Genomic DNA, 286867 nt, shown 5'->3' with positions numbered 1-286867 from the left:
GAAATGTGGAGTTTCTGGTTTTGAGGGAAAAACAGCACCAAACGGCAACACCAACTACTTCTTAAATAAAGACTGAGAAAAATGCCTTCATTCATCATCCAAAGTGAATGTTGGGTCTCATTTTTGTTGTGATCAGCTGGTAGACTCTCTGATTCTGTTATGTGTGGAGAGAGCTGTATGAACCCATAAAGAAATATATAAAATGACCCCATCTATGTGCTGAAGTACACATATTACTTTTTATGGTCTACAGGAAGCTGAATATATTAACATGTACAGCTATTATTTAATAAAAATGCAGGGGGAAAAAAAGCAGATTTTAAAACTCAACAGCCCTGTTACAACCAGACAAGCACAGGCACACGAACTCTATTTAAAATAGAACAAGATAAGCAACTGCTAACATTTGTCTTCTTCTGGGGATTAAATTGTGCTCAAAAAATTGAAAACTTTATAAAACCTGAAAACAGAAACTCAAGAAGTTGCAGGAGTCTCCCAGATCTCCTGAGTTAGGATATGCTTGATTTACAATAAATGTGGGGGTTTGTACAGTAACAGCAAAAATGCCAGTTTGCAGCTGCGTACAGGCTAGAAAGCCTGCATTGATTAACATTGCCAGAATAACCAATCCTAAAACAACTACGCTAGCAGTTTCATTTCCTGTTTCTCATTACTTGATCACACTGAGATTCTTTACATGTCTAGTGATAAACTGAACAAATGACATGACATTCAGTTTAGAAATCTTTAAAATATCTCAAATCATGTGTACCATCAAGATTTCTCTGATTAGGGGTCCAGAATCAGCACGGCAAAGACTCCAGTATTGTATTTTCATAGATTTTAAAGTTTTTCCTGCTGATCAGGTCATTCATACTACACCAAAGCAATATAGTAAAAGATAAATAATTAAATGACACAACAGTTAGAGACATAGAAATGTGTTTTGATTCTTCGTACAGTTTGTCCCCACTAAAATAAACAATTAAAAATAGGACATTTTCTGTTAATTGACAAAAACTTTTATAATTAGAGGACACACAATATTTGACACATTTATTTCTTATAATTTAAACCCAAAGAGTTGTGCTGACAGATTTGTTATTTACTACATCAGTTTTTCTTTAAATATGCTGTTAAAACTGTACTTTTTTCATATATTTAGATCTCTGACAGATTAATTGGAGATAAAGTATCTGAATTTCGGGAGCGGGACCATGAGTTCGGACCATGAGCTCCTTTCACTTCTCATCTATATAAGTTCCCCCAGCTCTACAAGCTGTCCGTTCTTGTTTACGTGCCCCACCCTTCCTCCCCTTTTCAATTCATTAACTTCTTCACTTCTATTTAGTACATGGGGATCTGCCAGGCCCGGGAGCCACCACCAGTCCCCTTTGAGGCCTTCCCCAAACCGCAGCTCAATTCGTGTCCAAGCCATTCACCTCTGTCTACTAAAACGCTGTCAAACCTCAACTAAGGACGTGGGCCCAGCAAGTGAAATGCAGAGTTAAACTTCTTTACACTGGCAGAAAGTGGCAGAAAGGAGGGTTTCACTGGTCCAGAACACAAAAGTGGGCTGTATGTGACCTGCAATCTAAAATGAATGTGACATCCATGCTCTAATGCATTGGCATAACTGGTCCTTTAAGCTTTTAGCTCCATACTCTGGACTTCCAGCTACACAGCAGGTTGCGCTTCAGATGGAGCTGTAACCTAAAAAAATATATTTTGTGGGGTAAGCCTAACCTTAAAGTAGTCACTAGGTTTTAATCATTGCTAATTATATTTCTGTAAATTTATGGGATGTCACCGCCGCATGAGCTCATTCAGAGCTTGTGCAATTTGGACTTGAATGAACTGAAGAATTTCTAGCAGCAAACACCTTCACCCACCTCTGATTTAATGATACTTAACAATGTCTGTTTTAGCTGTTGTTTGGAATTGGGTTCAATCAAGTGAGCATGTCCAGGCCTAAATTGTTACCTGGCCCATCATCTTCATGCATTAGCAGAATGCTAGCATTTTAAAGGACTTACCTTTCCTGTAAGAAAAACAGGGCATTTGTGATTAACTCATACATATTATAGATATTCTATTTGCCCAAACTAAGAAACAATGTTGGCAGTTAGATCCATTAACTCCATCCATGACAGCTAGCTCAGGTGCAGCTAGTTTCTATACTATGGGTGTCACAGGAAGTGACACCCATAGTGTTTGCCATGATTAGCCTCATCATTTCCTGTCTGCATTCGTGTTTCTCTGACAATAGAAGCAAAATGAACAGAAAATCACTGCCTTTAACCTCAAAAACATTCATCAGGGGTCTTGCAGGGTTGCTTACTACCTTTCAAAATATATATTTATATTTATAATATCTATTTATGGTAATTGTATTTGGAAATAAACAGCTTATTGTTGCACATGTTGCAGCAATAAGCTGTTTCTATAATGGGCACAAACCGGTGAAAGCCTAACACTGTTTGCCAGCTGGCACAATACACCCCTGCATGTTCACTGCAACAGCTGGGGACTGATGCATGGAAATGATGTGTATAATCACAGAGTAAGCATCACAGTATTTGGAATAGATTGACTCTGTGTTTTGATTCTTCTCTTTTTCTATGTTTAGCTGCCAAGCAGATGTGTCTGTGACCGCAGTGTAAACAACAATTATCTAGAAATTAAATTCAAGTGATTTTTTTTCTTTATTTAGAACTTTACAAAATCTAAACAAATGAAGCTCTGTGAGGATCAAAGTTACAGAAAACCACTGAAACTAACTTTAAATACACTCAAGTAAAAGAGAATGTACAACAGAGAGAAAATCCTGCCCACTAATTTAAATTCAAAGTAACCTAACTCTACCACACATCTATACAAACGCCTCTTTTCGACAAACATACAAACATAACACACGGTGCTATACGTGGCATGGCACTCTTTTCTTGTTCCTGCTTTATAAGACCAGACTAAAACTAGGAAGCCTTCACCTTGTTTGAGAGAGTGAGATGGATTATTTAAAAGCTGCATTGTTTTATGATTGATCTGAAGCTTGGTAAAGCCTTAAGGCTTCTGTTGGAGGTTATGGTCGAAGAAAATTAGAGACTGCAGAGTGAGCTGCATTGCCCAGCAGGTGTTGGTTCTGAGACTGATTTATTTTAAAATCTATTTGTACTGGTTCATGACGCCCCTGAGGAAATCTTCGAAGCGTGGAACAGCAAGCTGTGGACCGGCAGCCTCCTTGGCCGGCTCATCTGCAGCGGAGGCTGCGGCGGCGGGCTTAGCACGACGCAGGCGGCAGTTGTAGTCGTATTCAGGATCGCAGTCTGGATCAGGCAGGATTATGCCATCCTCACTTGATTTCATGGCCTTGGCACCAGAGGGTGGAGCAAACTTGTGACAGTTGGGGTCAAATGGATGGCAGAAGAGCTTGGCTGGAGCCATGACGTCAGCCTTAGCCTCACGACTACTCTCGACTGGGATGCAGTCTCTGTCATAATGCACATAGCAGTCGTAGCCCTCCTTGGTCTTGCCACGGACACCAAGTTTGTAGCGTACCTGGTTGATTGATTGATTGATTGATTGATTGATTGATTCATATGTTTTTGGATCAAAACAGATGCAAAGCAGACCGTGAAAGCATTATTCAACATCAATATCATTTTACTACATTATTAAACAGACCAAATGTTAAAGAAAAGATGAATTAAAGAATTATTCAGTCAGAAGGATTACACTAGATTAGATGAAATGACAGAAAAATTCAAGCCTGTTTACAGGACTTCAGATTCAGACCTGGTGCTCTGGTAGCTGTGGAGGCAGCTTGCGCAGAGCAGCAGCAGCTGCCAGTATGCAGTATGGGTCGTAGCGAGGGTCGCAGGACAGAGGAGCAGCAGGATGTGCAGGCTGATTCATGGGGGCGTACTTCACCACAGGCTTGGTCAGGCTGGCCAGCCTGGTAGCAGTCAGGGGGTTGCAGCTTGCATCAAACAGGGGGTTGCAGTGTTGCTCTTTAGCAGCCAGAGGAGCGGGAGCGTTGGTTGCACACAGAGGATCAACAGCTGGGTCACAGCTGGGTTGCATCAAGTGGTAGAAGCCAGTAGGATATTTCTGGACCAGGGAAGCCATGCAGTGGGGATCCTTTGGGTTGCATTTGAGGGCAGCATAAGATGGAGCTGGACCTTGGGCTGGACGGTACCCATAGGCTGCTCTCAGGTGGTACTGCAGACACTCTACATCTTCAGGTTGGCAGATTCTGAGCAATTCAGCCCTCTGCTCAGCACCCAGGAAGGGCTCCAGGACAGGAGCGTAGTAGTAGAAACCAGTTTGGCTCTTCATTGGCACCGGGGTATAGATAGGCGCTGGCACTTTGGCTGGAGCTGAAGGTGGCTCAGGGGCTGCAGATTTGCTGGTAACAGGGAACATGCAGTAGGGGTCAGTATAGGGGTTGCATAGCCTGACATCAGCAGACTTGATGGGGGCAGGCATCGCCACGGCCGCCTTTGGTTTGCTAGTTAACTCGGCGATGCACTCCGGATCTTCAGACTCGGCACAGGTCTTGTAGATTTCGCTGAGGTGGTTGAGGTAGTGGTTAAAAGTCGGTCCCTCCTCTGACCTGTGCTTGTTCTGCAGGTAGGCCACATACAGACGATCAAGGTCCTCAACCTGAAGATGTTTGGAAAGGGGAAAAACAAGTTAACCTCCTCAAATCCAAAAATCAAATCAAATGATACAGAGGCCATAGAGAGTAAAAGTAAAACAAAGAGGAACCCCAAAGATAAATTTGCAGAAATCCTCTGTTGAGAAAAACAGTTACTTTTTCACTTTTGTGTAAACCACGGAGCTTTCACAGATACTACACACTGAACACATTAAGAGGTTAATAGCTTATTAAAAATTGTTCTATAAAAATATCTGGGCAAATTTAGTTCTCTGAACTGCATAAATAAGGAATCTGTTAAAACTAAAAAGGTGGTTGAACCTTTCTGTTTCCTGCATTAAACGTGGCATATTTAATTTTAAAAAGGAGAGAAAAGCTCTCCTCAAAGTGCAGAGTAGTGATGCAAATTGTTGCCTCAATTTTTAAAGGAAAAACAAGCACAGTTTCATAATCGTGACTGGGAGAATCTGAATAATTAATGTGAAACAAGCTCCACTCACTCCCTCCTGGTTGTGGCTGTCCATGAAGTATTTGTACCATCCCCAGAAGTCAGGCACGCGTTTGAACTGGGGCACAGCCACGACGGGGACGTTCCTTCTGTCACGAACCAGCTTTTTTAGGCTGGTCATTGCCTCGGCTTTCACATCATCAGACACGGCGGCCACTGAAGGGAAGGAAGAAGAGAAAACATACAGGACTGTAGTTAAACTATATATATCATTTACTGCTTGTTATGAAGAAAGGTTCCATGATCTTTTTTGATTTATTTATTTTTTTAGAAATTATTAACACACACACACACACACATAGGCATACATATATAGATATATATATCTATATATGTATAGTATGTATATATGTGTGTATGTATATATATATATATATATATATATATATATATATATGTATGTGTGTGTGTGTGTGTGTGTGTGTGTGTGTGTGTGTGTGTGTGTGTGTGTAGATAGATATACATCTATATATATATATATATATATATATATATATATATATATATATATACACACATACATATGCATAGGTTGGTGCAGAAGATCAAAACATTAGCCACAGTTTTGTTTGTTAAGTAGGCTGAATTAGAGACTTTAGGTCCAGTGGAGATGTTATAAACCAATTACAGGACAGTAGAACTCATTAACAGGAATGTTTAATGTAAAATAAAAATGCCAAATCTGTACTTGCAGAGGACACAGTGCACAAAAGTCTGATGAACTAACTGTTGACCTTCATTAAACTGCATCTATAATTGGAACGGTAAATCCTGTTGGCAGCAAAGGATGCAGTATGTTATAGTTAAGAGGCAGAGTCCATAGATGGGTGACAAAGAGAGATCACCCTGCTCCCCTCAGCTGTAGGTGAAGGAGAGCTTGAGCTGTGAATCTATTGTGCAGAGAGTGGGCAGAGCTTTTTCACACTTTCTTTTAAATAGTCATTTCAAGAACAACACAGTGACAGTGATTGTGTTTAAAAGCTCCAAAAGTTTAAAATACACTAAACACAGTTATTATTTCTGAAACCATCGTTATAAACGTCTGTCTTTGGATTAAGGTGCTGTCCAAAGAATGCACTCAGTGTCCCGGTGCCAGACAGCACAGGAGACCCACAGAGATGCCAATGCCCCAACAGGGCACAATATATTACCGGTAGAAGGACCTTCACTAACTTTAATTATGTCCCTATAGAACGTAATTATATATACTACTATATAGGCCATCACACAACTAACAGTGAGCAGGTCCCTTTCAACTGGTACAGACCAGGTGAAACATTTTTATCGTAATATATATAAAAGCTGTGTTAAGTTTAAAGCAAACCAAACATTTTCTACTGCTCGAACTTCACACCGAAGCTTTAATCTGGGAAAGCATGGGCTGGCTTTTACAGCCACCAGAAATGCATCCCTATAGAAGGCTGCTGCTGTGACTGGCTGCACCTCCATAAGATAGCCTAGAAGCTCTTTTATATTTAATTTCAATGTGTGAATTGCATCATATTGTTGTTAAATCAGGTTCATCAAACTTTATCTCAAAGGAGAAATTTTTATCAACAAAAAAATGGCATAATTTTAATTGGCCCAACTATTTCTATTATAAGTAGATTAATCTCTTAATCTCTTGGACTGTTAATTATCGTGTATGACTGACGTAGTTCTCATAGAGCACTTTAGCTTCTTACTTTAATCCATTATCACAATCCTGTTTCTGTTGACTAATTGTTTTAGCTCCAAACTAGATCTCCTCAGACTTTGTGTTTTACTGTGAACCAACATGTAAGTTATTTGGTGCTAATTGGCAGAATGGAAAGAAAAGGTAGCTACGTGGAGCATTTATCTCCCTATAAATAGCAGCGTTTAAGGTTTCTGCAGTTGGTTTTTAGGTTGTTGAGGTTGTTTTGCCCCACGTTGCCACATCATACGTCCTCACCTTCCTCCTGCTTGTGCTGCTCCACTGGAACGGCCCCCAGAAAATCTGTAAAACACAAGCAGCAGCCACATTAGCAGCAGCAGAGACGTTCACTGATTAGGAACAGATGTTCCGCTTTACCACAACATCAGGGAAAATGCTGACCCACTAATAAGCCCCCGGGTGAAACACGGCAGGTGCTGGAGCGCCAGGCAACATCCTGCAGATTAAATTCCCCCCTCAACACCAAGCCCCCACCCAGCCCCTAACTTGTATATCGTATAGCTTTGAACCAGCCCAGTGAAATTAATGCAGGTACTGGGGGCCTTCTTAAAGTTTACCTGTAAAACTACAAAGTCAGGCCTCACACAAACTAATTACAGATACACTGTAAAAATGTCTGGTGGGAGGGGAAGGACGTCTCCGGGTCTCTTCTGCTCCTGCTGAGGTTTACAACTACAAGAAAACAGCCAAGTCAGCTGATTATCCCTTAAACTTTCATTAATGTGGAAAATCTTCCAAAGGGGAGGCAGTGATAGATGTGTTTTTTATGACTGCAGAAAGGTTTTGTAGTACTAAAGGGCATCATCATGACAAGCCATTTTACTGCTAAAGAGAGAAGGGTAATGGTGTTCTTATGACTCTGTGGCAGAGATTAACGTGCCCGGGGTTGGACTATACTACCAGGTCAAAATGCTTCTAAAGTATTTTTGCTTAAACCAAAAATAAGGAGAAAAAAAATCAGTACTCAGGTCTTTAATTGAAGTAAAGACACAGAGGAAATCGGAAAATGTAATTTATTTAAACCAAAACATACTTACAGTATCAAAAGTAAAAGTATCGTTATATACATCAATAGACTGTCGGTGTGATAAATAGTTAAAGATATGCTGATGTTAAAAGAGGTCTTTTAGTTGTGTGATCTCTGTGAGCACAGGAACTATATTTGTCAGACGTTCAGTATGTAATAAAGTAGATGACATCAAGCTTTAGGAGTTTAAAGGGCATCTAGTTCACCTTCACTGGTCTAATTGAAAAATGTTGTATCTGAAATCTCAAAATTAAAAAAACAAAAAAACAAAAACTGATGTAAATGGTTCCTCGACTCATTAAATTCTCAGTGAAATATTTCCTAATATCATAGATGCAATTTATGAAAACTCTCACCTGGTAATAAAACAGCTGCTAACAGGAATCCTGTGCGGATCAGGGAAAGCGACGGTCGCCCAACACGTGCCATTTTCTGTTGTTTCTTTGTGCTTCCTGGGGGAAAAGGCAGTTAACAATATTCAGAGTGTTTGCAGGCTGAACTTCTGGAGACATAGTCTATTATTTCAATACGACAAGAGTCTTATAAGAATTTTATTATTTTTGGGAGGTTTTTTTGTCTTTTTTAAGGCAATTTTTCATGTAACTGATAGATATGGAAATCCTTGAGAAGACAATGCACTTGGAACAAAGAGAGCGCTTTTATTTAACTTTCTGATGCCAAGACAATGGAGAGGATTGAGGACATGCTGTAATAGAGCTTTTCAGAGATTAACGAGAGAAATAAGATGTCACTTCTGAATATCAGAATATCAAATAAAGCAAATGAACTCGACAATTCAAACAGCCAAAAGCTTGAGATGTTCTCTTGGATCGATGCGTGGAGAGCTGCTTAATTACATCTGTTGTTCTCAAAAAGACAGATGGCTTCTAAAAGTTGGACAACCTCACTTTTCTAACAAAGACAAGGCAGATGAGACTACAAGCGACCACTCCAGAATTATGAACTCCAGGGGTTATTATTGGCCCTTACCTGCAAAAGGTGTTGAAGTTGTGGCCTCTTGGTCCAGCAGCTGTCTTGGGAAAGGGGAGGGGGCTCTCTGCACACTGGTTATCTGAGCTGTCTAAACCTTCTACCTCTTTGCTCTCTGTACGGGCCGGACACACACGAAAACATTTTAAAGGCGCTCTCTCGATCATTAAAAACAAAAAGGCATGTGATACAGTTTGCCCGCTCCAGGATTGGCTCCTGTGCTGCCACCCATCCAACCAATAGGGGTCCTGTAATTATGAAAGGTGAGAAGTATGACAGTATAACTGCAAGGTACCATTTAGAGCTTCTTTCCTCACAGTTTTGGAATTTATTTTATTTTAAAATAAAATAAATGGGAAGGTGTGAATGTGAAAGGTAGTGTAAGTGGGGCACTCACAGAGGTAAACCTTAAGAGACTTTAGAGCTTGAGGCACTCCTGGTTTTCCTGGTACTTCCCAAATATACTCTGGAACTAGTAGATAAAATCATCCTCCACTACTAAGGGAATGAGTCTCCTGTGTTTTCTTTTCAAGCTTTCTCTCCCCAGGAACAGCTTTTCCTGCAGAAAATTGACTGCAAATAAAAAATATTTCTACTCTGTTGTGTCAGTGTATTGACTAATGTGTGAGCAATATTTGCAGGATGACAGAACATGACTCATTTCACCTCAGTGACGCAATGCAACATCCAAACAGCAACAGTTGCAGCTCATTTGATAATGTTTGTGAACCTCCCGTGAGTCTGTGGTGTCAAAAGTCTGCACCCAGTCAGCTGTTTTATACTGGATGTGAAATCTGCTGCTGGAGAGAGAAAAAAAAACCCAGAACCAAATTCCTTCAGCCAACTCTGAATGGAGATTTTAAATCTTACCAACCAGAGTGATGGTAAAAAGGGTGGTTTCATATGTTAAATACACATCTTTTAGATGATTAAAAATGCTTGCTTTTGTTGCACAGGCATATTTTCTGCTCTGAAACAGCACAGAGGAGATGTAAGCCATTAGGACAGGCAGGTCTCATACAGAGAGCTACTAATAAAGTAATCTGCTTCTGCTGTGGAGACAGAGCCATCAGGGCCAGCATGCCAGCAGCACTGCTACATGATCCTGATGCTTGGATCATGCCACGTAGCCGGCACAGCCTGCAGCCTGTGTCAGTGGAATATATATATACTGGATTTGGGAGCTATGGAAACGGGAAAACTGAGCTTAAAAGAGTCAAACAACATAGGAAGCTAAAAAAACAACACAACTCATTGAACTCAGTGTACTTAATTGTACTTTTTAGAAAGCTTTTTAAATAATTTGTGTGTATCCATGACTTTAGGCCCTTTACTTCAATCATTTTTCTGTTTTAGCTAACCCTTAAAAACTGTGACCATCTTCCATTCCAACACATCACTCAGGTGCTCTACTGGATTTGCAATCTGGTTGCTGCTGTGTTAACCTGCTGGAAGCGGCCATTAGAAGATGGATGGGTGCACTGTGGTCATACAGGGATGGACATGATCTGCAGCAATACTCAGGTAGGCTGTGGTGTTTAAATGATGTTTAACTGGTGTACCAAGAAAAGCCCATGGATGCACGGTGGGATCGATCCATGCTTTCATGCCTTTGACATTCAGTTCTGACCCTACCATCCAAACGTGACAGCAGAATTTGACACTCCAATTAAAGTCACCTAAATCGTTTTTCTTACTCATTCTGACATCATATATACATGCTGAAGTGCTATGATTTGCCACCATGTGATTAGATATTCGCTACTTGATATTTGTGTTGAAGCAATTGATTAGGCATACTTAATAAAGTAGCCTGTGATTATATATACATACATAAATATATGTTGACAGAGAGACAGACCGAGACTAAATCAAATTACTAGGTTGCCATTTATTTTCTAAATATTTTCTGCATTCGCACAGTTTGTTCTCAAGGACATGTGACCATCTCGCATGACTGACAGTGACGCCTTGGCTATGATCCATGCAATTTGCACATTTCTGAATTACCAGGTTTGTCACAGTGGGAGGCAAATTGCTGTCCTCTTCATTTTAAAACAGATCTGCCATCACAACAAGTCAATCTCTGTGTCTGTGTGGAAAATATACAGCAACTTAAGAGAAATTTGGGGGGTAGGGGGGTGGGGAGCCAAGAAAGTGCTTCTTGTGAAGAAAAAGCTCATTAAAAAACATAGAGCCATGTTAATGATGATGCCTGTCAGAGGTTTTTACAATACTTTAGCTGTGCTTTGAGTTACTCGTCACACTTAAAGAACAACAGCAAATTTTTGCCATGGTTATTACCACATTTCAAACAGAGTTCATACGTTAATGCAGCACAAGAAAGAAGCACATTAATGGATGAGATGATACCAACAGCTTCAGCTGTTTTAAAGTTATAGCTCAAAGGAGTCGGCGTTTAAATCAAATGAAAGTCTTGAAGCAGTTTTTGGTTAAAACCTTTAACAGGCATTATGTCCGGTTAGAACATTTCTTTTTGCTTCAAATCTATGATTTACTGCGAACATGTAATTTCAGCTTAAAGTATCTTAGTAACGTGAAATCTTGCACAAACATTCCTTTACTGGATGAGGAAAAACATAGATGAGCCCCTTAATTTTTTGGTTTGGTTAACCTTTGGCTCCAGGCACAAATGTGGAAAGAAGGCTTCAGAGGGAGCTGTGAGCTCTCAGCTATTGAATGTAATATACATTAAAATATGACCTTTCGGTCTACATCATCCTGCACACTCTGAAATTCCTAAATGTGTATATTTTGCAGTGAGTGGGCAGGATAATCACAAATGTGCAAAGGTGTTTTAATAAAGCTCATGATTTCATTCTGAGACTTTTGTTAGTCACTGTGCCCCTTAAGCCTGTGTTTCATTTCATTTCATTGGAAACTTCTTCAAGCTTGATGTATTTTGCTGCTTAATGCACAATTACCAGTGTCTTGTATATAACTATTGGACATCCCTCTGCTGACAGCACACTTCTCTGTTTTTCTGAATCTGTACAGCCAGCTTTTAAAAACCTACAGTTTGCATTTTGTGTTCTTCAGAAGCTTCTTATCAGTCTCCAACTTGTGCTGAATAGTAATAAAACCACATCATGCTGCTGCCCACCACTGAAAGCATACAGTAGGTGACCTTCAGATCAGCATTCTCATCCATGCTTATATTGAGGTAGTCTCTCTTTATACAGCTAATTTTGGAAATGATAAAATCCACATGACATCCACACTGAGAATAATAACTGCTCTGTTCTCTGTTGCATTGCAGACATTTCTCCAGTCTCTCTCATCTTCTCTATAAAGACTGTATGTACACACACAGCAGTCTGTGTGTGTACATAAGTATACATGTAAGTGCTTCTCCAAAAGATATCATATCTCTGTGTCTTTATTGGTGTGAACTTTGCCTCAAGCTCCAGTCTCCTCAGATTAGTGAAAAACCTCAATGAAGTCCATTTAGTAAATTGGGTGTCTTTATTAATTAATAATAGAGACACTTGATGATGCAAGAGTCCCAGAGCTTTCATGCTCAAAGGCATGACGTTGAAGGTAATTCATTGCCAGAGTATGCTTTTGGTTGCTGGATTCATTTCAAAATTACAAGCTCACATAATGTAAGTTGATGTTAACATCTGACGGCACAGACTGTTCCTGTTGAGTCCTGTTAATATTTGCTTCTTTGACCGACAGTCATTAGGAGAGGGGATGTCTGATGTGAGAGCTTCACCAAATGTGGAAAAAAATGAGGTGTCTTACATGGATAAACTGCTTAGCTTGCAGATTAGTGCCACTGCTGGAATGAAACAGCTTGCTACATGCTCAAACATTCATTTTGATCGTTCATATCAACAGCTCACCTTTTCCTGTGAAGCCAAAAATAACTGTTATCTGCAGCTGATGTAGTGTCTGGCTGAAAGTATTGAAGCCATCAATCAAAACAGATTTTTCTAAATGTCACTACAAAGCAAGACGGCGCTGGATACTATTAGACATTGTTTGCTCAGATCTCAGAGCAATCCAAGTACAGCTCAGGAAGGTACTGGTAAAATGTGCACTCAAAGCTTTTTAGTTTGTCAAAACTGTTTGCCATGTACTGGGATGCACTTACACAGTAACATCTCTGGGTAAAATGATGTCAGTATGTATGGAGAAGGTTAACAGTGGGTGCCAATGGCCAGAAAGATGCTTTGGGATATCTTTCAAGAGGTCTAGATAATGATTCTTGGACATAGAACTGTACAAACTCTGTTTTTGCCTTATAAACTGTATTTCCATGAGTGTTTGCACATCTTTCAGTAAACCGCTGCAACTGTTTTTCCTGTTTTCATAGAAGAAATGAGGGGCGCAAGACTGCACATTCCTGTATTAGCTATCCTTGAAAGTCGGCATTCTACTACATGGATTGTGCTAACAATCCAACTTGTGACTGAATACTTTAAATGTGCATCTGTTAAAAATGCCAAGTGTGCCATCAGTACAAAGAAAGAAATCTCAGGGTTGTTTTTGATCAAACAAAGCTTTGCATCAAATGCCCTGCTGATGTTGACTCTTGTTTTTCACTTATGCTGGACCTAGCGTTACTTCACCAGTTCATGTTGTTCATAACCCAGGCTGTCAGCTAGCTGGTACACCTGTTTACATTATCAATACAAAACTACCACCTAAAGTCAAATCCAGTTTTATTTTTTGCCCTAATGTGGAGTACATGTTGTGAGTCTTTGTTGTGATAAGTGCTTAGGAGATGTACTGCATTGTGATTACGTTAGCAGAAGACACAAAATGAGCTCTGGAGTGAGCACAAACGTCACATCATTTGAATTTTCATAGACAGTTAAGGCTTTCTTTTTAAACTTACATTACAAGCCATTCACACATGGGCTGTAAAAGCTGTTAAACTGAGAAAACCTTCGAACATAACCTTTAAACATAATACTGCAAGAAAGCATGTTTTCATTTTTTAAGCACTTTAAGCATCTAGAAAGGCACAATCAGTACTGCTACAAAGTTAATCGTATACGCTGATGTATATACTGGTTTGTATGACTAAAGTTCTACTTTAGAGGTTTTTGACTGTGTTACACCAAAACAATTGCAGACAATAGGAGACAGATTTAAAACAAGAACAGAATATGATGATGATTTTCATCTTCTTCCTGCTCCTTTTCATGCATGGAAACAGTGTTACTTTAATTGAAAGGAAGGTTGTGTATGGGAAATGAATTACTGCTGTACCATGTGTGAAACAAAAAATTTAATAAATAAATAAATAAATAAATGACACATTGTCATTCAAATCATTTAAGGCATTTTGAACAGCTCATCATTTATTACATGCCATCTGCAACATGTTTATGGGTAACAGCGATTGGTGCCATTTCCTTGTATAGGTGCTGTGTAATTACACCTCTAACAGGTGTTCTCAAGCGCAATGAAACCTGCAATCCAGCTCAGAAGCTGTGAAAGGCATGAACAACATAGAAGCTCATAATTTTAACATACCATATCTCTGCAATGTTAAGAATTTCACAACATCTGGAGGTAGGGGGGTGGGGGGTATAAGGAAACCTGAAACTAAGAGAAATATGGAGGGAAATTATATGTCTTTTGACTGTAAATGGTTGGTTTGCGGGGATAAAACAGTGAAAATATTATCTATTGCTTCTTTGGAATCTGTAATCTCTCATGAAATTACAGAACAGAACGTGTCTCTTTATCAGCCCGGTTCCATGAAGCGAGCTTGCAGATTGATGTTGGTTTGAAGGACTTCAGGGTGATAAAAGTGAAGGATCTGTTAGGTCGTGTACAAAGTTGAGTTGGGTTTGAGTTTTGTATTTAGAACTCTTGTGTTTGAGGTATTTTGAGTTTTATATTCTCTCAGCAGTTGTTCCTGGTTGATCCATATGTGGGTCCTTGAGTTTTAAGTTTATTTCTACCTCCCCTTTGTACATCTGCTATAATGTGAGGACATTTTTCTGACTGGCTCCACTTGCCTCCTTTAAATAAAGGAGCTAATTCTGTACAATAGAGATGGAAACTTGACAACAGGACACAGTTTTGTTTTTTGGGTTTTTTTACTTTAATTTGTCACCTGCTTATACTTCAAAGTAAACTGGACATGTTTTTGTTCTGGATTCTTAGTTCAAAAACAAGAAATTTACATTAATCTTATGTGAATCTAGATTTTTTTTTTTCCTGTAACATCGGCAAGTATCACTAAACTCATAGGCAAAATGAAACCATGACAAGGTTTTTCATACACTGGGCCTTTGTGTGGTTGTTTTGATAAATTAGCCCTACTTCAAAAATCCTATTGTTCAATCCCTGCAAAAAAAAGAAAGAAAGAAAGAAAGAAAGAAAGAAAGAAAGAAAGAAAGAAAGAAAGAAAGAAAGAAAGAAAGAAAGAAAGAAAGAAAAATCAAACCTTTCCTTGCCCAGAAATTATACTAGACCAGGACCAGGGCTGTAGCTGAGTAGCTTGTATGATTTTTTCTCATTTCAGTCAGGTTTTCATGAACTGCACTTGACTGAAACTACCCTTCTTTTAGGGTAGCTTTCTAGGCTTTCTTATTCAAATACCTCATGACTGCCATCAAGTCTTTGTTAAATGCTAATTCCCTACAGTTAAATTCTGACAACGCAGAGATCATCATTGCTCCAGATAGTGAAAACAATGCTTTGGGTCTCTAGGCTCCTTAAATCTAGCTTGCATCATCATCCTGGACAGCTCTGTCTTTAGACTGACTCTCCTCTTCTTTAAGCTGACTCATTCCTCAGTTTTTCATATAGAAGGAGGACTTCAGTGTTATTTTTAAGGTCAATTGATGCAAGCGTTGATTCTTTTTTTCTCACTTGGAATATTGCAGCTCCATATTTACCTGTCGTGTCTTAATGTTTAAAGCTTTGAATGGCAATGGGCTCTAGTGTATTTCTGAACTTTAATTGACCTACTACCTCTTCTAACTGGTCCCTGAGGTCTTCAGAGCAGAGATTTCTGCTGGCGCCTCATACTCGCTTTAAAACACATGGACATCGGGCCTTTTGAGCGGTGGCTTCAAAACTCTGAGTTGCCCTCATTTCGGCATTTTATTGCTTCAGAGGTAGCTTTTTAAAAAAAACTGTTAAAGGCATTTCTATTCAGACAGGCATTTGAATAATCTGAGTCTGACCTTCTTCGTGACCTTGCTCATTTACCTGTTTTATTGTTTTTGTTTTTTCCTTTTGACCCAAGTGACCCAATGCCCCTGCTTGTGAAAGGTAATTTATAAATAAACTTTACTTACTTTACAAAGTTTTGAACTGCCGTGAACCAACCAAGCTCATGGGCAGAGGCCCAGCTTCAACTCTCAACAATCATAAAGTATGGGTTTGCAGGGAGCCAGCTGAGATGGTTCAGTCATCTGGTAAGGACTCCCTCTGTGTGGGGTGTTTTGGGTACATCGAACTGGAAGGACACTTTAGAACACACTAAAGTGAAGAGTTTGTGCCTCTCTTGGGTTTCCTCCAGAAGAACTGAAGGAGCCGACTGGGAAGAGGAAGGTTCTGGGCATCTCTGCTTAGACCCAGACCTCATTAAGCAGACAAGAATGGACTGAATGCATAATGCACCTAAAATAATAAATTGATTATTTGATGAAATAACTCCCTGATAATATTTACTTTTATTTTTGTTAAGGAAAACCTGTGTTATGCGCTGCACCAGTTCTCCTGACATTGTTTGTGTTTATTATTGAGGTCGTAGAGTGTGTGGTGTCACTACTGCATTAAACTGAAATAATTTTAGTGTTTTGCTGAAACTGAAAACAGATCAACTTAATAAATAACTACTTATAACAAATTTGTTGTAAAATAATTGTGGTGGTGACTCATAATTTAAATAATCATGTATGGTTTTCTCTTGAATTAAAAAGTAGAATATTGTAAAGAATATATAAAATATATGCACAGTGATCTTTAAAGATTGATCTGATGTGCTTATATGTTTTGTTTGTGTCCTGGTCCTGTGTTTGGGGGCTTTTAGGTTTATATTTATAAATCACAGTTTATTTGGTTATTATCTTTGATTTTAGTTGTTGGAGTCTTAAGTTTACAGTCCAGGCTTTCATTACTTAATGAGTCTCAAATGGTATTAGGTTCATGTTTTCCTCTGCCTCTGTTTAGTTTGTCTCTAGTTGATGTTTTTCTTTAATATTCCTGGGTTTTTCAGTGCCTTTGCATTTTGCATCAGATTCATTATCATGCCGTGTTTAGTCTTTGGAACTCTTAGTTTTTAATTCTTTCTACTTTTGTGCATTTTTCTTTTTTATCACTGAATCAAAGTTTAGGGTTATTATCTTGAGATTTCAAGATCTTTTCCCAGAAGTTTGTGTAAGTTGAAATTCTGAGACACCTGACTTAAAAATGTTGAGTTAGTAACCTGAAATGTGGACTTATGGAGTCACAGCTTGTATTTATAAATCTGTGCGTTAGTTTATTCCACATTTCCTCATTGCTGCTTGTATCTTCTTGAGTAGTCTTCATTGTTGTGTTATGTGTTTCTCTTTTATGTTCCTACCTTTTGTACATCGTTGTGTTTTGTCTCATGTGCCTTGCGTTTGCTTTGCTGTGTCTCATTATCAGATTTGGTTGCGCTGTGTCTTGTTGCTCAGGTGTGTCCACGCTGCCTTGATTGCCTTCGTGTGTCTCTCTTTATTCTCTGTTTGTTTTGTCTTGAATGCTCAGAGACACTTTTTAATTCTACTCTTCAATTTCTGCGTTTAGATTTTTGATGGACTGAGTTTCTTCTTTTTTAATTTCTGCCTTGAGAGTCTTACATTTGGTTCCTACCATTCATAATATTGAATTTTTCTGATGTAAAAATAAGAATACCACAGATTTACTACCTTTTTTGGCCTTTTTTCTGACTTAAAGATAAAGAAAGTTTGATTACCTGAGTTTTTGAGGCATTGTGTTTTGTCAACACAGACCTGAACAATTTGCTGTTTTCAAGCATCTCATCAAACAGACACAAACACTGAAATCTTAGAATAAGATGGAAAGCAGTTTTAAGCTAAATCACAGCCATCATAATATAGACAAAACACATGGCCTACAACAAGAGACAGATGACAATGTTTTCCCATGGCCAATGCACCAGTTGCACTACTTGCCCAAAGATATGTAGACAAATTTTACTACTATACCTTGAGTCTTTTCCTTTTTCAAAATAACTTCATACGCTATATTGTGCAAAATAGCTCTGCAAACTTTTCACCTTAACTGGAACTAAAGGGAATCACCAAAACCATGAAAACAGCCACAGGCAAAAGCAGCTGTACACTGTCAGACTGTATCAACCTTTTTCTTAACGGATTAACACGAGCGGCAACAACAAAATTCTATTCATTTCTCCAACCTGTCTAATTCAATTTTAAAGTTGCCAAGCAATTTAATCATGCAGGATTAAACATGCGAGAACGTTGCTGTCAAACTAGATTTCTTTTCCTCAAAGAAATCTTTGATACTGCTGTTTTTTAAATTACTCAAATAAATAAAAGCTTCTTGAAAAAAAAAAAACAACTTTAAAGCTTTACAGCAACTACAGCGCAATTGAGTTATTTTTCCACGGAGCTCCTGTAGACTGGATATTTCCTGGCAAATTAGCACAAACTGTCAAAGCAGTTTTATTTCTATGAATGTGAAAGAATGGAGCCAGTGTGACACTGATTGTTCAAATTAATGAACATTTAAAATCCCTTTATAAATGTAGGCTGCGGATTGGGAGCTGCTTCAATGGGCCTGGAGACAGTTAAGTGGAACACGTCTCTATGAGAGGGGAATAAAGACCGCCACACGAAATGAGCCTCATGCAAAGCACATCCACAGAGCTCCTGCTGTGAAGCCTGCGTGGAATCTGTGTCGCATATGGAACGAAGTCGTGGCTGTTTGATGTAGCAGCGCCCCGGGACAGAATTCACGTTAAATTATAAGCCACAGTTTGTAAAAGGGGAAGGCGGGGGACAAGGAATGTTTTGAGGCCAGTAAAGAGATTTCCTGCCGTGGAACAAGCAGCACTCTTGATGCCCAGAGGTGAACGAACATCATGCGCTGCCAGATTCAGTCGGCCCTGACTGACGTGCTCCTCCTCAGTTCTCTTTAAATTACATGACTGGCAAATGCAAACAGTTTTCTGAGAATCGTTACACTAGAAGGTTATCTAATATATTTTTCCAGAACTCCAGACTAATTAAACCGTTTTGGATAATCAATACTGTAATCAGAGGTTCACCCTAACAAATTCTCCGTAAGATCAGACTATGCACTAATCAGAAAAACTCCACAAAATTCAAGAGCTACATCTTAGATTCTATAGGTCTCATTTAGCAGGTTAAAGTTCGGGATGGTACCATTAGAAAAAGACTAAACAAGTATGATTTGTTTGGACAGGTGGTCAGGAGAAAGAAGACAGCAGCACAGCTTTGATTTGCAAAGCTGCATCTGAGTAAGTTCCTTTATGCAGATGAGGCCAGAATGGAGATGTTTGGCCATAATGCACAGCACCACATTTAGCAAAAGCCAAACACAGTATATCAGGATAACCACCAACTGTCTGGGGTGGAGGGGTGATTATTCAGGCTTGTTTTGCAGCCGCGGGGCCTCGGCACCTTACAGTCATGTAGTGGACCATAAACTCCTCTGTAAACCAAAGGATTCCAGAGTCAAATGTGAGGCCATCTGTCTGGCAGCCAAAGCTTGACTGAAATTATGTCATGCAACAGGACAATGATTCCGATCAGACCAGCAAATCAACAACAGAATGGCTGGGAAAAGTAAAGCATCAAGGTCTGTGTGACGCTGAAGCCTGACGTGCCTTTCTGTGAATCTTCCCTTAGCCACTAACAAAAATGTAGTTTCTGGTACAGAGAAGAACCAGTCTGCATTTCATTTATTTCATATTGTGTTATTTTACCACTTAATATTGAAGTGCACATTAAAAGCAGATTTGTTTGCTGCACTGTCTGATACAGAAAATAAGTTCTTTGTTTTCTATTGTCCTCTTCCTCATCCTCTGGGAGTTGCACAGTACTTTATCTAGAAGAATAAAAACAGCATATTGATTTTGTAAATGTTGTATGGGTGATGCGCAAAGACACAGCTAACTGTTGACATATGAACCATTTAAATGAGCAAGTTGGTTGGGAGACAGGAGATGAAAAAACATTTAATATTGATAAACTGTAGTCTGTTCCTTCCACCCACAACATGTGCGACTGGAACAGTGTTGTGAAATATCCATATTTTAGAATTCTATAAATGGGTGGATGCTCGATATAACAAATAAATCAAACTTAAACTATGCATATTTCCAGTTCTTTGACTGATATCATAGTACAGCATGAAGGGCAAAAGGCCTCCTCAGTATCTGGTGGTATGAATTCAGTTTGTCAACCACACACCTCACTGGCCAGGAGGAGATGATTCATACCCTGCAGTCCACCAGGAACAGAGTGCATCATTTTATCTTTTGATTCCAATATAAGCAAAGATTTGTGTGTGTGTGTGTGTGTGTGTGTGTGTGTGTGTGTGTGTGTGTGTGTGTGTGTGTGTGTGTGTGTGTGTACACAAAAACCCACTAGAAGCATGAACTGCCTCTTTATTGGCAGCCAGGTCCATCAGCAGTCCTGTGGTTCCCCCAGCCTGCCAGACAGCAAACATGCAGCTCAGAGGCACAAAGTCAGCCAGCAGCTCACCAGCTGGGCAGCCGCTAACACTAACAAAGTGTTTAGCTAATGTTGTCTTTATAATTCTACCGTGGTAAAAATCTGCCAGCACAGTCCTTTCTTTTAGTTTCTTTTATATGTGATTATCAGCAAACTAACAAAGCTTTGTTGAATGTTGTTGCTGGATTTCTTTAGTTTTATCACACTGAGTACAGCACAGAGTTTCAATGAAAACAGTTGCTTTTCTAACTTTATTAGGACTCACAGGGATGGATTGTTCATCGATCATCAGCATTAAGCAGTCATCACAAAGCTTTGATTAGTAGTTAGCATTAGCCAAGCTAGCTGCCTGTTCACACACAGCTAGCTGATAATTAGCCACAGTGACCAGCAGCTACATTTTGATGCCACAGTGCACAGGCAGCCAACTCCCAGACAATGTTGGCACAATGGTCGCACTAGAGCATTTGACTAAACACAGTTTGATGCTTCTAAAAATTAATTTTTGTCAACTTTTAGCATGAGCAAAGTAAAGCAACAGGCCTACAACTAAATTTGGCAAAGTGTGACCCCAATGTGAAACTGAATAAGAAGTGAGAGTGTAAATTGCATCCCTGCAAATTCTGCCTTAGCCATTTAGTTCATCTTTTTGCGCATTACTAAAAATGAAGGCAATGGTCTCAATCGTGGTCTGAACGAGATCTGTATCCATCTAATATTGCAGGTACTGCAGTTCCTGGAGTGGCCACTTGAGACTTGCTCCAAAACGGATTTCTGCGGTACAGTCCAACTTCACAGCATTTTTAATAGTTTTTATTATCTGTAGTTAAATTCCCCTTCAGTACAGGGAGTGATTATTGATGTATTTATTGGCTAACATCTGTTTAGATACCATTAAAGATGGTGGGCAGAGGTCGTCTCATGTCCTTCGTTCTTTAAGGGCTGCACAAGTGTTGTTCTTTCACTCTTCACAGCCGAATGACTGTAATAAAGAGCTTGAAACTAATGCAACACACTGCTGTCCCTCCCTGTACCTTGTGTCATCTTTATTTTCTTAGTTTCCACTTCGACTCAGTCTTTAATGTATATTGAGCAAAAGACCGAGGGAGCCAGAGGCCTCTGTCAGGACCTATTAGTTATCGAGACACAGCACAAACACAGGAAAAAGAATGACAGTGACTGCGTAGTTTGATTCATGGTATCAAAAATGTAGATGTCCTCCTCGCACAGGCAGGAGAAAGAAACCCCCTCTTTCAACATAAGTCCCTGATCTTTAACAACAGGGAATACTCATTTTAATGTCTTTATTTCCTCAGTTATAAGACGAAGAAAACAGCCAACAACTTCTTCAATTCTACTAATTTTTAATGATTAAAATAAAAAACAGAATCTCTGCTACTGTTCAGTAGAAAACTTTCGTACTTCTTTTGCACATCACTGCTAATCTCATAAGGTTCCTTCGGCCCTGGTTCAGGAAGAAGCAGCAACACCTTGTCAAAGGAGGCTCTTCACCTTTGAAAAGGGTGCCCTTTACAAATTCTCTGACATGCCTGTGCGACACTTTTCACATTTAACAGCATTTTTGTTCTCTCTTTCACTCTGAAGTCAAATATTTCTGTTCTTCTCAAGCTTTTAAGTGTGTGTGTGCATGATGTTACTGCAGCGATTCAAATGAAAGCCGCTGCAGTGTCTGACCACATAAGCATGACAGAGGAGGAAATGTATATTTTGTGAGGAAGCACTTCAAGCACTGAGAATGAGACCACGGGGAAATTTATAAACACATCTTTCTCTCTCAGTTGTGACCTTCTGCAGTTTTCTCCTCAGATTTTTTTTTAACTAAAATGGGCTTCAGGGTTTGTAAATCTGTAAATCTGACAATGGGGTAAATGGTTTAGTAACAATTACAAAAAGCTTTGCAGATTATGTTTTAATTCTATTGTCTCCTTGGTGCTATAATCTGTTGCATTAAATGTATTCAAATGGTAGAAGGTTACCACAGAAATCTGGTTATGATCTTCATTTTCTGCAGCGCTCAGGCTCTCATGGACCCTCTGCATAATTCTTCTAATTCTTCCCCACAGGGGAACATTTCAGTTATATTAAGCTCATGTCAGGTCAGCACATCAAACACTTTTTTACTTAAAATAAAAAAGGTAGATATTTACAGAAATGAATCAAATTGAATTGAATTCAATATAGAGAAATGCCTGCTATAAATAACTCGTATTGCTCATCCCTATGCTATTTTTGCTATTTTCACGATTTTCTAAGGCAACATTTGGATAACTTACACTGAAATTTTCCATGTGACACAAACACATTAGGCCTCATTAACTATTTCCTATTTATTTAAAAAGGAACACTGCCGTTTAACATAGTTCCAGTATGGAGCATGCTTCACAGAGAGTTTATGGTCATTGTTTTCAGCCCTTGTTGGGCTTATACTAACACAGCCTGTTCTTACCCTGCTCAAAAAAATAACTGAACTGGTGTGGGAAAATAAACTGAGCATTGAAACCAAAATAGATTTTCTCATATTTAATCAAAGTGGAAGAAATAATAGTACACAGAGGCAACTGACTTCCACAGCATGAACACTAAAAATCACAGTTTAATTCCTTAAACATGCACACTGGCCTGTTTTGTTCTTACCTGTCTTTTATAGCGCTATTCTACGCTGTACATCATAAATTTGCATGCTAATGATTTAAAATGATTCTGAATCCACAGGTTGTGTCGGGTGCCTGCAATCTTCATAAAACCACACACCTGTTTCTATATGTACTCTAGGAAAAACACATTGACTTGTAGCCTCCAATCCTAAGCCCAAAAAGCAGGAGAAAATCCAACTGAAGAAACTGAAATAGCTGAATATTGTTTTCCCTGAGATGCTCAGTGTGGCTCAAGCAAAAGACTGAGAGACTATAAGAAAAAAACAGAATGGTAGAAGTTATTTGTGATAAATGATCGTGTGAAATGTGAAAGTAGCAATATTAAAAGGCAGTCTCTTAAGCAAGACCCAGGAGAGAGCGCTTCACAGTACAGCTCGTTTATTAACTCAGGAGCAGATGTCTGCGAGGAGGGCTCAGTCAGACAGAGCAGGCGGCAGAGAGATGAGTCACTGGGCGAGAGGTAGATTAATCCAGGTAAGTTGGTTCGCAGATATTCTGCAGACAAAGGTGAGCTTGCAGAGAATAAGAGAGAGCTTACTCACTATGCGCGGGGGGGAGGCTGTGGGAGGGCCAGTTGTTTGCTTTGTGACTGCAGCTGAGGTCATGGGTTGCTGGGTGGGCAAGCAGAAGTTGTGAGTTTTTCAATGAGGGATTCCAGAAGTATTGGACCAGCTCATCAAGGACAGGGAAATGGATCTGAGGATTGAGCCGCTCCTCAGCCACGGCGAGAACGTTGTAAAGTGGAGAGACAAGGACATTACACTCAGGAGCTTAAAGACCACAGGTGAGGCACATTGAGGGATCAGGAGAGCCTGTTTTCCACTCTGATGATGCAGACAATGTTGATGAGGCAGATGTGGAGCAGGTGAGCTTGCTGAAGAGCAGGAGCACAGGACAACACCCAGAGACGGAGCATGGCTGCTCAACCCAACCAAGCCTAGCGTGACAAGGAGCTGGAACAGCAAACCATCCCAAAAGTGTTTAGTTCAAATTCTAAGCATTTTAACTTTCTTTGTGTGTGTTTCTAAGACTGCTAGGACTTTGTGTCTCAAGACTGTGGGTGTGAACTATTTTTCAGGTAAGAAAAATGTTGCTGACAGAGCTGTCCTAATAAAAAGCTCTTACACACCGTTTGCACACAGATTTGTTTGTGTCCAGTGTTTTTATGATTTCAGTGTGGATGCGTTTCATTTTAAAATTATATCAAAGGTTTATCAAACAGCCTCTTGGCAGCTACATAGATCCACAAACAGTGAACATAACTAACGGTTTCATCTGTTGCACAATAAATGTGGTGACTCTGGTCACGTTGAGTTCTCCAGGCTGGCGTCTCTTGTGCCAAGAATTCAGAGCTACTGGGCAGTTCACAGTACAATCATCTCAATGTGCTTGAGATGATTGTACAGTATTAGAGGAGCCCAACCACCACACAGTCCTCTATAACAGGAAAAGTCCTTTGGCAGAACCAGGATCAGGGAGGAGTGCCATCTGCCTCGATTGGTTGGGGGTGATGGGCGGGGGGGAAACAGAAAAGAGGAACACAGAGAGACTGGGAACAAACCGAGAGCAGACAAAAGTTCTCCAGAGTGTCGTTAAGGATCCAACTGCTATAAATAGAAATGGTTTACTGAAAATAACACAAGATTCAACAATAATTTCTGAATGCAGGCCGCAACATGTGCGGTCAGCTCCAAATGTAAGAAATGTTTAAATGTGTCATCAGTGACTTTTACAGAAAGGCAACCGTAAAACAGAAACAATCATTTTATTTTCCGTTGGGTAGTTTAATATTTATTACTGTCCTGTGAAGACCATGTAGGTTTTCCTCCTTCCTCGGCTTGAGTGCTGCACGATGTGCTTAACTTACCAACACTTTAAAAGCTACTTAACACTACATCCCGAAGCCTTGTCGTCACAAAACCTTGATAATGAAGATTAGACAACACGTCTGTTAAGATTATGAATCACAGTCTAATTTGTTTGTTTCCATTTTTCAATTCAACTTGGTTTTATTATTATTTAGCATCAATTCAATCCAACAGTTGCCTCAAAGAATTTTACATTGTGAGGTAAAGAGCCTACAATAATTGTCCACATGCATCTGTGCATGTGTAGAATTACTGTAGTTGACGTTGAAGCTGACTAGCACACTTTTCGGCAGGTAGTGTTGCTTTAGTCTTTAATTGCAAAGAAGCAATAAGAAATCTTTTACAGGATGGGATTTCCACTGTCTTGGTGCTAAGATCATGGATATAGTTCAAGCAAAAAAATAAAATGTTCTCGTGTTTAAAAAAGGTTTCTTGGAGTTTTCAGTGGTTTAGTGGGTAAATTGTGCCTGCATGGAAAAGAAACATGACAATAATAAAAAGAGAGACAGAAAAGAGCATATGAGGTCTTGAATAATCAAGCCTGTCTTATCTTAATGACCTTATAGTACCATATCACCCCATTCTTCAGGATTACTGCTTACCACCCATTATGTATTTATTTATTACTCATTATTAATCTCTATTTTTCTTCCACAGCAAGTCTTTTGTCCCGTCTTCCTCACTGCACCTCCAACCGGTCGAAGCAGATGGCCGCCCCTCCCTGAGCCTGATCCTGCTGAAGGTTTCTTCCTGTTAAAAGGGAGTTTTTCCTTCCTACTGTCGCCACAGCACTTGCTCAAAGAGAGTCGCTTGGGTTTTCTCTGTTTTCTTTGTGTTACTGTAGGGTCTTTACCTAACAAAATAAAGCACCTCGGGGCAACTGCTTTGGTGCTGTATAAATAAAATTGAATTGAACTGAAATGTTCCAGTAGAGTGCAGTAAGTACACATACATGCTTCAGGCAGTTTTTTCAAGTCTTGAAGCTGGCTTGAAAAAACTGCACTAATCCGCAGTGTTTACATATCCATGTGAGTGTCTTAGGCAAGAATAATTCTTTTCACGAATGTTTTTGGAGTAAAGTCATCCTCACTTGGATCCTGGGTCTTGAGATTTGGGGTGTGATTAAGGACTTTGTAGTTCGTATTTTCTTTATCTTTTATCTTGTATTCTGTTTTTTGTTTTTTATTCCATATTTCTTATTTAAAATTTACCTCTGCCCCACCCTTATTGACAATAATTATTACCATATTTTTCAGACCATAAGGCACACTGTCGATCAACGGGTCTGTTTTCATACATAATGCACACCAGATTATAAGGCGCACTAAGGGAAACAAAACAGTCAAATACGTCAAATTTTACTCAACTCATTCTTCTTGCTTCCTCCACTTCCGTACCATTGATTCTTTAATGTTGAATTCTCTCGCAGCTGCTCTATTCCCATGTTGTTGCAGTATATTAATGACTAACCTCATATTGTGGGTGGATGATCTCAGTTATTCTCCTGACTTAACTTTGGTCCATTTCCAGCATCCCGACATGCAATTGCATTTGTCCCTAACCATCACGTTAACTTTTATCAAGTGAAAAATGTTAGCGTTCATCCTCCAGCTTCACTGTGTTTATGTTATGCTAACATAGCTGTGTCGCTAGCGATCACATAGCACATCATTATATACCAGCTAGTCCAACGTCAGTAACCCTACAAATGTCACTGCTGTTTAGTTTTCTGTCTTCATTTATGTTGGAAGAGATGGCAGAGCTGTACGTTTTTATTTTTTCAGAAATCTCTCAGTCAGAACGTGCCATATCATGTTTAGGTGGAAACTAGCGAGCTAACTTCCTGCTGACTTCTAATCCTGACATCCTTTGGTGGCTCTTTGATGTAGCCCATGATGGTGGAGAGGTCAAAGAAACTGATTATGTTAAGTGTACTTTATACATAAAGCAAGTATCTGTAACTGATTGACTGATTGCTTGATTGTAATCACCTGTAATCTATGGGTGGATGGTTGGGGATCCAGTACTTATTTCACTCAATGATGCCAAAATCAATTTAGATTTTAATGTAATGTTTTTATTCTGGATTTTTGTTGCCTCCATAAAAAATGAATAAACCATAAAATTTAGAGACTGTTCATTTCTTTCTAAGTGAGCAATAATTATTCCCCAAATGTAGATTAGACCTCAAAAAAAAAGCTAAATTTGAATCCAGCCTTTGCACGGTGGAGTACATGAATGTCTCCCCAAGCCCAGTGAAGTTAAATTGTTGTAACAGCATGTGATAGGCATGTTCCTATGGTAACTGAAAGAGTCTGTGGATTAGTTGGATCTTGCACATATTGTATATTGTATATCAAAATGAAAAAGTTCTGTACAAAACTAAAGCAGTATTCATTTAAAGGACTTGCACTACAATGTAAAACCTTCGGTCCTTCACTACACTTAAGAAAGTAAGACCCTTTGAACTCACAGACACAGCAGGGTAAACCACGCTGGTCTGATGCAGACCGTTTTAATTCCAGCACAAGCACAAGAAATCTCTCTGAGCCAACTTTCTGCTAACTTCTGAAATACATTAAATTTAATCAATTCTGTTTTCATGGATGCCTGGATGTTAAACTTAAATGTTGCACCTGGTAAAGCAGCAACCCTGATCATTTTATTAAAGATGAAAGAATTTAGACAGTTTTTAACTCTCAGTGATGCCACAGTGTTTGTTTGATTTTATATATATATATATATATATATATATATATATATATATATATATACATATATATATATATAGGGATGGGTATCGTTTAGGTTTTATCCGATACCGGTGCCAAATCGGTACTTTTGAAACGGTGCCGGTGCTCAAACGGTGCTCAAACGGTGCTTAAAGAATGGAGAACACAAAATTGGTCCAAAAACCTCTCATGTTCAGCAGTTTTTTGTAATAAGATAAAAATGTTAGCCTTTTCTGCAGCTATGGGGCATATATGGTATCACTCTTGGCTGGAAGCAATGCTTCAACAATGGAAAAAACATAAACTTTGTCCAAAAACCTCTCATGTTTAACTGTTTCCCACTTTTTCTTTGATCATTTTAGCCTTTTTGGCCAGGGTGAAGGGAATATCTGCCATCAAACAAGAAGACAGCCGCATGTAGCTATGATGAGGTTTGCTAGTTCACCTTACATGCATTAATGTAATAACGTGGTTAGCCTACTCAACGTAAATTACACACGAACAACATTAAGCTACTCACGCAGAGAAGAACGGCTGCTGCTGCCATCATCATCCGTCATCATTTCTGCTACACTGGCAGGGCTAGGGGCCAGGACTCTTCTCTTCGTGTTTTTGGGGGATGTTGCTAACTCCGGGTCCGATAACAGGCAACCCACCGCAGTAGATGCGCTCGTGTGAGGTCTCGCAGCAAGCTATCAAATACGGTGCATTTCTGGGCTTTTAAAAAAAACGCTACGCGTCGCCAGGTGTTTAATCGGATTTGAGGTGTTACCTCCTTTGACAGTATCACAGTATCAGCTTAAAGCACTTGTTGCAGGCTGCTGAGTTTGCATATTTTGCTGTGAAGTACAGCCAGACTTTTGACCGTTTCGCCTTGGGCATTTTTAATCTGTAGCTCTGCTCTAAAAGAACGTACGTACCTGGACCCGCCTACTATCCTCGGAAACGTAAAATGATTGGCTAGAAGTCAGAGGTGTGGACTCGAGTCACATGACTTGGACTCGAGTCAGACTCGATTTTATGACTTTAGACTTGACTTGAAAAAATGTTCTAAGACTTGTGACTTGACTTGGACTTTTACACCAATGACTTGGGACTTGAATTGGACTTGAACCGGTTTACTTGAAAAGACTTGATATTTTACCCCAAATATAAAATTTAACATGCATATTATATAGAGATTGAAAATGTGACGTCATTCACGGGTAGAACCGCAAAGGATTCTGGGAACTCGTGGCAAGCGGTACTAGCGCACGCAGGCTTTCAATTAAAATCAGTTATACAGCGATAAAAAGAAACACAAAAATGGCAAGATGCTGTTGTATTATTAACTGCAATAGCCGGTCACATGACAGCCACGGGAAGCCGACGGGTAAAGAGATCGGTTGTTATCGGATTACGTCGTTGAAGAGAAATTGTTCAAGCCATGTTTCCGAAGTAACAAAGACGCGATGGATGGCCTGGATTGCAGCCATTCAAAGATCAAATATAACGTCCCAGAACACTCCAGCTCACAGGTTAGTCTGCTCCAAGCATTTACACGAAGGTCAGTGTTTTTTAGTAGTTAATACGTCATTTTCATAACATAATTAGTGATATAGGTTACAAGCAAGTCTGGCGCTGAACAGAAATTGTCGCGCTATGCTCCTTTGTTTATTGTGCATAAATAGTGAATTGTCCTGACACAATATTGCGTTTCGCTTCTGTTATTATGGTACATTGACAAAAACATATACTTTTATTCACAGGATAAAACAGGTTTTTTGTATCACTAATTGCCCAGTACGATTACAGCATACAATATTGTTGTCACTGCTACATTTCTGTGATGCTACCAGAAATTATTTCCACTACTAATTAATTACCGTTGAGCTCAAAGGTCCTATTAATAAACGGTTAACGAATGTGTATTTATGACGACAATTTGTGAGACTGGTAAACTTATGATACGTACGATGGTCTTTACTTTCTACACGGTGCATTTCAAGGTCCTGTACCCATCCGTCGGTAAACTGCACCTGGGCTTGTTGCAGTGACCTGAAGTTACTAAACTTCATGAGTGTATGCACTCACTCCAAGAACCGTATGATTATAAATATGCATATAAATATGCTAAGATGAGATAGCTGACTTCATCTAACTAGCAAATGTTGTCCAGGCTACGTTGGTGATACAGTTTTTTTTAATGTGTATGATATTTTTGTCATGCGATTTTAAAGCTGGTCCTACAACCGCATCCAAGAATAACATGCAGCTTAAATTGAGCTGCATTTTAAAGAGGTGCAATTTCACAATTTGTGTATATTTTCTAAGTTCACTATTTTGTCATGTGTTGAGAAAAACACAGATTTTAAAATTACATGGTCTAATATTTACATTTAGCATATAACTGCAACATTATTTTTTCATTATTTTTTTTTTTTAAAGACTCGAAAGGACTTGAAATTCAAAGTTTCAGACTTGTGACTTGACTCGGACTTTTACACCAGTGACTTGAGACTCGACTCTGACTTGCCTGACATTACTTGAGACTTGACTTGAGACTTGAGGATAAAGACTTGAGACTTACTTGAGACTTGCAAAACAATGACTTGGTCCCACCTCTGCTAGAAGTGTATCACAGCTCAGGAAAAAAAAGCACCGAAATAAAGCACCGAAATGTGCGCTGCTTTTCGGTCTGGTTACTACCGTTTATGTCAGAACCGGTGCCATGATCACCGGTACCCATCCCTATATATATATATATATATATATATATATATATATATATATATGTATATGTATATATGTATATATGTATATATATACAGTGGGGCAAAAAAGTATTTAGTCAGCCACCGATTGTGCAAGTTCCCCCACTTAAAATGATGACAGAGGTCAGTAATTTGCACCAGAGGTACACTGCAACTGTGAGAGACAGAATGTGAAAAAAAAATCCATGAATTCACATGGTAGGATTTGTAAAGAATTTATTCGTAAATTAGGGTGGAAAATAAGTATTTGGTCACCTCAAACAAGGAAAATCTCTGGCTCTCACAGACCTGTAATGTCTTCTGTAAGAAGCTTTTCTGTCCCCCACTCGTTACCTGTATGAATGGCACCTGTTTGAACTCATCATCTGTATAAAAGACACCTGTCCACAGCCTCAGACAGTCAGACTCCAAACTCCGCCATGGCCAAGACCAAAGAGCTTTCGAAGGACACCAGGAAAAGTATTGTAGACCTGCACCAGACTGGGAAGAGTGAATCTACAATAGGCAAGCAGCTTGGTGTGAAAAAATCAACTGTGGGAGCAATCATCAGAAAATGGAAGACATACAAGACCACTGATAATCTCCCTCGATCTGGGGCTCCACGCAAGATCTCATCCCGTGGGGTCAAAATGATCATGAGAACGGTGAGCAAAGATCCCAGAACCACACGGGGGGACCTGGTGAATGACCTGCAGAGAGCTGGGACCAAAGTAACAAAGGTCACCATCAGTAACACACTACAACGGCAGGGAATCAAATCCCGCAGTGCCAGACGTGTTCCGCTGCTGAAGCCAGTGCATGTCCAGGCCCGTCTGAAGTTTGCCAGAGAGCACATGGATGATACAGCAGAGGATTGGGAGAATATCATGTGGTCAGATGAAACCAAAGTAGAACTTTTTGGTATAAACTCAACTCGTCGTGTTTGGAGGAAGAAGAATACTGAGTTGCATCCCAAGAACACCATACCTACTGTGAAGCATGGGGGTGGAAACATCATGCTATGGGGCTGTTTTTCTGCCAAGGGGACAGGACGACTGATCCGTGTTAAGGACAGAATGAATGGGGCCATGTATCGTGAGATTTTGAGCCAAAACCTCCTTCCATCAGTGAGAACTTTGAAGATGAAACGAGGCTGGGTCTTCCAACATGACAATGATCCAAAACACACCGCCCGGGCAACAAAGGAGTGGCTCCGTAAGAAGCATTTGAAAGTCCTGGAGTGGCCTAGCCAGTCTCCAGACCTCAACCCCATAGAAAATCTGTGGCGGGAGTTGAAAGTCCGTGTTGCTCGGCGACAGCCCCAAAACATCACTGCTCTCGAGAAGATCTGCATGGAGGAATGGGCCAAAATACCAGCTACTGTGTGTGCAAACCTGGTAAAGACCTATAGTAAACGTTTGACCTCTGTTATTGCCAACAAAGGTTATGTTACAAAGTATTGAGTTGTATTTTTGTTATTGACCAAATACTTATTTTCCACCCTAATTTACGAATAAATTCTTTACAAATCCTACCATGTGGATTCATGGATTTTTTTTTCACATTCTGTCTCTCACAGTTGAAGTGTACCTCTGGTGCAAATTACTGACCTCTGTCATCATTTTAAGTGGGGGAACTTGCACAATCAGTGGCTGACTAAATACTTTTTTGCCCCACTGTATGTATATATACATATGTATATATGTATATATATATATATATACATATGTATATATATATATACATATGTATATAAAACACCCAGCACGCCCCTGCGGGCGGTTCATCCTTCAAGCTCGGGTCCTCTACCAGAGGCCTGGGAGCTTGAGGGTCCTGCGCAGTATCTTAGCTGTTCCCAGGACTGCGCTCTTCTGGACAGAGATCTCCGATGTTGTTCTCGGGATCTGCTGGAGCCACTCGCCTAGCTTGGGAGTCACCGCACCTAGTGCTCCGATTACCACGGGGACCACCGTTACCTTCACCCTCCACATCCTCTCGAGCTCTTCTCTGAGCCCTTGGTATTTCTCCAGCTTCTCGTGTTCCTTCTTCCTGATATTGCTGTCATTCGGAACCGCTACATCAATCACTACGGCCGTCTTCTTCTGTTTGTCTACCACCACTATGTCCGGTTGGTTAGCCACCACCATTTTGTCTGTCTGTATCTGGAAGTCCCACAGGATCTTAGCTCGGTCATTCTCCACCACCCTTGGGGGCATCTCCCATTTTGACCTCGGGACTTCCAGGTTATACTCGGCACAGATGTTCCTGTACACTATGCCGGCCACTTGGTTATGGCGTTCCATGTATGCCTTGCCTGCTAGCATCTTGCACCCTGCTGTTATGTGCTGGATTGTCTCTGGGGCATCTTTACACAGCCTGCACCTGGGGTCTTGCCTGGTGTGATAGACCCCAGCCTCTATGGATCTTGTGCTCAGAGCTTGTTCTTGTGCTGCCATGATTAGTGCCTCTGTGCTGTCTTTCAGTCCAGCTTTGTCCAGCCACTGGTAGGATTTCTGGATATCAGCCACCTCCTCTATCTGCCGGTGGTACATACCGTGCAGGGGCCTGTCCTTCCATGATGGTTCCTCGTCTCCCTCCTCTTTCTTGGGTTTCTGCTGCCTGAGGTATTCACTGAGCACTCGGTCAGTTGGGGCCATCTTCCCAATGTATTCTTGGATGTTCGTTGTCTCATCCTGGACTGTGGTGCTGACACTCACCAGTCCCCGGCCCCCTTCCTTCCGCTTAGCGTACAGCCTCAGGGTGCTGGACTTGGGGTGAAACCCTCCATGCATGGTAAGGAGCTTTCATGTCTTTATGTCAGTGGCTTCTAACTCCTCCTTTGGCCAGCCTATTACCCCAGCAGGGTACCTGATCACGGGCAGGGCGTACGTGTTGATGGCCCAGATCTTGTTCTTACCATTCAGCTGACTCCTCAGGACTTGCCTGACCCTCTGCAGGTACTTGGTGGTTGCAGCTTTTCTAGCGGCCTCTTCATGGTTCCCATTTGCCTGTGGGATCCCCAGGTACTTGTAACTGTCCTCTATGTCTGCAATGTTGCCTTCTGGTAGTTCAATCCCCTCAGTTCTGACTACCTTCCCTCTCTTTGTTACCATCCGACTACACTTCTCCAGTCCGAACGACATTCCAATGTCATTGCTGTATAGCCTGGTAGTGTGGATCAGTGAATCGATGTCTCGTTCACTCTTGGCATACAGCTTGATGTCATCCATGTACGGGAGGTGGCTGACAACTGCTCCGTTCCGTAGTCGGTATCCGTAGCCAGTCTTGTTAATGATCTCACTGAGGGGGTTCAGGCCTATGCAGAACAGCAGTGGGGACAGAGCATCTCCTTGGTAGATCCCGCACTTGATGGTGACTTGTGCTATGGGCTTGGAGTTGGCCTCTAGTGTTGTACGCCACATCCCCATTGAGTTCCTGATGAAGGCTCTTAGGGTCCCATTGATCTTGTACAATTCTAGGCATTCCAGTATCCAGCTGTGGGGCATTGAGTCATAGGCCTTCTTGTAATCAATCCAGGCAGTGCACAGGTTGGTCAGTCTGGTCTTGCAGTCTCGGCTGATTGTTCTGTCTACCAGTAGCTGGTGTTTTGCGCCTCTGGTATTCTTGCCAATTCCTTTCTGTGTCCCGCTCATGTATTGACCCATGTGCCTGTTCATCTTAGCCGATATGATGCCTGACAGGAGCTTCCATGTAGTACTGAGGCAGGTTATTGGTCGGTAGTTGGAGGGGACCGGTCCCTTCTTGGGGTCCTTGGGGATCAGGACCGTCCGGCCTTCGGTTGGCCATTCCGGGTGTCTCTCGTTAACTAGCAGCTGGTTCATTTGTGCTGCCAGACGCTCGTGGAGTGCAGTCAGCTTCTTCAGCCAGTAGGCGTGAACCATGTCAGGCCCTGGTGCTGTCCAACTCTTCATACTGGAGACCCTTTCTTGGATATCTGCCACTGTGATGGTTACTGGACCCTGTTCAGGGAGGTCGCTGTGGTCTGCCCTCAGATCCTCTAGCCACTGAGCATTGCCGTTATGGGTTGCGTCCTTCTCCCATATGCTCTTCCAGTATTGCTCCGTCTCCAGCCTTGGTGGTGCTGTTCTCTTATTGTTCCCTTGCCACTGAGAGTACACCTTTGCTGGTTCTGTGGAGAACAGCTTGTTTATTCTCCTGCCTTCTATCTCTCTGGTGTACCTCCTCAAGCGGCTGGCTAGTGCACACATATATATATATATACATATACATATATATATATATATACACACATGTATATGTATATATATGTATATGTATATATATATATATATATGTATATGTATATGTATATATATATGTATATATATATATATATATATATATATATATATATATATATGTGTATATATATATATATATATGTGTATATATATATATATATATATATATGTATGTATATATATATATATATATATATATATATATGTATATATATATATATATATATATGTATATATATATATATATATATATATATATGTGTGTGTGTGTGTTTGTGTGTATACATAAGGTATATTGATAGGTGTCCTGCTCCTGTTTATTATATATAACACCAGCTACAGATCGAGACATCAGTCACCTTCTATTGCATCATTAATCATTTTATAATTTGTATTGACTTCAAAAAACTCTACCTACCTTTCAGTTCGCTAGAATCTCTTTTAAGAGGGCAAAACTCACCTCAGTGAAACACACAAAACCCAAGATAAATGAGGACAAACACACAAAAATCAACAGTCTTCAGTCTTTTTAATGGACACCTGGATGTGGTGGGGGATTTTTACATTTGTGAACATGTTCATGCGACCTTCCCAAGGTCAAATTACTCTTAATTTTTTTTTAAGTGTGTTACTTTTTTAGTTAGAGCTAATACCTTTTTCCTTTCAGAGTGCAAAATCCACCTCAGTGGAACGCACAAACAAAACATTCAAGTAAGGCAGTGTGGTGCTTGTGAAGATACTTTAACTCCTTTCAAGGTCACCTGAATCACCAGGGTTTAAAACTTTTAAGAACATCTTGATGCAAATACTTTGAATTTCCAGGCCTTTATTCTCATGTTTAGCCTGAAAAAACCCTCCAATGTCTGCCAATAGGAATCTTTAAAACTTGGACATTTTGAAGGTTTATTGAATTGAAATGAATTTCATGTTTTACTAAATAATAGCGGTTTTATTGCTGCTTTTAGTTGAAAATGCCTTTCAGCACGCTTATACAGAACATGTTAAAACACTTAGAAAGCATAAACAGATGGTAAACTTCAAACATCGACACTATTTTAAATATGTAACCTTTAGTTGTCGTCGTTTTACAGATAAAGTAAGACACCTTTCAACTTTCAAATCAGTTTCTGTGTGTATAGAAGGCTTCAGTGCAGCACGCTGACGATTTCATTAAAAACACAGTAAAGATCACATGAAATGAGATTTACTAACTTTTTTTGACACTAATTAGATCCTTCATGTTTTGAGTTTGTGTTCAGATTACTCAGAATCATCTGCTCGCAGCGAATACAACATTTCTCTTAACACGGAAAGTATTCCTCTCAACTTGTACTGTCACAGTCGGTGTTGTGCAAAGTAAAAACTGGAGAAAACAGAGAAACTAGTTGAGTTTATCCTGCTGGAAACAATCACCGTAAATTATTAATCGTAGATTCATCGAGGCAAACAAACACGCGGATAATTTACCCCCTTCTGTCGACAGCAACATTATGCTGTGTTGAATTTGTGTTGCTGTGTCGCTGCTTACAGCGTTTTTTCACAGCCCATCTGCCTGCTGGGGATCATCCTGCTCACGTCGATGTTGTTGTTTGCAAAGATCTCTTTGGCTTTCTCGATGGTGGATTCTGGCAGGGTGCGTGTTCGCCCCAGGATCCAGGCGAAGTCGACGTGGAAGAGCCTGAGGATGTCAGTGCATGAATACACCAAGGCCGAATTCACGTAGTCAGTAGACAGGATCCAATAAGGGGAGTAGGGAAGGACTGTGATCAAGACAAAAGTTGTAAGAGTGAAGAGACAAAAGTATCACAGTATTTTATCCTGAAGCTACACATACTGAGAGAAAGTCGTATATCTAATATGTGGCTTATAGAGGCTGATTAACTCATTACATTTCCACTTCATTCTTAACAACTCATAACACAGCCAGTCATTCTCAGTGTTGTCACCAGATGTTGCTCACCGTAGGAATAACTTATTCCCAGCTTGGCTGGATTCTTTATATCCTCTACGACCCCGATCCCTTCGATTTTCTTCATCTCTCCTTTTCTGTTTTATTCCACACAGACAAACTTTATGTTAGACTAAAACGGCTGCACGACATGCAGACATTACCTCCTGGCTCCACGTTTGCACAGATAAATTCAATGGGACTCACAGTATTTCAGAGCTGACCACTCGAATGGAGTTGCTCGTCGTCAAAGTGAAATTGGTTTCAATGCAGCGGCCTTTCTCAAACTGGGCTGGCAGTTTGGCAATTTCAAACCATCTCCCCATGAACTGTGAGGGCAGAAACACGCACAGGTTCAAAGACAACTCGGAGCAATGTGAGTGCAGACTATGAATAAATCTACATGCTCTGATATATGGTATGTGTTTTATAAAAACCTACTCTACACCAGCTGAGGAAGTAATTAAACACAATGTTTTGCCAAGTTTCCCCTCTGGGAAAAAGTCTGTCTTCATTTATTCAGTTATTGTACTAATGTATGCACATTTCTATGCTATTAAAGGTACTGAAAAGCTTTACTTACACAATACTTTGGGTACTGAGTTGACTTACAACAAAGATTATGCTGAAATGCTGAAAATATATATATATATATATATATATATATATATATTATAAACTATATAAATAAAAAGTACTTTTAATAGATTAAATTATATTTTTTTCACGTGAAAACAATATATATATTAATAAATTCTTGTTTACCTGTGGTGTAATTATAATTAGTAGTAGTTGTATTTAATTATGTCCATATGCATGTGTCTACCAGCCTCGACTTTTTGGTGCCCACACAATACAGAGACAAATATGATGACAAACACTCCTATCTGCTTCCACCACACACTATTCTGATCTATATCACAAATGCCAGCAATTACTAAACATGTACGTTTTGCTACTTAATAAGAATGTATCATAAACAGTCAGCAAATCTTTGCCATATGAAAATATTTAAACAGAAATCTCTGATAATGTTTGTGGTGTCAGCTTTTTCCTTTTCAAACTGTGCGAGAGAAGAAGGATCTCATGACATTCACGCCTAATGTGTTCAGCGTATTCTGCACAGTCTGCACCGTCACTGGTACCTGTTTAAGGCTGAAGGCGGGTTGAACAGCAGGCTCTGGACACGGGCCCCAGTGGGGAACCTGAGCCCTGATGATGGGGAGGGTGAGTGCAAACACCAGAGCCAAAGGTAGCTTCATGGTAAAGATGTGGCTTTATTACCTAAAGAGAGTATGAAAGAAAAGCAGGTAAGGTAACACAAACCAAAAAGAAACATGGCCAACGCAAACAAGATTACTGCTACATCAACTCAGGTAACATTTTTCTTGGCAGAAATAATCTAATATTAACTAATTTATAGTTTAATCCTTCGCATGTATCTCCACAGATTTCTCTTACCTCTGTGTTCCAGTGGTTCAGATATGTGCTCTGTCTTTATCGACTCTGCTGTTTGAGTTGGAGACGTAGTCCTCTGCGAGGTTTTGCAGTTCTGTGTCGTCAATGGGCGTCTTTGTTTAGAGCCAGCTTTATTTCAGACATGAAGTAAGCTATTAGCAAATTGGAGTCATGGGGGACATACCAGGAGAAACGTAATGAATGTAATAAAATAATCTGGATGCCCTCCTGCCCCAGATGGACACAAAAGTATATATTTTGTTTTGTTTTTTATCAGAGGATTGCTTTAAATGACAAGTTCCAAGGTTACATGATTTTGTACACAGACACACAAGTACTTTAAGACAGAAGTGTTGATCCACAAAATGCAAGCATGCTATACTCATGTGTGTTTATATGAAAAAAATGTACAAAATGATTAGATTTGATCTGATTTAATAATATCTTGTCTGGCAGAACTGAAACCTTCAGATTTGCTGCATGGCCTCGCAAATGGTCGATGGTTTACATATTTACATTTCCTGCTCTTTAATGACTCTCTGTTTCTCTATAGCACCAACAGCATATAATAGCATTCATGGTTTACACCAAGGGTGTCGAAATCACTGTAATGATTTTGTGGGTTACATTTAGCCTGATTTGGTCTTAAGTGAGCCTGATCACTGAACCTATTCCCTAAAAAAAGACACCTGCAAATTCCTTTTCTTTTAGTGTTAAAAAATTCAAGTACGCATTTTATGAACCATTTATTTATAAAACTGATGATGAATACCCCAAGTGTAATTCATCTTCATTTCTTCTGCACTAAGAAATGCTACTGCCATCAGCACGGCTCTTAGGATGTACACAAAAAAGAAATATTACAGAAAAGTTGCTTATTTCCAGCTTTTATTCTCTTGCTAAAAGGCCAAAATTTTCTGTTGATTCAAACAAGTTTTACTCTCTGAGGTGTTTTATGTTGTTGTTACTGAGACGGCTGTTCAACCAAATCTTTGCCTTTCATTCCTTGTACATGCAGGAACTCAGCAGACACACTTGACACATGGGTTCATCCCACCAGCAAACACTTAACAATGGGCTAAAATGACCTGTTTTGGGCACCTATGCACCTGCAACACCTTCCAAAAAGCACTGAATGATTTTTATTTCATGACAGTAACTTCTCCACCAAAGCTGAATTACATATAGTATCATCATGTTGCCTAGCAACCACCAGCAGTGGGGTAAAATGACCCCTTTTATGTTGCATTTGTGCACCTACTTTATAAAAACCTGGAATCATTTTCATTTCATTGACTTTAATATTAATTTTATCTCTTTATATGCTCACTGGTGCAGCTGGTGCACAATAGTCCCCGTTTCTAATGTGGCTCCTTGGGAAGATTAAGTGCCCACCTCTGTTCACAGCCTCCAGGTGGGCCAGATTTCACGCTTTGGTGGATTGGTTCTTTCCCCCTATGTTTGACATCCCTGGATTAAACTGAAATATCTCAGTGTACTGAATGGATTACCGAATTATCAGTTTGGTGTTATTTATGTTATTTCTCTGTTATTTATGTTATTTCTCTAATTCCTTTCATATTTTATCTATAAAATATCTTGGCTGTATCTTGGTTCTGATTTGCTCAAACGGAAAAGTTGGAACTACTAGACCTCAAGCATGACCTCATGATGATGTCATCATTAGGGAGACCCCTAATTAAAAAGGGGGAAAAAAACAATAGAAAAAGTCTGTGAATATCGACTCCCATCTTTTTTGCTTTCTTACGGTTTCCGTTCAGGCTACAAGCATGTAGCATGTAGCCTGCAGCGTCTAAGGAGGAGTGGACCGTCGAGCTAAAATCTGTTAGAACGTGTTTTGACAGCTTAAATTAACTCGTGTACTTTTTGCATTTTCTTGGTAACATTGACAAACAACTTAAAAACTTAAATCCTTCTGAGTTTGTCTTTGTAACAAAAGATCAAACATACACATACACCCAAAAAACTGGTATTAATAATAATAATGGATTGCATTTATATAGCGCTTTTCGGGGCCCTCAAAGCGCTTTACAATTCCACTATTCATTCACTCTCACATTCACACACTGGTGGAGGCAAGCCACAGTTGTAGCCACAGCTGCCCTGGGGGAGACTGACAGAAGCGAGGCTGCCATATCGCGCCATCGGCCCCTCTAACCATCACCAGTAGGCGGCAGGTGAAGTGTCTTGCCCAAGGACACAACGAGCGAGACTGTCCGAGCTGGGGCTCGAACTGGCAACCTTCCGGTTACTCTTTGAGCCACGATCGCCCACAGTATTGCTGTTATTGTTCTGACTTTCTGAAAAGGATTAATTTTCTCACATGTGCTGATAAAGTAAATAATTTGGCATCTTGACAGTGAGCGCCAAGCCTCTGCCAATCCAGTCAATTGATTTTAATATACACAAGCATCTATGCGGACTTGGTAGGGCTTTTTCTTTATGCTTAAAACACGACGAAAGCAAAAAGAGTTTATCATGAGTATCTCTGGTTATACCCTGACATCTAAATATTTAAAATGCTGCAATATTCTGTTTAAAATTCAAAATAGCTTAAACCAAAAGCTGACAGTTACATCTGATGACGGAAGGCTCCCAGACACGGCGTTCTGGCAACCAACAAGGTTAAATTAAAAAAAGGAAAAGATCAAAAGGCTCAATTTCCAGCTAATACACTTCAGAGAGGAATGACTTGTTAGCTGCACTCAGATGCATCAAAGCCTGTTTTCCCAGGATCAAGGCAATAAGCTCGACTGGTCAGAAGATCAAGGCAAAGAATCAGCCTCACTGGCAAACTAGCAGCAAGACAGAGAGGGAACGCTTCAAAAGGGTGCATTAAAGATGCAGAATGTAAACACTGCAAAGGGACAGGACGTTCTGGATTTGATTGGGTGCACGTGATTTAAAGTTTTTGTTCTGATAATCTGTGGAGGATAATCCAGTTTCTATTTTCTGTCTTGAGTAAACTGGATTGTCTTGAAGTTTTTCTCTCCCTTTTCACTTTTCACTGTTTACTCATCCTAACACATGCACCTTAACCAGCCACTTAAAGGTGGAGACAAACTCACCACCTCTGTGGAAACACCGACCTCACCGACCGACTTCAGCACCTATTATCCCACATACCCACACACGGGTTTTATAGTTCAGCGGGAATTGAAGCATGTTCCTGACACTGTAAAACTGCATGGTAAAAATGTTGTTGCTAAAGCTCAAATTCAAAAAATAAACTTTAAATCAATAAAATACATTTTATGATATTTTACACATGTAGTTAAAACAAGCATCTTGGACTCAGTTTTGAGTTTTGTGGGTTTATGATTTCTTTTGGGGGTTGAGATGTCAGGGCTCTGTGTGCGGGCAGGTGGAAATGTGGATCCAAATGCAGGACTCCCGAGATGAAATGTAACTGAAAACCACAGCTTTTATTGCTGGCATGAAACAAACACAGAAACCAAGCAGGAACACACAGGCAGGATCTGAGGGTACAACACGACACTGGGTTGAGGAAAACACAGGGCTAATACAGGGTGGTAATCAGGGAATGGGTAACAGGAGGGAGACACAGCTGGGAGAAATTGTGGCTAACGAGACAGGAGGAGCAAAGCTGGACACACTGATATAAGACACAATCCTTCAAAATAAAACAGGAAACAATACACAAGGATGCAGACTAGGAAACACAGACTTAACACGGGCAGAACTAAAAATAAACCAGAATAAGCTGGAACATAGAACATCATCATCAAATAGATCAAGAAGATACCCAAAAAATACAAAATCAAACCAAAACATGAAAACTCAAAATACTGGGTCATAACTGACCCAGAACCTTGACATGAGAGAAGGATTTATCATCATCTGTTTAAGATTTCATATTCCCTGCTGCAATTAAATCTCTTTATTAATTTTACCATTAGTCCTGTACTTTAGATGGTGATAGTTTTTTTCTTTCTTCTTCTTTCCCTTCATGTTTCCTTCTGTCTTTCCATGTCTAGGTCACATGTGTGATTCTGTCTTCTGTTTAGTTACTCCCTGCCTTTCTTTGGCGGTCTTTTGTCTCTTGCTCTGTGGATCTAGTTGAACATACACTGTCTCATCATCTCTAATTTGTTCCCACTGTGTCTTTGACCTGTTGTCCCCTGTGCTCATTACCTTGGAGCAGCCACATACTGAACCACCAGCTTACCGATTAGTAGCTGACAGCTTTAGCCACACAATCTCCCGTCTGCATGCCTATCCTATATCCTTGGGCATTATACTGAACCCCAAGTTGCTCTTGGATGCATTCATCGCAGAGTGAATGTTAGAAAGCACTTAGATAGAAAAAGCATTGAAAGAAAGTGCTTGTATAAATGGGCGAATGAGCCATGTTGTATAAAGTGCTGTGAGTGCCCAGGTAGATTAGAAAAGCGCTGTATCAGAACCAGTCCATTTACCATGTTGTGGGAGTTTCCTCTTGTCCTTTGTCATGTTGTCAGTCTCAGCTGCGTGTTGCCGTGGTTCCCGTTTTCACTTTATTCCTTGGTTCAGGCTTTTGGATTATCCTTTGGACTTCATTCTGAAGTACCGGCATTAAAGGCTCGCTTTCTGTTCGACTGCCACTTTGCTTTTACTGTTTGCTCCCTGTAAAACTGAAAGACAAATTTAGTTGGACTTCTTCCAAAATAGATGAGATTGAAATATTTGAAAAGGTAAACTGCTGTTTTTAACTGTGAAATATAATTGGCACTAGTTTTGCTAAAGTTGCAGTTGAACTCACACTGATGTCAGAAGCCGAGCAGAGATTCCTGCTTATTTTATTTATTTTATTTTTTTATTTTTTGTACACTACCTGCTTTGATGATAATTATGGTAGATTTAGGGCCAATACTATTCCTGAACCTGCTCTGATTGATATTTTGGCCACTTGAGGGCAGCATGAGGAGCCATAGTAAACAAACAGCTGGGTTTATATACAGCACTGACTGCAGAGCTGGATGGTGATGTAATGTGTGGCCATGGTCACATGAAATACTGGCTTACATCTGAGGACGCATCAGAAATGTGCTCAAGCTCATGAGTGTTCAGTGCTTTTAATGTGTTAAAAAGCTGAGCAGTAGACTTGTTTTATAAGAATTGTGTCTTTTATTTTGAAAGGCATTTGTTGTGATGCCTTTTGTGCAGATCTTACAGTTACAAAAGTGAATTTCCGACAATATAAACAATAAGAAAAGAAATCCAACATGACTGCTTTTTTGCCTCTTTTTCTTCTAATGTCATGAGTGACAGCGTTACTTTTGTTCATTGCAGAGAAATGCGCTTCTTCAAATGCGTAAGCGTCATCTTCAAACTGCTCACAAATAAATATATTCAGCCCAGAAATTATAAGCTAATAAAAAATTATAATTTGTACCGCATGTTGCTTCTGACGAAGCTTTACCAGAAGCAACATTAATATGATCTGTCAGCATTGCGTGACAGCCGCTGTTATGTGCAGTTCATGTCACGCTGGGGCTCCCGCAGCTGTGCACACAAGCATGCTGTGGGTTAAACATGTGGAAGAGAACACACTGCTCTAACTATAGTGCAATGTACATATGCACTATAGTTAGAGCTTGAGAAAATGTCCTTCTGCTGAAGAACAACAAAGCTCACAAATTTACGTGCAAACTTTCACTGCTGTGAAGCCAGTGCTGTATTCAAAAGAGACTTTGTTTTTAAGTTTGGCAACACATCAACATGACTGGGGACTTTTGGTCTAACAGAAAGAGTATTTATTGAGAGGGGACAATATAGTGAGGGAACACAAAACTGAAATCATTTTCTTTGCTTTAATTGACTGAGTTTGTCTAATAGAGAACAATTATATGGTGTGACATTCACATTCAGGGAAGACTAAAACACTGTCAGCCTCCAGGAGAGTTTGGTGTGGGATCTATGTCATGCCTCAGGGCCCTGCATTCAGAGCCTTTGTATGCTTTGACTTCACTCTTCTAGTCTGAAAATCAGTTGAATGATAGAAAACAACCACAAAGAAACACAAATTCAGTTCTGTATATGTGTGACCGAATACGACTGTGTGTGAGTGGGTTGTGGATTAATCAAAGTTTTAATGGCAGCTCAGTCCAAAACCTCGAGCAACAGAAGAACAAACCACAACAAAATCTGTCAGACACACCAAATATTCCTTTGCTGTTGGGCGTCTGTTCTGCTGCAATAAATTGTCTGTTATCATTATTGTGTCCGACACTTTTTCTCTATCATTAATTTCATGAAATAATTAGAATACGGTCACAGGACATGATCTCAAATCTTCCTGAACAATAATTTAAAAATGAAAGTGGTTGCTTCCCGTTGCCGTCGGCTAATTAAGAAATCTGCATGTTTCTTCATGTTAATGAAAATTAAAACAGGCTCGTCATTTCAGGGATTTAATTGGCCTTAAAAAGACTTTTCTCTTTTTTTTTAAGTCTCATGAAGCAGATTCCTTTCATGAAAAATGACCGAATGGAGCATTCACGGCTAAATTAAATTAAACACAAACACCTCGGGGCCAAGTGATAAAAAACTTAATATGTGATATAAGAAAAATAGCAAAGCACCCTTATTTTTATGTATTTAATCAAATGAAAAACAGGATTTTACCAGCACTTATGGTTATTTTGCCTTTATGCAGTTATTAAACAAATGTGTTGTTCACTGCAATCGACACTCCAGAATTGGAGGAATTTGTCTTTGTTATGTGGAAGTGAAATTGTGGAGCTGTAAAGCCTATATATGATAATGTTTAGTGTTTCAAATAGGGAACAAATTAGAAATATGTAGCCTGTTGTTATTCAGATTCCCATCAATAAAGAAGCTGGAGACATAACAGCTGATGACCTGTGGAGATGAAGTGGGATTAATTAACTGTGCACTGCTCCCCACTTTTATTCAAATATGGAAAACCTAAATCATCAAATGTTAATTTTTCCTTTTTTCTGATATACTTTATGTGCAGTGTTGCCAAGTTTGAAAACAACTTATTTGAGACTGGGGAGTGTTTGGTTAAGCTTATACAGTATGTGGTGTCTTTAACATATCAAACATGGCTGAGATGATGATGATGATGATGATGATGATGATGATGATGATGATGATGATGATGATGATGATGAGTTCCACTCTCTGCCAAAACACAAACTAACACAGGTTCACAGGTTATACAGAAAAAAACATCACAGGATCGAGCTTAACTGAACTAAATGAAAACCTTTTTTTTTGAGTAAAGATAAGGTAAATCAGTTAAACTGTGTTTCTTTTATTACTTTATGGAAGAATATCATCATGTTTTGTGGTGCAAGTGTGTAAAAAATCCACCTGTTTTATAACGTTTCCAGAAAACTAGAAAAGATGAGCCCCAGTTTGCTCTGACTTTGGAGAATATTTTTTCAACTCTTGTGTAAAATACTCTAATATTCACCTCCCTCTCAGGTCCGACTGTCATGACAGTAGATGTTAATAACACAGGTGACTTTATTCTTCATAATCAGGTCAAATTTCCTCCAGGACAAGAACATCTTAAACGTGCCTGCTGGCATTAGCACTTAGCTGAGAGAACCACTGTGCCGAGCATCACCAGCTTTTGGACTCTGGGTGGATTGCAAAGAATAAAAGTCTCACAGTTTGATCTTTCAGTCTCAGACGATTTAAATGAACAGCTCTGAATCAAAGGGCAGCTCTGCTGTAAAATGCTTCGGACAGCGGTTTGCAAAACACTTTCTCCAGAGATGTGATGCAATTTTTCTGTCTGAAATGAGACTTGGAATATCTCGAGACAACAGTTTTATTTTCTACAAGGCCAATCACAAAGCAGACTGTAGATAAAAGTAATAATTAATCATTTAATATTCCGAAATGAGTGCAGCAATTTATCACGATACACTGCTGTTTTCAATCATTCTTCTGCTCCATGTAATGATCTCTAAATTTTAAATGTTTTTAATTAGTTTTTCAAGCCCTGCTGCTCCCTGTCTGATTCTTTTATGTAAATCCCTTTTATGACAAACCCGCAAAAACTACGTCAGCCTCAACCCACTTCCTGTCTGAGTGCATTTCAAGGCACTCAAAGCCCTTTGTTAAAGAGATGAAAAGTGAGTCCAGAAGCAGAGAGAGCTGCAGTGGGAGCAAAGCGTCCAGAAAAGCGGGGACACCTGAGCTCGGGTCGTGTTTTTCACACACCTGTGTGTGCTTGGCGAGAGGAGATGCAGTAAGCACCGACCTCATGCTGCACTTTTGTCTGAAGGTGGAAAGACTGACGCTGGCTGCAAAATCTGTTTGATGTCGGATGAGGACACAGACACGCTTCATCTTACACGTCATCTCAGGTTACCTGAAAATAGCCTCTTTAGAGTCTGGGTCATTTCATGATTCAGTATGATGATATGTGTTTTACAACATCCCAGAGAATCTCTGTCAGATGTAGTTCAGTAGATGAAACAAATGTCTGTCTGGACAGAGCCACTCTATCACTAAACCTTTAGCTCCGCTTTAAGGGTGTAAATAAATTTGAATCACTGGTTCTTTTCATACAAATCTTCATTGTGTTTCCTCTCCTTGTTGCATGTTCCCACACTCGGTCTCCTCATTTATGACCTTTCAAGCTGTTGCTGGTCCATGCCTTTGTGCCTTTGTCTGCCACCCTCATAATAATACATATACTGTATTTTGAGCAGTGACTGTGCCCCCCAGTCTCCTGTGTCTCGTTCCTCTTTTCCTGTGAAACATTTGCAGTTGTGCAGGGCTGCAGTTAGCAAGTATGACTTCCTGGATATCAGTTCTTTTCATTTTTATTTTTATTTTTTTAGTGCCAGGCAGCCTGTTTCCTCTGCAACTGGAGAAGTTTATCATCAGTTTTCTGTCAGAAACAATAATTTCACAGACATGATCTTTTCCATACCAAACCACAGGGTTGTGCCTCTTTTTGTCTGGATTTAATTAAAGTGAAAATTAAAACAGCTAAAAGTCAGACTTTCTTTGTGTCACAGTCACTGGGCCATTGACACACTTTTGGCTTCATCACTGTTTTGTCTTGAGTTTGTTTCTTAGTTGCTGTGTTTAGTTTTTGTTCCCGTTGCTGCTATGTTTATTGTTTATAATATTCCTTCTTTCAGTTTACCTTGCCTCCTTGGTGTTCCCCATGTGTTGTCAAGACTCAGTCAAGGATGTTCCCCTGTTTAGTCACTTCCTGTTTTATTTTTGTAGCCTTGGTCTCGTGCTTTTTCTATTTAATTTTACTTTCCTGTGTCTCATTATCCCTGATTTGTTCCCGTTGTGTCTGCCACCCGTTTGCCCCGTGTGTCACCCTGTGTCAGGGATCCTTTGTTCCCTACTTCCTAGCTCCCCCACATTTATTCCTTCAACTTGAATAAAAGCTTGTTTTCTTTTGACGCCTACCTGTGAGTCAGCATTTGGGGTCCTTTCCTCCATTACTAAATATGCATGAAGTTTCATGCAGGTTAGTGTCTTTAAGGTGCCTCACAGATTAGGAAGGCAGAAAAATATGAAAAATATATATATTTGAGGAACTAACAAATGAAACCATGTTAAGTAAAATCAAGTTTAAAATAACAGCTCAGTTTAAAGTCCAGGTTTGTGTTGTCTCTGTTTCTGTAAAATGTGCAGGAAATTAGGTTTTATGATCACATTTTGGGGAATAAATTTTTTAAAATATTTATAGGTGCAAATATAAGCAGCTGCTAACTTATCATTTTTTGAGTGTAACTTCAGTAATTTTGATTTTCATCTTCATATTTGTTGTCTGTCTTTCAGGAAAAAATAAATGTGAAGGAGGGAGCAGTGATCCAAGAGATCCAACAAACCCAACGATGTGATTACATGACCAACCTGTTACTGTTTGAACAGAGTATTTATTTGAACAGGTGCCAGCGCTCACACTGGCCCCCTATCATGACACAGAGGTGGGACCCATGATCGATAATGAAGTGATGCAAGCATTTGAATCTTTAAAAGAACCTCAGAGGCTGAGTTCTTTCACACAGCTGATTACCTGCAAATAAACAGTCAGTGGCCGTGATTCTTTGTTTCTTCTCTACATTTATTCATTCTTTTCACATCTCAGGCTCTTTCTGTCACTAACTGACACTCACATCATGTTTTGCTCAGTGAACTCCAGCATGAACTCTTGCTGTTTGTTTTTTATTCTCTGCAGGTTGAGGTGAGAAGATGAAGCCTGCACAGGTGGTTGCATTGACTCTACTGTCTGTTGTTGCGATCGGCGCTCAGGTCTTGAGGTTGGGCAAATGTCCCCAGCCTGCTGTTCAGGCCAACTTTGACGCCAACAGGGTGAACACTAAATTTTTTCCTCTTCTACTGTTTATGTTGTGGGACATACAGATGATATCTATACACCTGCTTTTCCTACAAACACAAAATATTAATTACGGGCTCTCCGAATCTCGTGCTTCCTCTGCAGTACATTGGAAAATGGTATGAGATCCATAAGTTACCCACAAGCTTCCAGAAAGGCCAGTGTGCCACTGCTAACTACACCCTGTTGAGTCCTGGAGTCATCGAGGTCCTGAACACTGAGCTTCTGTGAGCAGCTAAAATATTTCCGTTTAGATCTGACACTTTGAAAATGTTTTAATTTTTAAGAAAACTTCTGCATAAACTCAGAAGGACACATGGTCCTTGACATAATTGTAATAATCTGAGGGCTTTTTATTCTTCACACCAACGCTTCATTCTACTAAAAACAGCATTACCGTACAACTGCTTGCTTCTGTTTTTTAAATCCTCGTTCTAGACAATTTTTGCTTCAGATGTTTTCAACGTCCCGGAACAAAACTCATGCCTCATGAACGCGCAGGGTCACTGGCTGAACCTTTGTACTGTTCCAGAGTTATACAAAGAGAGCATTTTGTAGAAAAAATATATAATTGAAGGAAAGTACACGAGTAGAATTAATTTCTATTTCATGTTTCATTTTATTAGCGATAATGGAACCGTTAACGCCATCGTCGGCTCTGCCAAAGTCAAGAACCCCGCTGAGCCTTCCAAGCTTGAGGTCTCCTTCAACAGTAAGTTGTCATAAATGACTTTCAATTTCAGTCATGACAGATTCAAGTGAGCCACATATCCCTGCTGTTTTCACCTCTCCTGCAGACTCTCCTCCCGGCCCCTACTGGGTTCTGTCTACCGACTACGACGGTCACTCTCTGGTCTACGGCTGCACCGACTACGGCCTGTTCCGTGTGGAGCTGTCCTGGATCCTGAGCAGGAAGCCCACCCTCTCTAAGGAGACCCTCGAGAAGCTCCAAGGCATCCTGTACTCTGTCGGAGTCAGCGTGGAAAACATGGTCCCCACCAACCAGGACGAGACTTACTGCAGCCCAGTTAACCAGTGAACCAGTTAAGGTACGCTCCAGTTAAGGTACGCTTTAAATACTTCATTAATAATGTGTACCCTGACCACCGCTTAAAATCCTTTTTATCCCTTTTTGTCATTCTTGATGTGTGTCACTGACTCCACCCCGGCTCACAGACACAAATGTACCCCAGTTTGATCCCAGCTTCACTAAAGCACAATTTTAAAAATAGAAAATTGCCTTAAATGAATGTATTTATTAGGTGAAATAAAGTTACCCCAAATAAAGTTAATTCACTCTAATGCAGCTGTCCTTAAAGATGTGTGTTGGTTCAGTTGTGTGTCAGTGTCAGCAGCTGTATATTGAGACAGTAAACAAAAGGAATGCAGAGAGAATGGTCCACTTTTATTGGTGCAACAATATAAATATTGACCAAAGAGTTCAAGCAGATATTATATTAAATCAAATCAAATCAAATCAAATCACTTTTATTGTCACATCACATGTGCAGGTACATTGGTACAGCACATGTGAGTGAAATTCTTGTGTGCGAGCTTCACAAGCAACAGAGTTGTGCAAAATACAATAATGTAAACAAGCAAAATACAAGAATGGCTACATCTGAAACTAATAAATATATGTACAATATATAATAGTATATGCATTTCTGGATGTGTATACTAAATATTTTTCTACGTGTGTGTGTGTGTGTGTGTGTGTGTGTGTGTGTGTGTGTGTGTGTGTGTGTGTGTGTGTGTGTGTGTGTACACATATTTTACAAATTAAATAGAGTAAACAATAAATAAAATATATAAAATAAATAAAATAAAATATACAGAGTGAGACATGTGCAAAACAGTGGCGTTACTGTACAGTATGGAGTGCATAATGTTAAAGTTCCAGTAGTGAAGCTGAGGTGTCTATGACGTGTTCAGCAGTCTGATGGCCTGATGGAAAAAGCTGTCTCTCAGTCTGCTGGTACGGGACCGGATGCTGCAGAACCTCCTTCCTGATGGAAGCAGTCTGAACAGTTTATGGCTGGGGTGACTGGAGTCCTTGATGATCCTCCCCGCTTTCCTCAGGCACCGCTTCCTGTAGATGTCTTGGAGGGAGGGAAGCTCACCTCCAATTATCCGTTCAGAGCACCGCACTACTCGCTGGAGAGCTTTGCAGTTGTAGGCGGTGCTGTTGCCATACCAGGTGGTGATGCATCCAGTGAGGATGCTCTCAATGGCACAGTGATAGAAGGTCCTGAGGATGCGGGGGCTCATGCCGAATCTTTTCAGTCTCCTGAGAAAGAAGAGGCGCTGCTGCGCCTTCTTCACTGTTTTGTTTGTGTGTACTGACCACGTAAGATCCTCAGCCAGATGTACACCAAGGAACCGGAAGCTGCTCACTCTCTCCACAGCAGCGCCGTTGATGGTGATGGGGGTGTGTACTTCTCTGCACCTCCGGAAGTCCACTATCAACTCCTTTGTCTTTGCGACGTTGAGGGTGAGATGATTGTCTTGACACCAGTGGGTCAGGGCGCTGACCTCCTCCCTGTAAGCCGTCTCATCACCATTGGTGATAAGACCCACCACTGTAGTGTCGTCCGCAAACTTCACAATGATGTTGGAGTTGTTAGTGGCTGTGCAGTCGTAGGTGTAGAGTGAGTATAGGAGAGGGCTCAGTACACACCCCTGTGGAGCACCAGTGTTCAGTGTGACGGGGGATGAGGTGATGCTGCCCAGTCTGACCACTTGGCGTCTGTCAGACAGGAAGCTAAGGATCCAGCTGCAGAGGGAGCTGCTCAGTCCTAGATCCTGCAGTTTCCTGTCCAGCTTCGAGGGAACGATGGTATTGAATGCTGAGCTGTAATCTACAAACAGCATTCTCACATACGTGTCTCTCTTCTCCAGGTGTGACAGGTGTAATATTAGCATATTAATTAATCTTGTATTATATCTGACAGTAGGCCCAATTTTTTTTTTTTTTTTTTTTTATGCATTGACCTATCATGGAGACATTCAGTGATAACCACAGCACATGTTTACTCGTGCATGACTCTGCAGTGATCTCTGTCCTGATTGGTGTCAAGCAGCTTCTCCACACTGGCTCCAAAAGATGACAGGATGCTCTGCAGCTCCTCCAGGGTCTCCTTAGGAAGGCTGGGATTTCTGCTCAGGATCCAGATGAACTCCCCATGTAACAATTCGATTTCAGTACAGCTGTAGACCAGGGCGAAGTTGTCGTAGTCGGTGGACAGAACCCAGTACGGGGAAGGAGGGGTGTCTGAAGGTGTGTAAAAGGGATTTTTGTACAATTCAGCTCTCCAGTTTAAAATGTTTAATATGTGTGTAAAAACAAAAAACAAGGGTCCAGACTCTCAAAGAAGGTGACCAGCAGCTTGGCAGGCTCAGATGAACTTGCGGCCTTGGCAGTGCCGTTGATGCTGTCAATGGTACCGTCAGGACTTAAGCAGATAAACAGTTAAAAGTTAGAAAAATACTTTTTATATTCAGACTGTTCAGAGTCAAAGCAACATATTTACTCTTCAAAAGTACTTTTCATTTTATTTAGTATTATTTGTTTGTACATGTAAAATTCAAGTTCTCAGGTCTCAAGTCAGCAGGTGATTTGTCATTTCCTTAAAGGGTGGGCTGGTAGTCAGAGAACACCACAGCCATTAACAGACAAGGCTGGGGGGGGGGGGGGGGGGGGGGGGGGGGGTGTTTCTTTATTAAGTTCATTTATGCAGCGCTTTTCACAGACATGAAAGTCGCAAAGCACTGCACAACAATTAAAACACAATATCAAGAGAGAATCGTGTTAAAACAGAACTGAAAAAAAAAGTGTCAGCAGAAGGCTCGATTAAGCACCACTGACTGCACAGAGTCATTTAAACTGAGCTTGAGTGGTAAACTTTTATGGATTGGATTCATTTTAGGATGAATCCATCTTCTCTATAGACTTATTCATTTACTGGTTATACATTATGGTAAAACCTAAACTGTGTCTCACCTAAAATATTTTTCAGATGCAGTCTGAGGTTTGAGGAATAACCATTTATTGTGAATGATATTTTAAATCCAAGAAGAGACTGAAGAGCAGGACTGAGAGGACACAAATCTGTCTGCCCTTCCAGCACCACACACAGCACCATGGATATATCCATATCTTTATCTTTTACATGTATTCCAGAGAAATGGTGCAGGACAAAGACTCTGACTTGTACAAACATTTTTCGGATAACGGATGTTATCCAAAGTGCTCTCAGGCACTGAAGTACTCACAGCAGCTCCTTGTTGAGGACACCAACGACTCCTGGGCTTTGCAGGCTGTAGGTGGCAGTGCTGCACTGGCCCTTCTGGAAGCTGTTCGACAGTCTCTGGATCTCATGCCATTTACCAAGATACTGTAGAGGGAGTTGAATTGGTTTTGTTTGTGAGGCAGATGTGCACACTGGACATCCCAGTTTACCTTAATGAAGATAAATTAAAATACAGCTCAGAGTGAGGAGTTTGGTATTCACCCTTGCAGCATCAAATTTCTCCTGAACGGCAGGCACGGGGCATCTTCCTGGTTTTATAGACTGAGCACCGGCTGCCACAATGGACAGCCAAGTGAGGGAAATCACCTGGATGGCATTCATTTTTCTCCACAACCTGTAAAGAACAATGAAAAAAAGTTTGTCAGCTTTTAAAGATAAAGCATAAACAACAGGGGGTACATGCGGGTGTTACTCACTTGCCTGTTTTACTGGGTAGTAGTGACTCTCTGTGTTTTCATTCAATGTTTATACACCTGCCGTGATCAGCCCCGCCTTGCTATTAGCATGTGAGGTTATTTTGAGGAAGCAGGTATGAGATGCTCAACATCTGGTCCCATTCTCAACTACTCCAGAATTGGGGCCTCAGACAGAAAGAGATTAGTTTCGTGTGAAAGTTAGATAAGTATGCAGAACTTGACTGTTGAATAACAGTTAAAGAAAAATATAGTGGGAATCAAAGGTGATTATGTATAATATAAGATGGCTTCCTTTGCTTGTGTGTGCCCCATCTAGTGGCTGGAACTGGTGTGCAGAGGAGATAAGAGGGCTGCAAACGATTGTCTGAAAACAGCAGGTGCTCTTACTGATTAATCATAACTTAATGATAACAAGTCATCATTCATCATTATTGTATACTACAAAACCTTTTTTCAATTCAATAAAAACAAAAATATTAATAAATACATCTTAACTGCTAAAACATGGGATAATTGCATATGACAAATTTTATGGAAATCGTTTTATGTTTCGGATCTCTGAAAGAAATAAAAATGGCCAATATATTAAATTGTTAAATATCGGTGTTGGTTTTAGTCTTAGAAATCTGTTATTTGTCAGGTTCTATTAACACAATACCATGAATCGGTTTTCATTTTTTTTATTAAATTTGCCGATTTTTTTTAACTTCATCTAATTTGTCATTGCAGAACAACACAGTTTTCTAGTGTACATGTGAAGAGACCTATTTTTGCGGATAGCCTTGACACAACATACCTGATGTGTCACACACAAAACTAACTCTAACCTCCAGATATGCTAAAATAATTGAAACCTTTTTCAATGTTTCCTTCAGTCGGACACACAACAATATCTTTTTTGGATTCATTGTTTAAGTTCAAATGTATAAAATCAGCACATCTTCACAGTTTTTGTTCAGGAACTCCAACACAAACTGTTATTTCAGGGAATCTTGATCCTGAAGAATCCTACTATATCTCACAGTAATCAAGACCTAAACAAGATTTCCACCAGCCACAAAAGGCGTAATGCTTCCAACTTAGAGGGATTACGGCTTCAGTACAGTCGTCATTTGGTGTGGAGAAGAAGACAGGAAAGGCAGGTGATCTGGACACCAGATTGTTGCTGTAATTAGAAGATGGATGGTGTCTGTACTGACCCAGTTAATTTATAGCCAGACCCGTTTCTTGAGGTTAAACCTGCTCTGATCCCTTTGCCTCACTGTGACTTCATAATACTGGGTGCAAGCAACTTGGACAGAAATCCCTTATAAAAAGCTTACCCCAGGAGATTTCTAAATTAGCGGTTTAGATGTCCTAATGCTTTGTTCTCTTAATTCTTAAGTACTTTATTAATGCTGTTGTTTTTATTTTTTTTTTAAAAAAGAACTTAGTTGTCTCCCAAATCACTGCTTAAACACACAAGAAATATGCTGACCCAATTAAAAAAAAACATAGGAATACTAAATAATGTTACTTCAGCTGGTTCATCTGATACTCTTAGTTTAGTGTATTTTATCACCTAAAATGATGTATAAAACAATATGTTGCATATCATAATAATCTGACAATACTATAATATTGGCCATATTATATTTACATTGCCACAGTGAGTTGACTTTAGTCTCATGAACAACATTAACTAATTGTTATTTACTAACTAATCTTAAATGACTGTTCAGCACAGAAATGAAGCCCAACAATCATGTTTTACAGTCCCGTGGTCTCAGCCTCAGATACTCAACTAAAGTGATGTCATGACAAAAATGAATGACCAACAAAACATTTTTCTCCTTCATTTCTGTCAAACAAAGCTGTATGTAACGTGTCTCGCGGTTCGTATCATGGTTGCTAGGCAACCTGAACAGCGCGACGAAGCGTATACCGTCCCATTTCACAAGCCTCTCACTTCCGCACTTCTCGTACTTATAGTACGCACCGTACGTAGTACGCGTAGTGCGCGTACTTCAAGCGTGCAGTCTCTTAATTGGGACACAGCCGTTGAGGAGCTAATTTAGCCATTTAAATCAGCTGTGTTGGTTCGAGGACACATCTAGAACCTGCAGGGACACCGGCCCTCGTGGACTGAGATTGCCCAACCCTGGGCTAGTCCATGTTATAGTATTTAACGCAAATAAAAAAGTTTAAAGACATCCCTGAGAACTCTGGCTAACCCTGAAAGAAAGGTGTGATACACCCAGGACAGGTTCACGAGTCTATCGCAGAGCTCAGATGATACTCAGATAATTATGCATGCTCACATTTACACCTACTAATCAGCTGATGTAACATGCATATCTTTGGACTCTAGGAGATAGCTAGAGTACCCACAGGGTTCTCCTGGTGCCCATGCAGGCACAGGGAGAACATGCAAACTCCACAGAAGAAGTGTTATGTGCAGTTTGAGTGTTATACTAATTAGTACTGCTGTTGTGGAGTGACACAGAACCACTGATGCACCGTGTAAATAAAACTGGGTGCCATCTTTTGCCCACGGCTGAGATTGTTGGTCACACCTATGGTAGGATGAAATTCTCTGGAAGAAACCTTCCTTTACAAGGAAAATGAAGAATTGTCACGTGTTAAACTGATGTTAAATCACTTAAATTGTATTTTTAAAAAACTTGTAATGCAGTTACAATCAGGCTTTATAGTGCAGTGCAATCACTGCTGAGAAGCACTTACACTGATGATGTGACCTCTGCAGTATTGCATGGGAATTTGGTTGATTTAGCACTGTTAAATGTGAGTTTACATTAAAAAATAAAAACCTAACACATTAGTAACATCTCATTGGTGGTGGATTCTAACATTTTTGGTCCACTGTATATAAAAATAAATAGTTAAAAGTCTCTACTTTTCCCTTTTTGCCTTTAACTGATGTATTTGGCATGTATATGATGAGCAGTCAGAGTGCTCAGCTCTCTGGAGGCTCATTGCCAATGGCGTGTCCAGCGGGGTGGCCTGGGGGGGCACAGGCCACCCCCCAAACCAGACTGGCCACCCCAGGTGCCACCCCAAAGGCAAAACAATAAAATTCAATCAAATATCAAATGTCCGATTATGTTTTCACGGTGACGCTCAGATATCCGAGTGTACGTGAATGCAGCATCGCTTCTGCGCTATGCGCATCACGTTAGCAAAGGTAGGAGAGCCAAGCGCGAAAGATGGCACTGCAGGAAACAATTTTTCGGTGAAAGAAAATGAGGACAGAATAAATGTCCCGGTAAGTAATATCAAGTTTGTTGAGTTTAGTAAACTTCGGTGAAATTAGAATACCAAGGAAAAAATAACACTTAAAGAATTATTGCAGCTGTGGAATATTTCAGACAGTATGCTACTGAGGGGAGCTAACATAAGAGTTATGAGTTATAAGATATAATCTAAGTCGTAACATTGCTGTATGGAGCTGCAGATTTGGTTGCAGGTTAACATAGCTGGACTGGCCATCGGGCATACCGGGCATATCCCCAGTGACTTATTTTTTATTTTTTTTGTAATGGCATGAACAATGAGAGGTGGTGGATTGGCCAGATGCAGGTCGATGTGTAGAAATAACTCAGTTGTTTGGTGGTGGCTATGACGGGGCTTCCACAGAGGCAACAGGTGGACGAGGGAAGGGGAGGCAGGAGGAGAGACCCGAAGCAGCCGCCAGTCCGAGTGTCAGGTGAACTGAACTTCAGGTAAGAAGTTATGACCTGCAGTCTATCTGGGTCAGATATGAACTAAGTTTAGGTGGAGTTTATTTTCATGTTGCTGACTTTTTACTGTCAGTTGCAATAACTCATACTGCGTTCTAGCCAGTTTGACGGAGTTTTTATACAGCTGGGTGGGTGCTATGATGTTACTGATAGTGAACTTTATTTTATTCATAAGGTTAGTAGAGTTGCCAACGGCTCCTTAAAAAAATGGAATGGTCCCTCATTCAGAGAAAATATTACGAGTTTCGTATTGAGCTGAGAAGAGACGCAGTTTGTCCCGGACTTTAGCTAGAATGGAAAAAAGACACAAAGCTGGAGTTATTCTGTCTTTACGCTGCACAGCTGCCTCTTCTTCTCTCATTCTCTCCCCCTCCCTCTCCTGTTGCTACTTCAATCATGAAACTGATCAATGATCAGCTGATCGGCTTTTCTCTCTTGTTTGTTTATCGCCCACTTTGCGCCAGAAAGAGGAAACCAGCGGATATTGCGCTAAACAACAGCAGCACGTTTAAGCTTGATCAGCTGTTGTTAGAATGTATTTAATATTAATTTCTAGTATCATCTGATGTTTGCTGGAGCCACAGCTGTAAAGCTGCTGGTCATGATGTCTGTTTAGATATGTGGTGAGAGGGAAACATGAAGATGAAACCAGGAGATGTCCTTACTGGATCATCAGAGCTGAACAGGTGATGGAGAAACAGGTTTACCTTTTAGGTGACATGAATGAGTTGAAGTTATCAACTGTTTCTGAGAGATAAATAACACCAGGATCCTTTTTTATGTAGCTGACAGCTGGTAACTGTGCAGGGGCGGGTCTAGCAAAGTTTTGCCAGGGGGCCAGGTAGGGCATTAACCCTCCTGCCATCCTTTAAAAAACTCACACCCATCACCCTAGGGACCATTCTCAGCCACGCCATAAAAAGACCATATATCCATATCTTATTCCACTTTAAATTAGCCAACCTTGTAAAACTACTTCTCCCTGAAATATTCATGTAAAGTTTTAATTATATTTTCGTTGTTTTAACCCTTCAAATCCCAGTGTTATTACATGAGCGCCCTGTGTTATAAGCCCCAAAAACCAAAAAACGAAACTAAATATTTCCACAAAAAACCAGTTGAAGTAATATGTGATTGTCATTATAAGTAGGCCTTTAGATGGACCAAAGATTGGCACCAACATACATTTTGACCTGCCATTATTTTTTTGCATTTTTTTTGCAATTTAAAAATTAAAACTTCAAGGCCCTGAGTCTTCATTGACATCCAAGAAAAGAAGAAAAAATAAAATCATATGATGATAATTTGGGGTTGAAAAATAGCATTTATAATGGAAGTCAATGGGCAGAAAATGGTCCCCAGGGTGATGGGTGTGGGGATTTCTGCTGCTCAGCCATTTTAGGCTGATTTAAGGAATTCACACTGGAATATTAACATTGACAGGTAAAAACTATCCTGTGGCAAGTTTGGTTATATTCTACTGAACACAGTGGAAATGGCAGCCATTTAACACATAGCAGTGGCACAAAAAGGTCCCAAGAAGGCAGGAAGGTTAACAGGGAAAGGGGGGCACAAAGAAATACTTTTCTTTCTTATTCTCATTTAAAATACCTAGTTTTTATTAAATAATTATCTAAATCTTACAACCAAAGTTTTTATCTGACGTAAAATGTATAGAAATCATACATATACCAACAAGACTGTACATCACTGTCACAACAGCATTTGTTTTCATTCAAAGGCTTTATGGCTTTAATACCTGGTGGGCCGGTCTGTAGTCAAAATGCCCCCAGGCATTAAGGAAAACATCATTCCTAGAAGTGCAGCTCTATGCTGTAAGCGGCTGGTGAGCACAAACTGTCAGATTAAGAGGTCTGAGAGGATGATCTGGCCAACATTTAGTCGGATTTCTGCCAAATTACCACCAAGCATGTTTGGGTCAGCCCTTTGGCACCCTGTGGAGAGCAATACTTCTGACATTCAAACTAGACATGTGAACAAACAACAAAAACTAGAGCAGTAGGAGGTCTGCAACCTGCGCCATGCAGTTTCCCTGCAGGTGGCCACAGAGCAGCTAAGGACGGGTTGGTCACTTAACTACTGGAAAAGGAAGCTAAGCATTTAGGTGTCTTAACTATGGCCTAAAGTGCTAACAAGGGATTAGTGAGGTGAACGTTGAAAGAGGTTTAGCACTCCATGCTTAGGGCCAGTGCTGCTTCAGTAATTACACATCAGTTGCAAGGTGCAGCAAGCAGTTGGATGGGAGATCATAGTGATGTCAGGGCAGGGAGGGCTTAAAACAGGAGATAAGGCCAGCTAATGGAGATGAAATGAATCAGTATTTAACAGGTCTTTTTTAGTTAAGGCAGTTAGCTGGCAGCAGACTGAACTCAAACCACTTGGCCAGAAATCTAAGGAGGCCATTTAGTTGGACGTGAAAGAGGGAAAGACGAAGATCTGTGAGCTCGCCAAAAACTTTTTGGGAAACATTTTTAACTTGATTTTAGTTTATTGGCTTTTTCATTTTTCTGGAATTGAGACACCGGCATCTTCAATCTCTGCTCAGCAGTGTGAACCTAAAGGTAGGTGGATGAAAACATCCTCTTTCAGTATTTTACACTCATTGATTTTCTCTGTACGTTCCCATCTAACAGTTTTATGTCTTTAATTGTCACAAACTCAGTGATGTTATAGGACGTCCTGTCTTATGTTTAGTTTTATCCTGTTTTTAATGTCCAGCTTTCTATTGGAATTTGCCGTTCTGCTTTTGCTTTTCTGCCAATGCATTTTGTAAAAGTGTCATATATGAGTAAAGCTACTGTTACCCACAAAACCCACAAAAAATACAAAACTAAATATTAAATATGCTAAATATTGCCATGCATCTTTTTTTCCCGTATGTGGATAATCTAGAGGCCAATACGATTAAAGGACAACCTTGAAATCCAAATAATTAACATGATAACTAGCCCAGATTTTGCATATAGCGCTCAGAGTATTTCCGGATTGGCTTCTTGCATATTTTTTGCGTTTGCACATATAAATTAATACTCATCCTTTCAATCAACACTTTGTCATGTGAGTTTATGACCACAAGCATTTCTTAAACTAGTGATATCTGCAACTCGGCACTTATTGTCACGAAATCTAATCTGCTTCATGCAACTGACAGTATTTGCATGGCTTTAGCTCATGTGTGTTTTGTGAGGGGATTAGGAAAGGCTAGACAATACTTCTGTCTTGTCTGATATGACCTCCTCAGGGCTCCATCTAAGTTGTCAGCAATTTTTCCCTTTAATTCATGCTTGTAATGAGATTAACCAGGCAACAGTAAATCCAAGGAGTCCAATCCCCGGATTTGGCAGCTGCGGTGTGGCCTCTGCTTGTCAAGGAAATATGACAAGAGTTTCCGTAGCTCACCTTTGACTAAAGTTTCACTTAGAAAAACACTGCGACCACTTCAAATTTGCATGTCTCACTTCAAAAGAAGCCAGTTTTGAAGATTTGTTACTGCAGTAAACTCAGTCTCAGGCTACGAATTCACTTAAGAGACTTAACGTGATCAGAGTGTTAGCTGTTTCCAACAGGCCTTATAAAGGATTCCTCTTAATGGCTCAAGTTCACAGACACTCCAGTTTCTGCCTCTGATGCATCACATTTAAAGAGCAAAGCATTAATTTCAGTAAATATCAGACTCACTGTTTAAAAACACTTTGTGCTGTTCTGCTGAGAATCCTGCAGACTTATTTATACGTCAGCTCAAAAGGAAAGAAAGAAAAGAAAGAAAGTGCAAATGCACAACAGGAAGTTGTGCATAGTTGGTGCACAGGCTGAACCCACATTTAAAATGTTATATCAACAGCAAACCTCACACACTTCAGGTACATTTAGGTACCTAAAGTACATTTTCTGTTTATGATGCTTGATGTGAATTAATCTGTTAAACTGAAGGAGACAGGGTGTCACATGCTGTGTGTGCAGAAATGTGAGTTGAAGTAATAAATTGACTTAAATGAGGAAAAGTGCTTACTGTGATAATGATGCTGATGTTTAAGATAATAATGAATATTTCCCCATTTACCAGGAGATATTTAAATTTGCAATAAAAAAACTATTATTAGTTTTAAGGAATTTTAGATCTTCGTCTCACCGTATTTATCTGTGCAGCTGTTTAAAAACTGGATCGCAGGTAAACACAGGTGTTGCTGCTGAGAGTGAACCTGTATTTAGGTACAGGCTCATTGGAATCAGACTTCTGTTCCTTCGTTGACATGTTGACTGATTTAAACTATGTTAGGTGTTTATCCACACTCTGAAAAACAATTAGTCTTTAAATAAATTCTGCAGTTTACTTCCTTTCTGATGAAAGTGTAAATATTGGCTGTGTGTAAAGGCGATGACACTTCAGGCGAGGCTCGGAGCTCAGTGCCCACTCGGGATTTACACGGACATTAATGCCGTGTAAATACATTTCTTCTTATTTGCTGATGGCTGCAGTGACATTGGCAGAGAGGGAGGTGAAGGGGGCATGTGTTCCCGCCACATAGCTCCACATAAACCGATTGCATCCCCAGATTTATCCCCAAGGTGTTTTGGGGACATCCTGGGAGCTAATGGAGACTAATAGGCTTAGCACTTAGGGTGTATTGTCCGGGATGCTTACAGGCAAGGTTTGCTGAGGGTAAAACTCTAAACGTGCGGATTACCTCCAACACATCCCTTTAAAGTGCTGTATAGCCAGGACTTAGCTAATAGGATCCTGAGGGTAGCAGGGGCCTGTGAAGGTGGGGACGGGGGTTGGATGGGGCAGTAGGGAGGACAGTGGGCAGGTCAGCAGATGTAGGTGGCAGACTGTTGCAGAACTAACAGAGGGATTAAAGTCGTCAGATTAGATGGGCTTCACAGGGAACTTGAGAGACTGTGGGTAATGCACAAGTCCTGGGTGCAAATCTAATGGCAGCATTTGACTAGGGGGAGGGTGGTACGGCAGAAATAATATGTCCAAGTGCATGTGCACAGCTTACACATGTCCCTGCACTGGCAGGCTCATCAGTTCAATCAGCAAACCTCATATGAAGAGGTGGTTCTGTGGGGTGAGCATCCATTATTCATGTCTCCAGATGCACACCGGCCCTGGATTAGCAGCGCTGGATTACTGTCGTTTACAGTATCATATTTTGTAATGGGATTTCTGCAGTGTGGAAGGCTAATTGGAGGTCTCTAAGTCGATTGCACTTATCTGCACAAGCTGCTGGTTCAGCCGAGAACAATGCGGGTATCTGGGGTGAGCGCACATGTGAGTGCGCCTCTATCCCTGTACAGGAGGACCAGCAGCATTTGCAAGGACAGAAAAGATGAGAAGAAATCGTCCAGCTGTTTGTTCTGGCCTTCGTACGGGGTTAGGATTTGGATTTAACGGTTCGGGATTGATTTGCATTACGGCGAGGTATTAGCGTTAAGGTAGGTTTAAGATTAATACTTAAGGCCAGGTCTGTGGAAAAGGTGAGGTAAGAGTTATACTTAGCTGTAGTTAAAAAGGTCGCTTACAAGCCGTTTACAAATATTTACATGCTGCTGAAATCACTGCTGCATCTTTGCAGTCATAAAGTATGTAATAACAGACACTAGGCAGAATTTACCTGCAATGTTCAGTAATCAACGTGAGATAGAGAACTGCTGCTCTCTAATGGTGATGTGAGGGAATTACAAAAACGCACCCAGCACTGAGGGGTTTGTAGTTGGCTCAGTTTCAGCTACTGTGAGAAATAATCTTGTGTGATTTTATTTTACCTGCCACGGGAAGCGTTATAGGATCAATGTGTCAAGTAAACTGTCTAGTTTATAGAAATCCTTCAATTGGCTCTCTTTCTTAACAGCATTCAGGTGGAGGTCAAAGGTCGTGAGTGTGTCATGACCCCACGGGAGCAGCTGAGGAAGATGACAGCGCTAGGGGAGCAGGGGTCTTTGGATGAGAAGCACTGGTACCGACTCGTCAATGGGATGTCTGCTGGAGGTGAGGAGGATGAACAGCGTAACAACAAAAACCAAGAAAATATTATTTAACTTTTCAGGTTTTATTTATAGACAGAGTTGATTCTGTATTTGGCAATTTGGGTTCTGTATTTGTATTTGGTGATCAAGCCTGTTTTCCCTCACCTTCCCTCACGCCGTGTTTGCACGTTGGTGGATTGCTCAGTAGCACCTGCAGGCTCCAGCTTTAACAGTCAGTGCATGCGCCAGGTGAAGCAGCTAAAACGGCCTCCCGGTGACCTGTGGTGCTTTTTCACTTCTTGCAGAGCTGAGGCAGAGGCAGGAGCTGATAATGAGGAACCAGATGGCTATGGCACCGCAGATCCTTGCCCAGGGGCAGCAGAGGTTACAGGGGGTCCCAGCACAGTTCGAACCTCGGTTCATGGAGAGGTCAGTAGCTGAATTCTGTCCTAAACTTACAACAATAGTTGTCTGAAAAAGGGCAACCACAAGAAAACGAGTAGAAGAAAATGCTGCAAGAGGTGTCCGTGTAAAAAATCTGCTGCTCTTTTCTGTTCTTTTGGACAATTAAAATGTTTATAAGGCTAAAATAGTCCTCGCAAACCAGCTGTTTTTATATGGAGTTCCAAAATTGGCAAAATGATTATGTATACATTAATTTATGTGCCTAATTTCTTCCCCTCCTTCAAGAGGCATTTTGAAAATCTCTCAGTTAAAACTAAATGTATGTGAAACAGAAATGCATAAAGAAATGTCAGAGAAAATAAAATAATAAATAATTAAGGGGAAATAAATATGAAAACAGTAATTCATAAATACAAATAAATTAATTTTAAAAATGAAACATAAATAGAGTAATACACACTTTGTTTTTGGCCACTTTGGTCCTCCACATTTTGATTCTACAAATATATGCTTTTTAAAGTGTTTTCCAGTTCATAATTTTTCTTCTTTGTTTATTCCTCTTATCAGGGAGTTAGTTCCACCTACCGAGATGGTCCCGTCTGAAGCCAGGCAGATGCACATGGGCCCTCACCTCGGTCCACCTCTGCCTCCTCATGCCAACGTCCTGCCAGGAAGAGGTTTCCCTGCACCAGGTGAGCACCACAGAAATATCGCCTGAGATAATTCCCAAACAGCCTGTCTCGTTTTAATGCGCGGTGATAGGCATTGACAGCCTGTCTGTTTCTTCCTGTTTCTCAGCTGGATATGGCTTCTTACCCTCAGAGCCCATGGAAACTGTTGCCCGGCGACAAGAGCTCATTCACAAGCAAAATATAGCCAGGTATTACGTGCCGAAAATCATCATCACCATCATCATCTCACAGAAATTATTCCACCGCACGCTTTGCGTCACTGTTTTTACTGAATGCGACTGAGACTTGATCCCCCCACCCATGCTGCAGCAAGGGTTTTATATCATGGCTCCATCACCACTGCTGCACAAATATGTCTAAAATATTTATATGCACTTCTTTTCAGAATGGAAATGAATGCCATCCTGCATCAGAAGGAGCTGGAGAACGCGCACCAGAAAGGCTTGATGGGAATTGAAAATCCCATGTCATACCCTTCCAACCCCATGATGTTTAGAGGTCGTCAGCGCATGCCAGACGGCCACGATGTCTTCGTCCACCGGCCCACCCTGGATGAACTGCACTCCAACAATATTCTTATGTCAGCCAACCCATATCCAGCAATAAGCACGCTGCACAGAGAGCGGGGGCGCAGAGCAGGTCGGAGGCCAACTGTTCACAAGAGTATGGAGAGCCATGTGTCCAACGTGAAGGGTCAGACTGAAGATAAAAGTGTAGAGCAGAGCCCAGGGGCCGCATCGGGGGAGGAGAAGGAGCTTGAGCCAAAGGGGGACATGGGAGAGGAGTGTGCCACCAGTAAGACACATCATCAGGCCAAAGTAGACCCTGAACTGGCCACCGGAAGCAGGAAAAACTACAAAGATGGGGAGCCAGGCCTCCGGAAAGCCTGCGTGAACAGCCAAGATGGGAGTTCAGATGCAGCCAACAGTGGAACAAATGATAAAGACATATCTAGCCAATGTTCGACGTTCCAGGAGAAATTCATGTATCCTTCCACTGGAGGAACTCTAACAGGGATCCCTTACATGTTCCCGGTCCCTGGAAATGGTTTCCTTCCTCCTGGTGAGTTAAGAAATATTAAATAATAACACTTGTGCTTAAAACTGTGAAATGTTCTGCTGCCAGTTATTTAATATACTTGCATTTTTTGTCTTTAAAGGCCCACCAAATCTCTTTCTAAATGGTGAGGAGGTACCCGAAGACATCAGGAAGTGGACAGTGAATGATGTGTACAACTTTATTAACAGTATTCCCACGTGTTCAGAGTATGCCCAGGTTAGTAGCCTCACATTTTTGTAGTTGCCGCCTCTAAATTCATTCTGTTGTGACTTTCTAATGTTGGGTTATTTTTAATAGACTTTCAAGGACCACATGATTGACGGAGAGACGCTGCCCCTCCTATCAGAGGAGCATTTATTGGATACACTGGGACTGAAGCTGGGGCCAGCTCTTAAGATCCGCTCACAGGTACAAAAACACAGATTCTGACTGGAAATGCAATCCCGAGCCACCAAAGACAGGATTTGAAGGGATTATCTGATGTACGAGGATAAATCTTGAAGAAAGGTTTATTTACATGACCGCTTATTTATACAACTCCATGTGAGGAGGTTTTATAAATATCCTTGATGAGTGTTTTATGGGCTTTGTGTGGAAGCTTATTTCCACAAGTGACAAAAGACCATTTTTGCTTTGGGCTATTATCCTAAAATTCTGACTCAATAACTAGAAATTTCAAGTTGTCTCAGAAGTTTGAGTCAGTAAGTCAAATTTTTAAGATAATAACCTGAAATTTTGAGTTTTGGCTAACATTTCGTTGTAGTTGTTGTTGTTGTTGCAGAAACAAGCTTCCACAGATTTGAACTGAAGTTACCTCACTTTATTAAAGGGATAAAGTAAAGTTTGTTTAACCAAACATGTCCTTAGTGGAGTACAGCCCCTATTAAAAACCCCAGTTTTTTCTTTACTATGAGAGCTAAAATGTCTACTGTGAAAAAGTTTATTCACTAATTGTATTTCATTCATTCTTATACGCCAATGTCTCAGTTATAGCACAAATTATTTCAATTAACATCTACGTGCTCCTTCCCTCTTGCTCTTCTTCTTCTACAGGTGTCCAGACGTCTTGGTAGCATGTTGTACATGATGAATCTGCCACTCTCCACCGCCCCACTGCAGGCCACCCCTGAGAAGCCCGGGGAGCGCTCATCAGAGATCGGCTCTCCCATTAACTGCAACAGTGAGGAGATGGTGGCAAGTCCAAGAGATCCCGATGTCATAAAATCCGCTGACCACCTCCATGACGCAGAAAACAACTCGCCTCCATCTGCCAGCAGTGAGACTGCCTGACCAGTGGAATAATGTAAACCAAAGCAGGGTACAACAGCACGCTTTGGTGAGCTGCTGCTGCCGCTGTGGTGGATTTGTTTACACTGTGCTGAACTGGACTGAAGATCCACATTTCAGGTTCCTGTTGAACGTTTTATACATTTAACAGCAGCAGCTGCAGTGGAGTGAAAGTGATGTGGATTTTAAGATACAGTATCAGACGCTGATAAGGTCCTACATCACTTTTCTTCGCTAGTCTGATTATAGCTTCTTGAATTATTCTTGCAAGCTGCTAAACGCTCCTGTAGGCTGACGTGCAGAGCATAGTAATCATATTTTGGAAATATTTTATAAACAAAATAATGACATATTTAAATATTCTGGATTTTGATGCTTGATACATTTTTTTGCATTTCTTATACTGTAAATAAAGTGGGGGTTTTCTACACAGGAATCTGCATCTTCTTGTCATCACATGGAATCAATAGGTTGGGCTCAATGAGAATATTGTGTGAAGTTTGCATACATTCGTCATGAGTATTAATTTAATATGTTACTTTGGGGCTTTTTCTTTGATCTCTTTTTTTCAGTTTTAATGACTTGTTTAAAAACAAGAACTGGCTCCTGTAACACCCCAGAGCTACTGAGTCAGGGGAGCACACGCAAACATGTCCTCGCGTGTCGAGGCAGCTTTTAGAACTGACGAAGCTTCTGGAATGAGAGGTTAAATGTTTTTAGGATCAAACAGGAAGGACAGTTGCCTTTAATTCAACCTCTTTAGTGTTTCATGAGTCATGACCTGGATGACTATACAATCATATAACTCCATCATCTATTGTCTGGTGGATGCAAATAGTTGCTGCAACAGTCAAGGCAATTATCTGCTCAATCATTTTCAAGCTGAAAAAAGTCATGTGTTGTTTTTTTGTGAATGGAAATGGGAAGGCTTTAGAGAAAAAGCTTTAGCTGGCAACAGTGTTTGTGTTCCACTCTGGGGCACTATACTTTTCCCAGTTTGCCGGGACTACATTCACATTATTCTGTTATCTTCTCCTTTTTTGGCAGCTCTCTTTAGAGACCCTCACACCAGCCCATCTACCTCCATCTCACCCTGGCCCTAGCAAACTCCTCTGTCACACCATTACTCTGCATGTCCTCCTTCACTACATCCATGAATTTACTCTGTCATCTTCCTCTTCTCTTGCTTCCTGGCAATTCCAACATTCGCCATCCAGTTTATCCACTGTCTCCTCTGCAAATGTCCAAACCGTTCAACCTGACTTTCCCTCTGATATGCTAAATTCTAATAAACTCGTCTCTTTCTGTCAGCGCCATCATCTCCAAACCATACATCATAGCAGGTCATACCATGTATTGTTTGTATCCAAATTCTTAATAAAAACACAATAGTTCTATGTAATAGAATTATCCTTATCGGTATTATATCTAATACTGTATTACAAATATATATTATTCAAATATTAAATGTATTAAATTAGATCTTGAATTTTATCAATGGGAAACGAACGTTAGGCTAGTCTCGCGATACTACGTTCTCCATGCGCGTGCGCAGCCTCGAGCACGGATGAGCTGAGTTGGAGGATCATGGCGGAGCGCAGGAGGCACAAGAAGCGGATCCAGGTAACATCAATTTAATTCATAAAAAAAACCCCGGTTCCTGTGGGTCGGGGGGCATGGGTGAAAGTGGGCGCCGGTTTATGACCCACTGCTGGATCTTTGTTGACGGCAGCGTCAGCGCGGGATGCTGCGAGCAGGCGCCAGTTGAAGCCAGAGGATGGAAACGGTAGCTAGCGTTAGCAGGCTAGCGAAAACAAACGATAGGATTTGTATTTAACGCGACCTTTCCAAGCTGGTTCTTGTGTGCGCCCCCAGTAGCCATCATGTCTTTGTCTAGACTTCACGATTAGGTCGTTGTAGTGTCTGCTTAGTGGTTCCTGGGGTCGGTTTTCATTTTATCTTGGATTGAACTGGCTGGCTGCAAACGTTGGCTGGCTAAGCTGCGTCAGCTTTAACCAAGCGTGTTTACATAACGTGTGGGAACTTAATTAATGAGTCTATGCAGCGCATCTCCACATAACTGACTGTGCAGCAGACTGCAAATTAGATCGGCTCCAGGAGCAACAGTTTAGAGACGTTACAGGTCACGTTTGCATCACTTGAAATACGCCTGAGGTCATTGTTTGTCTATTTTGCGTGTCCTAAACCAAAACTTCTCAGTTCAGATTTATTTATAAAACTCCTAAACATTAAAACGAGTCATTTCACTGCGATATATATATAATAAAGTTAACACAGCAACCCCATTTGAGCCACACTTTGAGGCAGTGGGGAGGTAAAACAATCCTTTGAAACGGAAGAAAGGTCCTGCGTAGTGTGGACAGGCGGCGGGTCGGGAGAAGATTTGCATTGACAAACAGAAGATGATAATAAGCTCTTGGTAGGTTAGCGGGATCAGTAACAGTTACTCAGTAGGAAACAGGAGAATGGGCAGACGGGGGTGGGGACAAAATCACCTGAAAAGAACACAATGGGGCTCTTATCTAAACTGGATAGAGGTACATGAGATCCAGGTGTGCATAATCGCTATTTAGGGTTGTTTTTGATTTGGTACAATTGTATGGTCATATTAATAATTTTAAAAAAAGAAAAATGTTAACTAGCTTTGTCCAAGTTGAAATAAAGTTCATACAAAGAAAAGGTCCATTTCTTTAAGGTAAAAAAAGAAGAAGAAAAGTTTAATTCTGTTGTCCTGCAGTTTACTTCACAAAGGAACTGGCAAGCAGGCTCACAACTATAAATGAGGAAAACAGTTTGTTTCTTTGGCTGGCTGTAGCATTTTTGTCCTGCAGCGTAAACCACATCGCCTCCTGCAAGTATTTCCACTGCTGCTGAATTTAAAGCGGCTTAGCATATATGGTTAAATATGTTAAAAGTGGAAGAGAGCATGTTAAAATGAGAGTGCATATGATAATCTGTTGGAATATGTTGCAATGTAAAGAGCTCTTACATAAGTTCTGAAAGACTTCCTCTATCAGTCCTTATGGCAGTGGAGCTGAATCAGTCTGTTAGAGAAGCTGCTGCTCCACTGACTGTCGGTGTAGAACTTGGACACAGCAAAAAGTAGTGCAGTGAACTAAGGTGAGCTGTTTTCCCTCAGTAATATAAATATTTGAGGGTCAGATCCCTCTGGGACTCATTTGCCAGGGAGAGAAGTAAGGAGCAGGCGACTGACTGATGGATTGGTGCAGCGTCTGCAGTAATGTGGATGCATTGGTCTGAAAGAGCTGCGTGAGAAATCAACGATGTAGATTTGCTGGTTCATTCTCCATTCACACCCCCACCCATGGCTTGAGTTCTGGGTAATGACTGAAAGAAGACATTGTAGATACAAACAACAAAAGAGTGTCCTCCAAAGACTTTGTCTTTCTAGAGGTTGTCACACTACTCCTCCATATCAATAGGATGCCCCCTGAGGTGGTTCGAGCAGGATGCCTCCGGCCACCTCCTGAGTGAGCTTTTTAGGGTATGTCCAGCCAGATTCGAGACCCCAGGGGAAGATCCAGGACACTGTAGAGCTTGAGTCTCTTGGCTGCCTTGCCCTGGAAGAGGTGTCTGCAGAGAAAGCGGTGTGGCTACCTGTGCTTAAACTGGAGTCCCCCTGGCCTGGATTAGAAAGTGGACTGCATTGGATTATAGTGAGATGTGTCTAATACTTAGATTATTTTCATCAGTGACCACGGGAATCAGTTTAGTCTTGAACAGGTCCATCCTACCTGATAACACTCCATGTGTTTCAGCCAACAGCTCTATTACAGCACATCCTGTTATCTCATTTACGAGCCTGCCAGCCTGCTTTTTATTTTACAGCTTTCAACAGTCAGAATGTCCTGAAGCCAAGACTATTATGTCCGTATACTGGAGTGCTGTTTCCTCCCTTATACTTGATTTAGACTTGTAACTTGCGTAGTAACCAGAAACCCCTTTAAATGTCTACACCGCAACCTTCCACACCATTCGAGTTGTTGTGGTATGCATCGGCCACACGTGTAGTTGCAATTCTCGGGAGGTGCACATCAGGCTACGTAGAAGGTTACAGTGTTGGGTTAAAATGAGTTTCCAGTTACAGAGTAACTTATGACATACATTACCTGGTGAAACATTATTCACACACATGTGGGTCAACAACCAGATGATGCCGTAGTTATCGCTTTTCTTTTTTTAATTATTCAAATGGCATCCCCATTAGGGCTGAACGATTATGGAAAATAATCTAATTGCGATTTTTTGCCCCAATATTGCGATTGCGATGCGATATGCGATTATTTTTTAAGGTCTTTGTCTTCTGTATTATTAAACAAAGACAAGCAATACATCATATAGTATGGCCAATACTATATTACATTAATTTTAAACTGTTCTTTCCTGGAAGACAGACCTCTGTTATGATGACATGAGGTGATGCATGAATTGATGACTGACATTTTTATTTAACTTCTTCAATCACAACAGTATATTTGAACATACACAATAGTTTATTTTTAGCTTACAAACATCTGAGCATAAAGTGCTGACAAGGAACCCTGGTGTAAACATTAAAATGAAAGTCAGTACAATGTGCAGATTGCAGAAATATACATAAACAAAATCAGTGGCTTTACCACACTCAGTTTTTCGACATCTGTGAACTACTAGACTGTCATTCAATTAAAAAATAATATTAAATAAATAAAACTAATAAATAAAAAATACACACATCTTACTGATCTCTGCAGTCAGTAACATTACACATAAAGTGCAAACATAATAGCAATTGTATAAACACACACACAAACACGCCTTTAAAATTTAAAGGCGTGAAATTGGACGGTCTAGTTCTGATTAGCGTCACCGCTGTCTCGGTGGAGTTTAATAAACTCGGCCGTCTGCTTCTTGCTATCTAAAATATAACCAGACACTGGCGTAAATTCTCGACTGTCTCATACTTCTGTTTAATAAGTTTTCTGTTTGACGTTTAGTCAGCTGTGTGAAAACCAAGGAGGAACCCACCCGGGGGATTAATAAAGTTTTATTTTATCTAATCTAATAACTTTAATCTCAGCCAAACCGATTTACTCACGAACAAACAAAACACTGAAAAAAGCCCAACAATAACATTTTTAGGTTGTCTAAGTGACTTATATATTACGTTTAACCCGAGCAGCGAAACTCCGCGGTGATCTGAAAATGATGTGCCGGGAGTTGTGCCGTTCTCGGCCGCATCAGTAACCCTCGAGCTCCCGGCTAGCTGTCGAGCTGGTGGGTAGCAGACGCCTCTGAAAACGTCGAAGCACTTTTGCAAATATGGGATATCTTGATAAACCGAGCAGATATTTGATGTTTACACAACTACTTTCTCGCCTGAAAATATGTTAAAAGTTTATTTTGTGACCCAGAAAGATTAGTATGAGTAATTTTAAAACTTAGTAGCGGCCGCCATTGCTGGAAACTGGAGTTTGGCTGGGCCGCGCTATGAATTCTGGGATATGGTAGTAATTTGGACAGCCTTCGGCGCGTCGCTGTGACGTAATCGGTCTACAAATGCGGCCTCAGGAGGATGCAGCCCATGAATTTGGACATGTCCAGAGTATAATCGCAGCCTTTGCGGTTAGAAAATTGCACTTGATCATGTCGCGATATTATCGCAAATGCGATATATCGTTCAGCCCTAATCCCCATTGTGTTTTAATGTTGTTAAATGTATAAATATACAGCTTAAAATGTAAAGTGCTTTTAACTACTGTGCAAAATGTTTAGGTAAAAAAATAGCATTTTAGTTCTTCTGCAAAAATCAAAAGTAAATATCTTATTTTAGATTTCTAGACGTTTGTTAGTATCCAAGTGAGTCTGTTAAAACAGCAGAGCAACAGGTGATTGTTGTCGGGAAACAACTGAGCTCCGTTCACATGTTCAGTATAATTTTGCACTCAATTTAAGTAGTCCTATTCACCCATTACAGTGTTAACCACAAATTATGGGATAGCTCAGACAGAACAGCACAGGAGAGAGGAGGGAGACGGGGAGAGCACAGACTCATCTTAGTGGACACAAAGGTGTGGGTTAGAAGCTGAACAGCTAAAAGCTTTTTACTATTTTTATTATTATTTTTAAAAACAGCAAACCGGAGCAGCGGGCTAATAAAGAACTTTAGGAAACTTAAGAGTCGTAGCTTTTGTCCTAAAAATAATTTAAACTCCCCAGTGCATACGTGCTCCTGTAAGCCATGCTGCAATTTTAAGGTCTCTCAGAGTGTATCAGCAGTCCCTTCCAGATTTTCTGCAGAAGCACAAAGGAACAGGCAGGGTGGATGACCAAGAACATAGTGGAGCCTGTAAAGGACACATTTGGCTGGCTTTCCTCGAAATCAGATGACAGTGCAATGAAGACAAATCTCTAGTCAAAGAGAAGTCTGGACAAATGTGGCCCTTAATGCAAAACCAGCAGCCACAAAAAGCTGAGGTGTGTGACTCACCTGTGTTTTTAAAAAAACCCAAAAAAAAAACAGGTAGCAGATGGTCTGCTTTGTTCTTGACTTTATGGTTTCACAGCTTTACAGCACAAAGAGCCTGTGTTTTATTCTTGGTGTGGCACACTAGCAGTTAGTGTTTACATACTGAGAGCGGTTCAGTTCACATGGTGAACAGAGAACGGCTGATACTCCAGTGATCAAGCCAGGTAGATCATATAGACGGTGACGCAGGGGCTTCCTGTGTAGCAGTCTCAGGTAACTGAGCTGTGTGTGATGGATACCTGCTTCTCCAAACAAAGGCTTGTTTGATGGCTTCTTTTCCTCTTCATGTTGTGAACCGGAGCAGACTCGACTGGGTGAAGCAGAGCTGAGTACCACTGGCGTGTTTTTCAGTGCTGAGCAGACAGTGCAGATGTTGTGATGAGTTGGAGGAGGGTCTGGATGCTCTGACAGATTTCTGCAGTTTATGAAAATCGCACTAAAAACAGACAGAAGCTCTAGAAGATGAGAGAGCTTCTGCCTTGCTTTTAGTTACCTGTCATGTATGATTACAAGGAATCTAGCTTTTAGTGCAGCTTGATCCCAGACACACTGCTGGTGTATGAGCTTGGGACAGAGAGCATAGCCACAGATGTTAGCACCAGAGGTTGTGTTTGACCTTCTCATCAATGGTTTGTCATTCTGGCAGACAGAGTTGGTTTAAGTCCTGATAAATACGACTTTGTCACATCTGATGAGTCTATCGATTGGTGGCAGTAGCCCAGTTAACCTTACTGTATGAAAAATGAACATTTCTATTCAAGTAGAATCCTACAGCCAACTTCAAATGATGACTTCTATAACAGTGAGGGACACTGACCTCCACCACCTCTAAAACTGAGCTGACCATACTTGATGGGAAATACAGATGGGAAATTAAATTTATGGATGTTGCTTTTAATAAAATTGTCACATTTTCTTGTTAGCTAGAAATCTAGATCACAGGATTTGTGATATACGAGTGCATTGCTTTTACTGGCTCGTAGTCGGTGAGTTGGGAGACTGAACAGATTCATTTGATGCCAGTGTATCTATTCTCAGCTGAATTTCCCAAAATATGTGAAATTCATAATTACAATAAATTAGGATAAGGATGTTTTCCTCTTGGTCGCTTGTCTGCATTTCTGTGCCAATTCCTCATTTCACCAGATGGGAAGACTGCATGTGACACGTTTTTTTTCCTCTGCTCTTGCAGGAGGTGAGCGAGCCCACCAAGGAGGAGAAGGCGGTGGCCAAGTACCTTCGGTTTAACTGCCCCACCAAGTCGACAAACATGATGGGCCACCGAGTCGACTACTTCATTGGTTAGTTCTGGCCTGAAGTCTGTGGCCTCTGTCTGCAGAACACACAGATGGAGCAGAGTCTCCGTCACAATTAATACAAACCAGCGCCATGTTGGATGTTGCAGTATTTGTGTGTCACGTTGGTAAAGAGCTGTGAGATTTTCCACATGTTTCTGCTGCAGTTTCACTCACAGACCTGACTGTCCCACACAGTGTTTATGTTTGATTTGTTTTTGTAGCACAGGTGAACCTTTTTGTCAGTTTTGGGAAGTACTGTTGACTCAGTAGTTGTAGGTTGTGCAGGTTGTGACTGCTGAGGTCAGCTTTTCTTCCTATCTCATGACCTTACCAGTTCTTACCTTTGCTGTGGGCTACAGTAGCTCCAGGGCCCAAATGAACATGTTTGAAATAACAGTGTGGCCTATAGCTCATGTTGATTCCAAGATAAACAGCAGCCACTGTCATTACTAAATGTCATCTAATTTTCTACTAGGCCAAAATCTGCAGAGTCACATGGAAGGTTTGGACTCAGTGGCCACAACAGTGCACAACATTCAGTGCAGTTTAATATTGCACTTGTTTTTTGTGTTTGCCTCTATTTATTACTCTACCTATTTATTTCTGCGTGTTTTTACATTTCTCTATGCATTTCTGTTCACTTCAGTCCAATTTTATTTATAAAGCACCAAATCACAACAACAGTCGCCTCACAGTGCTTCATATTTTAAGGTAAAGCAAAAACCCCAACAATCGTTTTGCAAAACAAGGGGGAAAGTGGGCATGACTCAAACCAGATTAGCTCAGCTTTCACTTCTGTTGTTAGAGGAAGGACAAAAACAAAGATGTTTTGGGCAAATTAATGTATAGATGTATGACCTCACACCTGTTCTCATTAGGAGTCATGACTGCATGGATATCAGGTGAACAGGTAAAACTATAGTAAGACTGAACATTTGCCAGGTTCTGTATCCCCTTTTTAACATCTTCATGGTTTTTTTTTTCAAGCTGTTTGATTGATTGATTGATAGATAGATAGATAGATAGTAGGGGTGCAACGATATTCGTATCGATATTGAACCGTTCGATACAGTGCTTTCGGTTCGGTACGCATATGTATCGAACAATACAAACTTTTTAATTTATTTGATCAACTTTCCTTCTGACGATGCTGTCTGTGTTGAGCGCTCAGTGGATCTGCGCTCGACAGTGCAGCCTAGGCGGAGTAGTCGAACGCAGATTCACTGAGCGCAGGGCAAGCTAGCGAGACAGAAGTTAAGCTCTCCTTGCAACATGGCAAATTGAACCTCCCCCACCCTCATTCAGATCTGGCGTTTGGAACTATTTTGGTTTTCATGTGACGTATGACCCTGAAGGTAAGCGCGTCATGGACAAAAGTAAAACAGTATGTCGGATGTGCCACGCAATGCTCAATTACATGGGTGGGAACTAGTGTGTTAGCGCAGTTAGCTCGTTAACGTGTTGGCCGTCCAGCCCCACGCACGGGGCGATCCGCGGTAGCTGCTCTCGGGGGCTCTAAGTGTTAACGGAGATTTGCCGTGTTGTGGCGTTAATGTCATTTTAACGAGATCAACGCTGACAGCACTAGTGGGAACACAAGGAATATGACTGCACATTTACTCCGACATCATCCTAGTGCAAAGACAAGTGGAAGCAGACAAAAACAACAGTACGCATGCTACAAACTTTACCCGAGTCATTTAGACAGCCGTTAGCACATGATTCTCCTTATGGGGACCTGATATGTTTAATATGCTGCTGAGAATATAGCCCAGAAGAAGCGGATAGTATAGCTTTTATTTTGGAAAGAGCCATTTCTCTGTAATAAACTCTCTTTTCCAAAGATGAGTGATTTCTCGATCAGATAAATTTATTTTTTTTATTACTTTGTTGTTTCAGCAACATTAAATTCAAAAACTGTACTTTTGAGTTAAAATATATATTTATAATTTTAATAAATGACAAATTAAAAAGACATGAACATTTTTTTTGTATCGAAAAAATATCGAACCGTGACACCAAAGTATCAAACCGAATCGTGAATTTTGTGTATCGTTGCACCCCTAATAGATATAGATAGATAAAATGATGAACAGGAGCCAATATAATTACATCACTTATTTTTAACATAAAAATAGAAAAGGGATTTATCATCTGAATCTGCAGCTTCTTTCAAGTTACTGTTCCAAAGTGACCAAAAAAAGTCAGCAATTAGAAGTTTTTAGTGATGATTACGTTGGACTTCTTCTCGAGTGCCTCCTGCTGTGCCTCATATTGTGTTGATCAATAGCTTGGAAGCAGAAGTTAAGACTGTTTAAGGCTTAAGAGTGTGAAAAATAAAAATCTATGTACTATTTCATGTTAAAGGCCGTCCACATCACTGATGCATGTTGTTGTTGTTGATGTGCCTACTGCTCTGTCTCGTATTGTGTTTATTAATACGTTGAACAGTCCACAGAGTGTTTTGTCATTTCAGTACACCTTCAGTGCTGTGTGTCTGTTGCATCTCCTCATTTAGCCTCCAAGGCTGTGGACTGTCTGCTGGACTCCAAGTGGGCCAAAGCCAAGAAGGGAGAGGAGGCTCTGTTCACCACCAGGGAGTCAGCGGTGGATTACTGCAATAGGTAGCTGCCCCGTGGAACACATCCTACCACACAAGCTAGGTTTTTATCACATAACAGTATATTTTTGCTTCTAGCACTGGCAGTAGAGTTACTAACGTGGGGTTGCAGCTAACCCTTACTATACATATAAACAAGATGGAAATAACCCCATACAGTAAAGAAGAGCTCAATGAATACAAATACCAGTGCAAAGGACTAACAAGTTTAAGTAGTGTTTATTTCCTGTATTTGTTTCATCATTGATGATGATTTCTTTATTTTGTCTAATATGTTAGAAAGTTAAAAACACCTGCAAATACTTAAATCTGAGAAGCTGGAACCTGAATAAACTTTTTACAGAATTATTTGAATGATAAAAAAAATGCTGAATAACTGATAAAAAAAGATTATCCATATGCTTATATAAAACCTTTTTATTAACTTAACTATGTTCTAGCACAGCTATCAACTCTTGTAAACTCACCAGTCGTTTTACTTGTCGGTGAATCACACACATCGGTATTTACAGCCTTTCATTATCTGATGTCCTCTTTCTCTATTTGTAGGCTTCTAAAGAAACAGTTCTTCCACCGAGCTCTCAAGGTGATGAAGAAAAAAACAGAGAAGGACACCAAGAAAGAAAAGGAGAAGGAAAAGCCCAAGAGTGACAGCAGCAAAGAAGAGGAGAAAAAGGGGAAGAAGGAGAAAGAGAAGAAGAAAGAACCCGAGGCAGTTGAAACTAAGAAAGAGAAAAGTGTATGTGACCCTCTGAATACAAAATGAAATGTGCCTTATTCACTGGGATAATAACAGTTTACCTTCAGCTGCTTGTTCCCAGGTGGAACCAAAGTTGCATGTTTGTTTCGAGTTACCTTGACCCAGCTGATGGGATCATCCTAACCTGACAGTAAATGGGCAGATATGTTGACTCTGAGAGTTTAAAGTGCGCATAGAGACAGATCTGTAGATGTCCTGGAAAGACGCCCAGTTCAAAGTCATATTTACATGGTGTCTGGTCTATGTTGGCAAAGAGAAAGCATGACTAAGCTGAATGTTAACAACATACCCTGACAATTTAAACTCCACAGTTTAAATTAACTTATAACGGTTCAAATAAAGTCTATTTTTTAAATGTACTTTTGATTTGATCGGACAGGATGACAGTCCTGGGACCCCCAAAAAGAAGAAAGAGGTGAAGAAGAAGTTTAAATTGGAGCCTCACGAAGATCAGCTGTTCCTGGATGGAAATGAGGTGAGTACGTAAATGGTAAATGGCCTGTATTTGTATAGAGCTTTACTTAGTCCGTAAGGACCCCAAAGCACTTTACACTACATTCAGTCATTCACACACACATTCACACACCGGTAATGGCAAGCTACATTGTAGCCACAGCTGCCCTGGGGCGCCCTGACAGAGGTGAGTGCGTTTGCAGGATTGTTAAATCTACACAGGAAGTGCTTGTGAAGTACTCAAAGCGTGCCTCTCTCCTGCAGGTGTACGTGTGGATTTATGATCCCGTCCACTTCAAGACGTTTGCGATGGGTCTGATTCTCGGTAAGTCAGCTGAGTTCTTCTCCTCGACTATCAAAAACAGAATGAAAGAGTTATCTGACACGAATTTTCCTGGTTTTTGTCTTTCAGTTATTGCGGTGATAGCGGCCACACTGTTTCCGTTGTGGCCAGCTGAAATGCGTGTTGGCGTGTATTATCTAAGTGTTGCAGCTGGCTGCTTTGTGGCCAGCATCCTGCTTCTAGCTGTCGGTAAGTGCAAACAGTAATAAAATCATTGGTCCGGGCAGGGATGTGATGAAATTTGTGCCAATACATGTTGTAGATGAGACGCATTTCCACAGCTGAAGACTGTGTTCTGTATTTATTTAGTGAAAACTGTGCCATATGTCAGAGGGAAATCTCCGCAGTTCCCACCCTTTTTCTCCACTTTTGCAATGTAAAAGATATTCTATGAAAAATTAAGGCAGCACATGAACAATTTTAAGTTGGATTTCTGCTGAGATAAGTAGAGGATGGTTCAGGGTCAGCTGATCCAGCAACTATAAGTTTTATCAAAAAGGAAGGTTTGAAGTTTAATCTTAAAAGTAGAAGGTTCTCCCAAATCTAGACTGGGAGCTGGTTCCACCAACGGAGGGGTCTGAAAGCTAAAGGCTCTGCCTCCCATTCTAATTTTAGAAACTGCAGCAGAGGATTGAAAGGGATTCACAAAATAACCCATGGGGACCAAAAGCGGACGGAACCTGATAATTCAATTCAATTCAATTTTATTTATATAGCGCCAAATCACAACATAAGTCGCCTCAAGGCGCTTCATAGATACAGAGAAAAACCCAACAATCATATGACCCCCTATGAGCAAGCACTTTGGCAACAGTGGGAAGGAAAAACTCCCTTTTAACAGGAAGAAACCTCTGGCAGAATCAGGCTCAGGGAGGGGCGGGGCCATCTGCTGCGACCGGTTGGGGTGAGAGAAGGAAGACAGGATAAAAGGCATGCTGTGGAAGAGAGACAGAGGTTAATAACAGATATGATTCAATGCAGAGAGGTCTATTAACACATAGTGAGTGAGAAAGGAGACTGGAAAGGAAAAACTCAATGCATCATGGGAATCCCCCAGCAGCCTACGTCTATTGCAGCATAACTAAGGGAGGATTCAGGGTCACCTGGTCCAGCCCTTTTTTAGCAAAAAGGAAAGTTTTAAGCCTAATCTTGAAAGTAGAGATAGTGTCTGTCTCCCGAATCCAAACTGGAAGCTGGTTCCACAGAAGAGGGGCCTGAAAACTGAAGGCTCTCCCTCCCATTCTACTTTTAAATACTCTAGGAACAACAAGTAGGCCTGCAGAGCGAGAGCGAAGTGCTCTAATAGGGTGATATGGTACTACAAGGTCATTAAGATAAGATGGGGCCTGATTATTTAAAACCTTGTATGTGAGGTATGTATTAAAGTATGTAATAAACTTTTCTTAGCTTCCAGGAGACTGATTGAGGCAACTACCAATGAGAGCGCAGAATACTGTAAATGGTCATATAGCCTGTTAGTAAATAGAATATAGGGTTGCCTAGGCAACCGTAGCCTGGTGTGTCTGCAAGCAACCAGCTGTCAGCTTTCAGTGTGGACACAGCTTAAGCCTGCAGTCTGAGAACAGTGTCTCATTAGGTTAATATGATACTGTGAGGTCTTTAAGATAAGATCAGGCCTGATCATTCAGGACTGTATGAGGAGAAGGACTTTAAATTGTGGTTTTAACAGGGAGCCAGTGATGAGAAGCTAATGTGGGAGAAATATGGTCTCTCTTTCTCCTCCACTTTTTGATGCCAGGTGTGTGTTAAGTTTATCTCACTGCTTGGTTCCTGTCTCCTCAGCTCGCTGCATTCTCTTCCTCATTATCTGGCTGGTGACTGGCGGGCGCCATCACTTCTGGTTCCTGCCCAACCTGACAGCAGACGTTGGTTTCATCGACTCGTTCAGGCCGCTCTACACCCATGAATACAAGGGACCTCGAGGCAGCGAGAAGAAGGGCACAGACAAGTCAGACGAGAAGGACGGCGGCACTTCCACCAAGGCTCAGAAGTCAGACAGCGACGAGAAGTCGGACAGTGAAAAGAAGGATGGCTACGAGGAAGAGGAGGAGGATGAAGAGGAGAGTAAAGAGGTAGGGCGGGAGGAGGGGAAGGAAGCGGAAGGGGAAGGAACGGAGGAACGCCAGTCAGACACAGACAGCGACCGCCGAGAGGATGAAGGCTCACAGCACAGCAACGGAAACGACTTTGAGATGATCACCAGGGAGGAGCTGGAGCAGCACACGGAGGAGGAGGAGGAAGAAGAGGAAGATGAAGAGACACAAGAAAGGAAAGAACGGTTTGTGAGTGAGACTAAACCTCAGACTGCTCAAACATAAACTTCTTCCAATCCCATCACTCTCTACTTCTCTCTGTCCTTCCCTCCCTCCCTGCTGTGATCCCAGGACCTGCTGGTCCGGCCTCTCTGAGGCTGCAGAGAGGTTCCATCTCTTGTTGTTGAGATCTTCCACTAAAGTACCGAGATAGACGCAACACTGAAAAGTTAACACCCACAACAATGGGGAAACAATGTTTAAAAAGAAGCCTTACGGTGGATCCGTTTCCTCCCACCCAAATGTTATTTATGTATAAATGAAACTGCCACCGGACACATTTGCCTGAGGAATCCATCAGACCAGACCTCCTCCACTTTTTTCTTTTTCTTTGTGTCAGTTCAAACCAATGTCTCTTATTTATATCCCATCAATGGATTCATTTGGATGTTTTGTATGTGAGGTCAGACCTAGAGTAGGTATGAGTTTAAAGAATTAAAGAATTAAACTGACCAGTAAATAAAACACGTTCTGTTTTTTGGCCACCTTTTTGTCATAGGAGCTCTGTATTGTCGGTATAATCCACGGTAGTTCTGGAGAAAGCCAGGAAGCCACTGTTCTCTCACATTTTGTGGTAATTTAGCAAGCCAGCTGTGCCAGGAGCGGCAAGTCTGATAGCTTTCTCAGGCAGCAAAATGACCAGCGGGTCAGCTTTGAAACCTGAACCTCACCAGATGGACCAAAACCTGTAGTTTACTCAAAAGAAAAAAATAAGCAAATCAACTATAATGTGGCTGGATGGAGCTTCTGGACAGCAGAGCGTTCAGCTCTTTGAGGTACTTGCTATTTTCAGTTTTTTTTTTTTTTTTTTAATGGCTTATGATCATAGTGCAATCCTGTACACACTGTGTGAAGTACTTCTAGTTCATGTTTAATAATGTGGGACTCATCTTTAACAGTTAGTGTGAGCAACTGGGATGCAGGGCCTACTTCACTAAAAACAAAAATTGCAACATTTGCTGTACAACTAAAGCAAGGAGAGGTAGAGTCGGCTCATTCATTTGCAAACAGAACCAGATAATAATGTTACGCAAACTCTAGTGCCAAACACAGCTCACGACGACGCACGCTTTAAGAGGGAGAGCTGAGCGCAAGGCGTGTTCGGGTCAATTAGTTTTGTTACTGTCCTGTCAAACTCAACACAACTTTCACAGAGAAAAAGCACAGCACGGTTGTCGTTAGTGTGCAGCTAAACAAAGACTTGTTGGTCTCAATGAAACCGTTTAAAGGCATTTGCACTAGACTCCAACCATGTCGGTCCCCGTCTCGTCTCGCACAAGCCGCCACACAGCAGTTGGCGGGCGTCGCTTTGTGAATCCAGCTGGCGGCTGTGGTGCCACTAACCGTGGTCCAAGCTGTTCCTTCACATTATCTTCTGGCTAGAAATGTCTTAGATGCTGTTTTTAGTCATAGCGAGAAGTTTATTTCAGAATATAAAATAGAAATGTATCATTTATAAATGGATTCTATTGATATATCAGATATATGCATTTACTCAGTCTAAGAATCAAAGTTTGCCCCTGCTTTTCTGTAGGAGGTGTAACTTTAATCCCCAGAGTATCTATTTTTGTTTTTAATATGATCATAAAGTGTACTCATTATTTAAAGGTAACAACAGTGGGAGTCTATTAGATATCAGCATTTTTATCTGTCTTTTTTTTTTTTTAAATACATTTGCCACAAAACTGTTGAACTTGTGACACGGTGGGTTAGTTGTGTGGTGCCATGTGTCTCACAAACAGTGGTCAGTCATTAACTTGAGGTTTGCGTAACACTAACAGTGACCTGCCGGTTCCCCACACACTCTGATGAAGTAATATTTTAAAATAATCCACACAGCTTTCTCTACAACTCTTTTAGTTTCTCCTCTAGCCTTTGTAGTTTGTTGCTTTGTCTGCTGTACTTCCATTTAGCGCTCTAATGACCACGATGTCGTCTTGTTTATGTGGTTTTTTTTTTCTTCCCCAGAAGGGGTAGTGTCTTTTTTTTTTTTCCCCTTCCTGAGTTGCCAGTGTGTCAGTGGCTGTTCTCTGAATATTGGCATAAATATTTCACAAAAGAGAGAGCAGGGGAAAAAAGATTCTCCCAGTTGTTCTTGACTGTTGCACAGTATCGGTCTGTTGTATATTGTAGTATTACTCTATGCTGCTGCTGCTTCTCATCACGCATTTCCGGGAGAAATAATGAAAGTGGAAAAAAAACTGTAAAACCTCCATGTTTTATCTGTGGTCAAAACAAAAAAAAAAAGTGTCTTTTGATCACCTAGTTGTCCACATTTGGATTGATATCATTCTCAAGACTGTCTCCTGCAATATTGGAGTATAATTTAATAAAATTGGATGTCTGGAAGTATATATGTATCTTATCATTGCAATAAAAATATAGAAAGCACAATGAGCACTGTGATTTTGTTTCTAATATTAGATCTGTGACCACCAAAAACAAATTAATTTTTTCCCCCACAAATATTTGCAATACATGTAGCAAAGGCACTGATTAATTTAAAATGTTTTAGTTTAGCCCATCTCTTCTCTCTTCAAGATCTTTTGACTTCTGGACAGATTATAGGGCAGTGGGGGATTTTTGTGGGATTATTTCTTCAATGTCCTGCTCTGGCCACTCGTTTGAATGTGTGACTCCAACTCAACTTATCCCTCAAACTACCTGACCTTTGTGTCAAGTATCATTGGAGCGAGTAAGCACTACAAATCAGGGACAGAATGGCTTTTTTTTTCACAGATTCCAGAATTTCCAAACCCAAAGAGGGACTGCATTCCCAAGGATCAAACTTCTTCGGTCCTGCCATGAATCTTCTAAGAGAGACCTGAAAGGACCTAATCTGATTGTACGTGCCAGCACGCTCTAGCACATTAAAAAAATACAAGGTGTTTTTGGCCACACCACACCAAATCTTCACCCAATCATCAGATTTGTATGAAAGCTTGTTTCTGCCTTTGAATTAAAAAAAAAAAAGTCAGGCAGAACAAAGTTGAAATTTTGAGGTATACCAAATTTGATCTTACCTACTGAACAAGTCAAAATTTTAAGATAAACAAATTTCTATTTCAGTGCCACAAACATTCAATTTTATTTATATAGCGCCAAATCACAACAAAAGTCACCTCAAGGCGCTTCATAGATACAGAGAAAAACCCAACAATCATATGACCCCCTATGAGCAAGCACTTTGGTGACAGTGGAAAAGGAAAAACTCCCTTTTAAAAGGAAGAAACCTCCGGCAGAACCAGGCTCAGGGAGGGGCGGGGCCATCTGCTGCAACCGGTTGGGGTGAGACATGCTTCCATTAATTTGCTTACCTGCGCTTTAACCCACTTCCTGACAATTAATTTTAAATACCTGGCTCACTGTGTGCAGCGCACCAAAACGTGAAGCAAACATGGCAAGACTTACATCTAAAAACAGCAGCAGTGCTAACATCAGTCCAGAGAAACAGCAGTGAATGACACGTAATTGTAGAAAATGTGCTTATTGAATGATTTTTACTGGCTAACTAGAACTACTAGTTTTCTCATAAGAGCTAAAAAAAAAAAACTGATTTGATGAAGGGAGAGTTTGGGTTCACATAAAGATGAAAAAAGGAAAAAAAAGTTTGTTTTTTCTTTATTTTTAAGTTTGGCTCCTGCTACATCTTTTAATCATTTCACAATCTGTTGATAACGACGGCGACACAGAAATCTGACTTGCATTATAACTCAGGCTGAGAAGTTTGTAAGGCAGCTGAAACATGAAGTGTTTTACGGTGAGAACAGAAAGTAGGCCGTGAACTCCACAAGACGTTCATAAAGTAGAAAACAATCACATACAGTCGTCTTTGGTTTACTCCGTGATAGAAATTTCATTTTAAGTCGACTGTTTTCTTAAACTTGCTTCAAACTCCTGTCCTGAAAATATTCAGATATTACATAAATATGACGTTAAATAAATTAATCCTAGATTCTTGTATTTACAAATGTACATTTAAAGGTTGAGTACAAAGAGTATGTTTGCTTCATTTCAGCTTTCAGTGTATCTCTACGTTTATGTCGCTAACATCTAGCACTCTTACACTTATCATTGATGATTGTTTAGTACTCATGAGGAGCTTCGGGTGGTCATCATCATGCAATTGTTAAGATTTTTTTTTTTCCATTCCCGGGTAAGATGAAACATGCTTTCTTTCTGGAAGATACACATAAACTACAGTGTGTATTCACTGGACTGTAATGCATTGATGACTTGGGGTGCAAATGATCACTGTGCACCGCTGATTTGACGCTGATTTGGTTGCAGACGATTCCTCAGTTCGTCTCTGAACAAACCTGATCCCTTCGTTCTCTCCGGGCTGCTGCAGAGAGCTTCAGGTGAATGTCTTTGAACCCCAACAATACCAGTCAGTTTTCTGTGTCTGACGAGTCAGAGGTGTCTGCGAGTCGGGCCTGCCTCTTGCGTACGTTCCAGTGCAAACACTGAGCCAGACTTTCAAACCAGTCATACACCAGGTCGTGACAACAGATCGATGGCACCGGATAACAGGAGGTCGTGATCTTAATACTGTGGGTAGAAGAACAGACGGAAGAATCATCTTAAAACTGAGGAAAAAAGTATTTGTAGTGAATCTGTTACAGACGTCGACACTTGTGCTTACCAGTCTCCGTGCTGGATCTCCTGCCTCTTCCTGCCATCAAACGACACCCAGGCAGTGTTCCTGGCATCAGGGGACAACGTGATCTGTTTCAAGGAAGGCGAGGACAGACTGTCAGTGTTAGAGTTAAAACAACATCAGCCAGGCGAGCAGCTCCATTTTACTTTTAAAGCATTTTCTAACCAGCACTGACAAACTTACGGATGAGAACAAAGGGCACGTCACTCATTTTGTGAGCATCTGGCCATGAACCAAAGCACCAATGCAAAAACTGCTGTTGTTACCAGATAAAACAAAGTGACTATAATTCAGAGCGGCTGACAGGAACAATTTTATGAAATGTATCCAATATTTCTCATTCAAACCCTTGTTAGAGCTGGTATAAGTAAGAGGGTTACTGGAGTTATTCCACAACGGTGGGGTAAAAATTTAATTAAGATATTTAAGCCTGTAATAAAGTGATGGACAGACCACCAGCCTCACAGCAAGAAGCTTGCTCGTTCGAACCGCCTGACCTGGTACCCGGAGGATTGTGGGTTTTCTCTAACAGTCCAAAGACTTGCATGTTAGGTTACCTGGTGTTTGTTTGTAGATGCCTCCAGACCAGTGTTAATGTCACTGACCAATACATTTCATCAATGGCCTTTTCTTCTGACAAAAACAAAACAATAGCTAAATAAAAACTAATGCACGAGGACAAAAGCTATGATGAAATGTACCGACACTTTTATGAATGAGCTGAAGATAGTCTGTTGAGACGAAATCCAATCAGAACTAATTAAGTTGTGTAGAATGGTGGTACACGTTTGGAACAGATCTTCTTGTGCAGTAAGGTTAGACACGCACATTTGTTGTGCCCATAAGACACAGTCTGAGCTGGGTTGGGGGGCGGCCACTAAATAGTACATGGACTGGTTCTTTTATAGCTTTTTTCTACTGTACTTGTTTTATAAACCATGCCTCATTCCCCCATTCATAGAAGCACTTTTTTTCCTATCTAAGATTCACACACTCACTCTCTGGTCGGATCAGAGAACAACTTGGGGTTCATCATCTTGCCCAAAGGTCTATTTTGTAAATCTTGGTGATACCATGTTTCAGAGAGGAGGATTATCTGTAGTACACTCATTGGCTGGTGACTTGTGACTGACATGTCATTAGCGTATGTGCGAACAGCTGCACAGTCAGATGCGACCATTCCTCTGTTCATCTTTTGGTTTTGTTTATTTTAAGCCAAGGTAGCAATGGTGAAAACACTAAAATATAGGCTTCAAAATGGGACTTCACTAACCAGTAGCTGATCTCATGGCAGCTGCATCCTTTATACTGTGTTGGCAGATCGTGTTGATGGCTCTTTTCACGTTATTTTGGCTCAAGGTGAATACAGTGAGTGAGTTTGGGCTATTAGTGTGGTGTGAAAGCGCACTGTTGTGTGGGGGGAAAAAGATGCTGGATTTCTAGCAATATGGACTTCTATAGATTATGTTAGATTCATAATTGTTGTTTGGCAACATTTAAATATGATTTAGTTTTTTCCTTCCGTCAGCACTGAGAGAACATTTAATATATACAAAACACAATAAAGATGTTTCCAACCTCCTCCTTACCATGAGCTCCACCCCAGCAGGAACCACGATGGGCCTGAAAGAGAGCGAGTGGGGGCAAATGGGAGTGACCATGATGGCGGGGACATTGGGATGGATCATAGAAGCTCCTGCTGCAGCCGCGTACGCCGTGCTGCCTGTAGGTGTGGACACGATCAAACCTGGAGAACAGAGTGAGATGGAGGCAGTTTATAACATTTGCCTTTGAGTTTATTTGTACACAAACACTTTGTTTCAGCTCTAGTAGAAACCGAATCAGTGCTCTGGAAGAAGCACAGACCCACCGTCTCCCTGCACTGAGGTGATGAGTCGTCCATCAAGGTACAAGTCCACGTTGGACAGGTAGGAGGAGGGTCCTCGATCCACCACCACCTCATTCAACACCTGCACATGTACGTGTACACACACACACACACACACACACACACACACACAATAGATAAGATCAGAAGGCCTAGGGAACTCTGCCATGTTCTTAGAAAGGATATAAATCCTCTCTCCGAATACTGAAGACCCAAAATATGCAACTGCAGTGCCATCTTTTGACCAAATGACACATACTTAACTCATTCACTGCCATTGACGTCTATAGCCGTCAATTGCAGTGAATGAGTCAATGGGTTTAACTCATTCACTGCCAATGGCTGGCAGTGAATGAGTTAATATGAGCAGTTATCTATAAATGTGAATTTAGTGCAGTAAAATGAAAAAGCAAATAAATGTCTTTAGCTCGGGCTCACTAAAACACAGTTAAAAAATAAAACTGTAGCAATGGTTGTGATTTTACAGATCAAGGAAACTGTATATAGACTGTATGGAGACAGCAGAAAAGATTGTATGAACTTGCCAGAGTGTCATGCTGTTAATATCCACATGGTGGTGCTATTTACAACAAAATTAAATCAGTTTGTCCTTTTAAGTTGGCACTAAAATTTCAGCAAAATATCTGGTTGATTTTTCCACCAAACACTCAAACAAGCAAATCTAATAAAAGGAAGCCTCTGGTTGGAGATGAAGGTCTAATAAACAAACTGGTTGTCATGTAAATTGTAAATAAACTCCACACCCATTGAGCAGTAAAACACAGAATAACATATCCATGTGTTCCCTGAAGACAGCCTTAAATCTGCTCAGTGTACTCCATAAAACAATAAACTAGTACATTACAGAAAGAAAAAAGTACAAGCAGACTGACTGCAAACAAATCATGTTCCACACTTCAGTGAGTCTCACAGCCTGCTGCAGCGCCGTGTTGTGATGTCTGACAGATATACTGACGTCAGCTGAGCACAACGCAAACATCCTGCTGGGTGCAAGCAGACATGATGTAATGTGAGGTCAAACTGAAGCTCAGGGATCAGAACAATCCGTCACTGTCTTTTATCGATGAGCCTAAAAACTCCAGGGGGGTGAGAGGACTAAGGAGAGGGCTGTGCTTAGAGAGAGAGGCTATGTGTGTGTGTCGTGTTCGCTAGTTACACAGTGTGTCAAACCGAGAACGTCAGGAATCATTAAATATCCATTCGGCACTGACTCCACTGTTGACGCCACAGTATCCTTGGAAACTGGCTCAACAAACATTCATAACATCCGAATTTCTCTCCCGAGCAGCTTTATTATGACTGTTGCCATGGCAACCAAGCTGATGATCCCTCACTGAGCCCTAGACTACACACACATACACACACAGTCAGGTTCCATCATCTTAATGGCGTGCAGGAGTGTGATCGGGAATTAACAAGGAGGCCAAACTGCAGTCCCATGAGCCCAAATATTTACAGGAACTAAGGAACCACAGGAACTTAACTGGGAACTAAGAGGTCCCAGCTGCTGAATCTAAAGGACCTCAGAGAGATTAATCATATGATAGATTTAAAAAGGACTGCATTTTAGAGACCCGCAAGGAAACAGCAACATGGTTGTGGTGCTTTCCTTGGCATCTCAATGATCTCAGGTACAAAAGTTAAACCTAAGGCTTTTAGAGAGTTAACTGGATTTTAAATCAAATAATCAGGTTGTGACTGGAATGTAGACTTTCAGTTTTAACTTAAAAGGTTTAACAAAAGTACTGTTTAAGAATTCATTTTCATACATAGTCTCACATTTTCAGAAGTCCTAATTTTGAAATCCTTCAACATACTGTTGTTTTTTTGCAGGCTGATTGGCTGGTAACCCTATCATCATCATCATCTTCAGGGTTTCCCACAAAAACCTTAGGTGGTTTGTGTTTTAAGATTTCTTTTAAGTGTGTGTTCAGTTAGATAAAGTATTTTATCAGCCTTTTACACAGGTAAAACCTGCCTGAAAAGGTTAGTCAAACTATCAGACGCAGCATTAAAGATGCAGTCACACTGAGTGATAAAAGTGTGTAAACAGCATACTGGAAATACATTTAAGGGCTTTTACTGGTAATTGTATATTTAAGACATTTTGAGACTCACAGACACCCTGATAAATTCAAAGGAGCCATGACTGTGAAAAAGTAAACTGAAAACTCAGCGCATCTGTCTCCAAAGTACACAAACAGCTGAGGGACGCAACGAAGCAATCAGCTAATTAACAGATGCTTCTCTCCTGCCCTGACACTGTTTTTTCACTCTCTTTGACATCAAACTGTTAGGTCGTTCAATGAAGGTTTGTAACCCTTGCCCTCATTATAATATTTTAATTTATCATTTAGTGGCACTGATAACCGCGTGAATAAAAGTTTGCATCAGCCATGTGTCTTCAAGCTAGCCACAAGAGTTTCATCTGTTGCCTGACAGCTGCACACTTTCTTCACACCAGAAACCCCAGAAGGGTTGACTGTGAATGGGTAAATGTGACCTGTGCTGTAGGAACTGAGTGCTTCATAAGAACAGAAAAGCTCATTCTATCCACCTACTAAATTCCTAAAATTATTCTTCAAAATCATGAAAAAGTTCCAGCCTGTAATCTACATTTATGTTTATCTTGAGAATTGTCCAACCATTAATCTGATGATCTGATCATCAGAATGACGTACAATCCACCTCAGCTTCTAAACAAGAACACAAAAGCCAACAAGCTTATTTTTGGGGCGTAAACAGTCCAGCAGCTGATATTCTCACTGACCATTTTAACAAACCTGTAGCTGCAGGGTGACCCTGCCAGCATCAGTGTTGGTGTGTCCATGAGGAAGGAGTCCATTGTGCTCCGGCTGTTGTTGTGGCCCTCCGCTGTACGGCTGCTCTCCTGTTCTCTGAAGCATGTCCTTCACCACCTTCACCTTCAGACGACTGCGCAGAGTGATTGCTGCGTTGCCTGAAAGTCCCCCAAAAATTGCCGATCAGGTAAAAAGTTTCCAATGAAACTATTATTATCCAGAAAGAGCTGCAGTTTACCTTCAAACACTTTGGCTACTTCAGTCTTGTATGACTCAAACTTGAACGGTGTCAGAAAGCCCAGAGAGCCAAGGTGGAATGCCATGACTGGAGGGACACTTCCCTGCGGAAAAGAGAAGGCACGTCATTATGTAAAAATTAAAACCAACTCAGAACAATAGAAATGATCCAACCTATACTTTGAAAAGCTCATCGACAGGAAAACTGTAATTAAATATTCAAGTCCAAGCATTTCTTTTTATATTTTAAACAAACATTAATTCAGAAGAGAAGGAATCTGAAAGATTTGTTATGGTTATAATGCAATTACAATGCAAAATGAACATCTGTTATAATATTACACACACGGCAACTTCTAAAACACAGTGTGTCTTTGATGTGATTCATTTTGCTATTCTGAGTCTGTAACATGAAGGAGCAACAGTCATAAATTACTCACCAGGGTTAAAAACGCTACATTAAAATAGAAACAGTGGAAAATGTAAAACTCGCTTTTTTTTTCTTTTATGTCACCGCTACAAAGGTCTTGGCTAACGTCAATAAGGTTTTCTGACATTTAGAAAAAGAAAAAAGAAAAAAAAAAAAATCACAATACCTGGAAGAGCGAAGAGGCGTAAAGCAAAGTCCCGTCGCCACCCAGACAAATGATGAGATCGATGCAGTCGGATATATCATCATAACCTGACGTCACACAAAGTAAGTGCTTAAAAAATACAACAATGTTACTTCAAGCATGAGCCATTAAAAGATTTCCCCCTCATCAGACACTGCCAACATCTTTCATCATATTTACTCAATACTCAGGATCCCTTATTAAAGTTTCACCTTTTGCACTACTTTATAACAGTCACAACACAGATTGTCAGAATATTTCATTAATGGCAGTTTAAGTGTTTTTAATAGAAAAACACATTGGGAAAAAATGCTGCATGGGAGCATCCAATAACATGAATGACAAGGAAACAGCCACCATATGTAGTGAGGTACTGATCCAACACAACATTAACTAGGAAAACAGAGCAGTGGTTCAAACATGCAACATCCTCTCTCTGATAGCAACTCTTAAAACTGAACACGCTTATTTAACAAACAACGACACATCCTTTAAAGTACTACAATATAAGATCCGAGCGCTGGAGCCTATCATAGCTGTCACAGGGCAAGAGGTGGGGTACACCCTGGGCAGGTCTTTCAGATAAAAACCTACATGAAGTAGGGACAATGAGACTAAAGAGCTATAGGAACAAAAAGATGCAAAGCACAAATAAACAGAAAAACCCAACACTGACAACACTACTTCGGCTGTAGCTAATGTAGTTAATGGAAACAATTTAATAAACCCAACAAAAAACAGATCAGGAAAGAAAATTTAGCAAAGCTGCTCTTTATCTTGGTTTGAAGGATGACTTTATAAATAAAGATCATTTAGTTATACTATAAAAAGAAGATGAAATGCAATAGAAACAACACATTGTTATACATGTTTTTTTTAACACATCTCCAGTACCCTTTTTTTTTTTTTAAACAGAAACACAGGAAATAATGAAAAATGAATGTAAATAATTTTAAATATGTAATCATTCTGAAAGGAAAACTGTAAGTTCAGCAAGTTCTTTGCATTGCTGATGTGGTCATCTTAAGAGTAGAAATAGAATAGCGCTTAGGGTAACATAATCAATAATTCAACACTTCATCTTTGCCATTTTTACACTTTTACTGAAGAATAAACATCAAAAGATTGCACCTTTTACTAAACACAAATATCTGGTCTTCTAATGGTCAAGTTTTGTGTTGCTTTGGGTCTCACCCTCTCTGAAGGTGCAGAGCTGATTACGGATTGAGCCGAACGCCTCGTCCTTCGACAGCGTGGCGTCATCTGCGACCCTGCGCTCCACGTACACCATCATCTGCTTCTCCTGACACAAAAACGCACAACAACAGCCAAAACACACACAGACATCTCTTAAGTGTAAGCCTTTCAAAATAACGTTAAACATGTGCCAAACACATGTAGCTAGCTTAGTGATAGCACCTGTATGGAATGCAAATATGTGGATTCACTGTCCAACACCGACCGTCTGGTTTCACAAAGTACAGCTTTTTTTTTTGTTTTTTTAAAACAAACATCTGGTCACAAGGTGTTGTAACTGCTTGAAACGAGACTATAACTTACATGTCTGGACGCTTTCCTGCATTCTTCTTTATGATTATTTGTTGCTCTTAAGGTCTACAAGTGTGTCAGTGTACACTTGGTTCTTTGCCATGTTTCTCAGTAGGTACATGGGTGAAGTTTACAACTCGCCAACAGACAAAACTGAAGTGAAATCACTTTTTAAAGAGACGGCTCAGCCCAAACTCTACTTTTGTTCTGGCCTATTTTTTGTTATTAATTTATGTATGTTGCCCAATTTTGGAGATACTTGTTGTTAAAAAGAAAAGTCTGTCTTCTCTGAAAGAAAAACAAACAAACACAGTCTGTTGTCCTGGTAAAACACAGACACATGGTAGTGTCCGCTGGATATAAAAGATAATTTAATCAGACCAGGCCACCTTCTTTCGTGGCACTCAGAGCAGTCTGTGCCGCCCTGTGTGATCCGTCAGTATTAATTTGTTCTTTAGCAGCTCTTATGTAGGGCTGGACCATGCAGGCAAGCTTTCCCTGACCACAAACATCAGTAAGCTTCGGGTGCCTTTGTCCTTTTTGCCCCAGGTTACCTGTAGACCCTCAACTCAAACTATCCCAAAACACCTGCCATTTTGGGGATGCTCTAACTCAGCAGCCTAGCATCGAAGCTTTTATCTCGCTGACACATGAACTTTGAAAACTGTCTGATCGCTGCCTGACTAACATACTCTTAACAGCAGAAATAACATAATCAGTGTCAGTAGTTTTATTGTTGTGGAAAATGGGAGTGCAGTACATTATCGACTGTATGACACTATAAACGCTGGGTCCTGTACCTCTACTAGAAACCTGCAGAGCTCTTTGAAAGGTTCAGCCAGGCTCTCATCTCTGATTTTCCTGATGACGAGCACATTCACTGGAGGTTTGTTCCAGGTGAGCCTCTGGCTGGCTGGGTCTTGGATGTGCCTGGGACACGGACACAGACATAGAGAAACAAGTGAATAAACAAACACCTAAAACTACAAACGCCGTCTCTCCGCGGCAGGTTATAAAACACACACAAAAAAGAAGAAATGAACACATATAATATATTTAAATGAGTTTAACGTAACCCTACCACATTGTACTGATAGTTTAGGTCAGTCTGCTTTTGATCCTGACAGACATCAAATGAAGTAAATCCAACTGATACCATGTCTTCTCAATTAAATAAATATGATTCAGTATTCTCAAGGAGCCTAGTCATTCATTAACCGTGATGAATGACTCGGTCACGTTGAGGTCATGTCTGTACAGGCTGGGGTCAAATTCCAAACACAAGAATATATAAAATGCTCTTTTCCTCATCCCTTTACCTTTTATCTCCCTTCTTCTTTGTGTGGCGGATAACAGGCATTGTGCAGGTAAATCTGTCTGTATGCGTGTTCACAAATCAAGGCCAAAGAAACTCTTTACGATCAGGTGACGATCACTATCTGTAGCCCACTTTGTAAGCCTTCCCATCTCAGGTAATATCCAATCACAGCATTCTAAATTTATCTTATCTCATTCAGTTACACAAACTCATCTGTGTCAATGTCCTAACAAACACAAAGTCCGACTCATTCAGCACCCTCATGCTTACATGACTGAAGTTGGGTTGGGAAGAATGCAGGCTTTGGGTCCGAAGTGAGTGGCTGGATACGGTCCATGTAGAAAGTGGGCTCTTCTGTGAGAAGGAAAGACAGTGGAGTCAAGAGAACATCACCTCATGTCCCAAGCAGCAGAGCTGTGCCAGTGGCACGAAGGACCAGCTGGCAACCTGCAGTGCAAACCTCTTAGGAGAACTTTCCGCTGTGTCGCTTGCTGAACTGCAGGGCTCCAAGTGCTCGTGTTGGCCTGGCAACCTCCGGCGCTCAATCTCCCACAGCAGCTGTTCATGATCGCCCCCCCGTCGCTGCGACCTCTTCCCATCCCGTCGTTTCCTTGGTGACTTGGACGAGTGCTCCCTGTGCTTAGAGGCCCTGGGTGACTCTGACATCTGACCGAGCGGGGCGGAGGGTCGCAACATGGCTCTGTCCGGCACTGCTAGGGGCCTCGATGGAGGATTGGTCTCTGAATTTTCCATCCTGCAATCAAGGAACATAAATACTGGGTTTGGATGATTTCTTATAAAAATCAGTCAAACTTGAGTAAAGTTCACATCTGACAACACAGGAATCAGGTGACACAAGATCTTGGAGTACATTTTAAATTACATTAATTTTTCAGGCATTTTTGAGTCCTCATATTATATCATAAGGAATGTCTAATTTTTACCAACATTTAAATACATGCTCATCTTCTAGTCATGATCTCCTAAGTTTAAATACTTTTCCAATATAGTAATTCCCAATGTCCATCAAATTCCTGTGCACTTCAATTGTAATTCTTAAGGTTTATAAACAAAGAAATCTGACTGAGGCAATCAAGTGGGAGGCACTCATTGATTTGAGGTACTCATTACTGAAATACTTAAGAGCCCCCCCCCCCAAAAAGGAAACAATGACAATGCCTGACTATTTGAAATAAAAATCACCCAATGCTTTGTTACGTTATTTATTACTTGGTTCCAGCTTCTCAAAGAGGAGGATTTGCTGCTTTTTATTGTTTTATAAAATGATACATTTCATGTCCTAGGATTGTGACATGTTGAATAGACCACAGGAAGCTTTGCCTATACCAGACTTCTTTCAGCTGCTCCCTTTAGAGGTCACCACAGCAGATAATCAGCCTCCATCTCACCCTGTCCCTAGTATCCTCCTCTGTCACATCAGCCCTTTCTATGGCTTCCTTCTCTGTCCTCAGAATCTTCTCTGAGGTCTTCCGCTGTTCAGCTCCACATTCAACATAATTTGGCCAGTATATCCACTATCACTCTTCTGCATATGTCCAAACCATCTCAGCCTCATCTCTTTGTCTCTAAACCACTTAACCTAAGCCGTCCCTCTGATGTACTCTTTTTTTAATCCTGTCCATCCTGGTCAGTCCCAATGAAAATCCTCACACCTTCAGCTCTGCCTCCTGTCTTATTGTTAGTGCCATCCTCTACCCTATACAGCAACGCCTATACCAGACAGACAGACATTTAAAGGCCAAATAATAATAATAATGATGATGATAAATTATAAAAGCTCAAGAGTCCCACAACGTAATTGTTTTTAAATGTGCCTGATAAAGTAAACCAGTATATGTATGTATTTAGTGAGCAGATAATCCTTCAACCTCAGAGGTTGAAACCTCTAAATTACCCTAACAAATCACAAATAAAACATTTTTACTTGACTGATAAATCGTCTCTGTTCAACTGCAGGTTAATTAGAAAAATAATGACTGATCATTTCAATCATATGGACTTCTCCATCCTAACCGGTGAAATATACGTCAAGAAAACACAGCTGTGCAACTTTCTGTTCAGCCCTCATTTTCCAGCAGTGGCCTTGGGCCCAGTTCGGCTGACATAACCGTCCGTTTATAACACATTGCGCTCGCAGAAATTAAACTAACAGACACACACATAGACACACAAACACCTCAGTACCTGCCGTGACTAACGGCTTTGGAGCCGTTGATCTGTTGACAGCTACCGTTACCTAGCAATGGCTAACCGGCTAACGGGTCCGATCGGCAGTGAAACTTAACAAAGTGAAGCCTTACTGTGTCACAAACACGCGAACGCGCAGATGTCGTTACTAATTCACCGCGGCTCGGGAATATTTAGACGGTACCGAGCGTGTATTTTAAAAACGGAAGCGCTGCTATCAAAGAGTACAAGTTGGCACGTTACAGAACGGCGCGTGACCGGGGAGGTGACGTCACCGTTTGTCAGACAGCGCTACAACCCCCGCTCTCTGAGCGTGCTTAAAGCCACAGCGCCAAGCCTGCCTCTGCTGGTCAAAGACGGTACTACACCCTCATAATGCACACTAAAAATACACTCACCGGACACTTTATTAGCTACACTTTGATAGTACAGGGTTGGATTCCCTTTTTTCGTTCAGAGCAATCCCAAAATATTCATTACAGATTTTGGTCCATGACAGCATCACACAGCTCCTGCAGATCTGATGGCTTCACATCCATGATGTGAATTTCCTCTTCCACCAAATCCCTAACGTGCTCCGGTGGAGACTATGGAAGACATTTAAATAAAGTGATCATCACAGGTTTAAGAAACCAGTCTGTGATCCCACGTGAGATAAGTGTGAGTTTGCCTCACATTTCATCCACAGCTACCTTCTGTTGGCTCTCATAGGAATTTTTCCTGGGTATCTGTTGATGTGTCTTCCTGCTCACGCAAAAATAACTTATTTAGTTTTCCTGGTGTTTACACCAACTAACAAACCAACAATCTCTGTATCATCAGCAAAGCCAACATTAAAGACATCAGATGAGCCAGGCCAGCATTCATTAGTATGAGTAGATAAGACTAATGATTTAACATTCCCCTGTGGGGCTCCAGTGTCGGTGCTAATGGTGGGTGATACTTATCTTATTTATCACTCAATGATCTATCATTGAAAAAGGACTCAACCCTTATGATGGCTGCGCTGTCGACCTTTTTCTGTGACCACCTTTGCATTGTGTGGTCTTTCATTATGAAATCCAGATGGAAAGTCCACAACCAGAGCACATACATATGTTTTTGTTTTGGTTCAGATGACAGTGTATTACATGCACCATGTACTCTTCCTTCTTGTGGGTCCAGTTTTTTTTTTTTGCACGTCGTTGAGAACACCATTCTCTCAAAAGTTAATGCTACTGGACAATAATCATTTGAAACCCCGTGGTTGTGATGTTTTTGAAGGAGGAGCTATTGATGATGGTTTTACAGGTTCTGGGAACACACTTCTTCCCTCCACACTACCAGTTAATCCATCAGGTCTGGCTGCTTTTCTAATATTGATCTTTCTAAAACGTTGAGTGCTGCAATCACTTGCTTGTCAAGCTTAAGCCGTTCCCTAATTCAGATGCGTTGAAGTGTGATCCTTCAAACCTCCCATATAATTTATTCAGTTCTTTCATCCCCACAAAACCTTTAAGTCACTTTTCCCTCTCTTGCCCTATCATTGTGTACACTCCCTGCTCCATCTGTGTTATCTTTCACTCTATTTTCTGCCTAGACACCTCATCATCACCCAATGATGACGAGGTGTTTGTTTGTTGGTTCAAATCCTCAGAGTAGCATACAGAGCACTGCAATGGCCCACTGCACTCATGGCTGGTTGGGCTCATTTTTACATCATGACTCAGAGGTTGCAAGCTTCCACCTTCAAGCCAAAATGATTCATGTTTTTATTAGTTAGCCTACTGGCATCCACCTGCTGGTAGACTGTTCTTTCCATCTTCCCACTGCCTGTTTCCCACCACCACATGCACAGGTGCTGAGTTTTTCACACCTCTCAGGTCCTGCATATTGCCATGCTGCTTGTCCTGACTCTGTGCTGCACTGCGTGCTCGCCATCCTCTTGAGATTAGCTGCTACATACAGATATCTGTGAATTATCCTCCTTTGAAACCCCAAACTACAGAATAAATTTGCACTCAGTCCGGGAGGAATTTTGTCAACCAAGCTCTGTGTATATTTCTCAACACTTGGACCCCCTCCCTGGTTTTTCTGGCTGTTCTCTTCCTTCTACCCGCAGGAATACCCTCATACCTGGATCCGAACGGGGTCTGGCTGCGTTTCCTCAACAGCCTTCTGATAGCGTCTGCCCAGCCTTGCCTTGGCTGCAGTTCCTCCTGACAGCTTCTGTGGTTGGAGATTTAATTTTAGCCTGGCTGCAGAGGACAAAACATGACTGCTCAAAGCATTTTACTAAAGAACCTACATTATAAGAAATAAAAAACAAAAATTTTATTTATTGGAATAATGTGGATTTCCCTGTAACAAACTACAGAGAGGTATTATCTGTTGGCTTAAAACTTTGATCACAATAGCTCAGCTGAATTGTTTATCATTTCCCAGATCTCCAGAGGACCTAGATGATTTTGGTAACTCCCTGACTTTTATGTAGCACCAGTTTGAACTCAAAACCACTGGTGACATTATGCAAGTACAACACCACCAATTATAAAAAGGTAGAACATTCTTTCGTTGAGGTCCAAAAATAGCTGCTGGACACGTATGTCACTCCTGATGTTCTAAAGTGGCGACAGGTTTATTTTAGCATTGATAACTGGAAATGACTGTTTTCTGTATAACTCTATCAGTCTGTCACATCATAGTGGAAGAATTCTGGCCCGTTCCTCTTTACGTTGCTTCACTTCATTAAGAATCACAGGCAGTCATTTATGCACAGCTCTGTTAAGATCTCTCCACAACATTTCAATCAGATTGAGGTCTAGACTTTGACTGGACCACTTACATTTTTCAGCAATTCTGCTGTAGATTTGTTGCAGTTTCGTTGTCCTGTCCCAGTTTGACCCAAGCTTTAGCTGCCAGACAGATGACCTCACATTTGACTTTAGAATACAGAGGAGTTTATGGTCGACTCAATGACTGTGGCTGTAAGACAAGGCCTACTCATCACCCCTCCACCACCGTGCTTGACAGTTGGTATGATGTGTTTGTGCTGATGTGCTGTGTTTAGTTTTTGGCAAACATCTCCACTTTGCTCTCATCTGCCCAAATGAAATTTGTTCAGATGAAGCCATGCTGCCATGTTCTTTTTACAGAGAAGAGGCTTTCCCCAGTTCAGTCCTTTTCTAAATATACTGTCATGAACTTTAACATGTGAACTGAGGCCTGTAGAGCCTGACATATAGCTCTTGGGTGATTTGCACAATCTGACCTTGGGGTGAATTTGCTGAGATGTCCACATATGAATGATGGACTTGTCTGGCCTTATAACCCTCTTTTTTCCTTGGCACTGAGTTAACACACTGACCTGCTTTTACAGAAGAGCTCAGAGTTACTGCTGATCAGTTAATCAAGTGGATCTGATTATCAGCACCGGACTGTTATGTGTAAGGATGTACAGGACCATAAATGTTGGTGAGCTCTATACTTAAAGGCGGTCTAGAAAAAAGACATGACGGATTTTGACACTACAGAACTTTACTTGAATTTGATCCAAGTTCATTGTCTATACAGGGTTTTATTTACAAGATCTGAAATCAGGAAAGGGCAAAAACAGAAAAAAACCAAAAAAACAAACACTAGATACAACTGAGGTATTAGCTAAAAGCATTTACAGGTATGTAATCTTTCTAGTAAATATCTATGATGATAAACAGAGATGCAGTGTCTTCTGCTTAAAAAAACATCTTTTTTTTAATATATATATCACAACATGAGGTAGGAGAACAGTGTCTCAATTCATGCAAGAACAAAAGTCTCATCACACTGTAGTATTGGCAACATAGTATGCAATGGTCATACACAGACACTGTTTCATGTTTCAGAACAGCATCAAGGGGGGGGGGGGGGGGGGAGTTGTCTTTTTTCCATCTATAACAGGATGTGTATCAACGAAATCAGGGTATTCTTTTTAGTGACCGGCCATCAGTGTGATCAGCTCTACTTAAAAGGCTAATTACAGCCTGAAGAAAAGAAAAGAGAAAACAAAGAAATCACACACCCAACTACAAATCAAACCACCTTCAAACACTTCAAAGGTCAACTTGTAGCCATTTACAAGTTCTCGTCACATAGGCGAATGGTTATGCAAATCTTGCATTCAAATCTGTTCATGTGGTAAATAAAACACAGCTACCTCCACTTTTTTTTTCCTTTTTTTTTTTTTTTTTTTTAAGTCAGTTGGGCAAAGTTCACACCTGTAAAAACTGTACAAACTAGATCCAAGTTCTCATAACACAGCAAAATGCAAAAAGGCCCAGCACGCCCCATTATTCTTTAGTCCTTTTTTTAATCATTGTGATGTGGTTTAAAAAAGTTAAACAGCGCCCCCATGTGTATAAAATGCAAACTACTCAGAAAGTACAGACCTCCCTTAGATATCTGCTCGTGTGTTGAATTTTTAATTAATATATATATATATATATTTATTTTTATATATGTATTGATATATTTTTCAGCTGAAGAGGTAATTAAGTGAATAAAAACTAATACTGATTATATTCTAAGTGAGAAATGACGAGGATAATATATGATCTTAAATCAGGACACAATCGCACGTCCAGAGCTACATGAGCAAAGCTGCTGTGCTTCAGTCAGACATTGGAGGCCCGCCCACAGACACACATTCCAAACAAATTAGGCTACAGGTTATACTCTTCATGATCTGACTCTGACTTTATATTCAGCTAGCCTCTGATCCACTCGCGATATAAAACTTGCACACGTTCAATATTCATGCGCCAACTCAATCTGTGTGTCATGTGCAGGGAAATCTTTTTCTCTTTTTTTGTACATTAAACAGACCGATAGTGGCCCACAGATACAAAAAGTAAAGGGGCAGTAAACCATGCAAAGAAAAGAAAAGAAAAGTTTTCATTTTATCCACAAAGCATTTTCAATTTTGCTCAGAGGAGACAGAAGGGAGGAAAACAGCTTACATTACACAGTAAACAGTCCATTATGATGAAATCCACAAAAAAGTTCATAAAGAAGGGAGGGGAGTGTGTAACAAAGTAATATTTTCCTATTTTTTGCTGTTGTCCTGCATCGCATCTCAGTAAACCACGTGTTCCACTCCCCCACATCCACACAAAGTCAAGTTCTCACATCAGTTTTCATGAAGAAAGCAAAAAAGAAAAATAAACAAACACTGGGGCTGACTGAAGCCTCGGTTCTGATCCAAATATTATAACCTTTTAAGATTATTTATTTATAAGAACAGTTAATATATTAATGACTACTGTATTTACAAAGTGAATATAAATCTTTTAGTTAATACGTTAAATATTTTCTTTCATAATTTCAATATGGAACAACAGTAGAGTGTACATTTGTGGCATGGGGGTTGATTTTTACTGGTTTGTGCACCTGCACCTGCTTTTCTGACTGTCAACAAACCACAACTGCCCGCTTCTTCAGCTCTGTCATCGTAAAGGGAAGCTGTGTGAGAAAACAGGATGGAGCACAGTGGAATGTCTATCAATTTGCATTAATGGCAGATGCATTAAGAAAAAAAAGAAAAAAAAAGCTCAGAGTTTAACCGAGGCAAACCACCTCCCACACCCCCCCACACACACGATTATTTACACACACACACACACGCACAAGCTCGCTCGCTTAACCGGGATCTTCTTAGTGGCAATAAAAAGCTCCTTTGCCTGGCAACTGACACAAAAGTTTTCTCTTCCTCTGGCTGGACGTCTGTAAGCTCTCCTGGGCTCTGACAAAAAAAACAAAACAAAAAAACGCTGCACACCCCCAGCTGATCTCACACAGGAGGTGGATGCACGGGCTGTGTGAGCGAGTGACTGTGGGAGAGGGGGCAGAGAGGGAGGCGCTGGCTGGGAGATCCTGTACAGTCTGGCTCGGGGGTGGGCAGAGGGCCTCAGACAACGGCAGCTGCCCCCGATTCTGACGGCACAAAAAAAAAAAAAGAAGAAAGAAAGAAAAAAAGCCTCCTTCGGTACCGCCGGCAAACGGGCCACCCAGCCTGCCGCAAGGGGTGAGGTGGGGGGAGAGTGCGCTAGTCTTCTGGGCCCTCAATTCTTCCCGCTCTTCCTCTCCCTGCCTGCCCGGTCCTGTTTGTTCAGTCAGGCAGAATAACGGAAAGCAGGACCCAAACCACCCTGGACTAACTGCCTTCACCTGCGACCCACTTCTCACATGCGAGCAGGGTGGGGATACAACGGTCTGCTAACAATAAAGAAGCCTGAAAGCAGAGGGGCAGACTACAACTTTGATCATCTGCTGGGAACTCTGGGGCCATTGTTCTGCATGAATGCCTGCACTGCACCGACGCGATCGAGTGTGTGCAGGCACGTAAGGATGTCGCATGAAGTATAGTAACACGGCACAGCTACCACGCGTGAGGGCTCTGCCTTTCTTCTTTCGGCTCGGCCCCCATGTCCAGACGCATTCCTTTCCCAGAGGGATCTGAAGGGGGGGGGGGGGGGGGCACAAGGAGTGCACAACACTTCTTCAAGCCGAGCCTGAAACAGCAGTTTTTCCTTTCTATCTTGAAGATAGACAGGCTAGAGGTGAAAAAATAAAAACATAAAAATACACAGTGTTAAGGAGTTTCCGAGCAGAGGACAATGGAAGGTGTGCGCTCTTCAGAGGAGATGTGGGGCAACTGGCGGTTCATCTAGCAGACTGTTTGGTCTACATCAGGAGAGCCCAGGTGGCCCAGCAGAGGAGAAAACCAGTCTGTCGCTAGGAGCAGCTGTAGTGCAGGAAACACTACTCCCTAGCTAGCTACCTTGTAGAGATCACACCGAAAAACACTCATTTCAAGTTCAGCATCACTATTGGCATATTTTCATTAAGTCCATTTTTTTTCTTTTTTCTTTTTTTGTACAGTAAAGGTCTTTGTCCCCCATAAAGACTTGATGTTTTCGCATGTTACACAATGTAATAAAATGTCCGTGCAGTTTCCTGCGGTCGCTGGTACTTGGGCTTTACATACAGAAAGACAGAGTAGGGGCACGGGTCAGGCGGCGCCATGTGTTCGGGAGTGCTGGCTGCTGTGCCAGGTAGTAGCGTGATGTGACGTCCTCAAGGAGGAGCGAATCTGTATCCGAAATCTCAAAGTCAAAGTCATTATTAGCTCCAGAAACCAGTAAGCAGGAAGGGAGGGTCGTAGAATATGGATTGGAGAACAGGGAGGGTTGGGGTGGGTTATAGTGAAGGATTGAGTTGGTCTTCAGTGGACCAGTCTTCAGTCTGTGAAGCAGCTATTTGTTCAGTAAAAACTATAAATTAAACCCAACATACATGCCCAAAAACCTTTAAATACTGTTTAAAGAGAGGGAAGTGAAAATTTAAAAAAAAAAAATAATTTTTTTTTCCTTTTTTAAATGATCATTGAATTACAAAAACAAAAGTCAATCCTACACTAAGCAAAAGGGGAGCGTAATGCACAACTTCAAATCAGCCTGAGGAGACGTGATGCTCCTTTCAGCTTTGGGCTGATCTTTTTGTGTCTGTACACTTGGCGGGTGATGAGGAAAGGAATGAGGGGGGGGAGGGGAGGCGCCCGGAGGGGCGGCAGTTACTTTTGGCCAGCCGCTGGGGCCTCTGAGCAGGGTGGGGAGTGGGCGTTAGGGGGTCCGGTGGAGGGAGTAGGAGGAGGAGAGGGGCTGCCTCCCATCGTGCCAGACTGGGCCATCTGCTGCTTCAGTTGGGCAATCGTGCGCTCCAGCTTCTCGCGCGCCTCCCGCTCCATGCGCAGCTCCTCCTGCAGCTCCTGCCGGTCAGCCTCCGCCCGCTCCAGCCTCTGACGCAGGTCGGACAACTGAAAGGAGACACAGAGACGAGCCACATTACTCTCACACATTTCCACATCTAATAGTAATCTGTCAACAGTCTTCATTTCAGATTTTTCTTAGCAGGCCCGCAACTGTTCATTCCTCTGCAAACTACTTTGGTCGTAAATATTTAAAGAAATGTTCCCAACAAATAATTAACTAAAGCCCAACATGACATCATCAAATTGCTGTGGCTTGTTCCGGCAACAGGCCAAAAAAAACAGTAAAATCCTCATAATCAGGCAGGTGTTAACCATCAAAAACAAACCAACAGAGACCCTGCATTTAGACACATAGTTGGCTCAGAGGCTTTTACAACACACACTGCAAAGTGGTGCAGACAGAATAACTACTGTTGTGTTTTGAGAGCTCTTAAACCATCAGTCAGAGTAACCATTTATTGTATTTTTCCCCTTTTAGCAGTAAACAAAGAAATGTGCACCAAACCTTTAAAAAAAAAAAACAAAAAAAAACCCCATGTTGAACTCTCAGAGCCACACAGAAATGTGCACACCCGTTCTCTTAACAAAGGGACAGCTTGATGCCAAAGGCAGGAGGTGGAAGAGCTCAGGCCGATGTAACAGAGATTAAGATTAGGTCTACTGAAACCCAAACAGACGTCTGAGTATGTGCTCCGCACAGACTCACACAGCATCACAGTAAATTCTTTCTATTTGACTGCTACGTTTAATAAGTGCAGCTCCAAATAATTTTACCTAAAAACCTGATTTAATCATGACTCTAGTAACTACAGATCCAAAGATAAATGTTTGTACATACATGCTGATGAAAATGAAAAGAGAACTAATTGTAAATGCTTAGCGAGCTCAACTTTAATATTAATATGCAGAGTGCTGTGTTAAAGTGTGCTTTGTTTCAGTCCCACTGGAGCTTTTCAATCTTAATGTCTTTAAGATAAAAACGCCATATGTTAAGTGATGCAAGCCGGTGAACACACTTTATGTCACGGAGATTCACTCTGATGCAAAAGTCTGTGCATGCATGTGTTCCCCTGTAAGCCCGTACCTGTGCTGTGTAGTGGGCCTCTTGCTGGCGCTGCGCCCCTGGCTCGCAGGCGCAGGCCTGCTGTCGGAGCTGCTCCAGACGGGTTTCCAGCTCCAGCTGCTCCTGGCGGGCCTGGCCGAGCTGCCGTGCCTGCTCGCTGTGCACCGCCTCCAGCTCGCTGCGCAGCTCATGCTGCTCGGCGCTCAGCTCCCGTAGCCTCGCTGCTTCGCCTCCACGCAAAGTCTCCAGCTCCTGGGGGCACAAAGAAAAAGTCACATTTCAGTGACTCCTGCAAATGGTAAATAGACCGATTCGCATATATAGTCTTTCTATCTAATATTCACACTCTGATGAAATTTGGGGGTCCAGGATCTTGCAAGGATACTTTAACATGCAGGCTAGAGCACCCAGCAACCTTCCGACTACTACCTGCTCTACCGCCACATTACAGAAGCTCCACAAGGAGGCTGTTTGCTTCAGTTTGCTTACATTTTATTTCATCAGACATTTTGTCACCAATACTCTTTAATGGTGGCATCTCATTTTAGATTACAAATGCAATTTTCCCCAAATCCCATTAGTGAAGAACATAATTCAACTGTAGATGCGAATGTCACCATAATCTAGTTCAACTCAGTTTCCATGCATCCAAACTGAAATTAAACCCAGGGCTTTAATAATACGCTAAACGAGTGAAACACTGATTTATATGAACTGTTCTGCTGACTTGTGTTAAAAACTGGTGGAACAATCTGATACTGACACGTTCCACGTGATGGGAGGAAGTAATAGAGGGGGTTAGTGGAAGGTGAAGATCACCTCCACATCAAGGACACTTCTAATGGGCGGAAACAGTTATCGGCTCGTTGATCTCGGCCTCGTTTATCTTTCCGACCACCGACTCACCATTTCCAGCTGCAGCTGCTTGTGCAGGGTGGAGTTGAGCTTCTCCTGCTGCCTGCTGTACATCTGCATGATCTCCACAACAATCCTGTCCTTGTCGTCCTCCAGCCCCCCCACCGTCGCCACAACGCCGCTCGTGGCAGAGCTCACGTCCTTAGCTGCTACATCCGTTACCGATGACAACAGCGACGCAGGAGGAGGACGGGGAAGAGGGGTGTGGGCGGTGATGTGGGTGGCTTTCTTGTAGCCTGGGCTGCTCATCTCCATGGAAACTGCCTGGGTTTGGCATTCCCTCTCAGTGGCCGAGTCAGCAGCAGCACATTGGGATTTGGCCTCCCCGGCACCAGCAGCGACAGCAGGCGACGCGTGAAGATCTGAGGAAGGAGGGAGATGAAGAAGATGAAGAAAGAAGTTAAAAAGAAAAAGAAGAAGAAGAATGGTGGGTGAAAGACAGGAAGTGCGAGCCGTGCTAATGCACACTGCCACCCGCGCTTAGTAACACCCTCGCACAACCTCATAAACGCCTGCAATTCTTCCTCAGCACCAGTGCACTCACACAGCGCACAAGTATGGCTCGGCAACAGCTGACGAACCAAACACTCGCCCACAAATTTTCTGTGTGTTTGCCCTCAGACGCACGCAGAATAGAGAGGAATAAAGGGCCATGTGTGGGAGCCGCGCTGCTCTGCGTGGGCTCCTCCACTGTTCAAACCCTGGCTTGTTCCCTCGCTGCGGCCTGGGAGGAGGAGCATCATGGGAAACAGTGGGTAGGGTGGTAATCTCTGGCAGTATCGTAATTTAATTTGATTCCAATCGCTTAAATGAGAAGGAGAAGACTAGTTTCATCTCTAGTTCAGTTCCAGCTGACCTGGTTTTAATGTGGGTGACTGGCTAATAAAAAGGTTAGAATTATTTAAGCACCTCTCTGACAGCTTCCTGTGAGACAACTGTGACGTGACAATGTAATTTGAAATATAACTTGTTTCATAATGACTAAAATTGATATGTATGTGAGAGCTGGAGAGATGTAGAAAAAAAAGAATCAGGTGTTGGGCATCTCTGGATGTTTAGTGCCCAATGTCTCTTTAGCCACTATGTAGGCTAATAAGAAATAGAACTTGGAGGAAAATATGCTATCAAGTGTAAAGTCATCAAAATGAATTAAAAAACAAAAAGCACCAAGAAGCTATAAAGCTCAACAGTGATGCTTAATGTGTTTTCAAATGTGATGTGTGAGTTTCAGAATTTCCACAGCACCGGTGCTTAACGATTCTCTTACATTTTTGATTCTGTGGAGTTAGAAATTCATTTTTTTGAATCTCCCTCAGGCTTGGTGATAGAAACAAAGACTTGCTGTACTTCCAAATTCGTTTGCACTTCATTTATCCACTGAGGTCAAGGTTGTTCATTTGTGGAGTTCTCGCAAAACAAAACAGTGTTTTTAAGGTGGAATTTTTAAAAAAGCAGCCTCTCTGCAGTAATCTTACGATCCCATAAGCCACGAGGAGACTTAACACAAAGGCACAGACTACAGATAGAGTTGTTTTCTTTGCCCAACAACACTTGCGGAAAGTGCCCTAGTGTGCTGCTCTGCTGGGCTTAGCTTCACTCACAAAATACAAGATACAAGATCCAACTGGCACAGTGACACACAAAAACACAAGTGCACAAATGTAGGTTAGGTATGGCAGTGTATTTGAACCATAAGCTCGCAGACAGACAAAAATGATGATGAAGAAGCAGGTGGGGAACAAGAAGAAGATAATGATGAAGAAGGCGAAATGGTGAATGGTGACAAAGACATCAGGAGAACAGAGGGTAATGATCATGCAGCATGTGCGTGACAGGAAACGGGATGCTCTGTACACAGCATGTTGGACCCGGAGAGGACAATCATTTACTGACTCAAACTGGCTAGTGCATGTGTGTGCCTGCACACACACCCAGATCCATGCTCTGAAGTGCACAAATAACAGGCGTGAGTCATTTGGTGGTAGATCAAAAGGAAATAAACAGAGGAGAGAGAGAGACAACCACAAAAGGAAGAGTGAACGGCACAGATATAACAGGGGGAGGAAGGCATTAAATGAGGGGAGAAAATGTTTAAAAAAAGAAAATGATGAAGGGGTAGAAGGCTTGAGATGAAAGAGGCAGAAGAAGGAAGTGCAGGAGCAAACGGAGAACCCGCTCAGAGAGGAGGATGTGGCGACAGCTGATGGGAAGAGAAAGAGGGAGGAGAGACGGACTGGTCGGAGAAGAAAAGAGGAAAATGCCTGAGAGGAATGAAAGAGAGGGAGGGCGACAGCTTGGCAGTCAGACGTGGTGAAATAATGGCATACAGAGAGCATTCCTGTGATTCATCCTCTCTCTCTCTCTCTCTCTGTATAGACGTAGATTATATAAAAATATACAGTACACACACATCTCATTAATGCAGGAAAAACATGAACGCATACACATGAAAACACACACGAGGAGGTCATGGCCGTTTCCACCCCGCCAACACCGAGGTGTCCCCTGAGATACCACAGATGCATCTCTAAATAAAAGCTGAACTGCCAATTTGTCACATGACACTGCACAGCTGTGAATATGGCTCAGTTTTAGGGCAATTTTGATGACACAAAAATGTTTGAAAACTACTGGAATAACCAAATATCGTTCGTACTGAGTGTTTGTGGAAAGCGTTTATACGAGCTCTAGTTTGACAATTTTCAGCTAGAAAATAGTGGAACACAACTTTGTCAGAGATCACACTCCATGTAAATGTTTTTTTTGTCTTGTTATAGCCAAAAAATATGCACTGTTAAAACAGTCTGAATGTGTGTGTGTCTCCAGTCAGTTTTATGCTTTTTAATTAGTCAAACTCCAAGTAACTTTCCATCTTCATGTCTGACACCGTTAATTAAAGAAAGACAATCTGTGTACAGAAACTCTTCCTCTACCTGCCCACTCACGCTGGGTTCTGCAGCTAGACTCAGTGTCTCTGCAGATGTGCAGCTCTTATTAACTGCTGGAGATCTAAGGCCTGTTATTAAATGGATAAACTGGAAGCAATTTCCTGCCTTTTGGCCCATTATCGGCTCTGCCATTTTCAGCTTTTCACTTGAACATAATTACAGAGCGTCAGCTGTTGCTTTTAATTTCACAAGAAGGTCAAGTAAGACAAGGTATGATCTTATTTGTTGTTCTATTTGGCTGATTTGTATGGTTTCCAAAAAGCATGATGAAGTCAGATTATCTTGGCAGCTTTGTGTCGGAGGAAGTCACATCATCTCTGATCAGATTTTTCTTCTCGTTTACACGACAACAAACATGTTCCTGCTCTGCTTATCCAACATCAAATCCCTCAGGCAGAAGGCAACAATAACATGGTCACTGATTTATTTCTAATCCTAATTTGAAGACCAGATTGTGTGTTTAAGTGGTTATAGCATGTATGTTGAGCCATTAAAAAGCTTTACACGCGTCTTTGCTGGTTAATAATTCAGCTCTGCTGGGTGTATTATTACTGACCCATTGGCGGCTCGTCGTGGCCCAGCACTCTGCGACTGTAGTGGTGTTTGAGCAGTGCGCTCAGCATCTCGGGGCTCATCTCTGCCTCCCTTCGCAGTGACACATTGGGAGCCACCATCTTATCATATGTGTACATGTAGTAACTGGAAGAAACAAAAAGAGAAGGCATTTAAGCACTCAAATAAACATCATCTAATTTTGAATCAATTCACAATTTTCTTCATTAACACCAACATTTGTCTGGTTTCTAAATATGTAAGGACTGAATTAAGCATCTGTTCTTTGCCCTTTTATTCTAGGCATACAGGAACTAGCGCCACCTTTTACATAATCTTGTGTTTGAAGCGATGATCGTACCAACAAATTATTGACTCGGCAGCTACTTTAACTAATGTGGCGTTTGCTCTAGCCCAAAGTAAATGGACGCTGGGAAGGCTGCAGGAAAAAAAAAAAATCTCTGCCACATGTTTACAGGATCTCAGCCTAAACACATCTTTTGCATATCACAAATGTTCAAGTAGTGGATGCAACTGGGAGAAAGAGAGATTGTGCTGTGAGATACTCCCAGGCCACTAAACCAACACTGTTTCATGATGGTGTGAAGGGAAGTTAAAGAGAGGGAGAAAAAGAAAGGAGGAGAAGAGAGGAGCTTTGAACCCCTCCCCCATCAGCAGCCCCCTCCAGACAGGGCTGAGGCTGGAACAGTGAACTAGGGTAAGAATGGCAGCTCAGTGGGACTCTGTGCTTCGTTTTCTTCCAGAGCAGACACACAACGCTTGGTCTGTCTGCTCGCCTGAATGAAAACCACTCCTCTACATGAAACGGCTCAGAAGCAACTGAATAATGTAAGCCTGGCTTGTATGTGACAAGTGTAGCACTAATGGATGTTTGCGGCGATCCAGATTCGACTTTAAGTGCTGCGGATGTCTGGCACGACATCCAACTGTTAGGGCGCTGCATTATTACCAACTCTGGGATGCAAAAGACACACTGCAAACTGGTCTTGACTGGTTTGTACGTGTAGCAATCGTGTGATGCTGACAGGTGACCAGAGCTATAATCCCTCCAATTTGTCTGGCCTGGAGTCTGCAGGCCTCCACGCAGTCAGTAAGTCACAGGCAGTCACATGTAGCTATGGCTTTAATCTGGGTCAGATTACTGTGAGCCACATCTAAACAAGAGCTGGTGTCCCCTGGGGATGGAGAGACGGTGGGAGATGCAGAGGGCTTGGAAACGAAATGAGGAAGGAGCGAGTGAGGGAGAGGAGGAGGAGGAGACGAGGGAGTGCAGTCACAAGAAATTAAAAGAAGAGGAAGAAACTGAAGCCAACACAAAACTTAAAAACATACACCTATAATATCTGGCAAGGAGAGTCTTATCTCTTCTCCGTGTTTTTACAGATAACACCAGGCCATCTGGCACAGATTCAGGTATCGATAAGTCCTTAAATAACTGCAGCTTTTAATTTTGTCTAGCACAACCAACTAAAACCATCTTTAAAGTGAATACCACTCGTCTCCTTCAGCAAGATTTAATAGAGTTCTCTACACTGGAAAAATAAAACAATGTGAGGGGCAACAACTGCTTCATTCATTGATTATGCAAGTTAATATTCATAATTTCAGACATTTCAGATTTTTGAACAAAGTCCAAAAATTTTTCTAATAACCAGAAAACTCTTCACACATGTTGATTTCCTGCTTTTCTTTTCTTTTTATATGAAAACACACAGAATATGTTTATTTATGCAGCACACAGTTTTAAAGGCAGCCTGCTGTAGGCTATTAAATTTTCAAAGATGAAACAAATAATCAAGGGAAGAATCTTCTTCATCTTGCTACATCTCTAAAACCACCAAATAAAAGTGGCACTAAGTTTGAGATGGTTAATTAATGCTGTTTATTAACAGGAAAATATTGTGATAATCATCATTTATTAAACCAGAATACCACACGCTCTCTGCTTTTCGACTCCGCTTTATATCTTTGTTGGAGAAATTTGATCTCTTTGGTGCAGTGGAGATCAGAAATATGATAGTTACAAGCCTCAAAGCTTTTACTGGAATAACTGACTTAGGGTTAATAAGGTGTAGTACCTGGGATGGACCAGGGTGGGGTGTCCTGGCTCCTCCTTAATTTCTGAGAAAAGCCGGTTGAACACAAGAGTCGGTGGAGATGCTTTTCCCTGTTGGAAACGCAAACAAATAGATAAATGTGGCACAAAACAAAAAAACAAACAAAAACAAAACTGCACATCTTCCATCCTCATATATTGATTGGTGAACAGCCTTCACAGCGCATTAGATAAATTATTACAAAAGCAATCAGATGCATGAACGTGCACACACACACACACAAATACGTGGAGAAAGACAGCGGAAGGAGAAAGAAATGTGCTGCACGTGGCGCTCTTGGAGCCATAATATAGTTAATATGCATGCATACATGTGAAAGGGGGATCATCCATCAGGCATCAGTTGAGACACTGGGCACGTTAGCGGGGGAGGGGGCGAGGAGCAGAGCAGCTTGGTACAACAGAGGAGAAGCATGCCGCTATGAATGAGTGAGCAGGGGGTGTGTCTATCAGTGGGGGGGGGGGGGGGGGGGTACCTGAGCGTGGAGGAAGGGGGAGGAAAGGAATGGGGGAAGGTATCACAGGGAGGGAAATGATAACTGACCTTTCTCGCTGGGTCAGCATCAGCCAACTTGTCGCTGGTGGAGCAGATATCTAACGAGGGTTTCCTCACCTGGCTCTCCTCCTCCACCACCTTCTGAAAACAGAAGGAGAGAGAAAGAGAGATGGTGGTTAAATAGACGAGCAAAGACACCCCAAGGTTAAATACAGCAGAGAGCGAGAGGAAGACACAGATGTAGTGCTGCACCGAATACATTTGTTGGAATAGTCTGAACGACTCAAAATGAGCATTTCCGTCAGGAGGTGTGAGAATGCGAGGAAGCATGCAGAGAGGAGAGAAATTACACCAGGCACGCAGACGCAGAGGGGGAAAGATGGAGACAAACGGCACTTAAACGATAGGAAATGGAGACAAATGACACTCAAGATGTAAAGGATGGATACAAATGTGTGCAGAAGTAAGTGAACTAGCCTGAGCTGGCCATAACGCAGCTGTGAGGAAAACGAAGGCAGCGAGGAAATGGATAAACCTGGTGTCGCAGCCGAATGAGCCCATAGTGGAAGGCCTATGACTAAAACAGGAAAAAAAGCCTAGCTGTGAGTCGACGCGGCCTGTTGCTACACGCTTCTGAGCGTGTCAGACATCGGCATACATGCAACGCAGCTGGAATCAAAACACGCGCTGTACAGGAAAATGTACGTTTGTGTTTCCTGTGTCAGCGTCATACCCTCAGAGGATGTTGAGTAAGAACTGCCTGCTGCCTCTAGTTTTGTCTATCTCACCGTTTCGTTTTGGGTTGAGGTTTTTTTTTTTTATATCCAGGCCACGCTCGGCGAGAGGCCACAAGCTGATGTAGCTGATGCTTATCTGTGACAGGCAGGCCTGACACACATGCTCCGTGCATTTCACAAACATGGTCTACCTAACTGACAGGTAACAGAGACAGCAGAGGAACAACAATGCACAGCATCGCAATGCGAGCCGTTAGGGAGCCCACAGCGACCGACACACAGCAGATTGAGAAGGGAGATGCAGAGAGAAGAGAGATGGTAAGAAGAGGAAGGAGACGAAAGAAGAAGGGGAAGAGAAAAGTGTGAAAGCATCAATAATTGACTTAGTACCCGTTTAAAGCCCGCTATAAAACGTTTATCCACAAAACGCAGACACACAAGCTCTCAGTGAATAATAAACAGGCAGCTTTTCATCAGCTGGACTAAAGGATTTTCCTCTGTGCTGTACCGGCTAAGAGCTTGTGTCATTACCAGCGCTAAACAGCCTCAGAACAATGCCAGCAAATAACTGTGACAGCCACGTATTAGCCGCTTATCATTTATACCGGTCCAGCAGCAGCCTCATTCAGCAGCTTAAGCATGTATTATTTACAAAAAACACAATTATTCACCTGTTACATATTCCACGAAGCACACATGATCATTTTTATTTATCTATTCACCTTCTGTTTCGCTACCTAGAGAAGCCACAGCGTCTTTCTTAAAAGAATTCATGTGGCCCTCGAAGAATTGATGTGACACATGGATACCTCTAAATGCCATCTTACTTGCACATAACAGTCGATACCAACATCTATTTTTAACAGCAATTAATTCACGGCAAGTGAATGTGACCTGTGACTTTATGCTCTGTACCTCCACCTCAAATCACAACTTCTATATTCATCAGCAAAAGAAAACAAAAAAACAAAACTAGTAGTAGTGATTTGCATGAGAGTTTTTCTGAACTGTATGTAGGGGGGATAGTCCCTTATTTACAAGGCCATGCATGAATGAGCATGTTCATGCAAATGTTAAAAGGCTGGAGCCGTATGTGTGAGCCAGGTGTGGTTGTTAGTCTGTGTGTATACAGACGGGACCTCGATCATTTGTGAATGTTTATGGTTAGTGTGTTTTTGGTTTTTTCCCGTTTCCCCTTCCAGCACTGCAGCACTGAGTGGAGGAGGGGGAAGGGACAGAGTGAACAGCTCAGAAAGAGAGAGGGGTGACAGGGAAGAGACAGAGAGAAGGAGGACTGACAGAAACCACGATGTAACCACTGCAGTGGTGTGGCGGTGAGCTGGGTCTGTCCAATGTAAAGAATGGTGTGTGTGTGTGTGTGTGTGTGTGTGTGTGTGTGTGTGTGTGTGTGTGTGTGTCAAACACATACAGAGGGAGCGCGTGGGCCAAACTGATAGTAACGTCAGGTCATACAGAGGTCTTTCATCTGCTTGATCTCTACAACGACAGATGTTTGGCTGCTAAGACGACTGACAGCTCATTAAAGGCTAGGTCTGCACCCTCCTTTGTCTGTGTGTGCATGTGTGTGTGTCTGTATTTGCAAGGACCAATTAGACCTTGAGAGCGAGGACATTACTGGTAAACAAGGACATTTTGGCCAACGCTCATTTTGGGGCTGTTTGAGGGTCAAGACTGTAGGTTTTATGGTTAAGGACAAAGAACAGATTAAGGTCCAGGGTTTTCCCCTCATATCTGACGCCAACTAAAGAAGTCTGGAAATTCCACCAAAGGAAAATCACCAGGAAATAAATAAATAAATAATAAAATTTAAACCCATGGCTTTGCTTCATTAGTTTTGCTTTGTTTTCTAATTTTAAACTACTTATTAAACCGCAGTCGAAAAAGTATCCCAATAAATGTTATCCTATAAAAGCTCATAAGAATTACACCAAAAGGATTATAATTTGATTCAATCTTTCATTTGATCGAGTCACAAAAGTTTAGAAGGTGTGAATTCAAAAATGATTTAAGAATTTAATACAAATCGCTAGGTCTACCTGCAGTACTTTTAGTGCCCACAGAGAGGCCGCAGGCCACACTTTGGCAATCACTGATATACAGTCTGTGTGACTAATGGTGGTTACAGGCATAGTCACCCTTCAAAAGGAAACTCCCAGGGTCTGGGTTTTAGTATAAATGTGAGAAACACCCAGAAAACACAGTAAAAGAACAAGGCTGCAGGTGGGCCATTACTTCTGTATGTTCTGTACCCACACACAGACCAAACAAACATGCACGTGTGTGCGCTACACTAATGGCTGCCTGTCGCTCCCAGTGACTCCTGCATACCTGACAGCTGACGGCTTAACGCCCACCACCCACTCACGCACACACGCACGCACACACCCCTGCTCATTATTCCTGCTGCTCTGCACTCTCTCTTCCTTAATGAATATGTGCCAGTGCAAACGTTTGCACATTTCGGCACTACTACCATTTTCCTCACCTTCCCACCCCCACCTTGCTTTATTAAAAACACACCAAACTGCTACTGGGTCCTAATCTGCAATAACGAAGTACCTCTCTTATCTGGGGTGCCTCTGCAACACACAAACACACAACTAACCCCCTTATGTCTCCAACCCTTTGTCAGGCTGAAGCTCGCCTTATGACAATGTGGATTAGCATTCCACACACTCACTCGGCTGAACTCTGCTCTGTTGATCCTAATCACCAGCAGTCTGCCTGCTGCTGCAGCTTCACGCTGGCTTGTCCCACCACTGTGTAGCTGGATGTAGCCGCAGCCATGTGAACTCACAGTGACCCATTTTTTCAGCATACGTGACATTTCTGCAGCAGACGCTTTAATGGAGTAGAAAGTGGTTTTTCTAATGTGTGTCTGTGTGTCTTTGTAAAGTGCCAGTAAATCAAACAGTAACAAGCGGCACTTTACTACGCAGGCACCCATGACTGTACATTAGCATGCACAGTCTGGCAGAGCAAATGTATTTAAGCGATAGCCCACACAGCAAAGGAGCATTTCAATGGGAGCATGGCATTCTCCTGTGAGCAGGGAAAAAAGAAAAGATGCTCTAACTGCGCATTTTTGCAGCTGGTTGAGGTTTTTGTTCATTTTTGCTAGAACCAAGATGAAGTAGATTGCATACCTCGCCACGTTGCCAACGAGCTGCTGCCTGACTGGGGTGAAGGCTGTCAACCTACAAAAGTTGACAGTGAATTTCTTCATACCTGAAGACTGCACTTCATTTAAGTGAGTCTCCTTCAGCTCATCCTGACAAGACAACAAGCAGAGTCTCTTTTTCCTACTCTTGGTGTAATTTATATGAACCACATATGAACCAACGCAGACTGACACACACACACACACACACACACACACACAGCAAACAAGCCCGAGGTCAAGCGCCACTCCACTCCTGTCACGTGGACCCACTAAATGACTGCTGTCTCAGTGCACAAACACACACGTGCAGTTACTCTTTGCTATAAATACACATCCGGTCCCCATACATGCATAATAAAACACACACCAGGCTTACCCCTCTAACAAACACATACACATAAGATGGAGCAAACTGGCACTTGCGGTCTCTGTTAGTTAACAAATCTCAGGAAAGTCACAGGTTACTTCAGCTCAAACTTGCACGATAAGCTGACAGAAAACCATTTCAGGAACTTATGTAAAAAGAAGTTACAGCTCATTTCCAGCTCCGTAAACTCTACTGGAGTAGGTCTGCAAAACTCGCAGATCAAAATAATCTCTGTTTATCTTATCACGAGCCTCTCACTGAAATAAGCTGTATTAACTCCTCCTGACTGGCTGCTCATCGCAAACAGAAGGTTTATTTGGGCTTGTGTGCTCACAGCAAAAGCCATGTGAATGCGTGACGACAACAGAATAAAATATACCCACTGTTTGACAATATACAGAGCCAAAAGTAGAAAATCCTACCTGAAACCGAGTGTTTAGAGCAGTCTGAAGCCTGAGCTTTAGGCTCGTAGGGATTATGTGCACATACGCTGACCTCATTATTTCAAAGTCTGACCATGTTTAATATGGGTATCCAGCATTGTAACAGCATATACAGAGAAGAAAATAAGAAAAGCGTAACGTTTCACCTTTAACCTCCTAAGACCTGAACTCTTCCACGGCATGCATTTTTAATTTCTCTTTGATATTTTGTGACCTGATGAATGTAAAGACAAAGAATTACCTGATTTTTTGGTTTTACCTAATTTTTGTTTCTAAGAAAAATGAGAGCCACATATGAGGATATTTATTTAAAATTTCGATAGAACAGTAGCAGTATAATGTCCTCGTAAGTGGATATCAGGCCCTTGTAGAGCAAATTTGAGTATTTTGGTCTAAATACAATAATAATAAATGTGATGTCCACATATGTGGACGCCAGGTCCTAGGAGGTTAAAGTAAACTGTCCCTTTCTGTATTACTGAAAAGCTTTAAAAACAAAAAAGATGCATTACATCATTTTGAGTAATATTTCTCACCATTTTCTAGGAAAGAACAATTACTTGTATTGCAAATAAACATTAGCTGCAATTTTATTACTGAATCCCTTCTTTGCCTTCATTATAAATATTTTGCTCTTTGTTCAGAGAAAACACTACAGATGTGTTAAAACTTTAAAAGCCTGCCCAGGATATAAAAAGCTCATACAAACACAACAGCAAGTCTTGACACGCCTGATCTTATCTAGGCCATAATAAAGAGTGGGCAAGCCTTGATCTGACCTTTCATCCCACAGAAGCAGTGTGTTTGCGTGTTTTTAAAAACCCTTCTGTGCCCTCACACACACGCACAGCTGGGAACCACTCTCTTCACATCTGCTGAAACCGTGACATCAGTTGCTGGGTATGAAAACTGAAAGAAAACCCCAACGAACACCACAACCCATTTCAGGGGACATGAACGTAAGTGCGTCCCCATCCTCCAATCATTCATGTGCCTGGCATTCAGGAGAGGAATGGAGATGCTGAACGGATAGCAGCAGCAGGAGGAGGACGACGACAAAATGATGCAGCTTATTCTCCTTTTTCCTCTCAGAGGAGGAAGTGAAAATTGTGTGTGTGCGTGTTTCTTTAGGCAGTCAGAGAGGACTAGGAACACACACGTACGCAGACACACTCGGAGAGACAGTCACACCCTGTCTGTTTCTAGACCACATCCTGTACTGCTGTAGTCGTCAACTGTGTCAAAGATCGAGCAAGAGATACATTGTTTTATATACACTTCCTGGCTGAACTGCAAAAACAAGGCACATTTATTTATCTCTGTAAACTCAAAAATCACCAAACGGCTCAGACTTTTCCACTGTTTTTGATCCTTTAAGTAGGTATGCACAATGTTTAAAGTAGTGTCGAGTGTTTTTATTCACTTCATTTCCCTGTTGTGTTCCAAGGAAACAAAGATGTGTTCTTTACAACAAATAACTGACATATATTAAAATCGTTCAGCTGTACGAGAGATAACCATCGGCCACGGGGTTCTGGCTGATAACTGTGCATCCATAGTTTTTAATAGATCAAACAACATACTGTGCATTTGGGAAAATATAGAAATAATCTGTGGTTGCAGCAACACCACTTTCTCTGTGCAGCTCCCACTCAAATCACAATTTTTTATATCCGTCGACCTCCGCTGTGGTTTAGCCGCTTATCCTTTTGCCTGCAATTAAGATCAGACAACTGTACGCTGGTCTTCTGGGTTTGATTTGGGTTTTACTGGGTGCTCTGGTGGTCCCACCTGGCCCCCATACATAGACACAGACGCTGGAGGGTTTTATATGGAGGTCTTAATCCAGTAAGCCATTTATCCACGGACTGGGAGCCACACTTTGTTTCAGCAGCCAAATCAATAACAGCCCACAGGGGAACCGGGCAGCAAAGTGGGGCAATTAAAGGAATACACTTTTAGTAGAGGCTCTGTGATTAACTCACCATAGTGAAATGAGATCACTTCGAGGTCTGGCTGTTTGGTTCCTGACAAATATCAGTTACATTTTAACTTGAGATACTCGGGAGATTGCTCAACTAAATTTTTCATTCACTTTGGCACTGCAACGGCAGATAAGTGGGAAAGAAAACAGAGCAGGGCACGCATGAGGACAGGTCTGACAGGTGGACGCTGAGACAAACAGGTGACAGAAGGAAACAGGAAATAAAAAAAGGGGGGCAGCCGAGACAAATGAGGAGAAAGAACGACAGCATGTGACTGCTTGTCTGTCTGTGCCTTCCCCCAGACACGCACACACCTGTTCCTCCCCCTTTCCAAACACAAAGAGTAAGACTAAAGCCAGACAAGCACACTGATAAGCCAGACCAGTCATGCTCGACAGACACACACACACACACACACACAGGTTCATTCCCAACTTGTGTTTGGCTTCGGGCCTTGAGTACATTTTTGCGCCACAAAGGCACTCTGTCTAGACAGTCATCACATGCACGTCAAACACACACACACACACACACACACACACACACACACACACACACAGCTTTTCCTCTCCCTGACAACATGCTGAACTCCTTCCTCTAACAGCTACAGTTCCAGTCAGCCATTTTACAATCCACACACTGCAGCCTTGATTGCGAGAACAAATGGGACCCAGTGGAGAAACGGTTAATGGGCAGTCTATGGCAGAAAATGAAGCGAGTTATAAAAGCCATCTCTCCCCACTAATAAACGCACAATCTACTGTCCACCGACTGTAGCTTTACGGCAGACGGGGGTTTAATTTGGAGAGCGGCAACACTATTTCTCTGGGATTCTTCACATAAAAAAAAAAAAAAAAAAAAAAAAGTTACAATTTTTCTCAAAAAGGCGCCTCTTGAAGCTCTCTCGATCAATTTTTCTATTCATCTCCCTCCCCCCCCTTTCTCCGTTTCTCATGTTTCACCGTCAACTCCCAGGCGGCAGCTTCCAGTGTGTGTTCAAAGCAGTGTATGTGGAGGGTTGTAATGATGTTACCTCATGAATGGACAAATTGTCTGACTGGAATACACTATGTAGGCTGCACAGACTAAGGTAATCCCCACCCCCACACCTCACATACATACAGCCCCTATGACACTGTATATATTATTGTAGAGGGTGAAAAATATACTTCTGGTGAAAATGATTAATTTGCCACTGACTCTGTGGATAAAACCAGTTTTCCTGGGTCAAAATGGGAGGGTGATAGCTGACAGAAAACTGGATTTTTCTGTAATTGTATAGCCCCAAACGACCTGAAATAGTTTAATCGACCAATCCATAATCAAAAAATACCCTGAGAAACAGATAAACCTGTAGATATCTACCTTTCCTTTTACAAGTGATATCTCAACGTTTTGGGCAAAAAGGACAGCTCTATTTTGCTCATTTTCAGCTCTAGTCTTATTCTTGGACTCCACTAGAGTAGCTTTGAATGAGTCAGTCTTATACTGCGTGTTGGTAAAACACATCAGTTCAAGTGTCTATTTTTTTAGCTCCTTTTTCGCTAGCTTTAAACCAGCTTTCTTCTGATTGGCTGCTCCCAGCAAACAGAAGGTTTGAGCAGTTGGGCATTTAAAGCAGTTTAAAGTTTAAAGGCTGAGCATTTGGCTCACAGGGATTACATGCACAAAGTTCATAAATTGAACATTTAGTCATGTTTATTGAGCATCTAGTACTTTTAACAGTATATATATGAAAAAAAAAAAAAAAAAGGAAACGGCTCGTAGGTCAAACACCTACAAAAATGTTTGCTGGGTTTCAAATTCTCACCTTTGAAAAAGGTGCAGTACATATAAGAAATCCCTTTGAAATCTGGCACGGTATGCCATATATAATCTTAGCATCCCCAGAAGAAATGATGAAACACACTCAAAGGCATTGTGTGGTTGTTATCCACAGACATTGCATCAGTGGCAAGAAGTACAACTGCATTATGTCACTTGAAATCATCAGCCTGCACTGCAGTGATTAATAGTGATGAACAGACAGTGTGTGTTGCTAAATAATACAATTTTAGCCATAATCACACAGCTGTTTTAGAAAGGAAATATGATTCAGCCTTGTAAAAGAGAGACTGGCTGTAGCATTCGGAGGAAGATCTATGATATCTGAAATGTAATTTAGTTGCTCTCCCTGCTGCAGAGAGACAGAAAAACATTAAAAACAAAACTCCAACCAGGTTCATGTCACGTTCAGAGCAATATTATGCGAGTGTGATGGTTCTGACTCCCATCTACTCAAGGTAAGTCATTAGATTAACGTGATGCATTATAGGCCTGTAGTGAACGTGTCTAGTAACATTCATCCTGGAAATGAGGGTGTGATTTTTTTATTTTTTCTAATCTTCACCCGACTCAAACACAGAGGGCAAACTGAACGCACGTGAGCTCACCATCACTAGCACAGCAGCTCAGTGCGACACGTTTCCTCTCCAGGGCCCACACCCACCCCCACCCCAGTACGTTAATTATGAAAGCTGTTGGGGGCTCACCTAAGTGAGTCAACCAAGCCAGGAGCCGCAGACATATGCGCACGCGAGTGAGCAGACATCTGATCAAACAGCGGCTCCTTCAAACAGCAAAGGGTAGGAGGATGACGTCGTTTCTGCGAGCAAACTGTCGCGCACCGATGTGCACGCAGACTCGAGCAGACACACTTCGTTCTCCCAGGAGGACGCAGCGACTGAGAATGAGGCCAGTGGGCCCTTGTCGTCTCTGTGGATGACTGTACTCATCACGTGAGCTTTACTTGGGCCTGTGTGTGTGTGTGTGTGTGTGTGTGTGTGTGTGTGTGTGTGAGACAGAGATTTAACATCTTTAAAAACCAAAAGAGAAACTCTAGAGAAACGTGCCACCATAGGATGCTGTGCAGAGGTAGGTTACTAGTTCAAATCTGCAATTAGGGACAAAGATGCACACACTCTGCTGTTGCCATCAAAAAACACAAATCAGCTGCCTGGTTTTCTATATAAGGGAACTTGGCTTACTATTCATATTGGATGAAACAACTCGGGAGTGCTTGGAGATAGAGGGGAGTGAGAGAGCTGCAGAGAGGACGAGCGTTGCTAAGCAGACTGAAAGCTGAGAGAGGCTGTCAGTAAGCCAGCATTGCACTGCTATCACTACAGAGAGAGAGAGACAGAGAGAGACAAAAAAACAAAATGGAGACACTGCCCGACCCTGTTTCTTTGCAATGAATTACACAGCACCCACTGAAAGGCCTCCTAATGCATGCTGAAGACTGCTTCGAACAGCCGTTCGGTAGCTAAATAGGAAACAATCCTGCATTAATTTATCCCAAATTGTCATTTGAAGAAAAGTCTGGTGAAAAATAGAAACAAATACACTTGCCCTTTTAAGAGGGAAGCAAAGGCAAGTGCCTCACAGTGAAGTAGGTGTTTAAATGAGAGGTTTAAAGGTTTTACTGCAGGAGTCGCCCCTGACTAAAACCTCGTATGCGTACGTATCGATCTGCGGTTTGTTTACTTCTTGCTCAGTTGTAACATGGAATACTGCAGTAAATGTCAGTGCTTGGCTGGCCATCGTTGTCTGCAACAAGGCCAGAGGAAGGCGGGTGGGAAGGAGGAGGGAAGGATAGGGGGGTGGAGAGACATGGAGTAAGGAGGCTATCCCAGTCGCTACAAACAGAAAGCTCCACCTGGCCAAAACGACCCGCAGGGTAAAATCTATCACAGACACATGGAAAAGCAGACAGTTAAATCCAAACTGGCCCTAGGTCCTCTGACTGTTCTGCAGGGAGCTCCGGTCTCATCCATATTACATGCAGGAGCTTGTTTGAAGCCTCCACTGCTCCCTCTCTGCATGGGCAGCTTGGCTTTGCTGTTTGGGCCCCTCAGGCTCGACACCCTCTCCATCTCTCCCTCTCCCCTTCATACAAACACAGCTCCCATAATGCAAATCCATCAGCTCCCGTCACTCTTCCTCCATTTTTCCTCACAAGCTCTGGCTTTCAAAATAACCTTCCGAAGACCTTTGCAAAATTTAAATGTTCTTCCTGAACGTGGTTCACTGAAAAGATGAAACCTGCACATAGAAATCCTCCCGACATTTGGCCAAAGGCTGCTGTTAATTTCCACCCTGTCTGCACCAAGCTTCATGTACCAGAGCCTATGATAGGTGAACTCGATCGCCAGACTTCCTTCATTAACACACAAGACACATTCAATGTCTGATGCAAGGTCTGACAGCAGTCCAAGAAAAGCACAGTTGGGATTGGCAAATCTCATTACGGTTGAGTCAGAGCTCTAAGTGAACACACCTGGGTGCAGATCAAACAGACTGAGTGAGAGACCAGGGCGGTGATAAATCTTTGTCCTGGCTCCACAGTGACGCTGATGAGTGGAGAGCAGACCGCAGCACGGATGGAGCGCCGTGACTCACGCTGCAGGATAGGGTTGGCATGGTGAGGGGGAGGAAGTGGCTGGTTTCTGGTTGGGTTTGTGTGTGAGAGTCTGGCTGCTTCTCTGACTGAGTATGACCCTTTGACTTCCTTTAAATCACAGACTCCGCACTGTGTCATCCAAACACTAGCCTGTGCTTTCATCGCTCTAATAAAAGATATCACGCAAACACATTCAAAGCCTGTGTCGAGGCTTCTGTCATCCAGCTCCGATGGCACAAACTTTGAGAGTTTTGGGGTTTGAAATTTCAGAGTCAGCCTTCGCTCCTCTGCTGCTTTACAGAATAGAAAATGAGGCAGATTGGATGTCTGCCAGAGCAGCTGACAGAAAAAGGCGACCTTGCCAAAAGATTTGCCATCGGTACACTGTGAAGGCTAGAAATCTTCACTCAGCGTGAGTCACTCTTACGAAGAACTGCTCTGCTTTCGGACTCATCTGGAATCAGGATGCGTTTCAGCCAGCACATTTTGATAGTGATGACAGAGAAAATTTCTGGCATAACAAAGTGCACTTGTCACAGGAATTGGTTAAACTGTAGCCAGACTGTAAACCACAAGGAACTCGTCAGAAGATAAAGTCAAGGGCAATAAGTCTCCATGAAGGTTGAGCCTCCTTTAATAACAAAGTTGTTGTTTTTTTTTTTGTTTTTTTACATGAAAGCCCAAAAGAAGAGCTGAACACGCAAAGAATAAGTGTCAAACCTTGTAGACACGCCACTTTATTGCTCGGTGGCGATGGAGAGACTTTTCTCTTAGCTTGCGTGCAAGGATGCTGAAGTGCACTCCAAAGCCCCAACCCATGCAACCCTTAATTATGCTCCCATAGCTTAAGTATACTCAAATAAAAACCCATACTATACCTTTTATGGATGCTGTTAAGTAATTAATTGCATCTGGAGGTCAACAACCTCAAGGACTGTCTGCTACTTAGTTTAGGTTGTGAACAGTTGCAGTGGTGCTGTTGGAGATCCAGAGGGAAATCCAGATCCAGGAGTCCTCCATTTACAGTATCTAGATGAGCTGGTTTGGACCCCAGGAGGATATGGTATAAAGAAGACTGTATGTTTGCATATCTAGTGGCTTAAGAAACATCCCAGAGATGGATGAGTCCCATGAGTGTCGTCACTGCAGGTGGGAATAGCGGAGAGATAAACACATCAAGAGAAAATGGGAAGAGAGGAGACTGGGCAAAGCTTAAAATGTCCCTTTTCCCCATCCTTATTAATGCAGTCCATTTCCCAGTTGTTAACTTCACAGATTTGCCCGGAGCAACATCACCCAGGCTCCTGGAGAGAGGAGGATTTACAGGGTATTAGGGCTGCCACAAACGATTATTTTGATAGTCGACTAGTCACCGATTATTTTTGCGATTAGTCGACTAATCAGATCATCATCCATTGGACATAAAACGTACAGCTTATTGCACCAGCAGCATCTGCTCTTATATAACTATCATTAGCTTACAGCTTTAAGTGTTTAAGGTCTGTGCTAACTAAAAATAAAGAAAGACAAGATGATAGTTTATTAAATTTGAATGAAATTTGCAGATTGTTTCGGTGAAGTTTAATAAACTCCTTGCTATCTAAAATATAACAGGACACCGGAGTATATTCTCGAGCATCTCACACTTCTGATAATCAGCTGTCTGCTTTACGTTTATTCAGCTGTGTAAAAACTATAACTTTAATCTCAGCCAAACCGATTTACTCAGGAACAAATAAAATACAAAAAAAGCCAAACAATAACATTTTTAAGTTATCTAAGTGACTTATATATCATGTTTAACCTGAGTAGCGAAAGACGGCGGTGGGTTTGAAAACGATTTGCCGGGAGTCCGGTGTTCTCACGGCTCTAGTGACCTAGCCCCCGGCTCGCTAACGAGCTAGTGGGTAACAGACGTCTCCGAAAACGTCGGAGCGCTTTTGAAAATATGCGGTGTCCTGATAAACTGAGCAGATATTTGAGGTTTACACAGCTACATTCTCGCCTGAAAATATGTTAAATGTTTATTTTGTGACCCATAAAGAATAACAAGAGTAATAGTAAAACTAAGTAGCTGCCGCCATTGTTGGAAACTGAGCTGGGCTGCGCTATGAATTCTGGGACAGAGCTACTTCTTCTTCGGGGTTTAACGGCAGCTGACATCCTTGTACATGCAGTGCTGCCATCTTCTGTTTCAGTCCGTTATTACAATCTTAAATCCTGCTACTTATTCCTGCGTCTTTTGTGATCTTACAAAGCTTCAAACGACGCGTCGACTATTAAATCAGTCGTCGACGATTTTGATAGTCGACGTAATCGTGACTAGTCGACTAATCGTGGCAGCCCTACAGGGTATACAGACTGAAAGACTTCTAGAGCAAGCGGTTCACTGTGCTTCAATTTGAGACTCCAAGCTTAAGGTCACAACAAGGCATCGCAACTAGGTTCAGTTTGATAGAGGCAAATGGAGAGAAAATCAAACAGGCAGGAACACACTTGTGTGGAAAAAACAAGTCGTTACCCATCAGGGAAATAAATGGGGATTTATTAGTCAGTATTTCCCCCTGCTTTTCACAGAACTGCAGTACGCATGACTGATATGCGTTTTGGCCAGGATTGCGGTTGGCAGCCCATTGGGATTCAACGACACGCCTTTGATATCCGTTGTTTATCTGCTTGTCTCGGAGATTGGGGCTGTAGGAGAAACTATAACACTGCCCATATGCCGGGCGTCTACGTGTACTGTCTGATGTGTACATGGTGCTCCTATGGAAAGCGGCGTCTCCGGGGTTCTCCATTTATATCTTCATTAATCACCGTTCCCACCGGGAGGCCGCACAGAGGAGTCTTTCAAATGCAAATGCATTCTCTCTACTTGCACACAACACACACACAGCCCCTTTACAGTATACCCACCAGCGTAGCAGCTCACAACACGCACAACCTGTCCGGCTGTCTTTCAGGAAGACCTGACAGTGGACAGTTAATCTTCTCGTCAACTGATCGATTAATTAATACCAAAACTCCTCATTATTCTGTTTTCTTCTAAAGCCAACTAAGCAAACGAGTCAGGCGTGTTTTGATCCAGAAACCTCTCTCTGCTTGCATCTTGTTTGAACTCGTAGCCCCACTATTCTCACTTTGTTCTCAATCTCGTTTTCCTCAGAAGCAGCAAACTGATCTGGCGCCCTGAGGGGGAGCGAGCAAGAGCGCAGTGAACATGCAAATAGGCCATCCGTCGAGGCTTCTTTTAAAAGCCCGCAGGACGTTTAGCGGGGAGGGGCTTGGCAAATGTGTTTAGTCTGTGTGAGTGCTGGCAGACGTGGCAGAGGCTCCGCTGTATCTGGACAGACCTGTCTGTGCTGCCCACTGCTGCGGCAGGCTCACGTCAGGCCCGGAGCAGCACAGTTTCCTCTTATTTTTACTTTATTATCCAAAATAAAGAGCAGCAGCTGTTCCAGCCCAGTGATGGTACATTTCTAAATGTGGGGCTGTGGTGAACGGCACAGGCTGATGAACTGTGGCAGAGGCCTGTGGTCATGTGAAACCTAAAGCTTTAAAGGATGATTCTTATCTATTTCAGACAAAGACTAGGAAGTAATGGTTTGGGCACTCCTCCAGCGAGCTGCAACTCTGTTATAGAGCTATGATACTGGCACTGACCTGACGATGACATACCAGAGGCCCCTCAGCTAAGCCCCTCCTACCTTGAGAGGCCCCTTTTAGGCCTTTTACAACAGGCTGCAAACATGGGCCAAGGCATGGCTCGTTATACACAGACTGTCTCCCACACCAAACTACATACAGGCCTAATAGACTGTAGGTTAGTGTGGGCCAGCGTCCAAAAAGCGGCCGTGTATTCAGTATAAGGGGACAATTGTTCTAAGGAAAATGCACAAACAGACAGAAATATGTGTATGTGTGTCCTTCTTGTTAGCTGGGGAAATACAAGCTAGCAGGCATGTGATTGGCCAATAAAGAGGGCTGTTACAAGCAACATTTGAGGTTGAGGTTAATTTCACGTTGGAAGAAAGGAAATTTGAGGTCAGAGGCCAAACCCCCCACCCCAAATAAATAAATAACTAAAAAGTGGAGCAGTTTTGAGTAAACCATATTCAGGGCAACGTGTCCTGGCTCTAACCTCACATCCTTTCATAGCCTTTACTTCTCTTATTTGCTCAAGTTTCTTGCCCTCAGGCGGTCAAAGATACCGTGTTGCCCGATGCTGCTTCAAATGAATGCATGCGACAGCAGAAGCAGTAGAGAAGTGAACTTGGGACACTGATTCGCATGTCTGAACACAGACAGGAACTTATGTAACACTGGCTGTGCCCTCTGTAAAAAGTAAAAAAAAAAAAAAAGTCTGCTCCTTTCACTCTTCTTGTTTCCTTCTTCCTCCTTCTCCTCTTGATGCACCCTCCCCTGCCACCCACCCCCACTCTATTCAGTGTTCGTGTCACCCGGCAACTCGCCATATCCATCAAGGAGACCCGATCAATAGGCGCTGGCCTTTCTTCCCCATCCACCTCGCAGAAGCGCACAAGTGGTCTTATTGCTTATGTAATGATTGACTTATCGGGTCATTTGGCTGCCTACTTTGCTACTGTTCGCCAATTGGGGCCAGGGAGGGGGCATTGACTGTTTACGGATACATGTGAGAACGTCTGATTTGGGAGAAAGGGGGTAATGGTGAGCAATGGGTGGCAGCGTGAAGACCAGACTGCGGGTCTGAGGGCAGGAATCCAAGAGAAGGCAGGCAGTTTGAATGTCGAGGGGAGGTAGATGAAGAAGGCAGGCGCAGCGAACGATTAGCATGCTCGCCAAAATCCAATTAGACACCGCCCAAGAGAAAGACTGACAAGCAGACAGACAAACAGCCCAGGAGACAGCCAGAGAGTGCAGCTGCACCGGTCTGCGGTAATGAAGTCACTGGTTTCCAAATAGCAAATAGAGGAAGCCAGAAAGATGCAGCTGTCTGCCGTCTGTGCCGCAGCCACTGTGTCAACCCGGCCAGGGAGACAGACAGAGGAAGGCTGTTCTCTCCGTCTGACACTTCTGACTCGGGGCCAGCACAACGCTACAAACAAGGCTGGGGCAAAAAAAAAAGGAAAAGCAGCAAACTGCTACACCCACCATGTTGGGGCTGCTCATTAGCGTTAGGAGACAAGCCCAAAATATCAAATCAGATTGCTTCTGCTCTTTCCTCTCTCGCTTACAGTGTAAAAAAAATTTTTAGTAGCATGAGCTTATTTACACAATACATTTGAAAATGGCTTTAAAAATATGAGGAACCATTTTCAGTCTAAAGAATGAGCGTCTGTAACAAACCCTGAGGTCAAAATGAAATCATTGTCTGTCGAATACTAAAGTGACTCCGGTGATAAGGTTTCAGCTTGTTGCTGTGTGCGTTGGTTGTGTCTAGTAAACTGTTTACACAGCAGGGATCAGTAGACAGGCTAGCACTGCCTCCAGGCACAAAGCGCCTTTATGGAGCGCAGGTCCTGGAGTTTTTAACTGCACCTTTTTAAGCCAAACAGTCCGAGCAGGATTTGGGACTGGGGGGGACTGGGGGGGGATTCCAGAAAGCTCCCCTCTTGTTTTCTATGAGGTCCCAGAAATCTCTGTTAAAACTGCTTGTAAATGTGCACATTGACACTGTGTGTAAATAAGGGACATTGGGTAACAGTATACATTTGGGGTTAGACCAACACGCACGAAGGCGAGCCATCTTTCTAAAAAGAAGACTCAACTATGAGCTTGCCTGCCTGGCCGTCCACCAACTGGGATGTGGAAACTATGAGTCACGCAGCCAGTGCGGTGGAGGCGGCTGGACAAAGAGAGTCTGGAGGATGTTCAGGGTGAGAGACACGTCCGTCTGTTTCGCTTCCTGTTCAGTTAACGCACACTTTCATTACAGGAATACACAAACAGAGAGTGGCTGAATGTGAAGGGAGAGCCCCTGTGTCCTGACTTCAGTACGAGGTCATCGTGTTCCTCCGGTCACTGACCTTTCACACACTCGTAAATCTGTTCAGGAGGGAGTGGTGTGAAGCTTATACTGGCATCCTCTATCAAGTCACCTGCTTCCTGGACACTCTCATGCAAACATCTTTCCAGGAATTTTAGCCATTTGTGACTTTGTCTGTCTCTGTCAACACCAGCATAACTGTTACATAAAATTTCACCACTGCTGTTAACCCTGCAAAAACCATTTCCACTGAAACCAAAACCCCACAAACACCATGTTCTGGTGTTTGTGGGGTTTTAACTAGAAGAAGAAAATGAGAGAGAAAAAAAACAAAAACTTTGACTGAGAAAAAAAATTAATAAAAAAAAAATCACCACCTCACAGAGGAGACAGCACCTGAAACTGTGGTGAGACACATGCTCCAGAGGGCCTGGCAATGTGTGAGTGTGTGAGACAGAGAAACAAAGATGTGTCATACTGGCCTACACACACACACACACAGGGGCAATGTGTCTCACACATAAACACACACACCACTGATACTGCGGGACTCATCAGCCCCCTCGACATTAGGTACATGGTGCAGTAGTTTGTGCGCTAGTTTCCCTCTGAGCTACAAAAATGTCTCTGGCTTTCAGAAAGAACGTCTGTGGCTTCCAACATGCATACCGGCTGGGAAGAAGCGAGACAGGAATGTGGTCAGGACGCTGGGCGAGACGGTAGATGCTATTTCCGATGCATTCGCAAAAGGCAAATAATTCCTCTGTCTCGCACACATAAGTTGTGTGTCTTGAGCCGTACAAACCTCACACTCTGCACAAACTCTGCTCAGTCTTGCATGCAACCAGCTGCCAAGTAGTGACATATAAATCCTGACAATGACAGCTAACTTCACCAAAAACATGCATATAGATTTGCGTGTGAGCTAACCAGCCATTCACCCAGAATACAGTGCAAACCGGGGTAGTCCGCTGTGGTCACAGAGAGGTCATGAGACGACATAAACCAGTTAATAGCAGTGAAACGAGCTGGAGTTTCTCCCCCTCCTCCTCTTCTAAACACTGACCTTTCAATAGGATCGCTGCCCTTGTGGCTTCTATATTGCACTGGCATGATTTTTTTTTCTACACAGCAACTTAAAAAAACAAAAAAAATACATAGGAGCAGTAAAAAAAAAAAAAAAAAAAAAAAAAAAAAAAAAAATCACAATCAAATCAAATATAAACCCATTCCAAAGTGCTGGGAGTGACTAAATAAAGCTAAGTGGTCTGCTGAAAGTTAAAATAAGATAAATTTCTTTTAATAAATGTTGCCAGTCAAAACTATAACGGAAACTAAGCTTCAATTAACTGCACAGCCCTGCTTAACATCGGTTGATGTTCCACTACTGAAAGTGTGGCTTTCAGTACGTGTAGACTGTTCCAACATTCATTTTTTTAAACCAGCCAAAAAGCTCCTAAGCTGTGAACGGCACGAGATTTCCTTTCCATCAGCCATTATCTCAGACTGTGCTGAAAGAATGGAGATGAAGTAAACCTGGGTAAACTGGCCAGTTATTAGTCAGTAAAAAAGGGACCAGCTTATTTCCTTTTTAACTCTGTTTAGCTACAGTTAGTTTCCAGTGTGGGCTTCCCTGTTTCAGTTTAGTTTTTAATAGTTGAAAATGTTAGGTTTCAGTTTAGATTTTATTCATTTTACTAGTTAGGTTTATAAAAATGGAGGGCTTTTGCCATGGGCATCTCTCTCAGAAGTACAGATTAGATATTACAATATGAATAAAGCACTTTTTGAAGGCAGCTGACTCGGTCCCATAGACATGTACCCTCATACAGGTAGGTTCCGATACCAAATTTGACTAAACAATAATTCAAACTAAACATTTCCTCTACAGTTAGTTGTAAGTGCAATATTGTGTCACTTAGTTTTCTTTCTTTTCCCTTTAAAAGTCTTTGTTGGCTATAATAACCTTGGTGCTGACAGATAACTCCAGTACCAGAGTTTCAGGGTTGCTTCCTGAGCCTCGCATATTGGCCTTTTGTTCAGTGACATTCCCACCGACCTCCAGGTGACCCGGAGGACAAATGATGCACTTCCCCTTCAGCTGTGGCCAGCTGGCCTAACTTCGTCTGATCAGACCTGCCCAGGCAGATGTCACCACCTGTCCCAGGCCTCAGACACACACACTAGGTCAACACTGGTTTAAGAAAACACCAGCCATTTTATTCAAATGAGCCCAACACACAAAACACAAGTCTGGAAGAGGGCAGGACAGAGGACGTGTCAGCTAGACAAACAAATATGGAGACTTTAATTCAAGAGAAAAGCTTTCACCGGTCAAACAGCAGAATGGTGATGAATGAGGATTTATAGCAAGCAAAGACACACTCAGCTTACACGGGTATCACTAAACAGGTGCACTTACTTTGTCTAGCGACCTCTTGAGCTGATAGTGGAACTTCTCTTTGACTTCGTCCAGCAGCTGCTTGAGTCTGGGCTCCTCCGGGGTCCCCTGGTACTTTCTGGCAAGCTGCAGGTAGCAGGGCCACTTGGCTGAGTCAAAGCCCCAGTGGCAGGTCCTCTTATCAGGTGACTTGTGCGAATGCATGACAAACTTCTGCGGTGAAAAGAGCAACTGGCACTCCACACACTGGATGCAGGGCACCTCGGGCTGGGTGTAGAACTGGGGCACAAAGAGACCCTGGCACTTCCCCAGACACTGGTGCTCCACCTGGAAGCTGGCTTCACTCTCCTTCAGGAGGCCCTGGGCTGACAGCTTACCGCTGGGGTCAGCAGGCAGGGCTGCACCAGGACGCAGCAGAGCGTTGCAGAGCCGCTGTGCATCCGTCAGTGTAATGAGGCCACAGGAAGGCGCGTTGAACGGCAGAATGCCCAGCACCTTTAGGATGTGCAGCTGCTCGGCGTCACAGCGAGAGCAGTAGACGTACAGCTCGTCGCACACGGTGTTGATCTGCTGCAGTGAGAAGTCGCGGAGCACGGAGTTGAGCACCTGGGGCAGGCAGAGCCGCTTCTCGCCCCCAACAACGAAGCAGGAGATGGACTCTCCCTCCAGCAGAGAGTGGGTGAGTTCAGTAGAGCTGTCGCAAGGAACCAGCAAAGGGCCCCCTCCCAAAACAGGAGGGGAGGGCAGGGGGGGCATGCCGGCCTGGGAATGCTCATGGCCCGTACGCGCAGAGAAGGCAGCCGGGCCCCCGAGGGAGCTCTGACTGCTGAGGGTGAACTGGGCCAGTGTGTGTTTAAGCCCAGGGCTCAGGTCCAGGGCTTTAGTAGAGCCCATAATGTGCAGTTCAGCCCGGCCTTCCATGTCCATGTCACAGTCAGGGCGTGGGTCCTCAGTCTGCTCCCTCTTCACCTTGGGAGTTTTGGGGAGGGAGGGCAGGGAGTCCAAGCTGCGACGCTTCAGGTTGATCTCCGCCATCACGCGCTTCTTGATGGGCGCGTCTTCCAGCCGCTCTCTGTACAGCCGTTTCATGTTGCCCTTGAATGAGGTCAAGTCTTTGAAAGGGGTTTTCAGGCTGGTCTGGGTGCTGGCCATATCTAAGCACAGGGTTATTGTCGTTTCTGCGAGCTGACCAAGTTCTCGTATTCCTCTGGGTCTCTTTTCCTCCTTAACTCTTCTCAAATCTTCTGGCGATGAGACACATGCATGATCGTTACTGAAGATTTCTATCGTCTGATCTGTTCCCTGAGCATGAAAACACAAGGAAAAAATAGAAATAAAAAATTAATCACAGTCTTTTCTACCTTTCCTGTAGACAGATGAACAAACTGAAAAAATATCTGGAGCATTAAAGGTTTAATGGTGTCCCTGCGGGGTTGTTGAACAAGTCATCGGCTGTCAGCTTGGCCCGCTATACCAAATGGCCATTACCATACTTCACACAAACACGGGGGTTTTCTTCTTGGCTCTTGTAATTGAACCCCAGAGGAAGAAATTTGCATCCACCAAAGGTTCAAACGAGAAAACTTCTCAGCGCTGAGTGAGAATTTTAACAAGCCAAACCAGTTGACCACACAAGACAAACAGAAATCCTTCTCCACCACCACAACCACCAACACCCTACCTTTACCCCCCTCTCCCCCGTCATTACATTGTTAATGAGCGGCTGATCCACAATGCTCAAAAACATTTCACTTTGCAAATGAAAGTGCCCTTCCCAGCCACATTGTGCGCTCCCGTAGGTGTGCTTACCCCACGCTGACCCCATCAACTCCGTGAAAAACAACTGATAAAAGCGTTAACAGCAGTCATCCCCTTCCCTCAATCCTCTCACAGCTTGACATTCAGCACTGTGGAAACCGATGTCCCCCCAATCTCTCTCTCCCTCCGTCTGCCTTTTTTGTTTTTAACTCTCGGATTTTACTAATAAGGTAAACACCGAGCGGCTTTACCGAATTTAAAACGCCTTGTAGTTGGTAATGGCTGCATTATGGTGCTGCAATATGACAGCAAGAGACAGCAGATTCCATGCACTTCGGCTCTGATGATACGCTTTCTGGTGTGGTAACGAAATGCTCTTTCTCTATATATACACGCATAGAGAGAGACACACGCACGCACGCACACACACGCCAAACGGAATTTTTGGCTTGTTAAAAAGGTAAACAGGCAGACTCGGTTAATTAACCACAAGACATGGTTTTGCATGCTTCTGCAAATTTTAGCATCCCGACGTTTTCTCTTTTTTTCCACCGACTGACGAAAAGAAGAAAAAAAGCTGTCGCGGTGCAAAACCTCTGAAACGGGTGGATGTTTGTGGGCGTAATAATGGCAAATACCACCGTGGGCCGATTGGCAAAAACAGCCATAAACACGGCAAAATTCAAATCAGTGGCTGACATAAAGGAGCGTTTGCCCCGATTTTTCTCGTGTTTTTTTAAACAAATCTATCTCGGTTTGCTTCCCCCAAGACACAAACCGTCTTTTCTCGCGCAGCCTCTCGCCCGAGCTGGACTTATTCACGTCACCCGCACTACTTCTTAGTACCCTTTTTTTTTGGTGCAAGGACACCGCGTATAACGCCAACTATCCCCCTCCTCCTCCTCCTCCAGTCTGCAGCCTCTACCTCGCCTCCTCTGCTGGCTCGGCACTGGTATGCAGACAGTGCTGATAATGACATTCACTGTCTGCGATACAGTCTGCTGTGGTGTGGTGAAGGCACCGCGGTTGGGCATTTATGCGCACACGCCGATTTTGGTGAGGGCACGGTGAGGTTTAAACCCGTGGCAATCCCCCCCAAACACAGGTAGAACACTTGTCACTAAGGGTCAAAACACTTGCAATAGGTGTTTAATATTAAATATATGAGTGCTAGATTATTTAAAATAAGAATATGTTCTGAGTGTAAAAAATGTGCGCATTTGACTGGAAACCCGCTGAGAAGCAGCTCTCGGGTCCTTTAACACTAAATCATCATAGCGCTAGCTAGCCCGACCACCCCAGTCAGCCTTGCTCCGATACAGCCGCTCGTATAGCAGTCTGAACAGCTCAGAGGGCTGTGAAGCAGGCTAACCCAGCTCCCGTGAGTACAGACGGGCTCACTTTTGCCCAGTTCCCTCCCCCAGCAGCAATAACAACCAGAGTAAAGCAGGCAGAACCGACTTCAGCGCTCATATACATTGTAAGCATTGACCGCGACCGTTGGGGGGATAAACAGCCACCATATTAAGGCAGGCTAACCCCGCGCAGAGACTAATAAAGCAGGCTTACCGAGAGCACGGAAAGCGACGACTGGCTAACCCCAGATAGACACCGATACGGCAGGCTAAAGCAGATTAGCTTCGCTCCCCTTCACTCCGCTACTCACTGTCGGCCAAACGCAGGAATTCAACCATAATCGTTAATCACCGGCTCGGATTCGCTACTAACAAACCAACCTCCCGTCCCTCCTTAACGGGCCCATTTAACCGGCTCCGTCCTTTGAAACGGCGAGCACTTGCCTGGACGCTGTGTATCGGCCGTCCTCACTCTCCCGGGGTCCTCTCAGTACTGGAAAAGCCTGGCGGAGCGTCAACAAGATGCAGCTAGAGGCTCCACTACAGCGCCGTAACGTCACGCTGCACACGGCCGAGAGGCGGATACGTCACCCGGCTGACGGAAACTATGCGGGGGTGTCTCTCGCCTGTCTCTCCTCCTGTCTGTCGGCTCGCGTGTCTGTCTGTCTCACACAGTCTGTGAGGTTTGTTTCCAGAGGTGTGGACTCGAGTCACATGACTTGGACTCGAGTCAGACTCGAGTCATTAATTTTATGACTTTAGACTTGACTTGAAAAAATGTTCTAAGACTTGTGACTTGACTTGGACTTTTACACCAATGACTTGGGACTTGAATTGGACTTGAACCGGTTTACTTGAAAAGACTTGATATTTTACCCCAAATATAAAATTTAACACGCATATTATATAGAGATTGAAAATGTGACGTCATTCACGGGTAGAACCGCAAAGGATTCTGGGAACTCGTGGCAAGAGGTACTAGCGCACGCAGGCTTTCAATTGAAATCACAGCGATAAAAAGAAACACAAAAATGTCAAGAAGCCGTTGTATTATTAACTGCAATAGCCGGTCGCATGACAGCCACGGGAAGCCGACGGGTAAAGAGATCGGTTGTTATCGGATTACGTCGTTGAAGAGAAATTGTTCGAGCCATGTTTCCGAAGTAACAAAGACAGATGGATGGCCTGGATTGCAGCCATTCAAAGATCAAATATAACGTCCCAGAACACTCCAGCTCACAGGTTACTCTGCTCCAAGCATTTACACGAAGGTCAGTGTTTTTTAGTAGTTAATACGTCATTTTTCTTAACATAATTGGTGATATAGGTTACAAGTAAGTCTGGCGCTGAACAGAAATTGTCGCGCTATGCTCCTTTATTTATTGTGCATAAATAGTGAATTGTCCTGACACAATATTGCGTTTCGCTTCTGTTATTATGGTACATTGACAAAAACATATACTTTTATTCACAGGATAAAACAGGTTTTTTGTATCACTAATTGCCCAGTACGATTACAGCATACAATATTATTGTCACTGCTACATTTCTGTGATGCTACCAGAAATTATTTCCACTACTAATTAATTACCGTTGAGCTCAAAGGTCCTATTAATAAACGGTTAATGAATGTGTATTTATGATGACGATTTGTGAGACTGGTAAACTTATGATACGTACGATGGTCTTTACTTTCTACACGGTGCATTTCAAGGTCCTGTACCCATCCGTCGGTAAACTGTACCTGGACTTGTTGCAGTGACCTGAAGTTACTAAACTTCATGAGTGTATGCACTCACTCCAAGAAGCGTATGATTATAAATATGCATATAGATATGCTAAGATGAGATAGCTGACTTCATCTAACTAGCAAATGTTGTCCAGGCTACGTTGGTGATACAGTTTTTTTTAATGTGTATGATATTTTTGTCATGCGGTTTTAAAGCCGGTCCTACAACCGCATCCAAGAATAACATGCAGCTTATCTCAGAACTGTCGGTGAAAATTATTCTTGGAGCTAGGTTTAATTGAGCTGCATTTTAAAGAGGTGCAATTTCACAATTTGTGTATATTTTCTAAGTTCACTATTTTGTCATGTGTTGAGAAAAACACAGATTTTAAAATTACATGGTCTAATATTTACATTTAGCATATAACTGCAACATTATTTTTTCGTTGTTTTTTTTTTTTTAAAGACTCAAAAGGACTTGAAATTCAAAATTTCAGACTTGTGACTTGACTCGGACTTTTACACCAGTGACTTGAGACTCGACTCTGACTTGCCTGACATTACTTGAGACTTGACTTGAGACTTGAGGATAAAGACTTGAGACTTACTTGAGACTTGCAAAACAATGACTTGGTCCCACCTCTGTTTGTTTCCTTCAGGAGCAGGTAACGCTGCAGAGGCGGCCCCAGCTTTTTAAAAGGGGGGCGTAAGAGCCGGCGGGGGGAGGGGGCAAATCTAACAAACAACTTGAAAAACACCCCCCCATACAGATGTGTTAAATACATCCTTTTGTTAAAGAATATTAACAGGTCTGTTCAGTGTATTAAAAAAAGGAAAAAAGAAAGAAAAACTTGTACAACTGTTTTACAAAGTGACTAAACAAGTATTTAGACTGTGAGGTCATATCAGAAATGGCACTAATCTTAACTCCATGTTATCGCCATGTGTAATTATTTATTTTTTTAATTGTTTTTCCAAGTCTTCCTGACATGGGGCAGTTTTCCAATTTCACTGTACTATTCTACTATGTATGACTGTGCAATGACAATAAAGAGTTATCTTATCTTACGTAAAGCAAGTGCACTTGTTTTCAGAATCATATACGTTATTATATTGAATCATCTATATTAATTAATTAATGCTCATTTCACTTTATTGCTGCAGCTTGAGATCATCTTAATAACTAATGTATTATTATGTATTATTATAAATATTAATATTAATAACAATAATAGAGCTCAATGGAGCAGTTCTGTGGCCTGATACAGATGTAATACATATAAGGCAAGGCTGTACAAGAGTTTAAGCATCCTTTTGTACTGAATAACTTGAATAACTGTGGTGAGCATTTATACCCTCTGAGGTATCTTTTGTATAATTTAAAATAATCCAAAGCCATCAATGAAGTAGCTACCATTGACTATAAATACAACCTCAGTCTTTTAAATGCCTAAAATATAATACCATTATTTTGAAAAGGAAGAAAATGTTACACACTAAATAAGAGAAATTATTTTAATACATATTTCTTTATTGTATTTTACTATAAGCCTTATTATAACTATTTGAAAGGGTATGGGAAACTTTTTTTAAAAGGAAACTGGAGTTCATATATCTTGATGCATTCTCAATCATCCAGGTAAGTAAATCTCCAAAGGCTGATTTTGTTCATCTGGACGTGAAAACGCTACTTCCAGATGAACAGAGTCAACCTTTGGAGATGGAGTTTATATATTTTTTAAAGTGTCAGCTTTATTTGTTATATAATGTAAGCCATGCTAGTTTGTTATTTCTTCAGAAATTGCACAGGGTTTTCTTTTATTTATTTATTTTTTTCTTGAGTTATATGGATTGCCATGCTTGGATTTAAAGGAAGATTTTTTTTTCTGCAGTTCCCTGGTTTGACTTACATATATTGCACCAAGTAGACTGAAAGCATAGCCTGTATATAAATGATGGACATAGTCACTCTGCTGCCTTTCACTATTTGGGGAAATTTCATTATGAGTTTATGAGTTCAGCATTTTCATCACCACCTTGTTCCTTTGAAATTAGATGTGGTGAGAGAGGGATAGATGCAACTGTGAAACCACCCCCTTGTTTGCTAATTAGCATATCCTCAACAATCATACTTACAATTCAAAATAAGGATGACCAGTCTACAACAGTTCAGAGCAAAAAGACCTGAGGACAATTTTCACATAGACTTCTATATAATTGGAACTTGGGATCATTACTTGCTAGCTATAACGCTACAATCATGTTTCATACTATGTATGAGCTGATCTGTGCTGGACTACTATGTAAAACCAAAAACTTGGTGACAGTTGGAAGAAAAAACCCTCTTTTAACAGAACAGAAAGAAATACTCAATTCTGGCTTTCAAATGTCAATGCCTCTTGAGTATCTAAGAAGAATATTAAAACGTAAACAGCAGGATAGCTCTAAACACATCTCAACACACCAAGTGGCAAAATGCTGCCTCCTGGATGTGAAAGTCTTAATTAAATTTTATGGAAGGTAATTATAAAATGTAACTTTAAGTAAAAGCCATAATTGGATGCCGGATTGGAGTCTTTGCTAGGCCTGTTCTGGCCCTCGAGCCTTATGTTTGACCCCTCTGAGCTAGACAATTGAAACTTGGACACAGTTGGGTGTTCCACTAGGACGATAATCTAAAACACACATAAAAACCAGTTTTTAAATGGATGAAAGAGACTCAAATTTAACATCAACCATATCGAAGATTTGTTGACTACGTGTAAGAGCAACTGTAAGATTACAGGAAGCCAACAAATTTAAATTAATTCTAGCAATTCTGCCAAGAAGAGTGGTCAAATATCCAGCCGGAATTATCCCAGAAGCTTGTTGATGGCAACCGAAAGCATCTGATCGAGGTCACACGTACTACGGGACATTTAAACAGGCATTACCACAACTTTAAGTCAAGAGTAGCAAAGCCAAAACTTTTCAGGATGACTTTCCTGTAGAAAATCAGTTCAAAAATTCTGTGCGGACATCTTTAAATGTCTTGCTTTTTCCATCCAGCCACCCAACAGGATACTCAAACATATTCAGTTTACAAGGATATAAAACGGATACAAGCAGAAGTCATCAGTTTCCAAAATTACATTTACAGCAGTTCATGTGTCTGATTATTTATGGCTTAGATCATTTTGTGGTTATTGACGTGGCCTCAGTTGATATTTCCTGGCACGAAATGGCACTCCAGTTGCTTCATCTATCTCACTGGCTTCCCATCAAGTTTGCAGTAGAAAACACACACACACACAGCTAGAGAGAGGGGGTGGGATAATAGAGGGCAAACTCACTGGGTAAAAAGGGTGGTTTCCTCTCCCAAAGCTCCCCTCCCCCCCTTTTTAATACGGCCCTGTCTTTTAAAAAAGGTCAAGAGGTCATTCAGGAGCACCATTGTCCTTCTAGGCACTGTGAGAGTTAATGAAATCTGACTACGAGGATGTTTAGACGTTACATTTTCTAATTTAAAGACGGCCATGTTGTATTAACTTTAAATACTCTCGAATCTGAATCCACACTATCATTTATAAAAGTCCTGTTTTCTGCAGGAATCTGTGAAGGTTATCTTCCTCTGTCGACACATGCTGGCGTTTTCTCAGCTGGAGTGCACCGTGGCTGGCTGACCCACAATCTGATGTCACACGTCTGTGAGAACAGAGAGGCTCGATAAAGCTTTGATAAACAACACGGTCGGACGTTTCGCCGCAGCCTCTCTCTGCCTCTCTCACTGGTTCGCTCTCTGACAGCAAGGTCAGCAATTGCATTATGAGAGCAGATGTGCATACACCCCATCCAGCCCCAGAGAACAACAAGAGGGACATTGATTTTCCTGTAATAACATCACTCTGTGTACTGCAGGGAGTAAATTAATCTCATATGTGCAATAATGTGACCAGCACTGATTGTTCATTAGGGGTATGCAGCAAAAAGAAAAAACTAATCCGAAGGATGAAGAGGACAGTGGTGGGGGGAGCTTGAGTTCACAGACAGAGAGTAGCAGTCTTCTGCATTGATAAGCCTCTCCATTAGCCGAGAGCCTGTCTAACCGTTATTGGACTTTGTACTAAGTGGACCCTGGGGCCAGACACCTCGCAGTTGTTTTCATACATCTCATCTGGGATCAATGGCAGATATTGAAATACGTACTAAGCCGTTCAGCAGATGTTTGTGGAGCTCGCTGAAGTGGTGGTCTGAGGTCTTCGCGCCTTCACCGCAGAGTGTGAAGTGTCAGAAGGACACTTGCGAGGTTTTCTTCTCCGTGATGTGTCAGCATGTATCAGGTTTCTCCTCGGTATCAGATCGTCATTTGTCTCCTATAATTAAGCACGAAGCAGCGGGGAACTATGTAAAATTTTATGCAATTAGGTGCTTTAAATAACGTTGATATCAAATCCGACTGATTGGACGCTAATATGCTCCCTCTAAACCCTTCTAAATCACATGGCCCACTTTTTGGAAACTTAAATCCTATTTGGTACACAACTTGGAGAAATCTGAGAGACACCAGAATACTCTGAAACCCGATTCGAGTTTGGGAAGCAGAACAAAATCTGGAAACCAGAAACCAAATGATCCAAACCAGGGCACCTCTAACTCATGTAGCAGCTGCTAAAGTTAAAATAATCAAAGTACAGCATGAGATTCTTCCTGTCCTGATATCTCAGACCAGTCCGCCAATGGAATCTGAATAAACCAAGTATTGATCTGATAGCAGCGTTTGCTTTTCCCCAGCTCTATAATCAGTTCACTGAGTCATTTACGTAGGGAGCAGTGACTGAATAAATGTACTCTTCTGTGTTGAGTCTTGAGTCAACCCTCATTGCTGTATAAATGGAAATTGGATGTCAATATTTGGTATGACCACCTTTATAGTTCATCACACCCTGAACTCTCTTAGACAAGCTTTCTTGTCGTTTGTCAGGCTGCTTAAAGGACATTCAAAGCTCTTCTTTGGATGTTGGCTGACTTTTTGTTCTCTCCTCTGTCAGGATGATCTCACACCGCTTAAATAACGCTGACATCCGAGCTCTGGGGAGGCCAATCCATGACTGATAAAATGGAAAATTTGAAAATTCAATTATTTTAGCATTAAAAACATGATTTCAGGTAAAGAGCTTGCACATGCTTTATGTTTCTCAACAGAAACATAAATAATGAGTTTATTATTTACTAATGGGTCTAATAAACCTGTTAAGCATTGTATGCTTTTACTGCATTGGCAGTGTGTTTGAGATCAGTGTTACTCTGTCCAGATGGTCTTACACAGTGCAATTCCATCTGTTTTGAAAAGATCCCCAACGCCACAGGCTGAAATTCAGCCCCAAACCATGACACAGCCTTCACCGTGTCCTGACATATTGATGATGATTTGAACAAAAAAGTTCAAAATTGGATTCATCCCTCTGCAAGACCTGTTGGCACTGATTTTCAGTCCAGTTATGGTGCAGTTTGGTATACCTGAGCCTTTTGTCCCTTCCCTAAGAACAGCTTCTTGACAGCCACCAGCACTGAGATCAATTCTGACAAGGCGTCAGTAGAGACAAACAGTAGATCAGCTGAAGGGTCAGATGCATCTCTCAAGTCTTTTTTTCCCTTTTGCTTATAGACACCACTTTCAGATACTGTTCATCTACTGTAGATATTTATATAATTATTAACTAAAGATAACTAAAACAAATGATATGTATGTTACTGGCAGCCTGTTACAAAGTGCCATGTGTACTGTACTGCACTACAACAGTCAAGAGTTTTGTGTTTGGCCTGACCTATGAATCATTCAGTGTCCAAAGAAAAATTTTGAGAGACCTTCAGAAGCCTGGAGAGCTATTGCTCAAGACCATTTTAAAAATTACAAGTTTGACTTCTTAGAAACAAAATACAAGGAAATGAGGGGTGACTCAAGAGTTTTACACAGAGCTGTACATAATAATAATAATTCCACCTCGTATTGTGTCATATACACACCGTTACAGAGGTGTACGATCACGAGAAAGAGCTTCAAATAATGAGATCATTGTATGTGAAATCCTCGTGTGCGCTCTGTTTTTGACTCTGTTTGACTTCAAAGAAAGAGGATATCCTTAATGTGATCGTTGAAGGCACAGCCCTAGCTGTGTGCACAGAAACCCCACCCACCTGTTGGTAAAAGCTTCTGTTCGTGAGCGGCAGCAAACCACAAGACAGTTCTGCTTAAGCAAAGAGGAGCTCAAACAGCTTGTTTCAGACAGTGATTGACCTGAGGTGCTGCAACAAAGCCAAGCATAAGACAAAGAAGCTTATTTTTGATACTTAAAATCATACAAAGCTACTCTAGAAGACTTGCATAAATGTAGAGCTGGAAATGAGCATAGATGGTTCACTTTAACCTGGCCTGGTCTCCAATACCTGAAAATCTTTATGGAGTCGAGTGCATCCTTTAATTAGACTGCATGTGAATATTATTGAAAAATGCACAATAATGTCACATGTGAACATCAAAATAATGTTATTCCTTCCTTTGTGCAAATTCACTGTAAGAGATGGTCTTCAAAATTCACAGTTCTTTTGATGCAGAGGTGCAACACATAAGAAAGGCTGCATCAGCAGTAGGGACCTGTCTTTAATAAGCAGGTCTGTACTGCCAGACTTGAATGACTGAAATAACATTCAGGTTCTTCATCACTGTCATCATAAATGTCAGCGTTTCTGCTGGAAGTTAACTACATTAACAGTCCTGGTCAGGATTATTAACTCTCGTACATAATCCCGTGTTTGAAGCCGTTTCACAGATTATTAAAAAAGACAGCGCTGCTCACTTTCATCAGATAATGTACTTTGAGTCAAGTTAAAATTAGTATTCGGTGTTGCTGTCTTCTGAGTAATAGCCTTAAACCAACAGCCCCTTATGACGCACAGCCAGTATGTGATTTATGTACTAAGAATGAAATAAAAAATGACAACACACTCTAAAATGAGAAACTGCTGTGGGGGGGAAAGAGCAGACAGAAATGTGGCAGACGCATACATCATCATACCGGGGGATTTCCAAATGCTACACCTTGTCTCACGCAGCTTAATAAGATCCACATCTGTAACTGTGACTGCTCTGATATTTAAGGGGAACTTAATTAACATAATTGATGCTACATGCAATACTGTACAAATGTCTTGAGTCACCCCTCATTTCTTCATATTTTGTTTCCAAGGAGTCACTTTTTCCTAATTTCTTAAAAGCAGTCTGGAGTTCTTCAGGCTTTCTGGAGGCTTTCAGAAGTTTGTCTTTGGACATTGGCTGCTTTTTCACTCATTTGCATTCCAGTCCTTGTACCTGACCATTTTCTTATTTTAAGCTACGTAACACTGACCTAAGAATAATTCTAGGATAAAAATTCACCGAACTCAAGGGATTATACACAATAACAGACAACTTCGCTAAGAACCAATTTCAAATTATATCTTTAATCACTGTGTTACTAGCAACCTGTCACAAAAACCCATTTTTGTTGTATTTCTTTAGTTGAATCAATTAAAAATTATAATGATAACATAATATATAGCATATAATAGTATTTTTGGAGCAACAAGCCGATTCCCAAAGCATTATTAGCTGAAAAACATATCTTGGCATGATTTACAGTTTATACTTCATACTACATTTGAGGAAACTGTTATTAAATTTGAGGAGGCTACTGACTGAATGCAGTGAGGACCTCAATGCAGACGCTTGGAGGAAATTGAAGACTGATATAAAGTAAGCCATTTATTCAACTGAACACACACACAGTACAAAATGAGAAAAACAGAACATTATACATTTACTTAAACCAAAAACAGAGTAACACTGGGTCAGGTCACTCTGATAAATAAAAGGAGAGATAGTGACCATAAATATACAGAAGGGCAATCAGTGGAAGTGGAGACAGCTGAGGACGACGAGACACAGGTGGACTAAATCACAGCTGACGAGACAGAGGAAGAAAAACTCTGAAGAAGAATCCATGAAGTAAATGGAAACACTGAACAAACCAGAAATTAAATAGATTATTTAAATAAACAAAACTTCAAAGTCCAAAAAATTAAATAAAAAAAAAACCTTGGAGGACAAAAGAAGAAGTGGTAGGCAAAAATATCTATGGCAGATGTCAAGAAGCCGTTCTTAAGGAAGGGAAAGAGGGAGAAAAGGCTGAGGTATGCTGAATTATGCTGAAAATTAGTGGAAACAGGTTTGATGAATGTAGATATTAAACTTTCAACACATTTTGGATCAATTTATCGTTGATATGTACGAAGGAGATCACAAGAAGTGCAGCAGTGAGTGTCTACAGCCATCTGTAAAACACAGTGGAGGCACTGTCATAGTTTGAGCCGGCAATGTTGGAGATCTTGTCAAAACTGATGAAATCATAAATGCAGAAAAGTACCATCAAATTTTGATCGAGCATTCAAAACCATCTGGGAAGTGTCTGATTGGAAACGTCTTCATTTTTCAGCCAATGCAATAAAACCATACCACACAGTGGAAACACACAGTGGACACTGTCAGTCATCGATTGGCCTCCCAGAGTCCGGTCCTCAACATTATGGAAGTTTGCACATTTCAATAAATCACTGCACCTGTTTCCTATTCTCCCAGCAAAATATGCAGAAATGAGGGGTGGCTCCAGACGTTTGCACTGTACTCTATGGTTATATTATATGTTGCTGTGTTTCTGGTTTCTTCTTGCTGCTGGGTAGAGCAGATTTAATGAGGAGGACATATGTAAGCATGTAGACACATGCAGACACCCAGTTCCCCTGACATGGATTAAGAGTATTGCTGAATTTGAAGACAAATTAAAAGTACTTTTAGTCTTTAATCTTTAAAGTGGAGTGTGGTGTAATATCCAACGACTAAATCAAACCAACTAAAACTGAAATCTCTGATAAGATTTTTTTTCACTTTTCAGTCATCGGTTTGCTGTCTTTACTGCAGCTGAGCACATTTGTCAGCCCCACTCATTTACACACAATATGAAGGTGTTCGTCCCATGTTTTTGTTACACTATGGCTCAAGAAGCTTTAATGGCATTGTTTACAGTCACTTAAGTGACAAATAAGAAACAAGCCTACATGTTTGACTGCAGATGTTAGTCACTCAGAGTAAGTCATTAGCGTTACAGTGAAGAGCGCCACTAAAAGCAGTGAGATGCACCTCACCGTGTGTTTTACTAAGTATAATTTTTGTGTTGCTTAATTAATCCCCCCAGGGACGGAATAAAACACCCAACAAGATAAGTGCAATTAGAACAGGATGTTTTTTTTCAGCCCGTTCCCTGTTTTACATCATTAATTATGCAAGGTTAGCCTTCCCCGTGTCTTCCACTGGGCGATGTGAAGCCACAGCGCCTGGGGAGGCCTACCCCTGTTCTCCACCAGAGAGGGCACAGGAACAATGTCAAATATGCCATCACGGGAATAGAGAATTATGCAAAAGACATTTATCCTTGGTGCTGCCCTGCTTGCAGCACCATGTCTTCTGCAGTCGCACAAAGGGAGCAATTTCTACAAAATTTCCTGGTTCATCCTCTACGATGGTTGAGAGGAGTAGGATGGTTCCCTGCCCACTGCTGTGCGAGCTATTGCAGCACACTAATCAATATATTTTATTATTTTTGACACACCATTATTTCCATGACCTAACTTTCACCTCTTAACGCACAGCGCTGTCTGTGTTCGTGACCTTTTAGCCCACTAGGGATGACAAGACCCTTCTAAAAGTCAAAGAGGAGTCATGTGACCATCAGAGCCACAGGGAGCTGGAGTAAAAGAGCACAACCTTGCACCTCGAGTATATTTCCCTTCTCTCCAGACACTCGTGTGGGTGAGAGCTCATGTTTGGGAGTGGGCAGCAGTGAAAAGTCCCATTGTGATGTTTCATGAGCCCAAGAGTGCACCAAAGAAAGAAAAATCCTCTTTAGTGCAAGAGCCACCCTGAAAAACTGCTCCAGTGTGGGTGTCACTGGTGCAGCATACTTTATTTATTCAATTACAACTTTTATTGCCAAAGTTTCACAACTACTCGATGGATTTAAACACACACACACACAAATCCCAAAAGGAAGAATCTACCTGTCTTTGCTTCTAGTATAACAAAGCATAACATAGTATTTCATATTCTCTCCCACATGTGAAATTGGTTATTGCATTAACATATTTGTCATTAATAAAAATAAATTAATTATTTGCAGGCAGATTTGGTTGGGACCATCACAAAAACACCAGCCGGGGTTTGATGAAGAGGTCCAGCTGTGCTGAATCCAGCGATATGAAATCTACGACTGCATAAGGTTGAGAAAGGGTTTCAGATTAAAAAGTCTACGACGTGCCTGCGAAAAATAAACAGGTGAAAAATGGTATTATTCTACTTCAAAGTATACAAGTTGTTCATCCACTTAAAACCACTTTAAAATCTGGAATTTGGTCACTGTATAGAATTTTTGAAAGTTTTCTCTTTTCACATCTAGTTTTAGTTTAATTTTAGATCACAATAATAATCTTGGTTCCCTGATTACTCAGTGACAAAATACGAGTTGATTTCAGGGTTTAAGCTTGCATTTGGTAAATTGTCACTTAAATTCTCAATGTGAGCTTCAAACAAATGAGAGCACAAGTGAGGGACGCCATCGTTAGGCTTAAAGACCAAAATAAATCAAATAAACCCATCAGAGAGAGAGAGCGAGCAAAAAAGAGCTCAAAGAGAAAGAGCTCAAAATCCTCACTTTAAATTAAATGTGTAAATTTTGTTATACATGTACAATATCAAATGTAATCGAATCAGGTCAAATAAAAGTTAGTTGATTGGTGTACATTGTTTATACGAATCACATTTTTCTTTGTCATTAATTATCTGAATGAATAAATTTGATGTTTGGTGTACGTTTGTAAAAAGAATGGACGCACTGGACAATTCAGCAACATTGAAAGGCCTGAAAAACCACAGAGGACGACTGAAGTGGATGATGACAGAATTATTTCCATGGTTAAGAGAAATAACGTTACATCTAACCAAGTCTAGACTCTCGATGAAGTAGGCGTATCATTATCAGTGTATAATCACCAGACATCTTCATTAATGGAAGAATGACAGGGTGCAGACCACCGGTTATACTCAAGAACAGGAGATTAATTTATAGCAGGATGATGGGAATTGCTGTATGCAATACTGAAACTATCAGTTAATGTGTGTGTGGGTGTGTAACCGCTGAAGTGCACTCACTCACACTGACTGAAAGTGAAATGAACTAAATTATATGAAACAGAAAGTACATGCTTTACAGAGTAAAATGATGCACCTCCAAGAACCAAAAGGTTTATTTCCATCATTAACCAGGGTCTCTGATGTCTGAGTGATGTAATCAGAGGGACCAGTGAGAGACAGACTCAAAGGAAAAAAATGTAGAGAGAAAAGGAGCAGAGGCAAAGATACCCAGCGTTTCATCCCTGGCACAAAAAACCAACTCCCAACCGTGTTAAATTTTTTATCAAAACATCTGAATCCTCAGCTGCACGGTGAGCAGCGGTGATGTTGCTGTGACGTCACCGGAGATCTACTTGCCAAAGCTCCTCAAAGGGAAATGAAAACTCGTACTGAATATTAATTATTCCTCTGAACCACATGATAACTATTCTGAAGATAACCCAGGGGACAAAAAGTGTTACATATATGTTTTTAGTGGCTGAATCAAACAAATCAGTAGAAACGTTGCTGTATTTTTAACCACAATCAATATCTGATGCACAAAAATGAAATTCTGAACCCTGTACTGCATTCACTCCCACTTCCTCTAGTTCTGTTTTTTTAATTCTTGCTTTTCATTGAACGTACTAAAGGCTTTTCCTCCTAAATAGTATCTTTATAATTCATTAAGAGCTCTAATTTATTTCCGCTTCTTTTGTACTTACTAGTGCCTTTTAAACCAAAGACAGAGCCACACCAACAAACACATATTACCACAAGGAGAGAAATAAAATGTTTATTTTAGTGTCTGTTTTTTCTTTTTTTCTCTGAACGCTAATAATAAAGTTCACCAGTGTCCTGTGGATGGCAAACATCCTCAAAACACAACAAGTACAACAAAAAGTGTTTCCATTGGGATCACCCAGTAACATTTTGGAATCAATGTAGTGATTAAAAAAAAAAGAACAAAAAAACAATCAAAACTAACCATATCCACAAAAGAAAGAAACAACAAAGCAACAGTAACAAGTGTAACAGATCAGAGTGCTCCGCCAGAGGACCTGGAGGTTTGTGCACCCCCGCTTACAGTTTGCGGGTACAGAGCGAGTCTTTATTATGCTTTATGTTTTTAACAGTTTTATAAAATATCTAATTCAGAAAATAAACTGTGGGCCGAACATGGTAAAAACTGAGTCCAGTGGATATGGGTTACAGCTTTAAAACCTTTTCACGGTGCGGTCCGCTGCTCTTTTGAGCTCTTCTTTCTTTTAATATTTGATTTGCAGCACAAAAAAAAAAAAAAAAAAAAAGACAAACATGGAATGAATACCAAAGAAAGAAAGACTGATAACAGATCATAAATTTTTAGAAAGTGTTAAAATAAGAGGGGGATCTAAATATATATATTTCTATGACAGCACATCTTCCTTACGTATTCTGTACCCTCTAATACGTACCAGCAAGACATTTCATGTGTTTAGTTTTTGGTTCTGTATGAATGTGAGCGTCACCAACAGCCCCCGCGCAGAAAGATAAAAACCCGTGCTCCAGCTTTCAGGTATCGTGTGCCATTTTTCCAGAACGAGCGTCTTCATTTCACTGTTTGAGAGCATTTCCTTGTTATTAGTGTTACGTTGCCGCTTCGGTTCCTTCACTGTGGAAGAAGGGACCTGAAGTAGCCCCTTACCGTCCAGACGTTGAGCATTCATGTTTTTTTTTGTTTTGTTTTTTACTCAGGGCTGGAACATTTAACACTTTGACAAATGGTAAACAAAACATGAGAAAAATATATTGTTTTTATTTATTTTTTCATTTCTACTCTTTTCCTTTCTTTTTTTTTTTTTTAAAGGCTAGTGTTATTATTTTTTCTACAGAGAAGGGCGGGGGACGTCGTGACAAAGCTAATTCCAAAAACTTTAAGATGTCAGTGCTGTCCGACTGGCTTGAAGCTAAAAAGTCGCTGTCTAACGTTTATCCTCATTAGTATTTTCATGTATGTACAAATAAAATATGGATTGAAAACACCCCACCAGCTGGAAGAAGAGGAAGCTCAGTTCATCTGTCGGGAGGGGGCCGTGCCTCTTCCCCCCCACCCCCCCACACATACAGCGACACTGGAAGAACTTAGCAGCCACTTTGGCCACCGACAAAGAGGCCCCGACGAGATATTTCTGATATCAGTGCAGATTTACATGATATAAAAATAATTAAGAAAGAAGGTAGGCTTAAGGACAAGTGGCTATAAATGGCAGAGTGTGAGATTCGATTTGGCAAATAAGCGTTCTACTTGTGCATGTGTGCGGCCCTCGAACAGAAGGTGGATGTCATCGGGTTGTCTCGTAAACATGCAGCTTGAAGACACTGAGACGCCACGTAAACACGTGCATGAGTGTGTGTGTGGTGTGGTGTGCGTGTGCACAGACGCCACGCCCCCTCACACACACTCTTCCGCCGACATGAGCAGAGGGTTGATGTACTCGAAGCCTTCAAACTCAGACTGGTCGATCTTCTTCACGACGTCCCTGAAAAAGGAAAAAAAAAATGGAGGAGAAAAGATCAAAAAGTTGGTTAAAATCGACAGAAAACTGAGGCTGCAACAGGAAATGAGCACAAAATGAAGCGCTGACTCACTCGTCATCAGGCGTGAGCTGGATTGGCTCGTTGGTGAACTGGGCGTCAAAGTTGTCCAGTCCGTATTCCCCTGAGATGTTGGGCTTGAACGGAGGGACCACCTGTTTATGTTCCAGCTGGAAGTAAAGCAAAGGACGAAGGTAGGACCCAGTTTTTAAATAATTCTTTAAATAACCAATTAGTTGCTTAATAGAAAATTAATCTGCAAGTATTTTTGTGATTGATTAACCAAAAAAAAAAAAAAAAAAAAAAAAAAAAAAAAAAGAGCTTTTCAGAGTGGCCAGAAAAATCTAATTTCAAAGCATCTGTTTGGTCTCTGAGAAACTGTGACTATATTTTTCATACACTAAGAGATGAATCTATTGAGAAATAATCTGTGAATAATGGAAACAATCCTTGTTTGCAGTCTTATTAAGAAGCTTCAAATAGTGACTGTATCAAGGTTGTATATGAGTTTGTCCAACAGGATTTCTGAGAGGATAAGCTCTCCCGCAGCTGTAATCAGGCCTGAGTGACGTCCTCTCCACTCAAAAGCATTTGATAAGATAAGATAAGATAAGATAAGACTTTATTGATCCCACAACAGGGAAATGTTTGCATCACCTCAGCTCAGGTACAGATATATGAAAAAATTTGAACACAGAGTAAAAACTTTTATTAGGGACTTCCACTCATTTCCTCTGCCTGTGGTTTCATTTATCACAGTGTACGTGCAGCTCTCTGTCCCGAGTGTTACTGCACTTGTTTGGAGGGCAATAACTGCTCCCTCTGCAGGCCAGAGAGCACACTGCGGGGCAAACATCAGCGTTGGGGGAAACGGGGTGGGAGGGTTGTAAGCTGATCCTCCAGACACTCTGACCGAGTGCTGGGTCTCAGCTCCAGACCAAACAGGGAAAAGAGGTCATGGTGATCCTGGCGAGCTGCCCTGTCTGTCTGTCTGTCTGTGCAGATAAAGCTGATGTTACGTGCTCTGTCTTCTTTAAAAGATTTAAAGCAGATTTAATCTGGATTAGTTTAACACTTAAATGACCATACTATAATTTATACAGTAATGCTTTTAATGGCTTTTAAGAGTTGTCTTTATCTATGAAACACTCTAAAATGTTCTGATGTACTTAAATGTCGTTTTCTCTGGAGAGAGTTTACAAATTTAGTCAAATATAAATTTCCTGTATTTTCTTTTCAATAACAGACTGTTTTAATTATTAAGGTGTGTTTGAGTGAACTGTGTATTACAGTTTGCTGGGAGCCTAACACCAAACTCGAAACTAACTTTGATCAACAAATTACAATCAAGTCTTCACAGTCAGGGTGCTTTATTAATCCTTTGTTGCTTCCAGGCTTCTGTTTAGCATACACATCACTCCTGACCACCTCCTGGTATATCAATAAAGACGAGGGTTGGATGCCCATTGAACGGTTTCTGGGTTTTTCCATAGGCAGCTGCATAGGCAGAGACCCCTCTCCTTGACCTCTATAATAAATCAATAAATGTGAGGTCTAACACAGTATTGACAGAATATGATAGAAGCTGATCACTCTACAAAAGAGCTTCAAGGCTCACTCCTAACAGGCTTTCAAGGGGTAAAGATATCTTGTGTGTCTGTAATATATGCATGTTGTGCAGAGTAATATTTTGATGACACAGTTTTCCATTATCCATGCCACATCAATGGGCCAATTTCATATGAGAAATTTAAGATATTGGAGGTAGGTTAGTATTTTTACAATTTAAAAATGTCACAACGCATATAAACATGTGGCGGGCGTCCAAAATGACTCTAGATGAGGTCACTTGAGAGTTAATTAAGTTTATAAATGGGTAGAAAATGTAAACTTTTTTTAGTAAAGTACGACGAATACGTGACAGCAAATTCAGATATGACAGATTTGTTCTCATCGCTAAAAATACCACAACAGTATAATTTCATTCTAATTAAGTAAAAAAACCCAAAAACAAATAGTATTAAACACAATTAGCCCTAAACTGCAAAATTCACTTTCATCCTTTACCTTAAACAACTTAACATAAAATCAAATTATTTATTATTAAATTAATTTTATTTAATTAATTAATTTTATTTTTCCTTAAACAACAGAGACAGGTAAGTAAAACAGATAAATTAAATAAAGAAGGTTCAATAAAAGTGTTCAGAAACAAAGTTTATCACACTAAGTCGTGTTTGCCTCATCTTTGTCATTACTTTATGTGATTTCATTTTTTATCAGTTGGCATATCAAACTCCGCCCCCCCCCCTCCCCCTCCAATTGTTGTCATTTTCATTAACTGATGGACGACCATAGCTGGACTGGCCATCGGCCCACCAGGCATTGTTGGTGATTTTTCGTTTTTATGTGCCGATTTTTTTTATTTTATTTTTTTTGTAACGGTATAAACAATGAGAGGTGGTGGATTGGCCAGATGCTGGTCAATGTGTAAAAATAGCTCAGTTGTTTGGTGGTGGCAATGGCGGCGCTTCCACAGAGGCCAGCAGGTGGATGAGAGAAAGGGGAGGCAGGAGGAGGAGAGACCAGAGGCGGCCGCCGGTCCGAGTGTCAGGTGAACTGAACTTCAGGTAAGAAGTTATGACCTGCAATCTATCTGGGTCAGATACATAACAAATTTAGGTTGAGTTTATTTTCGTTGTGCTGACTTTTAGTCAGTTACAATAACTCGTACTGCGAACTAACAAGCATGACGGAGTTTCTATACAGCTGGGTGGGTGCTATGATGTTACTGATAGTGAACTTTATTTTATTCATAAGGTTAATTAGTAGAGTTGTCAACCATCCCATTAAAAAACGGAATCGTCTGGTATTCAGAGAAAATATTACGCGTTTCTTATTGAGGTGAAAAGGAACAGTTTGTCCCGGACTTCAGCTACAATGAAAAAGACACAAAGCTGGAATTATTCTGTGTTTACGCTGCACAGCTGCCTCTTCTTCTCTCATATTTTCTCCTGTTTCTACTTCAATCATGAAACTGATCAATGATCAGCTGATCGTCTCTCTTGTTTGTTTATCACCCACTTTGCGCCAGAAAGAGGAAACCGCGCTAAACAACAGCAGCACGTTTAAGCTTGATCAGCTGATGTTAGAATTTATTTAATATTAATTTCTACTATCAGCTGATGTTTGCTGGAGCCACAGCTGTAAAGCTGCTGGTCATGATGTCGGTTTGGATATGTGGTGAGAGGGAAACATGAAGATGAAACCAGGAGATGTCCTTACTGAACAGGTGATGGAGAAACAGGTTTACCTTTTAGGTGACATGAATGAGTTGAAGGAAAGCTATGAACTGTTTCTGAGAGACAAATAACCCCAGGATCTTTTTCTAAGTAGCTGACAGCTGGTAACTGTGCAGGGGCGGGTCTAGCCAAGTTTTGCCAGGGGGCCAGGTAGGACATTAACAGGTAAAGGGGGGCACAAAGAAATACTTTCTTATTCTCATTTAAAATATCTAGCTTTTAATAAATAATTATCTGAATCTTACAACCAAAGTTTTTATCTGACATAAAATGTATAGAAATCATACATATACCAACAAGAAAGTGTACATCACTGTCACAACAGCGTTTGTTTTCATTCAAAGGCTTCAATACCTGGTGGGCCGGTCTCTAGTCAAAATGCCCGGGCTGTTTTTTTGTCCCAGTCCAGCCCCGGGCACGACACACAGTGAATTAATCTGAGAAGGTGCATAAAAAATAAATGGCCGCGCCAGTGGTGCACATCGCAAGTTAGCTCGCATAGACACATTAGTTGTGCCATACTGGCTTCTTAATGAGCTAACAACCCCAACTACCAGATTCAACTTGTAATTGGCTAAAAATAACTTAGCCTACCGGTGAGAGGGACGTTGCTAGCTGGCAGTTTTTTCAAGCAATGTTGAAATTTCCACATTCTGACACTTCAAAAGCTTCAGGAGCTCTCTGCTCAGCGCAGCAAGAACTCCATAACAGCAAATGAACTGTACAATAATAAATAAACTGAACTGGCTCAGTTTATTTTTCTTATTATTGTTGTGGGAAGACCATAAATAGCATTTGGATTTTCTGTTGTACAGTTCATTTGCTGTTATGGAGTTCTTGTTATGGATAAAAAGTGTCTTTTTTTGTTTCAAAATAGCTGATAAGTATTTGCTGATAGCTGCAAACATCTGCAAACAAATATAATTCTATAAAGTGGTTCGATATAATGTGTAACTGTTAATATAGGGCGTTATGATTGCATAACATTGGCACATTGACTTCTGAGGAAATTTTAGATGGCACTCATCATCAGAAAGGTTGCCGACCCCTGCTGTAGCTCATCCATGAGCACAGTTCGGGCCCCATCAGCTCATCAGTCCTTCAGTTGGATACATTAACAATACATACATTATTCATTCGTTCATGCGCTCATATGTAAGGTTGAAGCTAATATCAACATGAGGCCGTGAGTCTCATCTGACACTCATTTCATGGTTCTAAGGGTCAAAACAGGAACCTAAAAAGACTCCTGGGTGATAATTTACTCATCGCTGAAACTGATAACAGGAAGCAACAGAAATAACGAAGTATTTTTAGCCCTAGTTTAAATTTCACCGGTATTTTTTTTTCTACAAGTCATTTCGAGATACCAAACAAGTGACTAACATCTGTAAATACAGGTCCACATCTTCATTTCCTGCACTGCGTTCTACATTTGTATTCACACTCATACTGGTTTTCAGGCATAAACTATAAATAAGGATTATACACAGACACAAATACAAGTCATAGCAAGAATCCAGTCAAGCATGTGGTTTTCAGTATTAGTGGCAACGAGTGCAAACCGCAGCTTCAGAGAAAGCATCAGCGATATCTGAGCCAACCTACGAGCTTCTCTGAGGTTCCAGTAATCATGCCGAAATTTGTGAATGAAACGATTTGTAAACAGCGGCGCTGAAATTAGAGTGTTAATGGCTTCTTCGTCAACATGAATCACTGCTCGACAATCCGGACATGCAGAGATCGACATATCGGCCCCGTGTGATCCGTCCCCTCTCGTTTCCTCTCCGTCTTTAAACTTCCTGTGTGTGTGTGTGTGTGTGTGTGTGTGTGTGTGTGTGTGTGTGTGTGTGAGAGAGTGAGTAATCGTATCTGCTGCTGTCAGTCTTCTGCCTGGCCTGTCTGTTTCCAGCTGCCTGCTCTTCACAAAGAAACAAGTCTCACCCCACAGCTAATAACCTCAGTATTGACAGAGCGTCTATACCTGCAGGGCAGGAGAAAGAGCGCAGGAGACGGCGACCCTGCGCACTCAGATTTGACCTTCTGCGGTCTCGCGGCAGCTCTTGTTTTTCTCCCCCTTTTCCCCCGCAATCGATTGTATGGATTTATTTTGACCTATCCAACATGCACCAATGCTGATTTCCTTCATTTGAAAGAACTGACTGAGAAAAGCAGAGGATGAAATTGAATCACTCACGAGCTCCCAGTCGACGTTTCGGAAAAACGGGTGGCCCATGATGTCGGCAAAGCCCGTCTGAGGGTGGCAGCCCAGGCGCTCCTTGGGATCCTGTGGGAGTGAGAGCGAGAAGAGGGTGAGAGACGGTGGGAGACTATGGTGGAAGGGAAAGATAACAAGTCCAATACCCGAGAAGAAAGGTGGAGAAAGTGAGAAGAAAGAATTGGGAAGGAAAGTGGATACATTTCCCAAAAAAAAAAAAAATGCCAGTAAGAGGTGGCACTGCTACAGGCCTGTCAGACCCTCTCTTACCTTGTTGAGGAACCCTTTGAGGACGCTGGCAGCTTTGACTGACAACGAGCGTGGGATTCTGATCTGTTTTTCCAATATTACTGCAGGAGGTGACAGAAAAGGGGTCAAGGGGTGGACAAGAAGAGGAGAGGATGAGATGGTGCCAACACTGCTGCTGTTATGAGTTCAATCCTGCTGGGTATGCTCGCAGCAGCCCAAGATATGAAGCTTTTTGTTAACCCACCTCACTGTTAATTATAAGAAACAAACACAATATAAAACCCTATTTATACTAAAATAATGGGGTGGGGGGTGGGGGGGGGGGGGGGTGGGGGGGGACACACATGGTTTCACACTTCTCTCTGTAACAGATGGCATGTTCCTGGTATTGAGAGAAGCCAATAGAAAGGTGTCGACATGAAGGTGTTGCATGAACTCAGCAGTTTTTTTACGAACCGCAGAAGCACGCTGTTACCTTGGAAGAGGTAGTCTTCTGTGTTCTGGTCAGGGTTGTCGGAGCTGCCGACGATGTCGAAGGGCGACCGGCCCGCCATCATCTCGAACATGAGCACGCCTAGTGCCCACCAGTCCACGCTGAACCCTGGGACACACACACAAACGCACACACACATATCGTACGTTACAGCTCTGACGCTTTGAAACGCCAAAACACCACAAATGACCGACAACTGCAGGAGGAACTTTTAATTGCCACTTACAAAACTTCAAAGTACACCAGCATGTCAGGGTTACTATAGCAACCACCTTCACTTTAAAAGTGGGGGTTTCTGTATATTATCACACCTTCGACAACAAGAACATTATTCAGATTGCCTACTTCTCTCTCTCTCTTTCTTTTTTAGGCCATTAGGGCAGGAATGTCACAATCAGTTTAACTCTGAAAGAAAATGAAGGACAGATGCATTTCCAGTAAATTCATTTGTATGTCTCACACCACCTTCTCACCTACAGTTTGGTCCACATAAAGCTCTAAGCTAGTCTAGAAACAAGTACTGTAGTCTTTATAATACTTAGTCAAGAAAATAATGCTAATAGTGCTAATAAGATGCTCAACCTCATCCTCAGCTGAGAAAACGGAGCGAGCCAAATGTATTTAAAAATTAAGAGACATGTGGCCCGCGGGCCTTGAATTTGGCACATGTGCATTGGAACTGAACAGCTGCATCATTTCACCAAATCTTAGCTGTCACTTCACTTGTAACAGCACTTTCAAACATCTGGTTTTGCTCCACATCACAGATTTCAGAAGACTGTAGTGTTACTATGTGATTTAAAACAGGACAAGACTTGATGACATAAGCATGAAAGGAGAAGGGCAAACATGGAGATATAAGGATGTTTTTAATGTAAACTGCATACATTTTCACAATATGAATGTGAGGCGAGCAGCACAACATATGGGATATAACAAAGCTTAAGTAATCCTGATATGTTGCCAACCAGAAACTGGATCGAAAATGGAAGTGGCTACAGAAAAAACAACTTCCAGTTTCTTCTTTACAAGGAGGAAATCCTCCAATCACATTAAATATCCATATCTCCCTAATGTTAAGAAAACAGACAGAGCTGAAAAACAACTTAAAATTTAAAATCTACTCAGGGTAAATTTCTGTGAATTCAAAATTTCTGTCAAAACAACGACAGAAAAGAAGCCGTAATGATGTGAAAGTTGTAAAACAAGTAAGGCAGACATGAAAGAGAAAACAGAACATTTTAGATGCCATTGTGGCATCCTCAAACTGATTCCTTTGGCTATCGCCATCTTGATGTTTTGAAACCGGACATGATAAATGAGGGGAAGACCAAAAAACTGAGGGACAAGGTAGACCTTCCCTAAACTACACCCTCCTCTCATGTTCTGGATAAAAATATGTGAAGATCATATATACAATCTGACTTGTTTCTGCAGCCACACGAGTCGCCCCTTATATAAAAGTCCATCTTTTATATGCAGTCTTTGACTTCATTAAGTTTTTTTTAAACTTAAAAATAATTTAATGTATGTAAATTATTATTAAAATAAGGAAAGAAAACCCAGGAACGCAGTTTTCTGTGTAAAGACTAAAAATAAAGACCCAAAAAAAAAAAAAAAAAGGTCAGATCTGACATGACTTCCTCTACTCAAACAAACAACTGATGCATTTACCCAGTGAATTTGTTTTTTGCTGATTTCTTTCATAAGTAACAACCAAAAACCCCAAAAAGGGCCTGACATTTGTTTTTCTGTACACAAAGACAAGCAGGTGTGATCATCGTGGAGTCAGTGAAGTATAATCATCTCATTGATCGGGTTAACAGTTTGAATGATAAGGGATCACATTCAGAACAATGGTGGACCTACACTGGATCACACATGCCCCTGCTGTGACTCTGATGTCCACACAATTTGCCGTTCGGCCCATTTAAAAAACAAAAAACAAAACAACTTTCCCACTACAGCCATCACAGTATGAAGAGCGCAGGTGTTGTAAGCAGCCTCGGCAGCGCGACAGCTGAGCGAGCAGCTAAAATCAAACCCAGCCGTCATTAATTTCATTATTCACACGTGTGCTGTTCCTACTGTGTCTAAAAACAGCTGCTGTGCTCATATGTGTTGTTGTTTTTTTTTTAAATAAAGGAGGGAAAAACAATCAAAAACTTTTTCTTTTAACTGTAAAATTTGTTGCCATGACACCACATTTGGTGACCAAGGAGGCTTTTCTATTTTTACAGCATTGCGTGTGTGGATAGTCGAACACGCAGCACTGAGGATGTAGAAACTGATATTTCACCGAGAAGCTGAAAGTACATCTGAACTACGAGATGCTTTAAGTTGCCAGCTTCACACAATTTGGACTCTTTATATGAGTTTAGATGGAGCAGTATTTATTTATGATTAATTCATCATTATGTCCAAATGTTGAGAATAAAGTAAAAATTTCAAGAATAAAGACGAAATGTGAGAATAAAGCTGTCCGTTCAAGTCGAGCTACTTCTGTTAGTGCACGGCTGCCTCTACAAAATGCCTTTTGTAGATGAACCAGTGTTAAAGAATGGAGTTAATGTTATCAAACAAACCCATTGTGTTAGCAACTGTTAGTACTACTGAAGTTTAATCAGCATTTCAAAATCTCAAACTTTTTCTTCACAAAATTGTTTTACAACTTAATTTTTTCCTCAATCTGCTTCTTTGTGATTCAATGAATATTACAAATGCCTCTTTCCCCCCCCCCCCCAAATGTATCTGCACATTTTTACATTTTACTGCATTTCTTTTTGGGCTGTCTCTCAACTTTATAATTAAACCGCGCAAATTAACTGAATTAATGTAGCATTAACTGAATAGCTGCTGAATGAAGACAGAAATGGCTGCTAGGCAAGTAAGACATACACAGGCAGAGGTCAGCAGATTTAGAGAAACAGACAAGCACGCTATTTAACTTTAAAAACTACCGTTTTTAGACATTAAATGTCACCCAACTGGGTCTTTACTTTTCATCAAGGGGTGTGGATGCTATATAAACCATAACTTTGACCAAAAATCCCCATGTGGACAAGCTAACGGCACGGCAGAATGTGATTTCTGCTACATTTGAGGGGTTAAAATGACACCTCAGAAAGAAAGTTAGAGGACTACACGAGTAACAGAACATCTCTCACTCCTATTTTCCCCCTCTCACATTAAGCCCATCCTGCAAATAGGTGTGCCTCACCATTAGAGACATTAGAGGAGTCCTGAATTACCCAGATTAGATTAGTTGAGAAATCCCCAACAGCAAAGATGGTGCTAAAAGAGCAACTTCCAGGAGAAAACAGCTTTTTAAAACTTGTTTTCAGGGTGTAGTTAGGAAACTTTTAATGCACTTTATCATTACATTTGCTGAAAATAGAGCTGATTTAAATAATAACAGCTTCAATAACTGTTGGAAAACATTTAAAGACGGTTGCACACACTTATATTGCAATGCAGAACCATACACAAATTTCAGCTAGGTGTTTTTGTTTTGTTTGTTTTTTTTAAACCAAGAAATAAATAACCCAGAGGTTGCAAAAAACTCTTCTACCAATCACTACCCACTAGTAGCCCTGGTTTATGGTGACAGTGTAAGATACCTGGCTTGTGTATTGTGGGGTATTGGCGACAGTGGTGACAGTTTTCCTTTGTGCACTAAGATCACTGCTGTATGTCGGGCACCATTTAAATAAATTACATATATCCTAAATTAAAAAAACTAATATGTATCCAAAGAAAATGTGTTCCTACGTTTGTCTACAGTTGTTGAATTGTTTATATATAATGTAGCTTGAGTGTGTTAGTGCAGATAAACCCAGTTTTGCCTCACACACTTTCTAACTGCAGAATTAGATAGCATTTCTGGTAAGTGCTTCCATGTCGTAATCCTCACCGTAATCCTCTCCTCTGAGTATTTCGGGGGCGATGTAATTGGGGGTACCGCAGAAAGTGCTCGTCGTATCGCCAGGTCTCAAGCCCTCCTGAAAGAAGAAAAAAAAAGAAAGAAAGATCATCAGCTGTGAGATCATCTCAGAGGGCTGTAAACCGACACGTCTGCAGCTGTACAGGTGCTTTTATCCAAAGTGCACTGCGGTATCATTACAAACCACATTAATCCGTAAACCACACCTTGCACATGCCGTAGTCTGTAAGCTTGATGTGACCCTCAGAATCCAGCAGCACATTGTCCAGTTTCAGGTCTCTGTAGATGATTCCCCGCTCGTGGAGGTAGTTGAGCGCCAGACTGATTTCTGCTGAGTAGAATCTGAAACCCAAAGAGGGAAATTACTGTGTTTTTAAATTCAGCTCCAGCTGCATAAAGAAATTAAAAACGCATCTGTCCCTTTAATCACACGTGAAGCAAACGGCCAGACTGTACCTGGCATGTTCTTCTGGGAGTTTCCTTTGCCTCTGCATGTGGAACATGAGATCTCCACCATTCACATATTCAATAACAAAGAAGAGTCTGCAGAAAGAAACAGAAGTTAATTTCTCTTAAATACAGAATTAGTCATCTTTCAATCATCCATAAGACATCTGTCAGGGTGGCTGGATGAGCGCTCTCATTTTTTTTTTCCTGCTAATGTGCTTTACTGATTTTATTACACTCACTGTATAAAACTTGCATGTAACACAGTCAGCCTGGGGTGGATATTTACTACAGCTTCAATTAAATTTTTACTTCCAAAGGCGATAAAAACATAACAAAACATTTTTCCACTAAGCGATTACTTTTCTTGCTTTTATGAAGTTCTCGTGCACAAAAAAAGAACACATCTCTCCTTTACAGCTGCGTACTTTTGCCCCTCACTCAAATCTCAAACTTGCTCTTCAGTTCAGCTCAAAATGTTATGACGGAGAGCAAGCCTTCGATCACTAAGACCTATTAAATCTGCCTCTCAATTCAATTCAATTTTATTTATATAGCGCCAAATCACAACAAAAGTTGCCTCAAGGCGCTCTCTCAGAGGAACTTGAGAAATATTGATGACAGTCAAAATTCAGGGCCTCACAGTCCACCTGCAGGTTTGCACGAGTCTCCCATGAGTCTGCTGCTGCCTGAGGCTCTTTTAGCTCCTACCTGCACCACCAGACAGTTGGGTTATATGGTAGGGCCAAAATCCCTACCATATAACCCTGTATTTAAATTTGAAGTTAGTGAATAAGAGATTCCAACAATGACCAAAATTAACTGATTTTACTATAACTTAGCAGCCTGACTGATTTATACTTCAAACATATACATCCACCAACATTTCATAACTACACCGTAACCCGACCCGCGATACCTTTTTCGCCGCTGTTTTTTAATTTATCAGTGAGTGAATATTGATCGACACCTCAATATAAGGAGTAATAATTATAGCATTGATATAAAGGCTCACAAATGTCAGCAAATTCCTGGTGGGAGACAGATGAAACTACTGGAATGTAAGGGAATCAAAGGGGAATCTACAAAGAACTGAAAAAAAACTCGAGTGACAAAATCTGTCCACAACAAAGAGAGGCGACCCAGAAGGGAAAAAGTCCCAGCATTTTATTTGTTTACATCGTGGGTGTAACCGCACATATAACACCAGGACACGACCACAAGCTATTTAACACAGAACAGAGGAGCACAAACGTAAATGTCGGCAATGACGTTTGCCACTCATGCCGAAACTGTAGGTCCCACATAGATTCCCTGCAGAAGTCTAACCCAGGCCTTACACATGACCTAATAAAAATGCACTTAATAATTTTGTGTTGCTTGTGTTCTTTGTGCTCTCTTCGCTGCTTTGGGATTAAAGTATAATGAAACACAAGGGACTGTTTATGTGTTAGCTTCTAAAACCAAACTTTGTCATTTTAGTTACGTTTACTGTCACAAAACATGTTTTACCGCGACAGGGATTTTCCTATAACCTTAACCATGAACACGCTTCAATGACCTAAAAACAAGTGTTTTGTTTACTTAGAAGTACCGTATTTTCACGACCATAAGGCGCACTTAAAAGTCTTAGATTTTCTTCAAAAAGTGCGGCGCACCCTATAGCGCCCTATGTGTTGTAAGGAGGACGTAGTAGAGAACACCATGAGAACGTTAAAGGGTGAAGTGTGGGCGTTGATCGTATATACCGGGACAATCGCACATACCTGTATAAAAGAACAGGTATGTGCATTATGCAGGACATCGTTGTTTTAACAACCCTGAAAATGGCAAAGAGACACGCTTACGAAGCACAGTTTAAACTGAAGGCCATCAGCTACGCGGAGGAACATGGAAATCGAGCAGCGGCGAGAGAATTTAAGATTAACGAATCGATGGTTCGCAAATGGAGGAAGCTGGAAAACAAGCTCCGGCAGGTCAAGAAAACGCAGCTGAGTTTCCGCGGACATAAGGCGAGGTGGCCCGAGTTGGAGGAAAGACTCGAGCGGTGGATCATCGAGCAAAGAGCGAGCGGGAGAAGCGTTTCGACGGTCACCATTCGGCTAAAAGCAGTTTCACTAGCTGAAGAGATGAACATTGAACATTTCCAAGGAGGTCCGTCTTGGTGCTTTCGTTTTATGAAACGGTGCCATTTTTCCATCCGGACCAGGACTACGGTAGCGCAGCAACTTCCAGCGGATTATAAGCTGGCCATCTTCCGCTCCTACTGCAGCAAACACATTGGCGACAAAAACATCCAGCCCAGCCACATCACAAACATGGACGAGGTCCCGCTCACTTTTGACATCCCGGTGAGTCACACTGTGGAGAAGAAGGGGACCAGCACGGTAGCGATACGCACAACGGGGTATGAAAAGTCTTCTTTTACTGTTGTGCTTGGCTGCCATGCTAATGGACAGAAACTGCCGCCTATGGTGATTTTTAACCGAAAGACTTTGCCTAAAGAGAAGTTTCCAGCAGAAATCATCATTAAGGCAAATGAAAAGGGCTGGATGGATGAGGAAATGATGAAAGACTGGCTGAGGGAGGTGTATGTAAGGAGACCAGGTGGTTTTTTCCACGCATCACCATCGCTGTTGATCTGTGACTCTATGCGTGCCCATCTCACAGCCGATGTGAAAAAACTTGTGAAGCAAATGAACTGTGAGCTTGCTGTCATTCCGGGAGGAGGCCTGACAAAGGAACTCCAACCGCTGGACATCGGTGTGAACCGCCCGTTCAAAGTAAGGCTGCGAGCGGCCTGGGAGCGATGGATGACCGGTGGAGACCACAGTTTCACTAAGAGTGGAAGGCAGCGCCGGGCGAGTTACGCCACAATTTGCCAATGGATTGTAGATGCTTGGGCTAACATGTCTGCTGGCACTGTTGTTCGAGCTTTCGCAAAAGCCGGCATCGTTTCCGAGGAGCCGCACGGCACGGAAAGTGACTCTGACGGTGAAGACAGTGAACCTGACATGTTTGATGGAGATTTAGCGCAGCTGTTCAATTCAGACACAGAGGATGAGGACTTCGATGGGTTTGATTGATGATAAAAATGTGAGTACCAAACTCAGTTTTGCTCCTGCTTTATTTTTAAATATGCACACTTGTATGCTTGTGTGTTGTTGATGATGACGATTACCGGCAATAGAAATGTGAGTAAGGTACCGAATTCAGGTTTGCTCCCGCTTTATTTTTAAATACGCATACGGTACTTGTATGCGCCCTATGGTCCAGTGCGCCTTATGTGTGTGTTAAATACAGTAAGGGCACACATAACTGAGACTGCGCCTTTTAGCACAGTGCACCTTATGGTCGTGAAAATACGGTAATAATACCTCAACCACAGGAGCGGCATATTTAACTGTGTTGTTGTACAATGGTGTTTTGATGACCTCATCTGGGGTTTGGTACCTTGCCTAAAGATGCTTTCGAGTGGGCAGGAACTAGAGATGGACCGATCCGATATTACGTATCGTATCGGTCCGATACTGGCCTAAATTACTGGATCGGATATCGGAGAGAAATAAAAATGTAATCCGATCCATTAAATATCATGAAAGCACATGGCATAACTCGGCTCATAACCTTAGCAGTCGGAGCAGTATGCATCACGTGATAGAGCGGCTGTGGCGTGCGAGACCTGTCGGCGGTCTGGTTCAGCATTTGTAGCCTCGCTACCAACCCGGCATTTCATCTCCGAGAAAGTTATCCCAGAGAGAAGTAAAGCAAGTGTGTAAGTTCATCTCTGAATGTTTGTAAAGCATTCCAGCATTAAGCTTAACAACCGATATATGGAGCGACTGCCTCTTATTCTCTCTCTCCCCTGCTGCTACTTCAATCATGAAACTGCTTAATGATCAGCTGATCGGCTTTTCTGTCGCAACTCCGTCTCTCTTGTTTGTTTATCGCCCACTTTGCACCAGAAAGAGGAAACCAGCGGATAAACAACAGCAGCACGTTTAAGCTTGATAAGCTGTTGTTAGAATTTATTTAATATTACTTTGTACACCACGATCGTTTTCTACGTAGCTGACAGCTGGTAACTGTGCAGGGGCGGATCTAGCAAAGTTTAGCCAGGGGGGCTGATAGGGCATTAACAGGGAAAAGGGGGGCACAAAGAAATACTTTTCTTTCTTATTCTCATTTAAAATGTCTAGCTTTTAATAAATAATTATCTGAATCTTGCACCCAAAGTTTTAATTTGATGTAAAATGAATAGAAGTCCATTACTGTATATAGTAACTATTAAGTCTAATATATATACCCTAGTAAGCTATAGTACTTTTTCCTTTGGGAAGGCACCATCTGTGCAGTCTGCAATTCTGTTGAAGAAAGATGTTGAATCCATTTAATATTTCTTGAAAAATAATTGATTTCTGTGCATTTTTTTCCACATTGCATCAAATTAAGGTTGATTACATCGATTAAGCATCATAAGGTGGAGCGTGAGGGGTGGTTTCCTTTTTTTTTTTTTTTTTTGTTGCTGGGAGTTGGAACCCTATTAGTTAGGTTGCTTAGTATTTACGCTAAGTACTTTTTAAAATACCAAAATAAGGAGGATGGAGTAGGTTTAAGTTTTTTAGATTGATCAGTATTGCTGAATTATGAAATATTTTGGGTGCAGTGTATTTTTTACATACAGGTATAACAGAATAGCTTTAGTGTTTTTGTTTTTTTAAAACTTGAGTATGAACTTATACAAAATGCAGCAAGATATTAAAAAAACAGTTTTATTGATTAAAACAAAACACTATAATGGATTCATATCGGTATAGGCAGATATCCAAATTTATGGTATCGGTATCGGACATAAAAAAGTGGTATCGTGCCATCTCTAGTAGGAACCACCAACTTTATACTTGTAGAAGACAAGCCAAGTCTTGAACCCCAGGACCAATCACTCATTCACACAGCACTTTGAGCTAGCTCACATCCTGCAGCCACTGTAGAATCACCAGTTCACCTAACATGCTTGTCTTTGGGCTGCAGGAGGAAACGTATGCAGGCACAGGGATGCATTTATGTATTTACTCCAACATAGTTACTCACTGACTGTAACTTTACTTTTCTAGGGTGGGTGTTGTCCAGGTGTATTAACAAGGGTGCAAATTATTTACTAGTGAACAATCCCCTTCAGCCAACCAGGTAGCCCCAGCCCTTCCCTCTTGTGCATCCCTAAATTGATCAGGTTATGTTCATACCAATCCCCAAAAAGCCTAATCTTCAGAAATTCTAACGCCATCGTGGTGTAATGCTGCTGGTGACAGAAGTCCTGCAGAAAACTAGAACCTGCAGCCGTCCATTACGGCTGGTTCACCATGTTTGTCGTGGTGATGAGGAACTCAGTTGAAAGACAGCTGATTGTCCAACTCTTATGGGGATATTTAATGATATTTATTAATGTATTTAAGAAAGTGTGGTGTCCCTCTTTTTGCACCCTGACTCCAATACTGCCACAAGCACAGTGCAATTCTGCGAGAAGCCATGCAATGCATTTGTGAAGCTTTATTTAGAAAATTTAGAAATATGTAACTGTAGCAAGAAATCTGGGTCTTTAGATTCATTTCATTTGGGACGGTAAAATTTAAGGTATGGTATGCTCTGGATTTATATCCCACTGACTGCTTTCTCAATCATTTTGTTTGATAATCAGAAGAAAGAAAAACTGTAACTTAAAAATCTGAATAAATGACCAGAATAACCTGATTCAGGCAGCAGTCCCTCCTTAGACCTGTAAATTGGTGTAGCTCTTATATACAGAGGATTTTTCCAAAGCCTAGTGAAATAAATAAATTAATAATAATAATAATAATAATAATAATAATAATAATCACGACTCATGCAATAGCAAAGCTCACCTGCTTTCTGTCTGGAAACAGGAGTGAAGGCCGACCAGGAAGGGATGATTAGAGGCCTGCTCGAAGACATGCTTTTCTGTTTGAACCCAGTCGATGTCCTGGAACAAAAACACACAAAGAAACACCCAAATGTCAATCAAGGGATGTTTGTGACATAGTGCCCTTGAGCTAACTAAAAGCTGAATAAGCACAGGGCTCCATCGACCATCCTACAAAGCCTGAGAGTTACTTGTGTGTAAGGTGGACAGCGGTGGGGGAAAACGGCTGAGCCAGTAGAAGCGGGGGCTGGCCTCTATCGGTAGCTGGATGATAATATGTCTGGACACGGATGCTGCTCACGCTGACAGGGCAGGGACGGCACAACACTTTGCCATTGATCAAGAAGCACTTGTCAATCTGTCAATCACGCTAAGTGCGCCTAATCAAGGCTAACTACTCCCGCTGCCACCGGCTGTGCTGCTACATGTGTTCACGGAGATCAATTTTCCATGACGTGATGGTTTATCTGCACGTTCTTAGGCTGACAGATCTCTTCAAAGCCGCCAGTCTAACTCTGAGTATTAAGGGATACATAAGAGCGATGCTGGATCACATGACACCAATCAGCGTGTTAGCAATAACAGCTCCCATTGATTGTTCTAGTCATATTAATTAGACTGACAGGAGACTGATTGCTTAATTATTAATTAACCTCACAGAGCGAGTCCTGGCGTCTTGTCACACTGTATGGACTTTAGTGACAGTGGCACCATCCTCGCAGATATACAGCTTTAGACCTCTGGAGTTTGCTGGTCTGAATAAATCAAAAACAGTAAAATATCGAGTCAGTTGATTATCTATTAAAGAGTCAGTAAGAGAACATTAAAATCTCAAGTGATTAGTCAACTATTAATGATGTTTTGACTAAAAATAATTGCACCTATTTCGATAATTACTGGCATTCAAGGCCATTAAGAACAAAAAGCCACTTTGTGCTTGAAAATCCTTCCATGTGAGCATTAAAAACTGAAACACTCTGGATCTTGGACTTCTGAACAGTCAAAACAAACAAACTGAAGGTCCCACTTTAGTAAATTAAGAAACTTTGCTGTCAATTTCTTGTTTTTCAAACATTTTACTGTGTAAACAGTTAACCAAAGACAAAAAATAATGAGCAACTAAAACAAAAGATCATTAGCGGCAGCTGTTAAAACGGCCTTACTGCCTCCTCTTTACATACGCCTACACAGAAAGGAGCAAAAACACTGGTTCAAATAATCATTTTCCATGATGTTGTGTAAAAATGTGTTTCAAACCACTGCGTAGGACAACAAAAATCACCCATTTTGGTGGAAACTACACACTTTAAGAAGCCTTTATTATGAACTCATGCTCACCGTATGTGTAAGTAGATCGTGTGAGCCAAAAGCTCAGGCTTCAGATGCTCTAAATCCTAGTTCACCAACAGGTGGATTGCGGTCTAGATCAGGACATGGATCTATTACTAGATTCTGACGGGCCATCTCCATTTTACTCTGCCCACCTTTTCTCATATTTACGGTACAGTTCTGTTAATTTGAGACAAAGGATGATCTGAGGGAGTCTCGTATAGCATAAACCAAATATTTTGAACTGAATCATACAAAGCTATTCTAGCGACTCCAAAGAATAAAAATATGGATCTTAAAAAGAATATAATAGATCGCCCTTGATACACAAGTACAAAAATTTCATCAGATTTCATCCAGATTTCTTTGATTTCTTTCTTTTCCTTTATTAAAGGTGATTTTATGTCTGGTAAGCATGTCAGGCATCAGCAGTCTTTACACCTCTTCTGATTTACCTCGTCATCGTTGACCAGCTCCTTCTTGACGACCTTCATGGCATAGATGCGCTCAGTCTTTTTCAGCTGTACCAGCAGCACCTTGGCGTAGCTACCTCTGCCGATCACCCGCAGCAGGTCAAAGTCGGCCAGGCCCAGACTGGAAGTCGATTTCCCTGTGTCTCTGCTACTCCGTGCCTACGAGGTGCAATGTAAAAAATAAAAAGGTAAGGAACCCCAGTGATGGGGCCAAGCACAAAATACTATCGTAGCAAAAACATAATGAATTCAACTCTGAGCCGATTAATCACGCATCGTTTTGGCTCTGACTTTCTCAAGATAATTTTTTTCCACTGAACTATTGACAGAGCTGATGAGTTGGTTTGAGCACGAGTGTGATTTCCTTTGGGTGATTTTGTAAATGATATTAAAAAAGCTCCCAGCACCACTTTTAGGCAATAAATCTTAGTAATGACTTTCTTGTCTCGATTTAATACCATCATGCTGCTACCATTAGATCAGGCCCTGGCTGTATTATAGTCCTCCTTCTCTGTAAACATGACTCCCACCTTCACCGTTTCCTCGCCCGCCTTCTCTGCTCTCTTGTAATCTATCCTGTAGTGAACCGTTTCGACTACCTATCTATCTAACATCCCTTCACGTGACAACCCCATCCCCAGAGTCACACATGGAGCTGAAGATAAAAGAGGGCAGGCCGAATGATGTTATCTCAGTCTATCGGCGTCCAACTCAATTCAGTCTTTATCCATTTCCAGCTCTCCTGCCTCATCCAACAATCCTCCCTACCAACCTCCAAACTGCATCCCTGGCCATTAATCAGCCTCTGGTGTTAAGAGCTGTGATAAAAGGTTACTTTATTAGCTCTACCAAAGGAAATCAATACCAACACCACTACACGGGTGCCTACGTCTCCACGCTCTCTGCATCCAGCATGCACAGCAGGTGAAAGAAGGATCACCCAAATCCTCACAGATGAAAACCTGCTTCCAATTACAGATGATCTTTCTCCCTCTCACCCAAACAGCACCAATTTCTAAATATACATATATCCATCTAGTCAGCATGACAGGTTTGACAGATTATGAGTCACGTATCAAGAGCGTTTGAAAAGATTTCTCTCTCACCTCTTTTTCTTCTCCATCGTAAGTCAAGCTTTCTCTGGAGTCTTTATTCTGAGGGCCTGCAAAAGAGAGGGGGGGGGGGGGAAGTGACAGACAGAGTGACAGACAGACAGAAGGCGAGGGGGAGGCAGGAGAGGAAAAAGGAAAATGGGAGAGATGAGAGAAAATAGGTGAGAGACAGTCACACGCTTTGTTCACAGCTCTGCAGCACCAGAGTAATTTCTCTCTCCTTGGTTCGAAAAGAAAACAGCCAGTTTGTATTGACCCTTGTTTAGCAATACAACAAAACCAGACCATTTTGTGAATACATAAGTAGGAAAGTATGCCTTTACACCTTATAAATTATTTTAATGTTAATGAAGCCACAATATCAGTAAAGCAAGGACATCTGCACTTCAATAATGGCAAACTGAGCTTTAGGTGCCCCTCTAACAGCAAACAATGATCCTAACCTCTTTCAAAGTTCTCAACCACTCGAAATCTGGAGCTGCTGGTAAGCTCCCAAAATCAGCTGATCAACGTGTAGTCCAGGTTTTCAAGCTCCTTGCTGAGTTTGGTGTTATCTAAACACTGGCAATAAAATAATGGGCACTCAAAATCAGTTCCACATTTTGTTCCTAATCCCCGGGATTACACATGGTGCGAGTCTGTGGCGTGTTTGATTTATGCTTCAGTGGGAAATTAAGATTAAAATTAACCTTCTGTAACGTTGGGTCAACTTAGCCCGCAACTATTGTGACTGACCTGCTCAGCATTGTTGATTTCTCCTGTTCATTTCACCGCAGTTTTTAAATTTATCAATGAAAGAAAAAAAAAATCATCACCCTAGTATAAAGAATAACCATGGCATCAATATAAAGACTCACAAAACTCAGCAAATTCCTAGAGGAAGACTGCTGAAACTATCAGGATTGATGTAAGAGAATGTACAAAGAATTAAATGAATGCATTTGCCCCCGGAAAAACCTGACTACCACAAAGAGTGGGGATCCAGGGAAAGCCCTAGTATTTTATTTGGCTAGCACCACATATAAAACACTGGGGACACACCCACACGATAAATAACATGCAATACACCAGTATGTGTAAATGCCGACGACGCCGGTCACTTACTAAGGCTACATCGTAGGCTCAACAAAGACTACACAGAACTCTAAATCAGGTCTTAGTCTGCATGAGGTCTTTTATTTTAAAAACAAAACCAAACTGACTTCCCCTCGTGCTAATTTGCACACAGGCTTAATCAAAAACTGACTCTGTGTACATCTTTCATGACGCAGAGCGGAAAGACATTTTTGGGATGCTTCTGAAATGCCCTGCAGTGCTTCTGGTGGAGTACAAGTGCTGTCTTAGGGTGTGTTGCTGCACCCACTGGAATACAGGGTGCTCTTACGGGACCACTGAACTGTGGTAAAAATAATAATTACTTTAAATCTAGTGAGTGTTAAGATTATTTATCACATACCTCAAATTCTGAAACAACAGGCATTTACTGTTTGGTAGTGTGCTTCAAACCTAGTCTCTACCTGAGCTAATACAGCCTGTGCGTGGGTGCATGTTCGTGCATGTGTGTGTTCGGGTGGTTGGGGGTGGTACTGCTTTAAAAAATAAATAAAAAAAAATAAAAAAATCTAAAGAAAAATTGTTTTATCTCAGCAGTCTTATTTTCAAAATTACTGCAAGTCGCAGCTGGAGCCGAAATTAAATTTCGGTTAATTGCAGAGCCCTACCATTGATGCATTAAATTAACATGATCACATTATAACATTTATAGTTTCATATTGCATCTCCACTCATAACCGAGTTGGGTGGATAGTGCTACTCTAACAGGCGCAACCTAACATAACCCAACTTAACCTGCCCAATGCCCAGCGGTGATGGCGTCAGTCATCGGTGATAACGCACGAACGCACTGTGGAGCCGTCTTACATAACTGAGCCTCTGAGGCTAATTTCACAGACTATATTATGTAAATTAACAGAGAAAACTGTGCTTTAAAACTTGAAATGATTTAAATGTGTGTGTTACCTGGCTGTTCATGTGGGTCTAGCTGACTCGGCTGTGTGCTGGGCATCATTGGATCCTACAGAATAACATCCATCATTAAAGTACAATCAGCACAGAGACAAACATTCAGTGTGTATTTGATTAATTGATGGTAACAGATCTCACATGGATCATCGGTCTGCCGCACTCTACTGTCGCCAGTTTATGGCACTTCTTGTGAACCAGCAGCTTGCAGTTGATGCATTTGTAGCCTTGTCTTCCCAGACCCCAGATTCGGTCTGTACAGATGGCGCAGTGGGCTCGCTGCTCGGGTGGGCGAGAGGAGCAAAAATCATTATCATAATCAAGTACACAGAATAATCCAAAGAGTGGCACAGAGACAACAATGACTTCTGAAACATGAACGAGTCTGCTCGTCTAGAATCAACCCCCTTACTACTTTAAAATCACTGAGGTTTAAAACTTCCATTAAGCCACTGCAATATTTAGACACTAATGTACAAAACAGAAGGGAAATAAAGGATGTATCAAAAAGAATGACACAATTACATGGAAGATTGCAGTAATTTTAAAATACATGGTTGTGCTCAATGTGCCCCCCTCTGGACACTCGGCATACGTCCATATGATAGTCCAACCCGTCCCATACGTTTGCAAGCATGTCTGGAGTCACTGCTGTTGTTATGCTACCTACCAGCAACCACATGAAAGCTCCTCTAAACAGTATGTATTTCGATTGTTACTGGTGAACTGCTGTTGAATTAAAGCACGTTAGATGATCAAAAACAAAAAAAACCACTTAAAAATACGCATAGCAGTGCAGAGAACTACACAATTCATTACGTCTCACCCTGTTGAAGCGTTTGGCCTGAAAGGCGTGACCGCTGGCATAGTAAAGCTTTCTCCAGCGTCGAGCTCCACGGCGATATATCGACTCTGTGGAGGGAGGGGAGAAAAAAAAGGCATCCAGCTTCACACGTGTGATCGGACAAAAATGTAAACTTTCTAAATTCACAACCATATTTGAAACACCACCATCACAACACTTTCTGCAACGTTTTGTGGATTTTCTGTGTAATCTTGTTTGTTGAAAAGTGCTAAAACTGTTTGAGTTAAAGTTTATAAATGTGGTTCGATACTCTCTCTTTGATTTTTAAAAAGGTAAAAACATTGAATTCATTTCTTGCATGTCAAGTCAAAGCTGTGAATCAGTCGGCATCTCTTATGACTTTTAACCATCAATGTGTCTTTACTGGCTCTCCTGCATGAAATAAACTTCAGTGAATTTGAACCACATTATTCAGTGTGATTATTCCACTTCTTCACTCTGGAAAAAAGTGGCAGAGCCTCATTATGGCACGTTCTGCGGTAGGACTACACCTATGAGAGGAACGTGTAGTCTGTCATGTCTCTTGGTGATGAAAAGGAAGGATTTTATGAGTGTATAATCACCTAATCTCACACAGTGACCATGGTAACAGACAAAAATATCATGTAGTGTGAGCCTGACACTGTCTCACAGCTTCATAGGCAGCCATTGAATCACATTGTTTGTAATGGAGGTGGATGTTTTTCTAAATTATAGAAAAACAGAGTGGCTCTGTGGTGTAGCAGTTAACCCATTTGCCTTACATGCAAAGCAGACTGGAAGGAGACACAAACCCAGCCTTAGAGGTCATAAGCTTTCTCCTTGTGCTGAGCCCAAGCTTGTATATATCGGAGGGTTATGGCATCCGGTATAAAATCTAAATCAAACCACCACAGGGATCATTCTGCTTTGGCTGAAAGTATCTTCATACAGTAAGGACATCCCATCTCCTGCACGCATGTATTGCTTTTAATTTTCAGTTATGTAACTGTTGTGCTGTATTTTCACTTGGATAAACCTACAGGCCTTTCACTGTACACCGAGGTTACTCAAACATGACTTCCTGTCCTCAGGAGACAATTTGTGCACACATCATATTCAAATGATAATTTATTTTCTGCAACTGTACTTCGTTTCTATGCTTTTACAAACTTCTGTTTCTCTGCACAGACTCGTTAAGCGTCCTTACTTGGACCCAGACATTGAACAGTCTCCATTACACCACTGTGCCGTTTTAAGGTTTCCTTGGTGTGTGATAGATTTGAAATACAAGTTAAATGCAGGATTGTTCAGCTGCTAAAAATGAGGTAAAAATAAAGAAAGAAAAGGTTCAACTCACTGTCTTCTCCCGGACAAGGCATGCCAGGTTTCTCTGGTATACAGGGGAACACTGGAAAGAAAAAGGATGACTAACTTTAGACAGTCTTAAAGTCAGACATTTCTATCATTGTCACGGTGAACCTGTAGCAAAAGGAAAACTTCTTTTCAGGTGTGTATGATGTGTATTTGTGTATGATACTACACAAACTGGGAAAAGACAATTTTTATCAAAGTCGACAGCAGAGACCGCTCGAGTTAGACTGGGGGCAGCGTGAGTCAGAGACGAGGCGTGGGCTACAGCCAAAGAGCTCGTTAACAAGCAGACCTGGTGGCCCCTCACGAAGCCCTCAGTTCCTCTCCTAAACATCCCCCTTCATGTCTCACTCATCCTCTTTCAGTCATCACACTTGAATCTGCTGCACTCTTGACCCGCCACCTCTGATTATATTAAATCTTTACATTATCCACAGCCCCAGGTTTTATACTGAAACACACACAGCCTGCCAATCAAATCTACCCACATATACAACCATCACCCCTCAGCCTGGACTCATGAGGTTGTGTCTATGTCAAACAGATTAAGCTTAGACGGTAAACTAGCTGCGGGGCCCATAAACAGTCGTCAGCAGCAGAAGTAATGCTGTTTCACAGTTCAGCGGCACATTAAACATATGTTTGGATGCCTTTTTGTTGTATGCATTATTTAGCCATCTGTGATCAGACATAAGCAGAAATGTACATGATTACTGATGCATAAAAAGCAAAAAGAAAAGAAAGAAAGAAAGAAAACTACAAGCCACCGGACAGATGTTTAGGTTGACTTTTTGTTATGTCGGTTTTAAGCATTGCAGTTGCACTAGTAAATTTAATTAACATTATCACTTTACTGTCAAACACTGTCTGCAGTCAGGCATGCTCTGCTGGACAAACTATATGATTTCTTTTTCTTTATTATGTGCTGCAAAAAATAATAGTTCTCATAGAAATGTGTTGTAGCCATGACTACAGCCTGTTTGATATGGGATTTTTATTGCAGACACATAGATTTTTTCCTCAGAGATGCACTAAACAGATTTTTCTAACATTTGTTACGTGTTGTTATTTAAAAGTCCTTAAAATAGAAAATAGGATCATACACTTTAAAATTAATGTTATTTTATTATCACAACAAGTCATCGATTACTCATTTACGCTCCACCCAACTCTGCTTGCATGCTGGTTGTTTCCAACAGGGAAGGTGGAGATCGCAAACTACACAACATCAATACTCATAACATGGTTGACGGCCGTTTCTTCTGTCTCATTTTTACCTTTTACTTTAATTTTCCTTTTACTGGTTGTTACAAATGCCAATCTATCAGCAAATAGATCACATCGGCCGATGTGGTGGGTGGCTGGCTCTTCGAAGATCACCCCACCCAGCTCGAAAATAGGAAAGAATCTCAAACTCCAACACTGAAAATTAACAAATAATGAACACTGCTGCTTGTCAGAAGATGTTTGCAAGGCTTTTTTGTAAAAACGTGGGAGGTTTCTGTGAATTCATATCCAAAGACAACATAACTTGATATGGACCGGATAGTGTGTACTAGATCTTTGGCAAACGAATATTACACAGTAACTTATTGTGCAAAATCACTTTGTCAGTGTCTTTCACGTCCCATGGTCTATTTTGATGTTTTTATATCTAAATCATTAAAAACTCTGAAATGCTAAAAAGGAAAAAAAAATGATATTGCTTGCAGATAAGTGAGTAAAGCAAGGAAATGTTTTTCATTCTGACAAGAAAAAAATCTAAATATATTAGGATCTATTATTGCAGTGAACACAGGCTCACAATAAAAAAAGGTAATTCTGTTCTAATTCTGTTGTCTTGTGCCTAAAGTGCTTGTAATTATAAACTAAAAACAACATTAAGGACTGACGCTTTTCACTCTGTAAAAGCAGGAGAGCCTGATTATGAAGGAGGACATTAACTACTAATAAGTCAAACTGTGGCAGTCTGTGTTGGTACTGGCTGTCAGCCACGATCCAGGCCTGAGGGCTGTTCTACTGTAGCTTAATGACCAGAAATGGAACAAACAGTAATGCTGCCAGTTTGGCTTGTTATAAAAAAGCCCAACAGGGAGGTGAGTAGACCACTGGGAAAGCAAAGAGTCAACAATAACAGGCTTTTCTTAGAGTTATTACAGAACTGGTCTGAATTAACATATTTCTAACAGCAGCATACAGGAACACGCGCTGAAAGTGTAGATGTAGCCGAAAAAAAGAGAAAAAAAGGACTTGTGTGAAAAGCAGAAAGGCTCACCATGGATAATGAGCTCCGAGTCTTTGTTGAGTTCATAGAGACGCAGAGCTTCCTCCAGTTCCAGTTGCGACGATACAGTGCAGGGGTCACCTAGCAGCGGAGGAGAGACCAGATGTCATTCACCACATTTACATGAACACAAGAAACCAAAGTTACTGGGAGTAATCACACGTGGGAGGACAATAGAATATTTTTACTTCCTTTGCAGTAAAACTACTTGCAGAAAGAAAAACAACATTTATTAAGTTTCAATGAGCTTCCTCTTTAGAAAGAAAGAAAAATAAAAATTATGGTGTAGAGTACATAATGTACACCTTTTTTTCCTATGTTTCTAGAATAGATACTAGCAATAGAGATTAGAAACACAGAGACACATAAAGCCAATCTCAATCTCCCAAGCCATCAAAAAGGTTTTTGTAGATTTTGCACATTTAAGTGGATTTCTTTTTCTAATTTTACAAAATAACCCTGCTATAGTCTGGCAGGGAGTAAATCTGGTGTTTTATTAAGAGACAAAAATGTTTATGAAGGGGCAAAAATTAGCACATTTGTCTCATCACAATGATCTTGTTTTAATAATTAGTGGAAGCCAAAATTGTTACTGGAATTTAATTAGTTAATAGGTGTGTCTGAACGCCCCCTCTCCTTTGTTCTTTCAAAAATATCAGCATTTCATTTTCTAGATGCAAATATTAAAGCCTGCTTAGAAATATAAAAAGGAAACCACGGCATTTAAGATGTGGCCGTAGGAAAATCCACAAAGTGGATGCTAATTTTTTTACATAGAACAACAAGGGAAGCAGCTGCAAAGGACAATTAAGAGGTAGGTAAACTGTATTTCCAGTAAACGGTGCAAAAGGCTGTAAGAGTTAAAGGTGAACGAAACACCGGGGCAGTTTGACATTTAAAATACAAAAAAATTCACTCTAATCGTAGGTGTGATACAAAACGCAACACATGAACTTTTAAGTAAACACTGAAAGTGTGTGGGTGTGAGCAGACGTCGATGATGCCATTTCGAACATTTTTATTTTTAATTGTACATGCCTATTTGTGCAGTGATCAATAATTAAAATGCCACTCAAACACAGATCTAATTACTTCCTCATCATTTACAGGAAAAGTCCAGGGTCACTCGTGAGGAGGCTGGGCAAGGCGACGCTCAATTCTGCTCTTACCGCTCGACCCGACCGATCACCATAAAAAAAATTTTTTTTTTTTTTTTTTTAAATGCTGATAGTATAAATAGCACAGGAATGGAAACTATGACACATTGTGCAAATGTAAAATGATACAAACTGCTGGAGGTGGATGTTGAATTAGTGGGTGGACTGCAGCAACTATTGTGTCAAAGGTAAACGTGACAGTCTGGTTTAATCAGTACAGACAAAGTTTTGGTTTCAGGAAGAGGACAGAAGTTACGCTTTGTTTATCAGGTTTATTATGGGGTTGTTGTTTTTTTAATGGGTTCATCAGGTTTATCATGTTTCCTGAAAATTTCAACTAATCTGGGCTTTAAAACATAGTGAAGAATTTTCTGCTTTTCAAGTTCATGGACAAAAAGGTGACGTATTAAAATGCTTTGTGATATTGAAAGATTTAATTGTTTAAGCTTATTCAAGCATGTCTTGTACAGTGTATGTAAGGAGCGCCCTTGATATTTATGGCTGCAATTAAAATATTTTCATTACTGCTTCACTGGATTGACAAATGAGTCATTTGTTATAAACACAATTTCCCAAAGCCCAAAATGATTTATTCAGGTTGCTGGCTCTCAACTCTTTATCTCAAGATCAGCCTACTGGTTTAAGTGTAATTGTTAAGAAGCCATTTTTGTGTTTACAAGAAAAGCCACCTACATACAGAAGTCACCTTAACTTCTGAAGCCCACTGGGAGCAACCCTTGGCGTTCTTTTCTGAACTGAGACGTTTTTATCATATTTCAGGTAGGTCTGGGTGATATATCCAATATACACGATGTATCGCAAGTTTTTCACGTACAATGGTGAAAAAGACTATCGTAACCATTGAGTATAAAGTGCCATGGCCATATTACACTTTCTGAAAGTAATTCACTGAGTTTTGAAATTAAGGGTACAAGGGAAGGTTGTTAGATGTCGTTTTTATGGATTAAAGACTTAAACTAATTCAGTACTATATTTTGTTTATAGGAAAACTGAGTGTCCGAAGTGGAGTATTTTTAAAAACACACATCAGCAGCAGGCAGACATACAGACAAACTCCAGGTCTATTCTGTAATTATAGCGACGATGACCTGAGTTCATGGTGTGCACTTTGGGGCAGGAGGAGAGACAGCAAGCACAGAGTACGTAGTAACAACATCAAGCAGCTTTTCTGCCTCGCACAGACTAATGACTCCAGCGACTTTACGTGGGTGGCTATCAGTGGGAGCTGATCTGAGTCTAATGAGTTTGAGCAGGCCGACCTTCTCCTGAGTGGAATGATCTGATGGTTCCATCTCCATCTTTCCTATGACACAATGACTTCTGCCAAATAACCCGCTGACAAAGGACTGAATCAGCCTGCATACATCTGGACTGACAAGACGTATGCAATGGTAATGGAATGCAGTGGTAATGACATATGTGCTGATGTGAGCCTGCGCTCATCATATGCTGCCAAATTCAACCCGTGGCTCCTAAATCATATTTCTATAATGGTTGTTTTTCCATAAGTTAATTTGTGAAAAAGCCCCAGCTTTGATGGCTGTTCACCTTAAGGTGGAGGCAGCAGTCTGATTAGAAACGTACCTTCCTCATCAATCCACTTCATCGTGAAGAGCTGGTCGTTGTCCATGGAGCACATGTCCTTCACCTCCCCATACAAGCCTTCGTACGAGATGGACGGTTCAAAATGTGTGATCATGATGTCCCTGCAGGAAAGAAAAACAAGTATATTATTTAACTTGAAACAATCAGACATACTGGATCAATACCAACCACAGAGTCAATATTTGACTTTCCTGCCACTCTAACCTTTTCTATTAGACGCATTCACAGCCAATAAAAGTCATTCAACTAGATTAATTTCAGTATTAACTATTTAGACCAAGGCCAAATAAATAAAAACAAATACAGCTACAACATATCACTTTTAGGGGTGTGATGTGACCATCATACATTGGTTTCTGAAGTCCTATACTGAAACCCCAAGACTGGCATCTCCATATCTACTATCCTCATCTTTTGAAAGTGGCTGCGACCAACAAAGGGCAGAGCTGACTGTACTGCACTCTCAGTAGTTAATGTCTTTGATAGCCAATGAGTATGTCCTGGATAATCATCTCTGATGCTTAGAATAAAAATTTACACCATAAAATATCAGGAACATATTTAGAGAAGTGAAGCTTTCAAGTTCTTTTTGCAATTATAGCTATCGCCCCCTGGTGGTCATCAAAAAGAATGCAGGTCTAAGGTACTTCTCAGATGCCTTCAAATTTCAGACCCAGAAGTTGGGCCCATATTTTATGCAGCCGAGAACCTCTGGAGTTAAAAGCGAATAAAGAAAATGATAAGCCAAAAGCTGTAGTACTTCTAAAGGCCATATGAGGGTGATTCCAAATGTGAGCCAATCACCATAGACTCACATGTTAAAATGCCTAAACTTACAGTATTAGAAAGCATGTCTACAGCCTACACGACATCTGCCCCCTTCATAAAACTATAACTCATCCATCTGGATACTAAATATATCTGGAAAACAATGTATGATTTGATGTAGAGAATCATTACGTTGCTACTTTGTACAGACAGTGATGCTGAAAACATGCAATGTAATCTTATCTATATCCATCCATAACCAGCACAGTACACTGTTCTGCACTGTTCTGTATTGTTTAAGAAACAAGTTTCATAAGCAGAGAGGAAAAAAAGTTGTGGGTGCAAACCGAGTGCAGACACTATTTATTGCTTATTATATGTCATTATATACCTCTTGTTAATTTCCACAAACATACAAATGGCCTCCTTAGTCAACAAATCTGAATGACTAGCGTTTCAAATCTGAATATCAGTACATGCATAGATCCATTCTCTGCAACATGGATACAATATTATGATCCACTTCACAGACATCAAATATTGTTACAAAGGCTGCTGAAGAAATTGTTATTATTACATAATCTGCTGATTACTGTTTGTACAAACTTTTCAGTCCTTTAAATATCACAATGCAGAACAAAAAATGTCTATCATAAACTCCCCAAGGTTCAAGATGACGTTTTGTCTGGCCAGTAATCTAAAATACAGTAATACTCAATTGAAATGTAAGAAACCCTGAAAGATTTGAGAGTGTGAAAGGAGAAAAGTTTGACATTTTTATTTAATAACTGGCTAATCAAATGATAAGTGATTGTATCAGCACTAGTCATTACTCATAAAGATTTGTTAAACACTCTACTCCTCCAATCTGTCCCCCGCTCTCGCTTATGTCGTCAAACAAAAACTCTGGAGAATGTCAGACTTATGATGGGGAGAAAAGAGGTGAGAGAGCACTTTTTTTTTCTTTTTTCTTTTTAAACACTGTGAGTCACAGTCTGTCACATTTGTGTGTGCATTCATCTGTACAGCATGACTGTGGGTGTGAGAAAGAGCAAAAACAAGAGCGAGAAAGCCTGCCATGGACTGAGCGAGACAGCTGCACACTCAAACAAAATGGCACAGCTGATAGTGGCTGTTCTTGGACCGTGACCGCTGTGGTTTAGGGCTCACTGTCCACCACTGCAGTCCCTTTATGGAAAAGCAGGGAAGCTCAGTCAAGAACAAATATAACTTCTGACAATGCTAGACCTCACTGATCAAACCTTCATCTCATGTATGATGCTAATTTGGCCTTTAATGTACTGGGAACCTGTCCAGAGAGTAACTCTGCTTCTTGCTTCCAGCTCTCCTGTAACCCTGGAAGGATGGACAGACGATTTGGGCTTCTAATGATTATGAAAACAATATAAATAGCATAAAACAATTATTCTTTTGCATTTTTGGCTACAAAGCTCTTGGTTTTTTTTGCACCCTCTTTCATATACATAGATGAGTTTCCACGCCTCTCTTAAAGCTCAAACATCTCCAGACATCTCAAGGAGGCTTAAAACATCCATCTAGATCACTCAATATGACTGCCACCCCATAGCTGCCCCGGCACACAGGTTCATCATCTGTTGTTCATCATTGCAACACTGAAAATCCCTGAAAAGCAAAAATATTTTGCCATTGCTGAACACCAGCTTTGTTTTTGTTTTTTTGTAGTTTTATGAGCCCCATCTATTTAGGGGTAAAGGGGGAGTTACCCTAAAAAGTAGGCAGAAACAGATAGATGCAAAGATAAGATTTTTTTAAATGGGTGACAAATTAAAAACAAACCAATTAGCACAAAAAAGTAAACTGGAAAATGTCCTTACAGGATTAGTCACAATGTAAGAGAGGAGAGAGGGGAAACGACTCAGGGGTAAAGCACTATACACATGGTATAGGACGGCCTTTTCCCACTTCCTTTAAATGAATTTGTTAGACAAAAGACTGTCCCGTTATTTGCACAAGTGTCACCACTAGAGGGGACTGTGTGGTCCCATTCAGGCACATCACATTTGGAAAATTAGTCATTAAAGGGATGTAGGTGTTGGATGGTTGTTTAGATTTTTCTACCTGCTTAAATGAACAATTTGGCTAAAATGCAGGATTTTACTCTTTAACACTGCATGGTGTTGTACCTGTTAAATTTAAAAAAAAAAACATAAGAACTGCTGAGCAGTTATCCCCATGGAAGCAGTCAGCACTCCACTCATAATTTCATGTTAGCGCCAGGATAGACGTTACCTGCTGTCTGTGCTTACTACACAATAAGATGGGGGTAGAGATGTAAAACACAAGCTTTTACAGGTCTGCAGGCGACAAGAGATCTGATCTCAGGCGGCTACTGGAGCAGGATCAGGAATAAGAGAGAAGAGGGAATGGGCAAAAACAAGGAAAAAGGTAGTGATGTGTAAATGCACTCCCCACCTCCAGCTGGGGACAAAGCCCTCTTACTCCCTTTACAGCCTTCATCCCAGCTGGTTCCAGATTTTCATCAACTTGAAAGCATTTTATCACAATTATAAAATCCCAGTCTTTTAAAGGCAGCTACTACACAAGTTCAAGTACGGACTGAGGTGTGTGGGGTCAATGCAGGTTCAGTCCTCAAAAGGGAACAAACATAATTAATACCAATAAGCTGGTGAAAGACATTAACAGGAGGATCTGAAATGATTCGTCAGCGCACAGCTTCCGCACAGCAGGTATTAAACTGTCTGCGAAACCACACATCAAGAATGAATAAAGCAATAATATGCTGACGTCAAGAGACAGTCTGATGCCTTCTTCTCCTTCCCTTCCGCTCTCTATTTTCTCACCCTCTTCCTCCATCCTGCTGGTGTTAATCATTACCAGTGAGAGGAGGGGGAGGAGAAAAAGACTGGAAACAGCACTCCTCAAGTCTGATCTCTCCTCCAGGACCAGCATGGCAGCTCCACTTCCTACTAAAACCCTGATAACATCAAAGGTTCAAGAGTATATGAACACACACACGCACTACAATTCCAACACCATGACTGTACATGATCCAAGCGCCGTTTTGATGCCAGCGAGTGACTAACTGAGTCACGTGTGACTGGACCGGAGCTGAGGGTGTTCATTAAATACTGTGCGGCTATGCTGTAGTTAAAGTTTAGCCAAATCTCCAGTGTTTCAAACAACTTCCTCATTAACACAGATACGAGCTCAGCTAAAGACTGCAGCTGATACAGGAAAGAAGTAGAACACAGTGATCAAAAATAGACTCACTGGCCACCTCATTAGGTACACCTGTTTCAATGATTGTTAATGTGAATAACTAATCAGCCAGTCACATGGACTGCATCTAGACATGCCACTGAAGTTCAAACTGAGTATTAGAATGGGAAAGAAAGGTGTTTAAGCAACGCTGAATGTGGCATGGTTGTTCAGTTCAAGTCTTTCAGAAACCTACTGAAATCTACTGGGGTATTCCCAAACAACCATCTCCAGGGTTTGTCAAGAATAATCTCAGAAACAAACTATCCATTGAGCAGCAGTTGTCTTGGTGAAAATGTATTGTTGATGATAGAGGCGGATCACCACACTGCTTATAGGCTATAAGAAAGGCAACAGAAACAACTCAAGTAACTGACATTCAGATATGTCTTCTGCAACGAAGGTATGCAAAAGAGCATCTCTTAATGCACAACATGTCAAATCTCAAAGAAGATTGGCTTTAGCAGCAGAAGACCACATCATGTGCCACTCCTATCAGCTAAAAACAGGAAACTGAGGATGAAATTCACAAAGAATCACCAAAATTTGACAACAGAAAAACAGAGTCTGGTGACTCTCAAAACAACATGAAAACAGGGATCCAGCTTGCCTTTTATCAATGGTTCAGATGGTGGTGTAATGGTGTGGAGGATATTTTTTTGGCACACTTTGGGCATTGCTTAATAGCCCTTTGCCACTAGTACCTAGTCGGATCAGCTCGGAACAGTTCGACTCAGTTTTTAGGGGTTTCCATTATGTGGTAGTACCTGGCCAGGGTTCCAAGTGATCTGAGACTATTCAAAAATGTGATTTCAAGAGAGTACATGCCACCAATTGGCTAGTCAGTGGCATAACTCAAAGAGTCATGAGAATCAAATCCACCATGTTTTAAACCTGGCATTAAGAGAAATGGCTACTCTAAAGCCATTTAGAGTAGCCATTTCTAAAAAAAAAAATTTAAGCATTAAAAAAAACAAACAAAAACAAAAACCCACACAGCAGTCCCCAAGTCTGACAAAACGCCACTCAACGGGCACCAGGTATACCGTCGCCTTGATTTCCTCCATTATTGTGGCATTCATGCTGCATACAAATGATATCACAGGACTTTCCGCCGTGTGCTACAACAAATCCACACACATTAGGTTCTATGACCGAAACAGAGTTGAGTGAAGCCGCATTGAGTCGAGACAAGTAGGTACTAGTGGGAAAGGACTATTTGACACCACAGTCTACCTGAGTATTATTGCTGATCATGTCCATCCCCAGTGTACCCATCTTCTGAAGCCACTTCCGCAGACACAATACACAAAACAAACAAATTTCCCTTGCACATGTTATGTGTAGTTATTTATGAGTCCCTAACAAGATAACATGACAGCCTAAGAATAATCGTGCTTCATAGTCACAGCAACTCTTGGATTACTTGACTTCAATCAGCACAACTCTGCTCCGCTGGTTGTTGTGTTTGTTGCGTTCCAAACGTGTTGCCAAGAGTGAAGTTGCAGAGTGGCCTCTGGTGGACAATGCAACACTCAATCAACACTCATAACATGATTGAAGGATGTTTCTCCTGTCTTTTCTTATTAACCATCATTTTTCAGTCATTATAAATGCCAATACCAATATATCATGTTTCTGTTACTTGTTTTTAATATAAAAACAAGTCCTGCTAGAAATACTTTTTTTCCGTTTCAAAGGTTTTTATTTTAAAGATGCAGGAAAACCCTGTTACTTCTCACATTACAGAATTCTTTGTTTTAAAAATATGATGCAACAAATTAAAAAGACCTCACCTTGGATTCTCAGAGTTTAGACATTTCCAACATTTAAGGTAATTTCTCACATAAACAGTTAAATATCAGTTAAATAATGAACTAAAGAAAACCAAAAGACTTGTGGATAAGGAACATGACTGTTATTGAATGGTTTCTCTTTTTTAATCTCACCAGGACTGAAAGTAAGGAAGCACAAAGGTAATGTGTTTTCACACTTGACACAATGAGCCAAGATGACACTTACAATCACTCAATTCACAAGACAGTCGACAGAAAATTTACAGCATTTTTTTTGAAAATCTATTAAACACTTTTGGTCATTTTCCCTTTTTGTCCTCATTAAGTCTAACTTTAATTGAAAAACTATTGATTGTTCCAAACCAATAATGACTGTGCTGAACTTAATTGAAAGAGGTTGTTTTTCAAGGCCACCAAGCAGGCAGCTGTTTGATGACTGACGTGCTGCTTCTTTTGATTAGGATTCTTCACTTGTAAGTAATTCAGCAAATTCATAACAGAAACCTTCACATGTTAACTAACAGTTTTAAGTTTTAAGTTTGCTGTGGAGTTAACTGCATTAGTAATTTTCCCATCTGTCCTGATGTCAGAGCAAAGCACTACAAGAAGATTAAAAGCTAAAACTGGTCAGTTAGGTACATTATTACTTTTTATGTGTAACATAAATAAAGAAACCTATGATGGTTTCAGTTTAGTTTCCACAATTTAAAATATTCAGTTTTGTCTTTATTAGTTTAATTATTGTAATACAGGTGGCATTTTTCAAGAATGACATTTCAGATGTCCAGAACAGATATTACACTACAAACATTTCACTTTGTGGAGACAGATGACTAAGTAACATAAAAGACACGCCAGAGTGATAAAATAAAACACCAAAGCCCCCTCAGGCTTTTCAGTTTGACCATACTGACAAAGGATTAAAAATAAAGCAGTTTTACTTTTACTTTTTATTACTACTATTGCTTCCACAGAGGAGGTAGTGTTTTTAGTAGTGTTTGCGTGTTTCACTCTGTCTGTGGGGTGTAGAGTAGGGTCTAGGGCTGCCACAAACGATTATTTTGATAGTCGACTAGTCACCGATTATTTTTGCGATTAGTCGACTAATCAGATCATCATCCATTGGACGTACAGCGTACAGCTTATTGCACCAGCAGCATCTGGTCTTATATAACTATCATTAGCTTACAGCTTGAAGTGTTTGTGCTAACTAAAAATAAAGACAAGATGGTAGTTTATTAATTTTTAATGAAATTTGCAGATTGTTTCGGTGAAGTTTAATAAACTCCTTGCTTTCTAAAATATAACAGGACACCGGAGTATATTCTCCAGCGTCTCACACTTCTGATAATCAGCTGTCTGCTTGACAGTTTTAGCTGTGCAAAAACTATAACTTTAATCTCAGCCAAACCGATTTACTCAGGAACAAATAAAATACTAAAGAAAGCCAAACTAACATTTTTAAGTTATCTAAGTGACTTATATATATGTTTAACCTGACTAGCGAAAGACGGCGGTGGGTTTGAAAACGATTTGCCGGGAGTCCGGTGTTCTCACGGCTCTAGTTACCTTGCCCCCGCCTAGCTATCGAGCTAGTGGGTAACAGACGTCTCCGAAAACGTCGGAGCGCTTTTGAAAATATGTGGTGTCTTGATAAACTGAGCAGATATTTGAGGTTTACACAGCTACATTCTCGCCTGAAAATATGTTAAACGTTTATTTTGTGACCCAGAAAGAATAATAAGAGTAAAGTTAAAACTAACTAGCTGCCGCCATTGTCGACAACTGCGCTGGGCTGCGCTATGAATTCTGGGACACAGCTTCTTCTTCTTCGGGGTTTAACGGCAGCTGGCATCCTTGTACATGCAGTGCTGCCATCTTCTGTTTCAGTCCGTTATTACACTCTTAAATCCTACTACTCATTCCTGCGTCCTTTGTGATCTTACAAAGCTTCAAACGATGCGTCGACTATTAAATTAGTCGTCGACGATTTTAATAGTCGACATAATCGTGACTAGTCGACTAATCGTGGCAGCCCTAGTAGGGTCATGTTAACAATCCATTAAAATTTAGCTTACATCTAGTCTTCAACGTCAACTTAATGATTTATTGGACGAAAAGTGACAAAAAGCCTTATAACTATGATTCTCATGAGTGTGGTGTTCATCATCAACATATAGCACGTACTGTAAAAAGATTTACAGATTTGACCTCTGACCTCTCTTTAAGGTCAACAGTGATCTGAAGGCCAAAGTGATAATAATGCTATATAGATTTTTTTTTTTTTTTTTTTTTTTTTAAATCTACATACCTAACTGCCATTGTTTCTATTGACAACATACAGCCACAAAGGGAATGGTATATGGGGATTCTAATTGTTATGTTACTTTGGACCTCTGACCTCTTCAAGAGAAACTCAGTTCAAGTTTTCATCAATTGTATTTTATCTTTAAAACTAAGCTTAGAATTACTGCTTTTGTTTGTATTGGCAATTAGCAAATTATATTGTTATATGGGATTCTAAATATCACACAATTAGTCACATTTGACTTCCGATATCACTGATCGCTGACTAATTTCACATCTGACTTTATTCAAATTGTCCCAAAATGTGGCATTTTTACTACACCCCAAATTTCTTAAGTTTAAAAAGAACAAAAAACAAGAATATATACAAAAAAATACAATGCCATTCCCTTAAAATTAAATACTGCCCAATGAGTGAGCTGCCTTGGCAGAGTAATTCTCATTTATTTATTTTAGTTCTGTTAGCACAACACGTTTCAGCTGCAGTTTTGTTTTTTTATTTTTATTTAAGTTAAGTAAAATGGAGTCTCACACCATTTCAATCTTTAGTTTAGTTTCAGTTAATTATAATAACCACACTGCTGTTCTTGTGGTTTGTTTGTGCACTGTGTAAGACTAAAACAAAAGACACTCTGTAGTTTCCACTTCTCTGAGTGATTTTACACATAAAAACGGCCACAGCACATCCTTTTGCCAAATTACACCCTTTTTTCGTGGGTGTAAAAATATTCTGATACCTGCCAAACAGGTTTTGTTCAATGAATGGGCAAAATAAAAATGCATAGACTTCTGTTATGTCTGGCATTTCAGACTCTTTTCCTTAAGTATATGCTAATTTATCATGTTTACGGGAATAGTGGCTCTTCAAAGACCCCACCCCATTAACAGACATTAGAGAGTAGGTCAGTCTGGTTCAAAACATTTACTCCATTTGTGTGAAATACATGTTACGAGACAAATAACACAGTAAAGAAGTAAAGTAGAAATTTAGTGACCCGTCTCAAAAAGAAGCTGTGCTATAGGATTCCTTCGAGTGGTGGAAGATTTGTGTTATGAGCAACTAGGAGCTCGTCGCTCGTGAGGAACAAGGAGGAAACAGCATTCCACACGAGTCTGGCATTCCTGTGCCCTGTTCTACGGCACGGCTAAATTAAGGGAGGAGGAGGAGGAGGAGGGGGTGATAGCTGTGATTAGGACTGCAGTCCCAACTGCCCAGCATGAAGTTATTCATCACTGATGAGCGATCAAGCATGGAGGAGGGTCGAGGAGAAGGGTCCTATGAGGGCTGCCACAGACCCTAGAACCATTCATCTCACACTCGGCGCTACCACATCCAAGTTTACATGACCCACATACACACGCACAGCAAAGCTTTTCATGAAAACACAGACAGATGCTAATCTCCAACATAAAGCTCACATACGCACTAAAGAAAAGACAGGTCGTGTAATGAAGCCATGCAAAATTTTTACCAAAACAGCCCCCCACCTCCAAAACAAACAAATAATTCCCTGATTCCTCCCAGTCAGGTCTGGCCTTTGCTGGTGTTGACCGCAGGATGCTGTGGTCTCCAGGCAACATAGCTCACCTGCAGAGCTAAACAGGGAGTGTCACTCTGTGCAATAAAACAACAGCAGCCAAACACACTCCTGCTGATCTCAGAGACAAGATTACGCTTAACACCTATATGCAACACATGAGCCATAGCTACACACAACATAGACCTTACAATGCAGGAATCGCACACATTTATCTGAGAATCAGATACAGTGGAGGAGCATTCTGGTAGATAGATGGGCATTTAGGTGGGTGGCTCGGCAGTTGAGTTCTTGAGGGGCTTTCAGACCAAAAATAACGAGAAAAGGGAAGAACTGCTTGCCATATTTTTAACAAAGCCGGGCCTTCGAGCAGGGATGCAGATGGCAGAGTCTTTGACAAAGAAGAGCAAATCCTTTCAAAAGAGGAAAATAACTCCACTGCTCCATCAGACCTGTGTAATCCTAGTTTCCTGCCAAACAACATGCCTTACACAGGAATCCTGAAGTTAATCTGGCACACAGGAAACCTTGTGTTAGTTTGTGTCGGCAAATCTGCACAAACAATTTTCCTGGCAAAATAGTGCAGTGAATTAAAAAAAACTGAGGTTTTTGTTAAGAAGACAAGCTAAAACTATACAAGGTTTAAACATTTTAAGCTATGGGTTATCTTTTTTCTTACAGAAAGGCAAGCAAAAATAATGTTAAATTTGTGCTTCAATACACAACCAAGATAAGCTGAATCATAAAAACAAGAGCAAAGAGGAAAACATCAGATGGCTGCCTTCCAAACCCAGCACAAACAAGAAAAAAAAAAAAATCTAGAGAAAAAAAAAAAGAAATAGACAAGCACTAGGTTAAAAGCTAAAAACACAGAAAAATCTCCTGCCAAGTCACGTTTTAAAGAGGTCCATTACCACACTAAGGACCACTTTTAATTATTTATAGCGATATAAAGACACTGTTTTGTTAGAATTTGTAAACCGTTTCTGCATAATTTATGCATTTTTAGTGCTTTCTTTATCTATAGCTTTCAAACATTTAAAGTGTTTTAATAAGGTGTTTACCTGTGCCGTGGCATTTAAAGCCTACTGAAAAGATGGAAAGCCATCTTTCCATAGTCAGCCCTCGCATTCTTCTGCAGGTACACTGAGATGTTCTTGAATCAGCTGAGAGAAACTCCAGAATGTAATGGGCCACATCAAATAGGACATCCCCAAACCATCTCACCTGAAAGGCAACTATTTTTAACTCCTGTTGAAGGTACCTTCAACAGTAGGAACTTTAGCTTATTTTTACAGCAACTAGACCTGTTATGCTATGTTATGTTATGCTGGGGAATCCTGGGTTCATGATTTATCTTGGTCTACACCACACATGCACATATCCCCCTGTTAGGAGTCACTTTTCCCCGGATCTCTCCATACTCAATTGTGTATGTCTTTTTGTCTGACTCTTCTATCATACGGGAGAGCAGTAAAAAAACCCTCTAAAACAAGTGCCCACTCATCCAGCTGAGCCCCTGGGACCCTCTGCCACCATAAGAAACAGACTATAAAATAAAAGCATCGCCATCAGTTGCTGGTCATACGGTCAGTGCGTTTGCAGCCCGAATGAGAGAAAAATAAAGACGCGTTGGTGACTGCTACAGGCTGACACCAATCTGCTGCTGGCACTGACTGACAGCAAACATGCAAACAGTGAAGAAAAGACCCAGAAAACACCCCACACTAAGAGCAGATAAGAGAGTAAGCTCATTGATAAAGTCACAGAGGTGGGCGTTTTATAGCATATGACTTCAGATATAATGATTTTAGCACCGGATATGGAATTAATCTGTGAAATCAGCTGTTGTAGTGTTTGAACAACCTGCTAAGTCTTAACGCTTTTATGTCACATGAAAGAGGCTCTTGTTTTCAAGCAGCCACACTGCCACCGTCTATTTTCATTTCGGATTAATTAGCTGCAATCGGTTCAGTCAGAATTAATGGAATTGTGTCAGTACCAATGTCACGAATTTACGGGAAAATGCAAGTCACAATGCCCAAAACCCAAGAGGGTGATCTGAAGTTAAAAAAACAAAATAAAATCAGTGCCTCCCACCTCACTCCCTCAGAAGAAGCTGTTCTTTTGATTCTCTTTAAACAATAATGTGAACATATTAAATGACATCATTTAAAATTTTATCTTCATATTATGAAAATTTTCCAAGTTACATGGTGTTTAAGTCCACAGGGGAAAATGTTGAAAATTTATGCTCTACAAAAAGCTCCATTCCCCATCTCTGGTCTTTTGTCACAGGAAGTATTGCCGTTCTCAAAGTCCATATGTCACACTGTGCGATGATTCATACAATAAGGTGTATAAAGATGTGTTGTTGTGGCCTTATAAAAACAGTCGGTAAACAGCTTCGACATGACACTACTGCCTAATCTACTATATTGATTTGGTGCATTACTAGCTCTAACATCTTTCAGTCTTAACTTCTGCAGCGAAAGAAAACAACTCAGATGGCATCCTGGCTTAATGCATCCCGATAGCAGAATCATGAGACCATTACACTGCAATCTCTCTTTGGCAGCATAGCTGAGATTCCTCAGCCGTCGCGTCAGAAATATTTCACATGCCTCTCTCTGCGAGATGCCACCCAATAATCAACACACATCACAGAGGTACTGAGGTGTGTCACACGGGTATGGCTGAGATGACTTGCACTACACGCTTTTCAAGTCTTGACTGATCTCTAATCTCTTGACTCCATCAAACAGAGGCAAAGTATAATTGAAACAACCGAGTAATCAATTATTTCTATCATGACAATCAACTGTGAAACGAAATGCTTATTTAGCATGACAGAAACTCAAAGACAATGCCGTCCACCTGGATATGTCATACATTAATGGACAATACATAGATGTCTATTGTTCAGGTCTTGTGCTGAAGTCTGTTTGCTAACTGACTTGGTTTAGGCTTTCCTTTATGTAAATATTAGATTATCCGGGGTTTTCCTCTATAGAAAACACGTTGGCGCCTATCAGAGAGCTTCTGACATTCCACAAAGGAAAAATCACAGAAACTGTGATAAGAATACGTTCAAACAGCATCTTTGCACTAAGCTTAAAATTGATTTTTGTTCAGCAAGTGGCCACAAATAGAAACAAAATGCTGGAAAGTTCAATAACACAGTCTCTTTACCCCTTTTTGAGCCAGGCAAAACCCTGATATTACAGTTCTGGCTACAGTGTGAACATCAAAAGTTGATAAACTGCTCCTAAACTAGTCAGAAACATTTATGATGGTTGCTGCTGTTTTTGAGGAAGCAGAATTGTAAACCAAAAGATTTCCCACTGCCAGCTCATGTGTCCTTTACTGTATGTGACACAGTTATAACCTGATTACAGCTTGATAATTTTTTGAAACAAAATAAAAAACAAATCTTTAGATTTAATTACTTTTATTTATAATGAGCTCATCATATCTGCATATAAAAGTGGTACATGGTTTCGTTGTTGTAACTAATATCACGTAAGTACTGGATAACAGAGGCTGAAAATAATAGGTCTACATTACATTGTCTAACTGAAAAGGCATGAACATCACTACTTAATTTGGATTTTCAAAGCTCCTCAGTTATTGTGAAAGCTCAACAATTATTAGGATTTCCTGCTATCACATTGTGCCTCCCGATGTGACACAAAAGCGGTATTTTAGGACATGTTGTGCTGCCAGAGATAGGACAAAATAAATGTAAAGACGATCAATAACAAGACGCCAAATCCTTATCAACTTAGATAGCAACTGTTAGCCCGCTGCTGAGAGACTAGCTCCAAAGCTTTCATGCTGAGACAGATTTAACTAATTTAAACCACATGACAATTTCGCCGTGTAGCTGAAAAATTTCTCAGATACCACCGAGACTGACTTTTCGCAGGCGGAGCGCCTGGACAGTGTCACCTGTCCGCCTGCCCAAGTTTACCGAAACCCGGTGGTTCCCAACATTAGCCAGCCGTTAGCTGACTGAGCTAGTGTTAGCCAGCTTACTAGCCGTCTTTCCAACTGGTGCTAGTAAGTTATTCCCAATTGGATATATTAAATACTAAAATACATGGTTATTTCTTACCCTTTGTAGTAAGCTTTCACCCGGACTTGGTGGGAATTCTCGCCGGGGTGGGACATGGTGCTATCCCGCAACGTCGGCATCATAAGCTCAGCCGTGGACAGTCCGACTCAACGATATCGTCCTTCCTATCTACCTTGTTTCCTACTTTGGCCCGGTACCACGCCCTAAACTGTTAATCTTTACGGTCCGTCGACAAACCAAATGAATAACGAAGCAAGTGATGCCAAAAGCTGAGTATTTGCCCTTCTTTAGACAAACAAAAATAACAGGTAAAGTATAGAAAAACTTGCGGGGTCCGTCAAACAACTCCCCACTGCAAAGGCCTAACCACGGGCCAGTCCATTATCGGAATGTAACAGGGGCAGTGTACAACTTGGTATATTCGTTCCATCCTGAATTGTGTCTTGTTAAAACACAAAAAAACACAATTTCACATTGATTTATTATTTATCGAGTATAACAAACCAGTGGGATACTGTCAAAAACTCTGAAACGTCAAATATAACTTTTGGCATCACTGGCCTGTACCAACTCAGGCCTTTTATGTAGGTAAGTGCTGCATTCGTGTTCAAACATTTAAGCTCGGAAAGGAAAGACCCTCGAGACATGTCGCGCATTCAAGCGCATTGGTTTGGAAAGAACAACAAAATTGACCGGTGACAAAAACATGTACTAAAAAAAGATAAAAATCTAATTTTAGAAACGAGTTAGCTGCTGTGATAAAAGGAAGGGGTGGGGGTTAAAATAACGTGAAATGCTTTGTCTTCTTTTAAATATAGAATATTCTTTTTAATTCAACTTAGATGTTTACTATATTTACAAACAGACTGAGTACAATTATTGGGGGGATGGTTGGGTTTTGTTTTGGTTTTTTGTATTTTCTTTCAAAGTTGTTCCTCATAATCTACGTATAAGGGCATGTATGAGGTATGCAGTGTGACAGATGAGTTCAAGGTTAGGGTTGTCAAGATCCGGTTCATGCGCCCCTCCTGGGGCGGAGTTCTGGATTTCTCGCTCCTCAGCCAGTAGGACCACCTGGCTGTGCCTCATCAGACCTGTGCATTTCCCCAGAGTTCTAGACAAGTCTTCTATTGTCTGAATTCCTTTTTGTGTGAAATAAGTCTTTATGAAAAAAGTTTAGGACGGTCTCTCTTGGTTTTGCTTTTGAGTTCACTAGTTTTGCTCGCCTATCAGGCCTGACAAGGCCTGCATCAGGGATTAGGTTGATGCTGATGACAGGTTGATGGTAGTTTCTGTGAAATGTGTTTGTGATCTGTAGTGAGAGTAGGGAGCAGGTGGAAGAGAGCTTGGAGAGGTGGAGGTATGTTCTGGAGAGCAGAGGAACATCGAGTGTCAGGGTTGATTTGTGACAGAAGGAAGGGTTTGCAATGTGAACGAGAGAACTGCTATGATGTCTGGTTTGAAGATTGTAGCACTGACAAAGACAGGATGCAGAGATGAAGATTTTAAGCTTTTCACTGGGAGTGACAGGACTAGAAAGGAGTACATCAGAGGGACGGCTCAGGTCGAGCAGTCTGGAGACAAAGTCAAAGAGCTAAGGCTGAGATGGTTTGTGGATGTGCAGAAGAATAGTGGATATTTTTATTTTATTTTATTTTATTTTTTTGTTTCACACATGGTACAGCAGTAATGCATTCCCATACACAACCTTCCTTTCAATTAAAGTAACACTGTTTCCATCAGAGATGGGCAGTAACGCGTTACTTGTAACGCGTTACTGCAATCTGATTACTTTTTTCAAGTAACGAGTAAAGTAAGGGATTACTATTGCAAAATCAGTAATTAGATTACCGTTACTTTCCCGTAGGAACGCTGCGTTACTGCGTTACTAAAACCGTGATTTTTTTTGCGAGAATGTCTCATGACAGTGACGTAAGCAAGTGCGACGTTGGTGACAGCAGCTGTGTGCAGATCAACAATGGATAATATATCGAGTGCGGGAGAGAGTATGAGCGTGCAGCGTTTAAAGTGTGGAAGTACTGACCTTACTTTGAGTTTGATTCCATAAAAAGTGACAAAAACATTAGCGTCCATCGTGCGTGGGAAGAAAACTTCTTTTTACAGCGAAAAAAAACCCTAAACTTCCGAGCAAGCACCGAGTAGCTACGACGTGATGGGAAACTCACAGAGACACTCGCGCGGATTCTTCAACTGACCGCAGCACACCTGCACCAGGGTAACCCTCCGCCTACCCTGCTCCTGCTTTACAGGTGAAAATAGAGCAAAAGGACCGCTGAGTCTTTGACTTTATTTATTTTCTGCTGTGTTTTACTTGCATCTGTTTGAAAGAGTGAGTAAAAACACAAAAAATATTTTATTTTATGTGCTGGAATGTGTAGAAAATAGGTTTAAATGTTAAACTAATTTATTCAAGTCAGAGAATGTTGCATATAATTAAATGTTTTGCTTGATGCATAAAGTTAAAAGATTAAAACTGATAAAACAAGTTTAAAAAAGAGACTTTTCCATTTGATTACATTTTGTATGATGGATTATGTAGAAAAAGTAGAATTGGGCTGAAAGATCTATCACTTTATCACCTCTTCATGTTGTAAATCGTGTTTTTAAAAAGTAACTAAGTAACTAAGTAATTAATTACTTTTGAAAATAAGTAATCAGTAAAGTAACGGGATTACTTTTTTGGGGGAGTAATCAGTAATTAGTTACTGATTACTTTTTTCAAGTAACTTGACCAACACTGGTTTCCATGCATGAAAAGGAGCAGGAAGAAGAATAAATTCTTATTGATACCTGCCCCCTATCTGTGATAATACAAGTAGGCAACCAAAATTACACTATGACAATTTTCTGCACATAATAAAACAAAACAAAGCAAACAGAACAATATACTCAACAATGAGCAATACCACTAAAAATCAAACTAAAAGGATCATTTTTCTGCAATTAAATTCTATTCTTTTCAACTTCTTCATATCGGTTTATCATTTTATTCTTGTAGCAGATTTTAAATTGAGAAACATTTATACAACACTTAAGATGATCACTGAGAGAATTCCAGTTTCTTATGCCTATGACTGTTGGACACATTTGCCTTTGTGTGGTTCAAGCAAAGCGGTGCTTAAAATAAAACTTCCTTCTGCTGTCCCCATTTTCTGAACACAATACAAATAAACTTTGTAACTTAAGAGGTAGTGTTTTATTTTTCGCCCTAAACATAATAGTTAAAGTCTGTAATTTCACTATATCGTCTAGTTTTAACAATTTCGATTTTATAAACAAATTATTAGTGTGTTCTCTATATTTAACATTATGCATAATTCGAAGCGCTCTCTTCTGTAATAAGTATAATGGTTTCATATTAGTCACGTATGTATTCCCCCATACTTCAACACAATAGCTCAGATAGGGTAGAAACAATGAAAAATATAATATTCTCATTGTCTTGTAATCTAATATATATCTAACATTACCCAGGATATAAATACTTTTAGCCAACTTTTTTTTAACATGTTCAATATGTGATTTCCATGTTAACTTGTCATCCACTATTACACCCAGAAAACGGAATTCTGTCACTCTTTCAATTAATACTCCCTCTATAGATAATACTATCTCTTCCTCCTTTACACAGTTTCCGAATATCATAAACTTAGTTTTTCCAAATTCAGTGAAAACTCATTTACATCAAACCATTTTTTAATTTTTTTCATTTCAATAACCATAATTTTAGCCAATTCTTTCAAGTTCTCTCTGGAACAATAACAATTTGTATCGTCTGCAAACAAAACAAAATTCAACCTTTTTGACACATCGCAAATGTCATTTATATATAAATTAAAAAGTTTTGGTCCTAAAACAGAACCTTGAGGGACCCCACATTCTATTTTCATTCTAGCAGATGAATTGCCTAAACACTGCACATACTGAAACCTATTATCTAAATAGCTGCTTAACCAGTTCAATACTATTCCTCTCACACCATAAGTTCTTAACTTAGAAATCAAGATGGAGTGTTGCAGAGTGTCAAAAGCTTTTCTTAAATCAATGAATACCCCTATAGTATATTTATTATGATGTGTTGCTGATGAAATGTCTTCAATCCTGCTTTAATGCTATTGCTGTTGATCTGTTCCGTCGAAATCCGTACTGACTTTTGCTTAGCAGTTGATGTTTTTCAATGAAACTATCAAATCTTTGTGCAAAGAGGTTTTCAAGCACTTTAGAAAACTGTGATAGCAATGATACTGGTCTATAATTATTAAAACTATGTCTGTCTCCCGATTTATAAAGAGAAATATTGGACAAAGGATGCTGAATATGTGGAGCTGTCAGGCAGGAGGAAACGAGGAAGCACACAGATATGGATGTGGTGAAGGAGTAGCTGTAGCTCAAAACATGTGCCAGCTGATGGACGCTCAGTCCTTTTTCAGACAAAAGACAAAAACAGAAGATAAAAATCTTTAAATCTTATGCGGATAAAGCAAAAAAGGAGACGTAGGCTATGACAAGATTATAATATAAGAGCTAACTTGAGCTTTTCTATAATCTTGTTAACAAACATGAAATCAGCATAAAGTTTCGCATCATTTTTGTCTCTCCTGAGTTTGAGATATAGTCACCGTACGAGAGCCGGCCGTGACCAAATCTAATCACAGTAAAATAAACTTTATTCTGACGCAAAATATCACATTTTTAGGTGTTTAAGTGTTAAGTGTTTAAATTTCGTGTTTCCTCCCAACACAGTATTACGGGACTCGTCACCAGAGGTGTGGACTCGAGTCACATGACTTGGACTCGAGTCAGACTCGAGTCATTAATTTTATGACTTTAGACTTGACTTGAAAAAATGTTCTAAGACTTGTGACTTGACTTGGACTTTTACACCAATGACTTGGGACTTGAATTGGACTTGAACCGGTTTACTTGAAAAGACTTGATATTTTACCCCAAATATAAAATTTAACACGCATATTATAGAGATTGAAAATGTGACGTCATTCACGGGTAGAACCGCAAAGGATTCTGGGAACTCGTGGCAAGAGGTACTAGCGCACGCAGGCTTTCAATTGAAATCACAGCGATAAAAAGAAACACAAAAATGTCAATGACAGCCACGGGAAGCCGACGGGTAAAGAGATCGGTTGTTATCGGATTACGTCGTTGAAGAGAAATTGCATAAATAGTGAATTGTCCTGACACAATATTGCGTTTCGCTTCTGTTATTATGGTACATTGACAAAAACATATACTTTTATTCACAGGATAAAACAGGTTTTTTGTATCACTAATTGCCCAGTACGATTACAGCATACAATATTATTGTCACTGCTACATTTCTGTGATGCTACCAGAAATTATTTCCACTACTAATTAATTACCGTTGAGCTCAAAGGTCCTATTAATAAACGGTTAACGAATGTGTATTTATGATGACGATTTGTGAGACTGGTAAACTTATGATACGTACGATGGTCTTTCGTTCTACACGGTGCATTTCAAGGTCCTGCACCCATCCGTCGGTAAACTGTACCTGGGCTTGTTGCAGTGACCTGAAGTTACTAAACTTCATGAGTGTATGCACTCACTCCAAGAACCGTATGATTATAAATATGCATATAAATATGCTAAGATGAGATAGCTGACTTCATCTAACTAGCAAATGTTGTCCAGGCTACGTTGGTGATACAGTTTTTTTTAATGTGTATGATATTTTTGTCATGCGGTTTTCAGTGGCGTGTCTAGAAAATTTTTGTTGGGGGGGCCAGGTAGGGGCACAGATTTGGAGAAGGGTGGCAGATTTAATTGGCAGATAATGTTTAAAAAAAAATTCTACCAACCCTTAACCATAATTCAATAATCCTATAAACCTAATAACCAAATGCACTTTTAACTCTTATTAGAATGAGATTTTAACCACTACGGTGCAAAGTTTTTAGATACTGCGTTGATAAAGTACAAGAGATACAATCAGTGCTTTGTCAGTGTTTACTCAGCATTCAAGGACATCAATATTTGCATAGTATTTTTACTGACATATAGTGCACATATGTTTTGGGCAAAAACATTTTTGAAAATTAAAATACGAACATTTGTAACAAACAATTGACAAATTAGCCAGTTCCAATGCAAAACTTTATCTGCCTGTTAAAAAAAGAAGATAATCTTCTCACAAACTGGTGTTTGATTTTGAAACAGGAAAAAAGTGGAGAAACAACTGAAAAGACTAACATTTGAATAAAACCTGAAAGCAAGTAAATACTTTCTATGCTGCCTTATGATAAACTTTGGTAATATTGATAAAGAACAGCACTGGCTGATGATGAAATACAGTCAGCTGGCATGGTGACACTGCCAGTATTAACCTGCAGGGCTGGACTGGGACAGAAAAATTGGGCATTTTCACTACAGGCCGACCCACCAGGTAGTAAAGCCATAAAGACTTTGACTGAAAACAAACGCTGTTGTGACAGTGATGTACACTGTCTTGTTGGTATATGTATGATTTCTATACATTTTACGTCAGATAAAAACTTTGGTTGTAAGATTTAGATAATTATTTAATAAAAACTAGGTATTTTAAATGAGAATAAGAAAGAAAAGTATTTCTTTGTGCCCCCCTTTCCCTGTTAATGCCCTACCTGGCCCCCTGGCAAAACTTTGCTAGACCCGCCCCTGCACAGTTACCAGCTGTCAGCTACATAAAAAAGGATCCTGGTGTTATTTATCTCTCAGAAACAGTTGATAACTTCAACTCATTCATGTCACCTAAAAGGTAAACCTGTTTCTCCATCACCTGTTCAGCTCTGATGATTCAGTAAGGACATCTCCTGGTTTCATCTTCATGTTTCCCTCTCACCACATATCTAAACAGACATCATGACCAGCAGCTTTACAGCTGTGGCTCCAGCAAACATCAGCTGATACTAGAAATTAATATTAAATACATTCTAACAACAGCTGATCAAGCTTAAACGTGCTGCTGTTGTTTAGCGCAATATCTGCTGGTTTCCTCTTTCTGGCGCAAAGTGGGCGATAAACAAACAAGAGAGAAAAGCCGATCAGCTGATCATTGATCAGTTTCATGATTGAAGTAGCAACAGGAGAGGGAGGATGAGAGAAGAGGCAGCTGTGCAGCGTAAAGACAGAATAAATCCAGTTTTGTGTCTTTTTTCCATTCTAGCTAAAGTCCGGGACAAACTGCGTCTCTTTTCAGCTCAATACGAAACGCGTAATATTTTCTCTGAATGAGGGACCATTCCATTTTTTTAAGGAGCCGTTGGCAACTCTACTAACCTTATGAATAAAATAAAGTTCACTATCAGTAACATCATAGCACCCACCCAGCTGTATAAAAACTCCGTCAAACTGGCTAGAACGCAGTATGAGTTATTGCAACTGACAGTAAAAAGTCAGCAACATGAAAATAAACTCCACCTAAACTTGGTTTATATCTGACCCAGATAGACTGCAGGTCATAACTTCTTACCTGAAGTTCAGTTCACCTGACACTCGGACTGGCGGCTGCTTCGGGGCTCTCCTCCTGCCTCCCCTTCCCTCGTCCACCTGTTGCCTCTGTGGAAGCCCCGTCATAGCCACCACCAAACAACGGAGTTATTTCTACACATCGACCTGCATCTGGCCAATCCACCACCTCTCATTGTTCATGCCGTTACAAAAAAAATAAAAAATAAGTCAAATAAGCCCGATGGCCAGTCCAGCTATGTTAACCTGCAACCAAATCTGCAGCTCCATACAGCAATGTTACGACTTAGATTATATCTTATAACGCATAACTCTTATGTTAGCTGCCCTCAGTAGCATACTGTCTGAAATATTCCACAGCTGCAATAATTCTTTAAGTGTTATTTTTTTTCCTTGGTATTCTAATTTCACCGAAGTTTACTAAACTCAACAAACTTGATATTACTTACCGGGACATTTATTCTGTCCTCATTTTCTTTCACCGAAAAATTGTTTCCTGCAGTGCCGTCTTTCGCGCTTGGCTCTCCTACCTTTGCTAACGTGATGCGCATAGCGCAGAAGCGATGCTGCATTCACTTACACTCGGATATCTGAGCGTCACCGTGAAAACATAATCGGACATTTGATATTTGATTGAATTTTATCGTTTTGCCTTTGGGGTGGCACCTGGGGTGGCCAGTCTGGTTTGGGGGGTGGCCTGTGCCCCCCCAGGCCACCCCGCTGGACACGCCATTGGCGGTTTTAAAGCCGGTCCTACAACCGCATCCAAGAATAACATGCAGCTTATCTCAGAACTGTCGGTGAAAATTATTCTTGGAGCTAGGTTTAATTGAGCTGCATTTTAAAGAGGTGCAATTTCACAATTTGTGTATATTTTCTAAGTTCACTATTTTGTCATGTGTTGAGAAAAACACAGATTTTAAAATTACATGGTCTAATATTTACATTTAGCATATAACTGCAACATTATTTTTTCGTTGTTTTTTTTTTTTTAAAGACTCGAAAGGACTTGAAATTCAAAATTTCAGACTTGTGACTTGACTCGGACTTTTACACCAGTGACTTGAGACTCGACTCTGACTTGCCTGACATTACTTGAGACTTGACTTGAGACTTGAGGATAAAGACTTGAGACTTACTTGAGACTTGCAAAACAATGACTTGGTCCCACCTCTGCTCGTCACCATAGCAACCGTGTAAAACGGAGCTTTAAAAGGATACTTATTTTAACCCAAACCACCCTCTGCTTGTAACAAAGTGAACTTGATTTTATTTTAAATATCCTAACCATAACAAAGTAATCTTTAATAAATACAGATAAAGTTTGGGAAAAACCGTGACGTCTCTATGTGAGCCACGATTTGCACCAACCTCCGAGTGTGTGTGTCATTATTAGTAGTATGCTCCTTTCACACACGTGGTACACATCAGTAGGCCTACATATGTAGACTGGAGGTCGGGTTCACGAACTCCCTGAAACTGAGCTTTGGATTTCTTTAAAAAGCTGGGATGATTAGCTTGTTCAGTTAAATGGAGTTCCGGGATGATTTTGGGTCCTGGGAGAGGGTCAGTCATTACAGGAAATGAAGCTACTTTGACAAAGATGACAGGACTGAAGAATACGGATGATGGGACTCCACAATTTGTTTTTAATTCAGTTCCGTTTTATTCATATAGCGCCAATTCACAATAACAGTCGCCTCAAGGGGCTTTAAAGACCCCAAGAGACAGATGACCGCCTAGTAAGCACTTGGCGACAGTGGGAAGGAAAACCTCCATTCTTACCAGGAAGAAACCTCCTGCAAAACGTGAAGAAGCCTCTTGGGTGAGAGGCGAAACACCTTTGCGAACCCAAAAAAGTCCAGTTGCCTCCTTTCTTATTTTCAAGCTTTCAAAAGCTCAATGACTTTTGCAGGATCGAAAAATGGACCAGGAACAAGCGAGAGCTGCCATTTTTGCTCCTCTTTGATCCTGGGGATTTGAAATTGGCCATGTCCTCTGTCAGGAGATTTAGTCATAGTTTGTTTTGTTGTTGTTTTATGTTTACCCCTCAAACTTCAAACGTTTCACTTCACCGTGTCTGAAAAACTGAACTAAGATAATTGTATCTTCAGCCTGTGCTCTTAAAGACTGACATGTTATTATAACATGTCAGTCTTTCAAGGTTGTTAGACTTGTACAGTCCAGAGAAATGTTCATGTTCGTCAGCTGGTAACAATTCTTCAACTAATAAAGCAAGAACCTACTACGAATATATAGCTTTCAAGCAATTTTAAAATACAAGACTCAAATGATGAAACAACAGATATGGAGGACTGGAGGGAGGAGTGACAAATAACACGAGAAATCAAACAATAAACTAGGACTTAAATGCAGCGAGAACAAGCTTAAAAAAGAAAAATACAACATCCAGCGGTCATGGTCCCCGCTTGTCTTCATTAAAAAAAAGTGAACCAACTGTACTTAAAAAGAAGAAAACTGACTTTGTTGTACTCACGGGACACGAATTTGCAGCACATACTCATCTGAACATCATATATTATTGAGTGACAGAACAATGAATTCACGAGACCACGTGGTCATGTGACATGACAGCGATATTAGTGATAAACAGGGGGACAACACATCTTATCACGAGCCTACAATTTAAATTCATTCATTCTAAAACAAAAAGCGTTTGATCGTCAGACATCGCCTCTCCTCTCTTCTGTGGCTGTGGAGGGTCCTCCCGCACTGCGAGCGGTGCTGTGCCGAAGCTTTTTTTTTATTTATCATCATATGCTGCCTGCTTCGCAGCACACCGCACGATTTTTTTCAAATCACCATTTTAAGCAGCGCTGACGCATCAGAGGGCTTCATGACTGGGACAGTGTGTCGGGGTATGGTCAGCTCCTGATGGCCCATGTCTTCCAAAACCAGGCAAGTATCGCCGACAAGAGGTGGATGGTTGTGCATGCATAATGCGCAGTGTGAGCGGTGAGGGGCAGAGCGGCGGGGGGTGTCATCCAGATGTGCTGGATGTAGTCTGTGAAGGTTCACAGACTGGACATTAAATATCAGGATTATCCGATGGTTCAGGGTTTTTGTCGAGGAAATCCTGCATTTACTAATCTACAGCGAAGATCAATCAGAAAAAAAAGAATCAATATTCTGCAGCTACAGGCGTGATTTATACAACCCACGCTACTGTATTATTATTAATATTATTGTTGTTGTTGTTGATAAAATTCTCTTAAATTATTACAGAGGTGTGCGTGCCACCCCACCTCACACAAGATTTTAAAAACTTAAAAGTATTTCTTGGTGATAATGTTAAATATTACTGTTATTATTGTTCTGTTATTGTAAATTCACTTAATTTAATAAGTGTCAGGGTTCTATGTTTCTATTTCAAAAGTCCAAGTTTAGTTTTGTTCACCTGGTTTTATTTTATTCTATTTCATTTTTAATTCAAGAAGATCAAAGCTCCCTGTGAGGTAGGGTGTCTATTATTTGTGTGAGGTTTTTTTTTTTTAATTTAATTAAAAGGTTTCTTGAAGTAAAACTGCCATAAATGATTTAAAATTATATTTGGCTTTCTTAAAAGAAAGTGGAGTCATTTAAAACCTGACACTCCACTGCAAGTCATAAAAAAATAAAGACAAGAGGGAAGGGTTCAGTTTTGACACGTTAAAATATATTCAGTTCAGGCTTATTTTCTAGTCCCGCACCCTGAACAGTCACCTCAAAGCGCTGGTGCTATAAGGAAAAAACACAACAGTATTTAAAACAAAACAAAAAACAATAAATAAATACAAAAAAAAACAAGCAACCTGTCAAAGCAAGCACTTTGCAACAGTGGGAAGGAAACAGTCCCTTTTAACAGGAAGAAACCTGAAAATTGTGGGAATATTTTCACATAGAAAATGATTTTTCTACACCAGCACCTGTCTGTTAGGGTTTTTTTTTGCCTGGAGTGAAAGCATCTTAACTGAAAGCATTTACACATGAATCAGAGAAAGTTGCACATGTTAATGCATGTCCTTTTTTTGTTTTTATCTCCACAGATTTCCTGATATTGATTCTGTGTGTAATCTGGGACATGGACAGACGGAGCCCAGGAGACAGACAGGCAGACACCAGTAAGACAGTAACCACTGCATCGTCATCATCTGTCGTCACCATGGCAACACCCAGTTCCAGCACCCAGCCGCCCTCTACCTCCCTCAGCATCATCCCACCAGACAGACAAGCAGTCCAGGTAATAAACTGCACCTGCGACCGATATGTGTGTGGCTCGTTTAGTCTTAGTTTCACTTCACAGGTAAAGAGTCGGGGTAATAGACAGGAAGCTGCTTACAGTCCCTACGCACGGTGTGCTTGACAGGCAAAAAGTCCAAGCTATTTCTGTAAAGTGCACACAGAGGACTTGATTTAAAGGTGATCCAAGTAATGAACAGTACCACTGACCTCAGTATGCATTTATCATATTGATATACTGAATATTAATTGTCTATTGACTGTCGTTTGTCAAGCTATCAGGTATTACTTTTACGAGACAGTCCAAAGAATAAACAATAGTAGTAATTATGCATCATAGTATATACACTATATTGTCAAAAATATTCACTCACCCATTCAAATCATTGAATTCACCTGTTCTAATCACTTTCATGGCCACAGGTGTATAAAATCCAACACCTGGCATCCAGACTACTTCTACAAACATTTGTGCAAGATCAGGTAGCCCCAGTCCGCTCATGAAATTTCCTCGTCACTAAATATTCCTCACTCAACCGTTAGTGGTTAGTGGTTATAGTACAAAGTTTGTGACCTTCAGTAAAATCTGAAGGCCACAAAATTCATGCGGCCTTCAGAGCAGCTCAGTAGCAGTGTGTAGAGAGTTTCATTGAATGGGTTTCCATGGCAGCTGCATTCAAGTCTTACATCACCACGTACAATGCAAAGCGTCTTATGTGGTGGTGTAAAGCACGCCACCACTGGACTCTGAAGCAGTGGAGAAGCCTTCTTCTGGCAATCTGACTGTCCAGCATTAGTGTCTGACCTCACAACTACATTTCAGGAAAAATCACCAAAAATTCCCCATCATAATAAACCCTATAGATTTAGAATGGGAGTCACTAAAGTTCATATGTGTGTGAAGGCAGACGGGTGAATACATTTGGCAATATAGTGTATTTGAACAGGTGATTAGATTTTGTTGTTAAAGTAGATAAATAGCCTTGTAAGGCTTTTAGCCAGTCTGAAGAAAATGTACATCGTGTGATCCAACAGGTGATCCAACATGCCATGAACAGACCTCAGAGCATGGCGGCCCAGTACTTGCATCAGATGTACGCAGCCCAGCAGCAGCACTTCATGCTGCAGACAGCAGCCCTGCAGCAGCACCAGCATCCCGCACATCTGCAGAGTCTGGCCGCCATCCAGCAGGTCGGGTGGTGTCTGTCTATGTGCTGTGTGTCTGTGTGAGGATCAAGAATAGAAAGTAAAACGTGTTCTCACTGCTTTTCAGGCTTCAGTCTGTCAGAGGTCACCTTCTTCTTCTACAGGCAGTTTGGTTCAGGCTGCGGGTGTTTCCCAAAACTCGGTAAGTGCTTAAGTGTGTTCTCACTCTGAGCACAAATACACACCTGAGCATATTTAGTTTTTGTCACAGCTCTCATCATGCCGCCCCTCATCCAGATAACTTTACCAGCATCTCCAGTGACCGCAAGGCTGATTGGTCGAACTCAGACATCCACTGCCAGCGCAGCCACAATATCTCAGCAGGCCATGCTTCTAGGAAACAGACCTGCCAGCTGTAACCAAGCTCAGATGTACCTTCGAACTCAGATGGTAGAAACCTTTTCATCTTTGATCTCGAGCTGCATTCATGCTGCTTTACTGTGTTGCCATTTTGAGTGCATGAGCAACTTTTTATGGCTGATTTTTAACCAACGTGGCGTCTGAGCTTCCCTGTTGCTTCTATCCTTGCCAGCTGATTCTAACTCCTGCAGCCACAGTAGCTGCAATTCAGTCAGACCTCCCCACTGTGACCTCCTGCTCCTCATTACCTACCTCCTCTCAGGTACAATCCTGCCACAGTGCTGCACAATTATGTGCCTCAGGCTGTTACAGAACATACAGTGGACCTATTATGCTCATTTCAGGCTCCATGTTATTGTCCTTGGACTCTCTTGCAGTAGCTTTGCTCACTGCCCACAGCTTTAAAGTTACTTTCTTCTGATTTGCTGCCCCTCTTGATCTCATCATTAAGGATATCCCTCCCCTCTTTGACATCATAAAGAGCAAAGCGGGTTGTGTTTTTTGTTTTGTTTCAACATTGCATACATTATTTAGACCAACGGTCCTCCAACCTTTTTTGCGCCACGGACCGGTTTATGCCCGACAATATTTTCACAGACCGGCCTTTAAGGTGTCGCGGATAAATACAACAAAATAAAACTAGTACCGGTACCGAAAAAAAGAAGATTTATTCATAACACACGTGAAAAGACCCAGGAAAACAGAGTTAGCTATAAAAACGATAACAAAATAACGCTGAAAACCGTTAAAACCCTGAAAACCATACATTTCACACCCGAGCCTCAACTCTCGCTCGCTGCTTTAGATCATAATATAAGGAACAGCAGAATAGGTCCACTATTTCTGTATTTATTTACGTGATGTCAGTGTGTTAGGACAAGGTACAGCACTGGCTCTTTACTCCATGACCAGAAACTTTTAATAACTGCGAAGACTAACTGTTAACCTCTAATACTCGCTGCAGAATCTGGCTCTGCGTACCCATTTGCCGGGAGCTCTGGCTACAGCCCACAGCGTCATCTTAAAACCTTCCACCGAGTCCCAGGCCCTGCCTGCAGCTACCTCTTTGTCCAAGAATCCAGTCTGTGGGCTGAAGAGCACCCAACTGACTGATGGCTCAACAGAAACAGCGCCATCTGATGCCACCTCGTTGGTGTCAGGACCCCAGATTATAACCCCAGGTGAGTTTGTGTCTTCCACGGTTTGAGATAACTGCAAGTGTAAGAGGCCAGAGACAAACTTAGGGTGGACACTTGGTTTTGGTTTGATACAAGCCATGCAGCAAGCATACTGATGTTCATGTAATGCAGATGTTTGCTTTTTTTGTCAGGTTAAGTTTTTAATGACAGCTCACCTGCTGGTTATTATGTTCCTCGTGCTCCCTCTGCAGCCTACCCTCCAGTGCAAACCCACACTCTAGTCAAGCAGCAGCTGTCCTGTCCAGTAGGCCAGCAGGTGGCGCACCACCAGCTCATCGTCCAGCAGGCCACAGGAGGGGCTCCCAGCAGCAGACAGTTGCAACCAATTGCCCTCAGAGTAGCACCCCGAGATACCCACTCCAATCCTCTTCCTCTGTCGGTTAAAAGACTAACCGCCTCCAGCACCCACTCACAACTACGAAACGAGCCCCCAGCCCTGTCTTCTTCTTCCTCCCCATTAGTCACCAGCATGCTTGCATCATCACCTCAGACTTCAGTCCCAGCTGCTGCCGTTCAGCCTCAGCCACCTCCTCTGGTGGCTGCGCCACAGCGTCGGACCTCATTCCCACAGAGCCAGCAGCCTCCACCTCCTCCTCCTCCTCTCATTCTCCCCAGGCTGCCCCAGAACCCCCCGGCCTCCCTTCACAGGGTGTCCCTGCACTCAGTCCGGGCTTTGGCTGTCCAGTCAGGACAGGTACTGCTAACGGAGCGGGAACTGCCTGTGGCGGAGGCTCTGGTCCAGATGCCCTACCAGAACCTGCCACCTCCTCAAACGGTGGCTGTTGATCTGAAAGTGCATCCAGTCAAACACAACGAAACTGCACCCGTGAGTCAGCACGTCCTGCTTTGAAGAGCTCCTGAGTAGATTATGAGTTGGTTTGAATGAGGTTTTGTTTTGTTTTGATTTTCAGTTGGGGCAAAAGTGCAACGTGAACAGTCTGAGCTCAGAGGAAAGGAAAGATCCTCCAAGTTCAGAACAAGACGGGACCGCTACACCACCCAATCAAAATGGTTCAGGTACAGAATTATTCAGTTAACAGGATAACCTGCCTCCATGAGACCCCCTCACCCCTCACTCTTTATGCTTTTTATTGTGTAGCAGTGACGGGTTCATCCTCCATCACCCCCAGCCACTGGAGGAGTCCTCCAGTGGAGGAGTCCTCCCAGCTCACGACCACTGACAATAGCAGCAATAGTGGCACCAACAACCCTCCTCCTCCACCACCTTCTCCTTTACCTCCTCCCCTCCTCCCTGCTTCAGCAAAAGTCCCCAGCCAGCCTCCTTCTGCCCCTGCAAGTCTCCCAGGAAGCCCCAAGAGGTCAACCCACGTCCTCACACACCTCGTGGAGGGCTTTGTCATCAAAGAGGGCCTGGAGCCGTTCCCGGTATGTGGACGTGCCCTGTGCAGAAAGTTTACTGCTGATTAATGGGAAGCACTACAAAAGCACTTAAAATCAGCTTTAATCAATTATTTAATTATGTGTGTATAAACAAAATGAAAATATTTCTGGAGCAGGTGAGGAGAGGAAGGTGGAATAAAACTTTTCCAGGCATTTAAAACTTAAGTAAATGTCTCATTTTAATATTATAAACAGATGTAAATATGACAATTGAAATATGACATTGCATCACTGTCTTTACATTGTAACACTGGTGATGCTCTACAGTCAACAAATGATGTCTGTCACTTTATCAAAGCTGCTGGCATGGCTCATTTATGCAGAAGGTGTCTTTTTACAAGGAAGCTTGATGCAACTAGTTAAGGCTATAGTGAGAGGAACTGGTCAGTGCCAACTTGCAATCTGTCAGCATGCAGTGTTATCGTTGTGCAGGACGTTAGTTGTGTGAAACCTTGTTTCAGTGAATTAAAACTTTTTTCTTTTTCTTTTTTTTCTGCCATTTGGGTTAAAAAAAATTGGTGTAAGGTTTTCAATTTTTGAATGTGCTACTCAATGCAGGTGGGTCGGTCATCACTGCTATCGGAGCAGCAGGCTTCCCTTCCAGAACCCCAGGACGTACCGACCAATGGGGATGCAGCAGACGACAGTCCTCTGGATGCTGACCAGTCAGATTCATCTGACTCTGAGATGGAAAATGACGGCCCTACAGGAGAAGGTGAGAGAGGTGTGCGTGTGTGTGTGTGTGTGTGTGTGTGTGTGTGTGTGTGAACATGCATGATTAACAGCTGGTCCTCTGAAGTTGCAGAACTCGGGGAGAGTGTGCCAGACGTGTTGCAGTGTGAGTACTGTGGAAGCAGCGGCTACGCTCGCACGTTTCTGCGCTCCAAACGCTTCTGCTCCATGTCGTGTGTCAGAAGGTAAATAAAACATTTACACAACGTACTAAGTTTTGTCCTCTAGTGTAATTATTTATTACCAAAGAAACATAGTTTCAGTGATTCACCCTATTAACATGAACAAACTGTAGGTTATTACGAGACGCTCATCAGCCATAAGCTCATAAGCTTTGCTTATTGCACCACATCTCAAAGGTGCTCTACTAGACTGAGATCTGGTGACTGTGGAGGGCATTTACAGTGAAGTCATTGTCATGTTAAAGAAACCAGTTTGAGATGATTTGAGCTTTGGGGTTTTGGTGTTATCCTGCTGAAAGAAGCTATTATTAGATTGTTACACTATAGTCATAAAGGGATAGACATAGTCTGCAGCTCGGGTAGGCTGTGGTGTTTTAATGGTGCTCAGTCGGTACAAGAGGCCCAAAGTGTACCAAGAAAATCGAGGACAAGCAATAGTTTTACAATCATCTATTGCAAGTTTTGGTGAGCTCCTGTGAACTAGAGCCTTAGTGTTTTGTTCTTAGCTGACAGGAGTGGTATCCACTGCGGTATCCACTGTGGTCTCCTGCTACTGTAGCCCATCTGATTCAAGGTTTTACGTCTGCATACCTTGGTTATAATGAGTTGTGAATGGCTATCTGAGTTGTAGCCTTGCTATCAACTTGAAACAGTCTGGTCATTCTGCAGTGTGATAGGCTGATTAAATATTTGTGCTAACGACCAGTTAGCACAAATATATGTGCTATGTGAGTGTACATCATACAGTAAATACTCAGCAGGGACTGAAATCACAACTCACAGGTTATTGTAATCTGGGAAGTGCAGAACGGAAAAGTGGCAGTAAAACGACCAATATGAGCAACCTGAGCACAGCTCAGACGAAGACCCATCATTATGGTCATCGTGTGTGACTTTCACTAAAATCAGACCAATTTTTGTGACCTGAATGCAGACACCTCACCATCACGTAAGCTCAGTGGTCCTCCAGCATGAAAAAACAGGCGCTTCATCACCTCCATCCTGCTGCCCGTGACCATGAAATCAATCTCAGTTCACCATGTTGAAGGAAATCTCAATTCCTAAAATATATCAGGAGGACTGAGGAGAGAGGAGGCTTTAGCTATAATTGAGAATGCAAATGCGTGTCCACTGTGGATGCATTTATTTACCTTTAGCATATAAAAGAGTTGTGGGAAACTGCTGGAATATACAAGTCATAGTGGGAGGAGGATTCTTTTTAAACAAGTCATCCTTTTTTCACGTTATTTAACATGATCAAAGTTTCTGCCCTGCACAAAAAAGCACCATGTGTTAAATTAAAGTAATTCTATTTATTTATTTATTAGAAATTGTCATGAGCACAGTTATGTCTGATGTCATAAAATCCAGCTGTGGGTCTGCTAGAACAAAAATGACACATTTCATTGGCATCACTTTAAAATGAGGTGTGACATTTGTGAGGATGACTCAATTTTCTAAGTGCCTGTTCCCTCAGCTCATTTGTTCTCATGTCTCTTCCTCACCTCCTCCTCTCCCATCACCGATGGGAGAAAATAATGTGAAGCGATGGAGCAGATGCATTGGGCACTTGCAAACTATGAAATAAAAAGGGGTTAAGACATGCAGACTTAGGGAACAGGTAACCTAAATCAGAAATTAAAAGAACAAAGATGGGAAGTAAAAGGACATAGTAGTAGTAGTAGTAGTGGAAAACCATATTAGGATCCCACCTTCAAAATAAAACAGGAAGTACGCTGGAAGAAGCACTCACAAGAGGAACACAAGGGGTGTGTTAAAAAGAAACACAAAACAAGAATTTATGATGGCAAGAAAAATCCAAGAATCAGCGTTTCACAACACAGGGCCGATGCATAATACAAAGTCTGTGTAAATTGTAATATTTTATGGTTTGTTATGAAAAGTTGATCTTTGTCCGTGAGAACAATGATGATTCATTATTTTGAATCTTTTTATTTTGTTGTTTTCAGTGTTGGTGTGTGTCATTCGGCTGAGGTTCACCACACTGTCTTAGAGTCTGTGGAAAACATGAGCAACACTCACGAACTGTCTGCTTTAACAACAAAGCACTTTTTTCTTCCGCAGAAACTACAGAAAATTACAGTCTGTGTCAGTAAAGTTGAATTACATCATCTGACATCTGCAGCCCGCTGACGCAAGTAGATAATCACTCCCAGGTTTCCCCATGAGTCTCCATCAAAGCAACAAAAAGAGGACAGCTCAGAGTCCCGATGCTACCTTTCCCAACTTATTCACAGACTTCAAGGATGATGTGATATAATAACATTAGGGACGAATGCACTTATTAACCATCTGTGAAGGTTATCCGTCATCCAGGTCATCATAGTTTTCAAAAAACCTAAAGAAGTCCAGACGCATTTCCTTCCAAGCTCTTAGAGCATTTATTTACTCTCAAATAACCCTTAAAAATCCTCACTCTTTTTACCCTAAGGAAAAGAGGTTTGTCAGGGCCACAGTTTGCTGCAGGATTTCATCCAGCAGCAGTGCATAGCTGGTGGGATAGTGTGTAGTTCCAGGGATCAAACCTCTGGCTGCTGGGGCGTTGCAGAGCGTTGCAGTTTTTGTGGGGGACCAAAATATGGGGTTGACCAAGATGGAGAAGAGATTGAGGAGTCTATCCTGTCACTGCTTCAACCAAACCTTTCCACTCTCACCTTCAGATGAGTCAGAGCTGGACTCCAGCTGGTCCATTTCTACCTCTGAGGCCTCCTCCATGTCAGCCTCAGAGTCCTCGGAGGAGGAGGATGCCATCTTAACACTCATGGTTCACGATCACTTCCAGAGCCTGTGTGTGCTGTAAAGTCTTGCCATCTCCAAAATGACTGCTCCTGCACTACTGCGCATACTTCTAACTGTGGCTGCCGTGCAGATGCATAAACTACTTGAGTGAGAACCAAAATAAAGTCCAATTTTGTTTTGGTTCCTGCTGCTGAGATATTGTTGAAGCTCTGAAAGGGTTCTCATCATTCACTGTTATCGAATTAGTTCATAACACCGAGTGTGGCCTTCTAAGAGAACAGACTTGAAGGTGGATATCGCACACATGCACACACATGCACACCATCATCCAACATCAGTAGGACACACACTTATCATTTCAGCAGCAAGGCACTTTTGCAGAAAACATCAAAAGTTGTATTTTCAGTGATTTTCAATTGGACATTGTTTGACCTGAGGATAAAATTAATATCAGCACCGCCAAAAATACCATTTAAAAAAATGGAATGGCCCAACATGTCCCCAGGATCCTCTAAGGCAGGGGTGTCGAACTCCAGGCCTCGAGTGCTGGTGTCCTGCAGGTTTTAGATATCAACCTGGGTCAAGACACCTGAAGGAGGTCGTTTAGCCATTTAAATCAGCTGTGTTGGATCAAGGACACACACCTGTGCTCTAAGGGTTAATCAAACATTTCACGGCTGTTTTTGTTCAGGTTCAGTGTAAGCTGCACCAAGCGTATCGCGGTGCTGCATGCAGGTCGCATGGCTCACAGGCCCTTGGGAAGGAGAGGACGACCCCCCAGCCGAGTCAACGGAGCCTCCAGAGAGCACTTTGTGATGCAGGTCAGTAGTATCGTCGGCCTGATGCATGCGTGTATAAACTGTATGGACGAAAAAGATACTGGGTTACCTGCAGGAGCTGCTCAGCCACTGAAATGGATGGCATGAAGCTCCCTGTGAACAGTTTTTATCCTGATGTTAATCAGAGGAGGTTTGGAGCTCTGCAGTCACTAAAACTCCACGTTAATGTTCTAGGGTTAAAACGACATATATCGCGCTTTCTGCAGCTTTCCTCATGGGCGTAACTTTGTGCTGAACATTAGGGGGGTCAGGATCTCGGTCTCTCTAAATAAATAAATCTGGGTAAATTCCCAGATGATTAAACATGCAACTATTTTGCTGGTGTTAACAGAAATGAGTAAAGTAAATGACTAACTACATGTTCACATGACAAACAAAGGCAAGCCTGTTTGTTTAAAGAAGAACAGCTTTGGAGGTTTTACTAATAGCACTTATCTACCAGAAGGACTTTATTGGTAGTTGTGTTGGGTTTGCCTCTCTTTGCTGTGAGTAAAAACGACATCGTATGCATCTTGTCAATTTATTCTCACAATCCAAAAAGAAAAACATATGTCATCTCTTTTGCAACTTCTTTTCAACACAAACACACTGCAGACACAAAACGATCTGCAGCTTCACATTTGTAAGCAAACCAGCATGTTGGACAGAATATTGGGGGTGATCGGGTCAGCTGGCAGATGGGGATCTCTAATGAAAACAGCCGAATGGGCTTTGCCGGTGGCCAGATTCTTAGATGTCTATCAGCTCTGGAAACAGACATTAAAATGACTCATGCAAAAATATGTTAAGGCTGCAGAGCTTTCAAGCATGTTGCCCTGTTATATGCTGTTTTAAATCACTCTTCATTCAAAAATATGAAGAACAGACTTACAGGCTGATGATTATTACAGTTAGGTGTAACAAAAATGGATTTTTGAAGGCTGATAGACTCCAGAGGTGGTTATGCATACATGTTTTTTCTCTGGTGGATTGGAAATATTTCTAAAAAGACATTTAAATGTTTATTTGATGCTTCAAACATTCCACGGAGCTCGAACCACGAGGTTTGTAAGTAAGTAAAATTTTATTTATATAGCACATTTCTAGATAAAAGATCACAAAGTGCTTTACAAGGTATAGGAACAGATTAAAAAGACAAAGTACAGTCAAAAGTTAACAAAATGCAATTTTAAAAAGATGTTTTTAGCTGTTTTTTAAAAGTAATCAGTGAATCAGCAGATCTTAAGTTCTGAGGAAGAGAATTCCACAGTCTGGCGGCCACAGTAGCAAAAGCTCGATCACCCCTAGTTTTCAGTCTCGTATACTGAATAACAAGTAATCCCTGACCACAAGACCTCAGAGACCTACTAGGGGCATAGGGCTGTAAAAGTTCAATGATGTATGATGGTGCTTGTTCTTGAAGAGCCTTAAATGTCAGAACCAGAATCTTAAAGTGGACTCTGAATTCGACAGGGAGCCAGTGTAACTGTATAAGCAACGGTGCTATATGTGAGTATTTCGATGTTTTCGTCAGAAGCCTTGCTGCAGCATTTTGGACAGTCTGCAGACGCTCCAGGGAACTTTTGTTTAGACATGTGAACAGTGAATTGCAATAGTCCAGTCATGATGAAATAAAAGCATGAATAACAATCTCCAGTTCAGTATGAGATATTATGGGGCTCAATTTAGAAATATTTCTTAAATGATAGAAGCAAGACCGAACCAGAGATTTGACGTGAATATCCAATGTAAGAGCAGGATCGAAGGTTTCCCTAGGTTCCTGATAGATGGTTTCACAAATGTTGAAAGGGGACCAAGAGCATTCATTATGCTGGGTACATGTCTGTCTGGAGCACATAAAAGGACTTCAGTTTTATTTTCATTTAGTTGGAGACAATTGTCGGCCATCCAACCTTTGATGGTTTCCAAATACACATTTAAAATCCGCAGCTTAGAAGCATCTTCAGGTTTAAAAGATATATATAGTTGGATGTCGTCTGCGTAGCAGTGGTAACAAATATCCTCAAAAGGGCTCAAAATATGCTGGAGAGGAAGTAAATAAATTAAAAACAATAATGGCCCCAGCACAGAGCCTTGTGGCACACCAAAGGACAGGGACGTAGAAGATGACCTGTACTTAGAAACTGCCACAGAAGAGTATCGTTCACAAAGATACGAGGAGAACCACTCTAAGGCAGACCCAGATACACCGACCCAGTATTTCAGCCTATCAAGCAAAATATAATGGTCAACGGTGTCAAAGGCCGACGTGAGATCCAACATTAAGAGAACAGAACACTTACCTGCATCGCTTTGCATCAGAATGTCATTGGAAACTCTAAGAAGGGCTGTTTCAGTAGAATGAGCTTTACGAAAGCCAGACTGAAATTTGTCAAAGATATTATATTTGTCTAAAACTGCTGTAAGCTGCTTAGCCACAATCTTCTCTAAAATCTTAGCAATTAACGGTATTTTTGAGATCGGTCTGTAGTTGCTAGTGAGAGATGGGTCCAGCATAGGCTTTTTTAACAGGGGGTATATAACAGCAGTTTTAAAATAAGCAGGGACTTTGCCAGATCCCAAAGAGGTGTTACTTATAGTGAGCATACAGGGACCAATAGAGTAAAAGACATTTTTGAATAACGATGCGGGTAAAATGTCGAGTGAACAAGAGGATACTTTTGTTGCACTAACTATTTTTCCCAGCTCGGATAGTGAAACAGGTAAAAATCTTTCTAAAACAACAGGCCGAACTGGCGTGGGAACTGACAGTGCAGATGCTGATGGGGACAATTTTTTCCTTATATTGCTAATTTTTTTCTAAAAAGAAAGCAAGAAATGTTTCACAGTCTTCAGCAGAAGAAATAATGGCAGCAGGTGGAGCAGGAGTAATGATATCAGTAATAGTATCAAATAAGACCTTAGGATTACCTCTGCTCTTTGCAACCAACTGAGAAAAGTAAGCAGCCCTTGCATCTCTAATAGCATTGTTAAAAGAGGCTAAAAGATCCTTTAAATAAAGGAGATGAACATTTAAATGAGTTTGCAGCTCAAAGTCAATACTTACAATGAGCTGTAACTAAAATTTATTTCAGACTGGTAAGAATTAAACCTCACCTGAGACACGGTCTAACACCTGCTTTCTGTTTGTTACTGTATGAAGTCCAGCTCTGAAATATACTGTGAATTTTTGTGTCTTTGTGCTTCTCAGGCCCACAGGTCATTTGGCTCCAAAGAGACCCAACAGAGTTCACCGAGAGAGGAAGATGAGCATCACGAGGAGGAGGAGGAAGAGGAGGAAGAACCTCCCGTTCCCATGACGACCAGGCTTCGAAAACAGGCTGAGAGAGCGCAAGAGAGGGTGAGGGAGCAGAGGACCGTAGAAACGATCATCGTTTCAGACGCAGAAGACGACGTCGGCTGTCCGTCTCAGTGGAACGTGGAGCAAGTGTTTTCCTACATCAGCACCCTGCCAGGTAATGCGGTTTTTCACACTCCTGAGGCACAGCTTTTATTGCTAAAGAAATGGCAAACATTAACAGTACGACCTCTGACCTCGCAGCACGTCTGTGTCGGTTTGTAGTTTGGTGTGTTGGGTTTGCTTTAAGGTAAGTTTTGCTTCTCTCTCGCAGTTTTTGACAGGTTAAATATGATTTGCAGGCATGAAAGTTTCATGTGGACATGTGCTGGTTAAGGGTGACTGCACATAGTGTACACCCACCAGCCACTTCATTAGGTACACCTGTTCAATTGCTCGTTAGCACAAATATCTTCAGCGACCTGCTTGAATTCAAGCTGAGCATCAGATTGAGCAAAAAATGTGATTTACTTTAAATTTGGCACTGTTGGCACATTGAAACTGAAGGAGATGGGCTTCGGCAGCAGAATACCACACTGGGTGCTACATCTATCAGCTAAGAACTGGAAAACGAGGCTATAGGTCACACAGAATGACCACTCCGGTTCTCTTTCCATCAGGTGGTGCTGATGTAGCCGAGGAGTTTCGCTCCCAGGAAATAGATGGGCAGGCTCTGCTGCTTCTCACAGAGGATCACCTGGTCAGCACCATGAACCTTAAACTGGGACCCGCACTGAAGCTTTGCGCGCACATCAACTCCCTCAAAGATGCATAAACACGTAACATTCCTCCTCTTAGTGAATGTAAAGAAAAGCAAGGATCTGCTCACCTCTGCAGAGACAATGAGGAAGTGCTGCTCATCTTTAAACTGCCTATTTTTAAACACTGTCACAAAAGAGAGCAGAGCTCGCTGAGTTGAACTGACTGCAGTTTTTTTTTTTTTTTAAAGACCACTGCCAACTATTTTTCCGGGTTTTAGCTTTCCATTACCCAAGGACTCAAAGTCGACTTGCTCTCAGATGATTTTACAGTTTTACCTCAGCTGCTCTGGCTCGTTTCTCCTGATAGTTTCACGTTTACAAGTCTCAGCAGTGCATATTTAAGTTTCCCATAATCACTCAAAACCAGTTAAACTGCAAAAGGCTATATTTGCCATCTTTTGTATATTGAAGGATTAAAATGCAACATTTTATTACATTTAAATACTTAAACCAAAAAGGTACCATATAAAAATCCAACTCTTCGCAGCAAACCAGGCAACAGGGGAAGGACTATTTATACACACAGGGTAATAAGGGAAGTGGAGACAGCTGGGGATATGATACACAGGTGCAGAGAAACTAGGTAATCACTGGGGAGGAGGTAAAACTCAAAGCAACACACAGGAGACCACAATCTATGAAAGTTTATTTATGCTACCAAAAACTTTTATTTTTTTTGCTGTCAATAAGTCAAAATTTGGGATATTATCTTATTGAAAATTATTTTCTCAGAAGTTTGAGTTGATAAGTTGAAATTCTGACCTACAGGTGATTTTAAAAATTTTTTGTTTTTTTTTCACTTTATTTTTCACCCCAACTTAACACAGACACCAGAAAACTCATTTGTTACACAAAAGGAACACAAGAGTTTAGAATAATGAAGAGAAAATAACACAGGGACACACACAACCTGAAAGTTCTCACCTGGGACAGGAATCAAATGAGCACCAAAAACAGATTCAAAAATATAACAAAGGATCAAACTCACAATAGAACATGAAGAAATCCAAACATGAATACTGACGTGCTCTAATGGGTCCTTTCTTCGCTGCCTGGCTCCATGGAGCCCAAGTGACATTTGCCATAGAAACAAACTACTGAGTACAATTTTTCAGTTACAGCAATCAAATTTTGCCTGCTGCATCAAATGCTTTGATTTGCAATATCAAAGGTGAAAAACTCCTCTGCATCTTTCTGTAGTCTGACTTTCACGTGGTCCGATATCTTCCTCTGCACTGACATGGCGCTCATTTTCTGTGCATATCTTCCAGTATGTTCAGTACTCACGCTACACCTGTGAGATCAGTGAGATTTTGACATTAGACAGAATAAAACAAACTCCAAGACCAATAAATTGTAGTAAAAATGTCAGGGATTGTGAACTGTGGGAGATAAAAAGACGTCTCAAAGGAAATTCATATAAAAAAGCCTTCCCATAAAAATAGGTTTAAAGGAAGTGGCTGACTCTACTGACATGATTTCCTCAGGCAAGGTTGGCGCCTTTGCCCAAGGACCCCGGGTGCATGCTGGTGCATATGGTGCTCAGAGGATAGAGATATAGCCTGGGACAAGGCCATGAAGGGCCCTAAAAGTCATCCATAAAATCTGTTCTAAAACAAACTATGAGCTGCTGTAGAACAGCAAAAAACAGCTAAAACTGGAGTTTCATTTAGTTCTGATAAACAGGAGTGATTTCCCTAAATGTCCTAAAATAGTTAAAGATGTTAACAGATGCTGAGACGGTCAGATTTCATTTATTTTTGAGATGAGAAGTGAGCCAAAGCAACAAAGATGAGCAGTTCTTTCTCTCACCGCTTGTCATTTCGCTGTAGTGATCGTAGCAGTTCTGACTCGAGTTATCCATTTGTTTCAAAATGGTTTTTAAATGTTGTTTTTTTGTTTTTTTTTTGTTTTGTTTGTATCATTTGTAGACAAAGAGAACAAATGATCATCATTACATTCGACAAACGCGGTACAATCTCACTGTTTACAAAGCAGATTATTGCCTCCTGTCTTCAAGATGGAATTTGATACGTTCACCATCAGCAAACGGTTGTGCTGACTTATGAAAGTTTTACTGACTACAAGGTTATTTATTGTTATTTATTGTTGTCATAATTAATATACAAATAAAACAGTTAGAAAACAGTGTTTTCTTTGTGTAATGTTTTATTTATTTATTTTTTTACTGAGATTTAGGGTCCTTCTTTATCTAAAATTCATTCTTTGTCTTTTCCCTTTTTTTGCTTAAACTGGTGTTGTCAGCGTTTAATCTCGTCAAAATGACGTTAACGGCATAACTGCGAGGGGCTGCCCCACGCACAGAGCGATCTGTGCTTACTCGCTAACTGATATTTGCTGCGTTAATGCAACATCATTTTAACGAGATTAACGCTGACACTAGTTTAAACCTGTAAAGCCTAAACAATGAAATAAGTATCAGAATTTTTTTTTTTTTTTTTTTTTTAAAGCGATAGTGTTTATTGAACCTCACGACAAATAAATAGACACTTTGTGAACAAATTAAGCACATAAAAGATCTGAAGTCACCCAAACTCTCAATGTGAGAGCCAAAGAAATGTTTATGTCATGATTGGGCTAAAATAAACCAATCAGAGAGACAACAAAACCTTAAAGTGGCCAAAACAACCATCTGGTTCATTTTTTTTTTTTTTTTTTTTTTTTTTTTTTTTTTTAAATGAAGGAATGCAAAGACCACAGGAGACGGCTAAAGTGGATGATGACAGAATTGTTTCACTGTTAACAAAAGCAGCCTTCCAACACCTAACTTCTTTAGGAGGTATTAGTATTACCGTTAAGGTCTACAATCAAAAGATGACTTCACAGATGTAAATACAGAGTGCTTACAACAAGGTGCAAGCCACCGGTTACACTGGAGAACAGGAAATTTGATTTAAGGTGAAATTTATTTATGTAACACATTTCCAGACAGACGATGCTGCACAAAGTGTTTAACAATATAAAAATGCCATTAAAAAGAAACGATGTAAAACAATAACAATATAAAGCAATGATAGGACAATAAAAGAATTAAAACTATAACTAAGACTATTAAATAAGACAAATGCTTGTGTGTTAAAAGCCAGGGCATAAAAATGTGTTGTTAGTAGTGATTTAAATGGATCAACTATTTGTGCAGATCTATTTTATATTAATATAATATTTAGGGGAAGACTATTCCAAAGTCTGGGACCTGCCACAGAGAAGGCTCTATCACCACGAGATTTGAGATGAGTCCATGGGATGGATAGCATTAAGTTTGAGCTAGACCTCATGGTTTTTCCTGGAGCATAAACAGAGAGGGGCTCAGACAAGTTTCAGCGATGGTGGAGGCGGTATTATGGTATGGGCATGCATGACTGCTGGTGTTTATATTGATGATGGGTCGATGACTTCAGCCCAACACAGCATGATTTTCAGTTATCAAATGCAAAGCTGAAGGCAGAGACAAAACCTAATTTGTCATAGTCCAGATAATTATGGACATACAGTGGGGCAAAAAAGTATTTAGTCAGCCACCGATTGTGCAAGTTCCCCCACTTAAAATGATGACAGAGGTCAGTAATTTGCACCAGAGGTACACTTCAACTGTGAGAGACAGAATGTGGGAAAAAATTCAGATGGTAGGATTTGTAAAGAATTTATTCGTAAATTAGGGTGGAAAATAAGTATTTGGTCACCTCAAACAAGGAAAATCTCTGGCTCTCACAGACCTGTAACGTCTTCTGTAAGAAGCTTTTCTGTCCCCCACTCGTTACCTGTATGAATGGCACCTGTTTGAACTCATCATCTGTATAAAAGACACCTGTCCACAGCCTCAAACAGTCAGACTCCAAACTCCGCCATGGCCAAGACCAAAGAGCTTTCGAAGGACACCAGGAAAAGTATTGTAGACCTGCACCAGACTGGGAAGAGTGAATCTACAATAGGCAAAGCAGCTTGGTGTGAAAAAATCAACTGTGGGAGCAATCATCAGAAAATGGAAGACATACAAGACCACTGATAATTTAGTATTTATTTATTTATTGTCATTGTCAAGAACAATGAAATTGTGTTTGGGGCTTCCATACAACCCAAAAAAAAGAAGAAAATAATAAATACCCCTTAAAACCCAAGTGTACATATTTAACCCAGTGTGACTCCAATGCAATAAGACAATCCTTAGCAATAATGTTCGTAGAAATTCAGACAAAGACCTGAGAAACATGACAAAATACAACAATGCAACCCATTCAATATTATTGTACTGTGAGATATGATATCAGATATGATAGTTATCTATTTAAGAAAGGGGGGGGGGGGGCAGGAGGGGGAAGAGAATAAAGATATGATGCACCAATGCAGACCAGTTCATTGCAATTAAGAAGTTGGATATGGTTATTGTCCGTGAGAGGGGGGCAGAGAGTTCAGGAGCCTCACAGCCTGTGGATACAGGCTGTTGGCCAGTCTGGATGTTCTGGCCTGTATAGACCTGTACCTTCTCCCTGAGGGCAGCAGATGGAAAAGGTGGCGCGCAGGGTGATGTTGGTCCCGCAGGATACTGTGCACCCTCCTCAGACAGCGAGTGGGGAAGATATTACTGATCTCTGGCAGACTTGTTCCAATAATTCTGCCAGCTTCTTTCACCACCCGCTGGAGTGCTTGCTGATCGGCCTTGGTGCAGCTGGGGAACCACACTAGAAATCCATGATAATCTCCCTCGATCTGGGGCTCCACGCAAGATCTCGTCCCGTGGGGTCAAAATGATCATGAGAACGGTGAGCAAAGATCCCAGAACCACACGGGGGGACCTGGTGAAAGACCTGCAGAGAGCTGGGACCAAAGTAACAAAGGTCACCATCAGTAACACACTACAACGGCAGGGAATCAAATCCCGCAGTGCCAGACGTGTTCCGCTGCTGAAGCCAGTGCATGTCCAGGCCCGTCTGAAGTTTGCCAGAGAGCACATGGATGATACAGCAGAGGATTGGGAGAATGTCATGTGGTCAGATGAAACCAAAGTAGAACTTTTTGGTATAAACTCAACTCGTCGTGTTTGGAGGAAGAAGAATACTGAGTTGCATCCCAAGAACACCATACCTACTGTGAAGCATGGGGGTGGAAACATCATGCTATGGGGCTGTTTTTCTGCCAAGGGGACAGGACGACTGATCCGTGTTAAGGACAGAATGAATGGGGCCATGTATCGTGAGATTTTGAGCCAAAACCTCCTTCCATCAGTGAGAACTTTGAAGATGAAACGAGGCTGGGTCTTCCAACATGACAATGATCCAAAACACACCGCCCGGGCAACAAAGGAGTGGCTCCGTAAGAAGCATTTGAAAGTCCTGGAGTGGCCTAGCCAGTCTCCAGACCTCAACCCCATAGAAAATCTGTGGCGGGAGTTGAAAGTCCGTGTTGCTCGGCGACAGCCCCAAAACATCACTGCTCTCGAGAAGATCTGCATGGAGGAATGGGCCAAAATACCAGCTACTGTGTGTGCAAACCTGGTAAAGACCTATAGTAAACGTTTGACCTCTGTTATTGCCAACAAAGGTTATGTTAAGAAGTATTGAGTTGTATTTTTGTTATTGACCAAATACTTATTTTCCACCCTGATTTACGAATAAATTCTTTACAAATCCTACCATGTGGATTCATGGATTTTTTTTTTTCACATTCTGTCTCTCACAGTTGAAGTGTACCTCTGGTGCAAATTACTGACCTCTGTCATCATTTTAGGTGGGGGAACTTGCACAATCGGTGGCTGACTAAATACTTTTTTGCCCCACTGTAATTTTTAAGTTTCTCAAAAAGAAAAGACATTTTTAAAAAAAAGGTATTCACTTTAAGCGATTTAACTCCTGTAATGTTGAATGCATCATGGTGTTGTGCTAGCGTGATAAAATGAATAATAATCTACACACAGGTAAGCTTTGGTTGAAGTGTCACTTTTATTTGCTTGAAACGAGTCTGGACAGATGCTTTACAGCTCTTTCTTACATCAACAGACAGATTAAAATACATTAAAATTCCTCTACACTCATAGGTGCAAATGGATACATTTCTCTACAGAAAAATACTACAGATTATACAACAATGCCTTCTATGCTGTACATGTGGAATGTGTCGGCTGAATGTGGAACTCATCGATGGAGCATTTAAGGTGCGCAGGGATTTAGAGCATACGTACGGAGTTTCCATGCACACTATTTGGTTTACAAGGCTGCTTGTGCAAAAGTCACTGCGTTTTAAGACACTGAGCAGATGATGTTCACTGGGTGACGGATGAGTGCTCACAGAGGCAATAAGGTCAATGAGATTACAGGCACTGCAAAGACGAGTATATACATTCCCAGATCTGGTTTTCCCACTGCTCCATTTCATTCAAGAAACAACAACTTACAAATTGTTTCCTGGGACACTTACTGGGGAAAAAACATGTAATTTGATACCAATTACAGGTAAAACAGAGACTCTCTTCCAGACTATTTTGACTTTGAGCAAAACAAAGGAAAAGATAAGAAATAACATTTGCAAAGTCTCTGATTGAAATAAAACTGATTAAAATAATTATTGCTCTACTTTGCTGGTGATTTCTTTTGCATTAAAATGTCTGAGGTGCACAAAAAAAACAAACCCCAAAACCTTTGTTAATGTAACTTGTGAAAAACTAACCCTAAAGTCTAAAAACTGCCTCTGTTTGATATGTAATCTGTTTATTTTTCCCAGAAATGTTCAATAAACTTAAAAAAATAATAATCAGACATTAAAATAAAGCCCTAAAACTTTTATTTTGTGCTGAGGGTTTGCATAATTTATAGTTACACGTCCCAAATATGAATTTTAAAGTCATTTGAAATGTAAAAAGGCAAAAAATAAATACCACCTAATGCCTCAAACCTGAAACTATACACCGAATATTGTGAAGCTTTCTCATGTGACCTGAGGCGGGAACAGATGATTGGAGAGTGAAGGCTTTTAAAGCAACAGGAAGTTAAGACCAATTTTTAAAATAATAACCAGGTATAATAATAACCAAGTAAACAAATGAATTCATTTCTGTGTAAAAAACAAAACAAAACAAAAAACAAACAAACAAAAACAACCCCAAAACAAGCAAACAGCTGAATTACAGTACATGAAATTAGTAAAAATCTAAATAAATTCATTGACACAGGAATGATTTTTCAAAGAGGAATGGCTTCCACATGTTGCCTCTCTGCTTCTTGTTCTCTCAAACGTGACATAAAAGTAGGATTTTTATTTATTTATTTTTTCCCTTTCTGATGGGCGACAGCGGCGGCGTAGCTTATGATGACGACTGACCCTCTCAAACTCCGCTGTGTAGTGCACGAGCAGAGACGACAGGCAAGATGAAAGCTTGATGATGAAACCCTCACTGCTGGATGTCAGCGCCGCTCACGGCGTGCTGCCAGAGCTGAGGCCGTCCTTCTCTGCCGATATTGACTTCACCAGCTCCTCCACCCAGCGGACCTCGGAGGCCACCTGCTCGGCCAGGACCTCGTAGCGGTTCTCCAGGCGCCCAAACTTGCGCTTGAGGATGTTGGCCGACTGCATAGTGACCCGCGCGTCCTCCTGGCACTTCTTGCGCTGCGTCTGCGTGCGCTGCAGCTCTTGGCGGATGTGGTTCAGGTTGCCAGAGATGCTCTGGTTCTCTTCCTTGTACCACCCCTCCTTCTCCTCATATATCGATAGCAGCGCTGCCACGTCCTCGCGGCAAGAGCGCTGGTTGCGCTCCAACTCCTTCAGGCCTTCCTCAGCCGCCGCAATCTCCTCGAGCACCTGGGAGAAGCGCTCAAAGTTGGCGTAGGTGTTGTTCGGAGGCATGCTGGAGTGGGACTTGATGGTATACTCCTTGAGACGAGTAGTCTTCAGGCGCCGGCGCTCAGTCTTGTGATCTCTGTCCTCCTGGCGTACGTTCCGCCTCTTAATGACCTGAAGAGGTAAAAAGGTACAGGTCTGAAAAACGAGCAAGAATTTGATGACAAGAACCAAAAGATGGGAGTAAAAAGAGTCATATTTTCAGTTGGCCTGATTATCAGATGTGAAATTTCACATGAAGTTCTTCAATTTTTTTCCCACTTCACTGAATGTTTAATCTATAAAGATGTAAACAAAGACTTAAACTGCAAACCTTAATCCAGGGGTGCTCAAGACTGTCATCAATGGTCATTCTTTTCCTGCAAAAGAAAATCCATTAGTGGTGGTTAAATGCTGAAGACCAGGGCACTGTGAGTGCCAGCATCTGCATGAAGTATACAAATATTCTATGCAAATTGTACATTCATATATATATATATATATATAGAGAGAGAGAGATTCACCATGCGCGTGTTTGTTGATTTAGTGTGCTGCATTTTTTCAGTTTCTGCATGTTCTACAATCATTACACTACGTATTTAAGAATTTTTTATCTTCCCGCTGCAGCTGAGCGACCGCTGATTGATTGATTGATCAAGGTAAATAAGCAAAAGTTAAAATTCTGCAAGTCTAGAAAAAAGCTCATCACAGCAGACGACAACAATGTGCTATAGCTAATACATTTCTGGAATTGTGACATCAACAAGCATTGGATAAAAATCATAAAGATATTCTTACTTAGGATCCTTTACTAGCAAACGGCGTATGAAGTCCTTCGCCAGCTCGCTGGTGTTGCTGAAATACTCCTCATCGAAGTCGTAGTTGACAGCTGAGATGTTGGTCAGCGTCTCTTGTTTGGTCTCGCCCAGAAACGGCGAGGCACCGCTCAACCTGTAACCAGTCAGAAACTTTACTTTAGAGCCCGTTTTGAAGAATCAGGTGGTTTCTGTTTTTTTACAAACTATAAGCTTCACTCACAGAATATACGTGATGACACCAATGCTCCTGCAGAGACGAGAGGATAAATAAAGATCAGTAAAAACTGTTAGGTTAAACCACAGCTTCAGAAAGTGGGGGGGGAAACAAAAAAAAAACAAAAACAAACAAAAAAAAAAAAACAGGTTGGTATCTTACCACATGTCTGCCTCCAGTCCAAGTGGCTCATAGTTGACTATTTCTGGTGCTGTAAAACACAGGAATGAGCCCTTTAATTCAAAGCAGATGTAATCTGAAGCCACGATCACCCTCTCACAGGGTCTGACTCACTGCATGGAAACAATCTGGCACAAGGCTGGAAGTGAATATTTAGGAGGCCACGGGCTCTCACCAACAAACTCTGGTGTTCCAAAGATGTTCTTGAACTCGTTTCCTGCTTTGATCTGATGAGCGATCCCAAAATCTATTAGCTTGATCCTGGGGTTGGGGACATTCTTGTCCAGCAGCATGATATTCTCAGGCTGAAAGATAAAAAAAAATGGAGAAAAAAACAAAACAACTATATCACTGAAAGGAGGAGGAGGGCGAGTCGATGACATTAGACACTGACAAAGCAGCATTTTCTACTTGAGCTTTTGAACCGTGACACTTGCATTTTATCACCACTGTCAGCAGCTTGCATACAAGTCCATAAAAATAAGCTTTGCTCCTGTACATGCCATCATCCACCAACTAAAATAATACAGAAATAATCCTATTATACGATTTTTATTCTATCCTCGTGAAGTTAAATGTTGCAGTACAGTTTAAAGGCTTTGGTCACCGTATCTTTATTGATAAAGATTAGTAGTCTTTTCCTTTATTAGAAGCTTATGTCTAACTTTTAGCTATCAAAAATGAGATTAGTACATTAACCCCATTGAGAGTAGTCCTCCCTGAAAATATGATTTCATTAATGTTAAGATATTTAGCCCAAAATATATTTTACCATGTTTTTAGCCCAAAAGAATCAGGGCAGCCGTGTTTGTCTGCTCTCACCAACATGTCATCTACCACCGCTGTATAAGAGCCCCTCAAGTTTCCCCTCAGTGCTGACCTTGAGGTCGAAGTGAGCGATGCGTTTGGAGTGGAGATACTGAACGCCATCCAAGATCTGCTTGAGAAACTGCGTGGCCTCCTCCTCAGTCAGAGATTCTTTCTCTGCCAGGAAGTCGAACAGCTCTCCTCCAGACACCAGCTCCAGGATCAGGATCACATCCGTCTTGTTTTCAAAGATGTCATGCAGGGTGATGATGTTGCTGTGCTGGATCTCGCGCAGGATGTTGACCTCGCGCTCGATCTCTTCGCGGCTCACCCCCCGCCGGCTGGACGACAGCCGCCGCTTCTTGATAAACTTGGCTGCGTACTCGATGCCTGTGCTCTTCTCCTTGCACTTACGGACGATGGCAAACTGTCCGCTGCAGAGAGGAAAGATCAGAGAGATGTCAACGCAATGTTCTCCTACCTCATGTTGTGATGGGGGAAAAAAAAAAAAGATGTTTCTTAAGCAGAAGGCACTGCATGTCTGTCTATCATCATAGATATTTATCAGCAAAGACCTCTAAATGCTGTTAGCTAATAACCTCAGTTGTATCTAGTGTTACACAGAGCAGACAGCTGATAATCAGCTGTCTGCTTGACATTTATTCAGCTGTGTAAAAACTATAACTTCAATCTCAGCCAAACCGATTTACTCAGGAACAAATAAAATACAAAAAAAAAGCCAAACAATAACATATTTAAGTTGTCTAAGTGACTTATATATATTTAACCTGAGTAGTGAAAGACAGCGGTGGGTTTGAAAACGATTTGCCGGGAGTCCGGTGTTCTCACGGCTCTAGTGAGCCTTGAACTCCGGCTAGCTATCGAGTTGGTGAGACGTCCGTTACCCACGTCGGAGCACAAAACGTCGGAGCGCTTTTGAAAATATGTGATGTCTTGATAAACTGAGCAGATATTTTCGCCTGAAAATATGTTAAACGTTTATTTTGTGACCCAGAAAGAATAATAAGAGTAATATTAACACTAACTAGCTGCCACCATTGTTGACAACTGAGCAGTAGTGATGTGCGGATCGATCCTGAAATATCGATTCCTCCGATACCAATCATTTATGTTCTAGAATCGATTCTCACATTAAAATATCGATATTTTAGTAATTTAGAGTAAATTTATAGTTTATCATTAACAGGAACACAGTGGAAAGAAACTATAACATTCAGATCGTCTACATTCAAAGGAACTACTTCCTCTTCCGCCTTTCATAGTCATGTGCGAAATACGGCTGTATAAATGTCTCGCAGCCCCTTGGTGTGCGCACTCACAACAATGGCTGAGCGTAATTGTGCGGATGTATTTTACTTCCACAAACAGCTGAGACGTGGTTTGTGATACATGTGGCAAAAAAGTGCTCCAAGAGTGAGGTGTTGTGGCCATACTTGCCAACCTTGAGACCTCAGATTTAGAGAGACATTCAAAAGGGCTGTTTGGGGGGGGGGGGGTGATAAATACAGTTTACAGTGTTTATTTATCGGATAAAATACGTTAAATGTCACCGTTATTATTGACCCGTGTTCTGACAAACCATCCTACTTTGGCAAAACGTCCTACCGTAGGTAGTTTATGCACATTTCTGCAGTCACAGAGTAATTCCAGCACAAATTTAAGTAGGTATGACGGTTTGCCACTTAATGTTGCCCATCAGAGTATGCTTGTAGCTTATATTCTTAAAGCCAGGGTGGTTTGCCACTTCATTTTACCCGTTAAAGTATGCTTATAGGTAACATTCACAAAGGTAGGATGATTTGCCACTTAATTTTAGCCGTTAAAGTATGCTTCTGGCTCATATTCACAAAGGTAGGACAATTTTCCACTAAATTTAGCTGTTAAATTATGGTTGTAGGTCACATTCACAAAGGTAGGATGGTTCGCCACTTAATTTCGTGTTGTGCGCATGCGCAGAAACAACGGGTAGGATGGTTTGTCGGGTAGGATGGATTCCCAGAACACCGGCCCGGAAACAGCGGGGGTGTCCAAATTCAGAGGCTGCTTCCACCTGAGGACCCGGCCTTCACGGTCTAAAGAAAGCCGGGTAGTATGGCACGAGCTCCCTCGGTGGAGTGAAACTCTGCCGTCTGCTCCTTGCTATCTAGAATATAACCGGGCTCTGGCGTAAACTCTCGACCGTCTCACACTTTCTTTAATTAGTTTTCTGCTTGATGTTTATTCAGCTGTGTGAAAACCCCGGAGGAACCCTCCCGAGGGATTAATAAAGGTAAATTTAATTTAATCTAATAACTTTAATCTCAGTCAAACCGATTTACTCACGAACAAATAAAACACTGAAAAAGCCAAAAAATAACATTTTTAAGTTATCAAAGTGACTTGTATATCATGTTTAACCCGAGTAGTGAAAGACCGCGGGGGTTTGAAAACGATGTGTCGGTCGGCTCAGATATTTGAAGTTTACACGGCTACATTCTCACCTGAAAATATGTTAAAAGAGAAATAAGAGTGATATTAAAACTAAGTAGCTGCCGCCATTGTTGAAAACTGGAATTGGCTGGGTCGCGCTATGAATTCTGCGATATGGTTTTTCAATTTTGTTGTCCGGGTGGAAATTCGGGAGAATGGTGGCTCTTAAATCCTACTACTTATTCCTGCGTCTTTTGGGATCTTACAAAGCTTCAAACGACGCGTCGACTATTAAATTAGTCAGCGACGATTTTAATAGTCGACGTAATCGTGACTAGTCGACTAATCGTGGCAGCCCTAGTCCTATGGCAAACAAAGCACACCCTTTCTGCTTCCATAGGAATTAAGAGGGTCATCAAATGTACTTGATCAACCAATCAACAGTAAGTGTGAGGACCTCTATAAAAGCAGACGTTTTGGGAGTTTGCTGATCTTTAGGATTAAGTCATCCCAGAAGTTTAGATCCTAGCAAATTCACCCTAACATCAGACCATTCAACGCTCAAGTAAACTGCAAAACACACCCAAGAACTACATCTCAGACTCTAGAGAGCTCAGTTAACATGTTAAATGTTAAAGTTTGTTAAATTTTTGGGAAAAAAAACCAAAAACATGGCAGCAAAACTTAGGTTTGCAAAATTGCATCTGAACAAACCACAGGACTTCAGAAACAATCTGCTTTGGACATACAAGACCAAAGTGGAGATATCTGGCCATAATGCACACCAACATATAGCAAAATCAAACACAACACATCAACTGTCAGACACTGTGGTGGAGGGGTGATGATCCAGCCTTGTAATGCAGCCACAGGACACGGGCACCTTGCAGTCACTGACTTAACCACAAACTCTTCTGTATACCAACGTATTCTAGAGTCAAATGTGAGGCCATCTGTCCAACAGCTAAAGCTTGGCTGAAACTGGGTCATGGAGCAGGACATGGCCCCAAGCACAGCAACAAATCTCCAACAGAATGACTGAAAAAAAAAATGAAGGTGTTGCCACAGTAAATTAAAACTGACATCTCAACCAGACTGAAATGCTGTGAAAAGACCTCAAGACAGCTGTGATAAATGAATGTCCAATGTCTCAATAAACTAAAGCAACATAGTGAAGAAGCATGAGCCAAAATTCACCAACAAACCGCACATGATGATGATCAAAACTAGCACCACTGATTAACAATTGTTTCATGATCATTGATGTGCATATTATCATGGCCACTGATCAATGGCCTGCAATCACAGCATTGTAACATGGTGAAAGATGTACCCTGAGCTCCTTCCTCAATTCCGAGATGGTCTTTCCATTTTCACATAAATGTTCCCTGTCCAGGATGTGTACATCCTCATCATTGAAAGAGTCACTGGCCACTGGCCTACAAGTGTAAATACTGCTTAAGCCTGATCCAACTGTGCTGTGCTAGCCTTCTTAGACTGTGAAATTTCCATCAGTAATGGGGCACAGTTAAAAGTCGACGTGTACCGTAAACCAACGCACACGGATCAGCATTTAAGGTTTTGACTCTCATCATCCACTAGAGCACAAATGTGTCATCAGGACACTACAACACAGAGAGAACACCGTCCTAACAAAGGTACTCTTGGGCATTGATCAATGATCATGAAACTGACCTCACAGCCCATTGTTAATCAGTGGTACTGCAATCTGCAGTCAGCAGAGACTGAACTGAAGAAGTTACTTGGATGAGTGACAAAAAGTTTCTGCCACTGAAAGTGCTCCATCCAGAATTAAATTAAATGTCTGTTATCCAAACAGAAGTTAAAATCTCTGACTGAAGCTCAAGAAAGCAAAACAGTGTGTTGTCAGCACAACAAAACAATCATTAACACAACTAAAAACAAGAAAATTCTGTTTTATTCCACATAGAATAAAACAGACATTTGTAAATAAAACAGTGTGGTTTAGATCCATTTAGTATCTGCACACACACACACACACACACCATCCCCTCTCTTACACTACAGCAGAGGTGCAAGGGCACATTGAGAGGCAGTGACGTCACACTTTTGCTGCATTACTGCAGAAAAAAAAAAGGTAAGCCAGAAAGTTGTGTTTCATCTCCAAAAATGTGATGACTCATTCACAAACTATCCAGCACAGCAGAAAAGAATTAAAGATGACATTTAATACAGTGCTGCTCACACATATTAAATATCTAGCCCTGTTCAGATCAGTCCCAACCTGGCATTAAAATCCATCTCAAGCAGCATTTCACATTTAGATCTGTTTTTAATTATGGAAAGCATTGATAAGCTGAAAACTCATCGCTTACACAACTTAAAAAATGTGTCTTACAAATGCAAAAAAAGTGTTCTTACACTTTCAGATGAACTGAAGCACACAGCACAACGGCTGGATAGGACAGCAATGAAGAAGAAAGCAGGGTTTTCACATATAATGCTTTCAATTAAACGTTTTAAAACAGGCCCACAAAGCTTACCTCCCCAGCTCCTCTCCCATCTCGTAGTACAACTCAACATCCTCTTGCCTGAAGCCAGCCATGGTGTGCTGACTCTTACGATGATGATGATGGGAGTAACGCCTTCAGATTTCCTGCAGCCAAAAAATAAAAAAATAACTTAAACGTGGATATGTGACACAGAGGCCACAGACACCACAGAGTACAGAGTATGGAGGAAGTGATAAGACAGTGTTAGCACTTTAGGGCTTCTTCATCCTTATTTGGAGTCAACGCTGCTTTGGAGACTTTTTAGCTGATGTCAGACCTCTGCATACCAGTCCTACTACATCATGTCCTTCCCAGGATCAGCTCTCCGACTCAATTAAAGGGACTACACAACCAACTATGTTACCTTTCACTGGCTAGATAACAAACTACGAGCCAAATGAATCAATGTTTAACTGACAATACACAGATAATGACTTTAAAAAGATGCTAAATTGCGACGTTTATATTGCACTTTTCCATCATAAAAGAAAAACGGCACAAAGGAAGACCTATTTAAAGCAAACACAAAGGTAAACTCGTGAAACGGGATCGTCGTGTTAACTTATTACAATCTGAACACTGATTAAAGAATTTAAGGAAAGAAATAAAGGGAATCCCGACGACGGAAACCAGCTAGCTTAGCTGTGAAGCTAACATTAGCGTCCCGTAGAAACACAGCGCTTAATAAAGACAAAGAAAAGGATTCATAGTAACTCAAATACTGACAACAACGCATATATTTAGTCACACAAAAGTGAAGGGATTTCTACTACAGATACTTACAGTACGGCTGGCTACGAGTGCTGCATTCCTCTGCCAAGTAGTTGTGTGTGAACTCCCCGACTGAGAAAACATCAGGCTAACTGCGGCGGAACACATAGCTTCCGGTGTCCTTCAAAAGTAAAAGCATTAACCTTCGGCGCCAATCAATGCAGTCTCCAAACCACTCACTTCAAAGTCTCCCTCTGATGTACTCATTTATAATCTTGTCCGTCCTGGTCACGCCCAATTGACGTGTTAACATCTTCAATTCCACCACCTCCAGCGCCTGTGTTTTTGTCAGCATATTATTAAATATTTTCAAAATATTAATCATAAGTGTGTTAATAGACCGACAACTTAATGCTACTGATGTTATCATTTTCACTGTCAGACCTGGAATCACATTCATGCACACTGTACTTGCAAGTAGATTTGTGTGTGTGTGTGTGTGTGTGTGTGTGTGTGTGTGTGTGTGTGTGTGTGTGTGTGTGTGTGTGTGTGTGTGTGTAAATGCCTGTGTTACTGTGTAGATACTAACGTTATTGTGTGTCACACACATTCCCTGAGAAGGTGCCCTTAAACTTATGTCTATTTTTATCTCTTCTCCTATGCTAAAACAATCTGAATGTAAATCTACATGTGCCAACAGAGAATGCCAAACTATGTTTCATTTTTCTTGTAACAGTGACTACAAAGATCTATTTTATTCTATTCTATTACCAAAAGGATTTATCCCTCTGGGGCTAAAAAGAAAAGAGAGAAGCGTGAAGTAATGTTTCCATAAATACTTATCAGTAATATAAGATCAACAGAATCATCAAACAAACCTTCAATTCAATCAAGATGTGGTCAGCTTGGGTGATGTCAAATTCTATTTAAGGCCCCACAAAACCATAGCTAGGCTCTCGTTTGGCTTCACAGTTCTTTTTCTTTAGCAATCTTTTTTTTGTTTACAATATCAACCAGCCATAAAAACTAATAAGAATCATTTCACACTATGTGGCAGCACTGTATTAAGTTTAAGTTAAGATCTTATCAGGCAAATAGAAATATTTAGCCTTGATTTTGTAAGAAAACCTTTATTGTGAAAGTTGAAGTAGTTTAAGTTCCGCTGTCGTTGCGCATCTTGACGCAGGTAAACACCGGACAGAAGGGAGGACATATGGAATGACATCATGTTGAGTGAATCAGCCTGCTGCAGTACGTCAGTGAGCAACAAGACCGAGCATGCAGCAGCGAAGATTAAAGAGAGGCCAGAGCAGGGAAGAGGCGCACTATTAGACAGTGAACGTATAACAACGGGTTTTGCTAATAACGACTAATTTATTAAAATACTGTAATTAGACACAATACGAGCATGTTTTCAAAGCTATGACAGAGAGACATTTCTGGAAATTAACATCTGGCTAGTGTAATAGGTCGGGATTTTAGCAGGGGGGTTGACGCAGGGTAGGAATGAACAGAACTTTCATCGACCTTACATTTTCAAAATTAGTTCCCTGACCGGGAATCGAACCCGGGCCGCGGCGGTGAGAGCGCCGAATCCTAACCACTAGACCACCAGGGACTGTGGGCATCGGTTTTTGCGCCTTCAGAATCCTGCATATAATGTTGATATCGTCAGATGGAGGCTGAGTGGAGGTTGAGAGTGAACATGTTTTGAACATGTGTTGAATATGAGCTTGACTATGAGCTTCTGGTTTGTTCCAAAGTTTAGGTGCTGGTACAGCAGAGATAAGATCTCATCAGTGCTTTAATCTGCTACTCTGTCCGACCAGACGCATCTGGTCATCTGACCTGAATGCTGTTCTGAGAGTGTACCTGGTTAAAAGATAAAAAATGTAAGGAATTGCTGGTAGAAACATGCTCTAATAACAACATGTATTTGTTTCTGTGCACATGTATTGATCATAAAAAATATACAGTATGCAAACATCCGAGTAGACCCTCATGTCTTCTCGGATCTTCCCATGCAGTCCTCCACACTCTGCTCTTGGAAATTATGATTGAAGTTTAAGTAAGGACCATATCTTATGATACTAGAGTTTTGAGAGTAGGATATTTAGTTTTGTGCGTAAATCCGGTTAAAAGAGCCAAGGAGTTCATAGTTAGACTTTGATATGTGCTCAAATGTGCGCAGAGTTGACATTGTTTGAAAAAATTAGTTCCCTGACCGGGAATCGAACCCGGGCCGGGGCGGTGAGAGCGCCGAATCCTAACCACTAGACCACCAGGGACGGTAAGTGGCTGGAGATCCCTCACCTGAGTGGGGATGTATATGATAATTGTTTTATCAAAGATAGGAGAATCAGAATCAGAAGACTTTGTTTATCCCCAAGGGACAATTAACAAACAACAGAGCAGCATAACGTTGAAGATAAGGACAATAAGAACAGGCAATAAGATTGAAATAATAAATACACAGAATATACAGTATATACAGTTTTAAAATTACACAGTTTTAAAATTAAAGTGACTGAAGTAAGATAAGATAAGATAAACCTAGTTTATCTTATCTTGTTGTTCAGTAGGGATGACAGCTTAGCCATCATGTCACTGATCACCTCCACTGGGTCCAGATGGCATCCTAGAACAGAGCTGGTCCTTTGGATCAGCCTGTTCAGGCTCGTTCTGTCCCCAGCAGTGATGCTGCTGCCCCAGCAAACTACACTGTCCGTCCTTCTGCAGGAAGCACTGGGTGGAGTTGTGGGAGAGGCCTGCATTGTAGATGGTGAAGAGGAACGGAGTCAGAACTGTTCCATGTGAGGCCCCCGTACTACAGATGACCCTGTCCGACACAGCCTGAGTTCTCACATACTGTGGTCGGTCAGATAGTCCAGTATCTATGTTGTGAGGTGATGGTCCACTTCTATGTTCTCCAGCTTGTCCTTCAGAACTGTGGGAAGAATGGTTCTAGAGGCACTGGATAACTCAGTGAAAATGATTTTTGAACGATGTAGGAGGTGAATGACGGTCATCCACTCCGGTGCCACAGCAGGTTGGTCCAGTGATGAGCTCAGCAGGGGCAGAAGCTGTACCAGGAGCAGCCGCTCCACTTACCTCCAAGATATTGGAATTAATCACCTGCATACAAGTGGGTTTTTTGTTTTTTGGGTTGTTTTTTTTGTATTTGTTTGTAATTTTCTTTTGTATTTTTATTTCTTCTTCTTTTTTTTTCTTTTTTTTTTAGAAATTTTGGGTTAAACATTCTAAGAGTTTTGCATTTTTGAAGAAAATGAAGAAAAATAGTTTCCCTTTATTTATTGATTGATTGATTGATTTATGTATTCATGCTAATGAATTGAAAAACTTTTAACCAAACTCTATAACTCCTCTTTTATTTGTTGTTGGGGGTTTTTAAAACTTATGTTTAACTGTAAAGCATGTTAGGCTTTTCGTGCTGTCAGTGACCGCTACTATTTTTATAGTTTTTTGGCAGTCTGTTTTTATCCAAACAGCAAAGTGGCACATGACAATATCATCCAATTAAAAAGCCTAGCCGAACGAAATGGGCGCGGCCTGTTAGAGCCGGCGTTGGGGGCTCTCGTGCAGGGAGTTCGAGCCAAACGTTTGGTTGGTTGGTCGATGGGGGAGACAACAACAAGCTAGACATCATGAGGGTCCCCGAAACACTGATTTGGGTCGCTTTTCTCATCCAGAAGGTGAGAGACACCACGTCTGTTTCTTCGAAAACTGTCCCTCTGTGCGTCTTTGTCGGGTAGCAGCCTGCGGTTAACAAACAAGGATTTGGGTTTTTATTTCCCTGCGGTTTTCCGGGAACGTTAGCATAGATGCTATGTCTGTTAGCTTGCGGAGATTTCTGTGGGCCCTGGAAACCCACACATTACTCACCTTTTGATGCAGCATTAATGAAGGGGGATTATTGCCGATCGATTCACCTCACCTGAAACCGACACTGGGTTTATCTTCACAGTGATTACGAGACAGCGAATATGATGTTAACCACTGACAACTTGGACTGCGGTAGTGCTGTAAAATATGGAACGCGTCTGAAATTAGAGTTTAAGAGTGAAATATTTCAAGTCACTGCCAGAAACAATATAACTGAGTGAGCCAACTAAAATTTGAACAGGTTTTTCTGTTTTGTGTGCAGTGAAAAAACTATTAATCTAGCTAAAGATTGTCATGTGGAAAGAGAAAGAAAGAAGAGGTATTTGAGAAATGTGTTTAAAAGCCTTAAATCTAACTTCAAGTACATTGCAGGAACCCTGATTGTAGGAGCTGTTACTGAGCCTTTTTATACACTGAAGGCTGTAGTTTGTAGTGCTGCTGAGCTTTATTATACATTCAAGGGTTTATCATATTGTGTGCACCCCGTTTATATGAAGAAGGGTATACAAAAACCAACTAAAAGGGGTACGAATAGTTTAATCATAGCTTCAAAAAGGCTTTTGGGAATTTTTATGCCGTCTCAAATTGATGCAGACAGCGAAACATCAACATTTATAGGGCTGCTAGAATTAAAGCTCAACTCTGTGATATAAAAATTTACTTTTTCTTGGACATGTGAGATGATCCAGCCATTGTTTTTATGTTGACAGGTGGTGGGAGAGTACGGCATGGCCCATTTCAGTGACAAGGGCAAGAGCAAAGGAAAGGATTACTGCATATTCTTCAACTCCCAGTGGGCACGTTTACCTCAGGATCTCAATAAGGCAGTAAGTCACTAACAAAGGGGGTTAACCAAACATTGTAAAATTTCAAATTGCTTCAAGGCAATAATGAGAAACAAACTAGTCTTTTAGAAGTACAAGGATTTTTATGACAAGGCTGCCCCTTTTTACACTAAATGAGGACGCTTCTTTGTTCCATTAAAGAATAATAAACAGTACATAATGAGTAATTAATTAAAACAAACAACATCTCTAATTACTGTATTTTGAAACCTCTGAGAGTATTTCCAAACCTTTTGTTTCAAAGTCACGTCTCCAGATCCATGACTTGACAACATCGGTCCTGTGCTCACCCTCTGAGGTCCCAGAGGGAGGCTTCCCGAACCGCATCCCCATGGTGATGAGGGGGAACTGCACTTTCTATGAAAAAGTTCGCCTGGCCCAGATTAATGGTGCCAAGGGCCTGCTCATCGTCAGCAAGGACAGACTGGTAAGACAGCTGTTCACAGCTATTCTGTGTCAGAATTAAACAGGTCTTTTGGTTCATGACAAATCAGAAATGTGCTTTGTTTTTGTTTTTTTCCTACAGACGCCACCAGCAGGAAACAAGACTCAGTATGAAGAGATTGACATTCCTGTGGCACTGCTCAGCTACTCTGATATGTTGGATATAAGCAAGGTGAGAAGTCAGCTACCAACCGATATTTCTCTTCTCACTTTAGAAGCTCTACACCTAGCCTTATTATCCCTTTTCTAATTTTGTGTCACTGGATGCTTTAATATGTGTACCTTGTTTGTAGCAGGGTAAACTACCTTTCATCTGTAATTCTTCATGGTACAGATTCAAGAAAGTGCTGGAAGTATTTCTCAGAGATTTTGCTCCCTATTGACATGATGGTGTCACACAGTTCCTGCAGATTTGTTAACTCCATGTCCACAATGAGAATCTCTCATTGTACCACATCCTAAAGGTGCTGTGCTGGATTGAGATCTGGTGACTGCAGAGTCCATTTGAGTACAGTGAACTGATTGACATGTTCAGGGAACTACTTAGAGATGGTTTAAGCTTTGATACACGTTAAACGGCACATGGCACGTCTATCCAGCTGGAAGCAACTGGTTAAATGCTCCTTTTCAGACAGATTTGTTTTTCCAGTGGAGTGGAAAATGTATCTAAGTGGAAAAGTGTATCTAAAACTGAGCACCATGACGGAGACTCTTGTTGCAATTCATGACTTCAGTCCAGTGTTATGCACTGAATTGGGCTTAATAATCACAACATCAGAGTTAATTTACTTTGAAGTAGGCTAAATTAGGGTTTATTTAATATAAATTAAGTAGCACTTCCTTATTTTGGCATGTTTTATTTAGTTTTGAAGGTTTACATCTGGCAAATCTAATGCTGTTTCTTACTTCTGCAGACCTTTGGTAAAGGACAGCTGGTTGCCATGTACGCACCCAATGAGCCAGTGTTAGACTATAACATGGTGATCATCTTCTTGATGGCAGTAGGAACGGTGGCTATTGGAGGCTACTGGGCCGGCAGCAGAGACAGCAAGAAGTAAGTTTACTGGTCCTGTAAAAGTGCTTCTGTGGAAGCGATTCAGTGGAAAATCCCATAGTGCCAGAGTTTCAGCTGTACTGCAGTATGACAGCCAGAGTTTTCAGACTTTTTGAAAAAATTAAAGTTAAAAAGTGATTTTAGTCTGGGTTGAACAAAACTGCATTAAGTGATACAAAAATACAATGATGCAAGTATTGGGTATCAAAAAAATTCCTTCAGTGAGTGCAAACGATGCATTTAGTCACAGCTGCTAAATTTACATTAGAGATATTTCATCAGGAGAGGCTCCAGAGAACATTGGTCAGAGTTTTCCTGGCAACAAAATACAAGTGCATGATTGCAAAAGACTTTCCTTTTGGGTGACTATGAGTGCTTCTCTTCTTTTCAAACCAAGCAATCTGCATCTTACCGCTGCGACTCCAGTAAAGGGCAGCACTGTTTATTTGAGTATGGGTGACTCATTGGCTTAAGCCAATCTGAGTCCATCTTTTTGGAGTTTTCTGAGGTGAAGGAGGGCAGAGTGAGATGGGGTCGCTGACGCACAGCACCGCAGAGAAAAAAACATTTGGAATCATGAGTGCGTGTTTTCAACTCAGGATGGAAGTGAATGCCAGCCAGCTGACCAAATGACTATAAATATAGACTTTTAATGGCAATATGGTTATCCCGTGTGTTTTGGTAAATCACCAAAAATTGGACCATAATCTGCAATTTTAAAATGTGAAAGACAAAACCTCAGAGCAAACATGTGTGCATATATACTCTTTGTCTTTAGAGTTACTCACTGTTGCTTGTCCTCCTGCAGACGGTACATGAAGCACAAGCGGGACGACAGTGCCGAGAAGCAAGAGGAGGAGACCGTAGACGTAACCCCAATCATGATTTGTGTGTTCGTCGTCATGTGCTGCAACATGCTGGTGCTACTATACTTTTTCTACGACCACTTGGGTACGATGCAGATACTCACGAAGCGTACACAGAATATAACCGCTGCTTTACTAGTCGCGCTGAAGGAAACATTTAAAAGATAAGTAAATCCGTTCGATCAGAAGCACGTTTATGGGAACAGTAAATGATGGTGGTTTCAGTTCCTTCTGCCCAGTATTCATTAGTGTGTTGGGGGCGGTTAGCCTCTCAAAGCTTTTAATTTGTCCTTACTCACTGTGGCTTGGCATCACTCAGTAGGGATTTTCTCTGGATTGAGGTTGTGCAAAAGATGTGACAAAACCTAAAAAAACCCAGCATTTGCTATGTGCAAAAAAAAACAGAGCAAAACATATTTGAAAAAAAACCTCCAGAAGTGCAAAGAAACACAGAATGGTGCTTTTGCAATAAGTCTTTGTAGTTTAGAATCAAATGAAGTGATAATTTAGGATATGCTTATTTTTACAGTCTGTCAGAATCAAAAAAATGGTTCCAGAGCAGCTGATTTAGTTCAAGCCTGCAGCTTTTAACTGGATCTTACAGGTTTCCTTGTTTTTCTTGACTGAAACACCTGTATGGATAATTCCTGGACTTACTAGGCATTCATTGTCAAATTTGTTAACTAATTTAAACGTCAAATTTCTCCTCACCACTTGGCAAGTTTATATTCTTTTTATCTACAGTATGCAGTAGCTTACTCAGATTAGGGACACTTGTCCTCCTGCTGCCCAGTGCTCACACTGTGCCAGAGGATGCTTAAATTTATCTTGGCAGCAGCTCCTCTCTCACAGTCACTCTCTGATTTACTTAAACACTGTTGCAGAGCCTGATGAGTTTTATGAGTTTGTGGATTTTGGGACTTTATTATGAAAGCGGTGGAACGCTTTCCTTTCAGAGTTATATTTAAAGAGGGAAGTGCAGGGGAATGCGATACATGCACACTGTACCGAGTCTAACTGAACCGCACCCGGGCACAGCACGTTAATTATGTTAGTCAAACAAGCTGGACTTTAATGCTTAAACACACTCAGGCCCATCCTGAGTACATCCTTGATAACAGCTCATTTACATGTTTGTGCAGCATAGTTTTCGGCAGCTGAGTTTCGTTGTGTCTCAGTGTTTTATATGCAGAGCCAGCAGATAGAAACAAGTAAAATGCTGGCACTTTTTCCCCTCCGGGGTCCATGTTACTTGTTGTGGTCAGTTTTCTTTAGAGGTAAACATAACTATCGCTCACGTTTTTAAAAAAAAAAAACAACAACTTATTTACACGTTTCTGAATCTCACTTCTGATACTTTCAGCTATCTCCCTCCAGGAATTTACTGATATTTGAAGGTCCTTATATTAAGAATACGGTTATTATTTCCTATATTGTTGCTCTCTTGCTGATAAATTTAAAAGCCAAGTTGATTTGGTAAAGGACTAGATGTCACAATTCCTGACAATGCATTGCTTTTAATGGAGAAAATCTTGAGGGATGGGTGTTATGAGGAAAAGCATCCCAGAAACTTTACCAGTGGCACACATCGTTATGTGTCTCAACTTTTGTTCTTTTACACAAGCTAATCTGCCATTTTTCCTTGGTTAGGTTTAGGGGTTAGAGATCTGATCTAAATCATTAAAATTTAGACACATCGTCAGTGGTGGACCTTGAATTCATCGGTTGTTTCGGCCATTATCACTAGACACCCTCATCCAAGGAGGCCCTGCCAGGGTTGATCAGGCCCCGGAGTGTGTCAATGGTTTATGTTAAAATTGTTTTCTTCTTTCTCCTGTTTAGTTTTCTACAGTTTATTCTATCTATTCACTGCAGCTGAGAAATATGTACCTCTTTAACATTTATGGAAGGTAGCACATTGTATGTCGCTCGGATGATGAAACTTAGTCTATTAGACTCCATTCCCCAGAATCCCCAGGAAAAATTAGACAGAAATGCACAGGAGGAATCACTGGCACTGAACTCATAAAGTCCGCTGGCTTGTTAATCCTGTTGTTGTGCAGTCTCACTTTGTCCACGATGATAGAAGGCTCACCATCAGTGTCTTAAGCCTTTAACATTGCTGCCTCTTTCCTCCTTTAAAAACTAGCTTAAATAAGTAGAATAAATATTTTGCTAACAAAATAAAAAGACAATACGACAAAGCAAGTTTCACTTAAAGTAAAAACCAAATAATAGAAAGGAGCTCAATTAAATAAAACCAATTAAATGAGCAAAATAAGTAAAGATTAAAATGCAATACAGTAGAATAGGTTGTGAATAAAAAAAAATTAAAAAAAAAGAAGAAGGGTGAAGAAATTTAAAAAAATGCACATCACACACAGGTGCAACAAGAAAATACACAAAATGAATAAAACAGGATTTCTGGTTAAAAAGTCCAAGCTTCTAAACTAATCTTATTAAATTAATAATCCCCTCTCCATTTAGCTCCAGGGTAAACTGAGATTCTTCAGAGATCATTTCCTCTCGCAGAGCTACCTGTTGTCCAGCATTAAGCTGCAGCAGAGTCAAACCCTGCTGAGTGTAAAGAATGGCTGCACTGATAAAGAGCTCAATGGCTGAGATAACATTTCGCCTTTAAACAGATTAAAAAGCTGCTGAAAGCTGCGGATGGCAATAGTGTACAAAAGGGAAAGCAATACCACTATTCAGGCGTTTAAGGAGGGGGGATGCCAAAGAAGCGGGTTTCCTCACACGATAATATCTACTCAGCTTCTGTCTGCTGTTTCTTCACCGTTTAGCCATTTGGGTCATCAGGATCTTCTGTTTGGCCTCCTCTGTCGGCCTGTACAGCTGCCTGTGGCCGTTCGTCAGGAGACTTCCTTTCTGCAAGTGCAGGTGAGTCTTCAGGTCATATTAGCAGGTGCGATGATGCTTTAAACAGCATGACATTTGGGGTTTTTTTTCTCTCCATTCATGTATGTTTTCTATGTCTGGTCGAGGTGCAACTTGATGATTCAACCAAATATTAGTCAAGGTATATATATGTTTGAGCTTCTCAAATCTAAAATAAATTCAAACTTGTTCGCCCAGTTCTTATTTATTAAATTCAATAAAGATGCCTGCTGTACAATCACTCCACCCTGGAAACAGAAAAGCTCATATAAATACTTAAATACTCATTATACTTACAGCATGATGAACAGTTTAGGAACCTTTTTTTTATATTTTTTTCAGCAATGCGGATTGAGCAGTTGTTTCCTGTTTCTTCTGTACACCCTTTTTTCTTTTGTTTGTAGACCAAATGATACATGGTTAACATGATTATCTGCAGATTAATGCTAATAAAAACACTTTTTAGTTGCATTTCATGCTTAACAGTGACTGTATTTCTCTGAGAGAAAGTGCTGTGGTGTAGTGGCTGACATCTGACCTATGTTTTGGAAAAATAGGATCCCGGAGAACAACCTGCCGTACCTGCACAAGCGGCCGCAGATCCGCATGCTGCTGCTGTCGGCCCTCTGCATTGGTGTCAGCATCATCTGGATGGTGTTTCGCAACGAAGACCAGTGAGTGCACAACACAAAATTTAAAAAACAATTGAATTCATTCCACTACAGCTACAGACAAAGGCGCTGCAGGGCTTCACAGTCATAGAAGAAAAGGTCAAATTCACCAGCTTGTAGCGATTAAAGGGGGAATAATCATGAGAGGCGAAAAATGAGGTCAGGTACGAAGTTTAACTTGAGGTGAATGGGAGTAAGGAATACTATTGATTGACATGTGCAGCGGTGGGAAATAACCAGGATATACCGATAGTAATAACTGCGATAGCTTTAAAAAATAAAAAAAATAAAAACCTAGACCTCTGTCTGGGTCTAATCCAAGCCTATTCAAATGGCGGCCCGCGGGCCACATGTGGCCCAGAAGCAACCTGCGAGTGGCCCTGCCTGTGGTCCTGGCAGAAACACAGAAAACGCAAAAAATTAATTAATTAATTTTAAAAAATTAAAAATTCCTACAGCGTAGTGTAGACTGTGAATGCAACACTCCTAGTAGCCTAGCAATATTTAACCCACAATGCACCGTAATGTAAATATATTAAACTATCATTGTAATGTATGATGTGACAACAGCAAGTACAGTTTAATTGCGAGTTTAATAATCTTACAACTGGAATTGTACTACCATGGTGAGGGTCCTGTACAGCCCGAGAGAGAGCTGCAGCAGCTTCCCTTCGTGTTTGCTTCTTGCCGAAGATTCTGAAACAGTGAAATACTGCATGCTGGCCGTGGTGGATGCGGTAATAAGTGACAAAAAAAATTAAAGTAAGTGTGACATCTGCTATTAAAAACGTACCCCTGTCAGACAGTTCAAATATTCATCGAGTTGAAGTTCTGTGAAGTTTTGGCGTCAGACGAGTTTGAAATGTTGTCAGATGACCTGAAGAAAACTGATTTAATGTCTATAGTAGGAGATGGGTTCACAGACAGAACTGATAATGCACAGTTATGCGTATATGTCTGTTTTTTGGATGGAAAATTGCTCGGCTTACTACCGTTAGAGGGACACACAGCTGGCGAAATAATGTTTGAGAAGATTTCAGCTCTTTTTGAGGAAAATGGTCTGGATATGAAGCGTGTCTGTATACTTGTGACAGATGGGGCTCCATCCATGGCAGGAAAAGTGAGTGGTCAGCAAAATATTTATTTTAATTTGAAAGGGAAATGTCCAAATGTAGTAGTATTATTATTATTATTATTATTATTATTATTATTATTATTATTTCAAATGTGCAAAAAAAAAAAAGCTAGTTATACCTCCCTTTTTTTTTCCTTTTTTTTTTTTTTTTTTTTAAATAAATGAACCTTTCGATGTGCATTTTTGAGAGGTCACCAGATTTACAGGGGAAAAGGAATAAAAGAAATTACTTGTTTTTCAATACAGTTGTGTGGGTTTGAAATTGATCATGCTGGCTGCAAAAAAATATCTGGCCCAGATAAACTCCTCTGTTTGAAAATCTGGCCCAACTAACTTCTTAGTTGAATAGCCATGGTCTAAGCCTTATATGTAGGCGGCCCTTTCAACTTAGATCAGAATTGGCTCACATTAGAAAGTAAACTTTTAACCATAACCTGTGACTAAATGTTTCATAGTAGATAGGGCAGGGCAATATGTCCAAAAATATTTATCACGATATAGATTTGAAAATTTGCCATAACAATATAACTGATGCGAGACAAAATACTTTACAACTCCACAACTTTGATGGGGTTTTTTTGTACTAATAATGTCACTTCACCCAGCACCCGTTGCCTACTGGTGGTGGTCAGAGGGCCTGGTGGCGCCAGTGTCCGGCAGCCTCGCCTCTGTCAGTGAGCCCCAGGGTGGCTGTGGCTACAATGTAGCTTGCCATCACCAGTGTGTGAATGTGTGTGTGAATGGGTGGATGACTGAATGTGTGAAGCGCTTTGGGGTCCTTAGGGACTAGTAAAGCGCTATACAAATACAGACCATTTACAATTTCACTTAAACAAGCAGCTGTTTTTTATGTGCATATAAAAATTTAACAGTGCAAATGAAAATTCCTTGCTGACAGTTTAACCAAAAGGCATTTCCAGGAAATTGGCCGACATGTCCTCAGCATAACCATGTATAATATCCACAAAACTTAAAAAGAGGTTATACACACTCAGTACGGTAATATTATGTTCAAGCACAGTACGTATCACTCGGCGAGGCTCCCGACTACGGTAACCATAATGCTCCGACAATCCATCAAGCGGTGCGGCTTCGTAACTTAGCAAAGTCGTACTAAAACATTTTTTGACAGATTTTTGAGCGGCATGTACCACATAAACTCGGTTCGGTAATAACGACGGCCCGCTTGCATGCTCTACCAAAAAATGTGATTTGGTGTGTATCTGAGGGCACGAAAGCCAAACCAGTTCCACACCACTGAAGTTGCAGCATTTTTACAAACCAATTCTGCTTCATCAGTTTTATTCAGCGATCCGCTTTCGCCCTTCTCATTCTCTGTCGCCGCCATGCTTTTTTCCACCATGTGCGTATGAAAACAAAGGCACTGCGCATGCGCGTTTTACCCATTTTCTATTGCGATATTTAATTTTCTTATCATTTCCTAACATTATACCGGTATTACAGTGAACGGTATGATATGGCCCAGCCCTAATAGTAGATACCTTATCACATAATCCAGAAGTGTCACCACTCGGGCTATTTCAGCTTTTTGAGAAAGGAATTATTATTGTGGGCTTCTCCAGAAGTGCATATCTTCTGGTTTAAAATTCAGAGTGACCCCGTAGGTGCTATATTTGGGGGGAAATTTTTCACTTTCACTTGGAAAGATGCTTTTGCTGAAGTATCAAAAGAGCTGAAGCTGTTGGTTTCCTACAGGCTGTGCTGCACACTTTCTTCCAGCACCCAAGAATTTTGGTTTGAGGGCAGAATTATTGTGGGTGTGTGTGTCGGGTGGCGTAAAGTCTGTGTGTAATGACGCCTTTGAGGTACATGATATGGTGATGGTGCTGGCTGACTAATGTGTTATGTGTCTTCCAGGTGGGCGTGGGTGTTACAGGACGCCCTGGGGATCGCCTTCTGTCTCTACATGCTCAAAACAGTCAGGCTGCCCACATTTAAGGTGACAGATCTGAACCACAACGCGATTTTTTTTTTTTTTTTTTTTTTTTTTTTTTTTTTTTTTTTTTTTGAAAGGTTTTTAACTGTGTTTGATTGTTTTAATAAAAGTTTGATCATAAACTGTTTTCTTTTGCTCCCTGATGCAGGCTTGCACTTTACTAATGACCGTCCTGTTCGTCTATGATGTTTTCTTCGTATTTATTACACCTTCCTTCACAAAGGTATGTCAGGTTGTCACACACGTCTCTTTAGTTTAGTTGTTGTTTGCTGTGTTCTTTGTGTTTTTACTCCTTACCTTTTCTCCAGAGTGGGCAAAGTATAATGGTGGAGGTAGCAGCTGGTCCCTCTGACTCCTCCACACATGAAAAGGTGAGCCTACGTGGTACACCTCGGTTAAGTCCTCCAAACACCCCTCTCAGCTCAGTAGTTGATGGTAATGTTAATTTTTGTGTTTTCCCCAGCTTCCCATGGTGCTTAAAGTGCCACGGTTAAACTCCTCCCCCCTGGCTCTTTGTGACCGCCCCTTCTCCCTGCTTGGCTTCGGAGATATCTTAGTACCAGGTATGCAAATCAAATGTTTTATGATGACACAGTTCACATGCTTTGAAAATAAGAGCAAGGGCTTGTCCAACAGTAAGTCTGTCACGGATGAGAGATTTTCATCAAAGAATTTAAAACAAATACTAAAACTGGAAGTCTGCTAAGAAAGCTTTGTGAAACTGCTGTTAGTCGTTCCCTTTGTTCTGAATGCCTCTTTGGTTTTCTTTTCTCAGGTCTGCTGGTTGTGTACTGTCACAGATTTGACATTTTAACACAATCCTACAGGATCTACTTCATGGCCTGTACAGTTGGTACGTACGTGGGCTGGAGGAGGGGATGGAGGTGGGCTGTACTCTGTGAAATGCTGATGTTATGATGAGCCTCATTCAGGTGGGAATGACATTGATAAGGGGAGGTTCTGCTCTGTAGTTCAACTCATCGTTTTACCCCGAGAAAAATGACCGTGGTGCTTGTAATGTAATAAACAGATTGTTAAGACTAGCCAGTAGAAAACATCAGCACTTCCTCTCCTGAGGACTTCAGTTTTAGAGCAAAAAAGAGAGGATTTCATTTTCCTGCCAGATCTGGTACAAGCTTTAGGAACAAGTCTAGGAACAAAAGACTTCAGTAACTTTTCTGATGGTTGTAGCTCAGTAAGGTAGAAGCAGGCCAAGGACGACCTGTAAATAAGAATATAGCAGCACACCAGCTTGCAGAACACCTGCAGGAGCTAAAGTGACGTCTGTCTTTGTCTCTCTCCCGTCAGCTTATGGCATCGGCCTGCTGATCACCTTCGTGGCGCTGGCCGTGATGCAGATGGGTCAACCGGCGTTACTCTACCTGGTGCCTTGCACTCTGCTCACCAGCCTCAGTATTGCGCTATGGCGCAGGGAGTTGCCCCAGTTCTGGACTGGAAGTGGATTTGTGGTGAATACCAGTTTGATATGACTGCCTACTACGGAAGAACAAAAAGACTTAACAAAAAAAAAAGGAGAAAAAAAAATCTAGGTTTAAATAACATGCAGACTAAAGTAGAATTTCAAGTTGAGTAACCCCTTTAAATAATTCCATCCATTCCAACTGCTTCTTTCTGTTTTCAATGTCCCCCTCCATCGCTACTCCTCACCCTTTATTTTACTGTGGGTGTGCTCTAGTCTGCTGCTGAGGGTTCAGCTGTCTGTGAATGTCACTGCAGGTATTCAAACCGGGCTTCATTCTACCATCAAACACCCCGACGGGCGTACTACGAAGCGAAATCAATGGCTTAGTGAGCTACGTCGAGCCTTAAGTCAGAGTTTTCAGTGTCCCGGGGGTGGCTTTCTTGATCACCATGGTAACTGAAGCTATTTAAAAAGTGCCACGTTTTCACTGATTCTAGATAGATTCAGATTCTCTGCTGGAGCAATAGGTTTTATACATGCCATGTGCAGATATATACATTCATGTTCCCACAAGGGAAATTATTGTTACAGCAGCTGTATAAAAAGAATAAAATTAGCACAGGAATAAAAAATTTTGTATATACATAAGTGATTACATACATGGTAGAGCTGTGTTTCACTATAACCACCGAAAGAGAGGCAGGAATATGTTAGCATTTATTTTCTAATGCAGAAAACGATTGTTTTTGTATTTTATTTAAATCTGCTGCCAAGCCTGCTGAAATTCTAGCTTAAAAAACACAGATTAGAAAGTCGGTCTGTTTGTTTGTTGTCCATTTATCAGGACTACAAACAAGAATATTAAATCTGTAAAATAACTTTCATCAGATGCCTGCTCTTTATTGTGAGCATGCTCAGAGCCTGAAGCAGAAAACCTGAGCTAACACAGGAAGCTGAAAACCACTGTTGAGATGCCTGTTACCTCTGACTGGGGTTTTAGGTGTTGTTGAGCCAGCTAACACAAAGTAAGCCTGGCTTTATGAACTTGCTTCGTAGTACCTCCCTCTGCTCTCTTAACCTTGCTTCATTTCTGCATTGATGATAAAGTAGTGATCACATGGGAAACTCTGACTCCCATTAGTGGGGCTGATGTTGATGTAGATTATTTCTGCGTAGCTTGATGGGGCTAAAAACCTCAGTGGGACGTTTCTATCCCTGCGAATACCTCTGAGGGCACAAAGCTTCTTTAGCTGGGGTTAAATTTGTGCCTGTGTAGCGTTTGGTTCTGTTTGCCTTCTGCTCTCCTGTAGCTCCTGTCATTAAATTTTGTGTTCAGCCTGGCGCCCTTCACTCATGCAGGCTTTTGTTTTCTGTCCCTTGCAGCCTGCCATAGTGCTCGCACCTATCAACTGCACACAAACCGCCGCGCCGCCGACCAAGGAGGCCTCAGCTAAACCAGAGTCACCAACCGCAGAGGAGCAAGCCAGTCAGAGTGAAGACTCCCCCCAGGACCCGCCTCAGAAAACTCCCCCGGTGGAGAGCAATGAAGAGGGAAAAAAACCCAACTGAAATAACGTCTAGTACGGCACTTTTCCATTTCACCGTGTTTACTTTGTTCATTTTCTTCTTTCTACAGTGTGTCCGAGTCAGTGGACATTTCACATACTCATGCTTGTTTGCACTCGGTGCCAAGTACGAATCTGTGTTTTCTGAATGTCGGGCTCAGCCGGGCACAGACAAACAGAAGCAGTCCCATCACCACCTCCTACTAACATACAATTTGCACCACCCGAAAGGGGAGTGAAAAGTCAATCTACACTACTCCATTGAGAAAACAATAAATATTTCCACTCCTCTCAGCTCTGTGCCAACCTAAAGACCCCGTCACGCCAGCAAATAACAGTGCAATGTATAACTTGACCAGTAACACCAGAGCTAAATGGCAGATTAAAAAAAAATACCCCTCCTGATTTTTGGTTTTCTTTACATTTAAGAAGTGGTTTATGGTGAAAAAAAGACCTTTTAAAAGCTGAGATCTAAACCTGAGTAAAAAATGTTTTTGACCTATTGTTTAATAAATCGTATTATCGTAATAAATTATAATGAGCACCCTGACGTGTTACAGATCAGAGAAAAGGGGAAAAAACTTCACATGTGGAGGTTTTAGTGCTTCACAATTCAAACGGCATGTCTAGAGCAGAAAAAAATAAGCGATAGTAGTAGTTGCTGTGTAGAAATACTGGCATCGCTATTAAAGGAATCGTGGTAATGAATTAATTAGTGAGCCGTGAGCTGCATGTTTTGCACCCCTGAAAACCAACTTTAATGAACTTTGAGCAATCAAAAAATGTATTTAGTGCCTGATCAGTCTCATACAAATAACTCCAGGATCCAACTAACCTGATGGAGCGAAAAAAGAGAAATGGTAAAATATTAGGTGGCAAACAGAAAATTAAAGATTTAAATATTCATTCTTGCTCCAGCTTCTCATTTATGTATAAGAAACAGAGTATTTGGGTTTTGAAATGTTGATCACACAAACAAAACTTGTAAAATAAGGCATCTCGAACATTGTTTTCTGCTTTTGGACAAAAGAAAAAAATTCTAAATAGCAGTCAGTTTTTTTTATCTAGCAGTTAAAGGTAGTGCCAGGTTCATAATTTGTTGGAGAAAGGCACATTTATTTTGTAGTTTTTGCCTCTCTGCACCACAGTGGATCCTAAATCGAACAATTACTATGCGAGTGAAGAGCAGACTCAGATGTGTTTGACCTCAAGGTGCTCCTGTTAGCGAACGAATATAAAATTTTTCTCAGTCTTCAGAATAAAGTGCTAAAACTTCTCTGATGACAGAGAGGTGTGGAAAGATACTCTGATCCAGTTTGTTGCCACAGTCACCAAGCCTCGGACCCAAATATTTAGCTGTTCGTCTTTCTGGTGTGACCGGGCTTTAAAGGTCCTGGCTACAACCCAGCCAAGGGGAAACCGGAGCGCAACACAAAAAAAAGAAAAGGAAACGTAATGCCCACACTGCCTGCTCCCAAGGAAAGACCAACGCTACCACAGGATTGCGGTTTCACAACAACCAGATATTTTATTAATCTCCAAAGATAGCAAGCAGCAGGGAGGGAATGGCCAAAACAACAAACAAAACACTCCAGAAATGAAACAGAACTGATTTACCTATGACGAGAAACCCAAAAGAAAATTTCACTAAGCTAAACAGGAGAAAAAGGTTTTAAAAGAAAACCCCAACAGCAACCAGATCACCAAGGTTTACAATCAATACAAGACAACCAAGCTCTTCTCATCACAGTAACTTGGTCACACAGCTCACCACTAAACACAAGACCCATGGCTAAATGCACAGCTTGTTTGGAAATAGAAAGTGGGCGGGGCAGCCAGCCTCATTCCATGCTTAGCCAATTATCTGCCTCCACCTGGAACTTACATAAGCACAAACAACATACAGCAAAATGACTTGGGTCATAACACGAGAAAGCGATGGCAGCAGCTCTGCAAGCCCATCAATTTTCAAGCACTTAATTTGAAACGCACTGAGACTTAAATCCCCTTAAAAAGCCCTTTTTGAAGCGTGTGTCCCAGAGTCAGAGCATGAAGCCGCTGAAAACTTTCATACCCCTTAAAATGTGGTGCTAACCTGGTTGTTGACTGAGCCAAAGCACTTTTGTTATTTTCTCATCAAGCTTTTGTTACATTTTGTGTTTGCATGCTTTTATTTTGATTTTAGCCCAGATATATGACCCAGACTTTGTAAATGTTGCTGAGCGCTGCAGTCTGCATCACCCGGGAGGCGCTCGTGTTATATTAAGAGTTGGGTTTTTGGCCTTACCGTGTCCACGTCTGGAGTGGGGGGGTGGGGGGAGGCTCTCTGAAAACCGTGTGCTGGACTCAAAGTGCTGCAGTTTCATGTGTGAACTGGAGAGTATGTGGTTCTGGTTGTTTTTAGTTTGTATTGAAACATTTGCACAGCATTTTAACTCATGAAACGGCCTGTTGTCAGCTCATGTGTGTGTACGTGTATGTTTATGCATAATTATAAGGGTTTAAAGATACGGAAACCATGGTAACGACCTACTTGTCCCATATTTGTTCTGCTTTTGTTTGTCTGACCCGAGGGCATCATGTTGGACAGCAGCGTGCTGCGAGTGAGTCCGGCCTCGGTGTCCGAATGTGATTGAACAGTTTTCTGGACGACGTTATTCATTCACCAGGATAGTTTGGTGTCACCCAGTGGTTTTTAATGCCTCCACAGAGGCATATGTATAATAAAGAACCATTGTATTTAATATTAGGCCTGCTGTGTTTCTTATATCACACTTTTCAAGACTGATCTACTCTATACACTTTATCTATACTCTATATCCACACACTGCTGCATCTCAAATAGAATAGAATAGAATAGAATGCCTTTTGTCACTATACACATGTACAATGAGATACAGAGCATCTCCTACGCAGTGCAAACGTGGTAAAAGAAACGGGTGTGAGGTGCTCAGTTCTGCTGCACTATATACATATGAGCAGTATTCAAAAGAATATATAAAATATACATATGGGGGGAATTAATAATTAGTGTGATATATTTACAGTGTTACAGGGTTATTGCACGTAAACTATTGCACAGTAATGATAGTTGTGTAGTCTGTTTATAGAGGGAAGGCCTTGGAATCGGGGTGGGACTGTATTGTCAGTGCATGTGTGAGTTCAGGGTGGTTATGGCTTTTGGGAAGAAACTATTTTTGAGTCTGTCAGTCTTTATGCTGATGCACCTGTAGCGCATTTTTGTTGCTCTGCTGAGGCAGCGGGAGGACTAAATGTCCATCATGGAGGAGAGAGGGCAGCCGATGATCTTCTGTGCTGCTTTGACTTCTCTCTGAAGCCTCACTTTATCTCCCGTACCATACTGTGATGCAATATGTCAACAGGCTCTCAATGGATGAGCGGTAGAAGTTCAGCAGCAGCCTCAGGAAGTGCAGCCGCTGCTGGCCTTCTTGACGACTGCTGTGAGGTTGTCTGTCCAGGAGATGTCAGCGGAGATGAGGACACTGAGAAACCCGAAGGTGTGGACCCTCTCCACACACTCCCCTTTGATGTACAGGGGGGCTAAGTCAGTGCTGTGCCTCCTGAAGTCCACAAGTTGGTGTTCAGTGCCAGGTTGTTCTCTGAACACTATGCTGCCAATTTCAGGACTTCCTCTCAGTAGTCTGCCTCGTCTCCCTTTGAGATGAATCTGACTACCGTGGTGTCATCAGCAAACTTGATGATGAAGTTGTGGTGGGTGGAACTGCAGTCGTGGGTGTAGACACAATACAGGAGGGGGCTCAGCGCTCAGGGCTATGGTGATGCTGTCTTCTGTGGATCTGTTCGCATGATATGCAAACTGGTAGGGGTCGAGGTCTCGGGGGAGGTAGTCCTTGATGTGCTGAAGGACTAGTCTCTCGAAGCATTTCATGATTACCAGAGTGAGGGCCACAGGGTGGTAGTTGTTCAGGTTAGTGACGGGAGACTTCTTCGGCACTGGGATGATTGTGGCTGATTTTAGACAGGGTGCCCAGTCTAGTGAGAGGTTGAATATTCTGGTAAAGATGAAGGTGAGCTGGTGGCCACACGCTGTTAGCGTCTTGCCAGGTACTCTGTCTGGACTGGCAGCCTTCCTGGGGTTCACTGCTAAGAATACACGTCTGACATCATATTCCGTAAAGTGAGTGGAGCGGTGCAGGAATGAGGTGGATGGGAGCAGGCCTGAAGCAGATGAGGGCTGCTGTTGTGGTGTTTCCAAGTGGGCGAAGAGGCAATTTATCTCCTCTGTGAGCACTCAAGTTTTCTGTTTTCAGAGCCTCTGTGGATTATAAAGTCTTGTACGCCCCGCCACACCTCCCATGTGTTGTTGCTGGACAGGTGGGACTCTGCTTTTGTTATGGTCTAAATTGGCCTTTGGGCTGTAGGAGAAAGCCAGGACCAGCAGACTTGAGCCAGGAACCTTCTCGGCTTAGCTGGACCCCCGCCCCAGGAGCTGATCTCGGGGTGATTTATGTTCACATTTCCTTCCAGACTCTGAATGAGTCTTTTCTTTGTGGCCTTCCAGCTGTGAGAAGTCCCTGCAGAGATTAACAGCAAGCACAAAGAGCCTCTGTCACCTCATCAGTGGAGGATGGAGAGTGTCCATTTACTCTGGGTCACTTATCTGATCAACCAGCAGACTATTAGTGGTTTTGCAAAAGGCCCTTTAGTGACGTATGTGCTGCTATATATTTTAATAGCACCCTCAAACTCTGGAGCCAGGTTGGTGTTTTTAATCACCTCATCTTGCACCCCAAAGATAACTTTTATTCTTGGAGTCTAACTCATGCTTTGCTGTTCAAAATAATCCTCTAACTTTTACTGATCCTTGGTTGTTTTAGCTTTTCTCCCTCGCTGAAAAAAGTCCACATTTTAACTTAAAATTACCAAAGAGAAAAACTGAATTTTAAGATAATCAATTTTTAGGCATCTTCCTGTTAGAAAGCAGTTCTTCCTCCCCACCATCACCCATTGCTTGCTCGTAGTGGATTGTGTGATGAGTGTTTGTGTTCTTTGTACTCTTTACCCAAGTAAAAAGTGAAGTAATTATAACTTCCACCTGCCTAAAATGATTTTCACATCTAGTTTTATTTTCAGAGGCTCAACCCTCAGCAAAAGTCATTAAACAAACAACAACAAAAAATTTACACGACTGTAAAATCAGCCTGCTTTTATTCCACGACATGTCAAATATTTTACATGGAACAAAGAGGAGCGAGAGTGTTTCTGCCAGAGAAAATTAGGTACATGAGGTTAAATATTTCACATCCCCAGAACATTATTTTAATAGAGTTGTAAGTGTTGTGGATGCAATCTGCTGAGCCTTTGTTCATGTTCATTTAACGATGCGCTCACACTACTTCCACACACACTTTAAATTTGTACACATGCTCAGCAGGTTAAAAAAAAAGAAAAAATTTAAAATCATTGATATCTGATTCACTCAAACAAAAGTAAAATAAAATGCTTTACAGTTCAGTTTTAAATAGGTAAATCTGTCAGATGTACTGCTCACTTACTCACACACCATCGTTGACTATATAAAAGCAAGAGCTTAAGACACGAGTGCTACGTGGCTACAGATCGTACTTTAAAACAAAAATGACTAAAAAAAAAAAGAACACCTTTTTTTGGCCAAGATCTTTCTCAAATGTACAAACGTGGCCAAACGTCTTCACTCTTTCAACATGCTCTAGCAGGACGGTGTATACATTCATCAAACATCTGCTTTGTTTACAATTATTTCTTCACACACACACACACACACACACACACACACACACACACACACACACACACACACACACACACACACACACACACACACACACACACACACACACACACACACACACACACACACACACACCCTGAAGCTCCGTCTATAATTCCAGACTCGCCCGATGGTCTGAAGTTTAGGGTTAAAGAAAGATTTCCTTCTCTTTTTTCTGTTTGGCAATGTCCTTGGGGAAAGGAGGTGGAGCTGGTGGAGTAGTGTCGCTGCTCCTCCGTCTGTTGAGGTTCTGAGGCGTCTTCACGTTCTGGACAAATGCTGGAGGACTGAAAGTATCTGAAGGAAGAAAGAAGACAAATCCAGCACTCCAGGGAAATAAAAGCTCAAATTCAGTGGTGTTTATCACTGAGGCGGCAGTTTGTACAGGTGTAGCAGTGCAACCCACTGCAATGACCACATTTCTAATTTTATGTCCCTCCTGTTTATGAGACATGAGAGCAGGATCTCATTATTAGGACCTCAGTCACGTCCGTTCTGTGCCACCAAACTGAAAAGGTACAAACTCTCCACAAGAGGGTGCTGCTCAGTCATTCGTGAACTAAGGATGAACACTACAAATACGATCACGGGCGTTGCCACTCGTTGCTTTTACTCTGGATCCATTTCTGTATAAATGCAAGGTGGCCCACATCATATTGCAGGTAAACTGCTGTCCTGCAGGAACTACATCACTATTTGTGGAGGAAGTTTTGCGCTTTTGGCTGGACTCTGAATACAACTACTTAATGTGATGTGGATGGCTGATTCTTCACAGTTATTCGCATCACAACCAGATTACAGAAGTTACAGGAGTAACTGCCAAACTGAGCACACACACAAAATGAACATGTCTCCTGTCTTATTGCAATTTTACTGCCGTGTTAACACAAAAAAAAAGTTGCTTGGAAGATGGCAACTGACTGCTAGCGGTCGTAGACCTGGTCTCAGTCACATTTCAAAGGCAACGAGTTCACAAGTTCCGTGCACACAGTCACAATAATTCTAGTTAAAAAAATACTGACAAGTGAAATACTGAAGAGTCAAATCTGCTCCCTCCATCCAGTCTTTTAAATCTAAACTTAAAACTTGTTTATACTCTCTGGGATTCGAGTCTGATTTGCTCATTGTGTCTCCTGCAGCTTTTCCCAGCCATGACTGTGCACGTTTAGCACATACTGAGATCTATTTTACTTATTTCTTAGCCAACCAAGTAAAAACATTTTTTACATTTTTCTCCGGTCGTACCTGTATTTATGATCCTTTGAGGACTGGTTTTTCTCTGGAACCTCAGACTTCCTCCTTCTTTCACCGTCACCTGGATGGGCGCCACCTCGCTCAGGTCTATAGAGGCTGGAATTAGAAACACAGTGAGAAATGGTTTCAGTTCACAGCCATGTGGTGTAACAGCTGGCTTCAGATTAAGTGTTGATAAATATTTTTCAAACTTCAGGTTTTAAACGTTAACCTATTTCCTGACCTGCGCTCTGGGCCCTCTTGTGGGTTTTCTTCTTGGAGACTTTGTCCTTCTCCTTGGCCAGTTTTGTGGGGATCTTCTGCTGCACGGGTACAGGTTTGAGCGCCTGGTTGGTGGTGCTGACCAGGTTGGGGAGCAGACTGGGTTTGGCCGGGTGTATGCAGATGCTCTCCCTGCGCGGTGGAACTTTTGGGGGGATTTCCAGAGAATCGAACGGTTTTGTGTAGAGTTGTAGCGTTGAGGTCAGAGGGCCTCCGTTCACTGTGCTTCCCCTGAATGACGAGTACATCAAACACTTCGGAGGGGAAAAAAAATAAAAAATAAATACGCAATTTAAATTTTCTTTCACATTTGAATTTGCCTTGGTGTAATGTTTCCTCACTAGATCGTACTTGGAGATTGTATTTCCTTTTGTTTAGCTCAGTGGACACAAAAAAATGGCCACATGAATACACAATCACACCGTTAATGGTGATAAATGTTGCATTCATCTAATTCCAATCCCATTCCTCACCTGTGTGGGATCGTCGTAGCTTGGCATGAACTTCTTCTTAAATTTATCTAAGCGCTCCTTGTCTTGTTCCAGCCGCTCCTTTTCTTTTTCCAGTGATCTTGTGGTCTCCCTCAGTCTCTCCAGGTCCTGCTGGTATTCTTTTTTCAGCACGTCGAGTTCGGTCTTCTCCTCGCTGAGCTTCTCCTCAAACTTCCTGCACTCCTCCTCCTTCTGCTTCAGCTGAGCCTCCTGAACCTCCATCTGGCGCCTGAGCCGCTCCTTCTCCTTCTCCCAGTGCTGCTGCTCCTCTCGAAGCTGCGCCTGCTGCTTGCTCAAGCTGTTGAGTTCCTCCCTCTGCTTTTCCAAGCTGCGCTGCTTCTCGTACTCATACAAAGCGTTGCTGAAGGTAGCAGCCCGCTGGTTCTGTGACTGGAAAGCGTGCTGCAGCGCGTTCTGGCTGTCCTGTTGAGCAACGATTGCCTGCACGATGGAAAGTTTAATTTAGCCGGCTGATACCAAATAGAGAAACATCCGAATTTAAGATAAGCTGCTTTACTTTTAAGCTATAGAGCATCTGCCCGAGCATTATCACCCTGTCATAAACCTGTAAAGAGAAAAAAAAAGAGGGGGGGCAAAAAAGTAACATTTATTCATGAATAAAACAGAGGAAACGATTGCAGTAACTAAGACGATAGATATGAGATTTTGACCTCAGCCTCGGTTAAATGTAGCAGCGAGGCATCGTGGGGTTCTTCATCAGCCTGGAAGTAAAAAAAGAAAAAGCACAAATGGTGTAAATGTTCATGTTTCACCACAGGATGGACGTCAGGTTCTCACATCGTCTCACATCACTCACAGACTGTTCTGGGCCTTCGGAGGAGTGGTGCTGCTGCAGCTGGTCACTAAAGCTGTGGCTCATAGTCGGGGGACTGAAATTTTCAAGGTCATCAGCTTCTTCGCCATCTGAGAAAAACAAATCCCCTCATCATTCATATTCGATGTCACTGCAGGTTTTGGATGTCTTTGTTTTTAGCAGATCATGGGTAGTGGTTGTGGTACGTTTGAAAGAAGCGTATTGCCGATCTTTGGATGTGAGACCAGTTGTGTCATGCTCACATCAGCTCTAATCGGTACAATCAAAAACTATGTAGCAGGGAGCCGACAGATTAAAGAGGGCACCACACACTTCCACCGATACCTCCATCAGGTAACTGAGAAAATTACAAGGCAGCTTTCCATTCACTGATGTCACCACAAGTTAAACATGTCACAGCTTTGATTCTGCATTAGCTGTGTTACTTTAGTATACATGTGTCCTATAAGAGCCACACACAAAGCAGGACAGCACATCAGTCTTACATTTCCAAGTGCTAGCTGCAGATTTACTATCTGCCACTCCTCCCCGTGCGTTACTCTCATCCACGGGAGCGTTTGTGTTGCTTGTCTTCAAGGCAAGCAGGTTCTGCAGGATTTCCACTGACAAAAGAAAAAGAAACAATTCTTTAATCTCTTCCTTAAAAGATAAGATGCTGACTCATGATTCAACAGTGTGAGACGTGAATTTCACTTTTCCTTCAGCATACGTCTTCTACCTTAAAAACGCGGCTGTTTTCCAGCAACATCACACAAAACAACCGGAAACTACAACAAAACTGAGTCCACCTCCATCTCAGTCGCTCCCTCACCTTCGTCGATGGCTGTGTTCAACAGCATCTCCCGCTGCTGGAGGTCGTTGGCGCTTCCTACGAGATGCAGTCCATCACAGGGGGTTTCCTGTCCAGTCACATGTTTATAGAGAGCAGCAAAGAGCTGCTGCTTCTCTGTCAGACTTTCCTTTATGCGGTCGTCCCTCTCCTTAAGATGAACTAAAGAGCAGCAGAACACAACAAAAGCACTTTTTTTGCGCCATGAAAATAAATAAATAAATCAGTGGAAATCTTTTATTCAGAGAAAAATAGACTTAGCACCAGCGATGGGAATAACGGCGTTACTAGTAACGGCGTTACTTTTTTTCAGTAACGAGTAATCCAATTACTATTCCTATCGTTACAACGCCGTTACAGTTACTAACAAGAAAACGCGGTCCGTTACTATTTTTCAACAAACAGACGGTTGAAGCTGTGTTCAGCTTACGGCATCTTATATCAGTTGCACGGAAGTATCTGCCTACGTAAGTAATCTGGACGCTACAGCTTTAAGCAGCTGCGCGCGCTCCCGCGGACGGTAATCACGATCACTGTCTAGCACAACACCTGGAGCTAAGGGGGCAAAACGATCGCATGAGTGCTGGTGTTTGACTGAGGAAGAATAAAGTATTCGTGGTAAGCCAATCACATGACCACTTAAAGACAAAGCAACAAGTTGATAGATACCAGTTTTTAAATTGTGTTGATAGGCCACGTAACACCAGAGTCATGATAAACAATATATACGCGGCGTTTTTTCCTCAATAGTTTCGTCACGCTAGCAAGCACTCTCTGCTTATGACAAAAAAAAAAACAAAAAAAAAAAAACAAACAAACCACAGGGGAAGTTTCAGGAGTGAGAGAGCGAGAGCAGAAAAAGAGAGAGCGAGTTCCCTTTCAGTCGATTCACTCGGTACAACACATAAGTATGGGATATCACGCCCTCGCGTGTCCTGGCTGAAGAAACCTTTATTCACGCCTTTACGGCAGATGACGTGTGATGACACGCGCAAGGCCCCGCCCGCACATATAGCCGCTGCCATCACCGTCATCCCTCAGTTCTTACGCTCTTCACCTCGCTGAGAACACCTCTGCTGAGTTGGGCTAGCTAGCTACTGCTAGTTAGCTCCGTTGTCTGCCAACTTGAACCTAGCTTAACTGCCCCTGTTGGTGTTAGCCTCCACCGCCCAGCTGGTGCGTAGGCTGCCCGCGGAGCGCTATTTTCAAGTTTTTCTTGTGCAGCGTTTCGCTTTGCGTTTTGGGAATGGACTCCAAACCGAAGCGAGCAAAGCAGAAATCTTCTGTTCGCCCCTGTCCTCAGGGATGTGGTTTCTCTTTGCACGACAGCGACCAGCACGATGCCTGCCCTGTCTGCCTGGGGATCGTCCACGCTAGGAGAGCGTTGACGGAGCCCGAAGCTTGTGCGTTTTGTCGCCAGCTCCGACGCTCGACCCTGGAAAGACGGGTGACGTTTGTGGAAAGAGTGCTGGGACGCTCGGCTGTCGCACGGCATGACCCTCTTCTTTCCGAGTCTGGAGCCCCGGCTTCGTCCGAGTCCGAAGACGAAAATTTTCAGGTCGATGTCCCCGCGATTAGCTGGGCTGACCACATGGAATACGTTGACGGGTTAGCCGATGACGGACCGGAACCATGCAGGAGCGCTGACGGGCTTCAGCCTGGGTTGAAGCCCGCCAGCGCTCCCCAGGAAGACGATGACGTGCTGGACATCGGCCTGGACATCCATGGTTTGTCGGAGGATGAGCAGGAGAGCTCATTGTCGACCCAATATGCCGCCGCTGCTGCGCCGGTCGGCCACGATGACACCTCTCTTTTCTCCCTGTTTCGCCGTGCCGCTGAGAAGCTGCAGGTGGACTGGCCCTCTCCTCCACCAGCTCGGAAGCCGTCGCGGTTTGCGGGTTTTTTCCTTCCACCGGAGCCCGCAACGGCCAAAAACTGCCTCCCCATGTTCCCAGACTTTCTCTGCGAGCTAACAGCGTCATGGGACAAACCTCTGTCTACCCGCGTCACTGTGCCCGGCTATGGACAGTACATGGAATTGGACGGCGCCGAGGGAGCTGGTTTAGCTAACCCACCCCCTATGGAGCCGTCTCTGGCTGCTTATCTGGCCCCGTCCCATAACCATGGTGTCGGTGGCCCCGCAACTCTGCCGTCCAAGCACTGCAGATTCTCGGCCTCGCAGCTGGAGAAGATTTATCGGGCTCAGGCCGGCACCGCTCGAGCCATGAGCTCCGTCACCATGCTCCAGACGTACCAAGCAATGTGCCTGGCGGAGCTTGGATCGCTGGTTCCGGAGGACAGCCCGCTGTCACCTCTTCTTAACGAGGTTAGAGTCACCACGGATTACATCCTCCGTGCGTCTCGCTGTGCAGCGCTCTCCCTGGGCAGAGGGATGGCTTCGACAGTGGTGGCGCAGAGGCACCTGTGGCTGACCCTCTCCGACGTCCCTGATAGAGACAGAGCTGTGTATCTGGACGCACCAGTGTCTGCGGCTGGGTTATTCGGACATTCACTTGAAGCCATTCAGGCTAGATTCGATCTGAGGAAGAAGCAGACGGAAGCTCTGCGCGACATCATCCCCAGACGCCAGCCCCAGCCCAAGCCCACTGCTAGCTCTCACAGGCCCGCCGCTCCTCTGACAGCTGGCAAGAGACCGGCGCCCACTGCTGGAGTGGGAGGGCCGCCGGCGAGAGCACGTACTCCGGCCCGAGCTCCACGCCAGTCGGCCTGGGGCAAAGGCCCTCCCCCGGGCCCCCGACGGGACCCGACGCCCAGGAGGAAGAAGCCTCAGCCCTCCTAGCTGTGATTGCGAGTGGGGAAGGGATCCGGCAGCAGGGAGACGCTGCTCTTACCCCTCTGTTGCCGCACAAGAGGTGCCGCTTAAGTTCTGTTCAGGTTGTCAGCCCCAGAAGGCGCTGCACTTCCCTATCGCGGTCTCCCAAGCACATAACCCCTGCACACGGTTCAGATGTGTTGAATGTTCAAGCGACCACATCGAGTGTTCCCGCTGTTTTTCATTGTTATGCCCCGGAAAAGGTGCACCTAACAAAATGTATAAATGTACATGTTCCCATGTTACAATCAATAAAGAGTGTTGTTTACTCTCAAACAATCTCAAATGCTCAACCTGCAGGCGAAATGAGCCAGGTCAGGCAGGGGATGCAGTCCCCTGCAGACACACTGGGGGGCGACGGCGCCCCGCCGTCAGTGCTGCAGGCCAGCCGGCTGGCTGCTCACTTCCCTCAGTGGCGCGCTTGCGCCCCCTCTCCGTGGGTGCTGCAAACCGTTGCCATGGGTTACCGGTTGCAGTTCCGGGTCAAGCCGCCTCGTTTCCAAAGAGTCGTGAACACGATTGTCAACCCCGAGGCAGCCTTGGTACTCAGAGAGGAAATACAAGCGCTATTACAGAAGAGAGCAATACGGGTGGTCCCCGCTTCGGAGACGGACAAAGGTTGGTACAGCCGTTATTTTGTCATTCCGAAGAAAGGGGGAGGGCTTCGTCCCATCCTCGACCTGCGAGTCTTGAACACGTACCTGCGAACGTACAGGTTCAAGATGCTAACACTCAGACAGCTCCTGAGTGCAGTCGGCCCGGGAGATTGGTTTGCGACAATCGATCTAACAGATGCTTATTTTCATGTCGCTATACACCCGAAACACAGGCAGTTTCTGAGGTTTGCATTCGAGGGCGTAGCCTACGAATACCTAGTGCTGCCGTTCGGGCTGTCGCTCGCTCCCCGCACCTTTACGGAATGTGCCGAGGCAGCGCTAGCGCCCCTCAGGAAGAGGGGCATCCGCATCTTGGCCTACCTGGACGACTGGGCTCTCGGGGCTTGCTCCAGAGAACAGGCGGAGACGCAGCTGTCGCGGGTTCTGTCACACATTCAGACACTGGGGTTCTCTGTGAACTTTCAGAAGAGCTCGCTAATCCCAGGTCAACAGATCGCTTTTCTCGGTCTGGAAATATGCTCTCTTTCCAGCCGCGCACGGTTGTCAGAGCACAGAGTGGCCGCGTTTCATCGCTGCCTCGCTCAATTTCAGCTGGGACGCAGACTGCGTTTCCAGACGATATTGCGCTTGTTGGGCATGATGGCATCCATGATCGCCGTAGTGCCGCTTGGGCTGTTGAAAATGAGAGCGTTTCAACGCTGGACTCTCTCTCACCGTTTGTGTGCTTCGCGTCACCTCCGGAGGAGGCTGCCGGTAACTGCGTCTTGCATGCTAGCTCTCCGTCCTTGGAGGGAGCCCGGGCTACTGCACCAGGGCTCTCGGATTGGGAGGGTGTTGTTTCGCAAGGTGGTGTCCACAGATGCTTCCCTAAGTGGGTGGGGAGCGCTGTGCGAGGGTGCGTCAGTGAGAGGGATCTGGTCCGCGGCTCAGCGCCAGCTGCACATCAACCACTTAGAGCTGTTAGCAGTGTTCTTAGCTCTAAAGCGTTTCCGTCCAGTCCTGCAGGGCCAGCATGTCTTAGTCAGGACGGACAATTCAACAGTGGTGTCTTATATAAACAGGCAGGGAGGAACACGCTCTCTTCCCCTGTTGCAGCTGTCTCGCTCTCTGCTGTTATGGTGCAGTGTTCATTTTCTGACTCTAAGAGCCACCCATGTCCCGGGCCACCTGAACCTGGGGCCGGACCTTCTCTCCAGGGGGGGTCCTCTGGTGAGAGAATGGAGGTTACACCCTTCAATAGTGGCTCAGATTTGGGATCTATTTGGCGAGGCGCAAATAGATCTTTTTGCTTCCAGGGTGAATGCTCACTGCCCCCTGTACTTCTCCATAATCGACCACGATGCACCCTTGGGCTTGGACGCGCTAGCGCACCAATGGCCAGACGTGCTCCTGTATGCATTTCCCCCAGTGGAAATGATATCTCCAATTCTGGAGAGGGTGCGTCGGCATTCCCTCTCTCTGATCCTGGTGGCCCCTTGGTGGCCCGCGAAGTCGTGGTATGCAGAAATAATCAGCCTGCTTGCAGCAAGTCCTTGGCAGCTTCCTCTCCGCAGGGATCTCCTCTCTCAGGCGGGGGGGGAAGTGTTTCATCCGCGCCCGGATCTGTGGCACCTTCATGCTTACCTGCTGAGAGGTTAAACTTGGTTGCTAAGGGTCTGCCACCTAGTGTGGTAGCGACGATTCAGAGCGCCAGGGCCTCGTCTACTAGAGGCTTGTACGCTTACAAATGGCGAGCCTTCGAGCGATGGTGCCAGGACCGCCACACTCTCCCATTTCAGTGCTCTATTGTGGATGTTTTGACATTCCTGCAGGAGCTGTTGGATAAAGGCCTTTCGTTTTCGACGATCAAGGTTTATTTAGCGGCTATATCTGCTTGTCATATCGGTTTTGACGGGGTGACACCAGGTGCGCATCCCCTCGCCGTGCGTTTTCTGAAAGGGGTTCGCCGGCTGAGGCCCGTGCTTAAGTCCAGTGTCCCGGCTTGGGACTTGTCTTTGGTGCTGGAGGCCCTTTGTGGCCCTCCGTTTGAACCCGTTGAGTCGGTAGATATGAAACTTCTTTCGTATAAGACCGCATTACTTCTCGCTTTGGCCTCGGCGAAGCGAGTGGGGGACCTTCATGCGCTGTCTGTGCATCCTGCCTGCACACAGTTTTCTCCTGATGGCCGCAAGGTCGTATTGCGTCCGAATGCCGCCTATCTTCCCAAGGTCATGCCTGCATCTTATAGTTCAATGGAGTTTGAGTTGCTGAGCTTTTGCTCCCCTCCTTTTGAATCTGAGGAGCAGAGGAGGGTGCATTCTCTTTGTCCGGTGCGTGCGCTACGCACCTACATTGAGCGCACTCGGGATGTGCGTTTGTGTGACCAGTTGTTTGTCTGCTTCGCTAATCCGAATAGAGGTAGAGCTCTGTCCAGACAGAGGCTGTCCCACTGGATTGTAGAAGCTATCTCGCTGGCATACAGCACCGGAGGTTTTGCGTTGCCCCACGGGGTGGGAGCTCATTCCACCAGGGGGATGGCGACCTCATGGGCTCTTTTTAGAGGGGTGCCTGTGGCTGATATTTGTGCAGCGGCTAATTGGGCGTCGCCGCACACTTTTGTGCGGTTTTATCGGTTGGACGTTACAGCCCCTTCGGTGGCTCATGCTGTCCTTTCTGCTGGGTCTACCACTCACTAAGGATGTGGTGGTCCCGTTCCGGTTCGGTGGCTGCTCTGCGGGGCGTGTATATAGGTCCCATACTTATGTGTTGTACCGAGTGAATCGACTGAAAGGGAACGATTAGTTATGTCTATAACTTCTGTTCCCTGAAGGAGAGGAACGAGGTACAACACAGGGTGGCCCCACTGAGCAGTTGGCTCGGTGAAGAGCGGCTATCGAACTGAGGGATGACGGTGATGGCAGCGGCTATATGTGCGGGCGGGGCCTTGCGCGTGTCATCACACGTCATCTGCCGTAAAGGCGTGAATAAAGGTTTCTTCAGCCAGGACACGCGAGGGCGTGATATCCCATACTTATGTGTTGTACCTCGTTCCTCTCCTTCAGGGAACAGAAGTTATAGACATAACTAATCGTTTTGAGATGTGAGAGATTTGTGACGTTTAGCTTGTTTGGAGTGTGTAGTTAATGTGTTGTCTTGTGTAGTTAGTGTGTAGTGTTGTGGATAGTTTTGTGTTGTGTGTCAGAACAATGAGGCGACTGCTGTCTCCAGGTAGAAACAGGAGTGATACTCCTGCTGCTGTCAGACCTGCAGGTATCAGGCTGTGATGTTCTCCTTTATAGTGGACAGAAATAATTTTTTTGGAGTGGCACAAATAATTTGTGTGTGTGTGTGTGTGTGTGTGTGTGTGTGTGTGTGTGTGTGTGTGTGTGTGTGTGTGTGTGTGTGTGTGTGTGTGTCTTATTGAATGCAGAACAGCTGATTGTTCTGTAAATAGTTTAATAATAAATAATAATAATACATTTTATTTAAAAATAGCGCCTTTCAAAGCACCCAAGGACACTGTACAACAGATAAAAACACAGAAACTGGAAATATACACAATAATAAGAATAACAGATAAAAGTTAGAGCATACAGAGGTTTAAACATAAGCAATTTTAAACAGATGAGTTTTGAGGGTGGACTTAAAAAGAGGGAATGAACTAATATTTCTGAGGTCAGGAACTAAAAGCCCTGCCCCCCCATTGTAATCAGACGAGCGGAAGGAACAGAGAGAGAAAGAGAAGATGAAGATCTGAGGCACCGGGATGGGAAGTTCATCTGTACTAAATCGGAGAGGTATGGTGGAGAGAGAGAATGAATAGCCTTAAATGTATAGAGGATTATTTTAAAATGGATGCGAAATTTAACCGGGAGCCAGTGAAGCTGCTTCAGGATTGGGGAGATGTGGTGGGTAGAGGAAGTTCTAGTAATAATACGGGCAGCAGAGTTCTGGACACGTTGGAGCTTGTTAATAGATTTTTGTGTAAGGCCAAATAATAGTGAGTTACAGTAGTCAATTCGAGAGATAACAAGATTATGGACGAGAATGGCAGTGGCATGAGGAGTGAGGAAAGGGCGGAGGCGATTGATATTACGGAGTTGGAAATATGCTGCACGTGTGACATTATTGATATGTGAATTAAAGGATAATGTGCTATCAAGAATGACACCCAAGCTTTTCACAGAGGGAGAGATAGGGACCAGTGAGTTATTGATGGTGAGAGAGAAATTGTTAATTCTGGATAGCAGTCGTTTAGTGCCGACCAGGAGAAGTTCTGATTTATTGCTGTTGAGTTTAAGGAAGTTGGAGGAGAACCAGGAATTGAGTTCAGCTAAGCAGAGGATAAGGGAGGATGGAGGAAGAGTAGAATCGGGTTTGGTAGAGAGGTAAAGCTGGGTGTCATCGGCATAGCAGTGGAACTGAATATTATATTTACGAAAAATATGTCCGAGTGGAAGAAGGTAAATGATGAAAAGAAGGGGCCCGAGGACAGATCCCTGGGGCACCCCAGTAGATAGAGGAGAAGGCTGAGAAGTGAAGGATTTTAATTGAATGAACTGAGTGCGGTCAGACAGGTATGATTTAAACCAGGCTAGTGGAGTATGAGAGAGACCAATAGAAGCTAATCTGCTAAGAAGAATGGGATGAGAGATGGTGTCAAAGGCTGCACTCAGATCAAGGAGAATAAGGATGGAGAGGAGACCAGAATCAGCTGCCATAAGAAGGTCGTTTGTTATTTTTATAAGAGCAGTTTCGGTGCTATGCAGAGGACGGAAGCCAGACTGGAACTGTTCGTAAAGGTTATTATCAGTTAGGTGTAGATGGACTTGTGAAGCAACTATTTTTTCAAGAATTTTTGAGAGGAATGGTAGATTGGAGATAAATGAAATGGTTTGAAATGGTTATTTAAAAAATCGAGGTAAAAGGTAAATGGATGCAAATAACTTTATTTGCAAAACTTTAACTTTAAAATTGACAATTTATATTTGCATTTAAAGTTATGAAATATGATTCATTAAACATGTTTGTGGTTGTTACAGTAAAAAAAATATAACTTTTTCTACTCCGATTTTATGTTTTTTGTCTGATTTTAGATCAATTGTGTTAATACAGTATGTCAAAATGAAAACATAACTGTAAATTCAGACACGTGAGGTTGTGCTGAAAACAATGATACCAAACACGGCAAAGTAAATCGATTTTAAAGGTGAAATGTAGAGGAAACATCAAAAGTAGTTAAAAATGGTCAATTATACCCAGAGGGTTAAACGTTTTTTTTTTCTTTTTTCTTTTTAAAGTAACGCAATAGTTACTTTTCAAGTAATTAATTACTTTTAGAATATTGTAACTCGCCCAACACTGCTTAGCACACAGTGACTCTCGCTTTGTACACCTAACATTATAACAAGAAGAGAAAGGAAGAAGGTCGTTTTCCACACTCTTTGATCTTCCGGCTGGGACAGGTTGAAAATGCATTTAAAAAAAAAAAAAAAAAAAATCTTAAGTAAAGAAGGTGGGTGAGCACAAACCCAAAATCAGTTAAAAACTGGCAAATCTCCAAAACAATTTCCAAAAATGCAATTTTTAAATCTTTTAAATCCCTTTCCTTTATGAAGATGTATGCAGTAAAATCAGGTAAAGTTTCCCTCAAATTAATTACTGCAAAAATGTCACACCGGAGGATTTGCCGAGCACAAAAGTGGCCGATGTTCTCGGCCGGCTTACCTTGAAACCTTTGCAGAGTAGTGATCATTTCATTGTACTGCACCTCTTGCTGATGACTGAAAAACACAGACAACCTACTCAGTATCCACTTTTATGTATCATTTTTAATTAGAATTTATACATTTTTATTTGTACAGGGACGAGAATATGACGTGAAACGTGCCACTTTAACACATGCACAAGTGTCAATAAGAAATAATCTGTAAAATAAATATAAACACTAAGAAATAAATGGGTATGATCTCACAAAGACAACAAAAGCTGGCTGTTGGCTGCTTTAATGCTTTAACGTTCAAGTCTTTAGTAAAGAGACATCACACTTTGATCAGGGAGATGTTAACCAATGGCCAGATTTAAAAACAATTTAAATAATTGACTTGTTTTTAATTTAATAGGAAGGCTTTCACTCACCATGATTTAAGAAAAGGAATTTGTTTTATTTAGAAATAAAATGCATCAAATAAAATCCATCTATACCTTATCCTGGTCAGGGTCAGTCTAAACAGAGATCAACTTCTCCCTGGAGAAACTGGAGATTTCTTCCTGTTAGGGTTTCTTTTCTTCCCACAGCCGCCAAGAGCCATCTCAAAGGGGATTGTGTGATTGTTGGGGTGTTCTGTGTATTACTGTAGGGTATTTACGCTATAAAGCGCCTTTAGGTGACAGTTGTAATTTGGAGCTATATATAAATAAAAGTGAATTAAACTGAATCACTGTCTCCAGCAATGATTCCATCCTGATCTCCTGGAAGGACCCGCCCAAAACATCTCCCTTAGGAGGCTATTTAATCAGTGATGTTACCAAATTCTGAATGAAATGTAACATTTATACTGACTAACTTGCTAACTGGAAGGAAGCCAGAAAGGATCGATGGGTGGAGCGAAGGGTGAATCCCCAAGGACACATGGTCTAATGCTTTTATTTTTCAGGGCTGGGTCCACTTAATACTATACTATACAACTTTATAGCACTTATTAATAAAAAGCATAGCATTATTAAGGCACTGCAAATTATTTAATCCCAACACTAATCATTAGCCAATGAGCTTCCCCTGGATAAGCTTCCCTGTGTGACTCCAATAACCAAAGTAGAATTGATCTTTAATTGAACACATTGATACTGAGCCTGCAACAACTTTTCTAAATCTTCATTCTAATATTTAGAGGTGACTCGAGCAAAACTCAGTCCCAGAGACTAAATTTGGTTACACATTTACACATGGTGACATATGTTGAATGCGACACATGTGAACAGAAGCAAACAGAGAACGCAACGGTGCATTCGCAGGCAGATGATAAAATCAAAATTTATAATAAATGTTTTTGCTGTACATTTGATGATGCAAACTTTAGTTCAGACTGGTCCACCCATCAAGGAGGACCTGGGGTACATAGAGAACTATTGATACTACACTATGGTCATTTTAGTGAGATGACCTCATACCAAAGACTGCACTGGCTTCCTTTTTCCAGAAACTACGTCCGATTTGAACGTTTTTCCTAGAAGCACTCGGCTTACCGTTCCAACGCTTCTCGTATGATGGCCTCCCACGTGATGCGCTCCTCTCGAGAGCCCATGTGGATCTCATACATCTCCGGCAAGCCGACGGTGCGTGCACAAATGAGGAAAATAGCCTTCTCCTCCATGGCCACTTCTCTGACTATCAGTCTTTCAAGGGAGATGACTGGAGGTTTGTTATCCTGCACGAGGCGCAATCATAAACACTGATCTTATTATTAAATGCAGTGAAACCTTTTATGTATAAATGATACAGTAAATGGTGTGTAAACGGTGTCAGCCGTTAACGTTTGAGAAGAACTCACAACAGCAGCAAATACAAACTTCTGGTCTTTCTCTTGTAAGAGGAGCAGCACATCTGACAGCAGCACAGCATGGACGTCTGCAGGGGGAGATTAAAGCTGCTCAGCATCAAAACAACACAAGCACTTAATGCTGTGACTCAACAGGACTGCTCATCATCGCTTAATGACAAAAAAGTAGTTTTGCCGGTTGTCGGATTGTTTCGGATTTTGACAAAAGCCGCACTGAGAAGTCAAAGTGGTAATCCACTGAGCACTCAATCCTCAAAGTTTCATTAAAAATCACACCAGAGTACACACACGCTCACCTCAGTTTACCGTCTGACCTCTGCTGATCGCTTCACAGTCACCACTGCATTCACAAAGCAGGACACACTCTGAACTGTAAGCAGCAGGCTTTAAAGTCTCTATTATGCTCAGAGCAGCTTTGCATGACTCACAGTTCAAAACAATCCTCTTATATTGAGCATTTACGTTCGTTTTTTTTGGGTTTGTTTTATTTTGCTGCTCTCAATGGCTCAAGGCCTTGTAAAAACCTACACAGGTTCCGTCTTAAGCACGTTGAGTTTACATATAATTAAATGTGCTTAAGACAGAACACAGATAAAACAGCCATTACTAGATCAAAGTGTTTGATTGTGACACCTTTTGACTGTTTGAGTTTAAGTTTGATCTTTGATATATTACATGCATGTGTGTTTTATTTAACATATGCTCCTGCGTTTAAATTTTCATGCGCTTCTGTGCATTTGGTTTTGTTCATTCATTTAAATACCATCAACTTGCTGAGGACTGCAGTTGAAAATGAATCTGTGTGGCTAAATCTTATTTATATATACATAAACACGAATATCATGCTGAACCAAGAGAAGCGGAAAGAATAAAAATGAGGAAAAAAGCCAAAAGCTCAGGTTTCAGGCTTGTTTAACATGAGACCTGCTGGTTTGTGATCTCATTACAAGCTCAGCAGCTCGGCTCGAAGATCAAAATGTCTTAATAAACTATTGTCTCTCTGCACAGTCTACAAAATATAAAACAGAAATTTATAACATATAAATGTATAACTAAGAAAAATAAAAATGAAGAATTTATCACAACAAATCAACATTGAAAACTAACATTTTCATTGAGAACTTTTATCCTTTTCAGGTCGGGACTCAGGAAAACTGACCGGACCGTCAGTCACTGTTTACTTTGGATATTTAGTAAAACGCAGACATACACAGACGCACGTCCACAGTCATTAGAGCTCGTCACACACCTTTCTGTTTACCAGATGACTTCCAGGTGACCGCGCCTTCATGCACCAGCTTCCTGTTGCCCTGAATCAGATCCTCCCTGCGGATGACCTCGCCTCCGTTCAGCCGCCCCACAGATTTTGGATCCAGACGATAACCGATCTCTCTCACACGAGCGGCTTTCTCATAGTCTTTGACCTGAGCGTTCACCTGGGCGATGGTGTTTTTGATGCACTCCAAGGCTTTGCTGAGAGACCTGTGGTCGTCTGTGTCGGCTGTAAGAGCGAGAAATAAACGATCCAACCACATTTATTTCTTTTTAAAACCCTGCAGCCAGCAAGGTGAGCAGATTTCACTAATTTCAGCTTGTAGACATGTTGCTTAGTTAAACACTGAAAGTCTCGTTAAGGTGGCTGTTGAGATTTTACCGTCGATGTTTTGTAGGAGTCGCTCCACCAGCACGGGATACTTTGTGATGCGCTGAGTCACCAACAGTAAGCAGTCGGAGATTCCCAACCTCCGCACCAGAGGCAGCTGACCTATTTTCTTATTTATAAAAAAAATAAAATAAAAACAAAGAAGTTTCATACATTTTAGAAACTTGATCAAATTTGTTACTGTATTTGCTTGTTCAAGAGATTACATTAGAGTACCAGATGTGTGACTGCCATTTAAAGAGAAAGTCTCAAACACTGTTTGACAGTAGACAGCAAGACAGAGAAAGTGATACACACAACATGTTGAAGAATAAGAAAAAACAAGCCGCTTTGTGTGGTTACAAAGAAATACACTGGTCAAAAACGCTGAAAATACATCAGATGTCAATGAGAAAAATAAATAAATAAATAATCGTACTGGATATCTATGCCGCATCGTTTGATAGGAATGAAAATGATCAACCTGCAGAGGGGCTGAATTCAAAGACAGCCTGAAAAAGCAAAGTTCCATTGCAGTACCTGAAAACTCGTACTTAGTAATTTGTATTAAAGAACGCAGCTGACACAATGGTTCCTGTGACCTGATACTGTAAACACTTGATCTAAATTTAAGATAAGATAAGATAAGATAACCTTTATTAGTCCCACACGTGGGAAATTTGTTTTGTCACAGCAGGAAGTGGACAGTGCAAAAGTTATGAGGCAAAAATTAGAATACAATAAGAATAAACAAGGATAAACAAAGCGGACCTGCTCTTGTTCTTCAGCTAAAATTTGACTTGATGCGAACAGCGAGTGTGGATTTCTTACTCTGTCGAGGGCCTGCAGCCGCTTGTTGTTCTGGATCAGATCTTTGTAGATGCGGTCGGCTTCTAAGTGATGGCCGCAAAACATCCCGTAATAAGCCACCATCTGATCTCCTTTTGAACCTGAAAACTGAAATAATTCAGGGGGGGGGAAAAAAAAAAAAAAAAAAAAAAAAAAGGGATATGAAGGCGTTAATACTAACAATGATGTGCTGAATTCACGCAACAACATTTTCCTGGTGTGTGGATGCTGGAAATAAGAGATTTTTTTTTTTTAAAAAGGACATTGATATATGCTGATGTGCTGACTTGCGTTAAGATTTCACAGATCTGTGAGTTTACCTAGAAAACAACAACAGGTGTAGGCGTTTTAATAAACATGAACCCTCTGTGTTAGCATCGAGTTACACTGGAAAAAGTTTTCCATACACTGTGTCAGAAGCAGAGGTTAGAGAACGAAGACTAACATTTCTACTTGTGTGAAAAATGAATATGAAACAGAAAAATTCAGATCCGAGCTTTCCTTCTTGCTTCCCAGCTGACCAATGACTGTAAAAATCATCAGAGGTGTCTGGATTTGCCCAACAACAAATTCAGCTCACAGAGGGATGCACTTAGACGGGCTCTACAGGTTAAGGCCAGTGAGCTCAAGGTCAGTGAGCTCCCAGCCTGGCTCCAGGGACAGCAGGTCTACCTGCTCTCACCTCCGGCTCACCTTTGGGTATTGACCTAAAGAATAAGACTGAGTAATATGAGCAGCAGAACTGAGCTTCCTCTAAATGACACCTCATTTAAAGACAGGGTGAGGAGCTCTGTCATTTGGGAGAAGAGCAGCTAGTCCTCCACACTGATGACAGCCAGTTGAGATCAGGCATATAAGAAGATTACTTATCCCACATGAGCATTTGAGCATTTTTGACCCACTCCCAAACTACTTTGAGGGCCTATAACAGTGTGGCACTGTGTGGATTCTCATTTCTCACTCAGGAAATGTGTTGATAAATGGGGAGCATGAAAAAAAAGTGTGTGTGGGAATATGACGTCAGTGGCATTGCATCGTTCCTGCACGTATTTCCTGCTCTTTGTTTGTGGGTCTGTGCCTTCAGTTTTGTCTTGAGTCACTGAAAAACTGCCCTGTTGGGTTGAGGTCAGACTCATTTGACTCATTTGCGCACTGAAGAATATCTTATTTCTTTGCCTTAAGAAAATATTGGGTGAACATCCATTCAGTTTTGCAGAATCGGGCTAAATCTGGGCAGAGTGAAGAGCCCTGCGCGCTTCACAATTCATCCTGCTGCTTCTGTCACCTGTCCAAAAATAAAAAATAAAAAATCTATTTCAGAACTGTGCACGCTCTCGTTAAAGTAAAAGTCTAATCTGGCCTTCCTGTTCTTGTGGTTTTTACCTTGTTATAATCCCTTTTTACCTCCATTCATGAAGCCTTCTCTTGTTTGTAGACCTTGATAATCACTCCTACTGTGACTATCAAGGTCTGTCTGTGGTCTGTGGTTGTTAGGGCCTTTTTCAGTAGCTGAGCTGGTCAGTGCATTCCTTTTTCAAGAATGAACCAGACTGTTGGTTTAGCCACTCCTCTGATAGGCTTATTTTTGGAATTGGAATTTCAATCAGGAAAAGTGATCCTTCAGGATGTTGAACAACCTGTTTATTCTCCAATTTCAGGACCTTTTTCCCCCATTTGGACCTCTAATGGCTTCCAGATTCCTGAAAGTATTTTGTGGAAGCTGACCTTAACGCATCACTTTGCGTTGTGTTACCATAAAAACTCTTAAAGCATTTTACCCTCAGGATGAGTAAATAATAAACATGTAAGCAGATACGGCGCACTGCTTTCCCAGCTTACCTGAGAGATGAGGACATCTGTTATCTGTGATATTTGGTAGTTAATCGGGTTTCCTTCCTCCTGACTCTGGTTTCGGCACATTTTGAGGCATTTGAGGAAGTGCTCGTGGATGACGAGTAGGGATTCGATGCCCGGGAAGAGCCTCTTCAGCCGACCCTCTTCTATCAGCTGGGACTGCCTCAGCTCGTGCATGAAGACCCCGAGAAGGATTTTTAAGGTGTGCACGAGGTGCACCTCGGTCTTGATCAATTCTAGGAAGTACATGAAGAGAAAAACTCTTGATAAAATATTCTTCTTTCTCAGCACCAACCACTGTGACTCTAAATGTTTCCCCAATGCAGCGTAAAAGACAGGGTCAGCAGGTCAAAGCAGCGTTCAAAGGCAGACAAGAGAATTACTAATGTCATCGTACTTATTATCACAGCAGAAGTGTGTCTCAGCAAAAGGTCCTATGAGGTAAAGAGAGAATCCACCACCGCTGTTGTAATCATAATTATAGGCATTAGAAAGAGCTCTCAATTCAATGGGTGATTGACATAAGATTCTGACACGCTGACAAACACAGGAATTTATGCGCGGATATATTTTGACAGGTTATAGAAAAATACCCATAAAGAGCAAAACAGCATTCAACATTTAGGCCTCAACTTGATTCAGTATAGCTCAGCGTACCATAGATGATGTCTTGTCTTTTTATTTCCTCTTTGCTCAGGTTCTTTAGGTAGTTCTGATCCACAGTCAGACTCCAGGAGTCTGCCTCCAAATTCTGGGCATCGGCTTCAAGCTCGAGTTGCAGCAGGGTATAATGGGAGTCTGGATGACACACACACACACACACACACACACACACACACACACACACACACACACACACACGTTACATGAAACAAGGCTTGTGCTTTGTGGTCATATGAGTGCGTGTCAGTGATTCACTGCTGGTTACACAGGTTTTTTTGAATCTGCTTTTAATAACTTTTCTTTATATAGCAACAGATTTAGGTCTTTTCCTTATTTATATACAACTGCATACAAAAATATTAAAAGTGAGTAAAACTAAGCAGCACTGGACTGTGTTAAATATATTTATGGACAAGAACAACAAAGACTATAAAAAGGTATTTTCACCCAGGAAGTTTCCACCATTATTTTCCGACTGTGACAGAAGTGAGGAGCTGTGAGCAGCTCCAGGTCGTGCTTGACCGACTGACCTTCGAGGTTGATGGGATCAGTCAAGTCCTCACTGGAGAGCTTCAACCGATCTCTCCAGCTATCGGTCTCCTCCATCTGTGCTAATTTGTCAATTTCTACTGAGTGAAAAGAAAGAAAAAACCCCCACAAAGGAACAACGTCACAAAGAATAACACAAACATCACACAACTTGGAATGTGTGGTTAGGTTTGAGTTTCTTCACTAGAAAACAGCCTATTTATTGTATCAGGAGTAAAACTAAACCTGGGGACGTACACACCTGGGGCTTGTGTTGCTGTAAGAAGAGAGGGGTTGATTTTGGTGTTTTTGGGTGGGGTGGGGGGCAGTCATGCGTGGACCGAGGAAGTTGGCTGAAAGGCCATTGTGGGCTGGGGGAGAAATACTCTCCCCAGGGCTGTGTGAGAGAGCAAAAAACAGTCTGTGAGAAACATGAGCAGAAAGATGAGGACTGCTAACAGACTAAAGTGTCAGGTGGTTAAAACACTGAATCTCTAGCAAATTTGCTACATCGCAAATGTCCCCCTGCTGCTGCTTCGTCACTAGCGGATTGCTGCTGTTACCCACAACTTGTTTGGAAGACTTCATTCCTGTCTGCAAACAGTCGCCAACTACTCTCTGAGCTGCCTCAAAGTAGAAGTGTGCAACTGAAGGCAAACATTCTTCATTTACTCCATTCACTCTATTCTTCATTGCAGATAACCCAATGGAAGGAGGCTTTCGATGTAGTGGTAATTCTCGGCCAGTAATTTCAAATAAAGTAAAATATAACTTTATTATTCGGCTCTGAAATCTCTCTGTCCTCAGACAGTTACACAAAAAGACTTCCTACCAAAGAAAAAGAACAATATTGGCAGACAAGTGGTTACAAAACTAATCTAGTCTTGTGTAGAGGGAACTGGTTTAGCAAACTGTGACAACACAGCTCAAGTCAGACCAGCTTTCAGGCTAACTAAAAGAAGAAAAAATTATGCAAGACAAGTGGAGCTGCACAAGTGATGTCATTTATTCAATTAACACAGGTACAGCAGCTGCTTGCACAAACACAGATCAACATTTCCTTTTATTCTTTGAAGGGTCATTTCGCTCAGCATTTTCCTCCTGACTCAGAGATCTGCATCTCTGCAGGGAGATGACTACGGACACATCCTTTTACACTCAGCTTTTCCTCGTCCCTCAAATGACTTTTTATCATATTCTTTTCTGTGACCCCGAGTGACTCATCTGCTTCTAACACTTCTGCCTCGCTTGTTTTCCAACTTAAGCGTGTCACCGTTTCCCTGAGACAAGGGGCGGGGGAAGGGAGGGGGGTGCAACAGAGAAAAGACACTTAAATTAGTGCACAGAAACAAAAGGAGGAAAAAAAGTATATGGGGGCCTGCTGGCTGGCAGTGTGCGCATGCTAATGGGTGCTTAAGTGTCAGCGACAACAATCTACTGGTCTTTGCACACACCTACATGTGTTTAATCAGCAGCAGCAAAGCCTGCTGGAGGTCTGACAAAAGAATGAACAACGCAATGAAGAAAATGATGATGGGAGTAAACGTCAAAAACAGTCACAACTTTAGCAGCAAAGATCTGTATTTTACTGGTTTCCCACCACACCCAAGCTCAAAGCTTCATCATTTCACCCCACAGTTTAAGGAGGAAAGGCAGCAGCTGTTCAAAGCCAGACACACCTAAAGCACACACACACACGTTACTATGACACAACTCATAAACACACATAGCTCTCGCCTGCAAACTTATGTCTTTTTTTTTTTTTTGGTAAAACAAGAAGAAATCTAAACTTATACTTGCAGCACACTCTTCAAAGAAGCAGTTTCGGCGCCTCAACATTATTCTTTTGGCTGCCATCATGTTATTTATTTGTAGAACCAGAAGTGATCTTTAGGATACAGAGCTACAGCATGAGCCAAGCAAGTTAGAAGTTAAAGGCGGTGTACCTACCTATTTACTTTGACTGTCTCTAACATTTTATATATCAGGAGATAAGTATATTTAACAAAAATAATCTGGAAATACAATCTAGGATGAACTACAAAATGGGGCATATTGCACTTAATTCACAAAAAGTCAAAATACAGAAGCATTGTGTGGAAAAACTCAGTAACCCGTTACTGCTTCCACAGAAATTAAGAGTGCGAGACGTAGGTCTGCTAATAAAAAGCAACTCATTGATAATAAGCAGGTGTTAGCACCTCTAAAAAGATGTTTTTGCTAGCAATCTTAAAGAACCAATTGCTGCTGCCCATCAATCTGGGAAAGGCTATAAGGACATTTCCAAACAATCGAACTGCATCTTTCTGTACTGCAAAAGATTATTCACATGTAATAATGTGAATAATAATAATAATCTTAAGGTCAGACAGTGCAATGCTCAGAGAAACCGCAAAAAAAATCCAAGAGCTCTCTCTCAGACTCTGGAAGTCTCAGTTAGCATGTTAAATGTTAAAGTTCATAAAAGTTCATGACAGAGTAATTGAAAAAAAGACTGAATACACTTGGCTTGTTTGTCAGGTATGCCAAGAGAGTGAGTGCACAGCTAAGGTTTGCAAAACTGCATCTGAACAGATGTCCTTTGGACAGCAGAGATGTTTGGCTGTAAAAAAACAAAAAACCAAACACAGCACATCAGTAGAGAGCTGAGGATTTGGGCACCTTGCAGTCACTGAGTGCACCATGATGTATACCAAAGTATTTTAGCGTCAAAGAGTGAGGACATCTGCCCAACCCGGTTGTTCAGTGATGACGCGACGAATCCTACTTCCGGGTCTAAAGTAGTCTGCATTTAATATGGCTTTTGTGTTGTTAACATGTTTAATGTTTTGTATTTCCTTCTATTTAATCTCAAAAAGCTCCTAAAACAGTCAGTGATCACTGTTGACCTCCCTCTGCTTTTACCACTAATCATTTATTTAAGCTCAGTTTTTAAAACCTTAGGATGTAACTACAGCCCGTCCCATGCAGCAGTTGACTAACCTCGTATTGTGGATGGATTATCTCAGTTGTTCTCCTGGCTGAAGTTTGGTCCTTTTACAGCATCCTGCCATGCGATTACATTTGTTCCTGACCACCGAGAACACTCACGGTAACTTTTATCGAGTGGAAAAAAAGTTAGCTTGTTTATATTATGCTAACATAGCTGTGTCGCTAGCGGTCACGTAGCACATCATTATATACCAGCTAGCCCAACTTCAGTAACCCTACAAATGTCACTGCTGTTTAGTTTTCTGTCTTCATTTATGTTGGAAGTGATAACAGAGCTGTACGTTTTAATTTGTTTCCAAAACCCCGCAGTCAGGACATGCTATATTGTATTTAGATAGAAGCTAGCGAGCTAACTCCCTGCTAACTTCTAACTCCGTTAAATGTCATAAATTCCGTTTTCATGGATGCCTGGATGTTAAACTCAATTGTTGCACCTGGTAGAGCAGAACGCTGATCATTTTATTAAAGATGAAAGACTTTAGACAGTTTTTCAACTCTCAGTAATGCCATAGTGATCGTTTGATATATGGACCTGCAGCGGAGTTTAGGTCCAGACACGGCTAGTGACGTCAGACTGAACAACCGGACAGCTAAAGCCTGACTGAAAGTGGGTCATGAATGACTGACAGAGTCAGTCACACTGATTCTTAGGTTTTATTTTCAGAATCCAGAGCTCAACCTTATTGAAATGCTGTGGTGGAACTTTAAGAGAGCTGTGCATAAACGAATGTCTGCAAACCTCAATGAACTGAAGCAACATTATAAAGAGGAGTGGGCCAAAATTCCTCTGCAGCGATGTGAGAGGCTGATACCATTACTTCAGGTTACTGCTGCTGAAGGTGGCTCTACCAGCAACTGAATCACACACTGCATCTGCATATTTGTTTATTTTTTGATTAATAAATTGGATGTACATAAGATGTAATCAGTTGTTGTTCATCTGAAGTTGTATTTACTCAATTTACTCAAGACCAGATAAGGGCGAGATATCTTTTATGATGTCCACATAAATCAAAACGGTTACAAAATAAACCAAAGTGAGAATACAAAGACAGCATCATGCCTTACTGTATCATGTTACAGCACTTTCTTTAAAAACCAGCTTTTAAGCTGCATGGCATATGGTTATCCATGTAGTGGCTGTATCATTCAACAGCTCGTTGAAGACAGAAGCCACACCTCAAATGATTCACCCACATGGGGCGGAGAGGGAGCAGAGCAGCATGAAATACAGGTCGTTCTCTGCAAGGAAATAAAAACAAAAAACAAGACTGGCAAGTCTGCCGAGTATTCTGCAGAGGACAGAGACGGGAAAATACTGGTGAATGACGTGTTTGAAGAGTAGCTTTACTCAGACTTACAGCAGCATAGCAACAGGAGGACTTCTCCTGGCAAGACAGCCCCAGCAAGGCCACCCACAGCTCAGAGCCAGAAGAGGCCACAAATCCAGTGATCCATTTGCTCTTGGCCCTCATAAAACCCAAACAACGTACATTTCACACATAACTACAGTAGAAAATATGATCAGAGAGAGAAATACTGCAGTGCTTGCTCTCTTGTGCAGCCTTGACACACAGTTTACTTATTGACTAGAAACAGGGTGTTTTTAACTCCACTGCAGTGTGCTGTAATCGCATGCCAATGTGTTTCTGTCAGTATGAAGAGGTGAATCTGACCTTTACTGAGTCCTCAATGTGAGGCTGGAGCAAGAGCATGTGTCTGCATCGTGGAGTTAGAGTCCCGGATAACCCAGAGCACGGCTAAACCTTTAAATGTTACACCAACCTCAAGGCCTTCAGCTCCATTTGTGGTCTGAATTTATAAGATTACAGACGTTTACTGTATTTTCTCACCATTTCAAGCTGCTATTGGTTCACCTGAATTCATTAAAGTGTGTGAGACTAATTAATAAACCTTAGAAACCTTAAAGTATATTATGTGCAATTTTTAATACTTAAATATACTGTAAAACAATATAAAAAACAGTAGACCGATTATGCTGCTTTAACGCCTTTCCAACACTCATCTGCAGCTCCCTTAAATGTCAACAAAAGGCCCTTTTAGCCGCTCCATTATTTTCTATAACAGATGGATTACTATAATTGATTGAATAGACTTTACTCCGGGTGCCCTTCCTTCACTAAATCTCGAGCCTGTAGTGGGACCTGTAGTACAAATGACTGGTGGGCAATACAGCCGCTAATCATCCCATCATATTTCAAGAAAATCTGTGATAAAGATAAGATTGACGATATAGAAACAAAAATACTCAACATTATCAGTGCTCACAGCATTTATAAGTGTAAGTAAATGAAAGGCCTTTTCTATTCTTCAATGAGCTACTGTCATTGATGACTCACCTAATACCTAATTTTAGGTGTGAACCTACTGAAATAGCAGCAGCATTACAATGCAACAGTAGGTCAATTCAATTTGACCTTCAATTCATGTGCGGAGGAAACCAGGCAGTGCTCGTCACCTGGTCTATGCCATCTCTACAGTGAAGCATGGTGGTGGCAGCATCATGTTGGGGGGGGGATGTTTTTCAAAAGAAAGATTTATGTAGCAATATACAGAGACGTCCTTGACGAAAACCTGTTCATCTTCCAACAGTATATAAAACAGTCTCCGCAACTCTGAAAGTCTATGTGGCCAACAGCAGACAACATTATGCCCATATCGTGGCCTAAACCAATCATGAAGGTGCTGCTTAGAGTAGCTGAACACGCCGCTGAAGCATCGCAGCACTGACTCCGTGCTGCTGCTGTTCGATCGATTTGTGTGTCACGCGCATCTCTGCATAGATGCGCAGAAAGGGGAAATAACGTAGAGAATTCCCAAGATAATCCAATAGTGCACGGCGACACCTGCACATTCCACCAATGTGCTAATGTTCCGCCAAAAAAAATCCTAGGTTGGTACGACCAGCCGCAACTCTGAATGTCTCTGTGTGGTCAACAACAGACACACATTATGCCCATATCTTGGTCTAAACCAATCAGAGATAATCAAGGGCAGAACCTCTCAGATGCCCATGCCCAAGGTAAGATGTTCAGATACTGAGATGTTCAGTTCGAAGCCTTTGAGGCACTTTTAATTTTGACTTTCTTTTTATTTTATACATCTTGAGATATTTTGAGTTTAAATTTCAGCTCAGTGAAACACTTTAAGCACAAGAACTTTTTCAGTACCGTATTTTTCGGACTATAAGGCGCACTTAAAATCCTTTCATTTCCTCAAAAGTGTACCTTATTGTTGGAGCATTACGGCTAGCGGACCTAAGAAAAAAAAGTTAGGCGCACCAGTAAGGAGTGGCTTCAGGACCACTCTAAATACCCCCGGGTCGCCCAGCCAGAACCCAAACTTGACCCAGACTGAACATCTCTGGAGAGATCTGAAAATGGACCTTTAGAGGTTCTGCCAAAAAGAATGGGAAAAACTTCACAAAAAAACTTGTAGCATCCCACTCAAAAAGACTTGATGCTGTAATTCAATAAAAGGTCCATTTAATTTATTCCATTTTGGAATACGGCTGTAAACATGACAAAATGTGCTGCTTGATGTCACACAATAAGATTGAAAAAATATTCGCTTCCTTGGATTATTATTTTATTTTATCTTTTAAACCAGCTGCTTAAAGCCCTGCTTTTCCAACATGTAAGCGCATCATCCACTGTTTGCACTTCCTGTCATTATGAAGTGCAGCTAGCTGAATGCAGCTTGTAATGCTCAGCAGATTCATTTGTTTACATTTAGGCCACACATCACCAGCTGATAGTATCGCCTCCTTTGTAGCCTCGGTGTACGGTGTGTTTTTGCCCAACAAGTTTGTTGTTTCCAGTCTTCATCAGGAGTGGATTTCTTACATACTTTGCAAAATTCTGTGCTTTATCGGAAATTGCTGAAGTAGCTCCCTTTTTAGATACTAAAACGTCATCGCAGGGCAACACACAACTCTTGCTATCAGACACGCCTGAGCTTTTTTCATTGTTGTGCAATACTGTAAATTTAGGCAGTTATCTGATACAATGGCTAGTACTGCCTATACCAATACTTATATCTTATAAAGTCAGCTTATGTAGGCGAGAGCAGTGTGTCATGATTTATGAGATGAATCATCAGTTTGCAAATTTTGAAAACATTTTCATGACAACTAAATCAGTTTTTTACTTTCCACAATTTGAGGTATATATTTTCATTAAATAATAATAATAATAATAATGATAATTTGTTAACACAATTCAGTGGACTACATACTAAAGGTAGAGGATAGAAACAAAGTATTGATCTTATCGTGCCGATATTAATTTGATAATATCAATATTTGGCTCTATCTACCTACCTACAGTGCATACTGGGATATATAAACACATGATGATGTGAGCTTTATATCACGTAAAGATGTATTAATGATACGGTACAAAGCCCTTAACCCTTTAGAGCCGATCAGAGCGGGAACGCTCTGTTATGCGTAACTATTTTTAAATCCCAGTAGCACTGCAACCACGTAAGCTAGCGCAAAAATTTTTTTTGCATATGAAACCGGAGGAGTTGTACTTACATCTGATGCCATCAGCTTGTCCTCGGTCACGGTTTCCTTCCACATAAAGCTTTGCAAAAACTGCATAAAAAGCGCTTGCAGGAACAAAAACATAATATTCCAGAAACAGGCTTTACCGATCTGATCAGCTGTTCAAAACACTTCCTACGTTGGAATAGACGTCAGCGCGAACTTTTGCATTTCCGCCATTACCTGCCCGAAACCGGAAGTGACGTCATTTTCGCGGAAATGTAGTCTTTTTTGCGATCAGGGCCTCAGGGCCTATACTGCTCTTTTTAAAAGTTATCTTTGACTTTATGACTTTCTGTGTCGTTTCTGGGATTCTTAGGACTCATATTGCACTGCTGGAAATAGTTTATTTTGATGCATATGCTGCTTTTTTGCAAATTTGCAGTATAATATTTATTTTCATTTTTCCTGCAGTGTATAAAAATTGGTGTATTTCAAAAATAAAACTATGAAGACACTCAAAATAAATTTCCTGTGGTGGGAAACTATTTTGTGCAACTTTTTTGTATTTACAGTTTTGAGGGATAAGACTCTTAAATTTCTCTAACTACAAATATATGTTAAAAAATCAAAAACGATTTTCAATTTTTTTGTAGTTTATTGCACTTTTTTGCAATTTATGTAATTACTATGCACTTAATGAATACATATTATTAAAATCTGGGCTATAATGGTTGTATTGATGTATAGCAACTTGAAATGCTCCCAAAAATGGCTCCACAGCATGTAAAAATATAATATAAGCTCTGGCGGACTTGGTTCTATGGTAGGTCTTAAAGGGTTAAAAAGCACGTTAACATACCCAGGATATTTTTTCTTCTGATTCAACCATGAAAAGTGCTTTACAAACCCAAACATGGCCGCTAACAGCTGCATTTTTCAGTTTGAGTGCAGCTAGCCAAACAATACAGAGTGAAAGTGGACAGTATAACTTTGGTTATTTAACATAAAACTCATTGTTGCAGCCAGGTGCAGATCAAAAATGGTCTTATTGTCCTTATTTTCCTCTGAGTTACCGATTCTGTCACTAGTTAGCCAACATAAACTAAGTCTATTAGTCACAACCAACCACATGACGTAGTTCAATATTGACAGAAATGGCGATAAACATGTTTTTAAAACTTAAACTTTAAGTATTTATTTCTTAAATCCAGCTTCACAGTGTTACATCTATGTCAGTGTTCAAGAGCAGGGCTCCATGATCTAAATTTGCCTTTATATGATTAATGTTTCACGTCCTCTTTAAAACCTAAATAAATAATAATCACATCCTGCACAGACATCCATCCGGTTGTCAAGTGATGACGTATGAACCCTGCTTCCAGGCCCAAACTACTCTGTTTTTATTAAGGCTGTTGTGTTTTTAACATATTTTAATGCTTTGTATCTTGTTCTACTTAATCTGAACAAGCCCTTAAAAAGTCAGTGATTACTGTCTGCCTCTCTGGGCTTTTAATACCACTAATTATCTGCAGCACGTAACTACAGCCCAGTCCTCCAAATTCTCAAATCTTCACTTTTAAAACCAGCAAAAATTGTCTTCAGCTCTAAGCTTTATGTACACAAAAACTTTGAAAGATTAACCTTTCAGTGAACTTAAACTTGCGGGTAAATTTGTGACTTCTATCATTTAATCCAATTTCAAATGCTTCAATTTTTACTCAGATAATAAACTTAATATGCCACTTCTATAATTTTCCTGCTACACCTGAACTCTTTCAGATCTTAATATGATCTAAATATGGCCACTTCTGGCTTCAAAACCCCCAAAATGGTAGCCAATAAAACACTAGACCTGAGGCTGCGAATACCAAAACAAATGGTGTAATGACGTTGCAATGGCTACTTCCATCTTTCGTATACAGTCTATACTTCCAACTAGAACTGTTAAGCTTTGTTAAGCAGATTTAGATTTTTCCTTTTCTGATTATGTTTGGTTTGTCTAAAATTCTTAGTTCAAACTTACATCTAAAGTTTTAATGGTTTCAGACCTGCATAAACACGTCTATCAGAAATATTTTTCAGAGGCATTATTTAAAAACCACACATACATTGTTTTTATTTTTACTGTTACAAGTTATATGCTTACATATACAACTAGCTTCTTAATGCTCTGTATTTTTTTGTTTTCTTTTTTTAATCAGCCAAGGTTTAAAAACTTTTATGACTAGCCTACATTTCAGCGGACACCAAGATTTATCAGCAATTGTAATTTAGCTGACACTTGAGGTTTTTCAGTTGTATATGATTACATTTATGGATTTCAGATACATTTCTTATTAAAATTTACTTATTTTTATTTTATGTTATTTTGGTCGACACGTCCTAATTTTAATATATGTGCAGCTGGCAGAGCTCTACGTATCACTCCGCCAAAGGAAAAACGTTCCATTCCTGTGCGTTTTATTGGTTCGACGTTGTATATGAATATCACTCCGCGTATGGAATAACCCTATTTTTGTACGTTTTTAACGGTTATGGATTAATGTCACTGCGTAGCTAGTTACTTGACACCCCAAAAGGAAAGTTCAGAGAATACTCTTAATTTCATAGGATAGTTACACATGATAATTATAAACTCTCGAACTAAACTCCGACTACATTCTAATGTGAATGTGAGGTATGACAAGGTAACTTTAATTCAGTGCGTATGTTATTGAAGAACCTGACATAGTGAATCTGCTTTCACCGAAAGGAACAGAAACAGGTGTAAAGCCAGGAGAGTCGAGAGAGAAGGGAGCGCCAACAGGTGACTGAACACGTATCCCAACCTTGTTTATAAAGTTTATGACTCCTGTTTTTCCCACTACTTGGCATACGGAGCTGAAGTTATGCTAATTTAGCGACCAAATTCAAGACAGTCAAGTCGAGTCAGTTTTCCTGCTCACGTCTTCTTAAAACTTTCTGCGTTCGCGACGCAGCGTTGCGTTTTACGGGGTTAGTAAGCTAATTTAGCTTGCTAACGCAATCCCTTCATGCTTGTTAACTACTTCTATCCACTTGATGCTCATATGCTAAACAATAATAGTTAACTCCGAGAACGGTTTCATCTTACCTGCTATTGAAATGAAGCCGAAAGAACGAGAAGACAGGTTTTCTGTTATTTCCAGGTAAAGGTAAGCGAGATCAATCTTATCTGTCAGCAGCGCCCGCTAAAAACAACAAACAGAGAGGATGTCTCCGAAGGAACAAGTGCACAAATAAGAAGGAAAAAAATGGAGCTGATGAGGGAGGGAGTGTTTTAAAACAAATCCCAGCCTCTTTTGTGTAAACCCTCCTTCCTCCTCTAAGCATTGTGGGAATGTGCTGCTTCAGTAATACCTGATCTTCATACAGCAACTACCTCTTCTCTCAATCCTTAAATTAATACAGACAGCTGGCATCTGCTGCAGTTCACCTTCCCAGTAAGAAACTCTGGTAGCCATTTTTAGTGAAAAACAACTGCTGTGAATAGTTACATGCTTTTATTTTGGCAAAAACAAGCACTTGTCCTTTGTGTAGGTTCAATCAGGTGTTGCAGGTAGGAGCTCAGCTAGCATAAATGAGACAGCATTTCTTTAATTTATTTTGCTTGCTAAAGCAACTGTCTTGAGGGTGTGTGTCTGTGCGTTTTTGGTAAGCTAATACTAACAGAAGTTATACTACACTCAGTGTCTAGAAGGTATTTTGGACAGAGGACAAGGAGATTTGGTGGTAGAACAAGGAAATTCAGTAAAGTTTTC

General features: G+C 41.4%; 13 protein-coding genes and 2 non-coding genes across 25 annotated transcripts; 5 read left to right on the top strand and 10 right to left on the bottom strand.

Annotated features, from left to right (window-relative positions):
• Positions 1 to 2728: 2728 nt before the first annotated feature.
• On the bottom strand, positions 2729 to 8996 carry and2 (actinodin2). Its single transcript, XM_086272261.1, has 6 exons — positions 8882 to 8996; positions 8248 to 8343; positions 7102 to 7146; positions 5161 to 5324; positions 3796 to 4665; positions 2729 to 3558 (listed from the first exon to the last, which is right to left on the bottom strand). Exons 2-6 carry the CDS (start codon positions 8318 to 8320, stop codon positions 3166 to 3168), a joined length of 1545 nt encoding a protein of 514 aa, XP_086128387.1. The 5' UTR covers positions 8321 to 8343; positions 8882 to 8996; the 3' UTR covers positions 2729 to 3165.
• A 26374-nt stretch (positions 8997 to 35370) lies between these two features.
• Positions 35371 to 38366, bottom strand: apoda.1 (apolipoprotein Da, duplicate 1). The gene is made up of 5 exons (XM_086271349.1): positions 38268 to 38366; positions 37952 to 38090; positions 37014 to 37135; positions 36819 to 36904; positions 35371 to 36618 (listed from the first exon to the last, which is right to left on the bottom strand). The coding sequence occupies exons 2-5, from the start codon at positions 38066 to 38068 to the stop codon at positions 36383 to 36385; spliced, it is 561 nt and encodes a 186-aa protein (XP_086127475.1). The 5' UTR covers positions 38069 to 38090; positions 38268 to 38366; the 3' UTR covers positions 35371 to 36382.
• A 9948-nt stretch (positions 38367 to 48314) lies between these two features.
• On the top strand, positions 48315 to 51901 carry LOC147308166 (apolipoprotein D-like). The gene is made up of 5 exons (XM_086271203.1): positions 48315 to 48328; positions 48478 to 48611; positions 48742 to 48863; positions 49263 to 49348; positions 49434 to 51901. Exons 2-5 carry the CDS (start codon positions 48492 to 48494, stop codon positions 49673 to 49675), a joined length of 570 nt encoding a protein of 189 aa, XP_086127329.1. The 5' UTR covers positions 48315 to 48328; positions 48478 to 48491; the 3' UTR covers positions 49676 to 51901.
• Positions 51661 to 53611, bottom strand: LOC147308165 (apolipoprotein D-like). The gene is made up of 5 exons (XM_086271200.1): positions 53366 to 53611; positions 53151 to 53283; positions 52912 to 53033; positions 52003 to 52091; positions 51661 to 51910 (listed from the first exon to the last, which is right to left on the bottom strand). Exons 2-5 carry the CDS (start codon positions 53268 to 53270, stop codon positions 51669 to 51671), a joined length of 573 nt encoding a protein of 190 aa, XP_086127326.1. The 5' UTR covers positions 53271 to 53283; positions 53366 to 53611; the 3' UTR covers positions 51661 to 51668.
• Positions 53612 to 59334: 5723 nt separating this feature from the next.
• samd7 (sterile alpha motif domain containing 7) lies at positions 59335 to 67906 on the top strand. Its single transcript, XM_086272528.1, has 9 exons — positions 59335 to 59687; positions 62982 to 63118; positions 63402 to 63525; positions 64069 to 64193; positions 64300 to 64381; positions 64579 to 65255; positions 65353 to 65468; positions 65550 to 65660; positions 66306 to 67906. The coding sequence occupies exons 2-9, from the start codon at positions 63016 to 63018 to the stop codon at positions 66540 to 66542; spliced, it is 1575 nt and encodes a 524-aa protein (XP_086128654.1). The 5' UTR covers positions 59335 to 59687; positions 62982 to 63015; the 3' UTR covers positions 66543 to 67906.
• A 167-nt stretch (positions 67907 to 68073) lies between these two features.
• Positions 68074 to 83290, top strand: sec62 (SEC62 homolog, preprotein translocation factor). Its single transcript, XM_086272121.1, has 8 exons — positions 68074 to 68162; positions 74282 to 74390; positions 76906 to 77011; positions 77557 to 77746; positions 78147 to 78242; positions 78485 to 78545; positions 78633 to 78752; positions 80367 to 83290. The coding sequence occupies exons 1-8, from the start codon at positions 68127 to 68129 to the stop codon at positions 80900 to 80902; spliced, it is 1254 nt and encodes a 417-aa protein (XP_086128247.1). The 5' UTR covers positions 68074 to 68126; the 3' UTR covers positions 80903 to 83290.
• Positions 81683 to 96482, bottom strand: nadkb (NAD kinase b). Of its 5 annotated transcripts, XM_086272118.1 has the most exons (13): positions 96189 to 96482; positions 95393 to 95714; positions 94444 to 94737; positions 94254 to 94337; positions 93466 to 93595; positions 92312 to 92420; positions 91100 to 91185; positions 90505 to 90607; positions 90249 to 90424; positions 87427 to 87526; positions 87146 to 87303; positions 85542 to 85624; positions 81683 to 85447 (listed from the first exon to the last, which is right to left on the bottom strand). In XM_086272118.1, exons 3-13 carry the CDS (start codon positions 94734 to 94736, stop codon positions 85288 to 85290), a joined length of 1482 nt encoding a protein of 493 aa, XP_086128244.1. In that variant the 5' UTR covers position 94737; positions 95393 to 95714; positions 96189 to 96482; the 3' UTR covers positions 81683 to 85287. The 5 variants fall into 5 exon arrangements, with proteins under 5 accessions (XP_086128244.1, XP_086128245.1, XP_086128243.1 ...); XM_086272119.1 differs by lacking the exon at positions 95393 to 95714 and having other exon boundaries at positions 96305 to 96482; XM_086272117.1 differs by lacking the exon at positions 95393 to 95714 and having other exon boundaries at positions 96189 to 96481.
• Positions 96483 to 99542: 3060 nt separating this feature from the next.
• On the bottom strand, positions 99543 to 135359 carry skila (SKI-like proto-oncogene a). Of its 2 annotated transcripts, none has more exons than XM_086272113.1 (8): positions 135172 to 135359; positions 131636 to 132916; positions 112137 to 112229; positions 111555 to 111643; positions 109460 to 109602; positions 105947 to 106317; positions 105062 to 105292; positions 99543 to 104022 (listed from the first exon to the last, which is right to left on the bottom strand). In XM_086272113.1, the coding sequence occupies exons 2-8, from the start codon at positions 132764 to 132766 to the stop codon at positions 103780 to 103782; spliced, it is 2301 nt and encodes a 766-aa protein (XP_086128239.1). In that variant the 5' UTR covers positions 132767 to 132916; positions 135172 to 135359; the 3' UTR covers positions 99543 to 103779. The 2 variants fall into 2 exon arrangements, with proteins under 2 accessions (XP_086128239.1, XP_086128240.1); XM_086272114.1 differs by lacking the exon at positions 135172 to 135359 and adding an exon at positions 134151 to 134334.
• Positions 135360 to 148459: 13100 nt separating this feature from the next.
• On the bottom strand, positions 148460 to 193240 carry prkci (protein kinase C, iota). The gene is made up of 18 exons (XM_086273669.1): positions 192844 to 193240; positions 179036 to 179157; positions 176265 to 176354; positions 173976 to 174026; positions 172619 to 172704; positions 171934 to 172071; positions 171790 to 171844; positions 169765 to 169820; positions 168641 to 168817; positions 166819 to 166916; positions 160928 to 161014; positions 160678 to 160813; positions 160442 to 160529; positions 156511 to 156636; positions 156057 to 156136; positions 155766 to 155855; positions 150321 to 150436; positions 148460 to 150211 (listed from the first exon to the last, which is right to left on the bottom strand). The coding sequence occupies exons 1-18, from the start codon at positions 192924 to 192926 to the stop codon at positions 150124 to 150126; spliced, it is 1767 nt and encodes a 588-aa protein (XP_086129795.1). The 5' UTR covers positions 192927 to 193240; the 3' UTR covers positions 148460 to 150123.
• A 9759-nt stretch (positions 193241 to 202999) lies between these two features.
• phc3a (polyhomeotic homolog 3a) lies at positions 203000 to 219471 on the top strand. 3 transcript variants are annotated; one of them, XM_086272220.1, is made up of 15 exons: positions 203000 to 203226; positions 204354 to 204547; positions 205582 to 205737; positions 205820 to 205894; positions 205990 to 206142; positions 206285 to 206374; positions 207077 to 207293; positions 207503 to 208137; positions 208223 to 208328; positions 208411 to 208697; positions 209271 to 209427; positions 209518 to 209629; positions 213078 to 213207; positions 216416 to 216680; positions 217183 to 219471. In XM_086272220.1, the coding sequence occupies exons 2-15, from the start codon at positions 204389 to 204391 to the stop codon at positions 217335 to 217337; spliced, it is 2697 nt and encodes an 898-aa protein (XP_086128346.1). In that variant the 5' UTR covers positions 203000 to 203226; positions 204354 to 204388; the 3' UTR covers positions 217338 to 219471. The 3 variants fall into 3 exon arrangements, with proteins under 3 accessions (XP_086128346.1, XP_086128345.1, XP_086128347.1); XM_086272219.1 differs by having other exon boundaries at positions 209512 to 209629; XM_086272221.1 differs by lacking the exon at positions 206285 to 206374 and having other exon boundaries at positions 209512 to 209629.
• Positions 219472 to 223258: 3787 nt separating this feature from the next.
• On the bottom strand, positions 223259 to 233069 carry dapk3 (death-associated protein kinase 3). Its single transcript, XM_086272366.1, has 9 exons — positions 232914 to 233069; positions 232122 to 232234; positions 227240 to 227600; positions 226535 to 226664; positions 226342 to 226390; positions 226186 to 226212; positions 225946 to 226098; positions 225482 to 225527; positions 223259 to 225282 (listed from the first exon to the last, which is right to left on the bottom strand). Exons 2-9 carry the CDS (start codon positions 232181 to 232183, stop codon positions 224746 to 224748), a joined length of 1365 nt encoding a protein of 454 aa, XP_086128492.1. The 5' UTR covers positions 232184 to 232234; positions 232914 to 233069; the 3' UTR covers positions 223259 to 224745.
• Positions 233070 to 234387: 1318 nt separating this feature from the next.
• On the bottom strand, positions 234388 to 234459 carry trnae-cuc (transfer RNA glutamic acid (anticodon CUC)). Its single transcript has one exon. It is a non-coding gene; the product is annotated as a tRNA-Glu (tRNA).
• A 598-nt stretch (positions 234460 to 235057) lies between these two features.
• On the bottom strand, positions 235058 to 235129 carry trnae-cuc (transfer RNA glutamic acid (anticodon CUC)). Its single transcript has one exon. It is a non-coding gene; the product is annotated as a tRNA-Glu (tRNA).
• A 1276-nt stretch (positions 235130 to 236405) lies between these two features.
• On the top strand, positions 236406 to 252343 carry sppl2b (signal peptide peptidase like 2B). Of its 3 annotated transcripts, none has more exons than XR_015125972.1 (15): positions 236406 to 236554; positions 237455 to 237571; positions 237834 to 238016; positions 238116 to 238205; positions 238948 to 239087; positions 239896 to 240038; positions 242755 to 242851; positions 243406 to 243522; positions 246533 to 246614; positions 246760 to 246834; positions 246920 to 246982; positions 247075 to 247174; positions 247387 to 247464; positions 247920 to 248196; positions 249418 to 249557. XR_015125972.1 is itself a non-coding variant. In XM_086271177.1 (15 exons), the coding sequence occupies exons 1-15, from the start codon at positions 236507 to 236509 to the stop codon at positions 249601 to 249603; spliced, it is 1680 nt and encodes a 559-aa protein (XP_086127303.1). In that variant the 5' UTR covers positions 236406 to 236506; the 3' UTR covers positions 249604 to 252343. The 3 variants fall into 3 exon arrangements, 2 of the variants coding, with proteins under 2 accessions (XP_086127303.1, XP_086127304.1); XM_086271177.1 differs by having other exon boundaries at positions 247920 to 248080; positions 249418 to 252343; XM_086271178.1 differs by lacking the exon at positions 247920 to 248196 and having other exon boundaries at positions 249418 to 252343.
• A 3091-nt stretch (positions 252344 to 255434) lies between these two features.
• arhgef18a (rho/rac guanine nucleotide exchange factor (GEF) 18a) lies at positions 255435 to 286385 on the bottom strand. Of its 2 annotated transcripts, none has more exons than XM_086270743.1 (20): positions 286201 to 286385; positions 275847 to 275981; positions 275587 to 275685; positions 275051 to 275191; positions 274379 to 274629; positions 272522 to 272647; positions 271703 to 271820; positions 271298 to 271549; positions 270040 to 270116; positions 269735 to 269916; positions 268217 to 268272; positions 259043 to 259222; positions 258717 to 258833; positions 258214 to 258320; positions 258068 to 258118; positions 257914 to 257961; positions 257379 to 257837; positions 256868 to 257159; positions 256636 to 256740; positions 255435 to 255687 (listed from the first exon to the last, which is right to left on the bottom strand). In XM_086270743.1, the coding sequence occupies exons 3-20, from the start codon at positions 275660 to 275662 to the stop codon at positions 255539 to 255541; spliced, it is 2787 nt and encodes a 928-aa protein (XP_086126869.1). In that variant the 5' UTR covers positions 275663 to 275685; positions 275847 to 275981; positions 286201 to 286385; the 3' UTR covers positions 255435 to 255538. The 2 variants fall into 2 exon arrangements, with proteins under 2 accessions (XP_086126869.1, XP_086126867.1); XM_086270741.1 differs by having other exon boundaries at positions 275587 to 275682; positions 286201 to 286384.
• Between the last annotated feature and the right edge of the window lie 482 nt (positions 286386 to 286867).

Source organism: Aulonocara sp. 'chitande type north' Nkhata Bay, linkage group LG18 (genome assembly GCF_057382095.1).
Source record: "Aulonocara sp. 'chitande type north' Nkhata Bay isolate Kocher_YH1m ecotype deep benthic linkage group LG18, A_spYH_male_GT1.1, whole genome shotgun sequence".
Lineage (NCBI taxonomy): Eukaryota > Metazoa > Chordata > Actinopteri > Cichliformes > Cichlidae > Aulonocara > Aulonocara sp. 'chitande type north' Nkhata Bay.
This window is presented reverse-complemented; position numbering and strand designations above follow the sequence as displayed.

What these genes read in the sequence shown, in the direction of transcription:
- sppl2b (XM_086271177.1), top strand. Translation starts at nt 236,507, where the DNA reads ATGAGGGTCCCCGAAACACTGATTTGGGTCGCTTTTCTCATCCAGAAG. An exon ending in GGCAGCAGAGACAGCAAGAA is followed by an intron (nt 239,088 to 239,895) that starts GTAAGTTTACTG and finishes GTCCTCCTGCAG; the next exon opens with ACGGTACATGAAGCACAAGC. An exon ending in CGGAGATATCTTAGTACCAG is followed by an intron (nt 247,175 to 247,386) that starts GTATGCAAATCA and finishes TTCTTTTCTCAG; the next exon opens with GTCTGCTGGTTGTGTACTGT.
- LOC147308165 (XM_086271200.1), bottom strand. Translation starts at nt 53,270, where the DNA reads ATGAATGCCATCCAGGTGATTTCCCTCACTTGGCTGTCCATTGTGGCA. An exon ending in GTCCTCAACAAGGAGCTGCT is followed by an intron (nt 52,092 to 52,911) that starts GTGAGTACTTCA and finishes TATCTGCTTAAG; the next exon opens with TCCTGACGGTACCATTGACA. An exon ending in GCTGGTCACCTTCTTTGAGA is followed by an intron (nt 51,911 to 52,002) that starts GTCTGGACCCTT and finishes ACACACCTTCAG; the next exon opens with ACACCCCTCCTTCCCCGTAC.
- samd7 (XM_086272528.1), top strand. Translation starts at nt 63,016, where the DNA reads ATGACCCCACGGGAGCAGCTGAGGAAGATGACAGCGCTAGGGGAGCAG. An exon ending in AAGAGGTTTCCCTGCACCAG is followed by an intron (nt 64,194 to 64,299) that starts GTGAGCACCACA and finishes CCTGTTTCTCAG; the next exon opens with CTGGATATGGCTTCTTACCC. An exon ending in CTCTTAAGATCCGCTCACAG is followed by an intron (nt 65,661 to 66,305) that starts GTACAAAAACAC and finishes CTTCTTCTACAG; the next exon opens with GTGTCCAGACGTCTTGGTAG.
- and2 (XM_086272261.1), bottom strand. Translation starts at nt 8,320, where the DNA reads ATGGCACGTGTTGGGCGACCGTCGCTTTCCCTGATCCGCACAGGATTC. An exon ending in AGCAGCTGTTTTATTACCAG is followed by an intron (nt 7,147 to 8,247) that starts GTGAGAGTTTTC and finishes TGTGTTTTACAG; the next exon opens with ATTTTCTGGGGGCCGTTCCA. An exon ending in CACAGCTACCAGAGCACCAG is followed by an intron (nt 3,559 to 3,795) that starts GTCTGAATCTGA and finishes TCAATCAACCAG; the next exon opens with GTACGCTACAAACTTGGTGT.
- skila (XM_086272113.1), bottom strand. Translation starts at nt 132,766, where the DNA reads ATGGCCAGCACCCAGACCAGCCTGAAAACCCCTTTCAAAGACTTGACC. An exon ending in CCCACCCTGGTCCATCCCAG is followed by an intron (nt 109,603 to 111,554) that starts GTACTACACCTT and finishes TGTTTCTTCCAG; the next exon opens with TTACTACATGTACACATATG. An exon ending in AGCAGCTGCAGCTGGAAATG is followed by an intron (nt 105,293 to 105,946) that starts GTGAGTCGGTGG and finishes TTGTGCCCCCAG; the next exon opens with GAGCTGGAGACTTTGCGTGG.
- prkci (XM_086273669.1), bottom strand. Translation starts at nt 192,926, where the DNA reads ATGATGCCGACGTTGCGGGATAGCACCATGTCCCACCCCGGCGAGAAT. An exon ending in GCCTTGTCCGGGAGAAGACA is followed by an intron (nt 172,705 to 173,975) that starts GTGAGTTGAACC and finishes CTCCCTCCACAG; the next exon opens with AGTCGATATATCGCCGTGGA. An exon ending in CAGCTCACGCCTGATGACGA is followed by an intron (nt 150,212 to 150,320) that starts GTGAGTCAGCGC and finishes TTCCTTTTTCAG; the next exon opens with GGACGTCGTGAAGAAGATCG.
- nadkb (XM_086272116.1), bottom strand. Translation starts at nt 94,754, where the DNA reads ATGTTCCTTGATTGCAGGATGGAAAATTCAGAGACCAATCCTCCATCG. An exon ending in CCCAACCCAACTTCAGTCAT is followed by an intron (nt 93,596 to 94,253) that starts GTAAGCATGAGG and finishes TCCGTGTCCCAG; the next exon opens with GCACATCCAAGACCCAGCCA. An exon ending in CTGCTGGGGTGGAGCTCATG is followed by an intron (nt 85,625 to 87,145) that starts GTAAGGAGGAGG and finishes TCCTTGAAACAG; the next exon opens with ATCACGTTGTCCCCTGATGC.
- arhgef18a (XM_086270743.1), bottom strand. Translation starts at nt 275,662, where the DNA reads ATGGAGGAGACCGATAGCTGGAGAGATCGGTTGAAGCTCTCCAGTGAG. An exon ending in GAACACAGCCATCGACGAAG is followed by an intron (nt 258,834 to 259,042) that starts GTGAGGGAGCGA and finishes TTCTTTTGTCAG; the next exon opens with TGGAAATCCTGCAGAACCTG. An exon ending in CCGAAGGCCCAGAACAGTCT is followed by an intron (nt 258,119 to 258,213) that starts GTGAGTGATGTG and finishes TTTTACTTCCAG; the next exon opens with GCTGATGAAGAACCCCACGA.
- apoda.1 (XM_086271349.1), bottom strand. Translation starts at nt 38,068, where the DNA reads ATGAAGCTACCTTTGGCTCTGGTGTTTGCACTCACCCTCCCCATCATC. An exon ending in CCGCCTTCAGCCTTAAACAG is followed by an intron (nt 37,136 to 37,951) that starts GTACCAGTGACG and finishes CTGCCCTCACAG; the next exon opens with TTCATGGGGAGATGGTTTGA. An exon ending in GGGAATAAGTTATTCCTACG is followed by an intron (nt 36,619 to 36,818) that starts GTGAGCAACATC and finishes TCTTGATCACAG; the next exon opens with TCCTTCCCTACTCCCCTTAT.
- dapk3 (XM_086272366.1), bottom strand. Translation starts at nt 232,183, where the DNA reads ATGGCTGGCTTCAGGCAAGAGGATGTTGAGTTGTACTACGAGATGGGA. An exon ending in GGACTGGAGGCAGACATGTG is followed by an intron (nt 226,213 to 226,341) that starts GTAAGATACCAA and finishes TCGTCTCTGCAG; the next exon opens with GAGCATTGGTGTCATCACGT. An exon ending in TTGCTAGTAAAGGATCCTAA is followed by an intron (nt 225,528 to 225,945) that starts GTAAGAATATCT and finishes TTTCTTTTGCAG; the next exon opens with GAAAAGAATGACCATTGATG.
- LOC147308166 (XM_086271203.1), top strand. Translation starts at nt 48,492, where the DNA reads ATGAAGCCTGCACAGGTGGTTGCATTGACTCTACTGTCTGTTGTTGCG. An exon ending in GTCCTGAACACTGAGCTTCT is followed by an intron (nt 48,864 to 49,262) that starts GTGAGCAGCTAA and finishes TCATTTTATTAG; the next exon opens with CGATAATGGAACCGTTAACG. An exon ending in GCTTGAGGTCTCCTTCAACA is followed by an intron (nt 49,349 to 49,433) that starts GTAAGTTGTCAT and finishes CCTCTCCTGCAG; the next exon opens with ACTCTCCTCCCGGCCCCTAC.
- sec62 (XM_086272121.1), top strand. Translation starts at nt 68,127, where the DNA reads ATGGCGGAGCGCAGGAGGCACAAGAAGCGGATCCAG. An exon ending in GCGGTGGATTACTGCAATAG is followed by an intron (nt 77,012 to 77,556) that starts GTAGCTGCCCCG and finishes CTCTATTTGTAG; the next exon opens with GCTTCTAAAGAAACAGTTCT. An exon ending in TGCGATGGGTCTGATTCTCG is followed by an intron (nt 78,546 to 78,632) that starts GTAAGTCAGCTG and finishes TTTGTCTTTCAG; the next exon opens with TTATTGCGGTGATAGCGGCC.
- phc3a (XM_086272219.1), top strand. Translation starts at nt 204,389, where the DNA reads ATGGACAGACGGAGCCCAGGAGACAGACAGGCAGACACCAGTAAGACA. An exon ending in CAGACAGACAAGCAGTCCAG is followed by an intron (nt 204,548 to 205,581) that starts GTAATAAACTGC and finishes GTGATCCAACAG; the next exon opens with GTGATCCAACATGCCATGAA. An exon ending in GTCTGGCCGCCATCCAGCAG is followed by an intron (nt 205,738 to 205,819) that starts GTCGGGTGGTGT and finishes ACTGCTTTTCAG; the next exon opens with GCTTCAGTCTGTCAGAGGTC.